The 288,358-nt window shown below is 35.4% G+C and overlaps 2 protein-coding genes across 3 annotated transcripts; one reads left to right on the top strand and one right to left on the bottom strand.

Annotated features, from left to right (window-relative positions):
* The first annotated feature begins 78,104 nt into the window (after positions 1-78,104).
* On the top strand, positions 78,105-208,755 carry TMPRSS15 (transmembrane serine protease 15). Of its 2 annotated transcripts, XM_070045390.1 has the most exons (26): positions 78,105-78,249; positions 81,148-81,278; positions 81,563-81,630; positions 87,458-87,609; positions 90,476-90,520; positions 92,274-92,307; positions 106,303-106,436; positions 112,381-112,489; positions 120,419-120,525; positions 127,416-127,556; positions 128,248-128,397; positions 135,360-135,465; positions 135,743-135,893; positions 138,432-138,567; positions 146,651-146,740; positions 149,269-149,394; positions 151,355-151,495; positions 169,873-169,983; positions 171,320-171,449; positions 182,130-182,225; positions 186,112-186,161; positions 186,886-187,060; positions 199,486-199,667; positions 200,933-201,028; positions 204,208-204,347; positions 208,600-208,755. In XM_070045390.1, exons 1-26 carry the CDS (start codon positions 78,105-78,107, stop codon positions 208,753-208,755), a joined length of 3,102 nt encoding a protein of 1,033 aa, XP_069901491.1. The 2 variants fall into 2 exon arrangements, with proteins under 2 accessions (XP_069901491.1, XP_030733653.1); XM_030877793.2 differs by lacking the exon at positions 90,476-90,520.
* A 3,672-nt stretch (positions 208,756-212,427) lies between these two features.
* Positions 212,428-231,450, bottom strand: CHODL (chondrolectin). Its single transcript, XM_030877744.3, has 6 exons — positions 231,372-231,450; positions 221,043-221,352; positions 220,746-220,903; positions 216,909-216,995; positions 214,930-215,032; positions 212,428-212,628 (listed from the first exon to the last, which is right to left on the bottom strand). Exons 1-6 carry the CDS (start codon positions 231,448-231,450, stop codon positions 212,544-212,546), a joined length of 822 nt encoding a protein of 273 aa, XP_030733604.1. The 3' UTR covers positions 212,428-212,543.
* Between the last annotated feature and the right edge of the window lie 56,908 nt (positions 231,451-288,358).

Genomic DNA, 288,358 nt, shown 5'->3' on the forward strand with positions numbered 1-288,358 from the left:
TCAGGTATTACTCTGTGCTTCTTCCCATTATATTTCTCTTGGGATTGACATGTACACACTGCTATAAAGATACATGCACCCCAATGTTCACTGCAGCACTATTTACAATAGGTAGGACATGGAAGCAACCTAAATGTCCATCAACAGAGGAATGGTTGAAGAATATGTGGTACATATACACAATGGAATATTACTCAGCCATAAAAAAGAATGAAATAATGCCATTTGCAGCAACATGAATGGTCCTAGAGATTGTCATACTGAGTGAAGTAAGTCAGACAGAGAAAGAGAAATGTATGATATTACTTATATGTGGAATCAAAAAAAGGCTACAAATGAACTTATTTACAAAACAGAAATAGAGTTACAGATGTTGAAAATAAACTTACAGTTACCAGGGTGTAAGAGTCGGGGAGAGGGACAAATTGGAAGATTGGGATTGACATATACACACTACTATATATAAAACAGATAACTAATAAGGACCTACTGCATAGCAAAGGGAACTCTACTCAATACTCTGTAATGGCATATATGGGAAAAAAATCTAAAAAAGAGTGGATATATGTATAACAGATTCACTTTGCTGTACACCTGAAACTAACACAACATTGTAAATCAACTATACTCCAATAAATTTTTTTAAAAAATAAAATAAAATAGCTAACGAACAAGGACCTACTGTATAGCACAGGAAGCTCTGCTCAATACTCTGTAATAACCTAAATGGGAAAAGAATTTGAAAAAGATTAAATACATGCATATGTATAACTAAATCATTCTGCTATACACCTGAAGCTAACACGACCTTGTTAATCAACTATGCTCCAATATAAAATAAAATATTTTTTCATTTTTGAATCCAAGACTATAATATTCAGACCTGATTAAATTCTGTTAATGGGACTACTGATGACTCATAATGTTAATTAGAATTAGTCATGTTTCATTTTATTCTTTCATTATGCTATCTTGTTGATAAGAGTCAGTCATTTTAGGAATAATGACTGGATAGGTAACCTCCACCAACCCTTAGTAATATAACAAGAGCACATGAAAATGAGGTAAGAGTTAATATTCTTTACCTTGTTCACTTGCTTTGTGTTTAGTGTTAATGAAGCAGAGTCATGAATTTAAATCCCATTTGAGTCACATAAATTTTCTAGACTTGATAGCTGTCTATTGCCCTCTCAGATCCAAGCTAGTCATTTTTTTTCTGAAAAATAAGTAAGGCTGGTCACAAGAGATGCAAGATAAGAGATTATAGATGAACCCTCATCATCACACTGGCCAAAGAACTAAAGTCCATCCATCGATGTCGTTCAGTCATTTTATCTTTACTTAAAAACTAAACTTGTAGGTCTTGGTAAAATTCAATTCTACTTTAAGAATATGTCATATATGCCTTCAAACTTTTGTATATGCATAGTTGACATGACATAACCTGGCCTGGTTAGACTGTAGAAAGCTTATTAAAATCTCCTGGAGAATCTATTGTAAAAAGCTGTTATCAACTTAAAACGTCACTCAAAAGAGAGTCAGAAAGACAAGTAAGCACCCAAGATGAACTGGACTGAGAAGTTTCTCAGGGTGTGAGAATCCCAGTGCTAAAAGCAGCATAGTCCAGCACTGACTGGGACGGCTGGCCACCATATTATTATGACGAGCAGTTGAAAGAATTGGAGAAATTTAATGTGAAATAATTCAGAGAAAACCGATGCTGGATTAGTTTCCTCTGGTTGCCATAAAAATTACCACAGACTGGGTGACCTAACAGAAATTTATTTTCTCACAGGTCTGGAGGCTAGAAGTCTGTGATCAAGGAGTTGGAAGGTTTGTTCCTCTCTGAGGTCTCTCTCCTTGGCTTGCAGATGGCTGACTTCTCCCTGTGTCTTCACATGGTCATTTCTTTGTGCATGGTTGTCTCCCTTGTGTTCAAATTTCCTCTTATAAGGACACCAGTCATATTGGATTAGGCCCAATGTAAAGGCCTCATTTTAACTTAATCATCTGTTTAAAAACCCTATCTTCAAGTACAGTCACATTCTGAAGTAATGAGGTTAAGGATTTCAATATATGAATTTGTGAGGAACACAAGTTAGCTCATAATAAAAACCTTCCAGTATTTGAAAGACTCTAATTTTAGATAGGTTTTTAAATGTTCTTTTAGGCCTCAAAAGTGAGAACTGACCATGAGAAAAAATTACCGTAAATGTATTTGTGACTCAAAACTATACAACTTAATATGCTTCCCTGTCAGGTAGTTAACAAATTTTAATCACCAGATACTTGGCAACCTGTCACAGAGCTGTCTTCTCTAAAAGGAAATTTTGACTTATTTACCAGTACTGTCATTTCCTAAGAGTTAGTGAATTCTGAATAGAACACATCTGACATTAAAAGTCAGGGTATACATGTTATGGGGTTTTTGTATAAATGTATGTATATGCATGTGTTCAATCATACAGAAACTTCAAATTTAAGGGCCATTGATATATGAAAGCATTATACAAAGAGAAATTATAGCTTAAGATTGAAGCTGATATATGTAAAGATAGAGATATAGAGATAGCCATACTTTCAGAGAAGGGAGTACTGAAAGGGAAAAATAGTAATTTTACAGTGAAGAAACCTGAAAAAATTACCTTAACCAAATGATGAAGGTTAACATCGCCAGTAATTTTATGACAAAATCCTGCATTCCCTGATATTACGTAATGAGATCACTTCGTATCTGTGTCATTCTTTCCAAAAACCCATAACCCCAAGTTAACCATGAGGAAAACATAAGAAAAAATCCAAATCTGGGGATATTCTATACCATCCCTGGCCAGTATTCCTCAAATCTGACAAGGAAATGAAGAAAGACTGAGAAATTCACACAGACCAGAGGATGTTGGAGATACATAACAGCTAGATGCCGTGCGGTATCCTGGAGTAGATTCTGAAACAGAAAGAAGACATTTGTGGGAAAAGTGGTGAAACTCAAGTAAAGCCTGGAGTTTAAATAAAGTCATGTACCAATGTTGATTTCTTATGTGGTAAAATGTACCGTGGCCAGGTAAGATGACACTGAAGGAAACTAGTTGAGGGGTACACCGTGACTCTCTGTATTACCTTAGTCATTTTTCTGTAAAGTTAAAATTATCCCAAAATAAAGAGCTATTTTTAAAAATCTGATAGCCTATAAAATAGATAATAGAAGGATTAAGCTTAATGAGGGGGAGGCAAAGCAAAACCCAGATGAGAGATCATGGAATTCGTTTGGGGCAGTGTGGAGGGAGGGATGAAAATAATTCATTTGAAAGTTAAATGTTACAAAGGACATAACTCAGTGACACTGTGGTTTTGCTGTTTTTTTTTTTTAATATTTTCAAAAGCCTCATTACTTTTTCTAGCTAATGTATCACACGGTTAATGTATATGGAATTTACTTTGGAAAAAATTCATTAGCCTTTCCACAATCATAAATCAGAAATTTCAACATCCTCTATAGCTACAGCTGCATTTATGAACTCAAGTATAGGATCAGATATTACCCTTATGAATTCAATTCCTCATGGATAACTTTACAGATTTGAATGGATATTACTTACTTTCATCACTCAAATCCATCCACTGTTGTCCTGGAAAGAGGACCTCTCCCAAATTATGAGTGGTAACCACATCTCCCCCATTCTTAAGCATGGAACTGGAGCATAAATCCAGTCTAAGAATGGGCATGTAATTTAGACCTGAGCCAAGCCATCTAAAACAATATCATGGTAAAGATGATTAACACAGAAAGGATAAGTGACCCACCTATGGCATACAATTTTAATCATACTCTTAGGAAAAGGAAAATAAACCTTGTATTTCCTCTAGACCTGCACTTTAGTAAATGAAGTCCTGGAGTTCATAGAAACAAAATGCCATGACTGAAGTCTGCATGGAAAAGAACAAGTCAAGAGAGACCATCTACAACTGTATCACTTAATGCTTCTCAAATCCTACAAGACCTGATTTATGTGATTCACTTTTCTTTCCCTTTTCTGCCCATACCAGTTCAATCTTCATGTTTGTTACTTGCGATCAAAAGCCCTAAAGGATAAATGATATCTATGATAATGAACTCTATCATTTTATGCACTTCGTATCTGTAGATTTGATGGCCTTTTATGACTCCTAATTCTTTATTTAGATCATGAAAAAATGTAGAAAAGCCCAGAGATCAGTGAGAATTCTGAGATGAATGATTAGAAACCTCACTCATTCATATCCAGCCTCCAAGAATGAATCATGACCGGTGTAAGTCAGTGATTTTCAGACATAATACATAAAACTACCTAAAGATCTTGGTTATCCTCTGCAGACTCCAATGCCGGAGTCTCTGGCAGAGAATTGGTTTGGGACATGAGAATTCCGATTTGTAACAAGTTCCTAGAGATGGCACTTTGAGAACCACTGGTATAGGCATATAATTTTTATGTTGGGACTTCATTACTCTCTGTAACTCAACTAGGGGCTTTCCAGGAACACTTTTCACTGATTTAAGAAAGACATAGGGTAACAGAGCCCTCATTTTCAAGTTGTTTTCTTCCAGTGTTGGACACTGTGATGAGAGATGTAGTGCTAGGAGTTGACACAGTCACATGGGAATCAAGAGACAAAGCCAAGGGAATTACATCTACGCAATGCCCTGACCAGCCCTGGGACTAACATCTTTCAGAGTTCTTGTTAGGACAAGCAAATCAATGTCATTATTATTATCTAACCATTAGTCAGGCACTCTGTTACTTTTAGCTGAATGTTCTGCTTGAGATGCTTATAATGGCCTATTTGTAGGGCAAGAATAGAGACATAGATGTAGAGAATGGACATGTGGACACAGGGGGCAAAGGGGATGAATTGGGAGATTAGGTTTGACATAAATACGCTACTATGTGTAAAATAGATAGCTAGTGGGAACCTGCTGTATAGCACAGGGAGTGCATCTCGGTGCCCTGTGATGACCTAGATGGGTGGGATGGGGAGTGGGAGGGAGATCCAAGAGGGAGGGGATATAGGTATACATATAGCTGATTCACTTCATTGTACAGCAGAAACTAACACACCATTGCAAAGCAATTTTACTCCAATAAAAAATTTTAAAAAACGAAAGAATTCTTATGGTTGTAAGTTATTTTAGTGCAGCAATGTTTTGCTTTAGATTCTATAAACCCACAACACACAGCACAATTTCTTTTTTTATTTTCATTTTTTTATTAAAGTAATGGATGTACATGGTTTGAAAAGCCAGTTAATATTGTAAGGCTTTAAGGAAACCCAGCAGGCCCTGCCTCTCTCCTCACTGCAGAGCACAATTTCTTGAACACAGTAGAAGCTCAATAAATATTTGCTAATTTAATGATAAATGACAGCAATTGTTTGGCTTCAGTCTAAAATAGTTTGCAGTTTTAAGCATGAAAATTTTTTATGTAATATTTTTTTCTATCCCTCCCATTAGTTACACAAAATTGTAAAAATCATTTATCTGTTTCTGATATTGTAGTTCATTCTCCCTTTTGAGAGTATTTCTCTCCCACAAAGATTTGAAACACATTTTCCTACCACATATCTAAAAATAATTTAATATGGGGAAGAATCTGGGGTTGCAGTTTGAAGTCATAAAATAATGCATGCTAAAAATGTGGAGTATATGTATCTTTTCTTATCATGGAATATTTATAAATGCCACCTACAAGGACATCATTTCTCAGGATGTTCTAAGGCCCTAAGTCAGCTATTTAATGGAGAAGAATACTAAGAAATATGAGTCAGATAAAATAGTTTTATGGTATATAATTCTTTTTTCATACATAATTTCTTAATATTGTGTGCATGTTCCTATAATTCAGACTTGCACATGTTACATCAAACACTTTTTTGGCTTCTTTGCAGCAGAGTAAGATACAATTTTCATTAATACTTAACTTACTATAATCTGCATCATCAAGCTTTTTGTAATTAATGTAGCATTTCTAGAATTCTGTCAATAAAATTAAATCTTATATTTAATAGATGTAGATAAGGATCATAATTTTATGTGAGCAAATAAAATCTGTACAAAGTCCAAAAGTGATCTTGTTTAAAAAAAAAGCCAGAAGTTCAAACTATTACAAGCTATAAGTCAAAGCAATTGCTCCCTTGTTTGTAGTACATGTGCTTTATCTTAAAAGTTATAGCACTTGCTGGTAGTGCCTGATAAAGTTAGCAGTTTTCAGCCTAATAGCACTGCTATCATTATTCAAAATAATTTATAATTTATTATCACTTATTCAAAATCAGAAGAAAAATCAGCATTTTTGAAATTAAACCTCTTCCCTTTTCCCTTCATTTTGAAGTGATTGGGAGGACAATTATATTTTAAGCATAAAAAAAATTGATACTAATTCACTGTTTTTACCTCTTTTTGTTTAATAATAGCAAACATTCTAAAGACAGACTTTTATTTTAGCTTCCCGTTTGGAATTTTTTTAACATTTATGTGAACAAAAATAATAATTTGGAATTGGCATTTATACATGGTTCAAATCAAATTAAAAAATGACTAATTTTTCTACTGGGCTATTATATGAGTCCATAATAATTTACAGCCTCTATTGGAAAATAAGGCAAAGCAATACACTTAGGTTTCAGCTCCCTTAGAAATAATGTTGCTATTATAAGGGTCATTATGAGTGGCATGCTCACATGGAGACACTACACCATTGTCTCACATCTTTCCAGTCCAGGTAACTGCATGGTCTCATCCTACTCACATGAAGCAGGTATCTCTGGGGAGGCTGCCGAATTCATCATGATTTCGATTCTGTGACAGGGCATACTTGGGCCTGTGTTTGAGCTCCATGACCTTTGCTCCTCTACCACGGAAGATGAAGGTACATTTGTGTCTTAGATTAGGCTAATCTGCTTCTCCCCACTCCATCCTATGAAATAGACAATTGGAATGGAGAATCATGAACCCAAATAGTGCTAAAACCTAATAACATCTTTTGTTGACACTATGAAGAGTCTGTGAAAAGTTGTTTTGGTACCTCCAGAACTTCCCTCATCCTTGACCTTTCTAACGCTTGGCTAATTAGCTCTTCCTAGTTTCTCTGCAAAATTCCTTTTTGTTGATCACAATAGCCAGTTCACATATCATACATCATATCCATAGCAAAAATGTATATCTTTCTTTATATTGTTGCCTACATACTTATCCATGTACCTCTGTTGATATATGGATAGATGACTAGATGATAGGTAGGTGATAGATTATAGGTGACATATGGATATCTTTATATCTCTGTATATATGATATATATTGATATATATGACATTTTATATATTTCATAATACACATAGGGTTACAGTGGACTTAAGAGCTGCCCCTTTAAAAGTAAAATGTCCCTGATCACATTGAATAACTTAATGGTCACTGGCTTATGACCTCTGTTTAATACCATCTATCTGTACCAAAAGACTCAATCACATGCCAATGAGGCTTTGACCAAGATAGCACAAATTCGTGAGAGCAACCTAGCTGGAATAGTCTAGAAAAAGTAGACAGTAAATTATATCAATAAAATCAACTTTCCTGTTCATTAATGAAAAAAGTACATTAACAAGAAGGTTGCCATTTACAAAAAATTGCCTTACTCAATAATTAATTATAATATGCAGTCAATAAGATGGAAGAGAGAAATTAGGAATGGATATTCTCAAGGTGTGAAATGCGTAGTATAATCAGTTGTATAACCAATTTTCTTTATTAGAAAGAGTACTTGTCTTGTCCAATTCCCTGCAGCTGCTATAAGAATATTTCCTAGATAAAGATTGATTTATTCAAAATATTTATGTGAAGAACAGATAACTAAAAAGGGATTAAAACACACAGACACACATATGCATTTACAACAGATATGAGGAAAGAAAAGATAGTGAAAACAATACAAGATTGTTGTAAAAAAAAAAAAAAGTCATAGCTGTGCCTGTATGGATACAGCCTGCAGACTTTATCAATTAACGCAAGGACAAATTTAAGGATCATAATCACAAAATGCACATTTTATAAAATAACATTCTGCTAACCAAGCTGACCTGAATTTTCAAATAAGCATAATATTCCTTCCGTGGTCAATGACCTCTCTTGTCTTTTACACAAAGTAACTACTCAAAGGCAGAGAGAAACGTGTGCTTTGATAAAACTGCTCATTCTTAAAGAGCTTCCGATTTTTATGCTGCACCAAAAACTCAGCTTTAGATAAGAGTGTTTTATTTCCATTTAACTTATTTATTACCTTTCTCCCTTGGGACTTGAAAAATTAGGCTAGAGCTACAACTTGGACAGATAGATTCCTTACCTAGCCCTTAACATGATTTCGATAGAATTTTATTTGGATACAAACAACATCCATCTCATAGTTCTCATTACTATAATCACATGCTTTATTAAAATAGTCTTACCAAACTTATATGTTACTGTGCCCTCTTATTGAACTGCCTCTAGAATTCACATTTTCAGTGAGGTCATTCATATTCTAAAGTACTTCTAGTGTAGTTTTTCTTATTGCCCCAACCTCACACATTCCCATTTATTGATCTAAACATTTATGCAATTTCTTTTTCTTTCCCCACGGAATTACTGTATGTAAAATTTTGTGTATTATTCCTATTGAATCTCTGGGCATATTTCCTCTTCCTAACTCCTACTTCTTGTCATGAGCTGCTCTATTATTGGTTTCATTTCTTGGTTGTTTTGTGTGTGTGTGTGTGTGCTTGTGCCATTCGTTTAAATTCATCTAATACTTTATTTTGGTGATTTGTGACATAATTTTGAGCTACTTTGCTATCATGAAGCTAATAGAAACCTAGCCAATTAGATGATTAGATATGTATCACTCATTTAGCTTTAAAATTTTCACATTACCCTGTTTTCTATGCTATGAGAAATGTCACACCAATAATTGACTGAGTTGAGTTCCACACATGAAAAGAAATAAGTTCACCTCTAGAACATGACCCATTTATTTATTTTCAGGCTAGTTTCTGTTAGAATATGATATATAAACTGTGAGACTTATTCATTATTTCTACCTCCAGATTTCTTTTCACTGAGAGAAAATGTTTGTTTAGTGATATGAAAATAAAATTGCAGGCAATCACACAAAGGGTAAGCATCACTCATTCAACAATTATTTCTTAATATTTAATCTAAATTTTCTATCCTTGATAGTTATTTCTCTATTGAGTGATACCCACTTCCAAAGCAACTTCTGACTGAAGCAACAATATCTTCAGAGAAAGATGAATTGTGCTGTCTCTCTCTAGGAGCTTTATTTTACTTCCCATTTTATCAGTTTGTTTCAGCCACGGTTACACAAAGGACAACTGCCCGTATTGCCTGCCCTTTGCTCTCACCCCAGCAGGCCGACCACAGTGATTGTGTTGTCTTGACCCCCATAATGTTACTGGATGTATTTAATTCTCCTGTCTGTCACGCTGATAAACTTCCTTGGCTTCTGCCTTGCAGAGCGAGACCTCAAAAATCTACCCTAGCTGAAAATAGCAGCATAGATACTACAGATAGAAAAAAGGTATAGTTAATTCATAGACATGAGATTCCAAAACCACAAATAGAATACTAAATTCTTTTTTTTTTATATATATATCAAAACAGCCTAACTTCTTTTAGGAGACAATGTGTAAACTTGATACAGTTCTATTGAACTTCAGACTACTGAAACCCAACATTTCTGCCCTTGACAGTAAGAAAAACTGAGTTCCATCTCTTCTAGTTCACTCTGTAGTGTGTTCCACTATAGACAATGGTGTCCGGGTACCTGCTTTTATATATCAATCATGCCTGGAAATAGAGATTTAAGAAGTCTTAAAAACAATGATGCTAACTTTTACAAACTTTGTGATTTCTCTACTTCCAGACTAATCTTTTTAAAGATACAAAGATTGGTTTCCCAGAAAAGCATTTTGTGGGTATTTAGCACTAAAATATCTATTAGTGGAAAAGCCTTATCTTATACCAGTACATTTCAAGTTTTTGAAATAGAGGAAATAAAGCCTCTCTGGCTTTGTTTTTTTACAATGTTAAATACTTGAGATAAGATTATTTACCCTTTGTTTCCCCCATTCTTTCATATTTCTTTTCCTCTCTTCCAAAAGCCTTCATATTAATACAATAAAGTTTATCACTATTGGTAACTGCTTCAAAAAAAAAAGAAAAAGAAAATAAAGAATCTGTGCAACTCAAGTGAGACATATGTGAAATCAATGAGTAGAACTTATTAATTTGCATTATAAATGAACTTTAAGACTTTAAGCTTTTCTTTTTCTGCTTGTTTTATACACGTTGATCACCTTCACAAAGAGATATAGGTCAGTGTAGTCTAGACCTAGAAGCACCACATGGTAATATTGAAATGTGTAATTCTTAGTCACTTTCTACAATATTCTTAAAATTTTACAAGAACAAGGAAGCCCTTAAAAAAGCATTCTCATTTTTGTTTTGTATATGGGAAGGGAATATATGAGACCAAGTATTGGGATCTGGAATTATATGTAAGAAAATCATAGCTAAGGATGACTTGGAGTCACAAAGAAAAGTTGGAGGGAAATGAAAGAAATGGAGAGTGAGTAATACAGGTGCTTTAGTGTCACTTTCTCTGGGAGAGGACAAAGGATATTCCCCAACTAATCCTTACTTGTTCCACAAAGTAGAACGATGACTCTAGTAGATTTGTTCACCTGAAAATTTACTAAAACACGCAGCTACTCTTTGTTTCAGACCCAAGTAAATAACAAAATAAAATATATTTAGGACAATTTACCAAATTTACTAAAAGCTAACAATGTTTCTAGTTCAATTTTAGTTTTCACGGTAATTGAAAATTCAGAATCATTTTATTTACTGTAACATGAAAAAAAACAAAGTTATCTTTAACTTTAATAAAGATACAGGACTATACTGCATTTGCAGAGATAGTATACAGTACTGAGTCTGAGTTAGTCCTGTGACTAAAAGAAATAAGACTGATTACTTAAAATTTTACGGCATACTTGTGTTGCCATTCCCACAGGATTACAGAACAGAGTTTATAGGAGACTCTCCAAATTAATTCTGCCTATTAATAACATTAAATTCTCACCAAAATCTGTTAAACTATGTGGCTCTTGCACTATATACTTCCTCCCTTCCTTATATAAAGATTTTAATTATTATAAAGAATATTATAATAATAATTTATGAGGAACAAAAAAGCAAAGACCCAGATGGAATTACATGGTGATTTACTACACAGGATCCAAGATTTTCACAAAATTTTTAAAATGCTATGTATAAAATTTATTTTTTGTATCTCCTGACAAATAACAAATATTAATAATTTATCCCAGTGATTCTTTTTTTATGGTAAAAATGCTTCAAGGCCCAGGAATGCAAACTGAATTCCAGAGAAATTCCAGAACTTAAGGTATCAAATTATGTAGTTAAATTGAGATAAGAAATTATAGGGGGACGAGGGGAAGATGGCGGAAGAGTAAGATGTGGAGATCACCTTCCTCCCCACAGATACCCCAGAAATACATCTACACGTGGAACAACTCCTACAGAACACCTGCTGAACGCTGGCAGAAGACCTCAGACTTCCCAAAAGGCAAGAAAGTCCCCACGTACCTGGATAGGGCAAAAGAAAAAAAGAATAAACAGAGACAAAAGGATAGGGACGGGACTTGCACCAGTGGGAGGGAGCTGTGAAGGAGGAAATGTTTCCACACACTAGGAAGCCCCTTCACGTGTGGAGACTGCGGGTGGCTGAGGGGGAAAGCTTCGGAGCTGAGGTGGAGAGCACAGCAACAGGAGTGTGGAGAGAAAAGTGGAGAGATTCCCGCACAGAGGATCAGTGCCGACCGGTACTCACCAGCCCAAGAGGCTTGTCTGCTCACCCGCCGGAGCGGGCAGGGCTGGGAGCTGAGGCTTGGGCATTGGTCAGAGCTCAGGGAGAGGACTGGGGTTGGCGGCGTGAGCACAGCCTGCAGGGGCTAGTGCGCCAGGGCTAGCCGGGAGGGAGTCCGGGGAAAAGTCTGGACCTGCCGAAGAGGCAAGAGACTTTGTCTTCCCTCTCTGTTTCCTGGTGCGCGAGGAGACGGGATTAAGAGTGCTGCTTAAAGGAGCTCCAGAGACTAAAAGCCTGGCTAAAAGCGAGGACCTCAGAGACGGGCATGAGATGCTAAGGCTGCTGCTGCCGCCACCAAGAAGCCTGTGTGCGAGCACAGGTCACTATCCACACCCCGCTTCCGGGGAGCCTGTGCAGCCCGCCACTGCCAGGGTCCCGTGATCCAAGTACAACTTCCCCGGGAGAACGCACAGTGCGCCTCGGGCTGGTGCAACGTCATGCCGGCCTCTGCCACCGCAGGCTTGCCCTGCACTCAGTACCCCTCCCTCCCCCTGGCCTGGGTGAGCCAGAGTCCCCGAAGCAGCTGCTCCTTTAACCCCGTCCTGTCTGAGCAAAGAACAGATGCCCTCCGGTGACCTACATGCAGAGGCGGGGCAAAATCCAAAGCTGAGCCCCTGGGAGCTGTGAGAAGAAGAGAAAGGGAAATCCCTCTCAGCAGCCTCAGAAGCAGCAGATTAAAGCTCCACAATCAACTTGATGTACCCTGCATCTGTGGAATACATGAATAGACAACGAATCATCCCAAACAGAGGAGGTGGACTTTGAGAGCAAGATTTATTTACTTTTTCCCTTTTCCTCTTTTTGTGAGTGTGTATGTGTATGCTTCTGTGGGAGATTTTGTCTGTATAGCTTTGCTTCCACAATTTGTCCTAGGGTTCTATCTGTCCTTTTTTCTTTTCTTCTTCTTTTTTTTTTAAAAAAAAAATCTTTTTTCTTAATATTTATTTTTTATTTTAATAAGTTTATTTTATTTTATCTTTATTTTACCTTTTCTTTCTTTCTTTCATTACTTCCCTCCTCCCTTCCTTCCTTCCTTCCTCCCTCCCTCCCTCCCTCCTTCTCTCTTCTTTCTTTCTTTCTTTCTTTCTTTCTTTCTTTCTTTCTTTCTTTCTTTCTTTCTTTCTTTCTTTCTTTCTTTCTTTCTTTCTTTCTTTCTTTCTTTCTTTCTTTCTTTCTTCTTTTTCTAAAAATCTCCCAGAGATCTCTATCTCAACACCAGCACTCAGCTTCACTCAACAACCAGCAGGCTACAGTGCTGGACACCCTATGCCAAACAACTAGCAAGACAGGAACACAACCCCACCCATTAGCAGAGAGGCTGCCTAAAATCATAATAAGTCCACAGACACCCCAAAACACACCACCAGATGTGGACCTGCCCACCAGAAAGACAAGATCCAGCCTCATCCAACAGAACACAGGCACTAGGCCCCTCCACCAGGAAGCCTACACAACCTAATGAACCAACTTTAGCCACTGGGGACAGACACCAAAAACAACAGGAACTACGAACCTGCAGCCTACAAAAAGGAGACCCCAAACACAGTAAGATAAGCAAAATGAGAAGACAGAAAAATACACAGCAGATGAAGGAGCAAGATAAAAACTCACCAGACCTAACAAATGAAGAGGAAATAGGCAGTCTACCTGAAAAAGAGTTCAGAATAATGATAGTACAGATGATCCAAAATCTTGGAAATACAATAGACAAAATGCAAGAAACATTTAACAAGGACCTAGAAGAACTAAAGATGAAACAAGCAATGATGAAAAACCAATAAATGAAATTAAAAATACTCTAGATGGGATCAATAGTAGAATAACTGAGGCAGAAGAACGGATAAGTGACCTGGAAGATAAAATAGTGGAAATAACTACTGCAGAGCAGAATAAAGAAAAAAGAATGAAAAGAACTGAAGACAGTCTCAGAGACTTCTGGGACAACATTAAACGCAACAACATTCGAATTATAGGGGTTCCAGAAGAAGAAGAGAAAAAGAAAGGGACTGAGAAAATACTTGAAGAGATTATAGTTGAAAACTTCCCTAATGTGGGAAAGGAAATAGTTAATCAAGTCCAGGAAGCACAGAGAGTCCCATACAGATAAATCCAAGGAGAAATACGTCAAGACACATATTAATCAAATGGTCAAAAATTAAATACAGAGAAAACATATTAAAAGCAGCAAGGGAAAAACAACAAATAACACACAAGGGAATCCCCATAAGGTTAACAGCTGATCTTTCAGCAGAAACTATGCAAGCCAGAAGGGACTGGCAGGACATATTTAAAGTGATGAAGGAGAAAATGCTATAACCAAGATTACTCTACCCAGCCAGGATCCCATTCAGATTTGATGGAGAAATTAAAACCTTTACAGACAAGCAAAAGCTAAGAGAGTTCAGCACCACAAAACCAGTTTTACAACAAATGCTAAAGGAACTTCTTGCAGCAAGAAACACAAGAGAAGGAAAGACCTACAATAACAAACCCAAAACAATTAAGAAAATGGGAATAGGAACATACATATAGATAATTACCTTACATGTAAATGGACTAAATGCTCCCACCAAAAGACACAGATTGGCTGAATGGATACAAAAACAAGACCCATATATATGCTGTCTACAAGAGACTCACTTCAGACCTAGAGACACATACAGTATGAAAGTAAGGGGATGGAAAAAGATATTCCATGCAAATGGAAACCAAAAGAAAGCTGGAGTAGCAATTCTCATATCAGAAAAAAATAGACTTTAAAATAAAGACTATTAGAAGAGACAAAGAAGGACACTACATAATGATCAAGGGATTGATCCAAGAAGAAGATATAACAATTGTAAATATTTATGCACCCAACATAGGAGCACCTCAATACATAAGGCAAATGCTAACAGCCATAAAAGGGGAAATCGACAGTAACTCATTCATAGTAGGGGACTTTAACACCCCACTTTCACCAATGAACAGATCATCCAAAATGAAAATAAATAAGGAAACACAAGCTTTAAATGATACATTAAATAAGATGGACTTAATTGTTATTTATAGGACATTCCATCCCAAAACAAAGGAATACCCATTCTTCTCAAGTGCTCTTGGAACATTCTCCAGTATAGATCATATCCTGGGTCACAAATCAAGCCTTGGTAAATTTAAGAAAATTGAAATTGTATCAAGTATCTTTTCTGACCACAACGCTATGAGACTAGATATTAATTATAGGAAAAGATCTGTAAAAAATACAAACACAGGGAGGCTAAACAATACAATACTTAATAATGAAATGAACACTGAAGAAAACAAAGAAGAAATCAAAAAATACCTAGAAACAGGGCTTCCCAGGTAGCGCAGTAGTTGGGAGTACACCTGCCGATGCAGGGGACACGGGTTCATGCCCCGGTCCTGGAGGATCCCACATGTCATGGAGTGGCTGGGCCGGTGAGCCATGGCTGCTGATCCTACGTGTCCGGAGCCTGTGCTCCACAACGGGAGAGGGCACAACAGTAAGAGGCCCGTGTACCACACACACACACAAAGAAAACCTAGAAACAAATGACAAGAGAGATACAACGACCCAAAACCTATGGGATGCAGCAAAAGCAGTTCTAAGAGGGAAGTTTATAGCAATACAATCCTACCTTAAGAAACAGGAAACATCTCGAATAAACAACCTAACCTTGCACCTAAAGCAATTAGAGAAAGGAGAACAAAAAAAAAAAAAAAAAAAACAACTTTAGCAGAAGGAAAGAAATCATAAAGATCAGATCAGAAAAAAATGAAAAAGAAATGAAGGAATCAATAGCAAAGATCAATAAAACTAAAAGGTGGTTCTTTGAGAAGATAAACAAAATTGATAAACCATTAACCAGACTCATCAAGAAAAAAGGGAGAAGACTCAAATCAATAGAATTAGAAATGAAAAAGGAGAAGTAACAACTGACACTGCAGAAATACAAAAGATCATGAGAGATTACTACAAGCAACTCTATGCCAATAAAATGGACAACCTGGAAGAAATGGACCAATTCTTAGAAATGCACAACCTGACATGACTGAATCAGGAAGAAATAGAAAATACGAACAGAACAATAACAAGTACTGAAGTTGAAACTGTGATTAAAATTCTTCCAACAAAAAAAGCCCAGGACCAGATGGCTTCACAGGTGAATTCTATCAAACATTTAGAGAAGAGCTAACACCTATCCTTCTCAAACTCTTCTAAAATATAGCAGAGGGAAGAACACTCCCAAACTCATTCTACAAGGCCACCATCACCCTGACAAAACCAGACAAGGACGTCAAAAGAAAGAAAACTAGAGGCCAATATCACTGATGAACATAGATACAAAAATCCTCAACAAAATACTAGCAAACAGAGTCCAACAGCACATTAAAAGGATCATACATCATGATCAAGTGGGGTTTATTCCAGGAATGCAAAATTCTTCAATACACACAAATCAATCAACGTGATACACCACATTAACAAATTGAAGGAGAAAAACCATATGAACATCTCAATAGATGCAGAGAAAGCTTTTGACAAAATTCAACACCCATTTAAGATAAAAACCCTGCAGAAAGTAGGCATAAAGGGAACTTTCCTCAACATAATAAAGGCCATATATGACAAACCACAGCCAACATCATCCTCAATGGTGAAAAACTGAAAGCATTTCCACTAAGATCAGGAACAAGACAAGGTTGCCCACTCTCACCACTCTTATTCAATAAAGTTTTGGAAGTTTTACCACAGCAATCAGAGAAGAAAAGGAAATAAAAGGAATCCAAATCAGAAAAGAAGAAGTAAAGCTGTCACTGTTTGCAGATGACATGATACTATACATAGAGAATCCTAAAGATGCTACCAGAAAACTACTAGAGCTAATCAATGAATTTGGTAAAGTAGCAGGATACAAAATGAATACACAGAAATCCCTGGCATTCCTATACACTAATGATGAAAATTCTGAAAGTGAAATCAAGAAAACACTCCCATTTACCATTGCAAAAAAAAAAAAAGAATAAAATATCTAGGAATAAACCTACCTAAGGAGACAAAAAGACCTGTATGCAGAAAATTATAAGACACTGATGAAAGAAATTAAAGATGATACAAATAGATGGAGAGATATACCATGTTGTTGGATTGGAAGAATCAACATTGTGAAAATGACTCTACTACCCAAAGCAATCTACAGTGTCAATGCAATCCCTATCAAACTACCACTGGCATTTTTCACAGAACTAGAACAAAAATTTTCACAATTTGTATGGAAACACAAAAGACCCCGAATAGCCAAAGCAATCTTGAGAACAAAAAACGGAGCTAGAGGAATCAGGCTCCCTGACTTCAGACTATACTACAAAGCTACAGTAATCAAGACAATATAGTACTGACACAAAAACAGAAAGATAGATCAATGGAACAGGATAGAAAGCCCAGAGATAAACCCATGCACATATGGTCACCTTATCTTTGATAAAGGGGGCAGGAATGTACAGTGGAGAAAGGACAGCCTCTTCAATAAGTGGTGCTGGGAAAGCTGGACAGGTACATGTAAAAGTACAAGATTAGATCACTCCCTAACACCATACAAGAAAGTAAGCTCAAAATGGATTAAAGACCTAAATGTAAGGCCAGAAACTATCAAACTCTTAGAGGAAAACATAGGCTGAACACTCTATGACATAAATCACAGCAACATCCTTTTTGACCCACCTCCTAGAGGAATGGAAATAAAAACAAAGATAAACAAATGGGACCAAATGAAACTTCAAATCTTTTTCACAGCAAAGGAAACCATAAACAAGACCAAAAGACAAACTTCAGAATGTGAGAAAATATTTGCAAATGAATCAATTGACAAAGGATTAATCTCCAAAATTTATAAACAGCTCATGCAGCTCAATAACAAAACAACAAAAAACCCAATCCAAAAATGGGCAGAAGACCTAAATAAACATTTCTCCAAAAAAGATATACAGACTGCCAACAAACACATGAAAGAATGCTCAACATCATTAATCATTAGAGATATGCAAATCAAAACTACAATGAGATATCATCTCCCACCAGTCAGAATGGCCATCATCGAAAAATCTAGAAAAAATAAATGCTGGAGAGGGTGTGGAGAAAAGGGAACACTGCTGGTGGGAATGTGAATTGGTACAGCCACTATGGAGAACAGTATGGAGGTTTCTTAAAAAACTACAAATAGAACTACCATTTGACCCAACAATCCCACTACTTGGTGTATACCCTGAGAAAACCATAATTCAAAAATAATCATGTACCAAAATGGTCATTGCAGCTCTATTTACAATAGCCCGGAGATGGAAACAACCTGTGTCTATCATTGGATGAATGGATAAAGAAGATGTGGCACATATATACAATGGAATATTACTCAGCCATAAAAAGAAATGAAATTGAGCTATTTGTAATGAGGTGGATGGACCTAGAGTCTGTCATACAGAGTTAAGTACGTCAGAAAGAGAAACACAAATACTGTATGCTAACACATATATATGGAATTAAAAAAAAATGTCATGAAGAACCTAAGGGTAAGACAGGAATAAAGACACAGACCTACTAGAGAATGGACTTGAGCATATGGGGAGGGGGAAGGGTAAGCTGTGACAAAGCGAGAGAGTGGCATGGACATATATACACTACCAAACATAAAATAGATAGCTAGTGGGAAGCAGCCGCATAGCACAGGGAGATCAGATCGGTGCTTTGTGACCACCTAGAGGGGTGGCATAGGGAGGGTGGGAGGGAGGGATACACAAGAGGGAAGAGATATGGGAACATATGTATATGTATAACTGACTCACTTTGTTATAAAGCAGAAACTAACACACCATTGTAAAGCAATTATACTCCAATAAAGATGTAAAAACAAGAACAAGAAATTATAAACAATAACCTCTCAATATATGAAGGGTATATTTAGGCATTCAAACACTTAAGAAGGAAGTGACCTATTTCTTTTATTACAAACATTTATTTACATCCAAAAGCATTCTGTAATCACCCATGTCCTACTCCTGCCTCCGAACTGTAGTCAACAAATAAAAGGAAACTGCTGGAAATGCAACTGTAGTGAAGCCTATGTTCATTAGTCAGGTGGACCCGAGAGCCAAGGCTTTCAGCAGCCAGCTGCAATTGCTTTTTCCTCTGACATTTATGTTAAAGCCTTTGATTTTCTACTTTATATACATGCAAATGTTATTAGCACCAGAATGACTTCCATTCAGAATAAGTCATAACTTAAGACATGCCTGAATACTCCGTATTTTGTTTTGCTTTTTCAAAATGAAAGTTATTACTAGAACACATTTACTGAACCTTACAGGGTGCAGCTTGCTCTGTGAAAGGTAGAATTACATATGGTACCACCTGGAGGTCTTGAGAGGGTAAATTAAAAGGCAGGGAAATAAGTATACATACAAAGCATATGAAATACAGTTACTCATTTATTGTAAATGAAATAAAATGAAACACTGTGGAAGGAAGCAATTATCCACTTATGAAGCAGGTCTTATATTTTTCAAGCTTTGCCTCATTTCTCAATGTGTAACTTAAATATGACTTATAAAAGTATATAATGAAAAAGTTCTTAGAAATAATTGATGAAGCAGATAAAAAGTATGCAAAACTCTCATTGATTACCTTTTTGATAGAAGGACTATATGTTTCCCTGGTTTGTTCTGTTCTATATGCACCAAAATTAAAGGTTCCAGAGAGCTTTGGAAAGGAAGCCAGTAAGAGACGTTGCAGCCAGTGAACAAGAGAAATATCTCCTTCATTAACCAGCAATTACATAGCAATTATATATCAATCTGAATTGGCTGGTGTATTCCCATAATGAAAATAAAGCAATTGTTTATTGTTTACAGCTTCATTGAGGTATGATTGGTAAATGAAAATCATATATATTTAGGCTGTATAACATGATGTTTTGGGTTTTTGTTAGTGTATAATGTGACTATTTCATATACCTTTCCATTCTGAAATGATTACCACAATCAAGTTAACACATCCATTAACTCACATAGTTAACTTATGTAGTGTATGTGTGTGTATGTGTGTGTGTGGTGAGAATAATTGAGATTTACTCTCCTAACAAATTTCAAGTATGCAATACAGTATGATTAACTATAATCACCACGTTGAACATTATATCCCTAGAACTTATTCATCTCATAACTGAAAATTTGTACGCTTTGACCAACATCTCCTAATCTCTCCCACCACCCAGCCCCTCACAACCATCATTCTCATCTCTGGTTCTGAGTTTCACTATTTTACCCTCTGTATGGAAATGACATATGAGAATATTTGTCTTTCTTTCTCTGGCTTGTTTCACTTAGCATCATGTCCTCCAGGTTCATCCATGTTGTTGCAAATGGCAGGATTTCCTTCTTTTTATGTTTGAATAATATTCAATTGTGTGTATATATACCACAAAATGGCCAATGGTACATGGTAACGTGTTCAACATCACTAATCATCAGGGAAATACAAATCAAAACTACAATGAGATATCACTTCACACCTGTAAAGATGCCTAGTGTCAGCAAGACAAGGGGTAACAAATGTTGGCAAGGGTGTGGAGAAGAGGGAATGTAAATTGGTATAGCTATTATGGAAAACAATATGGAGGTTCCTCAAGAAATTAAAAATATAAATACTATGTAATCCAGCAATCCCACTTCCAGGTGTATATCCAAAGAAAATGAAATCCATGTGGCAAAGAGTGATCTGCACTCCCACGTTCATTGCAGCATCATTCATAGTAGTCAAGATATGGAAACAACCAAGTATGGGTACATGGATGGATAAAGTAATTGTGTATTTTGCCAGTGAGTGTGATAGCCTGGAAAGAGCATAGAGGAAAAAAGCTATAGCACTAAGGCTAAATCACCCACTGAAAGGATTCTCTTTTTTCATTGTTTGTAAATGAATGGGTTCGAAAAGAGAAGGTCAATTATCCATATAAGCTTTCTAAATCTCTAAAGAGCTAAAAATGAAAACAAAATCTCAATTTTGTAACCACTGTGAAAATAGAAATCTGTAGAATTTGTTTGAATTACTCGTGTATATTCTATAATTTTGTTATTTTTATGTAAATATGTTCTCATTGTAATTCACACAATTGGCCTGAACTTTCCAGTGAAACTCTCAGTGTTCTTTTTCTCTTTTTCTCCTTAGCCATCATCTCTCTCTCTCTCTCTCTCTCTCTCCCGTCTCTTTCTCTTCTGTCTTAAGGAAACTAAAATTACAGAAACTCTGGATTCTGAAATATTTTCCTTTTGTTCTGGGATTATCCAAACATAATCTTCTTTTTCTGTTTACTCCCTTATCTTTTTAGCTTAATTTATTGGTAGCATCCACAGGGCAATATTATGAAATAATATCTTCATCATATTGTCTTCCTTGAAACATAAATCTTACATCATGGTCTTCTGGTCCTGATTGACCCCCATCCTCCTCTTCATACAGACACAGGACTTCTCCCTCATGATTAAACCTGTATTTCTCAGGTTCAAGAACTCTACTCTGTTCCTCCTCTTTTCAACTCTACTCTAAAACATTTTCCAAGAAAAAAAAAAAAGACTTTTTTCAAACCCTGGTACATTACTTATTTTGTATTAAATTAATTAAAGGTAAATTACTCTGTGTCATATTTGCATCTCAACATTGGATTCATCAAGGTTTATTACTCAACAGATTAATTGTTGTTCTCACATTTTAGCTCCATGATAGGAAAGTAAGAATTTGTTTTCCTTTAACCTGAGATTTTAAGCTGTGATATTTAGGCAAACATTTCTCTTTAACTGAAAGCTATTTCTACAATCAATTTTTTTTTCTTGCTGTCACCTCTCATTTTTATTTTCCTTAGACCAAGTTCAAGTTCTCAACATCTTAAAAGGTAAATTTTAAGTATATTCTACCTGTTTCAAAATTTTTATTTTATTTTAATAATGTGTGAGACAACAAGCAAAGACTATGGTGTTCTTTCTGTTCTTTCCTCATATGTGACCATTTACAAATACAATAGTTACTTGATTGTGTCTAACAGTGATTTTCCTCACAAAATGGATTTCCTTTCTAGGTATAACATACCCCCTCAGGTGAGAGACCTGTATTAGAGACGTCATGGATAAAACAGCAAGTCCAAGTAGAAATTGTGAGACTATATCACACTCTGATAGAGCAAAGGTTTATAGGAACAAACTATTAGAATTTATTGTAATTCACCACACTGTGTTTTATACTGCTATTGTACATAATCATGAATAATATTTTAATGCAACTTTTAATCTTTTAAGACTTCATTTCTCAAAAACCCAATTAACTGCAGCATTCTATGACCTTGAGTGCTAGCAATTTTGGCTCTTTTTAGGGTGGAAATGTATTTTCTTTGTGTTATCAACACTGTAACAACATTAGTTGTGACTCTTTCCCTATCACTTGAATGTGTACAATTGCATTAGGAAGAATAAATCCAAGTCATATCAGAATTATAAACAAAAACAGAACAAAATATAATGACTCTCACAAAAACTTAACTTTTAAAAACAATATATTTGACCAAGGCAATTTTGCATAGGAAGTTTATAAAATTTTGCAAATAATTTTAATAAACAAAGATATAGAAAGAAATTCCTCTTCCCAGAAAGGAAGTTTATGCCTATTTTAGAACACATGGAAGTAAATTCCAGACAACCCCAGTAGCCAAAGATAATTGATAACTTTAAAAGGGCACTGAAAATAATTCATTTTAAGTTATGACTAACATTCCATAGTAAATAGTTAAAAAGAGGGGAGGGATGTCTGAATGAAATATTATTGTAAAAGAAGAAACTAAAAATTATGAGACAAATTTTATTTCATAAGTTATTTCATAAAATTTTGCTTAAAACAGAAAATATGTATTATATCTGAGAGTGGAAACAGCATTAATGAAATGTTGATTTTTCCTTCCTATAAAAAGGGAAATGTTGGAGATTTTAGTTTTTCATGATGTCTAGCTATTATTAATGATACAATGTACATAAGGTATATTAATATTCTTTTTTCTTAATTGAGGTAACATTTATAACATTATATAAGTTTCATGTGTATACACTACAGCATGCCCACTACTGAAAGTTTAGTTTCCATCCAACACCATACAGTTGACCCTCCTTTACCTACTTCACCCTCCCCCCCACCCTCCTTCCCCCTGGTAACCACTACACTAGCTTGTTTTTTTTTTTTTTTTTTTTGGTTTGATTTGTTCATTTACCTTGGGTTTTATTTGTTTGTTTGCTTATATTTCACATATGAGTATAATAACACAGTATTTGCCTTTCTCCCTCTGACTCATTTCACTTAGGGTCATCCATGTTGCAAATGGCAAGATTTCATCTTTTAATGACTGAATAGTATTCCACTGTATATATATATATACCACATCCTCTTTATTGATTCATCTATTGATGAACACTTATGTTGCTTCCATATCTCGGCTAGTATAAATAATGCTGCAATGAACATATGGGTGCACATATCTTTTCGAATTAATGTTTCTGTATTCTCCAGATTAATGCTCAGAGTGGAATAAACACATCATATGGTAGTTCTATTCTTAATTTTTTGAGAAATCGTCATACTGTTTTCCATAGTGGTGCAGCTATTTTGAGTTGACTTTTGTGTATGGTGTGATATAGTGGTCTAGTTTCATTCTTCTGTATGTGGCTCTCCAGTTCTCCCAGCACCACTTACTGAAGAGACAGTTCTTTCTTCATTGTAGGTTCTTTGCTCCTTTGTCATAAAATAATTGTCCGTATACGAGTGGGTTTATTTCTGGGCTCTCAATTCTCTCCCATTAATCGATGTTTCTGTTTTTTTGCCAATACCATGATTACTATAGCTTTTTAATATAGTTTGAAATCAGGGTGTGTGATACCTCCTGCTTTGTTCTTTTTCTCTCAAGATTGCTTTGGGTATTCAGGTCTTTTGTGGCTCTATATAAATTTTAGGATTTTTTGTTCTATTCCTGTGAAAAATGTTATTGGGATTTTGACAGGGATTGTATTGAATCTTTACATTGCTTTAGGTAATATAGACATTTTAACAACGTTAATTCTTCCAATTCGTGAGCACAGAATAGCTTTCTATTTCTTTATGTCTTCTTCAATTTCTTTCAACAATGTCTTAGTGCTTTCAGTGTACAGATCTTTCACCTCCTTGGTTAAATTTGTTCCTAGGTATTTTATTATTTGTGTTGCTATTGTAAATGGAATTGTTTTCCTGATTTCTCTTTCTTCTAGTTCATTGTTAGTTTATAGAAATGCAACAGATTTTTGTATATTAATTTTTACCCTGCAACTTAACTGTACTCATTTATTACTTCCAAAAGTATTTTGGTGGAGTCTTTAGGATTTTCTATATATAAAATTATGTGATCAGCAAATAATGACAGTTTTACTCCTTCCTTTCCAATTTGAATGCCTTTTATTTCTTCTTCTTGCTTAATTGCTCTGGCTAAAACTTCCAATACAATTTTGAATAGGAGTGGCAAGAGTGGGCATCCTTGTCTTGCTGCTGATCTTAGAGGGACAGTTTTCAGTTTTTCACCATTGGATATGATGTTAGATGTGGGTTTGTCATATATGACCTTTATTATGCTGAGCTATGTTCATTCTATACATATTTTATTGAGAGTTTTTTTTTTTATAATAACTGGGTGTTGAATCTTGTCAAATGCTTTTTCTGCATCTATTGAGGTAATCATGTGATTTTTTTATCCTTCATTTTGTTAATGTGGTGTATCACATTAGTTGATTTGCAGATGTTGAACCATCCTGGTATCCCTGGAATACATCCTAATTTATCATGGCATATGATCTTTTTAGTGTATTGTTGTATTTGGTTTGTTAATATTTCATTGAGGATTTTTGTGTCTATGTTCATCAGAGATATTGGTCAGTAATATTCTTTTTTTGTGCTGTCCTTGTCTGGCTTTTGTATCAGGATAATGTTGGCTTTGTAAAATGACTTTGGAAGCATTCTCTCCTTTTCAATTTTTTGGAAGAGTTTGAGAAGGATAGTATTACTATTTTTTTTTTTTTTTTGAATGTTTGGTAGAACTTCACCTGTGAAGTCATCTGGTCCCGGACTTTTGTTTTGCGAGAGTTTTTAATTACTGTTTCAATATCCTTCCTAGTGACTAATCTATTCAAGTTTTCTATGATCCAGTCTTGGAAGTTTGTATGATCCTAAGCATTTGCCTGTTTCTTCTAGGTTGTCCAATTTGTTGGCATATGATTGTTCATAATATTATCTGATAATCCTTTGTATTTCCCGGTACTCCTTGTTATTTCTCCTCTTTCTTTCTGATTTTATTTATCAAAGCCTTCTCTCTTTATCTGTTAGTGAGTCTAGCTAAAGGCTTGCCAATTGTTTTTATCCTTTCAAAGAACTAGCTCTTGGTTTCATTGACCTTTTCTTTTGTCCTTTTAGTTTCCATTTATTTCCACTCTGCTCTTTACTATCTCTTTTCTTCTACTGATTTTGAGCTTCATTTGTACTTCTCTAGTTCCTTTAGGTGTAAGGTCAGATTGTTTATTTGAGATTTTTCTTGTATCTTGATATATACCTGTATTGCTATAAACTTTTCTCTTAGTACCACTTTTGAGACATCCCACAGAATTTGGAATGTGATATTTTCATTTTCATTTATCTTCAGGGAATTTTTGCTTTCTCTTTTGATTTCTTTGTTGACCCAATAATTGTTTAGTAGCATGTTGTTCATTCTCCACATATTTGTGATTTTTCCAGCTTTCTTCTTGTAGTTGAATTCTAGTCTCATATCATTGTGATCAGAAAAATGCTTGATATGATTTTAATCTTCTTAAATTTAATGAGACTTGTTTTGTGTCCCAACATATGGTCTGTCCTTGAGACTATTCCATGTACAGTTGAGAAGAATACGTATTTTGCTGCATTTGGATGGAATGGTCTAAGTAAATCTATCAAGTCCATCTGTCCTAATGTTTCATTTAAGGTTGCTGCTTCCTTGCTTACTTCCTGTCCAGATGATCTATTGATTGATGTAAGTGGGATATTAAAGCCCCCTACTATTATTGTGCTGCTGTCAGTTTCTCCTGTTTGATCTGTTAATAATTGCTTTATATATATTAGATCCCCAATGTTAGGTGCATATTTATTAATAACTGATGCTGTGAGTTCGTCATCAAATTGAAGACCTCTGTTAAGCAAGAAGGAATTCTGTAGTACATAGCCTTCAGACTTGAACTGCAACATAGACTCTCTTTTGAGTTTCCAACCTGGTATCTCACCTTGCAGGTTTGGGACTTGCTGGTCTCCATAATTATGTGAACATATTCCTTAAAATAAATCTCTCAATCTCTCTCTCTCTCATATATATGTATATATATATATATACACACACACACACACACACACACACACATTCTATTGGTTCCATTTTTATGGAGAAGATGATGAATACATAGTGTAAATAAATAGTTTAATAATTTAAGTAAAATGTTATAATGCTATTACAGAGGCTTATTCAAAGAACCATTGAATTCATCATCTAAATAGAATAAAAAACAAAAATCATACATTCCTGTCAATAGATAGAGGAAAAAATATGTAGCAAAATTCAACAATTTATTATAAAAAAATTTAGTGAATTTAATTTGATAAATGATATCTATGAGAAGCCTACTGTTATACCATATTTACTGGTGAAGTATTGAACTCATCCTTGTTATGACTGAGAACAAAACAAGGATATCTTTTCTTATAATATATTTTTCAACATTGTGTTGGTGATCCAATCCAATGCAATGAGGTAAGAAAAAGAAATATATAACATAAATATCAAAAAGTAGTAAAACTCCTTTTGTGTAGTGCATTCATAGCCATTCAGTTCTACAAGTGTTTTAATTTCTATTATGATTTTCTCTATGATCCATAGAGTTATTTAGGAGTACTTTTTTTTCTTTCCAAACATTTTATTCTTGAATTCTAATTTTTTTTATCCTGGGCAGAGAACATGTTTTATGCATTAGCTGTTCTTTGAAGTCGTTGAACTCTCTTTGTTGATGTAGTATGTAGTCATTAAAAAGAAAAAAAAATATGTGCACTTGAAAAAAAAAGTAGTAAAACTATCTCTGTCCCAGAATACATAATTAAAAAAAAAAAAAGAAATCTATCAGGAAACTACAGCAATTAATAAGTAAATTTTTAAGAGTCACATAAGAAAATGTCAAACTTTAAAAATCAATTATATTTCTTTATGCTATCAATAATGTATCTTTTTAAAATTCACATATAAATAGCATCAAACAAAATTCTTAGAAATCAATTTAACTTATTATGTGTAAGACCTCCAAACTAAAAATTACAAAATATCTCTGAGCTAATTTGTGACAAATTAAATAGATGGAGAGTTGCATCATATTTATAGATTAGAAAAATCAATATGTTTAGTTGTTAATTCTCCCCTGATTGATTTATATAGTCTCACCATAATTCCAGCAATTTTTAAATAGAAATAGGAAAGCTGATTGTAAAATTTACATAGAAATTAAAAAGACCAAAAATATTGAAAACAGAGCAATACAAGGTCAGGATTTACACTATTTGATAAATATTTACTTTAAAGCTATAGTAATCAAGAGATGAGATATTAGCTTAAGGATAGACATATAGATAACTAGAACAGATTGGAATGTCCAGAAATCGATGGATACTTATAAGATACAATTGGATACAATTTTTGATAATGTACCAAGTTCATCAGGAAAAATTGCATTTCAACAAATCATACTGAAAAATGTATATCCATGTAGAAAAAAGCAAACCTGACTTTATACACACTATGTACTTTACACCATACACACATTAAAAAAAAGACATATTATTGACATAAACATAAATGATAAACTATAAAGGTACTAGAAGAAAACAAAGGAGACCATCTTCACCATCTGAGTTAGACAAAGAAATAAGACAAAAATTCAACAACAAAAGAAAAAAATGATGAATTTGATTTTGTGAAATTTTAAATGGTACAATTTTCCATTATAAGATGTTTTCCACTACAGAAAGCTTACATGATCAATAGGAATACTGCTCATGGTATTTGTGGCACCTGTTTCAGTCTTCATATTTCTCAGTTAAGAATTTTATTTTGAGAAAAAAAGTCATGGTCTGGTAGGATTGAGTCTCTTTTATAGATATTACAGAGGTGACATTCATTGTGATCAGAAAAGAGATCACCCTTAATCCCTCCCTTGACTATGAAATGTATAGCTTTTGCAGTAGGATGTTAATTTTGAGGCTTCCTATTCTTAGAGACAGGTTCACTTCTCACCAGTTTATCTACTGCCACATGTCAGAAATTTCCTGAATGGAAATTTTGTCCAACCACTTTCTAAAAACAGTCCCAACTCTTCTGAGCACTACTCTGACATTTATTAAAAGATATCCAGCTACCATTATTCAACTTCATCTATTTAGTAAGTGCTTGAGATTTTTATTTTGAAATCTTAAAGTTCTAACAGCTCTGGCTCAGTGTGCATTCAACATTTCTGAGTCAAATGTCTAAAATTTCCCAACCTGAACATGGATGCCAAAAGTAGAATTTATCATGCCTTCCCCATGGTACCACTCTCAATTTTTGCTGGAGAATGCCCGAGCACTTCACTACCTCTAATTCTTTTTTTTTCCTCATGCAAAGATTCCATTAGCCATTTCCAAATAGTGTCTGAATTAGCTAAATGACAAAATAAGAGTGGGGGAATAGCTTAATCTCAATCCTCCTTATCCTGTCATTCTAATTGAACTGCTTTAATAATATAAGGCTATTAAAAATAGGTTTATTTGTTTCTGATTAGTGAACAAAGAAAGAGGTAGCTGCACCAGCTATACTTCCATTAAACTCCTGGCCTTAGTCTCAAAGCAGTATCCTCTCTCAGTCTGGATTAAATCATTTTTAACAAAGGATATTACTGACAATATAAGGACATAATAACAATGTAAGTGGTCACTTCTCTAGAATCAAACATTATAATTTCGGGGCTCCCAAACTAATTTGGTTGTCCAAAGTTTATCCAAGTGTTCAGGCTACAAAATGTTAAACAAAAAAATGGCTATATCAATTATGGCCCCATCCATTGATAAGGATTCTTAAAAGTTGTCACCTGCATCTTTAATATCTATCCTCACTAGAAATGGAAAGCATAAACTTGCTGCCTGCTTACTATCAAGTTCTTCACCTTAGAAGTGAAAGCCTACTTTTTAGCCCAAATGTTTTACCTTCTTTGCTGAAACTAAGTTTTGTACTTCAGGATTTTAAACTCTTGCATTATTAATGACTAGTATAAGATTTTTACTTTCAAAAATAAAACAATGCTAAGCACTGTTTTATACTCCTAAACCTCCAGGGCGAGTGGTTGTGAAGCAATCTCCTGTGCATAGGAGATACTATACCACCTAAGGTTCTTAATCAGCACCCATTCCAAATTAAGTGGAGGCATAAAAAGTTGCTTATGTGTGCATGCTCTGAGACAGAACTCTATTCCTCCCAAGGGAGTTAGGGTAAGAGAGAAACATATGTGTCTCCAATAGTGGCCTAGTTAAGGAGAAAACACTCAAATATTCTAAAGCTGACACTATCCACATGCTTACTTTCCTTCTTCATGTGTAATCCTGTACGAAAAATCATTGTGATAGTAGACCACACAGATTGAGGCATTTGGTATAAACACAGTGCTCAGCAAGTTACATGTAATTTTCCCAATGCTTTCAACAATCCTATGAAATAGTTACAATTACTCTACAATTCACAGTGAGGAAACTGAGGCTTAAATGAGTCAGGTGCCTTACTGAAAAGGTCACACAGTAAGGAACACAAAACAAATTCATGTGCAAATCTATCTGATTCCAGAGCTCACTTTCTTAATCACAACATGATATTTCCTAAAAGTGATGGGCTAAAATATAGAATATTTTATTGCCTAATTCAGGCTACTTAAACATTTTATTGTGAGGAGCAATATATCTTACACTAAACAATGTTACTTATCTTTTGTAATAACTGTTCACACCTTTTTTAAAGAGAAAAATACAAATCTCTGGGGAAATCTCTTTTAATTTTGAAGTATGTGTATCAAGGATAATATGTTTATTCCAAGTATAAACTTTGCTGACTCTTATAAGCAGCAGTAGCACTACTTATGTATTAAATTATTCATTTATGATTTAAATTCATGAACAATATCCAGCTCTAAATAACAATTCTAAACAGCTCTGCAGTAAGAATCTTGCTAAATATTTGTAGTTTCCCCATGCTATTTTAAACAAAGATTATCTTAATTTAGTGATTTGAGTATCATATTGGAATTTAGAAAACTATATAGTTCTCTTCAGCTTCATTACTAAATTTCTCCTAATATATGAAGTTGTTCAGTTTAAATGTCCTAAACACTGAGAGATGTAGCTGGCAGAATAAGTGGACTTTATGTGCTGTATATGTTTTATTAAACTGAATTCTAAATGACATAATTTTAATTGTTAACTTTTTAAACCCTATTTGACTAACAATTTCTAAGATAAAAATAAATTTGCCTAAAGAGTTGCTCAATGAAACTGAGTTTGCACAATCATTCCATTTTAAGATTTGGAAATAAATGCTGAAGTTCTAAGGAATCTCTTGTAATAGAGAGTTAATCCCTGAATGCCCTGTACATATTTTACTTAGTAAAATTTCCTTCTGTGGGCTCTTTAAAGTTATCTATTAAATAATTCTGTAGTATCTGTTCAAAAAGTAATTGCAGTAATTTTATTTCTTTGAAGAAAAATAATTATTTGACTTTTCTAATTAAAGGATTTATTTCCCATGTTAATTATATTCATTTGATTGTATTCAAGAAATTCATTTTACTTTAAATAATTTGCAAAAGGATTCGTTTATTCATTTTAGTGATCTACAAGTAGCCAGAACTTAATGCTTCTGAGGAAACCAAATCAAATTGTGTCTAGATTGTTATTCAAAACTATACAAGAGGAGACATTTTACTTTTACTCCCCTTTGGTCCTGATTTCATCCTCTCAATTGCTAAAATTAGTAACAATTATTTGTTATCTCTTGTCTCCTAAAGTATTTTATTGAGTTAAATGACTATACTTCTTTCCCCAAGACTCACTGATTTTCACTTTAATAACTGACATAAAGCAAGAGTCTCTTGCTGAGGAATTTAAGGAAGTCTTCTCTCCCTAAGCACAGGACTAAAGGATGAGCAGCCATTCCCTTGTAATGAGAAAATGTTCAAAAGTGAATTTTGATAAATGAATAATTTCAAGGTATGGGAAGTTTAATAGGGATTTAGAAACTGAAGTTCTGATATTTCTGGTAAGTAGAGGTCATGACTTCACCAGATCAATTATTTCCTAATAGCAGATATATTTTTTAACTAACTCACATTTTGATGAGGAAATATCTGGAGCATATCTAAATAGCTTTCCATGAAGGACTACAATTACACAATTCCATTGGCAATAATGAAGCCTTATCAAAACATTAAAATTAATCTCACATGCTCCTAAGAAGAGCCACGTATTTTTATATTAAAATGGCTTTGGGGGCAAAAGACAATATTCTACCCTAATTGAAGAATTTAATCACTTGTAATTCCAATTGAAGGAAAAAATCGCATCAGGATAAAATGGTATTACATCAACAAGGGGAAAAATATGATACATTCAACATCTAACCAGTTTTTCTAGAAAATGATTTTCAGAATGCCCAAATTTCTAATTAGAGTTTATTTCATAATTACGAGTATCCTCTTTGAAACTTTGCAAATTGAGTTCTTTACATGAAATTGTCTCCATTATAGAATAAAAGACTTCAGATATTCCAATATTAAATTTCCAATACTCACATTTCTACCTTTGATAACTAGGTCTCAAGAAACAAAGGATAAGTTTGAAAATGCTTTCTGCTGGCTTAGAGTATCAACTCTGTATTGAAATTTTATCAATTAGTTCACATTTATCTGTATTCCTATTCAATAATACAGCACTCAAAATATCCTACTGAATCATAATGTTGCATAATATGCACCTTCTGTGTGTGTGTGTGTGTGTGTGTGTGTGTGTTTGAGTTGTAAGCAGAGAATAACCTAAACAAGTTATTGCTACTCCTCATACCTATATGTGCTAATTTCAACAAACCATGCTTAGGAAATTGTAAATCCAAAACAAAGAATCCCAAAGTATGGGGAAAAGCTTAACTAAGTTGCTAACTCATTCAGTCCCTATGTATTTGGAGGTGCCATTACATTAATATTAGCTCATTTATTGCCAGCTGATCTCTCTCCAAGAGCCACAAAGTAGGAGATAGTTTTTCCATCCTGCACTGGTTTCCAGAAGTCCAGAGACAATTTGTCTCAAGTAAAAATCATAACAATTTTTTTTTAATTCAATTGCCTCAGTTGGAAGCAAAAATCACAATGAATGTATAAAATCACAACTAGGAGAGTAATTGCTTTGTGCATGCCATGTGTGTGAACCTTGACATTGGATTGACAGTAATGATTGCCTCTAAATTCACCTGAGCCAAAACTTATAGCCTGTTATTCTGTTTTCATCTTGAACTGCCATATGAAAAGTGAAACTTTTCCTTCAGGGGAGTATACAAAGCAGAGTGGAAACAAAAAACAAAAGTAAATTTAATAACAAGTAAAATATGTTAGTGTCTAGAAAAGCACAAGCTCTGCTGCAAAGATTTTTTTGTAATTGCAGAAAACTGTTGTAAGGAAGACAAACCAGAGCCTAGGTAAGTATATAGGACTCTGTTTGTTTAGGAGTTTTTTAAAATTTTTATTGGAGTATAGTTGATTTACAATGTTGTATTATTTTCTGCTGTACAACAAAGTTTATCAGTTATACATATACATATTCATTCTTTTTTTTAAGATTCTTTTCCCATATAGGCCATTACAGAGTACTGAGTAGAGTTCCCTGTGCTATACAGCAGGTTCTTATTAGTTACCTATTTTACATATAGCAGTGTTGTATATGTCAATCCCAATCTCCCAATTTATCCTTACCCCCACCTCTATCCCCTGGTAACAATAAGTTTGTTTTCTACATCTGTGACTCTACTTCTGTTTTGTTAATAAGTTCATTTTTCCCCTTTATTTTAGATTCCACATATAAGAGATATCATATATTTTTCTTTCTCTGTCTGACTTACTTCACTCAGTATGACAATCTCCAGGTCCATCCATGTTGCTGCAAATGGCATTCTTTTGTTCTTTTTATGGCTAAATAATATTCCATTGTATGTATGTACCATATCTTCTTTATCCAGTCCTCTGTTGATGGACATTTAGGTTCCTTCCATGTCCTAACTATTGCAAACAGTGCTGCAATGAACATTGGGATGCATGTATTTTTCGAATTATGGTTTTCTCCAGGTATATGCCCAGGAGTGGGATTGCTGGGTCATATGGTAGCTCCATTTTTACTTTTTTTAAGGAACCTCCATACTGTTCTCCATAGTGGCTGTATCAATTTACATTCTCACCAACAGTGTAAGAAGGTTTCTTTTTCTCTGCACCCTCTCCAGCATTTACTATTTGTAGATTTTTGGACTCTTCTACACTGGAGTCCCCAGTTAGCTTGAAGACCTCAGTGTGGCATATTGGGAAACCAAGATTTATCCATCTTAATTAGAATATTGGCTTTCATTTTGAGGAGTTTACATCTAAACAAGATTATACATTTGCAGTTTTGTACAATATCATGACTTAACATCTTATAAAAGAGTTGTGGCAGAGAAATCCATGATCAATCCACTAAGATTAAAAATGGACATTTAATTCAGTAGGTTTTTTGGTGAACTGCCTGCAGTTAAAATAACTTCATAACTATCGGTAACCTTATAGTAGTATTTGGCACATTATTTCATCTTACCTTTTTCGTTTTCATCATGGACCTTTCATTAAGAAATGTCCTTTTACATAGGTCCAAACTCCCAGGAAACTGAAGAACTGTATTATAATAAAATTCCTAACAAAATCACTGCATCAGAAATGAAAAAGAAGCATTCAGTGTTTTTTGAAAAGTAGGTCAATCATCTGCATAAATTTGATAGAACATTGCACTGTAATGTTGTGCCAGTGATTAATTGTGGATTATCTTGAAATGAGTAGAATAGAAATAATCAGCCAATTTGTAATGAATATCACACATAACTATAGAATTTATTTTACAGCTTCAAATATTAGAATGTCTCCCTGGCTTTGTTATTGTTTACCATGTATACATGGACTAAATATTTATAATCCAGGTCTGTATTAACTTCTATTTCACCTGACAGATGTAATAACTTCCAGTATTTTATTTGAAAAGGCCGGAATTTATATATACACATGACAATCGAACCCCTGAGGCTGATGCCAGAGGGTGCCAGGAGAATACTGACATTCAAGGCTGCGTGGATTTTTTTCCCAGCAGAAGGAGCATTTAAGTGGGTCATGGCCCAAAGGTATTGAACTTCTTCCCTGGCTGACAGCTATTTACCAGAGCACAGTAAAGTAAAGGAAGAGGATTAAAGAGCTCCAATTGATCAGAAAATAGCATTAAAAGTTGAAACCTGTCTCTACTCCCAGGACTCAGCTTTTGAAAATCTTTTAGTGAAACCATTGTCAAGGGATGGCATAATCACAGAATGAAGTAAGAAGATTTAAAATTCTTAAGCAGACAAAAATGCATTGAGAGTCTTAGTTTTAAGGGCCCGTAGGAAAATAGCCTTGTGAAACTGAATCACAGGAAATAACAGGGAATCATTGATCCTTTCAAACTATGACAAAAGATTTCAGGAGAAAATAGATCCTTCCATTCCACAGCCCCAGATGGAATAGAATGTTAGAGAAACATGTGAAATAATGGAATATGCATTTTATTTAATTTGAAATAATTCATACAAGCAATAAAAAAACATAAGGTTATTTTCATTAACTTGAAAATGAATATGCATTGTATATAAAAGAATGCAAAAAGTGTATATAATGAACTATTTTCTATGGCTGTATATTCCCATGGAGTTTCCATTCAACCAATTTCTGCCACAAGTTGAAAATGAAAGACTTAAATGAAATGTAAGTGATGGAAAGCTGAAAAGTACATGTTTTAAGAAAAAATTGGGTGGAATCATATAAATGATATATATCTTATTTTGTATTTTCTAAGGGTTATCATTCCAGTTTGCGTGGATTTGTCTTTGGGAAGAGAAGATTGGTGAGTTTCCTGGGTCACCTCAGAGTAAGATATTTCCCATTGAAGCCTATGTAAAAAAATCTGAGAGTCGTTCAAAGATTTCAGTGAAGGTCTGGACATTTCTCATTGCTAAAATACTCATAATTTTGAAAGTTTGGTTTAAAAAATGAAATGACAATAGTAAGTGGGAGGCATTGAGTGCTAGTCATGTGCCAGGGACTTTTCTAAACACTTTACATAAATTGACTCAATTACAGTCACAAAGACCTATGGAAGGAAGTTCAATGAGTAGCCCCATCTTATTCAGGAGGAAACTGAAGTACATAATAGTTCAATAATTTGACCAAAGTCACACAGTCAGTAAGTGGTAATATCAGGAATTGAACTCAAGAATGTTAATTCTTGTTTACACAAGGGAAAAGGATATTGACAGAACTTGTAGAGTGATCCTGAAGTAAGAAGACACACATGCATGTAGTACTTTGACAAGTCACCCCAACTCAGAGCTACTTTTCACCTGTGAGATTGCAACTAAGCAGGACCCTATGGGGCCTTCCCGAGACAGACCCCTCCCCCATATCTTCTGCTTTAGCTTCCCTCTGAAGTACCTAGATAACAGTATCTGAGGCACATTTCCTGAGCTGTTTTACAGATGCTAAAACCACCACCAAATGGAAGAAATTAACTACTTGATGACCAGGAGCACATAGAGCCCCCCCACCCCAGACCTACTGATGCCTAAGGATTGATAATGCTAACCCTTGTGACACCACCCTGGTACCTCACCATCAACAAATCAGAGAATTGTGCAGGAGCTGATCACACACCCTGGGACTCTCCTATCTCACCTTGCCTCTAAGAATGCTTTGCTGAAACCCATTCGGGAGTTCAAGTTTTTAGAGCATTAGCTGTCCTGCCCACACTCTTTGCTTGGTGCCTTACAATAAATGCACTTTCCTTCACAACAACCTAGTATCAGTAGATTGGTTTTACTGCACCGGGGTGAGAGGACCCGTTTTGGTTCATTAACAAAATGGATTAGCAGTCTCCATCTCACAGCATTACTACATGCATGAAATAGAACAAAATACATGAAAGGTTGTTTTTTGTGAACTGTTAAATTTTGTATAGAAATTCTATTTTTCGTATAAAATACATTTTCAAAAGCTCTTGGAATAAAGTCATAATTCATTTGATAAATATTAGCCTCTTCCCTTCCTTTTCCCAAATGAAGGTACGAAAAGAGCAGCAACTCACCTCAGTGTGACCTTTAGGTCAGAAAAGCAAATTATGTTTATATATTTTAATTACTCAAACATCTATTCTTCATTTACCAAATTGGCTCATATAACTCACCTATACAAACAGCATAATTATCAAATATATTTTGAGTCAGTTTTGTTTAAAAAAAAAGAATAAGACATGCTCCATATATTGTAAAATTATCAGGCAACTTTCAAATCATTGATAGAAATCTTTTATTTATGTTAATATGTAGTAGTTAAATTTTATCTAAACAATAGTTTTTGACATTTATAAATAAAAATTGTAAAACAAATGCAAATATAATGGATTCTGGGAATCTGAATATCATAATGGGACATTACAACATGATATTTAAAATTATATAAATATATCATGTTGTCATTATAAGGCATATACTAATAAATTTGTTTTATCATATTCTATACTTAGAATTTTTTCAAAAACCAACCAAGCAAAAAGAACCAAACTTTACTGATTCCTCAAAATGCATTCTTAGTGTGTTGCATCTATTGCCTTATTCAAACAGCAAATAGCCTTATTCAGAAGGTGCTATTATTACCTCCACGGTGAAGATGGTGGAAATGTGGCAGGAAATTTACCTAATCCCCCAAGTTCCCAAAGCTTGTGTCAAATAAACTGGGCTGTGCAATGAGGAAATCTGGCTCCAGACTCAGCATTCTTAGTGACCCTCCTGTAGTAAAGTGTATTAAGATCTAAGATCAGTTAGACACAATGTCATAATCCTTTTTGCTGATGCATAGACCAGTATTCTCAAAATATACTAAGAAAACCAAAAGACTGTGGACCATGTTGGGAGACTGTGTTATAAAGCATCTTCTTGGATCACCCAGGGCCAATGAAATCAGAATCCTTTGTGATGAGTCTAGATATATATTTTTTAACCTAACTTTAACGAAATCCCCAAATGATTCTCAAATCCATGAAACTTGAAGAAAACTGTGTGCTTTTTAAATAGGATACAGTCTGTGTTCTCAGCCCCTAAAACAGACACAGTATGCAAGCTCAATAAATATGTTAAATAAAATAAATTATAAAAGGATAAATGTGTATCAACAAATCCTTTTCTGCACAAATCAATAATAAATAAAAGCAGACATATTTGCCATAGGAGACACTCCATGCACATACGTTCAAACCAGCCTTCTTGGTTTCTTTCTTCTCTCATTTTGCTTCACCTGTTCCACCACTCTGACAATCACTCCTGCACACCATTCTAGGGTTGATGAAATATAAGTGTGAAAGACTTTGGAATTTTCTTAAATGTTGGTAACTGCTTTGAAAAACAAAAGAGAAGCTCCTGAGGAGCTTATATATGTCCAAAGCACCAAACTTAGTGTTTTTTTAGAATTAAACATAGAGAGGGAAAATATAAATATTCTCATTTTTAAAGATAAAAATACTATAATTTTCACTGTCAACTTTCTCAAGCAACTAACTGTGTTCCTCATTTTCTTTTCATTTCTCCAATAATTCCCAAAGTTGCATTTACATATACAACTAAGAATCCCAATACAAAAATGTCACATGACTCTAGGTGGTAGCTCTAGGCTTCTGTGATAAAAGAACTGTTCCCTTTCCCATTAGTTATTTATGTCTGTTTTATATGGATGTTTATTATGCTATATTGAAGGCCACATGTCTATGGTTATCTGTAGCTTTCCCTAAAAGTGATTGGGTTAATCATATGTTAGATGTTGTGTGAAGACAAGGAAATACAAATTTGAAATGCCAACCATGGAAAAACTGTTTCCCTAGATAATGGGTTTGAGTATCAAAGATGATTCTGCTTGTGCCCAGATGGTATTGATTAATGACAGCCTCTGGTTACCTGGCCATGTAGATTTTCCTTTCTTGAACTGTAAGTTTAAAATAGTTGCCTTAGACTGTTCAGGCTGCTACAAATAGTAAAAGACCATAGTCTGGGTGGGCTTATAAACAACAGAAATTTATTTCTCACATTCTGCAGGCTGGAAAGTTCAAGATCAAGACATGTGCAGATTGTGTCTGGTGAGACCCCCTTCCTGGTTCAGGGGTGGCTGTCTTCTCCCTGTGTCCTCACATGGCAGAAGGGATCAGGGAGCTCTCTGTGATCCCTTTTACAAGGGCATTCATCCTATTCATAAGGGCTCTACCCTTCTGACCTAATCACTTTCCAAAGTCCCCACCACCAAATACTATCATGTTAGGGAATAGGTCTCAACATACGAATTTTGCATGGACACAGCATTCAGTCTATAGCAGTAAGTTACTTAAACCAGATAATTCTCTTTGAGAAATTTTGTGTTAAGCTGCTGTTAGTGGCTATTAACTGTTATGTACAAGTTCTAGACTTAAGTTGTGAAATACAGTGTTAAAGAGCTGCTCCCCTTGAGGCCAGGTTTGATGGTAAGAGCAGCAATTAATATTCAGAGGAAATTAGCCAAGGGAGAAGGGGACTCATGGGACAAATTGAGAATCTTCCCGCATTTCCAATAGAAGCTTTGGAACTTTATTTTAGAAAGACAGCAGTCTTGTATGTTTTTTCCCCTCTAGCTTTAGTTCTTCCTTTTGTCTCTTCTCCTGTTCTGTTTCCTCATTTCTTATTTTTCTACACTTATTTAATTAGAGTTAGCTTGATGATTTATTCTTTTTTTTTTTTTTTTTTCTTTTTTGCGGTACACGGGCCTCTCACTGTTGTGGCCTCTCCTGTTGCAGAGCACAGGCTCTGGACACACAGGCTCAGCGGCCATGGCTCACAGGCCCAGCCACTCCGCGGCACGTGGGATCCTCCCGGACCAGGGCATGAACCCGTGTCCCCTGCATCGGCAGGCGGACTCCCAACCACTGCGCCACGAGGGAAGCCCCGATGATTTATTCTTAATTGTAAATATACACAAACAAAATGTTCATGGATAGTCTTGGGGTAAAGGTCAGGGATACACAAGGCCAACATATTTGAACTTAATTCTTACCAACATACAGAGTCACCTGTTTCTCCTAACCTGTTCAATAACTTCTTTCATAATATCTTGTGGTGACTAACTACACTTATCATCTCCAAAGTTGATTTTTTTTCAGCTAAATAGAATTTATAAATTAGAAACATAATAAAATATATTCTACTTTTGCACTTATTTTATTCATTCAGAACATTGTCTTTGTGGACCCCAGAATGAAATAGTCACAATAAACGTTTTGATAAACACTTTGATTTTAGCTTAGGAGGAATTACCATTGACTACCTGGATAGGAAAATAAACAGTAATATTTTGTATTCTTGCTCAGCTAGCTGAATAACTGGAGAGCCTCATAAGCTGTCCCAAACTCACTCTAATAAGAAATGCTATTTTCAGGGTTGTGGGGCTTTGGCCTTGTGTGATGGAGGTGAGTTTCCTCTCCCAACGATGCCTAGAGAAATTGTGTCATTAAAGAAAACCTAGTACTGATGAATTTGAATAATTTCTTTAAAATTTTTACTATTTTATAGCTTCATTTCCATTTGGAATAAAAGTTTGAAAGAGTGAATGAAAAATACATATGAGGAGAAAAAAGCACAGAAAACATTTGTTTGTTCACATAAACAGTCATGTGGTGCCAGAATGTTTTATTACTTATAACAGATAATCTGCTAGCAAACACATCAAGCGTGTCCATGCCAAGAGCTAATGATAGGAAAAGTAGGATAAATATAATTCTGGGAAAGATTTGTATTTGATGGAGATGAGGCAGGAGACAGATGGGCCCTCAGGGAAAACGGTTTAAGTTCGTTCCCTGTGGACCGAAACTCTGAGAGGAGAATAACAGGACAGTTGAGAGAGGAGGCTGAGCCCTGCCCAGATAGAAGATAAGTGACCACATATTCTCGAAGTCAGGAGACCTACCCAACTACACATGTGCAGAAAGACTCCTTGGAGGTCAAAAGGGGAGTGATGCCATCTGATGCTCTCTACTCATAGGCCTCTTCGGTAGAATCCATCTTGGCTAACAGTTGCATGCGCACACATGGGAAAATCCTGAGATACACCAAATATGGACTCTGAACCAGGCAAATCAAAATGATTGGTCAAAGGAAACACGGAAGAAATGCCCCTTAAAAGTGATTCAAACTGCCACGAGGGTGCGACTACTCTCTGAGCTCACCCATGTGTCTATCCACATGTACTGTACTTCTTTTTTCCTAATAAATACTTTACTTGTTTCACTACTTTCCGTCTTTGTGGGAATTCTTTTTCTGCAAAGCTGTAGGGCCAGGGCCTTGTCACTGACGACTGGTCTAGCGGCCAGGATTCAGTGCTCTCACCGCCTCGACCCAACCTCAGTCACTGGCCAGGAACTGAAACCCTGCTTGAAGGTGCTGCAGGCCGAGGCCACCCAAGAACAGAGAGAGCAGAGAAGATGTGGGAATAATTTTTTTAATGAAATTAATGAAAATAACGCTCAAAATAACTAAGAAAGAATGCTCATTGATATTAAAATTTAAGCTGTATCATTGGAGAGATAGGAATTTTAATAACAGAAAAGACAATTGTAGTGAAGTAAGAATACAGGAAGAGGAGGATAAAATGAATAGGAGATTGGGTTAAACTAAAGAAGAATTTGCTCACTGGAGGAGGGAATTTAGTAAAATCAAGGTATCTTAAAGCTGACAACTTTTATAATCTCACTTTTCTGCAAGAGTCTCCTGAATGTTCAATTGTTCAAATAGTTCATCTTAACTCTTGCTTTTGGGCAGTGCCTTGATCATTTTGCAACATAGAAATAGTTACCATTTAAGCAGAAAAAAAAACATATTATTATCAATCATTATAGTACACTGATTTCCTTTCTAATCAGGTCCTTAAAGTATGGCAGAAAAGATATTACAATGAACGCCTAGCTAACATTCATATGAATAGGTCATGACAAGAATTTAACAAAGCATTATTTGAAATTTTAAAATACACAATTATTCAAAATGCATGAATATTGGCTGCTTGTTTAAAAAACTGAAGTGTTTTTATTACTTAATTTCAAATTTAAACATTTTAGAATTTAAAAAACATACATCCAGGATTCTGATATACACCAGATCTGTGAGTTGGCAAGGAAATGCAGGTTCCAAGTGCTCATAATCTCAATTCTTTCTCCTATCAGGTTATACAAACTCTTTGTATTGACCCCCATAGAAAGATGTATCACCACAGTTTTGTCTAAGTAAATCCACATAGGTAAGATTTGTCTATAACTTTCCCTAAGCACTTTCCCTGGGAACCTAGCAACCCCATGCTCTTTAATTACAGGACTTCATGATAACTCCCTGCCCCCTTCACAGCTATCCTACATGAAAATATTCTGTGCCATTTAAGTCATTATCTCAGACCTCAACTCTCAGTTCTTAAGTGATTTCTGGCTTTGGATAAACATCTCTGAACTGGGTTGCACTGCTATCCACTCAGAATATTTTACACTCTAATAGGAGATTTAAAGATGATATCGTTTCTCCCCATGCTATAATTTTCTGCCTTTAAACCTAACTAATCTGTTCTTGTCCACCTATAAATCCTACTTAATATATACTTCTCCTTAACCTGCCTTACTGTTATTGATTGTTGCTCCTTTGATCATGATGCTTTTATAACTTACATCCTTTCAAAACCCTATTTCTCTAAGAAAATATGACGAATGTTATTTGAATTGGAAAAAATAATGCAGTAGGTGTGAAAATTCTCAGCTCTATATTTTATACTCTGATAACTCTAATACTTTAAAGTTTTTTATTAAAATAAAAACTGCATTCACTATTTTTGTCCAAAATTCTTTCAAAATTTTATTGAACATACTGAAAAGAATACTGCTTCAAAGAAAGAATGAAGACTTCTGAAAAATAAGTGTTCCTGCCTTGTTATCATCAACTAAATCATTCCGTTGCTATCTCTTGGTACATCTTTTAAACCCCCCGAACTACAGTTTCTCCATCAATAATATGATCACAGAAATCATTGCTTCCTTTTGGAGATATTAGCAGAATTACATTAATTTTTAAATGTAATGAACTATTTAAATGCAAAGCATTATAACGAAAAAGGCCATTTGCTGTGGGTAAATTTGTAAAAGCAAATTCAGAGATGAGTATGTGTAAACCTCAAATGGCCAGCAGTAATTCCTGAGAAGCATATGAGAAATTTTATCTGGAATTGGATATAAAGGGAGAATTGACTTTTTAGAGCAGATTGCTTTCAACATTAACCATAAGAAAAAAGATTTATGAGAAAGAATGCAGAACAGATTAATTAAAAGATTTCAGAGAAAACCATATGGATTTAAGGGCTTCGTGACTCTAAGAAAGAACAAATGAATGATCTACAACATTCTTCATTAAAGCATTCTTTCGTGATGATTTGAAGTTGTTAATTAAATCTAGTTCAGTGTTCTCCTAGTGAAATTTCAACTTCCTTTAAATGGTGGCTGCAAAAGGAAACATAAGTTGATGTGCATCCATGCCTGACACAGAGGTTTTCTGCTTTAGATTTATTTTCTTGGCCAATGCTCACAGTGTGTCAATTTTCAATACCACACTACCCAACCAAATTTCTACCAAAAAAAAAAATTGCATACATGTATGCACATGTATTTTGCATATAATTAGAGTGTGATTTGTTATTATTGCTGTTTCTGTTAAAATCCCTACTGTGACTCAGAACCATGTTTATAGTGTTGGCAGTAATTTTTAGTAATCACTGATATGAAGGTCCTTGAAAAAAATAGCATAAAGCACCATACAAATGTAAAGAAATGTTTATGGTTTTTGCTTAACCACTTTTGTATCCTACAGCTTACCATGTGCTGGTAAAAGGGATAATCTGAAGAGGAATTAGCAATTATGTTTACCTTTCCTTGAATAACTGTAATTTTTGGATTTTATTTGAGGAAAGTGGGATAAAATGATGGACAGATGTTTTCAAATGTTCAAAAGGAGAGAAAAGTTAATTACAAAATTTCTGCAAGACTCCAGAACAAATTGTTAAATCACAAGGTTTTATGAAAATGTGTAAAGTTAATGTCAGTGACAAGAAGGTACATCGGAATGTATTTGGCCCTTATCAAAATCAGAGGTAACTATCTTTTGGGGAAGATAGGCTAAATCTTTATTACTTTTAAGAGAAATGATGTGGCAGAAATTCCAGAACATTAATCAAAGAGTTTCTCCTGCTCCTTTATTTTCAACATGAGAGTGTGCAGCATGTGGATAGAATCAAACTAGTTTCATTCCACTGTTCCTGAAATCTCTTCTTGTTTTATCAGTTGGAGTGGATCAGACCACTCGTCCCCATGAGTTGGAGTATTGGACGGCTCTAAAATTAAAAGGACAGATATTCCTGGCAGTGGTAAGGTCAGACAATATCTCCATTGTCCCACTGAAGGCAGGTCTAGTGGGCAAGACACTCCTTATTATTTAATATTAACATTTTAAAGAGTAAATTTATATCTTTTATGATTGAGGTTTTCACCAGGTTGTTTTAAGTTTCACATCTTCAATTTCTTTCCAGATAAGAACTTTGTCTTCCTAAGAAAAGTACACAGAAATTTTTGTGTGACTTACTTGATAAAAATAAAGTCATAAATAATTACTCCCAACTTTTTTCTAAGAGAAAAAAAATTTGTGATAATTTATGGGTATAAAACAATAAAAGAATCTGACTATTTCCATAATACCTAAGATATCTAGATGTATCAGTTTCCTAGAGCTACCATAACAAAGTACCACAAAGTACGTGGCTAAAAAAACAGAAATTTATTCTCTTCTTCTGAAGGCTAGAAATCCAAAATCAAAGTGACAGCTAGGCTGTGCTCTCTCCAAAACCTCTGAGGGGAGGATCCCTCCTTGCTTTATCCAGCTTCTGATAGCCTCAGGCATTACTTGGCTTGTGGCAGCATAACTCCAATCTTTTTCTCTGTCTTCACATCACATCTTCCCTGTCTCAATGTCTTTGTATGTCCATCTTTCTTATAAAGACACCAGTCATATTGGATTAGGGGTCCACCCCCTCCAGCATGATCTCATCATAACTTTGCTATTTACATCTGCGATGACCTTATTTACAAATAAGGTCATACTCTGAGGTATTGAGGTTAAGATTTCACATCTTTTTAGAGGTGAGACAATTCAATCCAAAACATGACACAAAACTAAGCTTACATCCTTTTTAAAGGTTATTAAATATTGGATAATTAGATCAGAAGATTGATGAAGACATAGTGTCTCCAACTAATAAAAGAGTTCAGAGAATTCTTAGCAGAGGAGAAAATTATTGAAATATGTCTTAAAGAATACAAGGAGGGCTCTAGTAAGGAAAGAGTGTGTGTCATGGTCCAAACTCTGAAAAGAATTTCCAGACACAAGGTAGAATGTAAAGAGGATAGAATTTATTAGAGGGAGTGGTCACTGCCAGAACAGCAGGCTGACTTCCTAGTAGTCTGGGAGAGCCGACCCCGAACATATGCTATTAGTCAGTTTTTATAACCAGAGGAAAAAAAGGAATAGTCCGAGGTGAAAATTTCGTTTACTGATTGGTCGAGGCACATACACCTTCCTTCTATAGTCTGGGAGTGGGACAGAGCATATGCTTTTCCTTATTTGGGATGAGAGAGGAACAGGTCCTGTTGCCCAGGTGGGCTCAGGTATTTCGTATCCATTGTAACATGGTGGGGAGGGCGATGAGAGTCCGGTACGGTGTGTAACGCTGAAACTTTTTCAGGCAGGGTTGTCCTTTGTTCTTGAAGCACCATTGCCCTTGGAGTGCCACAGAGTGGAGAAGAGGATAGCTGTAGACTAAGAGAATACTTTATACTAAGGAGTGATGTCGTGAAAAAGCAAAATATGTTCATGAAACTACAAACTATTCAGAACTAAAATTTCAGATAAGTGGCAGGAGCTGAAGCTTAAGATAAACATAGGAACACTTATTAAAATTCTTTGCATCGGGGCTTCCCTGGTGGCGCTGTGGTTGAGAGTCCGCCTGCCGATGCAGGAGACGCGGGTTCGTGCCCCGGTCTGGGAGGATCCCACATGCCGTGGAGCGGCTGGGCCCGTGAGCCTTGGCCGCTGAGCCTGCACGTCCAGAGCCTGTGCTCCGCAGCGGGAGAGGCCACAACAGTGAGAGGCCCGCGTACTGAAAAAAAAAAAAAAAAAAAAAATTCTTTGCATCATATTCCAAATTTTTCAACTTATATTTCTAAAAGCAATGGAAATTCATTAACACTTCAAATAATGGAAATATAGGTTATCTTTGTGTTATAAAAATCCAATCTTGTAGAAGTGCCAAGGATTAACTGGAAAGCATGTTTATCAAATATTCAGAAAATATACTGTGGAAATATTGTAGACATCTAGTAGGTATTGCTAATTATGTAGATAAAGCCTATGCTTTCTAAAGAGGAAGAACTTATAAAATTATATGGAAATTGCAGTAAGTAATATTATATATATGAAACTTTTAAAAATAAATTATTCAAGTTATCCAACAATGGCTCAGGTTGCCTCATATGATGAACACTTAAATATATTTGGGAAAATTTTCTTATTAAAAAAAAGAAGGAAAGATGTACACAATAATTAAAAACAAAATTTTAATTGCTATTCAGGATGGTGGTTTGAATCGATCTGTTTACTCTCCTTGAATATTGTCTTTAAAAAGACAAAAAAATAAAGAAATGGGTGGAAAATTCTGAAACTTTTACTTGAAAAGGATGTAATCAAGGGAGAGAACCATAAAAATATTTTACATGGTATTGTCAATATAAGACTATATTGAGGAACATGTCAACCTACTGAAATTCAGCATGTGCAGGAAAATTCTGTCTGGGTTGGAAGGGCACAGGATCTTTAACATTATCTGAGTCAGGCCAGGATAAAGCAATAAGATTCTAGTCTAGGCCAGCTCTTGGGGCACTTGCAGCCCAGGTGGATCACATATTTCTATTCCATAATTTGATGCAGCAGGTATACAACCCTTTATCTCTCTTTACTGGTCATCTACTCAACAAAGAAAGGAAGCCACCTGGACAATTTTCTTCTAAACACATTAATAAAAAATCAAAGGATAGCCTTGCTACTGGAGAGTCCCATCCTATAGACTACTTTGAGATAGATTGATGTGTGGTAAGACTGTGTATGGTAAGCAAATCTGGTTTCTATGGATATATGGAGCATTGCTTGGAAAATGTCACATAAGTTATACAGCTTATGAGAATCAAATGGAGATGTTTCAAGATGAAAAGAACTCTCTTTTGTGTAAGTAATGTAACTGCATACATTATTAGAGATTTCATATACTAATGTGGATCAATTCTTCTGATGCAGCAAGAAAGCACTACAGGTGTTGCACTGGTGACCCAGGACCTCTCCCTGCTTTGCTTGTGCCTCATGATTACATGTATCCTTGAAATTATTAGGAAACCTTGAAAGTAGGTAAGATGCTAAATGTGTGTGAGGCTGATTTTGACAGTCCAATAAGGTGTTATCTCACCAGAATATAGAGCAGCAGATTTTGACAATCGTGATCATCTTTCATTTGAAATGTATGGTATAAGTGAAGTAAGAATACTGCCAGAGATTACACCTAATTAAGACACACCAGTTGGACAAGTGAAAAATGCTCAGATGTATTTGAAGTACTACAGCAGAGATGAAGAATGGACCAATCCACTTAGAAATGAGTCTTCCGTCTAGGTCATCACCAGTATATTTCCTCTCCCCAAATCATAACCAGACCCATAATCAAGTAACATAAAATTACCCAAAGGAAAAAATAATTTCCTTTTCTGTTTTAACTGGAACTAAATGTTTTGAACAGAGACTCATACGTCCTCTGAGAAAAACTATTTCAACTATCAATATCAGAATAATGTGGAACCTCATTTAAGGAAAAAAAATCACTTATTATGGCATACGATATTACTCATTAACATGGATACACATCTAATAAGGGGCTTAACACAGAATCCCAAATTTTATTGCCTCCTTTTTAAAAAATTTACTAAGAACAGAGGTTTTTATAACTACAGCTGTGTAAAGTTGATGGGAGCTAAGGCATATCAGTCAGTGACGATAAACATAACAGGATGATTCATGAGCTGAAAACACATACATGCACACATACATATTTTTAATTACTTGGCATCATCCTCTGGTGAGTTAAAACTATATCTAAATCAAGAAATGATTTCATAGAGAAGGAAGCTGAAAAGAGGGAACATGAAAAAGACAGGGTCTTGGTGCTCTGGCTGGGTGTCAGGCCTGTGCATCTGAGGTGGGAGAGCCGAATTCAGGGCATTGGTCCACCAGAGACCTCCCGGCTCCATGTAATATCAAAAGGTGAAAGCTCTCCCAGATATCTCCATCTCAATGCTAACACCCAGCCCCACTCAACGACCAGCAAGCTAAAGTGCTGGACACCCTATGCCAAACAACTAGCAAGACAGGAACACAACCCCACCCATCAGCAGAGAGGCTGCCTAAAATCATAATAAGGTCATAGGAACTCCAAAACACACCACCAGATGTGGTCCTGCCCACTAGAAAGACAAGATCCAGCCTCATCCACCAGAACACAGGCATTAACTAGTCCCCTCCATCAGGAAGCCTACACAACCCACTGAACCAACCTTAGTCACTGGGGGAAGACATCAAAAACAATGGGAACTACAAACTGATAGTCTGTGAAAAGGAGAACCCAAACACAGTAAGTTAAGCAAAATGATAAGACAGAAACACACAGCAGATGAAGTAACAAGGTAAAAACCCACCAGACAAAACAAATGAAGAGGAAATAGGCAGTCTACCTGAAAAAGAATTCAGAGTAATAATAGTAAAGATGATCCAAAATCTTGGAAATAGAATGGAGAAAACACAAGAAACATTTAACAAGGACCTAGAAGAACTAAAGAGCAAACAAACAATGATGAACAGCACAATAAATGAAATTTAAAATTCTCTAGAAGGAATCAATAGCAGAATAACTGAGGCACAAAAACGGATAAGTGATCTGGAAGATAAAAGACTGGAAATAACTACTGCAGAGAAGAATAAAGAAAAAAGAATGAAAATAATTGAGAACAGTCTTAGAGACCTCTGGGACAACATTAAATGCACCAACATTCAAATTATAGGGGTCCCAGAAGAATAGGATAAAAATAAAGGGACTAAGAAAATATTTGAAGTGAAAACTTCCCTAATATGGGAAAGGAAATAATCAAGTCCAGGAAGCACGGAGAGTCCCATACAAGATAAACCCAAGGAGAAATACACCAAGACACATATTAATCAAACTATCAAAAATTAAATACAAAGAAAAAATATTAAAAGCAGCAAGGGAAAAACAACAAATAACGTACAGGGGAATCCCCATAAGGTTAACAGCTGGTCTTTCAGCAGAAACTCTGCAAGGTAGAATAGAGTGGCAGGACATATTTAAAGTGATGAAAGGGAAAAACCTACAATGAAGATTACTGTACCCAGAAAAGATCTCATTCAGATTCGACAGAGAAATTAAAACCTTTACAAACAAGCAAAAGCTAAGAGAATTCAACACCACCAAACCAGCTTTACAACAAATGCTAAAGGAACTTCTCTAGGCAGGAAACACAAGAGAAGGAAAAGACCTACAATAACAAACCCCAAACAATTAAGGAAATGGTAATAGGAAAATACATATCAATAATTACCTTAAATGTAAATAGATTAAATGCTCCAACCAAAAGTCATAGACTGGATGAACGGATACAAAAACAAGACCCATATATATGTGGTCTACAAGAGACCCACTTCAGACCTAGGGACACATACAGACTGAAAGTGAGGGGATGGAAAAAAGATATTCCTTGCAAATGGAAATCAAAAGAAAGCTAGTGTAACAATTCTCATATCAGACAAAATGGACTTTAAAATAAAGACTATTACAAGAGACCAAGAAGGACACTACATAATGATCAAGGGATCAATCCAAGAAGAAGATATAACAATTGTAAATATTTATGCACCCAACATAGGGATACCTTAATGCATAAGGCAAATGCTAACAGTCATAAAAGGGGAAATCAACAGTAACACAATCATAGTAGGGTACTTTAACACCCCACTTTCACCAATGGACAGATCATCCATAATGAAATTAAATAAGGAAACACAAGCTGTAAATGATACATTACACAAGATGGATTTAATTGATATTTTGGGGACATTCCATCCAAAAACAACATTATACACTTTCTTCTCAAGTGCTCATGGAACATTCTCCAGGATAGATAATATCTTGGGTCACAAATCAAGCCTTGGTAAATTTAAGAAAATTGAAATTGCATCAAGTATCTTTTCCAACCACAACGCTATGAGACTGGATACCAATTACAGGGAAAAAAAAAACTGTAAAAAATATAAACACATGGAGGCAAAAATATACACTACTTAATAACAAAGAGATCACTGAAGAAATCAAAGAGGAAATCCAAAAATTCCTAGAAACAAGTGACAATGAAAACACGATGATCCAAAACCTATGGGATGCAGCAAAAGCAGTCCTAAGAGGGAAGTTTATAGCAATACAATCCTAACTCAAGAAACATCTTTTCTTTTTCTTTTTTTTAAACAACTTTATTGAGATATAATTTACTACCATAAAATTACCTGAAGAGTATAATTCAACACTTTCTGGTATTTACAGAGTTGTACAACCATTACCATAATCTAATTTTTGAACATTTTCACCACCCTTAGGTAATTCTTATACCCATTAGCAGTCACCCTCCATCTCACTCCCTAGCCCTTGGCAGCCAAAAATCTACTTTGTGTATGTATGGATTTGCCTATGGAATCCATATTTATAAATGCACTTCCAGGCAACTCCCATTGGATAGATCCATGGTCAGGCATTTGGGAGTCACTGGACCAGACTATTCCAAGATCATTCCCTAGTCTAAGCTTCCACAGCACAGGATGACAAGTGTTGACTACATCCAAGTAGCAAGCACTTTGCTCAGTGCTGGGGCTCCAAAAGAAATACAGTATAACCCTGCCCTTCAGAACCTACAGATGGTGGGAAAACCAGAATATACAAATAACTTTTCTTTGAGGTAAGGGGAACTATTCAAAACTATTATTGCAATGAGGGGAGGAAGACTACTACAAAAGGAGAGTGCTCTGTTAACAGGCTGTAAGATCTGCGAGTACCTCCTAAGCTGATAACCTTCATACAGTGTGAGAAGTACTGTAATAGCACATGCATAAGAAAGAGGCCTAAGACAGAGACGAGGGGGTGGTTAATTCTTCAGGTACAGAAAGGCATAGAGCAATGGGAACAAGTGAACTGGGTCTTGAGAAGTGAGAAGTCATCCTCAGAATTAACAGTGGCTTAGCATTTAATTTTTGAGGGCTTACCACACGCCTATTATGCTAATTGCTTTCCATGCATGATCTCAATTATTCCTCACCAAACTCTTGAGTCAGGTATCAATTTATTTCTGCTGAATTTTGATTAAAGGATCTTCCCAATAAAGCACAAAGACGCTGAGGCAGGAAGGTGGTAGCTTTGGGAACAGGCAGAAAAGCAGGGAGGGGGAAATGCTGAAGCTGCAGAGCAGAGGTTTCCTCATCAAGCTCTTCTTTAGCCAAGGCTTCCTGAGCTGTTGACTCCAAAGGAATAGGGGGCACGCTGTCCATTCATTCACGTATCTATTCAATCATCTTCTATGTGCCAGGCATTGAATTAGGTGCAGAGGCTACAACCGGTGGACAAGAGAACATGGTTCCTACCACTGTGGAGTTAACATTCTGGTAGGGGAGACACACAGGCCAATTCCATCCCAGTGTGATAAAGAGGAATGAGAGGGTGCTGAGAGCAACTCCTGTTCTTGTAGGATGAAGGGGGGCTTACTGGAGGACCTCGAGCTCAGGGTAGCTGAGCACCACCAGTGAGGCACAGGCACTGACACTATCTCCCTTCACAAAGGACACATCCACAACCCTGACCCTCTGCAGACCTGAAAAAGTAGGGTCCCGTTGCCACGCCTCCGTGTCCCAGTCCAAGACAAGTGTCTTCAACAGAGCTTGTTCCCTGAGGGAAGAAACAGGTCCAGTGGGCTGTCCAGCCCAGATCTCCCCACCCCACGGTCCGGCTGCGACCAGCCACACACGGAGCATCCAAGCCTGGGGGTCAGGGCTCTACCTGGGGACCCTCCTGGTCTCACACGCTCCCTTCCCTAGGACCCAGATGCATCACCAAGAAATATCTTAAATAAACAAACTAACCTTACACCTAAAGCAATTAGAGAAAGAAGAAAAGAAAAAAGAAAGAAACCCAAAGTTAGTAGAAGGAAAGAAATCATAAAGATCAGAGCAGAAATAAATGAAATAGAAACAAAGAAAACAATAGCAAAGATCAATAAAACTAAAAGTTGGTTTTTTGAGAAGATTAAAAAAATTGATAAACCATTAACCAGACTCATGAAGAAAAAAAAAGAAGACTCAAATCAATAGAATTAGAAATGAAAAAGAAGTAACAACTGACACTGCAGAAATACAAAGGATCATGAGAGATTACTACAAGAAACTCTATGCCAATAAAATGGACAACCTGGAAGAAATGGACAAATTCTTATAAAAGCACAACCTTCTGAGACTGAACCAGGAAGAAATAGAAAATATAAACAGACTAACCACAAGCACAGAAACTGAGACTGTGATTAAAAATCTTCCAACAAACAAAAGCCCAGGACCAGATGATTTCACAGGCGAATTCTATTAAGCATTTATAGAAGAGCTAACACCTATCCTTCTCAAACTCTTACAAAATATAGCAGAGGGAGGAACACTCCCAAACTCAATCTATGATGCCACCATCACCCTGATATCAAAACCAGAAAAAGATGTCAAAAAAAAGAAAACTACAGGCTAATATCACTGATGAACATAGATGAAAAAATCTTCAACAGATTACTAGCAAACAGAATCAAACAGCATATTAATAGGATATTGCACCATGATCAAGTGGGGTTTTTCCCAGGAATACAAGGATTCTTCAATATATGCAAATCAATCAATGTGATACACCATATTAAAAAATTGGAGAAGAACCATATGATCATCTCTACAGATGCAGAAAAATCTTTCGACAAAATTCAACACCCATTTATCATAAAAACCCTCCAGAAAACAGGCATAGAGGGAAATTACCTCAACATAAAAAAGGTCATATATGAAAACCCCACAGCCAACATCGTTTGAAATGGTGTAAAACTGAAACCATTTCCTCTAAGTTCAGGAACAAGACAAGGTTGTCCACTGTCACCATTATTATTCAGCATAGTTTTGGAAGTTTTAGCCACAGCAATCAGAGAAGAAAAAGAAATCCAAATCAGAAAAGAAGAAGTAAAGATTTCACTGTTCGCAGATGACATGATGCTATACATAGAGAATCCTAAAGATGCTACCAGAAAACTACTAGAGCTAATCAATGAATTTGGTAAAGTAGCAGGATACAAAATTAATGCACAGAAATTTCTTGCCCTCCTGTACACTAATGCTGAAAAATCTGAAAGAGAAATTAAGGAAACACTCCCATTTACCATTGCAACAAAATGATAAAATACCTAGGAATAAACCTACCTAAGGAGACAAAAGACCTGTATGCAAAAAACTATAAGATACTGAGGAAAGGTATCAAAGATGATACAAACAGATGGAGAAACATAACATGTTCTTGGATTGGAAGAATCAACATTATGAAAATGACTCTACTATCCAAAGCAATCTACAGATTCAATGCAATCCCTATCAAACTACCACTGGCATTTTTCACAGAACTAGAACAAAAAAATTCACAATTTGTATGGAAACACAAAAGACCCCAAAGAGCAAAAGCAATCTTGAGAAAGAAAAATGGAGCTGGAGAAATCAGGCTCCTGGACTTTGGACTATAATACAAAGCTATAGTAATCAAGACAGTATGGTACTGGCACTAAAACAGCAATATAGATCAATGGAACAGGATAGAAAGCCCAGAGATAAACCCATGCAAATATGGTCATCTTATTTTTGATAAATGAGGGAAGAATATTCAACAGAGAAAAGACAGCCTCTTCAGTAATTGGTGCTGGGAAAACTGGACAGGTAGATGTAAAAGAATGAAATTAGAACACTCCTTAACACCATACACAACAGTAAACTCAAAATGTATTAAAGACCTAAATGCAAGGCCAGACACTATAAAACTCTTAGAGGAAGTCGTAGGCAGAACACTCTATGACATAAATCACAGCAAGATCCTTTTTGACCCCCCTCCTAGAGAAATGGTAATAAAAACAAAAATAAACAAATTGGACCTAATGAAACTTCAAAGCTTTTGCACAGCTAAGGAAACCATAAACAAGACAAAAAGACAACCCTCAGAATGGGAAAATATATATGCAAATGAAGCAACTGACAAAGGATTAATCTCCAAAATATACAAGCAGATCATGATGCTCAATATCAGAAAAGAAACAACCCAATCTACAAATGGATGGAAGACTTAAATAGACATTTCTCCACAGAAGATATACAGATCGCCAACAAACACATGAAAGGATAGTCAACATCACTAATCATTAGAGAAATGCAAATCAAAACTACAATATAGTACCACCTCATACAGGTCAGAATGGCCATCATCAATAAATCTACAAACAATAAATGCTGGAGAGGGTGTGGAGAAAAGGGAACCCTCTTGCACTGTTGGTGGGAATGTAAATTGATACAGCCACTATGGAGAACAAGATGGAGGTTCCTTAAAAAACTAAAAATGGAACTACCATACGACCCAGCCATCCCGCTACTGGGCATATACCCTGAGAAAACCATAATCCAAAAAGAGTCGAGTACCGCAATGTTCATTGCAGCTCTATTTACAATAGGCAGGACATGGAAGCAACCTAAGTGCCCATCAACAGATGAATGGATAAAGAAGATGTGGCACATATATACAATGGAATATTACTCAGCCATAAAAAGAAATGAAATTGAGTTATTTGTAGTGAGGTGGATCGACCTAGAGTCTGTCATACAGAGTGAAGTAAGTCAGAAAGAGGAAAACAAATACCAAATGCTAACACATATATATGGAATCAAAAACAAATGGTCATGAAGAACCAAGGGGCAAGACAGGAATAAAGACACAGACCTACTAGAGAATGGACTTGAAGATATGGGGAGGGGGAAGGGTAAGCTGTGACAAAGTGAGAGAGTGGCATGGACATATATACACTACCAAACTTAAAATAGATAGCTAGTGGGAAGCAGCCACATAGCACAGGGAGATCAGCTCAGTGCTATGTGACCACCTAGAGGGGCGAGATAGGGAGGGTGGGAGAGAGGGAGATGCAATTGGGAGGAGATATGGGGATGTATGTATAGGTATATCTGATTCACTTTGTTATAAAGCAGAAACTAACACATCATTGTGAAGCAATTATACTCCAATAAAGATGTTAAAATATAAATAAATAAGAGAAATTAAAAAAAATTAAAGAAATGATTTGAGCAAAAAAAAATTCTGTCTTTAAAATTCTTAATGAATGTGAGAGATATCAAGAGGTTCAATGATAGTAAAGCACGTTGGATGATTTTAGGAACAAAACTGTGAAGCTGCTAGTACAGTGCAAGTGATCCCAACTCTCCAAAACTAGATTTGAAACTTGATTCATTTAAGTAGAACCTCAACAGGGGGCACACCAGTCATTTAAAAACAAGACAAAGAATTGTTACACCTGAAGAATCAATACAAATCTCCCACTACAAGATACAAGAGAAAATATTTTAAGTAGAAGATATGAATGAAATCCCCCCTCTCCTTGACCAGTAACAGTGGTCTTGAAAAGACTCGAGACACAGTAAATGTCACCCAGTATCAAGTTGACTTACCTTTAAGAAAGAATCCAGGACAGGTCACACAGCATGCAGTGTGGAAGTCATGTGACTCCCAGGCACAGGTTGCAACATTTCTAAATCACTCTGCATTTGGGACATGCATGTGCTAATAAGAGAAAAGGCTGACTGGGTACCACTTCAGCACAGGTAGGTTGTCAACTCTGGAATCCCTTCCATCTTTATACCTTCTTCAGCACATAACTTCCTTGGGCTGTCTAGTGCCATTCTCCAGTGTGGCTGCATCTCATCCATTACTAGTTACTCAGTGCTTACAGAGTTCTCAGTAAGAATTTTGGTGACACAAAACAGGTCCTGAATTGGCACAGATTATATTCTGCAATTTTTTCCACAGTTCATTTTGATCCTGTGAACGTTCCTTAAGTAAGTGTTGCAACAGGCATTTCACCAGAGGAAATGTCACAGACCAAAGAGTAATTCTTTCTTTCTGGAGAAATATTGCATCATGATTTTCAATTGGATTAAATGAAAGAAAATTTTGAGACAATGAAACACTGTTTTCAGCTGAGCAACATCAGTTCCAAATTGAAAAGTTCAAAGAAGTGTATTGAATACTGAAGTCATATAAATCAAGGACATAAAAGACCAACTGAAGAAATTGGGACATCAGAAGAAAAAGCCTGTGTGTGTGTTTACATATGAATATCTATTAAGTACTAAACATTATACATATGAAAATAATTTAAAATTTAAGAGGCATGGATACGAAAACCAGAAGTTTTCCTGTATGTGAACTGGGAATTCTAAAAAGAATTACATGGATGAAGAAAAGGGAATAATTAAATAAATAATAGACAAACAATTTCCTGATTTGAAGAACGATTTGAGCAAACACATTTATTAGGCCAGTTTCATGAAAAAATGTAAATCCCCAGGCACATTTTGGTGAAACATTTTGTATTTTAAAGATCTGGGAGGAGAGGACGTAACAGAGTAGCCATGGAAGAAGCACACGTGCAGGGAACAGTGCTTTGGTCTTGAATGTTGCCAAAATCTGTTCCTGGATAAGACAAAGGGGTTAAATCAAGAACAATTAGAACCTCGCATCTATGACATTTTCTTGAGGGAAAATAAGCTAGTGAATGGAAATGTGATGGGACAGCCTTTGGGGAAATAGAGCACCACTGAGTAGCTCTGCTTCTGGTAGTGAACTAGTAATAAATGACGTGACTGTAACTAAAGTCCTCTACCAGCTGTGACTAAAACAAATAGTTTTTATTCACATAGCACCATCCAAAAGGAGGGTCTGCCTGTATCAAAACACTGCTTAATGATATAAAAAGGTAAGAATTTTCTTTTGAATCTTTAACATATTGACTTTATTTTCTTAAATATAACAGCAAGTGAGTTGGGGAAATAGGTAGGTTGAAGGTTAGACTAATCGCGATGCTTTGTCGAGGGCTGCACACATTGACACCCTCATCAAAATTGGGGTTCCATTAGCAAAGAAGAAGGGAAGCAGAATTTTGGTTATGCAACTAACACTGTCTGCCACAGACACACGCAAATAAGCAAGTGGCAAGCGGGGAGCTGAATCCATTCTCAGAGGACTGCTGCTAGATATACCTTGCCTGCTAACTTGATGCTTAGAGCCACTCTCTGTAAGAACCAACTAACCAACCAGCAAAACTAAGTTACAATGAAAGCGGTTCCAGTGGCATCATATTTTATCAAAAACTCCAGATAGGATTAATTTACTCTAAACCAGGCATGGTGGAGGATGGGAATGTGGAGGGGAGACTTTTTAAAATTTTTTATTTCACAACCTTTAAGTAAACAGTTTTGTTGTTGTTCTTTTAATTCCTGTGGTAAAAAGAACTCATATTATGACAAGTGGGTAAGCTAGGAAAAACTGAAATATATTATCATTATACTATTAGTATAATTGGTAAACCATTTGGCAACACATTTTCCTGCCTCGTTATTTTTCAAAATTTTATTTTTTGACCGCGCCCTTAGTTCTCCCTCCAGGGATCGAACCTGGGCCTACGGCAGTGAAAGCACAGAGTCCTAACCACTGGACAGCCAGGGAATTCCCTATTTTTCAAATTTTATCAATGAAAATGTACAGTGTTATAATGATAGAAATCTTTGGAAAGAAGGAAATAATATAAGCTGAGTTCAACAGACCTTAATAATGGAACACATTTTATTGAGATGGCCAATTTATCAGAAAGGATGTTTTAATAAAACCAAGAAATAGAAAGTCTTCTAATCAGAGAGCAGAAGTCATTGAATTCAACTCCTCATGGAGCCTCTTGCTACACATCACAACACTGCACAGTCGAGCACCTCTCTGTGGCCAGATCATCTGAATTCTGAATCTACCACTTACTTGCTAAGCGACAGTGGAAGAGTGAATTAACTTCTCTATTCCTTGATATCTCCCACCGTATAAAGGGAATTATATTAATTCCTACCTTGTAGAATATATATGAAGATTAAATGAGGTTGTATCTGTGAAGTACAAGTACTTAGGTTATCTGTATACATAGTAGCTAAACAAGAGTTTGTAAAATAAAGCAATTGTGTGTCCTTGAAGCTAGAAAGGAAAACAAAGACCATTACAGAAAAAGGTATGCAGAGTTAAAAAAGTTTTCCTGAAAATATTTAGGGAGGGAATAAATATGTGATGAAAAGAGATATTTTGTTAACATTTGTCACATTCATAGCATCGAGTCTGGTGCAGAGCCAAAAATCAATGTTACTGTCTTTCTCTTTTCCCACCCAAAAATATTATGCTTCATTGTTATGTTTCATTCAGGTTATTAAAGGCTTTTAACACCAAGCCTGCTTGAAGATCAGAATACTGATGTATCTGAATCATCAAAACATGTAAGAAAATTGTGTACAAGTATATTTGGAAGATTTTTTAAAGCTTTTTTTCCCTGAATGTGGTATAAGGCAGAACAGTTTTCCAGTAAGATAATATTTTCAAAACATTTGAAACTTTGAGAAGTTTCTTCTCAAAGTTGGAGAAGTTCTTATCTGCATATATATTTAAATTTCTTAAATGATTTACCTATATAACTACATAAGTAGTTGCTAAAGATTAAGATGTATCTTATGATTCACATACCATGGAAGACAATGACAGAAACAGACACACCCCAGGAGAAACTGAAAAAACCATAGCTTCTCCAACAGCAGAGATGTTTTAGGTTACTGGTGGAAGCCTTTTGCTCAATAAAGATTTACATGATGGGACTTCCTTTCTTACTATCTCTTGAGTTTTAAATTATTTTTTTGAAGTGTAAGAAATATTACAATCTATGCAGATTTCCTTTAAGCTGCATTCAAAGGAAAGACAGCAGATAAGTTTTGAAAACCTACTAGCCATAATTTTAAATTCAGATTTGACTGTGGAGTCCTACCAGGCAGATTTGCTGATTACAACAAAACACAGTTGGCCAAATCAATATGAATGAAAATTTTAATAAGAATACTTTTCTGCTGGCATGCAGCTACTTTACTCGTTTTCTTGAAGAGATTTTAATGTCAACATTCCAAAGATGTCTTCCTCTATTTTGGCTTCTTTGTGAACAGATACTATTCTGCATTGTATTAGTCATGCATTGCTAGGGATTTCTTTGCCTTTAATATCTTTGGCATCTTACTTTTTTGACATTCTATTAAGGCTCATTGTTTAATTTTTTCATCCTTTCTAATGCTGTATTTACATCAAGAAAACATAAACAGCATGCAATTTAGTAAGTCACTCTTGCTTTTCTGTACATCTTTTATCTAGCTGTTGTATCCCCAGCCCTTTCCTACCGGGCTTGTAGCTTATGGGCTCAGAGCTCGTAACTTTTCACAAAGCATAATGCACTCATGTGCACAGTCCTTTGCATGAATCTGCAGAGTTGGCATTACTTAGGTCTGACTCTGAATTAAACCTATCAGGGACTTGCTTATTTTAAGCAAAACAGCACCATGAGTTTTATGAATCAAAGGACTAATGAGCCCATCTGTCATATTTTGCAAGAATGCCTCAGTGAAGCACTTTTCTGACTTTAACTGGCACTGGGAAATTACTACATGTAAATAGACTCACTGAGATGTCAAAACAGGAGTGTAGAGTAAAGGAATGGCTGTATAGTTTCTCCACAGTTTTGGTTGGGTTTAGAGCTTTGTTAGACAGTTTGGAGAAGTCTGGGCGCTAGAGGTTAAGTAAGATGTTCAGGATATGAAGGGGGTGAAAAGGAGTATGAAAGGGCTGGAAAATAGAATCTTCTCTCAAGTTAGCGGTTATGAGGTTTAGAGATTATTGCTGAGCTAAAAGGAAGCCTAAAGAGTAAACATGCCTCAGATAACACTATGAGTCTATTGGTGAAGAACATTTAAAATACTTGCTTTAGAGGTGGAAAACATAATGGCTTTCCATTTGAGAACTTGTGAAGGAACATGCTTTCCATTAAAATATTTAGGCATTTCTCCAAAGAAGATATACAGATTGCCAGCAAACATATGAAAGGATGCTCAACATCACCAATCATTAGAGAAATGCAAATCAAAACTACAATGAGGTATCACCTCACACCGGTCTAAATGGCCATCATCAAAAAATCTACAAACAATAAATGCTGGAGAGTGTGCGGAGAAAAGGGACCCTTCTTGCACTGTTGGTGGAAATGTAAATTGATATAGCCACTATGGAGAACAGTATGCAGGTTTCTTAAAAATCTAAAAATAGAACTACCATACGACCCAGGCATCCCGCTACTGGGCATATACCCTGAGAAAACTATAATTCAAAAAGAGTCATGTACCAAAATGTTCATTGCAGTTCTATTTACAATATGCAGGACATGGAAGCAACCTAAATGTCCATCAACAGATGAATGGATAAAGAAGATGTGGCACATATATACAACGGAATATTACTCAGCCATAAAAAGAAATGAAATTGAGTTATTTGTAGTGAGGTGGATCGACCTAGAGTCTGTCATACAGAATGAAGTAAGTCAGAAAGAGGAAAACAAATACCATATGCTAACACATATATATGAAATCTAAAAACAAAATAAAACAAAAAAAATGTCTGAAGAACCTAGGGGCAGGAGAGGAATAAAGACGCAGATGTAGAGAATGGACTTGAGGACACAGAGAGGGGGAGGGTAAGCTGAGATAAAGTGAGAGAGTGGCATGGACATATATACACCACCAGATGTAAAATAGATAGCTAGTGAGAAGCAGCTGCATAGCACAGGGAGATCAGCTCGGTGCTTTGTGACCACCTAGAGGGCTGGGATTTGGAGGGTGGGAGGGAGATGCAAGAGGGAAGAGATATGGGAACATATGTATATGTATAACTGATTCATTTTGTTATAAAGCAGAAACTAACACAGCATTGTAAAGCAATTATACTCCAATAAAGATGTGTAAAAAAATATTTAAGTAAACTCTTGATGCCTGGTTGAAACGATTTCTTCTTTAACTGAAGCACACTTGAATCTCCCCTTTTTGATTAGCTTTGTGATAATGCTTCCGTGAATTTTTAAAGAAGAAGAAGATGAAGATGAGGATGATATGGAACATCACTGAGTGACCATAATGTCTCTGGCATTACGCTAAACACATTGAGCCATAATCGGTTAACATCAGGAAGGCTTTCTTTTATAGATAATCAGTATTTTTGTTCTATAGAGATATGTACCAGTGATGGTTCTATTAGGGAAGGAGAAACTTTGAGACATATGGAGTAAGAAATTCATTTTGGAGATTAGATTCTCCACAATTATGAAAGAATGCACAAAAGGAAAGATTAGGAAAAGTATGGTTGGAGGATCAGAGAAAAGTCACTAACAAGGAATCACAGACCAGAGTTAGTGAAAGCTATAGAAGACTGTTTCCTCTGCATTCGGGATGGGACAGGCTATAGATCAGCAGGATAGGTAATTTTGAATAAAATCTGTATCTAAAATGAGAAAAATGAAAAGTAAGTAAGAAACCGTGAGGACAAACCGAAACCCACAAAGATAAACTAAAACCCATACCTGTCATTCATTGCTTTTCTTATTGTTTCTAATGCAACGTGTAGCCTTAAGTGACCTGCAGAAGAAGCAGGGACCCTTCACCTTGGCACTGCAAAGGAGCTTGACCCACAGCTTAAAGAACCAGAAGGAACTCTGTGCTGGCTGCAGCCCCATGCTGAGATGAGCTAGCCAATCAGCAACAATGTGAAATCCACAGTTATGCCTAGAGCCATGGCACCAGCCTCCTAGTTTACTAGCTACTGTTTCACGTCCACCTTCCAAATCTCACTCATTTCTTTTGGGGCCAGCCTGGCCTAGAACCCTACAGAGAAGGGCATTTGAAAAATCAAGTTAATTTACCTAAATTTACACATGTGAAACCACTGAGTTTACTGTTTAGACCTAGACTACTTGAATCTATTTCCTGAATCTGGTGTTTATTGGCTTTAATACCTTAGGCTAGTTACTCAAATGTTCTGTGCCTCAGTTTCCACACCTCTCAAGTGGGAATAATAGTAGCACCTAACCCACAGTGTTATTATAAGAATTAAATAAAATAAAATACACATGTAAAGTTCCTAGAATGACACATAGTGTAGTAAATGACCATTAAATGTAAGAAATTATCTTTGTGCTTTATCTCATTTTACTCTATTTAAAAAATAATCACATGAAATAAAGATCTGTTCCCAAATGACATGTTTCTTCTCTGAGTTAGACCATACTGTGATTTTTAAAAATCATAATACAACAAAATATCAAGACTCCAAGGGTTTCATCTTCCCTTTATTGTCTATTAAGGGTAGTACGTTGCTTTCAGCCCTCTGCCTGAAGGCAGAAACAACAATAGTGTGAGAAGTCTTTTGTTCAAAGCTGGCATTATAATTTTCAGTGGACATAACTGAAGAGATGTGTCAACAATAATTTTTCTTGGGGCAGTGAATGTTGAACTTAAAACATACGAAGAAATGTACTTACAGTCTCCATGAGACTTAATCCATTATCTTTCTGGGCAGAATTTGATATCAGAAAAATGTTATTCAGACCTTAAACAAAGGAGCAAACTATTCCATAAATAGATTAAGGAGAAATACATTCAATATAGTGAAAGCACAATCCCCAAACAAAGTATGGAAATTGCATATGTTATCTATTTTTCTTTAATGAAATTGTGTAGTTATCTAACAAGAGAGTGCTGACCTCTGGCATCCCTAAATTAAAACACTAGGTAGAATTTGAATAGAACCCTACAAAAGGGAAAATTGTTATCTGACCAGGCATAAGAATATATGGTCTCAAAGGAGAACTTTTTCTGAAGTTTTCTCTTAATAGTTAGACAATTATTATACCCATTATATTGATGAGGAAACTGACAGGGAAATTAAGTAAAAACTATCCACAGTTTTACAGTTAGTAACAAGAAGCCAAGATTTGAACTAAAGAAGGAGGACTCAAAGTCAATGTTTTTTACAAAGCAATGCCATCCCTTCACAATCAGGATGGAGCAATGAAAACTGTGACCAAGGTCTTGGAACATAAAATTCCAGATTCTTCTACGCAAAGACCAAAAGCCTATTTGAAACGTTTAATATACTGCACATTTTTATATCATTGCAGGTCACAGTAATCCTACATTAGTGCTGTTTCCCCAAATTGGTATTTGTTAGTATTAATATTCTCAATGTTCACAACTATTAGTACATAGCATTTCCCAATATTAGTGGTATGGTATTCAATGGTATAGTGGTCCCAAGTCAGATGTTTAAAATAACAGTTAAAAAGAGAATTTCTGAGTTTCTCATGCAGCTTATTCTTTGAAAAGTCTGTGCTTTTAGAACTTCAATATGCATATAAGTCACCTGGGCATCTTGTTAAAATAGAGATTCTTGGTAAATTATTCTGGTGAGATTTTGCATTTCTAACAAGCTTCCAGATATTTTTCAGAGACTAAATTTTGAATGGTAAAGATATAACCTCTTCACATCCTCTCTATATACCTCTCGGGGGAGAAAGAAAGCCCACACACCAGGAAACTCTTTGATTATATATTGCTGGGACTCACTGCAGTGATGTCTCTAATGTAACTAAGACCCAGAGTGACATCTACATGGTGCACCCCATTGGCAGTATATTCCTCAGTGCCCAGGCCTGGCCATGCTATTTGTACTTAACAGGAAATCAGAGATCAAAAGCTGGTTTCATACAACAGCAAGATCAAGTGTGCTTGTTATATATTACACAGTTTAATCCAGTATGGTGTCATAAAGGATAACAATATCACTAAATCAAATTACTAGTTGTTTTAGGTGATATATGAGTTTTAATATGTGCAAGCTACTGTTGGTGATTGAGTTAGTATTCTATGCAACCACAAAGTGCCTTCCAATTACCTAACAAAAAAATAAAGAAAGGAAAGAGATTACAGAAAAGCTAGATAATGGTGTTAAGGACTAAATGTTTGTGTTCCTCCAAAATTCATATATTGAAATCCTAGCTCCCAATGTGACATTATTAGGAGGTGGGGGGTCTTTGGGAGATGATTAGATCATGAGGTGAAGCTCTCATGAATGGGATTAGCGCACTTAAAAATGAGACCCCAGATTGCTCTCTTGCCTCTTCTGCCACATGAGGATACAATGAGAAAATGGCCATCTGCAACCAGAAGGGGGTCCTCACCATAACCTGATCATGCTGAGACCCTGAGCTCAGACTTCAGACTCCAGAATTGTCAGAAATAAATTTCTATTGTTTATAAGCCACCCAGTCTATGGTATTCTGTTGTAGCAGCCTGAAATAAGACAAATGGTGACTTTAGCAATGTTGTTTAAGGTTGCTCTTACCGTTGACTTCATGATGCTAAAGCTGGCTAACATTTCTCGTCTAAACCATTCATTGTATAAATGCAGAAACTAAAACTCAAACAACTTACTTAAGTTGTTTAAGATAATGTTATTAGCAAAATCAAGAAGGGAACTTTAGATTTTGACTTTTAGACTGGCGTTTAGGAAAGAAAAGCCTCCTATTTACATATACATACCTCCACTATTACTGTATCAGTCAGTATAGGCTAAGTTATGCAGCATTAGAAAATGACTCTCAAGTCTCAGTGACACACAACAAACATCCATTTCTTGCCCACGTTGCATGCCCAATTTTGGTCAGAGGTTGACAGAGCAGCCCTATCTGGGCAATTGCTTTTCTCATTGCACAGGGGAAAAATAATGACTTGTTTTTACTCATATTTCATTAGTCCAAAAAATCATAACATGACAGCATGTATTTTCTACTTGCAGGGAGGAACGCAGCAAAAGTCATGGTCAATCTTGATGTCAGTGGAGCAGAGAGGGATACTTTCCTACTAGGGTAGTATAAATAATATTTTTTAAATGATACAGTCCTCTACAATTACAAATGGTGCGAATTCTGTTGTTTTGGCATAGATCTAGTGTTTATAGTATACACTCAATAAACAGCCCATAGTCAGTCTATTTTCTTTCCCTGGTGGTTCCAATTTCAACAATGTTTTCTAGCAGAGATTGGTCAGGTTTATTTTGAAGTACTTAAATGAGAGTATTCTCTCCTGTGAACAAGAATACAGCTATATGTATTTTTTATAATTATTGAGAGGGTGCCATTTTCTTTGTATTAACAAGAGGTCACGCATATGGCAACCCCGAAGCACAGGAAGGTTGACTCAAGTTTAAAGTTATAGCCCAGCCAGCTGATGTATACAGGCAGATAATTCCACTCTCACAAACTTGTGACCACTGTCATTTCTACCTATGTGACTATAAAATCATTGAGTCTACTTCACTGGCTGCAAAATGACATCATTCCAGCTGGTCACAGCAGATAAAAATAAGAGATGCAGGAAAGAGCACAGGAGGACACTTTTCAGAATAACAGACTTAACTCCCTCATGCATAATTCACAGAAGCAGCGTATCCTTTAGACCCTCTCTTTTGGATATTGTCTGCCAGCTGGTACCAAATATTAAAGAAATTAATGGATGAAATGAAACCAGAGAGGATGGTGTGTTTAGGAGAGATGGAGAGAAGGTATGAATAACATGTGTAGTTACCTTTTAGCTAAAGAGAGAGACCAGGATGCAAAGTGACTGTTTTTCTTAAATTGCTAAGCAAGCTCAACTTCTCCCAACAACCCTGCTAGGGGAAGGTTGGCTTTTCAATTCTTTCTAACAGGTTCCTTTTGAAATGGATACAGCATTTTTGGCAATTATATTCCAATTATGTTTGTGTATGTGTGAATATACGTGTGCTTGTTATTGTGTGAATGTGTATGCGATTCTGAGTGTGTGTATGTATGTGTGTATGATTGTGTGCAGGTGCATGTGTATATGTGCTTATGTGTGTGTTGTCATGTGAGTCTGTGTGCATGTGTGTTTATATGTGTGTAGGCTGCAGTTCTGACTGATACATAAAGCTGTTTATGATGACAACATTCTCCTCATTCTTTTCTTTTTTTTTAAATTTTCATTGGAGTGTAGTTGATTTACAATATTGTGTTAGTTTCAGGTGTACAGCAAAGTGAATCATTTATACTTATACATACATTTACTCTTTTTTTTTTTTAGATTCTTTTCTCATATAAGCCATTACAGAGTATTGAGCAGAGTTCCCTGTGCTATACGGTAGGTTCTTATCAGTTATCTATTTTATATATAGTAGTGTGTATATGTCAATTCCAACCTCACAATTTATCCCTCCTCTCCCTTATCCCCTGGTAACCATAAGTTTGTTTTCTACATCTGTGACTCTATTTCTGTTTTGTAAATAGATTCATTTGTACCATTTTTTTAGATTCCACATATAAATGATATCATATGATAATTTGTCTTTCTGTGTCTGACTTACTTCACTCAGTATGGCAGTCTCTAGGTCCATCCATGTTGCTGTCATTATTTTCATAATATGGATCAATTCACATTGAGCAAGATTAGTTCCTGACAATCTATTTGGATCATTGCACTGAAGAGTTTATTTTCTAGATCAGAAACACCTAGAGGATACAGACATCTGAGAGAGTTGCCGTCTTTTTTTATCACAGGGTTATTGAGTTTGAATTTAATTGAAGTGTGAACATAACAAATCTTGTTCAATGTAGATACTAACTTAGTAGTAGGAATCTTAAAATGTTTCTAAAGTAGCGTACTTTTTAGTAGTCTTCTCTTGAAAAGAAATGCGGTAGCTATTTTAATTGCATTCCATGGTTTAATTGCACATTTTAACTACATAACTATGTTTGGGAATCTCTCTGTAACATCTCTGTTTATTCATTATCTTCAGAGACCTCCGTCAAGCTGTCATTGCACTTGCTTATTTGCTCTGGCAAAATTTTTGTATAAGGGAGATGACAGTAGGATTATGTAAGGTGTTGGAATGGTTTATTTTTCCCTTATCTTCACAAAGTGGAGACTTTTTGATTGAATCTTTAATATCGTATTTTTGGTGAAAAGAGGTAAAAAATTTTAAAGCAGAAGTGTCAAATAAATGGTGATTAGGTTTACATGTCCAAAATCTTGAAACTATTTTTCAAGGCATTTTATGTAAAATTTGTCTGAAATGTTACAATCAACACGATTTTTTGATTACAGTTTATTTTATATCCACTCACTTCAAACTGCTACCTCACACAAAAACATTAATCCTACAATTAATCAAAATGTAAATTGATATGATCATTTTACCATTATCTTCAAAGAGATAGAAAGTTGACTGGCATGGCTTATTTCAAATTAACCTGGTATGAGCAGGCTTTGTCTTCAGAACTAATGTCTTAAAACCTCATTAAAGCAAAATGAAGATCACAGAAAATGTGTCCACAGTAGATAAGTACATTCAAGGTATCAGCAGGATATAAATGTGTATATTCTTGAATGAATGAGCTTATCATGTCCAATAGCAAGAGATAAAGTCAAAAGCTCTGGATATTTTAAAGTCAAAACCAACAAGAAGACATTTTTAAAATGCTTTAGAATATGCTGCAAATAGTTTGTGACTTTATCAAAGGATTTCACATTTTGGCTAAATATTAGAACTTCACAAACTAAAGAATACCATCTCCACTTTGTTAATGGTATAGATAAATCATAGGGATCGAATGTCCTTTAGACACCATTGCAGACCAGGGAGATAGCAAACTGAGCTCTCAAAACAAATGCCTTATGTTAACAGTACATCCACACATGTCCACTGTCCAAAAGATGTTTAGGATGATCTGAATTTTAATCTAGGATATCCTGGAAAATTGAAGGTTACAATGGAGTATAAATACTGTAAAATCATAAGAATTAGAAAAAATTTTTAAAGAAACTAAGAAAAAATAGACATGATATCATAATTAATATTCTAACGGCAGTCTATTAAGTTCAGAACTAATACATTCCTACACTGGAACACTCACTCATTGAAAAGAAAAATGTTATTAAAATATAGCAATTAAAGAATTTCTACTTTCAAATAAACAAGTGAGCACTTTCTAAAGATATTTTTTTAATCTTTTAAAAGTGCATCATGAATTATATTTAAATTCCTCATCAAAACCCATAGTTAAAGTTTATTATAAAAGTGAAGTAAAGAAGTAATAGGTTGATTAAATAACACAGATGTTTGTTTTCCTCTCACATATTAGCACAGATATAAAGGGCCAGGGCATGTGTCTGGCTCTGCCATTCACAAGTAGCTTCCAAGACCACTACTTTTCCCCATTTTATAGGCTTCAGGAAGAAAGAAAAAAAAATATAGCAAAGCTCCTTAAAGAGATGATCCAGAAGTTGCACATATAACTTTCTCTCATACCCCACTCTCCTGAAATTAATCACAAGGCCACATCTAAACTGAAAGAAAGCTGTTGTTCATGGCTCACAGGTAAAACTCAGGGAGTTCCATCTCTAAAAGGATGAGGGAGAATGAAAAGAGGGAAAGAGTGATCTCCACCACAGTTATGTTTATATAAATTTTTTCTTAGTTTTATGTAATCTCTCCAATGACCTAGTGTAAGAAATCTCAATTAACATATATGTACCCTACTTAATTCCTTATGTCTAACCAACTTCACCAAACTCATGCCTCTGTCATTGACTTTGCCACCCTAAAATAATGACTTAACAGCAACTTGCAGTAGCAAGTTATTTTATTTTATTTTTAATGTCAGTAGTCCCAACTCAGCAGTAGCAGCAAGAAACATTCATTAAACACATAATTCTGAATACATTACATTATTTAAGCAAAAGCTCACTACATATCTGGCCACTTCCATCTAGGAACTGACACTCAATAATAAAGGAGAAGTAAACAAAATTCATGTAAAGAAACTATGCATTTACCTAGTAAACAATATTACCAAAAGGGTTTATTTGGGTGATATCTAAAAAGACATAGTCATAAAGTGAAGTGCAAAATTTTATGTGGGAATTTTGACGTCTGGATCAAAGCTGAAAACTTTAGTTTCCTTAACTAGATGGTCTCTTAATTTGATCTTATCTTTATTCTTTCAGTTAGAAAAGAAAAGACGATGAGCTTTCTGAAACTGTTTTAATGACATGACAGTGAAAACTGCTTTAGCAAGTTAATGTGGAAAATTTGTTCTGTGGAAAAAGTATAGCTTGACCAAAGACTTTGGTGATGATAACAGGGCAATTAGATAAAAAGCACTGAGAAAATTTGACAAGTAGGCAGACTCCCTTTCAATATCAAAAAATCTTTTGACCTCCAGGCACTAAGATGATTAAAGTTCAAAAGTAGCATGGTGAGATGATAAATCCAGCCTGAGCTACAGATGTGGCCACCACAATAATATAAAATCATGGGGGTGTGAATTGGTTAGGATTCTGGATACATAGGGCGTTTCTTTGAAAATGACCTAAACTAGCAGGTGACAGGGAAGAACATACTGATATTTTTTCAAAGCTCCCTACTAACCAACTAAGATGCTATAAAAAGTGTGGTAACCCCTACAAGAAAAAAAACAATCCCTCCCAGCCTAGCTCATTTTTCTTTCCTGAAGTACAGGTCTATTTTTGAATACTGCCATGAATAGAGTTCTCTTTGGGAACAGTTAAGTGCTATGCAGTTCAGCATGTCCAGGTATAATACCTTTGATTCAAAAGTTTCATAATCAAATAGATTGGAGAGATATGCTTGGTGAGAGTGACTTTCATATGGCAAGGTAAGAAGCCACGTGTAGAGCAGGAACAAAGGATGAAGAAAGGGGAAGCATAATTTGCATCAGCAAAGGGAAAGTAAATATGATTTCACTGTAGTCAGACAAGAGAAGGATAAAAAAAAGCTGCACTGAGACTGAAAGGTCAGTGGGAGAGATGAAGGAAAAGATCTTAAGAAAATGTTTGAAAAGACCTTGTCTCACACAGGTGATTTTTAGGTGATTCTCTGAAAGAAATCTGGGAAACAAAGACTTTTTAATGTGAAGAGACATAAATTATATACTTTCCTTTGGAAGGGACCATAAAAATCATAAACTCAGGAAATTTTAGAAATGAAAGTGATTTTAAGATCAATAACTTTGTCCTCCAGATGAGAAAACTGCAGCTCAATAAGAGGTTTAGTGAAATGCCCCAGGTTGCATAGGCAAGGTCCATGTCTATATGTAAAGGTGGGTGTACTGTCTATAGGACTAGTGCATTTTTCACGTCACACCACCTTCTTTGAATGGCAAATACATTTTTTACTAATTCAAGAGATGCAGTTTTGCAATTTAAACAGAATATTTCAATGTGTAACAACTTTAAAGGATTTCTTTTTATCGTCAACCTAAAAGTAGTACAGGAATCCAACTCCTGTTTGATCGGACTGTTAAACGATGCAAGAGATTACTATAAATTGAAAGGATTTTTATTCTCTTCATTTTCAGTTTTCATGTATGTATCCGTTAGTAAACTAGTATTCACCTGAAAACATTATCCCTAAATGAACTAAGTAATATTGTGTACTCAAATTTTTTCAGAGCCAGGAAGCTTTGGTATGACATCTAAACTAATTTTTAGGTATAGTTTAGTTGAATAAACTTGAAATAGTCTTTAGGTCAGAAATTACATTGGATGGACTTTTGTGTAAAGTCTGAATTGAAGCTGAAGATTAAAGCATCCTTCTCAAGAACCTAATTGAATGACTTATAAACCAGTTATAAGCTAGCCAAAATTCACCAGCAGGGGCAAAAAAAAAAAAAAAAAAAAAAAAAAAAAAACAGAAACAAAACAAAGAAAAAACAACAAAGTTCATGGTAAAAACTATATCCAATACAAGAATATTATGAAACTCAACATGGCTCTTTTATCTATCAGTCATCTATAAACCCTATCCTCTCCACCAGTATTGCTGAAAAGAACTCCAGAAAAGTTCTAATTTTCATCAATATCCTGCAATTTGTAGAAAAGCAGGTCAAATTGGTGAGTCAGCGCCTGAGAAAAGAGAAAATATCTCAAGACTAGCAACCCCTAGTAGCTAATGATGCTAGGGTATCTAAGTGGAGACAGGCAGAAAACCACAGGGCCTTGTGATCTCTCAGTGCTATTCATCAATTTGTAAGAAAGAGTATGCAGCACAGTTGTACCTCACACACATTCACAAACAAAAAAAAAAAACCCACATTAGTACAAAGGAACCTTTTGACAGGGTGTTCAGTAAAATTGTAGAAGAGAGAAAGGAATATGAGCCATCATACAAAGGGGGTATATAACCTCCTATGGGTTACTTCTCCTCTCTCAACACCTTTCCCCAAACCCTCAGTTTACAAAAAGTAAAAAAGCAGATCATATGCATTCCTCAAACTGTTGTTCATACAAAAGCACGGAGAATTCACCCACTCTATGGGAAAGCCATGGGAAAGAGCCTAAGAGAACTAAATAAAGCATGAACCAAACAAAAAGTAATAGCAAGGCAGCCATGCAAATATACCTCAGAAGGAAAGAAGGAAGGAGGGAAGGGAGAGGGGAAGAGACTAGTTTATAAAATGTTGCCCAAAACTTTGATTCTAGAAGCAAATTCAACAAAAGGAAAGTTTTCTACAGTACTATTTATTATAAAATAAGTTAATAAGAAAATAAGTTCAAGACAATAATAAAATAATAAAACACAAAAGTAGTTAAAAGAGAAAGATTATGATTTAAAAAACCAATTGCAATCTGAATCAGCAGCATGATACAAACTAACAATAAATTACAAACAACAGAAAACAAAAAACCCAGAGTTGAATATCGTATATAATTAAAATGTATAAGGGAGTTACAGATATGGTAACAATTGGAGAAATGTATAAATAATATAAAGAAATAACTAAGAGAATCCAACCTAAAAAAAATTGGACTCCAACCCCCAGTAAGACATCTAGTAGATTGAACAACAAACAATTTCAAAACTTTAATAAAGGAAGGCTAATTTTTAAATAAAGTGGAAACTGAGAAAGGTACACAACATTCCAAGAAAACTCAATTCAGAATTATCAATGCCAAATTATTTACTATTGAACCTCATGTATGAAACAAGAATTCTCTAGGCAATCAAGCAGATATAAAACATGTCACATAGAGAAGTAAGATATGGAGTTTGCTTTAGACATTTTCCCAATTATGTTCTGTGTCAGAAAGACAATATTAGAAAAATATCTTCAGAATTCCAAGGAAAAAAAATAAACATAATGCATATAATCCCCAGAAAAGTATCATTCAAGTATAAAAGAAAGAGGAAGGTTTCTCACGTATGAATAAACTCAAGGAATATATAGAATCCATCAGCCCTAAAAATAGCACACACAGAAAAACTGGCCGACAATGATGATGCACATGCAATCAGAAGATGAAAGAAAGTCATAAAAGAAGGCTAGTTCAATACTTGGCGTCAGAGAATAGCAGAGGAATACCTACAAGCTTCTGAGGGAAAGATGATATGGCACCACAATTTTACATCCCATCAAATTTTTCTTCAAGTGTCAAAACTATAAAAAATAATACCTAGTGATCTAGAATTACAGTATCTAAGGATCCTCATTGACAAAGATGTCTAACAATATTTAAAGACCTACTCTTTTTTTCACCCCATAAGATGTTTATCAAAGTCCTCAGATATTTCACAAAGAAAGATTACTGTCCCTTGTAACACCTAAATATAAAAAGACTTATCAATTAGGTTTTAGAATACTGTGTCGAAATTATATGAAAAGTCAAAGAAAAACATACCAGCCTTGGAGTCAAGCAGATGTGTATTTCATACAGCTCTGTCATCCTTGAACCAGGAATCATAGGAGTCACCTAAGTGTTAATTGACTGACTACACTGGAGTATTTGGACACATTTCCAGAGAAAAATATCATCTGTAGAATATCCAAAAGTATTATTGATGAGTAATATTGATTTTCTTGTTTTTTTTTTAATTTAGTTTTTATTCAAGAAATGTGTCCAATAACAACCCAGTCACAGGAATTTATTAAAAGATGAAAGCTATTGGGAGTTTCTCACATTATGCTGAATAGTGGAAGAAATGTTTTATAAATGCTCAGGGCCTTAATCTTTAGAGATTGTTTGCAGTTACTACAGCTACATAGGGCAGTCAGAGTATAAAATCATGCTGAGCAAATGAATGGACTATGTTATGCACCATGATTCTTAACTCTCTGGTCCTTATGCTTCACTAATATTAACAAGAGCTTATACACTCTTAATTTTCTTAGTTTCCAATTCTTATCCTTTCATTCATTATAGGCTAAAATACATATAATCTCCCCTAGGAGTCTCCAAAAGTTCAATATTGGCTCTACCTACTCCATTTTTCACTATCTTCAAGTATCTTCCTACTTCATTATTCACTTAACTGGAATGTGTCATTCCCATCACTGAACTTGTCACGATTTTGATTTCCTCACTGAAAGCTTCATTATGAGTATTAATGATGCTGACCTATCCAGAGCTACATATTCTCTTCATTGACCATACCAGATATTTGTTCTTACTTATTTGTTTCTACTTCATCTAGATCATTTTAACTTATATGGTTGTTTTTAAATATATGTTTAAAATAAGTATTTTACTCTCCTATAAATATTCAATGACTGACTTAAGGGGGCTGGTTCTGTGACTTCCACGTTTCTCAAAGTAGAAAGTTCTATGCATAAAGTTTTTTCAAATTTACTTGTTATTTAATAAAGATGAAACTAATACACAGAGACATCAATCATATGCTTTCCCTTTCCCTTTATATATATATAAAGTGAAGAATATATATATATAATAGAAGAATGCAGAAAACTATTAACTCATATGTCTTAATCATCTAACTCTGTCAAGTTAATATGGTTCACTAATTTATTTCAAAAATTTTAAGAGAGCTGACACAATTCAAATACAGTTGAAGTCCCCTTGGTTGGTATTCCATTCCCATACTATCCAATCCCATCCCTACCTAGAAGTAATCATGATACTGAAGTTTTTATTTACCATTCCCATGTAAACTTTTATTACATATAACTGCATTACTAAACAAATTATTTTCTATTTTGACTTTAAATAGTGTAACACTGAATATATTCTTCTGCAGCTTGTTTCTTATTTTTTATTGAAATATAATTGACTTACAATATTATGTTAGCTTCAGGTGTACAACATAGTAGTTGATTTCCAGTCTCATAGTACTGTGGTCAGAAAAGATGCTTGATATGATTTCAATCTTCCTAAATTTAATGAGACTTGTTTTGTGGCCTAGCATGTGATCTATCCTGGGGAATGTTCCATGTCACTTGAAAAGAATGTGTATTCTGCTGCTTTTGGACAGAATGCTCTATCTATCTATCATCTATCTATCTATCTATCATTTATATATCTATCTATCTATCAACTATCTGATGATGGACAGGGCCAGATCCTGGGGTATAGCTTGTTTCTTTGTGTAAAAGTTTGTTTATTATTTCCAAGCTGGTACATAGAGCTCCAGTTTGTACACTTTTAACTTGTGTATAATACTTTATTATTTAAAAAGTACAAATCATTTTCCTATTGATGGACACAAGTTTTCTCTCTATTTTGTGGGGCTTAAAATAGTGTTGTAACGAATATCATCTCATAGCCTGCAACTGTTAGAGTTTCTCTAGGATGTATAGTTAGTAGACTAATTCAGGGGTCAAATTATATATGCATATTTAGTTTTGATAGATATTAGCAAATTGCTCTTCTATACGATTATTTGAATTTTCTTTCTCACAAGCGATGAATGCCACTGCTTAGTAATGCTAAGGATGTTAATTGTTGCTAGTATATTTGAGGTCAGTAATATTTCATTTTTTATTTTAATTGGAATTCCATAATTACTACTGAAGTTGACCATCTACTAAAAGTGAGAACCTATAGACACTTGTGTGATCATGTTTTATTTCCGTATTGTTTGTTTGGGTTTGTGTTTTTGTTAATTGCCTGCTGTTTGTCTTTTATGTATTAATTAGTAGAAATTCTCCATGAATTATGGAAAATATTTTTCAGTTGTAAACTATAAGGGTACTTATCACATAGGCTCTCTTCATCTCTGCAAGCTGAGGGCAGAGTTTCATGAATGTTGTACGCACACACAGGGTAAGCTGAAAGTAGGAGAGTTAAAGCCCCATAAGCTACTCTGTACCAGTGAGCAAGGCTATTTGATTAATAAACATCCCTGCTTCCTTGCCCATTAATTGTGGTAATCCTGAGGACTTTTCTCTCTGTCTCATGCAGCAGTCCCCAGCAGGATTATGTTCCTGAGACTATGGTAGTTTCTGGCTTGATTACATACTTTTATTGGCTTTATTTTCCCCACTTTTCACTTTCCAACTCATTTCATGGACTTTCCATGGATTACCTTACAAATAAATTTTAGAAACTCATACAAAAATCTTTGCTGCACTTCTGTTCTGTTGTAGCCAAACAAAATCATACACAGTAAAAAAAGAAAAGAAAAAAAAAAGGAAACAGTCCGTTTTGTGTCTTGTTTTTACTTTCTTTTTATATCTTTTGTTTAAAAATCACTCAGTGTTATTATTGGCTAAATTTATCAATATTCTTCTACCTAGTTCATCCTTTTATTTTTTAATAAAATTAAAAATGTTTATTCTTTTTTAAAAACTCCTTTAGTATCCCACATCAGGAGGACATATTCCTACATTTTCTTCAAACTTTTTTTTGCAGTTTTTCTGTATATTTAACCCACCTGGAATTTATTTTTCTTCATGATGTGAGATAAGGATCTAATTTTATTTATCCTGAGATGACTAACCTGCTGACCCAGCATCATTTCTTGAATAGCCATCCTTGTCTGACGTATTGGTAAGACTATCTTTTTGACATGTGAAGTTTCCACATATGAATCAGGATGTTTGTGGGATCTTTATTCTACTGAGATATTTTTCTACCCCTGGACCAATACCACGCACTCTTTATTATTATAACTGCTTAATGAGTTTTGTTATATGATATGCCAAGTTCCATTTTATTTTAGTAAATTTTTCAATTTCAGGACATATGATTTGTCCGTTTTTCACATTAACCTGTTTGTTTTATTTCATTCTGTCCTTTATAAATTAATGCCTTTTTAAAGGAAAGCTATTATTCCACTCATTTATTTGAACATATTAAGTATAATCACTTAAAACATATAATTTAAGGAAAATTTATAATATGAATGCTGATTTCATTTCTGAACATAAGTATATATATTTTTTATTTTCAATCTTATGTTTAATATATTATTGTCCTGTGCTTGGAACATAGTATGTGAACTCATTTTGTTATATTCTCCTTCCCTTATATAAAGTCAAAATAAAACAAAGTTCTACTCGATTTCCTGAAAGCAAATATGCTGCACCTGCATCAGCTATAATGAAGAAAACAGTCATTGTACTTCCATATTCTTGGCTCCCCAAATTCAAGTGTCATTCTCCAGGCTCCTATTGTATGGGAGGGTCTCACCTATTACTAGGATATAAATAAGATAAAGCTCTCCCAACTCCACCAGTGATGTCTCTCATTTCATGTGTATTTTAAAGGGATTAAGAATACAGTTAGTAGTAATTCAGTTAAATAAAAAATATAAATACATTCCATGACATACCTTTATTTATTTATATTTCACTTTTTACCAGCAAGGCTTTCAGAGAGCAACATGTGGTTCTTTTCCTTCAAGAGTGAAGAAAAAACAAACATGGCTCTTGCTTATTTTAGCCAATTATAAAATGCCACAATTTCAGCACATTAACCTCTGACCTAGTACTTCCTTATCTCTGGCCAGTTTTACTTGCCAAAACAAGAGGTAAATTGGTTTACTTCAGAACAGGTTTGGTTTTATTTATTAATTTTTAATTCTAAACTCATTGTTATTCAAAGTGTGGAAGTTCCCATGATAAACTGTACTTTAATTATCAGAGAACAGTCCTGGTTTTCCCATAACCACAGTTATGAGTGTGGAATTTTCAACATGTCCTCTTGTTTTTATTGGCTTTTTTTTTTTTTTTTTTTCGGTATGCGGGCCTCTCACTATTATGGCCTCTCTCGTTGCGGAGCACAGGCTCCGGACGCGCAGGCTCAGCGGCCATGGCTCACGGGCCCAGCCGCTCTGCGGCATGTGGGATCTTCCCAGACCGGGGCACGAACCCGTGTCCCCTGCATCGGCAGGCGGACTCTCAACCACTGCACCACCAGGGAAGCCCTATTGGCATTTTTAAAAAGATAAAGTCCTGGACAAGTGAGTAATGTCTTCCCCACCCAGAATACTTTCTTAAAATAGAAAAAAAAATGCTTAATTCCTCTCACAGCTGCTACTCCTGTTCATTGATAACTACATGAGGCCATAAAAAGTGGGCATATGAAGCCTTGTTTCAGTGGACTTTCCTTTAGGTTAGATCAATACTCCCTTACACTGCATAACTTCACATGGGTGACGTAATGAAGATTACAAAATTTGTGATTGTTTCAATAAGAAAAAAAATATATATATATATATGTATACAGAGATACAGAAAAAGAGAGAGAAAGTGGGATATAGGGAGGGTGGGAAGAGAGATTAAGTATTAATATATATATTAGCTTTATATATATATATATACACATACACACACATGTGCTTAAAATTTATCTTTAGAATGTCTACACCTACATAAAACAGGAAAAAATGCCTTAATAATGACTTGAGTCAGAGGGTGGAAGGTTGATCTGTTAGGGACTCTTTACAAATATCATGTGCATGTGCCCAATGATTAATTTGACTACCATGAATTTCATATTTCTTCTACCAGTTCTCAAAATGATAAAGTATCATTTTTGTTTACAACATGCAGTTAACATCATTCACACTGACAACTGGCCTGTTCAGGTGATTAACATTTACAACTCTAAGCTTCTCTGTACTCACTAATATCTTTTTAAACATTAACTGCACTTTTAAAGCTACTTAATGTATAGAGACATAATGTTGCCAAAGGGACATACACAACTCATTTACACTAACTAGTAAGACTAGTGTAGATTTGTTAGACAAGTCTTCTTGGAAAACTGGAGAGCTTGTGCTCTTCAGCTGGTGAAGCTTCTATGCTCTCTCAGAGCCCTTAGAGTAGCAAACCTTCAAAAACCAAAGATGGGCTCAAAGCGAAGTGTACCCTCAAGGCGCCATTCTCTCAGCACCTATGAAGTCATGTTTGCAGCTCTCTTTGCCATATTGGTGGTGCTCTGTGTTGGGTTAATTGCAGTGGCCTGGCTGTCAATCAGGGGATCAGAAAGAGGTAAGTCATATAGACCTGGCTACAGAAAAGTGCTCTCAGATGAATGTATACACTTTAATCTCCAGAATCCTGCCAGCATATTGTATGCATTGCTGTGCTTTCATGGCAAGGTGTTTATATTGCATCCAGATGCTTCACCGTAGTTTACTTCATAGAATTTTTTTAACATGATATATAATTCGGATTTTAATTCAGGATTCAAACATGAGACTAAGTTTTTAAAACAGAAAATGATAATGTTCTCAGTTCCAACATATAATAAAGTAGGTTCATAGCCTGTGGGTCTGTTCTGATAGAATTTAAGTCATAAACCTATTCAAACATTGTTGACCATAGAAGAAGATAAGTAGGCCAAGTTAAAGAAAAAATATTGTTTATTTCTAGAGAATTATATGTTTATTCTCTTATTAGTACAACAATTTGAATTGCAACAGTATAAGGCAACTTGAATGTAATTGTGGATTTATAAAGATCTCAAGTTGCCTGAGTAGCAATTTGTGATTGACAGAAAGAAAAAAGAAAAGGTAATTCTTATTTAGAGCTAAATTACCTGTACCAACTGCTTTTAAAAGATCTCCAATTGTATTATCTTGTTACAACAAACCTATGAGTTAGTTTTTATTATTACCCTCCTTTTATAGGTGAAAAATCAGAGACAGAGAATTTAGGTAACTTGCTTAAATTTGCAACATTGCCAGGTGGTGCAAACTAGACAGTCCAACTTTAGAACTTGTGCTCTTCTTTACCATTTATTCATTTCTAAGATAATTTTTTAAAAATGGCAGCATAGCAGAAACTTGGGTATTAGATTTATTTTTTCTGAGAACATTTTCACATTTTTTAAAAAAATGATGAATTATATATAGGCATATTAATTCCTTCTGAAAACTCTCAGGGCAAAACCTTTTATATGTGAGTGATTTGGGTTTTACCAAGAAAACAAAATGCTCAGCCTTTGAGTTAGTTATTTTCCCTTAGTAAATAAGTAAATTAGAATGTAATAAATATGATTTATAGTTTTATAAAATAAGTCCCATATAATTTCTGGTTTATTTAACTACTATAGCTACATACAGGAATATATTTTAAAGAGAAAGAAAGCTTGTGATATTTTATATAATTAAAAGAACAATTTAATAAATTATAGAAATTCACTGAGACTTTTAGAAAAGAGGCTGCTTTGGTCTTACTTAAATACTGTGAATAACTTCAAGGATATGTAATTATTTGGAAGTCTATTGGAAGCCTTGATGCTCAATAAAAATACAAAAGTTAGTTATTTTACCAGAAAAATAAAAAAATAAATATTTATAAATAAATATGATTTAATTGTGAACAACTGAATATAAGAAGGGATTTGAGATAGGCAATAATAGAACACTAGAGGATATAAGACATTCTACTTTCAGTACATACTTTTACTTTTATATACTCTTAACACTTTTTATTGGAAACCATTGTAGACTTTTAAAAAGTTGCAAAAATTGTAGACATTCATCCAGCTTCCCCTAATGTCAATATCTAGTACACACATAGTATAATTGTCACAACCAAGAAATTAACATTGTTACAATGTTATTAACTGAACCAAACACTTTATTCAACTTTCACCAGTTTTACCACTAAGGTCTTTACCTGTTCAGGATCCAGTGCAGATTCCAACACTGGGTTTAGTTATCATGTTTCCTTAGTCTCCTCTAATCCATGACAGTTCCTCAGTCTTTCTTTGCCTTTCACTTTTAAATATGCAAGTCTAAATGTTATTTTGAATATTTAAAAAACAAATGAAATAGTACTAATAATGTTACATCAATTATGCAATGGTAACTGTATAGACGAAGTGCAAGTTTATTGTTTAAAGTAATAATTCTACAGTTCCTTCTGGACTAGGAGATTTGTGTCAATATATGACAGATCTTGGGTTCTGAAGTCAGTCAATCCTTTTTCTAAATTCCAGATCTGTCACTTTTATCACATTGGGAAATTTTCTTAGTGAATCTAAGCCCAAATTTCCCCATCTGGGAAAAGAAGAAATAACATCTTCTCATACCAGGTCAATGCATCATTATTATTACATTTACTAATGATTTCATCATTGTGTGAGTTTCACCTGAAGCAATTCATTTTAAATATAAATATATATGCAAAGAAAATAATCTCATAATGGGATTGTACTGGCCTTAGTGGCACATTTTATTTCCCATGTTTGTATTCAGTTTGTTAGCTTTTTTCTTATATTGTTTCATATTGAGATAATAAATTTTCTGCAGCATTCTCAATAACTTCTCCAGTAATGACAGTCTCCATCTAATGGCAAAAGGTCATACATGCCAATTTTATAATTATTAGAATGAGAGAAATAGTTTCAAAACTATGCTCCAAAGTAATACACACACTGAAATCTTCACAGCAATCCACATGTAGAAAATGAACAGTGTCCCTTGATGCCAGGTGTTCAAGAAGTATCTGAAAGTAACTACAAAACTTTTAATGGTCCACTTCTCATATGTTTCCCTGAATCAGTTCCCATGATTGGTGGAAGTTGATCATCCCTGTATCTTCTAACAGAAATCTCAATGACAAAGAAACAAAAACCAAACAAAACTTGGAAGCTTGGAGAGTTGGTTAGACTTCAAAGAAAAGAAAAAAAAAATAATGGGATAGAGAAGAAGAAGTTTAATATTCAATCTTTTAAAACAACTAGATAGCTAAAAATATAAGTTAAAAAATAAAAAACAGCTGGTGATGAAACGCGAAGACTGCAAAGAAAAAAATCAAGAACTCCAGGGCCAGCACATTAAGCAAGAACTTTACTTCTATGTCTTAACCGGAATGTGCATATTTTCTCTTATTCATTATTCACATTTTCAGTGTTTTGTTTCTTATTAATTCATCTAGATGCAGCATTTGGAAAAAGTCATGAAGCCAGAGGGACATTGACAATAACATCCGGAGTTACATATAATCCTAATTTGCAAGACAAACTCTCAGTGGATTTCAAAGTTCTTGCTTTTGACATTCAGCAAATGGTAAGAGACCTTCTTTCCTCAACTAGTTTAAAATTTCATAACATAGTTTCGCTAACCACTTGCCAAAAGATACATAGATCTTGTTCTCTTTGAAAAAAATTAGTCAATAAATGTAAAGGTACTTACATTTACATTTACTCATACTTAAATGTATGAGACCCATCATCACAGAGAAGGAAATCACTCCAATACAGTTCTAAGTAGAATATAAAGATTACTTTGTTTAAAATTTTAAACAAAATCTTAAATTTAATATGCCTTTTCTTAACCTTTTCTTTTTTTAGATAGATGATATCTTTCAATCAAGTAATCTGAAAAATGAATATAAAAACTCAAGAGTTTTACAATTTGAGTAAGTATAGTTCAAAATTTTTCTATAGATAGAAAGCACAGGATCACAAAATAGTGATCTTTTTGTTAATATTTGTAAAAGAGTGTCACTATTTTTAGGAGAAAATGGAACATTTTGAATTTTCAACATTTTCCAGGAGGATTGAGAAAAGTGGCATAGTATAAACTTTTATATTTGTAACAAATAATAATAATAATGCTAGATAATTTATCTCATATTAACATGATTCTCTCTCCTAAGTGCAAAATCTTTCAGAGACACATGGAGAAGGCTGAGGTTGACTGCATACAGATGCCTAGGAGTCTTGACATTTAACCTATATCAAATAGAAGCCATAGGGTACTCCAGGTCATTGGAGAATGCAGTGAGCCTCACTTTATAGAAAGACTAATCTCACTTTATAGAAAGACTAATTGAACCTGAAAGCCTGGCACCAAAGATACTTGGTACATGGTCTTCACAAAAGTCCTGACATTAGTAAAAGGGTCCTTAGTTCTCAATGACCAAATAGAGGTAGGGACGTCAAGTCAAAGGAAAAGAGATTATGTTTAGAAAAAGAAAAACAATGACAGAATTAGTTAATGGGCAGAAGGAAACTTTGGGCCTTGCCATTTCTTGTTGGAACAAAATGTATCCACTTAGTGGAAGCCACCATGAAAAAAAGCACAAAGATTCATTTTATACCAAAAAAAAAAAAATTAGAACTCTGTTTCCTTCTTTCTCACCTACTTATCTATCTATATTTATCATTCTTTATCCCACTGCATATTCATGAGATCATAGTCTCAGTAGCCAGTCCACCCTCCCTCCATCTACTGGCTTCATTCTTATCCACAACACAGAGGCTTTGACTCCTGTTTTCCAGGACTTATGATCTCTGATAGCCTCTTTCATGGCCTAATTTTAGGGCTATAATGACACAGGTGAACTCTCAGGAAAGGTTTTTATTATTTTCTTTTGTTTGTGTGTTTTCCTCAAAGCACTGTTTTAAAATATTTATTCAGTATTTATTCTGTGAACGTAAAACCATGCATGAAAGATTTTATTTCACTTTATTTCTCTGCTTTGGAATGAGTGGAACCAATTTCTCTTTTGCAGTTTTGGAGAGGATTGACCGTGGAGATCTGCATTAAATCTTCAATTCAAATTTAGTTCTTAAAGGTTTTAGAACTAAAACCTTGCTTAAGGAGAGGTAACCCTGGTCCTTCCTCGCCTTCCTCAGGCTCTAACCAGTGAAACCCATGCAAAGCACAGTATCTAGTTCAGAGTTTATTAGGATAGTTTTGCTAATGGAACTCTTTGTCTTCTCTTGTTTACAACATGCTGGATAACTTTGTTTTTACTAGATTGGGAAAATTTGCTGAATATAGACTTTTATATAAGGTCTGGTGATTTATCAAAACCCGAGAATTTTCTTTGATATTTATTAAGTAAACTTATGTTTCTCTAGATAGTAAAATCACTATATGTGAAACTGTAAATTATTTGAGCTAAGGAATTATTTCTTTCCCTTCCTTTAAACTACCTAGGAGACTAATATAGTTCCTAAGCCTTGATACATATTTTATAACAATTCTCAAATAATATACTTCATCAGTGTAGAGAGACTTTCACCTCATTGTAGCTGAACTACTTTTAAATCAGAAGTGAGTTTTTAAAAGATGCAATGCAAAGGAATTTCATGAAAATGTCTGTAATATAAATTACAGGTAGGTACTTTGGGAGACAGAGAAGAAAAGGATGAGAAAAATTCAGAAGCAGGAAAGAAAGTAACAAGCAAACGTTTAGGTTTACTTTAAATAATCATATTTAAAATGACATATTCCACTTATAGAAAAAATTGACAGACTCCTAATTCCTTTTGTAAATTATTTTCACCTTAAACTCCAATTGATAAAATCAAGACACAGAAATAACTGACTTCTCAACTAACTAACAATAGCCACACCAACTGTGAAAAATACATCTAAAGATCCTTTAAAATGCCTATTTCCTTTTTTGTTACTGATTTTACTGAAATACACATCCCATTCTTGTGTACATGGTCAAGTTATAGCACTCAGAATACTAAACTTAGTCATTAATCTATCACTTCTTCCTTTTAAAAATATTATTTAATGTCAGATCTTGCTCCCCCTGCTAAGTTGTGTGTGTGTGTGTGTGTGTGTGTGTGTGTGTAGAGCCACTCTACAGGACAAGCAAATGGTTTACACTCATCTGGGAACACTTTCTATTATTCTGCTTTGTGGAAAGCACTTTGACTCAAAGAGCATTTAGGAGTTGATTCTTCTAATAAAGTGCTGTTTACACTTTATGGCAATATGAAGCTTATTTTGCCCTTTGAGCACAGATAAGTCGTCAAGTTAGGAAAGGAAAGACTTTTGTTTACTCAGCAACCCTAGAGGTTATCAGTATCATTAAGGAAAATAAGAGATAAGAAACATTTGATTTATTGCACACAGGCTCTCTGTATAATGATAGGATTTATCTGTTAAAAACAAAAAAAAAACAGACTCAGATATTCCACTGGAACAGTACTTTGAAATGAAAATGGCCATTGTTTTTTTTTTTTTTCCCTAAAGGAAGAATTCACATTACCTTAATAAATAAATTCAATTTCACAGCAGTGATAGAGATCATTATTAAACTACTAACATAATATAGCTTCCTTATTACATGAAACACAAAAGTTTATTATGGGTTTCCTGATTTTTACTGTATATCTCTCTTATCTCAACATTTACTCTGAGTAAGAAACAAATTTTAAAGAATACAACTGTATGTGGATATAGGATCTGTCACTCCTGTCCTTGCAAAGTATAAATTATTAAATTCAATGTATAATTCACAAGTAAGAAAACACATCTTTCATACAAAGATGTTTTATGCCTGAGGATGAACTTATCCAGTTACTTTCAACTCAGTGAAAGAAAATTCCAGATTTGTATGCTCTCTACAAAAATTACCTTACCTCTTTTACTCCCTAACTCAAATAAAATAAAAGCAAGTGGTCAGTCAAACTTAATATGTGAAAGTTACACAAAGAGAAAAATCCGATTTCATCAGAATTAAAGCTATCTGCTGTGCAACCAAGGAGGTAAAGATTAGAAATTGAAGACAGAGAAACTAATGGACTTTGCTCACTCTCACTTTATCTTTACCATATTGAACCCTGTCCATTTAAGAATTTTGGGGGGTGACGTTTGTTAAGGAGACAATGAAAAGGAGGAAGCAGAGGAGGAGGAAGAGATGGAGGATGAGGGAAAATGGGAAGAAAAAGAACAGGTGGCGGGGAGGAGGAGGGAGAAAGGGAAAGGGACAGGAAGAGGGAAACTTCTATCTCTCAAAGTGTGGCGGCAATAAAATATCCATCCTCCCCCCCCCCCCCAATTCCAACTAGCTATTTTCTGCATCTTTTTAGATATAAAGTTCTGGTAACAATGTAAGATGATAAAAACCTGGATCTGCATCTAGGCAAATGTGTTGTATTGTCTTTCCTATTGACAAATAGTTCATAATGGTGTTGATAGCAGTGGTATGTGGGGTGGGGATGGGAACTATAGCAAAACACATCAGGGAAACAGAGGTTCTGGGTTTTATTCCTTTCTCTCTCTCTGATATTAATAAGCTGTATAACTCTAGGCAAGGTTACCTATATTACTCTGAGTCTCATTCTCCCTATTTATAAAATTGCAATGTTGGCCAACATCAGATGCAAAAATAGAGTCATCTCCCTTTTCTTGAGCATCTGTTTAAATAAATATGGATGAGGCCTGAGAGTTGTATGCCAGTTAAGATTTTTTTAATTGCAATTAACAGAACATGTGACTAAAAGTGCCTTAAACAACAAGAATTTACCATCTGACATCACAAGAAATCTGGAGGTTTCAGCAGAGGTTAATTCAGTGGAACAATGACAGAGATATAATCAAGAATTTAGGTGGTTTCATTGTTTTATTGTACTATCTTTAGCTTGTCAATCATAGCTTGCCTCATGGTCCCAACATAGATGTGACAGTTCCAGCAATCACATGTATACATAATAACATTCAACAAAGAAGAGTAGTAGTCCACTATGAACCTTTATTTGATTAAATATAGAGAAGTTTTCAAGAAGTTTCCGATCAGCATCCCCTCATGTTCCATTGACCAGGGCCTCATCATATGCCCATGAATAAAACTATCATTGACATGAGAAATGGTTGGAGAAGCCATGAGAAAATGGAGAGTTATTCTCAAACAAAATTAGAGACCAGCCAGCATGGAAAAATTAACAAGTGTGGAAGAATAGATAAAAACAGTGTCTGTGATGAAATCTATTTTTATCAAGGACAGCAGTGATTCCATGTGCGGGTAAATTTGGGAACCCGGACCTAAATAGTTACTAAGGAGCCTTGCCATTTACAAGATTTGGATACTCTGATTTAATCAGATGATTGGAAAGTTAAACATTCTAACATTTTAAAATAATATATCTAATAGAGGTGAAATGTGCAATTATTGATCAGAGAATCCTGTTCACATCAATCATGAAAAGCTAGCTACATAAAAAGGAATCACTTCTGTTAAACGATGAACCTGAATAGTAGCACAGAAACCAAAAAGGAATATCCTACCGAGAGGAAATGCTGATCTGCTGTGATCTTTCAGGAACATTTTTATCCTGTATATAGTCTTGGAGGAAAAAAAAAAAAACATTTATTATAGGTTTTTATCAAGACATATATACATACAGATACATAAAGAACTCTTCAGGAGTTGATGAAACCCTTCAAGAAACTCATTAACTTAAAGATATCACAAGGATATCAATGTGAATGTGTAAATTTCAGAACCAGCAAACATGCCATGCAAAATCTGGTTCTCCTTGGTCTGCCTCTTAAGGGTCCAAGTAAACCCTGAGTACCCCCAGCTTACTGAAGGATACAGAATGAAGACCAGAGCTAGAGTTTGTTTCCCAAGCAGTTGTATCCTAAAAGCACAGTAGCAAAGTAGAAATGTAGACAGAAGAGCAAAAATCTCTCCAGTATTTCTAGTGGGCCCAAACTTTATTCATTTTTATGATTCTTTAAACTGTAAACAAATCACCAGTGAAGAAAACTTTGAAAATGCATATTTCAGAGAAGGCGATGAAGTAAAAGAGAAGATGACTTGGGTCATGTACTTGAACTCTAATGTTACGGTCGGAGACGAGTAGGCAAGATAATCCCAACACTTGACCATGAGACAGAATATCCCACAAATTCCCAATAATCCACTTATGCTTGTCTTCTTTCTACCCTTCTAAATCAGGGCATATTTTATTTATTTTATATTAAGAATATAGAAGAAAAAGTAGATATAAATTAGTTGCTATAAGCTTGCTATCAAGCATTCGTAAACTATATAGAAAATTTTTCTCTGAAATCAGTGAAACTACTTTAGACCTATTCCTACTTAGAAGTCATCTATGAAAAATTACAAATTCACATTCTTCATTATTTCAAACAGTAAAATAAGAATAAATGTCATGATACCATGTGATTTGGTTTAATTTGACACAAGTATCTGTGGTCTAGCCTAGGGATTAGCATGCTAATGTGGAACTCAGAAAAATCAGGTTCTAATCTGGATATATCTTGTGTTCTTGGAGAAACATTGTCTTTAAATTTCTTTCTTCCACCTGTGAAATAAAGATAATATTTGATATGACCTACCTTGTATAGGTGTAATAAGGATTAACAAGGGGATAACCGTGGAGAATTTCAAAGACACCTTACATAAATTGAACACAAATCATTTGAAGAAGGCTAACTTTTTTCTCTTATGTCATTTTTTTGCTTTGCAGAAATGGCAGCATTATAGTCATATTTGACCTTCTCTTTGCCCAGTGGGTGTCAGATGAAAATGTAAAAGAAGAAATGATTCAAGGCATTGAAGCAAAGAAATCCAGCCAACTGGCCATTTTCCATATTGATGTGAACAGCATTGATATTACAGGTACCTGTGAACATTATTTGATTTCTTTGAATTGTTAAGCTATGAAATTAAAATTCTAGCTATGTATCAGGGGAGCAGTGGGATCACCCTGGACTTTAGAAACCTGTCTTATTGACTGAGGTAACACATTTACATAGTAAAAATAAAATATGGAGAAACTGTTTTGGAGAAAAATGTCAGTGAGAAAATGTTTGTAAAACATCAAACATCAAAAAGGTTCTGAAAATACTGGCATGCATAAATGTTTGTGGGTCTGATCACACTTTTGCCATTGGCCAAGCACACCCTGACTTTCCAGGAACCCTGCATTGGAAAGTGACACATTACTTTGTGATAGTCATATAGATATTATTAGATTACATAGTCAAGTGGCAAATCCAGTCTCTGACTGAGGACTTAAAAGAAGGGCTTCCCTGGTGGCTCAGTGGTTGAGAGTCCGCCTGCCAATGCAAGGGACACGGGTTCGTGCCCCGGTCCGGGAAGATCCCACATGCCACAGAGCAGCTAGGCCCATGAGCCATGGCCACTGAGCCTGCGCATCCAGAAAACCTGTGCTCCGCAACAGGAAAGACCACAAGAGTGAGAGGCCTGCATAACGCAAAAAAAAAAAAAAAAAGGAAGGAAAGGAAGTAAAAAGAGGGGATTATGAGTTTGATTCATCCCAGTTACTTATAAAAAATAAAACTTTATTTTAAAATGATAAATAATTTTAAGATAAAAATAATCAAAGGGGAAGAGATATAGGGCATCAAATATAATAGCAAGACAATAATGCCTATCAATGTTAGGTTATTCTAAATTTTCCATTTTGGTTATTTCCCATTCAATTTAATTCAACAAACATGTATACATGTATACTGAGTCCTATTTTGGTTGAAAACAATAGTAAGTTGCCAGGCCCATCCAGATCCACAATCTCTTATCTGTAAACCTTCAGGCTAAATATGTTTTAGAATTCAGAAATTTTTAGATGTTAGAAAGCTCATCAATATATAAATATCCACATCAAGTGGAATAAAGGCAAACAGCTTATTGCCAGTTCAAATAGTTTTGCTTCAGAATGAGGTGTCAGTATAGATTTGCCCTTAAAGGAAACATAAAAAAACATGCATTTTTAAAATTTTGTTATAGTGGATACAAAATTGCAGACCTCGAGTTGCTTTCCTTTACAACATGGGTTCATAAAGCACAGTACTCCTTCACTAAGCCCCCTACTATATCCTGCTGTGCCTGTTCAGTGAGAAGACAGCTCAGGCTCTTAAGTGCTTCTTCAACTGATGGTTTGGTCCCCTCTGGCATAGCTGCTGGAGCAGAGACTGTTTTGGATTTTTGTCTGATTCAAATGAGCTGAAAACTACTACTAACTATTATTAGCTACAACAGGTGGTTTTTCTATCAACACATTTACTCCTCATACCAATCTTATTACACAGTATCTTTACTACCCCCATTTTACAGATGAGACAACTAACATACAGAAAATTTAGCTATTTCGAGGTGGATTGAGGATTCTGACCCACGCGGTCTTAGCCTAATATCTGCGCTCTTAGCACTTATATTAGAGTTTCTTTGTAATAGTTTTGTCTTTAAACAATGTTGATTATTTTTCAATAGTCAATTTTCTTCTAGAAAGGTGGTATCTTGCTATCTTTATTTGAATAGGCATCAGTTTCTGGAGGTCTGCTGAGGCAAATGAATTGACAGGTGTGCTGAAACTTATTTTCATGACTCTATGGTGGGACTATTTGGGAGAGGGGAGTTTGTGGTTTTAAAACCTTTATTTATTCAATAAAACTATATCCTTTGAATTAACTTAGAATAAGGATCATAAATGCAATAAACTATATCACAACATCAACTCAAGAATATGATCCAGAAGTTGAAGTTACATTTAACTTGTTGAACTACATTAAAACACATTTATAAACATAATTAATATAATTAACATAATCAACATAATTAATTTTAGGTATTTAAGTTTAATATTCACTTGCATCATGTGAATTTTCAAATTTATTACATTTTTAAATTGGTTAATAATTTCACAGATACCTTTGATTTTTATATAGTATACTGTCAAACCAAACATAGTGAAAATTAAAATATTATCTTCTTTATGAAAATATCTTATAAAACTTATTTTATCTTCTTCATCAATAATCTACCATATAACATTTATGAAACTGCTATAGATCTTTTAGAAAGAAGACAGTGCAGTAATGAAGAAATAACGTAATAAACAATCTAGTTAGTAGAAGAGGACATACCTCTTAACCCACTTACCATAAATATTGTTTTGAATGAAAACAAATTCATTAGATCATAAGATATGATTTTCTTTATTTTTAATATAGTCATCATTATATCTTTAAAAATATTAAACATGTTAATGGGTGAAGAAAATAGCTAGTTTTTATCTTTTATGTGAAAAGCACTTTATACTTAAACAGTACTTAGTTCCCTGTAGATATTATCATGTGTAAGATTATTTTGGCATCCATTTGTTTCAGTGCAAAACAATTGATTCTATGTCTGACAAGATATGGTGTGTTATATTGTCTCTCTTAAATATAAATTATTCTATATAATTATGATGAATAAATAGATATCTTTCTTAAATGGGTAAAATAAAGCAAATATTTTGCATAGGTAAATTTATAGAGAATACATAGAGATTCTGGAAATTCATCAAATGTATCACAATCAAATTATAATTAAATAAATAAATAGGAACATTCAGGATGAGAAAGGATGAAACGGAAACTCTGGTAGATCAGATGCCCTTTGAATGAATATTCAAACTGCACTCGATGTTTTGTAATATATTTCTACTCTAAACCCTAACGTCAAACCAACTTTATTCCAGCGTCTTTGGAGAATTTCTCTACGATGAGTCCTGCAACAACTTCAGGTCAGTACTTATGGCATTTCAAAATGTATAATTTGGTGATCATAAAACTTTATGACATTAGTCAAGGATTCAATATTTTTCTGGCAGCTCTTTCTAAATTAGATATTTAGTCTTCATATCAAAATGTATAAAGCATACATTTGGTTAGGAATAACATAGTTAATAATATTGCAAAGTTCATAGTGCCTAGTTATATATATAAGGATATGCATTTCCAATTCCAATGCTCCTTTCATATTTTAAATTCTATATATGTATGTATGCATATATGATGTGTGAGAGTGTGTTTGTGTGTGCGCATGTGTGTGATCTCAAAATATGGCTCTGATAATGCAGCCTTGGAAATGAAACCCTGACATTTGTAAGGTCATTATAAATGAGGGAAAGGAATTTAAAATATAATGAAATGATAACTTTCAAAATGTATCATACTCTTTGGAAAGGACAATCTAAAATTTAATGTTAAATTTGCTCTATTCCAGCATTTTCTCCACCCTATGTTTCTAACTACAATTGGTCACTACCTCTTCACTTTGTCTTATCAAGATCATACTGACTATCAAAAGAGTGCTTTGAGAAATTATCAATCATTTAAAAACTAACCTGAGTTATGTTAAAATGGAAAATCATTCTGTTGTAGAAAAATTGAAGTCAAAAGATTTGAACACTAATCCTGTCTGTCAACTACCAGAATCACTGGGCATTTCACCTTCTGAAAATCTGCTTCCCATAAATTGTAAATAATAAAATTTTCTAAATATTTTAGAAGTCATCACAAGTATTGAATTCATATAAAAATGATTTTAAAGTGTAAATTGTTATAAAACTATAACCACATTACTTTTAGTGTTATCCATAATCATGACCATTTTTATAATATTTGAAAAATCTATTTGTTTGAAGTATCTACTTGGACCAGGTACCATATATATATATATATATATATATATATATATATATATATATATATATATATATATATTACATCTTTATCGGTGTATAATTGCTTTTAAATGGTGTGTTAGTTTCTGCTTTATAACAAAGTGAATCAGTTATACATGTACATATATCCCCATATCTCTTCCCTCTTGCGTCTCCCTCCCTCCCACCCTCCCTATCCCACCCCTCTAGGTGGTCACAAAGCACCCAGCTGATCTCCCTGTGCTATGTGGCTGCTTCCCACTAGCTATCTATTTTACGTTTGGTAGTGTATATATGTACATGCCACTCTCTTGCAAACATTATCTCATTTAGTTCTCAGAATGATTCTGTAGAGACTAATATTTTTTCCACTTAAAAATACATAAGGAATAAAGAATGTGCCCAGAGCCACACAGCTATTAATTATCAAAGTCAGGAATTAAAAAGAATTCCTCTGGACTCCAAAGCCCATGGTCTAAGCATAACTCAAGCTCCTATTTCAAACAATAGCAGATTAATCTAGAACATTTTAGTCTACAGCCATTATGAAATTAATGAATTCTTATGTTTAGTTATTGATAATTGACAAACATCATCTTCATTATTTAAAAAGTAAGCACATCTAAAAACCTCTGCTGTACAGCTCTAAAAATCAATAAAAACATAATAGATTTATTTTCAGCTACAGATACAAATGATGTATTCTTAAGTTAATAAATATTAATAATTCATAGTAATTTTTAAAACTCTCAAGTAAAATATTAAACAGAAGGAATTCCTAATAATCAGTTTTTAAATGTAATTGATATTTTTATGTCATTTATTTTTACAGACAAGCTAACTACCAGCAGTCCTCTGGCAACTCCAGATCAGTTTTAATATTATTTCTCTTATTTTAAAACAACTTTTTGCTAATATTTCATTTTGACTCCTGAGAATTCTCTGATAACACAGCAGTTAACAGTACCCTTATTTAATAGATAAGAAAACTAGAGCATCAAAGTTTATACTTTTAGCCTAATATTTTACCAAAAATTAACAATATATTTGAGGCAATCAAGGCCTGGATTATCTGATCTCACTTCAGTCCTTCATTTATTAGAGCCATGGTTATTACCTTTTGCTAAGAACACCACCAATAGGATCAAAATGTCTGCCAGAAAGGATGTAAGTTTCATAGGATGTGAGGGAATTTTTTCTCTAATTATTCTCTCTGCATGCAAGGGAGACATGCTTGCTCTTTCTCTTAACACGGTATGGTTGCCAAACCAGTACCAAAGTTGCCTTGGATTCATTCATTCAGCAATTTTTCATTAAATGCCTACCTTGTGCCAACTCCTGATATGTAACTGTAATGTGAAAATTTTTCTGGATTCCTAGTAATTGTCTACTGTACCTTTGTCTATGTGCTGGTTAACCAAAATGTCTTCTCTGGTCCTAACTTAATCTTCATGTTAAGTGGTCTGGATGTGAACCTAATCTCTTTAGGTAAACTCCATAAAGGCAATAGTGTGTGGATCGTCAGCTCCAAAAATAATACTGCCATTTTTATGTTATTAGAATTTATATCAAATGTTATATACATACAAGGAGAGAACATTTGTGAAATTATAAATGATCTCTGAGTAACACAATAATTCTTGGATAAAATGGTTGGTGTGATGTTTGAAAAGCAGAATGATATACGAATCATTAATCAAAATGCTTTATGAAACAAGTTATCCCACCTCTAAACCTATAGAGGTCTTTTATGGTAGGATAAGCCTGCCTGGGGTTGTATGTAGGTGTTAACCATATAGTAGCACAACATATTGAAAAATAAACTGCTCTTCAGCCCATAGTCCCTTATCCAATGTAGAAAACTATTTATAGCCTCTAAAATCACCTTTCAACACACTTTCAAAAACTGATTTTAGGATCTATAGTGACTAATTCCTTTAATCTAAAATAAACTGAAAAAATAATTCTAATATATTTTGAGAAATTTATTTCTAAAACTTTAAAAGTCAGCAACAAATAGCTAAATTAGTGCTCTGTTTTCCATTTATCTGTCTGTTTACTGATTCACTGAGTGATTCAAATAACCCACAGTTATTGAGGACCTCTTAGGTATATAAAATGCTGTAAGAGAAATATGTGGAATGACTTAGTGGGGTAAAAAAATGTGTTAAAGCAAGAAATCCTTGGACTTAAGTTTTCCCCCTTACTCTCCTAAAGACAAACCCACCAAAATTATAAAAAGTGGCTGAACCATATGACCAATTCCTTGCAGGACTATGTCTTGTCCAAAACGTCCATAAGAAATTTGTTCACACCAAAAAGGTCCTTGATAATTTGGTCCTGTCCAAAATCATTTGGCATGGACCAAATATGCTCATGGACATTTTATATAGGACCAAATTTTAAGGACCTTTTGGAATGAACCAAATGTCTTATGGACCAAAATATCTCACAGGCCAAAGGTCTTGTGACATATTGGCCAGTATCAAAAGTTGGCTAACAGCCCAGTTTCTTCTGGTCAAAGGAGATGGAGAATGGGGAACAGAGAGCATGAGGGTAATACTCAACCCTTACTTTTCTCTCCTAGGGAGTGGAATAGAAATCTCCTTTCCTACATATAAACTATAAGAATGGGATCAGTACGTATTTAGTCCTATCTTTCACTCTTTATGTAAGCATTTGATAATCAAAATGAAGACCAAAAAGTAACATACAATTTTCAAACATTGAAAGTGTGTGGGTGAATCCACCATAACCATTTCCACCAATTACTGTACACATCACTTTTGATAAGCTACCTAGTCTTCTTGAACTTTGTATTTATTATCTGAAAGACAAAGATTTAAATATATATCTTAGAGTGGTCGTGAAGAAGAGAAATAATACAAATACAAATTAATGACTGGCATAAAGAGGGACACATGTTAGATCCTTTCTCCTTTCCCCCTTCAGACTTAGATCAAAAAAAAAAAGCAGCTGGATACTTTTTTAAAAACATTTTTCAAAAACTAAACTAAGGTTAAGACAAGATTACTGTATTCAGTAATGCTCATTTTAATCTGATCATTTATTTGACCAAAGAAACTCCATATCCAAAGCTTTCCTGTTATTAGAGACTGTACTAAATTACTTTACTCAATCCTCACAAAATTATAATAAGGTGAGCAGGTGGCAAAATATCACATTCCCTCTTTTACTGGATCCATGAGTCCCCAGTCATCCTTCCCATTTATTCCTCTCATATGTCAAGATACTATAAATCTATAGAAGGGAAAGAGACAATTAAACTTGAAAACCGCAGTTTCCAAGCAATAATTTATTATGAATATGCCTTTCAGGGATGTTAACTTTATTCTCATTTTTTATATGCCTGGAAGACAGAGTGTGAGAAAAATCAGCAAATGCATGCATCATATACCTGAGCGTTAGTAATATTATAAATTATGCCGCAGAGAATTTTTATATGATAGTTGGTACAAAGTCCATGAAGATTATGTTCTATTGCTCAACTGTCTTTGTTGCCAATTACTGTAAAGTTTTACTAACCCATTTGGAAGAGTAAAGGGAGAGATGGGAACTAAGGTTGAATTATACCGATTGATTTCTGGCTGCTACAGTGTGCCTGAGAGGGGCTCTTTTGGGCAATTGTTCATATGCTTGAAGGGTTTCTAGAATACAGCTTGTTCTAGTCTTTTGTTGCTTACTGTGTAGGCAATGATTGAGAAAAAAACAAAAGTTTCATTACCATGGGCTTTCTCAATCTCCAACAACATGCAATTTGCCACAATTCCATTATGTGGAGGGGTTTGGGGACTGAAGAAAAGGAACTGGCTGATTTGGTGAAGAACATAAAGTTGGGTCAAGAGAAGTTAAGGCAGAATTATACTCCTCAAATGAATTAATTACCCCAGGACAAAGACACAGGCACTGTAACCAACACCAAATGTATTTTGACTTTAAGTATTTTTTTCTCTGCATTTGAGAAAAAAGTATACATATATTGCTAAGCACTGTCCTCTAACTTAAGACATTCCTATGTACGTGATAACAGAATTAAAGTATCTTTCCACTATAATTTCATTTGAATTGACCAGTCATAGTCTTACTAAATAGATTAAATTTGTTCTTTTAAAGTAGATGAGAATTTCTGTAAGGTGATATCTCTTTTTCTAATACAGTACAATGAAATGAACTTGGTCCCACAATGCTCAGCACAGAGTCTGCACAAAGTAAGCACAAGAGATTCCTCACCCCAAATCACTGGACATTGATATGACTGTGAATCACTCTGAAGTAATCACATTTCAGTGTGTACTGACTCCTTCATAATACAAATATAAACAGTTACTTAAAACCTTCCATTTGCAGAATTCCAAATAATACTAATTTACTGGTGGGTTTTCATAATTTGCCAAAAAATTAATATCCAGAAGATAAAATACCATATAGATATAAAAATATGCCAATTTTTTCCCACTCAAGAAAACAGCAACTAATATTCAGACAATTTGAACAGCTTTTAATAAACAGAACCAATTATTATTCTCTTTGTGCACATTTCCTTAAATAGAATTTCTTAACTCCTTTGCTAAAAATTCCCTCTTGAGAAGTACTGTACAGATTTCCTAGAAAAGAAGAAATACTAGAGCAAAAATTAAGGAATGAAATGGTAAACTAAGTAGTACACAAATCAAAGGACTCTAGTTTTAAGAATGGAAGGTCATTTAAAAAAACTGGCATCTGGATAATTTCTGTAATAGTTAATGTGTTAACCAATGGTTTTGTGGGGAATTGAAATCATATATGTGTACAAAAGGAGATGAGACAGAGACAGCAGACTAGGTAAAAATAAAATCTGATAAAATCCCAAAACACACTTCCTTTATATAGCAAAACAATATTCATATTTTCCATATTGGTATTTATTTTTTAACATTTTTATTGGAGCATAATTGCCTTACAATGTTGTGTTAGTTTCTGCTGTATAACAAAGTGAATCAGATATATGTATACATATATACCCATATCTCCTCCCTCTTGTGTCTCCCTCCCACCCTCCCTATCCCACGCCCCTAGGTAGTCACAAAGCACCGAGCTGATCTCCCAGTGCTATGCGGCTGATTCCCACTAGCTATCTATTTTATGTTTGGTAGTGTATATATGTTCATGCTACTCTCTTACTTTGTCCCAGCTTACCCTTTCCCCTTCCCAGTATCTTCAAGTCCATTCTCTACGTCTGCGTCTTTATTCCTGTCCTGCCCCTATGTTCTTCAGTACCATTATTATTATTATTATTTAGATTGCATATACATGCATTAGCATACAGTATTTGTTTTTCTCTTTTTGACTTTCTTCACTCTGTATGACAGATTCTTAGTCCATCGACCTCACTACAAAGAACTCAATTTCATTTCCTTTTATGGCTGAGTAATATTCCATTATATATATGTGCCACATCTTCTTTATCCTTTCACCTGTCGATGGACATTCAGGTTGCTTCCATGTCCTGGCTATTGTGAATAGAGCTGCAATGAACACTGTGGTACTTGACTATTTTTGAACTATGGCTTTCTCAGGGTATATGCCCAAGAGTGAGATTGCTGGGTCGTATGACAGTTCTATTTTTAGTTTTTAAAGTGATGAAAGAGAAAAATCTGTTCTCCACAGTGGCTGTAACAATTTACACTCCCACCAACAGTGCAAGAGGGTCCCCATCTCATCACACCCTCTCCAGCATTTATTGTTTGTAGATTTTTTGATTATAGCCATTCTGACTGCTGTGAGGTGATACCTCATTGTAGTTTTGATTTGTATTTCTCTAATGATTAGTGATGTTGAGCATCCTTTCATGTGTTTGCTGGCAAACTATATATCTTCTTCGGAGAAATGTTTATTTAGGTTTTCTGCCCATTTTTGGACGGGGTTGTTTGTTTTTTGGATATTGAGTTGCATGAGCTGCTTGTAAATTTTGGAGATTAATCCTCTGTCAGTTGCTTCAATTGCAAATATTTTCTCCCATTCTGAGGGTTGTCTTTTCAGCTTGTTTATGGTTTCCTTTGCTCTGCAAAAGCTTTTAAGTTTCATTAGGTCCCATTTGTTTATTTTTGTTTTTATTTCCATTTCTCTAGGAGGAGGGTCAAAAAGGTTCTTGCTGTGATTTATATCATAGAATGTTCTGCCTATGATTTCCTCTAAGAGTTTGATAGTGTCTGGCCTTACATTTAGGTCTTTAATCCATTTTGAGTTTATTTTTGTGTACGGTGTTAGGGAGTGTTCTAATTTCATTCTTTTATGTGTACCTGTCCAGTTTTCCCAGCATCACTTATTGAAGAGGCTGTCTTTTCTCCATTGTATATTCTTGCCTCCTTTATCAAAGATAAGGTGACCATATGTGCGTGGGTTTATCTCTGGGCTTTCTATCCTGTTCCATTGATCTATATTTCTGTTTTCTTGCCAGTACCATATTGTCTTGATTACTGTAGCTTTGTAGTATAGTCTGAAGTCCAGGAGCCTGATTCTTCCAGCTTGGGTTTCCTTTCTCAAGATTGCTTTGGCTATTCATGGTCTTTTGTGTTTCCATATAAATTGTGAATTTTTTTTTGTTCTAGTTCTGTGGAAAATGGCATTGGTAGTTTGATAGTGATTGCATTGAATCTGTAGATTGCTTTGGGTAGTAGAGTCATTTTCACAAAGTTCATTCTTCCAACCCAAGAACATGGTATATCTCTCCATCTGTTTGTGTCATCTTTAATTTCTTTCATCAGTGTCTTGTATTTTTCTGCACACAGGTCTTTTGTCTCTTTAGGTAGGTTTATTTCTAGGTATTTTATTCTTTTTGTTGCAATGGTAAATGGGAGTGCTTCCTTAATTTCTCTTTCAGATTTTTCATCATTAGTGTATAGGAATGCAAGAGATTTCTGTGCATTCATCTTGTATCCTGCGACTTTACCAAATTCATTGATTAGCTCTCGTAGTTTTCTGGTAGCATCTTTAGGATTCTCTATGTATAGCATCATGTCATCTGCAAGCAGTGACAGTTTTACTTCTTTTCTGATTTGGATTCCTTTTATTTCTTTTTCTTCTCTGATTTCCGTGGCTAAAACCTCCAAAACTATAATAATATTGGTGAGAGTGGCAACCTTGTCTTGTTCCTGATCTTAGTGGAAATGCTTTCAGTTTTTCACCATTGAAAACAATGTTGGCTGTGGGTTTGTTATATATGGCCTTTATTATGTTGAGGTAAGTTCCCTTCATGCCTACTTTCTGGAGAGTTTTTATCATAAATGGGTGTTGAATTTTGTTGAAAGCGTTTTCTACATCTGTAGAGATGATCATATGGTTTTTCTCCTTCAGTTTATTAATCTGGTTTATCACATTGATTGATTTGTGTATAATGAAGAATCCTTGCATTCCTGGGATAAACCCAACCTGATCATGGTGTATGATCCTTTTAATATGCTGTTGGATTCTGTTTGCTAGTATTTTGTTGAGAATTTTTGCATCTATGTTCATCAGTGATATTGGCCTGTAGTTTTCTTTCTTTGTGACATCTTTATCTAGTTTTGATATCAGGTTGATGGTGGCCTTGTAGAATGAGTTTGGGAGTGTTCCTCCCTCTGCTATATTTTGGAAGAGTTCGAGAAGGATAGGTGTTAGCTCTTCTCTAAATATTTGATAGAATTCACCTGTGAAGCCATCTGGTCCTGGGCTTTTGTTTATTAGAAAATTTTTAATCACAGTCTCAATTTCAGTGCTTGTGATTGGTCTGTTTATATATTCTATTTCTTCTTGATTCAGTCTCAGGAGGTTGTGCTTTTCTAAGAATTTGTCCATTTCTTCCAGGTTGTCCATTTTATTGGCATATACTTCCTTGTAGTAATCTTTCGTGATCCTTTGTATTTTTGCAGTGTCAGTTGTTACTTCTCCTTTTCATTCTTAATTCTATTGATTTGAGTCTTCTCCCTTTCTTTCTTGATGAGTCTGGCTAATGGTTTATCAATTTTGTTTATCTTCTCAAAGATCCAGCTTTCAGTTTTATTGATCTTTGCTACTGTTTCCTTCATTTCTTTTTCATTTATTTCTGATCTGATCTTTATGGTTTCTTTCCTTCTGATAACTTTGGGGTTTTTTTTTTTTGTTCTTTCTCTAATTGCTTTAGGTGTAAGGTTAGGTTGTTTCTTTGAGATATTTCTTGTTTCTTGAGGTAGGATTGTATTGCTATAAACTTCCCTCTTAGAACTATTTTGCTGCATTCCATAGGTTTTGGGTCATCATGTTTTCATTGTCATTTGTTTCTAGGTATTCTTTGATTTCCTCTTTGACTTCTTCAGTGATCTCTTGTTTATTTAGTAGTGTATTGTTTAGTCTCCATGTGTTAGCATTTTTTGCAGATGTTTTCCTGTAATTGATATCTTGTCTGATAGTGTTGTGGTTGGAAAAGATACTTGATACAATTTCAATTTCCTTAAATCTATCAAAGCTTGATTTGTGACCCAAGATATGATCTATCCTGGAGAATGTTCCATGAGCACTTGAGAAGAAATTGTATAATGTTATTTTTGGATGGAATATCCTATAAATATCATTTAAGTCCATCTTGTTTAATTTATCATCTAAAGCTTGTGTTTCCTTATTTATTTTCATTTTGGATGATCTATTTGTGAAAGTGGAGTATTAATGTCCCCTATGATTATTGTATTACTGTTGATTTCCCCTTTCATGGTTGTTAGCATTTCCTGTATGTATTGAGGTGCTCCTATGTTGAGTGCATAAATATTTATAATTGTTATATCTTCTTCTCAGATTGATCCCTTGATCATTATGTAGTTTCCTTCTTGGTCTCTTGTAATAGTCTTTATTTTAAAGCCTATTTTGTCTGATATGAGAATGGTTACACCAGCTTTTTTTGATTTCCATTTGCATGGAATATCTTTTTCCACTCGCTCACTTTCAGTCTGTATGCGTCCCTAGGTCTGAAGTGGGTGTCTTGTAGACAGCATATATACAGGTCATGTTTTTGTATCCATTCAGCCAGTCTACGTCTTTTGATTGGAGCATTTAATCCATTTACATGTAAGGTAGTTATCGATATGTATGTTCCTGTTACTATTTTCTTAATTGTTTTGGGTTTGTTATTGTAGGTCTTTTCCTTCTTTTGTGTTTCCTGCCTAGAGAAGTTCCTTTAGCATTTGTTGTAAAGCTGGTTTGGTGGTGCTGAATTCTCTTAGCTTTTGCTTGTCTGTAAAGGTTTTAATTTTTCCATCAAATCTGAATGAGATCCTTGCTGGGTAGAGTAATCTTGGTTGTAGATTTTTCTCTTTCATCACTTTAAATATGTCCTGCCACTCCCTTCTGGCTTGCAGAGTTTCTCCTGAAAGTTCAGCTGTAACCTTATGGGGATTCCCTTATATGTTATTTCTTGTCTTTCACTTGCTGCTTTTAATATTTTTTCTTTGTATTTACTTTCTGATAGTTTGATTAATATGTGTCTTGGCATGTTTCCCCCTGGATTTATCCTGTAAAGGACTCTCTGCACTTCCTGGACTTGATTGACTATATCCTTTCCCAAACTAGGGAAGTTTTCAACTATAATCTCTTCAAATATTTTCTCAGTCCCTTTCTTTTTTCTTCCTCTTCTGAGACCCCTATGATTTGAATGTTGGTGCATTTAATATTGTCCCAGAGGTCTCTAAGACTGTCCTCAATTATTTTCATTCTTTTTTCTTTATTCTGTTCTGCTGTAGTTATTTCCACGATTTTATCTTTCAGGTCATTTATCGGTTCTTCTGCCTCAGTTATTCTGCTATTGATTCCTTTTGGAGAATTTTAATTTTCATTTATTGTGTTTTTCATCACTGTTTGTTTGCTCTTTAATTCTTCTAGGTCTTTATTAAACATTTCTTGTATTTTCTCTATTCTATTTCCACGATTTTGGATCACCTTTACTATCATTACTCTGAGTTGTTTTTCAGGTAGACTGCCTATTTCCTCTTCATTTGTTTGGTCTGGTGGGTTTTTACCTTGCCCCTTCATTTGCTGTGTGTTTTTCTGTCTTCTCATTTTGCTTAACTTACTGTGCTTGCGGTCTCCTTTTAGTAGCCTGCAGGTTCATAGTTCCTGTTGTTTTTGGTGTCTGCCCCAGTGGCTAAGGTTGATTCAATGGGTTGGGTAGGTTTCCTGGTGGAGGGGACTGGCACCTGTGTTCTGGTGGATGAGGCTGGATCTTGTCCTTCTGGTGGGCAGGACCATGTCTGGTGATGTGTTTTGTGGTGTCTGTGACCTTATTATGATTTTAGGCAGCCTCTCTGCTAATGCGTGTGATTGTGTTCCTGTATTGCTAGTTGTTTGGCATAGGGTGTCCAGCACTGTAGCTTGCTGGTCGTTGAGTGGAGCTGGGTCTTAGCATTGAGCAGGAGATCTCTGGGAGAGCTTTCACCATTTTATATTATGTGGAACCAGGAGGCCTCTGATGGACCAATGTCCTGAACTTGGCTCTCCCACCTCAGAGGCACTGGCCCGACACACGGCCAGAGCACCAAGACCCTGTCAGCCACACGGCTCAGAAGAAAAGGGAGAAAAAAAGAAAAAATAAAATAAAATAAAGTTATTAAAATAAAAAAAGTTGTTAAAATAAAAAAAATTAAAAGTAATAAAAATAAAGGAAAGAAAGAAAGAAGAGAGCAATCAAACCAAAAAACAAATCCACTAATGATAACAAGCATTAAAGATTATACTAAAAACACAACAATATATGGACAGACAGAACCCTAGGATAAATGGTACAAGCAAAGCTACACAGACAAAATCACCCAAAGAAGCATACACATACACACTCACAAAATGAGAAAAAAGAAATATATATATATATATGTAGAGAGCTACCAAATCAATAAACAAATCTACCAATGATAATAAACTCTAAATACTAACCTAAGATAAACATAAAACCAGAAATCAATTAAATGCAGAAAGCAAACCCTAAGTCTACAGTTGCTCCCAAAGTCCACTGCCTCAATTTTGGGATGATTCGTTGTCTATTTAGGTATTCCACAGATGCAGGGTACCTCACGTTGATTGTGGAGGTTTAATCCGCTGCTCCTGAGGCTGCTGGGAGAGATTTCCCTTTCTCTTCTTTGTTCACACAACTCCCGGGGTTCAGCTTTGGATCTGGAACCCCTCTGCGTGTAGGTCGCCTGAGGGCGTCTGTTCTTCCCTTAGACTGGACGGGGTTAAAGGAGCAGCTGATTCGGGGGCTCTGGCTCACTCAGGCCGGGGGGAGGGAGGGGCACGGAGTGCAGGTCGAGCCTGCGGAGGCAGAGGCCGGTGTGACGTTGCACCCGCCTGAGGCGCGCCATGTGTTCTCCTGGGCAAGTTGTCCCTGGATCACGGGACACTGGCAGTGGCGGGCGGCAGAGGCTCCCGGGAGGGGAGGTGGGGATAGTGACCTGTGCTCGCACACAGGTTTCTTGGTAGCGGCAGCAGCAGCCTTAGCGTCTCCTGCCCGTCTCTGGGGTCTGCTCTGATAGCCGCAGCTCGTGCCCGTCTCTGGAGCTCCTTTAAGCGGCGCTCTCAATCCCCTCTCCTCGCGCACCAGGAAACAAAGAGGCAAGAAAAAGTCTCTTGCCTCTTCGGCAGGTCCAGACTTTTCCCGGACTCCCTCCCGGCTAGCTGTGGCGCACTAACCCCTTTTGGCTGTGTTCACGCAGCCAATCCCAGTCCTCTCTCTGAGGTCTGACCTCCGAAGCCTGAGCCTCAGTTCCCAGCCCCACCCGCCCCGGCGGGTGAGCAGACAAGCCTCTCGGGCTGGTGAGTGCCGGTCGGCACTGATCCTCTGTGCGGGAATCTCTCTGCTTTGCCGTCTGCACCCCTATTGCTGTGCTCTCCTCGGTGTCTCTGATGCTTCCACCCTGCCCACCCATCATCTCCGCCTGCAAAGGGGCTTCCTAGTGTGTGGAAACCTTTCCTCCTTCACAGCTCCCTCCCACTGGTGCAGGTCCTGTCCCGATCCTTTTGTCTCTGTTTTTTTCTTTTTTCTTTTGCCCTACCCAAGTACGTGGGGAGTTTCCTGCCTTTTGGGAGGTCTGAGGTCTTCTGCCAGCGTTCAGTAGGTGTTCTGAAGGAGCTGTTCCACTTGTAGATGTATTTCTGATGTGTTTGTGGGGAGGAAGGTGATCTCCATATCCTACTCCTCCGCCATCTTGAAGGTCTCCCCCCCATGTTGGTTTTGATATGAGGAACTTCTCTTTATTCATGGACCAAGACAGCTGAAGTGTGTTTATATACCAGAATGTGAAGATAGAGTACAATCTTGACATAATATAATATTTCCACCTTCAAATCAAAATATTTCAAACTAGAGTTATTTTCTAATCCCACCAGCTGTTTTTCTTATAATCACTAACATGACTAATGACCGTTGGTAATTCAACTGGCCACTCCAAAAGTGGACTTACCATCCTTAGCATCCCCTTAGCCACCGCTCTCTGATCAGGGGCACATCTGGTCACTAAAGCTCATCAATTCTACTTATAAAATAGCGGTTGGAATATGCCCTATCTCTTGTGCAAGTGCAAGAGTTGAGTTCCAACCCTCATCAACTTTCACCTTGACCATTGAAACAGTTTCTCAATTGGTCTGCTCTGAAGAGATTCTCCACTTGGTCCTGGAATTGTCTTTATGGAACATGGACTGGTCATATCACATATATATGTAAACACTTTCAATGCCATTGCTTATAGAAAAATACTTTAATATGTTAAAAGATTTTTAAAAAGTCCCCCAGAATTTGGCACTAAACTCCCTTCCTGCCATAGCTTCAATTAACATCCCAACATCTAGATAGAGTCCTCTGTTCTGCATATATTAATATGCTCTTGTCATATCACTATGTATACATTTCACATACCTCTCTTCCTTGTGTATTTCTAAGCATCCTTCAAAATTTAGTTTATGTGAAGATGCTTTCAATCCCTGCCTCAGAAGGAAAATAATCCATTGTGTAGCCCAGTCTTTGATGTCCTCATATCACTTTTTTCTACATCATTTAAAAAATTTATTAGTTAATGAACCAGTCTCCAACTAAACTCCAAGCTCCATGAGAATAGCCTCTGCCTTACTCATCCTTTTATCTCTATCCCTTAAAAATCCATGACACAAAGTAGAAATAAATACTTGTAGAGTGAATGAATGATCATTAATGAAATCAAAAGATCCCAAGGGGTGTCACTTGCCAGTGTGGTTTTGAAATTCACTCTATAAAGTTCAATAAGCAACAGACAAAATATGAAACATCAGGAAGTGAAGTTCCCATGAGAAGCATTAGATTAGACAAAATTATAATTTTCCTAGTTATATCCCCAAATCTATTCTTATAGATGCTGAACACTTAGAATTCTATTAACAACTGTTAAAATGAGACTTAGAATTTCTAGAATAATGCCCTTTTTTCTCATTTATTTATTTATCAAGCATTTATGGAATACTATCAACACTATACCTTTCATGGATTAGGGACTCAACAATTAAGGACTCTCTTGATGAGTATCTCATATATATCTCATAATATGCATATGTGTTTATTCAATACAATTTTTATCAATTATTATTCTCTTAAGTGGGAGTATTTTGTCATTTGGGAATGGCTCTGGTTTTTATCCTTTCCTATTTTAGATGTTAGGTGATCCTTGAATTTCCCAATGGTTTATATCCACATTAATTACAGACAATTACAAAAGTCCAATTTAGTTGTATATATACTCAGCAACCCTGTCCATAATGTTCCTAATTAAGTATTACCTTAGCAGATTTATTGACAGAAGCACTTTTCTTTCTCCAATTAATTTCTTGGAGTATAAGGAGAAATTTCAGAATCAAATATATGTTTAAAACCCAGCAGATGGCAGTGTAATGCTGGTTTTAAGATTAAGAACAATAACAAAAAATGTTATTGAGCTTAAAGATTTTCCAAAAACTTTAAACTGTCATTGTTATTCTAATCATAGACAAAAAATATTCAAATTCTCACATTGCTTAGAAAATAAAAACATATGTGTTTATCTAGTGGGCATACAAATATATTTTTAGAATTGCACCTAAAATTTCCAAGTCAATTTCTAGAAGTAAAATGTGTTTCTCAGTCCATCTCTATATCTAGAAATGTGGAAGAGGAGAAGGGGAAGGACAGGACAGGCTGAGAGGTACAAATTGATCAGATCATGGCCAGAGTATGGCATGGAGTCCTTCAGGGCCATGTTTGCACCTTTCCCCCTAAGAACCTCTGATTCAAGAAGTGAGGAGATATTGAACAGAAATAACCTTTGGGTTCCTCATGCTCAATGCGCTGGGAATTTTAAGTGTTTTATTTTACTATAAAATAGCTTTCTTTGACAAATTTTACTCTGCAGGATACAAACCTTGACTTCAGCCACTATATTTTCAAATGATAAGTTTATAAGTAAATGAAGTGGCTACTAGATACTGCAGATGATGTGATACATATTCCAATAAATTGTCCCACATTACACATTACAATCCTAGGAGGTGTAAATATTGGTGACTAAATGTCCAAACTGTAGTACTGATTTGTGGAGGTTAAAAATCAACAAAATAAACATCATATTTGACATCTATGAAGAAATATGTATCATTTCTTCAAAATTTAAAACTCTAAGATTTTACAAATGATCAATTAATTAAATGAAATAAATATTTCTTTTGGAAATTGAAATACATGCTTATAAGTAAGCACATACTTACCTAAATGACAAAAAATACATGATAACTATCCAGATATTGTACATATCTCATTAGTTGGAAATTAAATCTACTATGTGGGAAACTTATAAATCCAATCTTTTTTTAAAAGGACATGTCTCAGTAGAGTGCCCACCTGATTCAAGGCTGTGTGCTGATGCTCTAAATTGTATAGCAATTGATTTATTTTGTGATGGAGAATTGAACTGTCCAGATGGCTCTGATGAAGACAATAAAATTTGTGGTAAGTGATGACCTTCCCTCCCTCTTCCCCCTTCTTTTCCATCCTCCCTCACTATGTACTCACACACATACACACACACCCCTCAAGTACCAAAAACTACTGGAGAATGATATATCCCAATAGCCATGTTTATAATTTAATACAAAACTCCAGAAAATAATTATATTAATATTTCCTAAACTTTATCACATGACATTAAGCATATTAATTAAACAGAATTCCATTCGACAAGTGTAGAAAGAATGCTGTAGTTAATGTCTGGGGGAGGAGATTGGCATTATTTTTCATCCCATATTAAGCTACTACAAACTATTATGAATTTGAACACTTTTTCACCGTCTTATCATAATATTGGTCATTTTATTTTTGCTATTTTAACAGTTTCTAACTCAGTAATCACCATCCCTTAATTTTTATTGTTGCCTTTATTCACCTTTTGGCAAAGAAACAAAAGATATCTTAAAAACTGTACTGAGTTGTAGTTCTGTGAACAAGGGAAATCAGCTACAAATAAGATCTTCATGTTTGATCAATAAAATATCTGTGTTTTTTTTGGAAATTTTGGCATTTGTTTTGAGTGCTAATAATTTTTAAAATCACTATTATTATTATTATTTAACACTTAAGTAGTACTTACTAAATGCCAAACATGGCTCTAAGTGATATAAACATATTTCTTCTTTGGCTTATTTCTTCATTTTATCACTGGGTAATATACACATGAAAGATTAACACATAAATGTACATACAGATTGGTAAGGAATGTGAGGAACTATCTGAACAATTCTAATCTATAATTTGTTCTTGAAAAATTAAACAGCAGGAATTGAACAAATTTTTGGTGTGGTTTACAATCAGTTTAAAAATTGACCATGAGTACCATTAGTTCCTGAAATGTGAAAAGGCTTTAATTACAATTTGCTACAATTTGTTCTTCTATTATTTGTTACACTTTGCTCTTCTTGCTTGATTTTAATTGAAGATGAATGCTCCATTACCAACCGAAGTTTAAAAAATTACCTATACCCTCAGTATATACTTGAAAAGACAGGCAGTTGTTCTGTTTCCCAGAACCAACTCAAAAACTGGCAACTTGACTGAAGAGTCTTCTACTAAGCAATCCTAATTCAAATGTTCTTGGATAAAATTCAAACTTCAGAGTTTAACTACATACTTTGAAGTGCACTCAGAGCATATTGGAAGAAAGTGTAGGCTACAGAATATTTTTTAATCTATTTTATATAACTAAGTTACTCGAAAAAGAAAACAACATCCTATTTTGCTATGGTTTTCAGGCAGTTTTCAAAACCTTTTCACAGAGAATGTGATGCAAGTGTGCCATCATGAGGTAATAAAGGTGATGCTGATTTATATTTCAAAAATAATGTGTATCAAAGTGAGACACATACCTTTAAGCCTGTATAATGATGATCGATAACTTTAAATGGGAAAAATATATAAGATGAATAATCAGAAAATGAACCACACCTATTATGTGCTCTTTACTGTCATGGAGTTTATAATTTTCATAAAAAAATAGTATCCATGCATATCAAAAAATAACCATAGAAATATCCTATATGTGGCAACTTGTCCTAAAACAAGTTATAAGGCCATGAATTATTTTTCTTAGTCATTCTAAACTCATGACGTGAACCTCACTATTAGAACTGAATTCTCTAAATTTGCCTGAAAAACATAATCAAACTGCATTATTATTTTTCAATATCATGGAGGTTTTATGTTAATTTAAACAGTATCAATTCACCATCCATGTCACTAACTTTCTTAAGCCTCTGAATCCTCGTTTGCCACTTTTACTTGATTCTCGTCTTTATTTGTGTTTTAAAGTTAGCATTATATCTATTTTTGAAAAACAATTTAAAGTTGTTGTGGGAAAAGTGGACAAATCAATTACTCTATCCATCTAGGATTTTTCAAGCATATATAAGTTGTTTTATTTATTATTTAATCATGAATGATTGTGAGTTCTTCACCTCAGCACCACCTCAAACTTCTATAGCATAATTTCTACATGAAAGCCCTGTCCATCAATCTATGTTCACTGAAAGATTATTTTAAGAGAATTCTCTATGTGAAACTGACCTTTGCTCTCTTTTTTCTCCTCCAGCTGTGAGCTCTAATTCTAGTTTGTGTTATTAATAGAGTCATAATAATGTTAACTTGCTAAACAGCTTCTTTTACAGTCTTTAGTTATTTAGGTTTTCACAACTTATAGCTGACTATAGCAGAACCAAGATTTCTTTAAATTGTTTTTTTCTTCTGATGAAAATTGCATCAGCAGGAAAGTTCACTTTTTAGCTGACCTATGAGAAGAAGAGATGCTGACTCAAACAGCCTTTAGGACAATGTTCAGGCCTGTTTGGAAGTTGGCAAGTGTCTCCATAGATTGTTTGCATGCACAATGTATGTGCATGCCTTATACGTATGTGCACAATAGATGGGCAGAGATCATGTTTGATTTATGTTCCTAGAGAATTCAAAACCCTGAGAAAACACACAACTAATAAACATTGAGCCAGCAGAAGGAGCTGGGTCCTAAGAACACACCTATATGAATTCCATTCCATTACAGGAAATTTCAGATAGTGCAATAGAATGGCTGATATTATTTGGCAGGCTCATTGATCTCTCACTGAGAATTTTTTTTTGATGCTACACTTAAAAGAACTTCGTAGTCAAAAATTATAATCCTGAATACCCAGTAATCCTACTCAGCCATGGCTGGGTTATATCTGTTTTGCCAAAAGTCTGTCCTGCTTCATGACATGTAACATTAGGTTCTCCAGAAATATCCTGAAATTAAATGAAAGAATGTACGAGAAAGTCCCTAGCACAAGCCTATATCTTGAAATGATAATATTTTGGCATTCTGAATTTTGCTATTATAAGTAGTTCAATATTATTGTAATTTTATTTTAAATGTGTTCAGGAATATTCTTCTTAATCTTTACTTAAGTGCAGGAATTCCCAGAGGCCCTTTAGAGCAGAACTAGACCTGTAGATTATCCATTTCCACTAAAACTCAGCAACTTCATAGAAAACTGAACAGGCAAACTGATCATATTCTTAAGGGCAAGCTAAATATTATGATAAACAATCTTAGCAATGTAAGACAATTATAGTTTATTTATCACTTACGTTATAGTCCAAGAAAGATGGCAAGAGGCTGTGTTCTGCAGACACTTAGCATGCCGGTTCCTCCACCATCCCTTCTGTGCCAAGTTCTCCCCTGGATCCTTTGCAACCTGCTGAGAGACAATGGAAAAATGTTATAGAAGATCTTTTTAGAAATCATATCTGGAGATAAACACAATCACTTTCACTATAGTTTATTAACCAGACTCTGTCACGTGACCCATTTTAGGATATGCAGTCTAGTCATGTACCTAGAAAGGGACTGAATAAGGGTATGGCAAACATACAACAATCTCTGCCACCAGGGTCATCACTCAGCTTTTTGGAAATTTATGAACCCCATTGTACAGCCCAAAGCTATTGATATCTTCCCCCCAAATATGTAGTGAGTGGACATGAAGAATTACTAAAGTGTCACCAGCTTTGCAAATAGGTTTTACAAATTCTAAAACCAGTCTTGTTTTTTTCCTTTTTTCACTCTATCTTTTTTTGCTCCCTCCTGTTTGTTGTGAAGTGCTGTTGCAAACGTGATCTATATTCTAATTTTAAAAACACTGGACATGATGAAATTCCTTTAATTTTCTGTTTCTTCTTTCATTTAAAATCTCTCTCTCTCTCTCTCTCTCTCTCTCTCTCTCTCACACACACACACACACACACACACACACACACACATCCTGCTTTTCAACGACTGAGTGATGTCACCCTGATAGCTCTATATATTGCTGTATTAGGCTAATATGAGGTATTGCCTGGCTTTGAATCAACCTTTGTAAGCTGGAAGAACTTATGTTAGTTAACTTACCCGTTCTGTACCTCAGCTTCCCCACCTAAAACTTCATAAATTTGTGGTGAAGGGGACATTAACACTTATATAATGACCTTAGAGCAATGCTGGCACATAATAAACATTCCACCAATGCTAACAGTTGTATTTTAGGGCTGGTAGGATTGATTGTTCTTTCTTACTGTGTTCCTAAGTGTCATAGTTTAAATATAAACTACTTATAATAGTGGTGGATTTTCTTGCACTGCCTGTACTCTTGGAGCCCACATGTTTCTTGACAAACTGTGACTAAAAAGCTCCATATATCACTTAAAATACAAGCAGACACTATTCTTACTTTTATGGTCATTGAAGCTAAGTGATTTTCTCATTTATTCGGCGTGGTTTGTGATGCACAGAGAGTTAAGAGTGAAAAAGGAGATTTTTTTTTTTTACAACTAGAAAATTATTTCGCTCTGCATTAAACAGACATATATTTTACTGTTTATCTTCAAATCATACAAATTAGCCTTAATTGTCTTTTCTGCTCCAGCAAGTATTACACGTAAGGTGATTCAGTTCTCTCAACAAGTCACAATTTTTTCTCTTTAATTTCCTGAAGTCTATGATATTGGGTTATTATCTTTTCTGTTCTTAATTTTTTTTCCCTTGGGAATTGGGCTATAATAATCCAATGCATAATCCAATGCAATTAATTCCTAGGACATTATTCTTAAATGGACTTTGTCTTAAAATTTATTTACCTTTCTTTATGCCTCTACCTTATATGCCTTTTAAAAATGTACACCAAAAGTAGCAAAAAGCCAACCAAAATGTGGTATTTTTATCAAGATTTCTATGTGCTTTTCAATTTCTTTCTTCTGTTCATATAAAATGTTTGATGTCATATAATAGCTTGTGTTTTATAACTTGGCAGAATTACTGTGTAATGTTACAGTGGGTTTTTCCATTTATCAATTTAGGATTAGCTTATTCTGCACTCAGATTCCAAGGGCAGCAATTTAATTTTGATAAATTTCCTTGATTTCCCTGCCCTCTATCAACACTTCCAACATACGAGGAATAAACAAAATACCAAAAGAAAAAGGACATATTCCAGGAGTCATTATTTTAGAATTTTGGTGTCAACAGTAGCAAGAATATAGAAAATAACCTAAGAAAAGCTAAAGATTGTGAAAATCAAATCAGTTTTATTTTTAATGCATACTATACATAGCAAGTATAAAATAAAAAGCTACAAATTATGACTCCTCTTTCATGCTTTCAAGATTTTAATCTAGTAGGAAATGACTCAGATATAAATTAAGACAACTAGTAATTCATGACATTAAGGAGATGTAAGAGAAGTACATGAAATAAATGTGCAACAAGAATTAAAAGAGGAAAATGAGTTGTCATGGGAGAGAAAAACACACTCAGAAATATTGAATGAAAATATTGAGCTAGATTGTGAGTCCATACAAAAGGAGCAAAAGTGATGAAGGTTAAAAGTTGTGTGCAGTAGATTGAATGGAAGGATCTCTTCAGGCCCCTTTCACCATATGTATCATTTTCCTGGCCATTTTCTGATCATTTTCAGGAAAACGTATCACTAGTGTGCATAGAGGAAGTTCACCCTAGCTCCAATTTAATGGGGAAAATAAAGCAAAAAATAGTAGTTGCTTCTTTAAATTGGAAGTTTACAATTAAGGTGTATTTGTTTTCTTACAAATATAAAAGAATATACTAAAAATGCAACTTAACTATGGGTATTTAGAAATAGAATGATATTCTAAAGGATCTAGAATGGGTTGTGTAAGAGTATTTGAAAATAGCTAATAGATTTAAAACACAAAATCTGATCTATTTCCATTCGATCATTTTAGTTTTGTGAAATGGCCTCGTAGAGATTTAATCATGAGTAGTCTATGAAGGTTCGTTAGGCAATTTGAATCCCATTTCATTTGAGAAACCCTTCCAAGATTGTTTTGTCTAATATTAATTGCCATTTTTTCATAGCCACAGCTTGTGATGGAAGATTTTTGTTGACTGGATCTTCTGGGTCCTTCGAAGCTGCCCATTATCCAAAGTCTTCTAATCCAAGTGTTGTTTGTCGGTGGATTATACGGTAATATACCATCTTCTATTCCATGTTCTTAAGTCATAAAGTCTTTCTCTGATGCAGTTAGTCTTATCATATTTAGTAATGTATTTATGTTTTGGACAATTTTTTTCATTAACTACGAAGCAAAGCCTTCCCAACTGATATCCTGTCCAAGAAATTTCTCTCTCATTCTTAACCTTTTAAAAAGGAATTTTGCCCTATGAACAATAAATGGGGCCATCTCATTGGGCTTTGTAGAAAGTTTTTTTTTTCCATATAGTTGGCACAAATCAAATGCTGCCAAAATTAACAACATGCCTGTATGTCTGTGTATTGCAAGAAACTGTATTTCACTTAGCTGCATCTTAGCTACAGAGTAGTTCCTTTCTCATTATGCTTGCATCCATGTGAAATCTCCGACGGTGTGATTTGGTCATGGCAGATCAAGAGCTGGGAAACCCATTATACTCATACTTTGTGTTGTATCTTGAATAACACTTAGTTCACTTACTATATATTTGACCTCCAAGTCTTAATTCAATTGACGAATCCAATCATTATGATGATCAAAATAATCAAACTGCTGATAGCTTGTCTACTTTAATATTTGCCTAAACGTTTTTCACAGAGGAGTAGTACCTAATGTTTCTCTCAGATATTTCAAGGTAAAGATCATTTGTACTAGAATAAATATAAGGAGCTCTGAAATAAACTCATTACAATTGTTTTAAAAGTACAAGATTTCTCACAGCCTTAAATAAGTTAAGATGCAAGTAAATTTCCCCCAAAATATACAGTTGACCCTTGACAACAGAAGGCTTAGGGGTGCCAATAGCCCATGCAGTCAAAATCCCCATATAACATTACAGTTGGCCCTCTGTTCTATGGTTCCCCAGGGTTTGTGTAGTATACATTTATTGAAAAAATCCACATATGAGTGGATCCACATACTTCAAGCCAGTATTGTTCAAGAGTCAACTGTATATATATATTTTCTATTAAGCCACTGAACATTTTTCCCCACAGAGCATTCAGCATAAGTGCTCTGTGGAATTCATTTTGAGAAATGCATTCTAGTTCGTTCATTTTTCTTTACAACTGGATGAGATTATGGTTTCCCAATCTGACCTACTATATATTTATTTTAATCATTGTGATAACTCACTAGAAAATGGGGAATCAATATAACAGCTGGTTAGAGAAGGCTAAAAGACAGAGCTTTGGGTTCTTGCCAAACAAATGATAAGAAATGGCCCCATAAAGACTCACAAGAGTTGTTTTCCTGAGTAGACATATTCCAGAGATGAGATGAGGTATGAAGGGAAGATTGTTCTAAGCACATTTACTTGGCATTATTCAGGAAACCAAGAACATCTTGTTCTGCTTAAATAATTTCTATTTTGGAGCTCAGCCTCATGTAAGTCATGTGATATAACTAAGAGCACTATTTCCTTTCTTTCATGCTCTAAAGAACATGTTACTTGTGTTCCAAAGATAAGATTTTGTATTTAAAATGGCAGTTCTAGGTAATTCTTGTCAAGTGAAAACTTAAAAATTTAGAGGACATCATTTCTAATATAATCACATCATATTTAAAGAGAAGCATTTATAAATGGCTATTAGCATTGTTCATAAAAAAAATGAAAAATATTCAATTCTTTACCTAAAATGCCAGCAGAAAAGCTTAGAAAAATCTTAAATTACTTCCTTTGAAAATTGAAAGAAAATGAATTCTAACTGATCTACATTCCTAACTACACAGTGATTTCTTCATGTGATCTTTGAAATTTTATTAATACTAAATAATGATAATTTAATTGTTCAATCCACTTCTTAGGAGAGCTAGGTCAAAACTACAGGGAGGTCTTATAAGCAGATCACAATAAACTTTTTATATAATAGTACATAATATCATTTATGTAATAATCACACTATGTTAATTAAAGATTTGTATGGTTCTATTCTTTTTACTTCTTTTTCCATCACTTAATTTTTAAAACTATTTTAAGAAATCCACCATTAATCTAGGGATGATTTTTAAAACCTATAGAATCTAAAATAAATAAATACAGTACTTCATGATAAAATTATGATTTAAAATTATATAAATAATCTAAGTGTATTTTCTTCTCAAAACTGATTACTACATTAGAGATGTATTAGACCTGATGGTTTGTTTTTCCTAATGGTGATCAAAATGGGGTTAAGACAATAATGTTTCTTACAAGCTTGGAAGACCAAATAACTAGTGGAGAAATGGTTAAGATGCAATTAAGCTATATTTTGGGATTATATTAAGACCACATGTAGCAGAGTGTCAGTGATGGAGAATGTGAGCACTGGAGACTGTCGGCATGGGTTTCAAATCTGGCTTCTTCAGATTCAAGATATGTGATCTCAGAAAAATAACTAAATCTCTTAGACAAAATTTCTACATCTATAGAGTTCAATATCTCTAACTACAGGGGTCAAAGTCATTATGAAAAGTAATATTGAATGTAAAACACTTAGCACTCTATTATATGCTCAGTAAAAATGGGCTCTAAAAAGAGTAGCTATTGATACAAAAATGTAAAATATAAAAATTACATTTAGGAAATTATCCTTTCCTTCAAAAATTCAGAAGGTAACTGTGGTTAATATTATAAAAACATCAGATATGATATTCTACAATTAATCTCACCTTTATAAATGACTTTGTTTTATTGCAAATAAGTTGGCTTTTCTGAAACAGAAGAAAGTAGAAAACAGTATGCACTCATTTCTCTCCTCTACCTATCTACTTTGAAAAAGTAAACAGCTTCTGAACACAAAGTTTCCTAGGAAGCTCCTCTTGCATCCTTTAGTTTCTTGAAAACAACATCACTTGTTAAAAAAACAAACAACACAAACAAGCAAACAACAACCAAAAAAAACCTCACTGTTTTCTTGCCTGGAGACACCAAAACTTTCATTAAAATAAGAGAAACCATCCCTGAAGGCAGCTTATTTCTTCTTCCTCTGTCTTCTTCAGTTTTGATGCTGGATTTCCTAAAGTTCGCACTAGCAGGCTCACTTTCCACATGGCTGAAGAGACCTAACAGAGGTAGAATTTTTTTAAACAGCTGCCATCATCTGCTTCTCTCTCCTTCTCTCAGTCTGCTCTGGGAGTATCTCCTGCTCCCTCATGTTGATCTCCTTCCACCCCTGTCAACCTCCTGTGGTTACTAAATACATCTGAGGGTAGCCCATGAGCATGGCATCTTCTGCATCTGCCTATCTTCCTCCAGTGGCCCTCAAACCTGAGAGCACATCACAGTCGCTCCTGGAGTATTTAAAAATGTACATCCCCAAACCCATTCCAGAACCATGGAATCTGAAATCCAGGGTTGAGGTCCCTGTGTCAATATTTTTTAAAACCAACCCACCATTGTTCTAACATCACCTTCCTGACAGCAAACACTGGTCATATCCAAAAACCTGGGTTACTGCTTACATGTCTTTTAATCCTCTCCTGCTAGTCGCTGCCATTGCAATGTTGTCAACCACACTCCTTGAAGACTAAACCTTAGCCCTACCTCCAGCCCCTCATCAGGGATCTAATATGTTTGCCAAACCTCAGGTCTTGCCCCAAATGGACCTTCCCCAACCATGAAACTTAGAGTTTCAAAATTAACTACATTTGTGATGAATGTCCCCAGTTTACCAACTGATCAAGGTACTACTGATAACTTACCGAAAATCCAAACTTGCCATGCCCCTGGGCAGGAGCCATGATTCAATCAGCAGCCTCCACAGCCAGCCTCTGAAGCCAAGTATCTTCTCAGTCTTCTTCTTGGCTTCGGAGACTAGATCTCTCCCTATTATCCACCCTTTCAATATTCAACCAGCTTCAACATTATCTATGCTCTGCTTTAATTGTTTGGCCTTCCTCCTTTTTGCAGAGTTCAGGGGAACCTTGTACCTCCAAACACTAAAGAATTACTCACATTTCTGATCCTACACTTCAGTGAGACAGTAGAGTTATAAATAGGCATTGCCCTGGACACCTTTTCCCCAAACTGAAAATTAAAATTTGAACATTTTTCCCCACAGAGCATTCAGCATAAGGTAGATAAGCCATTGGCAACTTGATTATTTTGATCATCATAATGATTGGATTGGTCAACCAAATTGAGAGCTTGGAGGTCAAATATATAGCAACTGATCCAAATTTTATTCAAGATTTAGCACAAATGGTATATATACAGGGTGTTCTCAGCTTTTAATCTGCCATGACTAAATCACACCATAGGAGATTTTCATACAGATGTTGACATAATGAGATAGGAATTATTCTGTAGCCAAGAAGCCTCAGCATTTGTTCCCCCACAGATATGTTGATTTAACAGTGAAATGTGAACCAAAAGTCATTTATGGGAATTCCAGAATTCAGTTAAGAAGTTGAATACCCCAGGTGAACACAAAGCCAAGGACAGCTGCACTGAAATGGACAAGAAGATCAAGTTTATTTTACCCTCCATCAACTCCTTCCCCAACACAGCACAGCTCAGCACAAGTCTTGACTCACTACTTCTTCCTTGGAAGGAAAAAGAAGGATGAAACATGCATCCAGTGTCCCAGCTTTTCCAAGAGCTGCCTAAGAGACTAGTTTCTGTCTCACCTCATATGGATAAGTGATGGAACTGGTATTGTTTGGATGCCTGAGAGATACTGAGAACAAAGAGAAGTGGATACAGCTTGCTATGGCCAGCAAGGCTTGATACAATTGGGAGAAAGTGTGCAATTCAAGGCTTCTCCCTAAGGATGGAAAGAAAGAAGTGCAGCATGCTTCCAACATTCTGTTTCAAGAGCTTCCCCAGCAACGGGTATATGTCTTGCATGAATGAGGAGCTGATGAGCCAGCACAATTTGCATGGACTGTGGCTGCAGAGAACAAGGTATAGTTGGGTGACATGCTGTGGTAGGACCAGAGAATATGCAGCACCACATACAGACACCAGACAGAGCAAAAAATTAGACACCACTCAAAAAGAAACTTGCAAGGTTCTAATTGCTCTTGAAGAGTCAATGGATCTCATACTAAATCAAAAAGGAAATTAGAAAATGTCTTGAAGCAAATGAAAAACAACAACAACAACAACGTACTAAATCTTATGGGATAGAGAAAAAGAAGTGCTAAGTGGAATAACCTAGAAGAAAAGGATAAATCCCTAGAAACTTACAATCTACTAACACTGAATCATAAAGAAATACAAAATCTGAACAGACCATTTCCTAGTAAGAAGATTGAATCAGTAACCAAAGACCTCCCAACAAAAAAACCATGACCCACTGGTTTTACTGGTGAATTCTACCAAATATTTAAAGATGAGTTAATACTAATCTTTTTCAGACTCTTCCAAAAATTGGAAAAGAAGGAACACTCACTTTGATACCAAAGCCAGACAAAGTCACCACAAGAAAAGAAAACTACAGTCCTGATAATATACCTCTGATAATATAAATGTACAAATCCTTAAGCAAAATACTAGCAAACCAAATTCGATGGAAAATTAAAAGGATTATACACCATCACCAAGTGAGATTCATCTCTGGGATGCAAGGATGTTTCAATATATAAAAATCAATCAACTTGATACACCACATTAACGGAATGAAGGCTAAAAATCACAGGATCTTCTCAACAGATTCAGAAAAAGCTTTTGACAAAATTCAACACCCTTTCATGATAAAAAACACTAAGCAAAATAAGGATAGAAGGAAATTACCTAAATCTAATAAAGGTCATACAAGAAAAGTTCAGAGTAAATATCATACTCAATGATGAAAACATAAAGGCTTTTCCTCTAAGATCAGGAAAAAAACAAGGATGCCCCCTCTCACCACTCTTATTCAACTTAATACTGGAAGTCCTAGCCAGAGCAATTAAGCAAGAAAAAAAAATACAATATATCCAAACAAGAAAGGAAGAAGGAAAATTATCTGTTCACAGGTGGCAAGATCTTATATATAGAAAACCATAAATTCCACAAAAAAAACCTGTTGGAAATAATAAAATAATTCAACAAAGTTACAGGATACAAAATCCACATAGAAAGATCACTTGTGTTTCTATACACTAATCATCCAGAAAGGAAATTAAGAAAACAGTCCCATTTACAATAGCAGTAAAAAGAATAAAGTACTTAGGAATAAACTTAATCAAGGAGGTAAAAGACACAGTGAAAATAATAAAACATTACTGACTGAATTTAAAGACAAATAAATGGAAAGACATCTCATGTTCATGGATTTGAAGACTTAATATTGTTAAAATATAATAATGTAATATAATAATGTCCATACTACTGAGCATGATCTATAGATTCATCACAATCTCTATCAAAATCCCAATGATATTAAAAGAAAAAAAGAATCCTAAAATTCATATGGAACCACAAAGAACCCCAAATAGCCAAAACAATCTTGAGAAAGAGAACAAAGCCTCATACTTCCTGATTTCAAAATATATTACAAAGCTACAGTAATCAGTACCAGTATAGTACCAGCATGAAAATAGACATACAGACCAATGAAACAGAATAGAGAGGTCACAAATAAGCCCACACATATATGGTCAAATTATCTTTGACAAGGATGTCAAAACTACACAACAGGGAAACAATATAGTCTCTTCAACAAAGGGTGTTGGTAAAACTAGATATTCAGATGCAGAACAAAATTGGACCTTTACCTTACACCATACACAAGAAATAAACTCAAAATGAATTAAAGGCTTAAACATAAGACCTGAAATCATAAAACTCCTAGAAGAAAACATAAAAGGAAAGCTTCATAACATTGGTCTTCACAATGATTTCCTGGATTTGAAAACAAAAGCGCAGGCAGCAAAAGCAAAAATCAACAAGTGACAATATATCTCATTAAAAACCTTCTATACAGCAAAGGAAACAACAGAAAACAACAGAATGAAAAGGCAACCTAAGGAATGGAAGCAAATATTTGCAAACCATATATCTAATTAGGGTTAATATCCAAAATATATAAGGAGCTCCTACAAAACTCAATAGCAAAATAAACCAAATAAAAAGTGGGCAAAAGACTCAAATAGATATTGCTCAAAAAAAAAGGCATACAAATGGCTAAAGTGCATCGCTCAACATAGTAATCATCAGGGAAATGCAAATCAAAATCATAATGGCCATTACCAAAAAAACAGAACATTATAAATGTTGGTGAGAATGTGGGGAAATTGGATCCCTTGTGTGCTGTTGGATGGAATGCAAAATGGTGTAGATAGTATGGAAAACAGTATGAAGCCTCCCTAAAGGCATAAGAAATAGAACCACCATATGATCTAGCAATCCAATTTCTTGGTATTTTTCCCAAAGAATTGAAGTCAAGATCTCTAAAAGATACACACTCCTATGTTCATTGCAGCATTATTCACAATAGCTAAGAGGTGGAAACAAACTAAATGTTCATTGACAGATGAATAGATAAAGAAAATGTGGTGTATACATACAGTGGAATATTATTCTGTCATTAAAAGAAGGGAATCCTATCATAGGCAACAACGTGGTTGCACCTTGAGAACATTATGCTAAATGAAATAAGCCAGTCATAGGAGGACAAATCCTGCATGATTTCACTTATATGAAACATCTAAAGTATTCAAACTCAGAGAGTCAAAAAGTATAATGGTTGTCATAGGCTGGGAGAGAAAAAATGGGGAGTTACTGTTCAGTGGGTATAGTTTCAGTCATGCAAGTTGAAAGAGTTCAAGAGAGCTGCAGTATAATATTGTGCTTATAGTTAAAAATACTGTTCCATACATTTAAAAATTGTTAAGAGAGTCTATCATGTTACATATTCTTTATCACAATTAGAAAAATACATTCAAATTCTAGAATACATTGAGTTGTGCCAACTGTTAAGAGTGTAATAGTCTATTTTTTGCTTTTAATTTAGTGTAAACCAAGGACTTTCCATTCAACTGAACGTTGATTATTTTAATACATATTATACAGATGTATTAAATATTTATGAAGGTGTGGGTTCAAGCAAGATTTTAAGAGGTAAGTTAAAACAAATATACAGTCCATTATCAAAATGAAAATATGTGGAAAACTTTTTGGAGTGATGTGCTTTCCCTTTGATTTTTTTTTTTTGAGGTTGTATGTCTGGTTTTATTTTCTTCCAGATATGTAGCAATATGATTTGTGAAATAACCCATTCTCTTATTGATGCGAGTTGTTTGTTTGTTTGTTTATTGGAGTATAATTGCTTTACAATGCTGTGTTAGTTTCTGCTGTACAACGAAGTGAATCAGCTATATGTATGCATATATCCCCTCCTTCTTGGACCTCCCTCCCATCCACCACCATCCCACCCATCTAGGTGATCACAGAGCACTGAGCTGAGCTCCCTGTGCTATACTGATGGTTCCCATTAGCTATCTATTTTACACATGGTAGTGTATTTATGTCAAACCTAATCTCCCAATTCATCCTGCCCTCTCCTTCCCCCACCCCCCATGTCCACACATCTGTTCTCTACATCTGTGTCTCTATTCCTCTCCTGGAAATAAGTTCATCTATACTATTTTTTTAGATTCCACATATATGCATTAATATATGATATTTATTTTTCTCTTTCTGACTTACTTCACTCTGTATGACAGACTGTGAGTCCATCCACATCTCTGCAAATGACCTAATTTTGTTCCTTTATATGGCTGAGTAATATTCCACTGTATATATGTACCACATCTTCTTTATCCATTCATCTGCTGATGGGCACATTTAGGTTGTTTCCATGACCTGGCTATTGCAAATAGTGCTACAATGAACACTGGGGCCCATGTGTCTTTTCGAATTATGGTTTTCTCCAGGTATATGGCCAGTAGTGGGATTGCTGGGTCATATGGTAGCTCTATTTTTAGTTTTTTAAGGAACGTCCATATTATTCTCCACAGTGGCTGTATCAATTTACATTCCCACAAACAGTGTAAGAGGGCTCCCTTTTCTCCACACCCTCTACAGCATTTATTGTTTGTAGACTTTTTGATGATGGCCATTCTGACCACTGGGAGTTGATACTTCATTGTAGTTTTGATTTGCATTTCTCTAATATTTAGTGATGTTGAGCATCTTTTCATGTGCCTCTTGACAATCTGTATGTCTTCTTTGGAGAAATGTCTATTTAGGTCTTACACCCATTTTTTGATTTTGAACTGAATATGAGCTTGTACTTTAAGTTACTGAAAGGAAAAAGAAAAACTGGTCCTGATTATAAAAATTAATAATTTAGTGCTCTGTGTAATCAAACTTCTTAGTAATAAATGATGTACTGTTTCACATGATTCTCTTCTAATTGATGTTTTAAAAATCATGTGGAATTCTACTATACTGTAAGTGTTGCTCCCCATTCAGCAAAATTCAAACAAACCCTAAAAACAGCTATTTTGCTTCAACAATGAATCTCTTCTTTTTCTATTTTTATTATGCACTCTGCTTCTCAGTCTCTTGAAGGACTATTACTAATAAAGTTGGTAAAACAATGAGTAGATCAGGATGTAGTCTCACTAAATGGAAGGTGTGGATGGTATTGTTATTATGTAGCCATTTGTCATTATGGACATAGACACCAATGGGAACTGAGAAAGGGTAGGGAACGCTCTAATAATACATGTGTGACTACCCCACTTTATTCCATCTGGTCCCCAAATGAATAGACCTATTCATGGTATCCAACAAAAGTAGGAGTGAAATTCCAGGAGGAAATAAAATAAGGATGAAGAAAAGAATGTGGCAGTGGAGTCCAGGGAATAACTAGTTTTCCTCACACATTTGAGGAATAGTCAATAGTCATCTTAGCAGAGCTAAGGTTACAAGTGACATCTCTTATTAACATGTATATAAAGCTGTATTTATTTTAATAATTTTGGATTTTAAATTGCACTTGTGAATAATGAAAATTAGATCCTATCGAATAAATGTTTTGATTGACTTATTGATTTGAGAAATATTTAAGCATATGATAATAATAAGTACTTTTTATTGGGCGCTTTTAATATGACACACATCATACTGAGTACTCTTTGTGGCTATCCTTATTTAATATTTTCAATAAAACTACAAAGTATGCATTACAGGAGAAGAAAATGAGATCTAAGAAGTTAAATGACCACAAGTCCACAAAACTAGTTAGTGTTGGAGATAGAAATCAGACCCAGACCCTCCGACTTCAAACACAATGCATTTATTCATTGTGTTTTAAAAGCCCCAAGTACAAGTATAATCATGAGTATACATAAAACAGATGAACTCATGGTAAATCACATTTGGCTTAAATAAATGGACCAGCCATTTCATAATCTACTTATTTCTGTAGTTGATAAATCTAGCTCCTTAAAATTATGTCAACATAAATATTTACATAGGTGGACAAATAAGCCAGTTCATGTAAATTTCTCCAAGGGCTAATGTGATATTAATAATAAATTTTAGCATACTTTGATCACTTGCAATATGCAAAGTAGTGTTCTCAGCACTTTAACTCAAAGAAAAAAAATTCTCCCCTGAACCATATTACACAGGTGCTATTAGAATCTTTATTTTACAGATAAAAACTAAATTCATAGAGGTTAACTTCCCAAAAATGATAGGTGTATATTACCCTCATGTTCCCTTCTCTTCAGATACCATTTGCCTGAACGCTATTTTTACTTATTTTCACATGCTTAGAGCATCAGAAATACATAACTAAATCTTAGAATCATTATATATAGTGATGTCAATAATGCACAAATAATTATCATAAAAATGCAATAAACTAAATAGAAAATAGAAAAAATCTAAGAAAATGAATTTAAATTATAACAAATAGGTAGTTGTTTAATTTTTAAGGTCTTTTTGAAATATAAATGTATTTCAAAGTTTTTTAAATTAAATATTTTAATTTAAATTGAAAAAATATGAGAAATGGCATTAGCTGTTAAAATTGCTTTTAAAGTTTAAAATAATACCTTTTTTAAAGATATGTAAAAATGTCTTACCTCCAGCATCTAGCCCATGCCTGATATATTGTAAAAATTTAGTATTTGTTGATTTAAATTTAAACCAGCAGGTTTATATATCATGGTATTATAGTAGTTAATTAATGGAGATCAGTAGCACTTCTTATAACTCTACAGTTATTTTGTTTTGTAACAATGCTGATACTTCCACTCTTGATTCAAAATCCCATCTTTTTTTCTAAATATTTTAGCAAGTTTCTTATTGTGAGAGATGTGTACACAATTACTTTTATTAAATTACAATTCAGAATAAAGATAATTATCTTTATCACGTGGAAAATATATAGATATTTTAATTAAATCAAGGAAAATAAGATTATGTAAAGGAATTATAAGAAAATAAAAGTATCGGTACCATAAAATAGTTCTTATATACTTGATTAGGGGTAAGTTAGTATGAACAAATTTTAAAGGCATTTTTCAGTCATTTTTATATATAGTCATGATGTAAAAGTTCTCTGAATAGATTAACAGGATAGTAGTCAAAAATGTTTTCTTTAAACTGTAGTGATGAAGGTAAAATATTCAATTCATTGGTGGTAATAATTAACAGTACTGGGTATGGAAGTGGTAGAAGATGATAAATATGCTCCATTAATGCTTTATTCAAAAAATACATAGATATATTTATGTATCCTCAAAGAAAGACAACAGAAACAGCCTGTATGAGCACGCTGAAACCAATTTCAAGTTGACAAGCCAGGAAAATGCATTTCTGTGTGTGTAGTTGTTACACCATTCTTTATATCCGAAGTGCTTAGCTCTTCTTCTGTTCCCAAAGGACTATTAATAGCATACCCCCAGTACTGGAGCTTAGCAGTTTAAGGACATGTTTTTAAAACTGAATCACACAAAAGTGGGCATAGATATAGACGAAGTTATATAATAAACATAGTGGATCTTCCTGAATTGTCAACTTATCCTACAACAAAAATAATCGTATTGTGGACACGGAATTAAATAATATATACAAACATTTTTCACAGTAAAACATTTTTATTAAAATTTGTGCTTTTATTAGAACACTTTCATGTAGTGTTAGAAGTACCCATTCATTCACTTCTGTTGATAGGGGTATGTTATATGGAAAAGTTTAACAAGCACTGGCTTAAGGTGTTGGACTTCCCAGAGGCTCTTGAAGATTCCTCAGTGATAGTCCCTGGAAAAATTAAGAACTACTTCCTCAGTACTCCTATGGCATTTCTCTCATATCTATCAATTCCAAAGTAATTTTTTTATAATTCATTAACCTGAACTTTTCTAATAGGCTAAGAGGGGAACTTGGTTATTTCTTCTCCAGCATTTAGCACCATACCAAATTTATAGTGAGCACTCAATAAAATGTGTTGTCTATATTAGAAATCCTTTATAACACACAAAGAAGCTAATCTAACTGCAGAATTTCTTCTCTTATGAATAGGATAAAATAAATAGTTTTGAGCTAGATCTGTTGAATTATACTCTATGGAAAGTCTGTTATCCTTGCCCATTGCCCTCATCTCAAATTTCCCTGAATTTTAATTATGCTTCCCAGCTTTCCTCTTTTGCAAAACTTATTCACCAGAGCCTTTATTGTTAGAAGACAAATGAGTTAATTCACACAAGTGTGGCTGCTTGGCAACTTTAATATCCATAGCAATATTGTTTTTTAGTAAAAGGCACTGGATTTTCTTAAGGAATTATTGCTTAAAAGTTTCTTGTGTCAGGTAGAGAAAAATCCAGGCTTTAGAAATTATTAGGAAATTATTTTTTTCTTTCAACTCCTGCCCTGACTCTTTTGTGACTCTTTTATGTAGGCAAACTCTATTGCTATATTTACTCACATCTTAGTTCATGCATCCAAAAATTGATTAAAAGTTTCCCATGTCTGACACAATGGCAGAGACTCAGAAAGCGTTAAGTGTAGTCTCTGCGTTTTCAGGGCTTACAATCCAGTTGAGCAGATCAAGGAATAATAGCTAGCATTCACTGAGCACTTACTATATACCAGTCACTCTATCATGTGGAAATTACTTATTTACTCCTTATCACAAATGTTTATGGAAGGTGTTATACCACAACAGAGGAAACTGAAGCACTGAGAAGTCTCATAAGACGTGGAGCCAGAAATGAATCTCATGCTGACTCTGGAGCCTCTGTTTTTAATCAGTGTCTTCTACTACCTTTGTGGATGCATAAGATAATATTCTCTCCACTGCATCTGTGGCTCTGGGACTCTTTCTAGTCACAACTTTAAGAATGTGATAAAAGATTTACAAAGCCTCAATAGATGCAAATGTTCTACACCATTTCTAGAAATTTATGTGTAACTCTGAAGCGTATTAATGAATCTCAGGACATAAACCCCAGACTGACTAGACTAGTACAATAACATTAGACAACATGGGAATCCAACACATCACAACCATGAAGGGTGCCATTGAACCAGTAGCCACATTCAGATCCTACCAGAAGCCATGGCCCCCCGCCCAAACTCCATTGCTATAGAAAATAAAGAAAGAAAGAGAGGCAGATAGGTTTGAAGCAAAGTTTCTAGAATATTCACATGCTTTAAGCAACTAGACATTTATGGACTACAAAGATTTTAAATATGACAACCATTTGGGTTACACAGTTACATATGTTTGTAGAAGGAATCTAAATAACCAATGTAGTCCTTCATGAGAAAATACTGAAAGAATGAAATACAACTTTATTGCAGAAAAGAGTAAGATATAAATCAATGCTTATTCATGGCTTTCTTTCCATTAGATTTTCCTGAAATTATCATGCATGTAATCACATTTTTTCACTAATTTCTACATGATAAGCACAGAATTTTTCAGTAGTTTATGAAAGCATCTTTCTTCAGAACTCAATAATTAACAGTGGTGCTTTGTCTTCAATCTGCAAGTGAGATACCTTTCATAAACTTGAATCTGATACCCAGTTCAAACTGTCGAACTAAAATGTGAAGCCATTGATTCCTATCCTTTTTTTTTCATTATCACTCCCACTAAGAAACTTTTAGACCTTTTTCTCCCCTAATTGCTCCCCATGAAATTTTAATATTTCAGATATTCTCTATACCTGTTTATGTACTGTACGGCTATCTTGGGCTTTATAAATTTAAAAACTAAGAATTTTTCTGTCCCTGAATACAAATTTTTACCACGTAGGTGGCAATATCACCCCCTTTGAGAATGTATGTGGTAAATAATAAATTTCTATAAAAGCAAATTTTATCTAACAATACTTTTTTTGGTAAATCACCATGTGAGTACTTCTTATTTCTCAAACACTATATTAACCCTTGAAAATAAAAAGGCTAGAAAGTTAATATCTTTTGTAGCTAGAATTAAAATGGAAAAGAGATAAGATCAATATCTGTAGAAACAATCCTTAAATTGTCTAGGATTATTTTGAGGTCCTACAGCTATATGGGTAGAAAGCTAAAGAAATACCCTTATTTCTACTATTGTGATTGAGTTTAGCCTCTGTTAGTGTGGCATGGGAAAAATGTGATAGAATCAAACTCATGTTTTGTTTTATAACTGTTTAACTTGTATGTTTCTTAGATTAATTTTTTCTGTAAAAGAATGGATCTTTTTTTATATGTGTTTACAGTGTATATAACTAACAATTAAAAATGAAAATATAGTTTATCAAACCACAAATATATGTAATAATTTGAAACATTATTATTATAGTACAAGAGATATTTATTTTAAATAAATTAATTATAGGACTAATGCTTTTAGTTAAGAGTAGGATCAGATAAAAAATTGATAGATCAATTGATAGATCAATAGATTGATTGATGAATGGATAGATGGATGGATGGACAGATCAATAGATAAGTGAATAGATATATATGTACATATAACAGTCATTCATTTTCTTTTGTAGCTTCTCTCTGGTCAAATAATCCTGGCACAATTAGGATTTTTTCCAATCAAGTTACTGCCACTTTTCTTATACAATCTGTTGAAAATGATTATATTGGCTTTAATGCAACATACACTGCATTTAACAGCAAAGTGCTTAATAGTAAGTATTGTTTATTCCTTAGCCTTTGAATCTTCAGGTGCTTTAATACTGTAATGGAATTTTAAAAGTAGCAGGACCTAATATTTTAGAACAGGGTCACTATCTGTTTCATTATGCAGGTTCTTTAATGAGTATCTCTTATGTATACCTTTCTCCAGTTGATACTTGCAAAGAAATGAGAAATTAGAAAACAGCTCACATTCTTCAAAACAATCAAATAACCAATTTGAGAAAAATTATAAATCAATAGGAAAATTAAACTTTTATATACTGCAAGTATTCAAAGCTTAAGAAATTAGCATAAAACTAATTCTGAGAATGTTCCACATCAACCTAATTTTGACCAGAGTATTAAATTTAGTAAATAAATAGGGGGAGAAAAAAATTTGGGACAAAGTTTATGTGGGTAAGCCAACAGAGGTAAGATATAAAAATTAAAGAACAAGATGCTTGTCTTTGCTGAAGCCCTAAAGGGGTACAGGAAACATAAGAACACAGTTGGCAACAAAATGATGTGGGTTTTTTTTTTAACTAAATGGAATTAAACAATTAAAATGAATTTAAAAAATGATTTTGTGCATGCCACTTAATTATAAACTGTGTGAATTTACGTTATTTTCAATTCAATCTATTATAATTAGTCATATTGTTGACTACATTTGAAATATTTTATTATTTTTTTAATTTACAGATTATGAGAAAATCAACTGTAATTTTGAAGATGGCTTTTGTTTCTGGATCCAGGATCTAAATGATGACAATGAGTGGGAAAGGATTCAGGGAAACACCTTTCCTCCCTCTACTGGTCCAAATTTTGATCACACTTTTGGCAATGATTCAGGTATAATTCATATTTAATTCATAAACTAAAAGAAAAGTGTCATGCGCTGTTCTATAGTTCCAGACATGCAGGCCCAGCGGCCACGGCCCACAGGGCCAGCTGCTCCACAACATGTGGGATCTTCCCGGACCGGGGCACGAACCCGCGTCCCCTGCATCGGCAGGCGGACTCTCAACCACTGCACCACCAGGGAAGCCCCAGATTTTCTTTTTTTTTGATCATGGACTAATAAATGAATTTAAATGAAAACGGTAATCAAGTAGGCAAGTAAGAGTATTTCAAGAAATATATTTTTTACCCTATATATTCATGAAATGTTGAAAAGTACACAGAGGCCGTTAGAGACAAAGAGACTTGGGTTGTCACCCTAGATTTGCCACTTATTATTAACTAAGGGGACTTGTGGGAGGTAAATAACTGTTCTGAACTTTGGTCTACTCTGCCTTAATTTCCATTTTCTGATTGTTCATTACTAGTGTATAGAAATGCAACTGATTTTATATGTTGATCTTGTACCCTGCAGCCTTGCTGAAACTGTTTATTAACTCTATTAGTTTTTTAAGAATTCTTTAGAATTTTCAATAGATCAAGATCATACCATTTTGAAATACAGATAAAAAGGCAGGTTTACTTCTTCTGATAAGCTTTCTTAGTCCGTCAGGGCTTCCATAACTAAATACCACAGACTGGTTATCCTAAACAATCAATATTTATTTTTCAAAGTTCTGGAGACTGGAAGTCTGAGGTCAGGATGCAAGCATGGTATGGTTCCGATGAGAGCCCTCCTTTGGTTCATGGACACCAGCCTCCTTACTGTAATCTCACATAACAGAGAGAGAGAACATAAGAGAGAGCTCTCTCCTGTCTCTTCTTATAAGATCACTTATATTGACACCATCATGGGGCCTCCACATTCATGACCTAATTATATCCCAAAGGACCTATCTCCAATATCATCACATTGGGGTTTAGGATTTCAACGTATGGGGTGGGGGGGGACAACCATTCAGTCCATAGCAGAAAAACTATGGAAGAGCTGATTCTAAAGCATGGTCCCAAGGGAAAAGTGGTGTTTTTGTAGGTATATTTTTCACATGAGTGGGATATTAGAAATGGATTTCAGGTGGAGACATTAACATTGAGACAATAAAATTTGAGAAGACCAGAACTTATTGGGAATTATCAGGAGATAAGGAACTCATAGTGAGAAGACCAACCACGTAAACCTTGGAAGCATGTATTCATAATACTAAATACAATCTAATTACAAATCTAGAAGTAATATGGATCTTACAAAGTAAGGAAAAGGACAGAATAGAAATTCATACATTTAGATAATTTTCTTAGACAAAATCTATCCTATAGTATCTCTTTTTACCAATGAGAATTCAATTCAATTCAAAGAACACATATTAAAACCTCTCTCTAACCAGGTATGGTTCTAGGCATTGAGGACACAGATCACACATCACCATTTCTACAAAGTCTTTCTGGAGCCTCCAAGTTAAAATCTTCCTTTCTGTTAAACATCAAAGCACCTCTTTTGTTTTTCCTATCACATGGCCTTATATCTGCTTACTTATTTGTTTCTTTCCAACACAGTATTCTCTTCAGGAACAAGAACATTGTCTTTTTCATCTTTGAATTGCTAGTGTATTCTCAGTGCCTGAATCTAACATGTAAAATTATTTTTAAATATATGGATGAATGTCTATAACTTTTATTCAGTAAGTCATTTCTAAATAAGTGATTGACTACATGAAATTGCTTATAACATAATAATAGCTTGAGCACATATGCATTGTAATTTATTATTAATAGCCCCTTATATTACAAAGATCAATATCCTTGTTTTTATAACCTGAAAAGTAAATGGCTTGAGTTAATGTCAATTGTGAATGACATCTAGTAAGGGTACATTAAAAAGTTATTTTTTTCATGGTAGAAATGTATCTGAGTAATCCTGATTCCTTAGAAAATACATCCTCAGAATAATAAAATACAGTTCATCATACTACTTCAAATTGAAAGTATTTCTTAACAAAATGTGCCTAATTTTAATCTATTTCCCTACGAAATCATTGAAAGTTCCTCTCAGTGTGTTTATTCATTCCTTTATTTAAGAATTATTTTTTGAAGCCAGGCCTTATTCAAGGCCTCAGAATGTATCTGTGAATATAAAAAAAGATTTTCTGCTCTCGTGGAACACATATTTTAGCAAAGAAAAACAGAAAATAAGCAATATGCATAACAAGTCATTACATTTTGGGGGTCTGTTTAATGTGAATGAGTACTCTGGGAAAATACAGAGCTTAGTAAGGTCAGTGAGGAGGGCAGGTGTTAAGGTGCTTTTGCAAATTAAAATAGAGTCATCACTTCGGGTCTCATTGAAATAGTAAGTGACATTTGAATCAAAACTTCCAAGGAATGGAAGGAATTAGCCATATAGATTATTCCAGACAGAGGAAACAAGCAGAGTAAAGCTTCTAAAGGGAGTGTGCCTGACGTGCTTGAAGAAAGGCCAGGAAACCAGCATGGCTGAAATGGAATCAATAGGGACAGTAGGGCCTAGATAATAACAGGTCTTCCATGGTTTTGGCTTTTTCCCCAGTGAAATTAGGAACTATTGAAGTTTAAGTGTAGGAATGAGAGAATTCACACTGGCTGGTAGAATATTTTATGGCAGGGCAAGGTGTTGTCAGAGAGACCAGTGAAAGGCTATCACCTAATCCAGAAAAGAGGCCATGGGACTCTCAGATATGGTGAGAAGAGGTCAGATTCTGGATATAATCTGAAAGTAAAGTTAACAGGATCCTGCTAAACTCGTTACTAGTGTGGACCTATAGACAAAAAATGTGCACTGCATAGATGGCCAATCTCATTAGACCTACATGTTTAATACTGAAAATTATGACATGTATCATCTCATACATAATTTTTCTCTTTTGAATAAGTGATTTCCAGAACCTGATCCTCTATGGATAAATTAGTAATCTCCACAGCTGAAGACTAACCCCAAGTGATAATCACCCAACCCTCTAAAGAATCCTGACCTAAAACAGTCAAATAATTTGACCAATTTTTTTCCTTAACTTTAATAAAAAAAAAAATGTCTCTACCACACTTGGACAAGGGTAGTTAGAGGAAAGTGCAGAAAGCATTTATATCTACTGACTATGGCAGATAGCTTTTACGTAGCTGAAATCTTTGACGTTCAAATTATCATTTTCTCCTTTTATGTCATCATAATAAGAGATAAAAATAATTCCACTGATATTTGAACACTATAAGTACGTTACAGGAGAAAAATGGTTTCAGCTTGCCAACAGATTAAATAACGAAAGAAATAAAATGAAACTGACCAAAGTGAAAGAGGTTGAATGTCAGGTAGAGGTTTTAAATAGTTGGGTTGGAAATGGAGTCTCAGGAGAAAGTCGTGTAGCAGGAGTTATTTAAAATGAGATGAGTTAGAGCAGTTCAGAGCCCACCAGAGGCAGCACTGTAATGAGAATGGATGAGAGGCCTTAATAGGTCCTTTCCACCTCTCATACCAGTGATTTCATAACCTACCAGTCATTCCCCCACAAGGGGCATTTTTCTTCCAGCCTGCTTTTTTATGTGTCAGAACATTCTGCCTCTGAGATGGAAGGGAATTAAATCTCTCCCGCTGTTCCTCTTACCCATGAAGGTTTTTTTAGTTTTTTACCTTCACTTTAAATCACAGGAAAGTCTCTATGAAACAGATAAACTTTGAATTAACATTGCTTTAGGGAAGAACATCCAAGTCCCTTAACTTTCTGAGTCCTTCTGAAGAAGTTTCTCCTAGTGGAGCACCGACTCCTGAATCTCTGTTTTTTCAATGCTCAGTTTCTCTGTACTTCTCAGAAACAAAGGGAATTGGCGGAGACGGTGGCCCTGATACAGGGCAGCATCTTGGGATGCTCAGCAGTGGCCTGTTTTTTCAGAACGTTCAGGGAAAATGAGGTTAGTAACATGTGAAAACTTAAGAAATGGAAGAGTCACAAAAGAGCTAGTGGAGCCAAAGAAAACATTTTTTATTGGCCTTTCTTGGTGAAATCATAATTTTTCTAACACCTGGGGGCTAGCATAGCGTAGTAGTAAAGATCATTAAAATAGAGACCCTGATATCATAGCTAGGTTTAAATTTGAGCTCTGCCATTTAGACAAGTTATCTATCTACTATCTCAGTTCCTTCATCTGGAAAGTGGGTCAATGATAATAGAACCTGACTTTGGAGGCATGTTATGAACATTAAATTAGTATGTTGGAAAAAAAACTTAGGAAAATACCTGGCATATGAAAAATGCTTTATAAATGTTAGGTATTATAACTATTTTCTTTTCATGCCGCAGATTTTTTATCTGAACCATGATACAAAGCTCATAACATCACGATACCTTAATTGGACAGAAAACCCCAAGTTTATTACTGTTTAATGGGTAAACAGTAAATTCAAAATATTTCTAATTATAACTAATTGATTGTGAACATGGCCAAACATAAATAGGAGCATGATGTGTGTTTAAGTTATATAATTGCTGCTAACTAGAAATATTTCTGAATAGCGTAGCCATTTCAGTACTTATTCATGGCATTCAGTGGCATTTTAATTATTTCCTCTAGAACTATACTCTAAGCAACTCAAAAGGGACTTGGAGTTGGACATTTAGAGAGTCGATTCTGGAATATGTCTTCTGTATCTATACTACTTTTTATTGGGTTGAATAATTGAACACTAACTACATGGCTAAAATAAGTACTCATGAAATATCACAACAATATACAAAGTGTGAGTAGTATGTTAATACTATAAAATATTAAATACACATTCATTTCTATTTTACCTTTTGTAATCTAAATCCAATGATGTGCATATATTACATTTAGTAAGATATTTGATGATGATTTCACCTTGATAAAATACTCATTCTGAATAATTTTTGCCTCATTGATCTAAATATGCATTGATATATCTATTGGCAGTTCTATTAGCATTTTTCTTTGTGTCTTGTCCTTACTCCACATGCTATAAATAAACGGGTCTGAATTTTATACATAGCATTGACTATAAAAATTTCTATATAAAACGTTTGTGGTTCAAAGGATACCATCAGAAAATTTTTAAAATAACCCACAGAATGGGATAAACTATTAGAAAGTTTTATGTTTTGATCAAATATTTGAAAATCATATTCCCTGGTGAGGGAATTTTATCCAGAATATAGAAAGAACTCTCAAAACTCAATAATAGAGACAAATAATGGCCAAAGGATTTGAACACTTCTCCAAAGAAGATATATGAATGGCCAATGACATAAAAGGATTCTGAACATCATTAAATTAAACATCATTAAATTAGTCATTAGGTACATACAAATCAAAACTACAATTTGTTACTTTTCACATCTACTAAGACGGCTATAATCAAAAAAACAGACAATAACAAGGGTTACCTCATATTCATATACTACTGGTGGGAATGTAAAATGGTGTGGTCACTCTGGAAAACAGTCTTGTAGTTCCTTGAAAGGTTAAACATAGAGTTTAACATTATTAATACAGTTAAATACATGACCCTGCAATTCTACTCCCCAGTACATACTCAAGAGAAATGAAAATGAGCATCTTCATAAAAACAAGTTGATAGCAGCATTACTCAAAATATCCAGAAAAGCAGAAACAACTTAAATGTCCTCTACCTGGTGAATGGATAAATTTTACAATGTGATATATGCCTACAATGGAATATTATCCTGCCATAAAAGGTAATGAAGCACTAGTACATTAGAACCTGGAGGAACCTTGAAAACACTAACTAAATAAAAGAAGTCATTCACAAAAGACCATATGTTGCATGGTTTCATTTACACGAACTCTTCAGAATAGGCAAGTCTACAGGTTTAGATTAGTAGATTAGTGGCTGCAAGAGGCTGGAAGAAGGGTGACAGGAATGGGGAGTGCCTGCAATTGGGCATGGGTTTCTTTTTGGAATTATGAAAATGTCCTAAAAAAACCACTTCTGTTTGAAATCACAAGAGAGAAGATGATTGCTTTCAAATAATCACTAAATTTCAGCATTTCATAAAAAATTACATTCCAATAAAATTAAATTTATACAATATTTCATTTGCTTTACATCATATTCGGTTTCATGATTCCTGCTTTCTGTCATAATACATGAGCTGCAGACTAAAAATAAAAAAATTAAATCTGTCTAAGGAAACGTTCAAGAGATCTCATCCCAACAACTCTTCCCACACTTCAGATGACTCAAATCATTGGATGCAAGAATGAATTCCAGACCAGAAAGCACTTTATGCAGTGGCTTGAGCTACTTAGAAAGCTCTTATGTGGATTAGCATGTTTCCTGCTCCTCTGTGATCTAACTAGTTATCATTCAAAGGAATATGGAAGATAAGACCGTTGTAAAATCAGGTCACTTCTTATTTAGAGAAACACAGTATAGGCGATGGAATAAAAAACTGACCTTCTTTGAAACACTTAACTTTGCCTTCGAATTTGTACTTAACTAGTTGCCTATATCATGCGTTAGTCCACTAGCATAACTTAATATCTTAATGGACTGATTGTTTCTAAAGGAGTGAATTAATCAAAACATCTAATAAATTGGAATTAAAGTGGTATTTGGACATAATAATATGATGAAACAGTCACGTGGACTCATAGTAACTCAGACTTTGATATATCCTTCCAATTCAAGGCTATTGGGAAGTCCAGAGTTGAGAAGTGATTTTCTTAAATAACAATTGGTTATGGAAGCTGTCTTCTGGCTTCCAGTCCATTGTCCTTTCCACTGTACCTAAATACATTTCCTTATATTTTCATCTTAAAGTTGTGCTTTCCTGCTTATGAATGATATAGCTCACACAACAAATATGCTAATAGTTAAGTGAAGTAAACAATTTTTGTTGTTTTTACAGGATTTTACATTTCCACCCCAACTGGACCAGGAGGGAGACGAGAAAGAGTAGGACTTTTAAGTCTCCTTTTAGACCCCACTTTGGAACCAGTCTGCCTTAGTTTCTGGTATGTTATAAACACATATTAAGTAACATCTTATTTAATGAGTAACGTTGCCAGGCTCAAATTTTACTAAGGTGTTGTCCCAAGTTTTAATGTATTAGTCATTACTTTTCCAGCTGATAAAGTAGCAAAATACTGGGAAACTCCCTCCTTTTCTCTAGCAACTCCCTCATCCAAGATAAAAGGGGGTATTTGAGTTTAGAAGGGTTTAGAAGAACCCTAAAATATATATATTCTAATGTTGTAGGAATCCATTCATTTTTGCTTGCTTCCAAACTAGGTATTATATGTATGGTGAAAATGTCTATAAACTAAGCATTAATATCAGCAGTGACCAAAACATGGAGAAGACAATTTTCCAAAAGGAAGGAAATTATGGAGAAAATTGGAACTATGGACAAGTAACATTAAATGAGACAGTGGAATTTAAGGTTGGCAAAACGCTTTATAATCATGTATTTGTATTATAAAAATGGTGGTACAATTACAGTTTATGGTGATATGGTGAAAAAATTAATTTACTTTCTGGGTATAGCCAAGTCACCCTACTTTCCTAATCTTCCTCCTTTATTATCTTTGAGTGCCTCTATTTTCAATTATTCATTGACTTATTAAAAACCATTTACTGAGGAACGATTTACTACATGAAAGTACTACTTATAATGAGCCATAAAAGTCATAGAAACTTTGAAGGATATTTCAGCTTTCTTCAGCAACTTTCTAGCACAAGCCAACCGTGTTTTCCTATGTCCCCTGCCTAACTAGGTCTTGCAACTTTTCACATACACCACCTAGATTAGCCCTGCACTTTTCTAGGGAATCATCTTTTCCTGTTAGAACATCCATCCCACCAGAATCCATCCACCCTGCCCCACTTAATCGCATATCTTTCCTTTAGAAACAAATTCTATGAGCCGTCTCATTGGGAAGTCTCTGATCATTTATTTTACGTTAGGGTGAATTAATTTTTCATGTAACAGCTTCTCGTGTTTTTTCCTAAGGGTGTTTGCAAGTAAAATGTAGGATAGGGGCTTCCATGGTGGCGCAGTGGTTCAGAATCTGCCTGCCAATGCAGGGGACACGGGTTCAAGCCTTATCTGGGAAGATCCCACATGCCCAGGAGCAATTAAGCCCATGCACTACAACTATGGAGCCTGCACTCTAGAGCCTGCAAGCCACAACTATTGAAGCCCACACACCTAGACCCTGTGCTCCACAACAAGAGAAGCCACCCAATGAGAAGCCCACGCATCACAAGGAAGAGTAGCCCCCGCTCGCCACAACTAGAGAAAGCCTGTGTGCAGGAATGAAGACCCAATGTAGCCAAAAATTAATAAATTAATTTAAAAAAATAAAATGTAGGCTAATACAGGCTAATCGTTTGACCAAATTAACAATGTTTTAGTTGGGTAATTTCAGACAAGAGAATATAACTTTCAGAAGATATATATTTGGACAGACACCATCATCAGTGAAGTTTCAGTGCTTTCCTGTGACTTGAAAAAAGGCAGGAGATAATCAATGACCCTCATCTGTATTCCTCCCATCTTTCTTTTTTTCTTCCTTTCCTTTTTCCTTATCCTCTTTCTTCTGATTCTATACTTCTGTGACGTTTTCTTCTCCACCTTTGTTTTCTGATAATTCAAGGAAGGGTTAAGGAAAATGGAACATGAAGGAACAAAGAGATGGCAGAATCAGGGAGCTAAGTATTTTAGTGACCAAATCTGGCTCAACTCACCAAGCGTTTCTTAAAAGTAATTAAAAGGGGGCTTCCCTGGTGGCGCAGTTGTTGAGAGTCCGCCTGTCAATGCAGGGGACATGGGTTCGTGCCCCGATCCGCGAAGATCCCACATACTACGGAGCGGCTGGGCCCGTGAGCCATGGCCGCTGAGCCTGCGCGTCCGGAGCCTGTGCTCCGCAACGGGAAAGGCCACAACAGTGAGAGGCCCGCATACCGCAAAAAAAAAAAAAAGTAATAAAACTGCATCCACTTTTTCAAAGTTAGTTCATCAGGCAGTGTGAGAGCACCAAGTTCTACAGATATTTGCACGTTGGCTTTGCCACTTTGTTGTGAAATCTTGAACAAGTTACTTTAGTATCTTTGACATTCTGCTTGTGCATACATAAAAGGGAGAGGACAATTATTTGGAACAGTGTCTATCATGAAGTAGGTGGAATGAATGAACAAATGAGTGAATGGATGACTGTACATTAGTGTTGGGAAAAGTAAAAGAGATAATGTATACAATGTGCCTTGCACAGTAATTAGCATATCAGGTATTCAGTTTATGTCTTTCCTTTCCCAGACAGGAGAGGATTCAGGAAAGTCCAGTTAAAAATACCCACTGTTCTTAAGAACCTAATATGTTTCATCTGACCACTGGACATTTCTCCCAAGTCTGAGTTGGTGTCCTCTGAGCATCACCCTCACAATATATCCCACACCAGCTTCCTGGGTAAAAACTATGACCAGTACCAGCTGTCCCTGAACAACTATATCATACTCATATTTTCTCTTGTTTCCTTCTTCTCTCATTTAAATTATCTAATCAGTGTGTCTTCTCTTCAAGATTGTATGCTCTAAGAAGGCAGACAGCTACTCGGATTTTTAATATTGTTAGGGAACGAACCTAGAATAAGATTGATCTCCCCTGCCAGATGATGTGTATATGTGACGGAGTGGAATGGAGTATGACAATATCACGAAAGAAAGAGCTAGAGACAGAAACTGTGACAATGTTGCCTAACAAAGAAAGAAGACACTAGTGAAAATTTAGACTAGTATGAGCACATAATAGGAAGCTGGGCTCAGCTGAAGGACACTGAAAAGCAATATTTCACTTTGCGATAACTTGTCCACATTTACTTGGGCATGGCAGTATTGATTCTCCAGAGAATACTGGGCCACAAGAAGAATCAATGAGAAAAGATTAAAGCAGAATTGTTTTATGTGCCTCTATGAATTATAGGTTGCTTTTAATGCATTTAAAAACCAGTTCCTGAGTGATATAGCATTGGATGACATTAGCCTAACACATGGGATTTGCAATGTGAGTCTTTATCCAGAACCAACTTTGGTCCCAACTCCTCTGCCAGCACTTCCTAGTAAGTAACCTTAACATGTATTTTTCCTAATTATGTTATTACTATTTTCAGGTAGATCTCTCTCTGACTTACATTTTTATTATCTTTCCCTAGTATTATTATTTTCACTGAAAATCAAAACCTTTAAAATATAAGTAAAATGGATACTAGTAAAATATTACATATTATATAAAAATTCACAATGAAATTACTTTGTTATGCATCATGTTTATGATAATTTTACTAAATTTTCATTTTTGATAATAATCAAAGTGCTTATTTCTATTTTGTTTTCAACTTAATACAAACTAATGCTGTATTAGCCATGTAGCATGGCCTATAGTCTTTTGGGAAGAAGTCTTAAGATTCTCATAGCCTTCTTATGAGAGTGACATTAAAATCTCAAGAGGAGTTTACTTAAGGCTGAAACTCACCAAGCCTATTTTCAGAATAATTTAACAATAATGATTCGGTCTGGACTTTGAATATACCTAGATCACACAAAAGATTTTTGTCCTGTCATGGTGCCTTTTTGTAAGGCCTTGCAAGAGCAATGCCCAGGATTTCCAATGTGCTATGGAATCTTTTATCTCAAAGGAACAAAACGGAGCCTGTATCTACCTGTGCTCTTAAATTTGAAACATGACATTTCAGAAGCAAAAGGTACATTATCAACCATCTTATTAGGCCAAAGGAGACAATAACTTCATACCACTTTCAGACTATGGGATCTGACCAAAATAAACAAACAAATGAAATGTGTGTGTGTGTGTGTGTAGTGATAAATGATATGAAACAATCATTACCTATTGTCCCTCTATTGGGATGTTTTCACTACATTGTAGTTTTGATGCAAAAACATCCCTTTTGTTTTTGGATTATGGTGGTAGGAAGCTCATCTAGCTGTACAGCTTTGCTTGTGTTGAACCTCATAGATGTTTTTGTTTTATCATAAAACACAACACTTTTTCCATTTCCCCTTTTGTGCCAAGCACACTTGAAATTCTAACCATATTCACATCAGCAAATCAGGCGGCAACCTATCCAAATTTGATTTTACTTCAAAAATTATATATTTTTATGCTTCTAATTTTGTTGTTGTTTGTTTGTTTGTTTGGCGGTACGCGGGCCTCACTGTTGTGGCCTCTCCCGTTGCGGAGCACAGGTTCCGGACGCGCAGGCTCAGTGGCCATGGCTCACGGGCCAAGCCGCTCCGCGGCATGTGGGATCTTCCTGGACGGGGGCACGAACCCGTGTCACCTGCGTCGGCAGGCGGACTCTCAACCACTGCGCCACCTATGCTTCTAATCTTTAAGTTAAACAAAAACTGACTTTTCAGATGAGTGTGTTTAACAACTCAAAAGCTTTAAAGACAAATGACTGGCATTTGAGAATGTATGACAAATGAGGAGGAGAGTAATCACATTGTCATACTTGTCCCATGCCACCATATTGAATGTGCACTTACATCCCACCAAAAGGCTAATTTATACTTACCATCATGTGTATTAACATGTTTAGATGCATGTATGAGTTATACATATATTCCTCAATATTTCAAGCATTCATTCGAATTTTATAAATATCTGCTACATACAAAGCACTGCACAAGAAATGTAAGATGTAGCAATAACCATTGATACATGAAATAATATATAATATTAATGAATTAACAAACTAATAAATATTAAAAGCAATATATAACTATGTGCCCCTAAAAGTAGTAAATGAGAGGATTAAGTGATAGAAGACTTTGGAGAAGAGAGTGTGAGCTGGAAAAACCTTCAAGGAAGCATTCAGTTTAAGAGAGAATGACACTCAAAATTGAAACAAAAACAGGAAATTACCATGCATTCCCACAGAATTGTGACAAGAAGTTTTCTTGACACCAAATTCTGGATCTAATTCACCTTTGCTTCACTGGTGTCTGACTGATTCTTAACATTGCATAAATAGATCATCAACAAATACTATTAGGTATAAACTTATCCTCTCTCATTGTCTTTCCCTCTCTATTTTGGCTGTATGTTCTAAACATTTTTGCCAAACAAAATTCTGATACCAGAACTAAAGCTTGGAAATAATGGTGGGGCTAGGGATGGATAAAATACCACATGAACACAATAATTTGGGCTTCACAGTGTTGTTTAAAAATAATTGTCTCGGCCTTCCCTGGTGGCGCAGTGGTTGGGAGGTCGCCTGTTGATGCAGGGGACGTGGGTTCGTGCCCCGGTCCGGGAGGATCCCACATGCCGCAGAGTGGCTGGGCCCATGAGCCATGGCCGCTGGACCTGCGCGTCCGGAGCCTGTGCTCCGCGGTGGGAGAGGCCACAGAAGTGAGAGGCCCGCGTACCGCCAAAAAAAGAATAATAATAATTGTCTCACTTCATTTTGTATGTGTCCCACTCCCTTCCTGTCTGTTATATGAAACATTTTCATGCAAAATATTATAATCATTAAAATCACTGCTGGTTTGATAAATAATTGCTATAGATACCAAATATTAGCAACATCTTGCTATTTTGATATTGCAATCATTTAATAAAACAGATTGTCTTGGGCTTCCCTGGTGGTGCAGTGGTTGGGGGTCCACCTGCCGATGCAGGAGACACGGGTTCGTGCCCCGGTCCGGGGGGATCCCACATGCCGCGGAGCGGCTGGGCCCTTGGGCCATGGCCGCTGAGCCTGCGCGTCCGGAGCCTGTGCTCCGCGACGGGAGAGGCCACAACAGTGAGAGGCCCGCATACCAAAATAAAAAAATAAAGTTAAAAAAAAAGAAAAACAAAAAACAGATTGTCTTCATAATCCTTTCTGCCAGCATGTTCTACTCATCAATAAGTGGTCAAGAAGAAAAAATTTTACAGGTGAAAGTAACATAGTTTCATAGGCTCAATATCTTAAAAGTAGCAAAATCTCATCACTGTATAAAATAGAAAATTTGAGATAACTTTCATATGTAAAGTCATACATATATAAAGAAAACTTTAAATATGATTTTTCATATTAGAAATGTATCTGTCTAACCCACACAGTCCTCCTATCTCTTCCAATCAGAAAGAGAAAAATATAATACCTCAATGTCAAGGAAGCATGATATGCCTGCATATTTTTACAATAGGGAAATTATAACGGTAGAATAACCCATCTGATTTTAAAATATAAACTTTAGAATTTTCCCAGAGTGTATTTGTTCCAGGTTCCAAATGGTTCACTTCAGGGCAATATTTAGCACAGCAGAAAATGCTAATTACCATCAAATGCATTCTGAACAATTTCATTCTAATGCCCTTTGCAATTGGTTCAGCGAAACTCTTACCTGAGCAAAACTTTTCTGGTTCCAGATCACTGATTTGTTTAAGCAGAAACAAAGGGAAACCATGGTTGACTGGCTAATAGTCTTTTCTTTGGTTCTTATAGAGCATTTAAATAAGAAAATAATCAAGTAACTGACGAGCTAAGGCCATTTTTCTCTGTTGTTCCTAGGGATCCAGGTTGTGTTTTGTTTGGGGAAATGTAAGTTCAGTTTTCATAACTGCAGGGCTTTTTCCATCATGTGATTTTAATCACTTGCTGCTGCATCAGCTCTATGATTTTTGCCCTGTGACATTGGCACAAATAATTTAAATGTGGGGATTGTATTGAGAACATTTTTAAAAAGTAAACATTCCATTACACAAATATAATGCCAATTTGCAACACAATTGGAATGCTTCATGACAAGCACCTACTAAATAGAATAGGTATATACAAAAAGAAATCAACCTTTCAGCACCTGGCTTATTTCTGGGCTGTTAAAACTAGTTACGGAAAAAAAATAAAAGGATAAGCTAGTTTTAACTATTGTAATAGTCACTCTATTTCTATAGTTTCACTCTATTTGGCCATTATTAGGCCACTTTCCATTTCCAAAAGCAAAATAAAAGTTAATTTGGAAAGTTTATAGGCTTGATATTATACTTAGAGCTAAATGATCTTTAACTTTAGTTATTCATGTAAAAATGAATCAGTACCAATTTAACGCTCATGTAATTGATGGTCATGTAGAGCTGCTTGCCTTTTATATCATTAGTATGATTTGATACCCTTAGCAAATTCCAAATTAACTGCCCTCATATGCTCCTACATCAGTATGTTTTTGGCTACTCTTGTTTTCATCTTTCTACCTTCAAAACAGCTTATTTATTAGATCTATTATTGGCTAGATGGCTAGTGATTATAAATAAAATGTAAACCACAGGGAATATAAATTTGAACTTTATTGCCACAAATTTAATAAAAACATTTGTATCGTAGCTGGTCACTATAACCTGTTAATGGAAATATAAATTTTGACAAACTGAACCCCAAAATTTCTTTTTATATTACCACTTAAACTTTTAAAATTGTTGTGTCTGTAATACTTTAGGACTTGTTATCTATTACTATGATTATTTTTAAAAAACTGCTGATTTTGAAAATTAGCCACTTTTAACATATTCAAACATCAATGTGCGGTAGTATTTCTTAAACTGCACCTATTATTTCCCTCACATAAGCGTAGCAATCAGGCACTTCCCTGGCGGTCCAGTGGTTGAGACTTCGCCTTCCAATGCAGGGGAGTGTGGAAGACTCAACAAAGACTTTAAATTTGGTCCACATTAAAAAAAAACCTTAAAAAAAAAAGTAGCAATCAGAAACCTACTTTTATCATCCTTATTTCTTGCTTTAAATATCTTGTCATAAATAACTTTAATTTGAACCCTTTTACTGTAAGTGAAAGCTGGACTCTCCTTTTTTTCACCCTTCAGTAAATGCCTCCACATTGACACATATATCATTTATGTCAGAGGTTTAAGCATGGATTAAAAATGACATGCCTCGAGGAAAATATCTATTCCTGACAGCCATTTTGCAAAATACTGCATATTATTTACATATTGCATGTCATGAAGATTCCTACTGGCATAGTAAGAAATTAATCAAAATACAAATCTTTGAGAGAACAGCTCTAAGAAAAAGAACAATGGTAGAATTTAACAACTGTAATTGAAGAGTTCCCTGTATCAGGCAAACTATTTAACTCTCATTCTGTGGGTGGAGATGGTTTATTAAATGACACAGCAGGACTGTGCTCTCCAGAATCACATTTCATGAGTCTTTGGCTCCTCTAAGAAGTACATGCTACATCTCCGCTATAGCAACACCACCGTTAAAATAAATTGTGTCATCATATTTAGAATGGCTGAAAGTGTTTTTGCCAATTCCTTACAGTCGTTTATATACAGAGAGTAACTTATCAATCTTATAAGACCAAGTGTCAGAGATACTTACTGATCATTTATTTGACATAAAATTATATTTGAAATGTATTTCAAAAATACTTCTTAAATATTTTATTATTTTTTAAAGTATTTTTGGTTGGATTTCCAAGAATTCTATTCAGAGGAGAAATGCTAAGTCAACTGCCTGCCTTGACAGACTTAACAATCACACTTGACAATATTTTAGTTCTGGTTGTGTGTTTATTTAAGTCCTACCTACTCATCTGCATATAATATAATGTACCATCAAGTGTTCAGAGAAGTGAACACTCAATACATTCTCCAAATTGTTGGTTATTTCCTATATGAGGAGTATACGATTTAGAATTTTTTTTCCTTGAAGAGAAATGAGAATGATGCTTAAACAACAACACTCCCACTGGCCACACTGGCCATGGCTAAATTTAAGAAGAGCTGGCTTTCCCCCTCACCAATCAGCAGTGTTATTTTTGTCCCTGCAGTTACACTCTCCCCTCATCATTAGTTTTCTTGAAGATTGAAGAAAGCATTTCACGGCACTTTAGACTTACTAAAGTTAGGTGAGTTGTGTGTATGTGGGAGTTGAGGGGTTGTAGTGGATGCTTCTTCAGAAATCTTGTCAAGACAATAAGTTGCACAATCGAGGAGAGGATTTGCCTTGGAGGAACTGCTGCTGTAGGAGTACACAGTTCCCTCAGCCTTTCCCAGTGGAGAACCTGCCCTTGTTCCGAATTATCACTCTTTCTTTGGTTCCAATGTCTTCTTCAGCACCCTGTGTACACTGCTTTCTTCCTTCTAGGTCTGTCCATCATTGACCTTACTTGTTAGTGCTCTCATCCACGTTCCCTTCTGTCCTCCTTCTCCTTGTCACATACCCACCAAGTGCCACTTACTGAGACTCAGCCTAAACCCTGCCTATAGCTCAGACCAGATGGTTGAAATGATTCTGTTTAATCAGCCCAATAACAGACAGTAACATACTGTGAGATGAGTTTGAGGTTAACTGAGTTGAAGCCTTGACTTTGACACTAAGTGGTTATGCTTGGCATTAGCAAATAACAGAACACCTCCGATGCCCGAATTTTCCGTTAGCAGGTGCAAAGCAGGTGCTTTGTGACCACCTAAAGGGGTGGGATAGGGAGGGTGGGAGGGAGGGAGACTCAAGAGGGAAGAGATATGGGGATATATGTATATGTACAGCTAATTCACTTTGTTATAAAGCAGAAACTAACACACCATTGTAAAGCAATTGTACTCCAATAAAGATGTTAAAAAAGAAAATTGAAATAGTCATAGTAATTACCTAATTCACAAGAATGCACTGACAACCAGGACTGAGCACGCCAGGTAATGTGTAGGCACTTTTCATAAATTATGTCTGATTTTTACAACAACCTTGAAAATCTCTAATATATATCTAATTTATATATGAGAAGACCCAGTCTCAAAAAGAAAAGTAACTAACTCAGAACGATAGTTTTAATCCACCAACTCCAACACATCTTTCCTTTATACACCACCTTCTCTCTCCAGATAAGACAATGTGCATGGAAACTTTGCAAACAGTAAGGTTTTTTAAAAAGATTTTATTATTCTTGCTAAGTTCAGCTGGTTCTGGACAAGCCAGTTGCAGGAGGGCATATAAGGTAGACCAAGCCCTTACAGAACCAAACCTTATAGAACAGGATATGTTGGCAATGATACTAGTTTGAGCCACAGCAACTGCCTCTCTCTGTCCCGTTGTACATATCATAAAACCCAAATCTAAGAAGATTATTACATACAAACTTGAAAGGTGCGCATGAATTGAAAGGATCTATATAAATGAGGCAGATGACATGTAAAAGAGGGATCAAACAAGAGGATCTGATGGAAATCACTGCTGTAGATGTAGAGACATTTAATTTTTCCCTCCTCTAATCTGATTTCTGTGTTATTGGGAGGAAGTAATACCATTATCGTCTACCTTTAATAATAGAAAAATTATCTACTTATCTCAGTTTTATATATTCTTCTAATTAGATTATTTTTATTCTTTTGATCTTAAGTATAACATGGTAATAAAAAATAAGATAGAACTGGGATACTCAAAGTGGTTGATGAAGTTTTACATTCGTTTAGAATGTCTTTCTAATAAGCAAGATAAATAAAGTAGATTAATAATTTCATAAAGTTAGTTAACCCACTTGAAGCATCATACTCTTAACTGGAAGATCTGTGCTTTATTTTTTTCTAATAAATTTGCATTAAGTTCAGTTCCAAATTGACTCCTGAACAGTCTAGGCCAATTATCTAGAAGGTAGAGATTTTATCCCCCTTTCCTGACAGTCAAATGCCTCAATACAATATTCAGGATGGTGAAGCTTCTTCTCTACTGAAAAAAAAGTAGGAAAAAAGAAGAAATAACAAGAAATGGCAGGATTAGTAATTTACTAGCCCTTCTCATAAGAGAGTGACAGATGTAAGATTTGTTCTATTATGAAGATTCATCTTTTTTTCTACAGTAGAGCATTGATACCTTATTTCATGAAGCCTATTTATAAAAGATGCTTTCAAAATTGTTTTCTTGCCTAAATAATTTTGGGAAATGCTGAATACTATTATGCCTTCTTGGAGAATCACAAAGAACATAAGAATATTTAAGGTTTTGAGAAATTCTTCAGTAAAGAGACCTGTTAACCTATATTTTTCCCTTACACAAACTCTAAAATGTATCTGTCAAAACCAGTATTCCAAGAAATATAATTGGAAATTTATGGGCATATAGTATTATGTCTGAAATAAACAATATGTTACTAATGATTTTTCAATGCTTTCCTTTTCAGCGGACTGTGGAGGACCTTTTGAACTGTGGGAGCCAAATACAACATTCATGTCTATGAACTTTCCAAACAACTACCCTAATCAGGCTTTCTGTAAGTCATTTCTTTTCCAGCCATGAGAAACAAATGTATATATCAAAGTTACATTCTCCCCTTGACACAGCAAAGTAATTATAAATTTGCTGTATCTGAATACAACTACCACATCTGTGAGATTGTTTAATAGAATGATAACAAGAATAACAATAATTAATTACTAACTTTTTAGCATTTATTTTATGCCAGTCACTGCACTAATGCTTTATATACCTTATTTTAGACAGTTCTCACAATAATTCTTTAAAACAGATGATATTATTATATTTCTCAAATTTAAAAGTTGAATAAAACCAGTAAGTGAAAGAGGCAGCCTTACCCCAGACACCACTCCCCTTGATTATGCATATAATGTTTATGGTGTGTATAACAAAGTTGCAATTCCATAGAATAAGGTCAGTGGAAAGTATAAAAAGCAAAGAGCCAGTTGTGACATACACACCCTTTATAAATATAGACTAAGGTCAATAAAGCAGGCAGTTATAGTAATGTGATTAGATTCCCGATATAAAAGATGAACTAATAAAGAGGATCACTAAAATATTCTAAGTCTAGAGAGAATAGACTAGTATGCTAAAACCATAAAAAGCTTGTCTCTAGGTCATTAGTCCTAAATAGAGAAGCTCATAAGGCTGCTTAGAGATTGTCTGTGTTAAAGATGCAGATTCCCAGGCCCATCCTACAAAGATTCCACTCCAGTAGTTCTGAGAAACAGACATGTTCTTCCCCTGCCTTTCACAGCCATCCATAACACCACCAACCTAAATGGAAAATTCTACCAGTGAAAAAAATGCCCCAATGATAGTGAAAAATGTGTCATTAGAAAATGTCATTTCTTCCTTCAAATGATCCAGAGATAAGTATTATTTTGATAGGATAATAGAGTCACTATTATAGGGAGATATCTGATTCCAAAAAAATAAACAGCCATTAATCTAATTTGACTTGTATGGGGAACCAGAGATGATCATCTCTTCTTCTCATTGGAAATATCTTTTAAACGTGTCGTTTGTACAAAGTAATGATTTAAAAATATCTGAAAAAAAGCAGAACATTGAAAGAACAATTTGGAGAAATTTATTAAATTTATTGATTTATTCAACAAATATTTATTGAATGCTTCATCTGTTAGGAACTGAAGTAAGTAAAGAAGAAACAAACATAATTCAGTCTACATAAGGATTCAGATAAATTGTCAGGCATCACAAAATGTCTAAGGTACTGTTTGTAATAAGTGCAAAGGCAGGAGACTGTGGAGGGACATGAGAGGTACCTAACATACAAAAAGTTCAGAGGTAGAAGACCTTGATTTTTTTTTCTTGAATTTTCAAGCAAAGTTAAGTAATAATAACAAATGAAGTGTGAAGGTATTTCACACCACATTAAGCAGTTTGGATTTTATTCTGAGAGCACTAAGGAAACTTTAAATGGTTTAGAGGAAAATAGTGATGAAATCATGTTTGCATCTTCGATGGATCCATCTGGCTGTAGAATCAGAGACAGGTGGTAAGGGAGCCATCAGCATCAACAATTAGGAGATGAAAAATAAAGGTGACTTGAACTCAGATAGTGGCAGTGGAGACTGAGAAGGAAATAGGATTCCAGGGATATAGGAGGTAGTATTGGCAGCCTTGGTGATTGATTGGATGCAGTAGGAGAGAGAACATCAAGGGAGATGCAGAGGTTTCTGGTATAGAAACTATGAGTAGATGATTAGTGGTGCTATTCACCAAGATAGGAAGAATGAAAAAATGAATGAGTTGGGGAAAGAGATAATTGAGTGTTCCCTGTATTACACGTTGAATTTGAGATACGTACATCTGTACACAGTAAATAATTGAATAAATGGATCTGCTTCTCAAAAAAAAGTGTAGAAAATAAAGACTTAGATGTCATTACTATGTTGATGAAATGATTTCCTTAAGAGTGAATGAGAACACTCAAGCAGAATGAGGAAAGAACCTAGAACAAAATGTAAAGACTAAATCTTTTAAGGAATCAATAAAGAACAAGGAGTGTTTGTTGTTACTAAAGCTAGTAATTTTGTTTTGTTTTGTTCCAAAAGGAACTACCATCATATGACACATATAAATAATGGCAACAATTGCTTAAAGAAATACTAAAGTTTAGTTGCCCTACAAATTGCATTTTAATCACTTCGTTTTCCTCTGCATTTAGTCATGGAAATAAAATAAATGCAAATAGAATATTCACATCTTTGACATTCATAAATTTTAGATTGTAGGAGTAAAAGCCTATTGGCAAGCTTTGATTAAAGTATTCCATTTTATATGAAATAAAGCAAATTCAATTACAGTAAATTATTTCGTATTTAGTTGAAATTTTACTACAAATATTCTGGAGTAGACAAAATGTTTCTTCACACACACAAACAGCTTGTAATATTGGTTTATATAAAATGAAATAAATCTTTGAAAGTAATTTGAAATTCTCAAGAGATTGAAGTTTTGAAGAGAAATCAAAAGAACTATGTTTAAACTATGTTGTTATTTATTACTTTTAAGGTGTTTGGAATTTAAATGCACAAAAGGGAAAAAATATTCAACTTCACTTTCAAGCATTTGACTTAGAAAATATTGCAGATATTGTTGAAATCAGAGATGGTGAAGGAGATGATTCCTTGCTCTTAGGTAAGTCTCCAGTTTAAATATTGTGAAGGTTGTATGGCTCAAGACACTGGACTGATGGAGAGAGCATTTCTCAATAAATGTAGTCACTCTTTTACAACTAGCAAAGTGAAATTACAGCAGTAGAGTAACATGTCAAACTGTATGTCACACTTCCAATATGGGGAGTGTTTACAATGATGACAGAATGGTATTTTTCTGAAGCATTCTTGGCAAACGAGGATTCGTAGTTTTGATTCGGCAGTTCCTACCAGCTGATATTAATTTACTACAATAAGCATTACACTTTAGAGACTAAAAGCTAAGAACATCCATTATGCAGTTTTCTATGCATTATGTGTACATCGTATTTCCAAAGATAGCTATTATATTATGTTTTATTTCACTTCAAACTAGAGGAACAATTGTGTTTGTTGTGCAAAATTTTTAAATGCTTTTTACTTTAAGTTTCACTATTACTTTGATTGTCTGTGTCTCTAGTACTAGCTGCTTCTATATAAGTATCTGAGAATGAGTCAAAAGTTGAGCAAGTTGATTTTTCCCTAACATCTGTTGATCATTATTTTTTTTAAATAGACATAGGGGGAAAGTGTTCTATTCTACAGGAAATTATTATACCTAGATCATAAAATACATGTTAATATAATAAAAATCTATCAAGTATAATGGCTAATATCTTGCTCAATTACTACCAATTTTTAAGAAAGAAGTGTCTCTTGATAAGTCACGCACTGAACTATGAAAATACATGAAATGTCAACTGGAATGCAGAAACAGCACACTTTACAAGTAAAAGTATTTTATCTAACTGTACTTTAGACCTGTATTAATTATTTCCTATAAAATCCAGTCAGATAGCTATACAATCACATGAACACTGCAGCCAGTGGATGAAGACTCCAGAGGGCATGCTCTATAGCAATGAAGGAGCAGAGTGGTGGAGAGGGTTCCCCAGCCATACTAATCAGTCACCATTATGTAGGCTCTTCAGAAAAATCCCACAAAGTTCTAAAGTACAAGTTTCCTGGGAGAGGATTTTGAGAGTCACACACAGAACAAATAACAATGAAAGTCTCGGTGAGGTGAGGAGCCTTGTGCTAGCAAGAACTGAGGAACTTCAAATTTGATTTTCAATACAGTTATAAACACATTTTGAGTAGTTTTTCCATTTTCAGTTTACTCTGTCTTTCTAATAAAAACTTCAGTGTTCTCATGATCTAAGAAAAATCAATTTTTATCATTTCACCTCTTAGTATTTCCATCAATCACGGAAAAGTAAATACGAATTCCAAAAGGATCTCAGAATCATCCTTTTCAAATATGTAGGTGAGAAGTTCTTTTGATACAGAATCACTTTCAAGTATTCCAATATATAAAATATTTAATAAGATGAATGTATTTTTAAACTAACTGAAGCCTTTAGTTTTTAATAAAGAATATTTTATTGTTTATGAAACCCTCAAAGCCCAGGGATTAGAGGGAAAAAATTGAAAACCATCATTTAGGTTTATATTATCAGTCTCTAATTAATTCATCTTTCAGATTAGGTTAGTGATTCAATTTATAAAAAATATAAAATAAATTTAGACAAAAAATTATTAAGGGAGACTATAAGCTCTGTTATTTTATAAGGGTCTTTAAAAACAGGCAAACAATTATTTTTCTGTGATAACATGAGCTTTAAATAGTAGTGATGCAAAGCCAGACAATATTATGAGTAATTCATCATTAAATTATAGAGCTGCAGAAACCTTAAGTAATACTGGAAAAGATCAGTAGAGAAGTTGGCTTTCCTAGAAGCAGTGCCTAAAATGTAAGAGAATGTATGCATTTACTTACATGTGGTGCTTCCTGAGCAAGCCAGGCTGCATGTTTCATACCTCTGGGAGACAGAACTGAGAAAAAGGGTATATTCCTTCTAGAGTCAAAGGATCATCTCACTAATTTTTTTTTTTTTGAGCAGCTGTGTACACAGGGCCTGGTCCAGTAAAGGATGTGTTCTCAACCACCAACAGAATGACTGTGCTTTTTATCACTGATGATGTGATGGCAAAAGGGGGATTTAAAGCAAATTTCACTACTGGCTATCACTTGGGGATTCCAGGTAAGTGCACTCGGGATTACATGCTGCCTTGTAACTTTTGGAGCAAAACAGTAGAAACATACAAGAGGGAAGATTTGTTCAAGATGGCGGAGTAGAAGGACGTGCGCTCACTCCCTCTTGCAAGAGCACCTTCACAGCTAACTGCTGAACAGTCACTAACAGGAAGACACTGGAACTCACTAAAAAAGATACCCCACATCTAAAGACAAAGGAGAAGCCTCAATGAGACAGTAGGAGGGGTGCAATCACAAAATCAAATCCCATAACTGCTGGGTGGGTGACTCACAAACTGGAGAACAATTATACCACAGGAGTCCACCCACTGGAATGATGGCTCTGAGCCTTTGTCAGGCTTCCCAATCTGGGGGTCTGGCAATGGGAGGAGGAAATCCCAGAGAATCAGACTTGAAGCCTAGCAGAATTTGATTGCAGGACTTCAACAGGACTGAGGTAAACAGAGACTCCACTCTTGGAGGACACACACAAAGTAGTGTATGCATCAGGACCCAAGGGGAAGGAGAAATGACCCCATAAGAGAATGAACCAGACCTACCTACTAGTGTTGGAGGGTCTCCTGAAGAGATAGCGGGTGGCTGTGGCTCACCATGGGGACAAGGACCCTGGCAGCAGTAGTTCTGGGAAGTACTCCTTGGCATGAGCCCTCCTGGAGTCAACCATTAGCCCCACTAAAGGGCCTGTAGCCTCCAGTGCTGGGTCACCTCAGGCCAAACAACCAACAGGGAGGAAACTCAGACCCACCCATCAAAAGACAAGGAGATTAAAGTTTTACTGAGCTCTGCTCACCAGAGCAACAGCCAGCTCTACACACCACCAGTCCTTCCCATTAGGAAGACTGAACAAGCCCCTTAGATAGCATCATCCACCAGCGGGCAGACAAGAGAAGCAAGAAGAACTATAATCCTGCAGCCTGTGGAACAAAAACCACATTCACAGAAAGATAGACAAAAGTAAAAGACACAGGACTATTTACCAGAAGAAGGAACAAGATAAAACAGAGAAAAACAAGTAAATGAAGTGGAGATAGGCAACCTTCCAGAAAAAGAATTCAGAATAATGATAGTAAAGATGATCCAGGACCTCGGAAAAAGAATGGAGGCAAAAATCAAGAAGATGAAAGAAATGTTTAATAAAGACATAGATGAATTAAAGAATAAACAAACAGAGATGAGCAATACAATAGCTGAAATGAAAAATACACAAGAAGGAATCAATAGCAGAATAACTGAGTCAGAAGAACAGATAAGTGACCTGGAAGACAGAATGGTGGAATTCACTGCCGTGAAACAAAATAAAGAAAAAAGAATGAAAAGAAATGAAGACAGCCTTAAAGACCTCTGGGACAAAATAAAACGCAACAACATTCACATTACAGGGGTTCCAGAAGGAGAAGAGACAGAGAAAGGACCTGAGAAAATATTTGAAGAGATTATAGTTGAAAACATTCCTAACATGCAAAAGGAAATAGCCACCCAAGTCCAGGAAGCACAGAGAGTCCCAGGCAGGATAAACTCAAGGAGAAACACACCGAGACACATAGTAATTGAATTGGCATTTTTTTTTTTTTACATCTTTATTGGAGTATAATTGCTTTACAATGGTGTGTTAGTTTCTGCTTTATAACAAAGTGAATCAGTTATACATATACATATGTTCCCATATCTCTTCCCTCTTGCGTCTCCCGCCCTCCCACGCTCCCTATCCCACCCCTCTAGGTGGTCACAAAGCACAGAGCTGATCTCCCTGTGCTATGTAGTTGCTTCCCACTAGCTATCTATTTTACGTTTGGTAGTGTATGCCACTCTCTCGCTTTGTCACAGCTTACCCTTCCCCCTCCCCATATCCTCAAGTCCATTCTCTAGTAGGTCTGTGTCTTTATTCCTGTCTTACTCCTACGTTCTTCATGATATTTTTTTTTCTTAAATTCCATATATATGTGTTAGCATACGGTATTTGTCTTTCTCTTTCTGACTTACTTAACTCTGTATGACAGACTCTAGGTCCATCCACCTTACTACAAATAGCTCAGTTTCATTTCTTTCTATGGCTGAGTAGTATTCCATTGTATATATGTGTTACATCTTCTTTATCCATTCATCTGATGATAGACACTTAGGTTTTTTCCATCTCCTGGCTATTGTAAATAGAGCTGCAATGAACATTTTGGTACATGACTCTTTTTGAATTATGGTTTTCTCAGGGTATATGCCCAGTAGTGGGATTGCTGGGTCATATGGTAGTTCTATTTGTAGTTTTTTAAGCAACCTCCATACTGTCCTCCATAGTGGCTGTATCAATTCAGGGCAAATATTAAAGACAAAGAAAAATTATTAAAAACAACAAGGGAAAAATGACCAATAACATACAAGGAAACTCCCATAAGGTTAACAGCTGATTTCTCAGCAGAAAAACTACAAGTGGCACTATATATTTAAAGTGATGAAAGGGAAGAACCTATAACCAAGATTACTCTACCCAGCAAGGATCTCATTCAGATTCGATGGAGATTTCAAAAGCTTTACAGACAAGCAAAAGCTAAGAGAATTCAGCAGCACCAAACCAGCTCTACAACAAATGCTAAAGGAACTTCTCTAAGTGGGAAACACAAGAGAACAAAAGGACCTAGAAAAACAAACCCAAAACGATTAAGAAAATGGTAATAGGAACATACATATCGATAATTACCTTAAATGTGAATGGATTAAATGCTCCAACCAAAAGACACAGGCTCACTGAATGGATACAAAAACAAGACTGTATATATGCTGTCTACAAGAGACCCACTTCAGACCTAGGGACACATACAGACTGAAAGTGGGGGGATGGAAAATGATATTCCATGCAAATGGAAATCAAAAGAAAGCTGGAGTAGCAATATTCATATCAGATAAAATAGACTTTAAAATAAAGAATGTTACAAGAGACAAGGAAAGACACTACATAATGAACAAGGGATCAATCCAAGAAGAAGACATAACATTATAAATATTTATGCACTTAACATAGGAGCACCTCAATACATAAGGTAAATGTTAACAGCTATAAAAGAGGAAATCAACAGTAACACAATAATAGTGGGGGATTTTAACACCTCACTTACACCAATGGACAGATCATCCAGACAGAAAATTAATAAGAAAACACAAGCTTTAAATGATACAACAGACCAGATAGATTTAACTGATATTTATAGGACATTACCTCCAAAAACAACAGAATAAACTTTCTTCTCAAGTGCACATAGAACATTGTACAGGGTAGATCACATCTTGGGTCACATCAAGCCTTAGTAAATTTAAGAAAATTGAAATCATATCAAGCATCTTTTTGGACCCCAATGTTATGAAATTATAAATCAGTTACAGGGAGAAAAACATAAAAAACACAAACACATGGAGGCTAAACAATACGTTACTAAATAACCAAGAGATCACTGAAGAAATCAAAGAGGAAATAAAAAAATACCTCGAGACAAATGACAAGGAAAATATGGCGATCCAAAACCTATGGGATGCAGCAAAAGCAGTTTTAAGAGGGATGTTTACAGCAATACAATCTTACCTCAAAAGACAAAAAAAAAAAAAAATCACAAATAAACAATCTAACCTTACACCTAAAGGAACTAGAGAAAGAAGAACAAACAAAACCCAAAGTTAGTAGAAGGAAAGAAATTATAAAGATAAGAGCAGAAATAAATGAAAGAGAAACATAGAAAACAATAGCAAAGATCAATAAAGCTAAAAGCAGGTTCTTTGAGAAGATAAACAAAATGGATAAACCTTTAGCCAGACTCATCAAGAAAAAGATGGAGATGACTCAAATCAATAAAATTAGAAATGAAAAAGGAGAAGTTAAAATGGATACCACAGAAATAAAAAGAATCATAAGAGACGACTACAAGCAACTCTATCCCAATAAAATGGACAACCTGGAAGAAATGGACAAATTCTTATAAAGGTATAACCTTCCAAGACTGAACCAAGACAAAATAGAATTTCTGAACAGACCAATAAGGAGTAATGAAATTGACACTGTAATTAAAAGTCTTCCAACAAACAAAAGTACAGGACCAAATGGCTTCACAGGTGAATTCTATCAAACATTTAGAGAAGAGCTAACATGCATCCTTCTCAAACTCTCCCAAAAAATTGCAGAAGAAGGAACACTCCCAAACTCATTCTACGAGGCCACCATCACCCTGATACCAAAAACAAAGATACTACAAAAAGAAAAGTACAGACCAATATCACTGATGAATATAGATGCAAAAATCCTCAACAAAATGTTAGCAAACAGAATCCAACAACACATTAAAAGGATCATACACCATGATCAAGTGGGATTTATCCCAGAGATGCAAGGATTCTTCAATATATGCAAATCACTCAATGTGGTACACCATATTAACAAACTGAAGGATAAAAACCACATGATCATATCAATAGAGGCAGAAAAAGCTTTTGACAAAATTCAACACCATTTATGATTAAAAACTCTTCAGAAAGTGGGCATAGAGGAAACCTACCTCAACATAATAAAGGCCAAATACAACAAACCCACAGCAAACATCATTCTCAATGGTGAAAAACTGAAAGCATTTCCTCTAAGATCAGGGACATGACAACAATGCCCACTCTTGCCACTGTTATTCAACATAGTTTTGGAAGTCCTGGCCATGGCAACCAGAAAAGAAAAAGAAATTAAAAGAATACAAATTGGAAAAGAAGAAGTAAAGCTGTCACTGTTTGCAGATGACATGATACTATACAGAAAAAATCCTAATGATGCCACCAGAAAACTACTAGAGCTAATCAATGAATTTGGTAAAGTTGCAGGATACAAAATTAATGCACAGAAATCTCTTGCATTCCTGTACACTAACAATGAAATATCCGAGAGAGAAATTAAGGAAACAATCCCATTCACCATTGCAAGAAAAAGAATAAAATACTTAAGAATAAACCTACCTAAAGAGGTAAAAGGCCTGTACTCAGAAAACTATAAGACACTGATAAAAGAAATCAAAGATGATACAAACAGGGGCTTCCCTGGTGGCACAGTGGTTGAGAGTCCGCCTGCCGATGCAGAGGACATGGGTTCGTGCCCCGGTCCGGGAGGATCCCACATGCCGCGGAGCGGCTGGGCCCGTGAGCCATGGCTGCTGAGCCTGCGCGTCCGGAGCCTGTGTTCCGCAACGGGAGAGGCCACAACAGTGAGACACCCACGTACCGCAAAAAAAAAAAAAAAAAAAAAAAACCCAACAACAACAAAGATGATACAAACAGATGTAGAGATATATCATGTTCTTGGATTGGAAGAATAAATATTGTGAAAATGACTATACTAACCAAAGTGATCTACAGGTTCAACACAATCCCTACAAAATTACCAATGGCATTTTTCACCCAACTAGAACAAAATATCTTAAAATCTGTGTGGAGACACAAAAGACCCCAAATAACAAAAGCAATCTTGAGGGAAAAAAATAGAGCTGGAGGAATCAGACTTCCTGACTTCAGACTATCTGCAAAGCTACAGTAATCAAGACAATATGGTACTGGCACAAAAACAGAAATATAGATCAATGGAACAGGATAGAAAGCCCAGAGATAAATCCACACACCTATGGTTAACTAATCTATGATAAAGGAGGCAAGGATATACAATGAAGAAAAGACAGTCTCTTCAATAAATGGTGCTGGACTACCAAATGTAAAACTGATAGCTAGTGGGAAGCAGCTGCATAGCACACGGAGATCAGCTCAGTGTTTGTGACCACCTAGAGGGGTGGGATAGGGAGGGTGGGAGGGAGGGAAATGCAAGAGGGAAGAGATATGAGGATATATCTATATGTATAGCTGATTTACTTTGTTATAAAGCAGAAACCAACCACCATTGTAAAGCAATTATACTCCAATAAAGATGTTAAAAAAGTATAAAATAAAAATTAAAAAATAAGTGGTGCGGGGAAAACTGGACAGCTACATGTAAAAGAATGAAATTACAACACTCCCTAACACCATACACAAAAATAAACTCAAAATGGATTAAAGACCTAAATGTAATGCCATAAACTATAAAGCTCTTAGAGGAAAACATAGGAAGAACACTCTATGACATAAATCACAGCAAGATCCTTTTTGATCCACCTCCTAGAGTAAGGGAAATAAAAACAAAAATAAACAAATGGACCTAATGAAACGTCAAAGCTTTTGCACAGCAAAGGAAACCATAAACAAGACAAAAAGACAACACTCAGAATGGAAGAAAATACTTGCAAACAAATCAATAGACAAAGGACTAATCTCCAAAATATCTAAACAGCTCATGCAGCTCAATATTAAAAAAACAAGCAACCCAATTAGAAAATGGGCAGAAGACCTAAATAGACATTTCTCCAAAGAAGACATACAGATGGCCAAGGGTCACATGAAAAGCTGCTCAACATCACTAATTATTAGAGAAATGCAAATCAAAACTACAATGAGGTATTACCTCACACCAGTTAGAATGGGCATCATCAGGAAATCTACAAACAGCAAATGCTGGAGAGGGTGTGGAGAAAAGGGAACCCTCTTGCACTGTTGGTGGGAATGTAAGTTGATTCAGTCACTATTGAGAACAATATGGAGGTTCCTTAAAAAACTAAAAATAGAATTACCATATGACCCTGCAATCCCACTACTGGGCATATACCCAGAGAAAATCATAATTCAGCACACACACGTACCACAATATTCATTACAGCACGATTTACAATAGCCAGGACATGGAAGCAACCTGAGTGTCCATGGACAGATGAATGGTTAAAGAAGCTGTGGTACATATACACAATGGAATATTAGTCAGCCATAAAAAGGAACAAAATTGGGTCTTTTGTGGAGATGTGGATGGACCTAGAGACTGTCATACAGAGTGAGGTAAGTCAGAAAGAGAAAAACAAATATCATATGCTAACACATATGTGTGGAATCCAGAATAATTGTACTGATGACTAGTTTGCAAGGCAGAAAGAGAGACACAGATGTAGAGAACTAACGTATGGACACCAAGGCGGGAAAACAGGGGTGGTGGTAGGGGTGGATGAATTGGGAGATTGGGATTGAAATATATACAATAATATGTATAAAATTGATAACTAATAAGAACCTTCTGTATCATGGAGATATATAGATATATATGTAGATGTAGATATAGATATCAATATTTTCATTCATATATGTAAAATATAACTCTGCATTCAACAGTCTATAGAGAATTTTTATAGCTTGCTTCTCCCCTTGTACTATGATTTTTTTAAATACTTCTGTCCCACAACTTAGTAGTTCTCTCTAGATGCAAATATGTCAGAAAAACAGAATACACATTCCTTCCTACCTCTATCCTTCCCTTCCATAAGAGATTGTGGTCAGTTTGTCTTTAATTAAAATGTCTAGAAAAGAGGTAGTGTTGGAGCATTGTTCATCATCTGGCCTATTATCTGATCCTAGAATCATCTGTACAAATCTCTGCTCCTCTACTTACAACTGGCCTAAAACTTAGACTCCATGCCAGAAAGTTGTATGCTTTCAGCATTACTACAAATATGAAAATTGACCTGTAGCTTATATACCCTCTGGCCCTGAAAATAAGTCATAACAATTGTTACTACCCAAGCTACTTAGGTGAGAGTAAGTTGTAGCCCAGCCAACTATCCTGTTCCTCAGAAGAATTTTGTGATGTTTTAGAAGCAGCTACTTATGATTTATAAGCAATGTTGACATGAATCAATCAAAAAATCCATTAGTGAAGTAAACAAAAAAATCAATTAATGAAGTATATAAACAAAAGTTCAACTAAGGAAGTAAACAAACAAAAATATTAAGGACTATGAAAGAACATACAACATCAAAGGAAAGCAATAAAGACTTTTAGATCAACAGAAAATTGGAATTTATCTTAAAATAGAGTATATGAAAAATGAGAAAAATATAGAAAGTGATATGATTTATAATTATTTTAATTTATAAATGGTATTATTTATTTTTAAATTATACTTAAAATTATTTTTCAAAATATCAAAAAAGAAAATATATTGACATGAAAATATAGTTATGTGTATAAATATATAATGTATAAATTATATATTATACATTATGTATAAATATAATGTATAAGATATATAGACATAGAGAGAGATATAATGTATAAAAATCAGAAATTAACTTAGAGGAGAAGTAAATCACTGCCTTGGAAAATATTAATCAAGACAATTTTCAGACTACCGTTATGAATTGTCACTATTCTATCCCTATGGCCACCTTTGGGCAGAGGAATTTCTCATTGAAACTCTACCACAACCAGATTATTATTTCTGACTTGATCAGAAGTTTTTGTTAATGGTGTGAACTGCACAGTTTATTTTGCACACCTATTCAAAAACCCTGGCACCAAAATACCACATTGTCACAAAAGTGCAGCACAAAAGCATGATCAAGTAAGCAAAAACAATAGGTAAAGAGATGGAAAAATGTGGGAGTCTGTGATGGGCAAACAGGAAAAAGACCAACCCACAAGTTGAAAATAATAGAACCAGTTAAAACTAACACTGAAAGGTGTAATGGGAAAAAACGATATACTTTCTAGATCTGATTAAAGTGACTGAAAAATCATGAAGTCTTATTGCTTACTGTAAAAAATTTATAAGCAGAAATCTGTGTTGTAACATTTCCTGTTTAAAATTTTTAATTTCAAGAGGAAAATTTTTCAGCAAATTTTTTTTCACATCTTTATTAGAGTATAATTGCTTTACAATGGTGTGTTAGTTTCTGCTTTATAACAAAGTGAATCCGTTATACATATACATATGTTCCCATATCTCTTCCATCTTGCATCTCCCTCCCTCTCACCCTCCCTATCCCACCCCTCCAGGCGGTCACAAAGCACCGAGCTGATCTCCCTGTGCTATGTGGCTGCTTCCCATCAGAGTCAGCAAATTTTTTAAGGAGAATAAACAGAATCATTTTTCAAAGATGTCAAAAATCAGTTCAGCTTTATATTTTAGTCATTTTATGGTGAATATTTTAAAACAACAGAGTGACATTTCTAAATTTTTGAGGAGAAACCTCTGCAATAAAAAATGTATAGACATCAATATCACTTGTATTTGAATGCTATAGAATTAAGTGCTCAGTTCTATAAAGTATTTTAAAATAGAGCAAGAAAATACGTAATAGTTATTCTCTTGGAGGGGTGAGCCTCCAAACTTTTTTCCAAGGATGTCATGAAAGGAACTTTTGAGAAATACTATATATTTTTTTAATTTATTATATTTATTTATTTGTTATTACAATAAAATTTATTTTTCAACATTTATTTCTAGTAAGTATAAAAACACAGAATAAACTAAGAACTTGTAGCACATTATATTAACTGCAACTCTAATTAATTATTAGCTGTTTAATATTGTCCCATATCTATTCACCAAATTAACATGAACTGCAAACATAAACTTTTTTTTTCACTTTCTTCTTTTTATTGAAGTATAGTTGATTTATTATACTGTGTTAGCTTCAGGTGTACAGCACAACGATTCAGTTATATATACTATATACATATATATATATATATATTTCTTTTCAGATTATTTTTCCTTATAGGTTATTACAAAATATTGAGTATAGTTCCCTGTGCTATACAGTAGGTCCTTGTTTGTTATCTATATATTTTACATATAGTAGTGTGTATATGTTAATCCCAACCTCCTAATTTATCCCTCCCCCCAACCCCCTTCCCCCTTTGGTAAACATAAGTTTGTTTTCTATGTCTGTGAGTCTCTTTCTGTTTTGTAAATAATTTCATTTGTATCATTTTTTAATTTTTTTAAAATTTTTATTGAAGTAAGGATGATTTACAATGTTCTGTTAGTTACATAGAAAATTCTAAAGTTGCCATCAGAAAACTACTGGAGCTCATGGATGAATTTGGTAAAGTTGCAGGATACAAAATTAACACACAGAAATCCTTTGCATTCCTATACATTAACACCAAAAGATCAGAAAGAGAAGTTAAGAAAACAATCCCATTCACCATCGCACCAAAAAGAATAAACTTATGTATCATGTTTTTAGATTCCACATATAAGCAATATCATATGATATTGGTTTTTGGCTGAGAAGTACTATATTTTTAAAGAAATGAAGATGAATAGTAAAACCAACTGAACTAATGAGATAAGAAAACTAATAGCTCTAACCAATAAGGGAGTGAATTTATTTACAAATCCAAACAACTGAAATAATTATTGAGCATTCCACCATCTGCAAAAGTGAAAGCATCTTGAAATTTTAGAGAAATAGTAGGTCTTTAAAGCCATATTTTAAATTGTAAGGGAAAAGGGAGGAAAGAAGTGGAAAGAGAATAGGTTGGGAAAAGGAAGGCAGCAACATCTCTTCTATTAAAAATATTACAGTTACTAGCTTTTATTAGAGTCTTATAATAAGATAAATACATTAGGATTTTGAAAAATAGTACAATAAATTTCCCTTCAAGATAAAAGCCAAAAGAACGTAATCTATGGCTTCCAACAAAAAATAGATTGGAGATTTATGGCATAGGTGTTGCTTATATTTGTTTACCCTTTCACTAGATTTCAGTTACTATGATTACGTTATTTAGGTAATAAATCATTTAGAGAAATTGAAGCTAAAATGGAGTCTTCCATGACCATCACTGTGTGCTTAATATGCTGGGAATGTGGTTTCATATCCCTCTTGGCCACAGGACAGATGCTGCTGGAGAGTAGAAAATGGAGGGATTGAGTCATCATCAGCATAATCTTCTCCCAGAGAGATTTTTACACCAAAAGGCTGAAAAGCAATTATAGAAACAGGGAATTGGCAGTGGCAGATAATCACACTGGTAGTGGAAAGAGACATTAGGCACACATATCTGTTTATATTGGTGCTCTGCTTTGCTGGTCATTTTAGGAAAAAGGGATCAAAGGAATATCATAAATTTGTAGCATGTATGTGCTTCATTTATCTTCTGAGATATTTTAGGGACACCTTCCAAAGCATTCAGTTGATGAATAAAACAATTATATAACATATTTTTGTATCTCCTTTCTTTATCTTAGTTTTCACATTTTATTTACATTAAACTAGAGTATATGAAATATAGATTTATTAAGATCACTCTCCTCTGAAGTTCCCTTCATTGCTCTTTTCTGAATATCAGAATCTTAATTTGGAATTCAATAGTGCTTATCTGGCAACTGTGGAAGTGGCAGCTGATTACATTTAGGGGTTTAGAGCCCTCCCCAGATTGTGTGGCATGTGCCTTAGAGATCAATTCAGTTCCATTAAAACCAAGCATATGTTGACTAAATGAGGCAGGGCTACTGGAGACTTCATAAAAAGGAGATGGGAAAATTCAGTTCTTAGTAATATTTTTTTTTTCTCTCTCTCTCACTATGGGTATAAAATTATCAGAAATAAGATATAAGAGGCCACAGAGAGTTAAACTTTTGGATTAAAGACTTCTTAATGAAGCCGAGCTGTTATATGTTACAAAGAATCAGAATTCAGTTCATGCATGTAAAGGGAAATTTTGAAAGAGTTTATTCACACTTCTCCTCAGAATTTGTCATTCTTTTCAGTTCAGCAGCAATAGATTGTTTTGCTCCATACAGCATTTTTTCATCCAATATATTCATCTTTTAGAAATAGGTTAATATTTCTATGTTCATACGGTATAACCTTAACAGCTTTGGCTAGAGCACAAAAATAAATTACAATTTTCAGATATTTATACATGTTTTCATTCATATTTTTATTCAGATATGCAGATATTTAAATTTTCATTCAATGGATATGTGTTCTCCAATTAAATATAGCCTGGCTATACTAGTAAAAGAGTAAAATTATTAATAAATTATCTATTATTAAATTATTGATATTGAAAACTCATTTTTACATAATGATTTTAACAAACTATGAAAACAAAGAAATGGGGTAATATAAAAATAACTAGCTGTGACTAACATTCTATAAGTATATTATGATATTTGATTTTGGGTACATAATTAGGCCATCAGGTTTTTAAATAAATATAATGCTTATTAAGTATAGATTTAAAATAGAATATATAAATTCAAAAACATATGTACCTAGCTTTAAGTATTCCTGTTTGCTAACTGAAAATTAACACTAGAAAGATTAAAATGTAAATTCAGTTAGAACATTAATACTTGCCTGTAGAGTAAGTAGCTGTCTTTGCCCATTTATCATCTCACTAACCTGGTTTAAAAATGTGTGTTTGTGGGGCTTCCCTGGTGGCGCAGTGGTTGAGAGTTCACCTGCCGATGCAGGGGACACGCGTTTGTGCCCTGGTGCGAGAAGATCCCACATGCTGTGGAGCAGCTAGGCCCGTGAGCCACGGCTGCTGAGCCTGCGCGTCCAGAGCCTGTGCTCCGCAACGGGAGAGGCCACAAGAGTGAGAGGCCCGCGTACCGCAAAAAAAAAAAAAAAAAAAAAATGTGTTTGTGAAATAAATTGATAATTAAATTTACAAAAACCTCCCTAATAGTATTATACTTGATATATGTAACTTATTCTCATTGGATAAAGATTTGTAAAAACAACCAGCCCAGTCATGCTTTCCTTAAAGTATTTTTTATTAAAGTAACTTAAATTTGGAATGAAAAAATATAGACTTCATCAAAGTTTAAAATAACCTATACCAATAGCTCCAATTATTGTTGTGAGATACCCAGAGGAAAGGATTATGTGTGATTTCTTGCATTACCTGGAGGGGAAAGTCGCACAACCAGAACATAGAAGTAAGAATAGTAACTTAAAAATATCAATGAAAAGGATGATTTCTAAATGTTACTATCAATACTTTGCTGTTAAGGATAAAATTTATTCTGCATTCAATGTATTCATATGGGTATACTAAATGCATTTAACTTTATAAAAATTTACTCTCATGATATACCTAAGACATAAGTAGTATTTATCCTATTTGACAGTGAAGGAAACTGAGTTTCTGAAAGACTAATTTATTTGCCCAGGGTCAAAAATAAATAAAAAGGAGGTGGCTAGTATGGTATTGGCACAAAAACAGAAATATAGATCAATGGAACAGGATAGAAAGCCCAGAGATAAATCCACACACATATGGTCACCTTATTTTTGATAAAGGAGGCAAGAATATACAATGGAGAAAAGACAGCCTCTTCAATAAGTGGTGCTGGAAAAACTGGACAGCTACATGTAAAAGAATGAAATTAGAACACCATACACAAAAATAAACTCAAAATGGATTAAAGACCTAAATATAAGGCCAGACACTATAAAACTCTTAGAGGAAAACATAGGCAGAACACTCTATGACATAAATCACAGCAAGATCCTTTTTGACCCACCTCCTAGAGAAATGGAAATAAAACCAAAAATAAACAAATGGGACCTAATGAAACTCAAAAGCTTTTACACAGCAAAGGAAACCATAAACAAGATGAAAAGACAACCCTCAAAATGGGAGAAGATATTTGCAAATGAAGCAACTGACAAAGGATTAATCTCCAAAATATACAAGCATCTCATGCAGCTCAATATCAAAAAAAGAAACAACCCAATCCAAAAATGGGCAAAAGACCTGAACAGACGTTTCTCCAAAGAAGATATACAGATTGCCAACAAACACATGAAAGAATGCTCAACATCATTAATCATTAGAGAAATGCAAATCAAAACTACAATGAGCTATCACCTCACACCAGTCAGAATGGCCATCATCAAAAAATCTATAAACAATAACTGCTGGAGAGGGTGTGGAGAATAGGGAACCCTCTTGCACTGTTGGTGGCAATGTAAATTGATACAGCCAGTATGGAGAACAGTATGGAGGTTCCTTAAAAAACTAAAAATAGAACTACCATACGACCCAGCAATTCTACTACTGGGCATATACCCTGAGAAAACCATAATTCAAAAAGAGTCATGTACCATAATGTTCATTGCAATTCTATTTACAATAGCCAGGACATGGAAGCAACCTAAGTGTCCATCGACAGATGAATGGATGAAAAAGATGTGGCACGTATATACAATGGAATATTACTCAGCCATAAAAAGAAATGAAATTGAATTATTTGTAGTGAGATGGATGGACCTAGAGTCTGTCATACATAGTGAAATAAGTCAAAAAGAGAAAAACAAATACCGTATGCTAACACATATATATGGAATCTAAAAAAAAAAAAAAAAAGGTCATGAAGAACCTAGGGGCAGGATGGGAATAAAGATGGAGACCTACTAGAGAATGGACTTGAGGACACAGGGAAGGGGAAGGGTAAACTAGGACAAAGTAAGAGAGTGGCATGGACATATATACACTACCAAATGTAAAACCAATAGCTAGTGGGAAGCAGCCGCATAGCACAGGGAGATCAGCTCGGTGCTTTGTGACCACCTAGAGGGGAGGGATAGAGAGGGTGGAAGGGAGGGAGATGCAAGAGGGAAGAGATATGGGAATATATATGTATAGCTGATTCACTTTGTTATAAAGCAGAAACTAACAACAGCATTGTAAAGCAATTATACTCCAATAAAGATGTTAAAAAAAAATAGGAAATGGCTAAGCTGCAGATCAAACCAGTCATATGATTCCAGAGCTTATGTTTTGACCACCACTCAAATCAGTAAATTTTATCTACATAATTCATAGAATCAATTTTTACTTTTCAAATCAATAGAGTTACCATCAGCCAATCAACTGCCTAATTTTTAAATGTTTTTTTGAAATCATACTTTTAAAGATTTCTTTGTATTGTGTCAACTCTATTACTAAGGTTCATACTGATTTTTGAGGCATGTCACTCATTTAACATAAATTAATTCACTTAACACTTAACAAATATCTACTGATTTCCTACTCTGTTCCAGTCATTTTGTCAAGTCCTAAGCATATAAAATGAAGAAACAAGGCATAAGGGTATTACAGATAGTACATTGTACATTCAATTTAAAGAATGGACCTGATGAGAATATAAACAGATAAAACTTTATTTTTCTCTACTTACTTTATTTCAAATCTCTCTCTTTTTTTTTTTTTTTTTTTTTTTGCGGTATGCGGGCCTCTCACTGTTGTGGCCTCTCCGGTTGTAGAGCACAGGCTCCGGACGCGCAGGCTCAGCGGCCATGGCTCATGGGCCCAGCCGCTCCGCGGCATGTGGGATCTTCCCAGACCGGGAAACGAAGCCGTGTCTCCTGCATCAGCAGGCGGACTCTCAACCACTCTGCCACCAGGGAAGCCCCAAATCTCTCTTTTTATTCTGGGATATTTCAGGCAGATCTCTTCATTTTTCCAGTTATTTTAGGTATGCAATTTTCTTAACTGGGTAATTAAACCTCACTTTTAGGTATTAAAACGTACAGTCAAATACAACATTAAAACCTTAATATCATCTAAGTCACAGCTCTTTTTTATTTAATCTCCCAACTCAGGCACAAATCTTGGCCCGATATCTTAAAGTAGAAGAAGGTGGAAATATTGTCTTTAACTTATTTCCCACTTTCTTTCCCTTCCATCTTCCCATAGCTCCAGTGTTGGAAGAGAGGCAGAAAAGGATAATCTTCCACCACTGTAGTTTTCTTTCAGCTAACAGTAGCTCCTGGACAAATGCTAACTCTTTTGTAGAACAGAGTTGTGGGTTCTTTGGTGTGTTCCTCTCCCCCCTCCCCAGGACCACTGCACAGTAGGCATGGGTAGTACACTACTTACCCTGTGATCTCTTATAACCCTGCTTTGCTCATAATCCCCACCAGCCAGGCTTCATTCCCGCACGTATTTGTGCTGGAGCCAGCTTGTCCTGACAGGCGGCTGTCACTCAGTTATCTTTCCCAGTGTCCATGTGGCCAAAACAAAACTCATGCACTGCCCTGCACATGGAGAAAATGCAGCTTTTTTCTACTGCCACCCTCTCTCTTATACCTAACTATCATCAAGGAAAGTTCCAGCCAAATGTCTGGCTTCTAAATTCATTACACAGGAAGTGAATACTGATCTTTATTTACATAGCTATCTACCCACAAAATTTAGGACACTAAAGTTACCATCTCCCATGAAATTTTTCACTATACTTCAGTTTAGTCTGGTATTTTTCAAAAAGTTTATCATGAGGGCTTCCCTGGTGGCGCAGTGGTTGAGAGTCCGCCTGCCGATGCAGGGGACACGGGTTCGTGCCCCGGTCCACGAAGATCCCACATGCCACAGAGCGGCTGTGCCCGTGAGCCGTGGCTGCTGAGCCTGCGCGTTCGGAGCCTGTGCTCCGCAACGGGAGAGGCCACAGCAGTAAGAGACCCGCGTACCGCAGGAAACAACAAAAAAAAAGTGTATCATGAAATCAATTTATTGAGTTTTGGCCACCATTCTTTGCTATGGAGCAAAATGGATGGAATGGGATGGAATAGAATAGAATAGAATAGAATGGGATGGGATGGGATGGGATGGGATGGGATGGAATGGAATGGAATAGAATAGAAATAACAGAACAAAGTAAATTTTAATTTAGTTACATGCACACACACTCACACACACACACATATACACATTGGGGTATGCCCTAGAGTACAATTTAAAATATGTATTTTTACTGTGGTCCCAGCTGAAAAAAGTACCTGAAAGTCCCTGCACTAGTCCCGTGTAAGCACTAGCCCTTATGACTCTGCAGTGTAACAAACTTTCAGCTGGGGAGTGAGATGACCTCTCTTCTTTAAGGCAACCCAGTATGAGTTGGTTCTCTCGGGGCATCCTTCACTTGGTTTGCTGGATGGCAACTTCCTCCCATATTGCACATGATAACACTATTCCTTAAGACCCTTATTTAGTCTGTTTCTAGAAAAAAACTCGAATCCTCTTTTTCATAGCTGGAAATAGGTGCTAGCTAGAAATTTATAGTCACCAGACTAGTTTCGGTAATTTTTAAAGTATTAGTATGGCTACATTTAGTACCTCTCTTTAGAACATTACAGTATTTGTCAATGCTCACAGATTTGGGGCTACAACCTAGATTCTAAAGCAACAGAAATTATTCCTTTCAGGTGTCATTACATTTGGCCATCATAAATTCAGAAAGTCTCTGTGGAGACCAGTACCATTTGTTTTTGAAACCATTTTAACATGAATTGTGTATCTATGAAAACAGTACAGTATAGTAGTCAATGATTAATATTCATTAATAGCTTTTAAAATACAGGTTTCCCTGTTCCTTTTTTTTTTTTTCAAGTGCTTTTTCTTCCCCATTATTGTTGTGCATGCACCACTAGGGGAAGAAACTTCAAGCTTCTCCATACCCAACTAATATTTCCTTTCTCAGAGGGTCCAAATCCCGTGTGGCCCCAACAGAGATCCTAATATCAGGATGTAGCTACCCCTCCCAAGTCAATCAGAAAACAACTCGAGGAAAGCAAACCCCTCTTTCCAGTGAGATGAAGACTCTCCCAGGGCAAAAGTCCTTAAGATTTAAACAAACATTTACAGGAAACATAGTTCTCACTCCTTTTACACAATGAGTATTTCAAGTAGACATCTTTCTGCACAACTCAAATTCTGGAAAAAACTACCGGATCTACTCAGTTCCTTCCTTGTCCAGCCTCTTCATTTTCCTTCTGTTTCTTAATGTCCAAGCACATTCCCATGACTCCAACCCTGCTTTTCTTGTTTGGCTCTCCATTCCTACCTCCCTTCAAATTACCACTATTGCAGGTTCCATTTCTTTAGATGACTTTTTCCCATCTCATCACATTTTAATCAAGCTCACTGCTTCCAGCCTGGTCCAACTTTGATCCCACCAAAAGGCCCCTTCCACATTTCTATATAATAAAGTTTTGGAGGTATCATTTGGATGGTAAAACCAAGAGATCTCTTTATGCTTGTGTAACATGCCAGTGGTTGTTACTTGTACTGGGTTGGCCAAAAAGTTTGTTCTGGTTTTCCCATAACATCTTATGAACGAACTTTTTGGCCAGCCCAATATGTTCATTTGGGTTGGAAGAATTTGAGACTCACAGAGATGGTGCGGGAGAGGTATGTCCAAAACCTCTCAGCCATCTCTTGCAACTGCCCTGCCCTCTGCTGCAAAGGAGATGCTTAAGGTTTTATACATGCTCTTCTTAAGCCATGCCTCTGGCTTTGACAGAACTATTGCAGAAACATTCTGAGCAGTAAGTGTGTAGTCATAGTCAATATCGAAGCCAGCTTTAACTATGCACTGTGGCAAATAACAGGATGTTTAAAGGGGCAGAAATGGGATGGGTACTCTAGAACCGTCTGTCATTTCTTTATCCTATACAGTACATATTTTTCCCCCACAGAGCCCTGCAAGGAAGACAATTTTCAGTGTAAAAATGGAGAGTGTGTCCCACTGGTGAATCTCTGTGACAGTTTTCCACACTGTAAAGATGGCTCAGATGAAGCACATTGTGGTACGTTTTATTTTTAGGAAAATACTTTTTATCAGCTTAACCTCTACATTTGGATTCTACAGATGTGAAAGGAAGATTATGACTATATTTATTAGGATATATTTTGGTACTCTGAAGTTATGATCTCCCGGTGATTTCAGCACCGCTGTCACCATTCTGGTTAGAATAAAAGCTAACATGCAAACTCTTGTTTCTGTTTGTTTGTTTAAACTTGACTACATTTAATAACTTTAAGTCTAGGACAACCCATCTTCAGGTAAAAAGCATAAAATACCACAGAGAGACAACAGCCCACACCAGGCACACTAGCATCACTCTTATTAACTATTATACTCTGTAAATTGCCTACACACAGAGGCACCCTCATGCTCACTTATAACTGTCTTTCTTAGACTTGTTCCTTCACATGCTTGATTCTTCAGTATCTACTACTCCTTCTGCCTGCGACTCCTGTCCAGCCCCACTCCAGATCTCTATCACATTAGGAGTAATGGCTACTTTTACTCTGTCTTACTTTTATTTCAGAGCACATACTTAATGCTATTTATGATGTGCCATGCACTGTAACTAAGTGCTGTAAAACAAACTTAACATAATTAGAATGAACTCTATTTCAGTCATGAGAAAGCTGAGGCTTGGAGGAGTTAAGGGGCTGCCAAAGATCACAAACCTAACAAGGGCTAGAGCTGTGTTTCCAGCCTAAGTCTGTCTAATTCTAAAGTGCATGCTGTTATTCTTTTTATAATAGGGAAAAAATGTAAACATAACATTCACTTACAGAATTACAATGTGGCGTCTGTGGGTAAAACTATGATGGGTGATATTTTACCTGTTTGATAAACTAGCTTAGCTTAACCCAATCCCCACTTAGCCACTAATGGCCTTAACACTCTATCCAAAATGGTTGTAAGACAGAGGGGAAGATGACGGAAACCAAACAGCAAAAGAATAAGGGCAAAGAAAATAGCTTCTGGAGAAAGAAGTAGGAAAAAAAAAATGCTTACAGTTATTCCTGAACTTGAGTTTTCCTTCTTTTAGAGAACACATTTGTAAGATATTCTCTTCAAAAAGCTTTATTTTCTGTTTATTTGCTGTATTGGTATGCAGTGAACTCGCATATCTCTGCCCTTTCCCTTTTTATAGTCATATGAAAGAGCAAAATTAAGTCTACCGAATTTATCTTTTTCAACTTAAGACTTCCAGCATACTGTTACGAAAAATTACATACTATCAATCTCTAAATTCTCAATGTTAAGAACATTGCATGTTTAGAGTCCATCATTTCCTTTTATCAACTTAGGTCACAATGACCCTATGTATGATCTAATCTCTTTAGTGCGTCTCTTCAATGGCACGACAAACCGTGGTTTGGTGCAGTTCAGAATACAGAGCATATGGCATGTAGCTTGTGCTGAGAACTGGACGACCCAGATTTCAAATGATGTTTGTCAGCTGCTGGGACTAGGGTAAGTAATTCTACCCAGCTCTCTCTTAAATTATTCTCAAGCATTTTTATGGGTTTCAAATTGGGTTTATTAAGAAATTTAAAATTTATGGAAGTTATGGATTTAGAAAATATACATGATCAAAAGGAAAAAAATAAAAATCTTGCCTAACCCCATTCTCAAACAACCACAGTTAATAACCTTTTTATAAATATTACATAAATATAAGTATATAGAAATAGTATATTAAAAAATCATACAAAATACCATATTATGCTCTGTCTTGTAGGCTACTTACACATGAACATTTCTCATGTCATTAAATATTTTCTGTAGATTTTTAAGAAAAGGAAATATTCCATTTTATGCTATATTATAATGTATATAACTAATCACAAGGGTAACGCAGAGCACACGCTTTTGCTGTATCTTTGTGACATGTTCATAATAGTTCTTTCAGAAGATCTGTATCAGTATAATTATTGTGATAAAGAATATGCAAAATTACAAGACTTAATTCAAGTGACAAATCCGTATTAATGATTCACCAAAAATTTACTTTACATCCCAGTTTAATATCATAATATATTACCTCAAATATATAAGTTCACTATATTCGTTTTTTACCTTCTCATCAGTCTCAAAAGTGATGAGGTGAAAAATGGTGGGTGAGAAGTAGTAATAATTTACTTCATTTAAGCTGTATAATCTGTCAACTCTAATTCACCATTCTGATCCTTTGGTATTCATGATTTGAGAGACTTAACCATATTGGGTCACATATGGTTATTTATCACTCATAGCGCTATATTATTTACCAGGTTGGCCTGTAAACTAAGAGTCTATAAATGTAAGACCCATGTCTATTTTATCCATTATTGCATTGTTAATATCTAGACTTATATTTGTTTCAAAATACAGGTGCTAAAAAATATTTGTTGAAGCAATAAATTATTCTTTATGTATAAGTATATATGTAAATATAAATATTTCTAGCTAAATAAATGTATGCCAGAAGTATACATTTGCCAGTTATAAATCATTATAATTTCCTTTCCACCTTGAACTGGAGAATTGTTTTCTAATTTATTTTAGAAGATTACACAAAGTTACAAAGGAAAATAATTTAAGTCCACATCCACCTATACTCCCAGCATTTCCAAGTTATCTCAGCTATTTCTAGTTCATCAAAATCAAAGGTAATTGATTGCTTTCCTCTTAAGGGGCCCTTCTTGCTGATTAATAATTCATAGAGTCATCATTCTATACACAGATTTTTGAAATTTATTTCAAAATGTTTATTTCTTAACCCAAAACATATTTTCCACTAGAAATAATGTTAGTGCAGTGTTTAATTTCTAGTAAACTTGGAGAGTTATATTGATTACCAGTGCCAAAAATAGCACCTAACCACCACATAGAGATATTTTACAATAGGAAAATGTGTTGAGGCCCCAGTCAGAGTGTCAGAAATGCTCTATAACTTCTTGGATACTAGAAGTTGGATAACTACTAGTTGGATTGAGAGCTTTCAGCTCCCTTTACCTCCCAAAATGCTGTTCCTTCAGAATGGGAACTCGCCAGCTCCAAGTCTCATGCAAGTGATGTCATCCTCGTCAGGAAGGCAGTTCTTGTCAAATTCAAATGGAGGAAGTGAGTTTTACCATCCATCATGTAAATAATCATCAATTTGGTCTATGTATATTATTTGGAAACCTTGCAATTTATATATATATATCCCTTTTATTATACATTATAGTTTGTGTTCTAACAAAAACCCTTTTAACCTGGGGAGTTTTGAGACATAAAGAGTCTTGGAGGAGGTTAGGTTAGGGGAAATAAAGTTTTTTGATGAAGAATCAACAAAACACTGAAACAGACAATTGTTTAACCCCACTTCAAGTAAAGCACTGCATAAGTGGCGCTGACTCCAGGTTCCTACTTTAATGTTGATTTTAGTTCAATAGCAAGTTCATGCAGGTGAGGCCCTAGGAAGTCCTTTGCTTCCACTACTAAACTTGCCAGTAATGCTGAGGAACTATTTTATAGACTCAGAAACTTAGTAAAATTTAGGCTGAGGAGATGGGTTACTTGACCTTGTGTCCACAATGGATGAATCTAAATGCCCTGGATGATTGGGCTTTTATTACACAGGAGCTTGAGTCCCAATTCGTCACCTAAGCATCACTATATGCTTATAAACACAGGTGTTCTTTCCACTGTGGTTTGTGAATCTTAACTGAATTGTTTCCTTGAGGATAGATCAGGGTTAAGATGAATCATTTACAAAGATCAAAGTGATTGATATCTTCTTTGGCAGAAATATTTTGAATGCGTTTGAATAAAATTCGTTGGGTGATTACATAGTGCTGATTCCTTCATTTGCATGAGAGAACATATTGGAAAGGAAACATTTATCTTTATTATTTTTTAATAGTTGCTAATATAAATATATTATTTTATTTACTCCCAGATCGGAAATCTAAGCATTGGTAATGATATTGTGCCTGGTCTTCAGATGAATGGGACATTGTTTTTGCTTTAAATGCTTATGTGGTGGTGATAGACACGTAAATAAGCTGACTCACTTTGTTATAAAACAGAAACTAACACACCATTGTAAAGCAATTATACTCCAATAAAGATGTTAAAAAAAAAGAATTACAACATAATGTGATAAATACAATGTGCTATAGGAGAACCTATACTCAATTTGGGCATGTCAAGAAAGGCTTTCTAGAAAATGGCCTGAGCTGTGTGGATGACAGCCAATTCCACACAGCTATCTATTTACATGTTTTTCCCCCCCAACCATATTTTACTCTCTAGTTCACTGACCTCATTTCTAATGACTCACAGTCCTTCCAGATGGAGACAGGGACAGAAAACTAGATTTTTTTAGTGTGTGAAAAGCGAGTAGTACATCCCACTCTTGGATACAATATTTTTCGTGAAGGTCAGACGCTTGTTTTCTTCAGAAATGAGTCAGGTAATCTCTGCAAAGACTTTAATCTTTGGACCTGCACTTATTAAGTAGTCTCCATAGTGCTCTAGTAATTGAAAGAAAGTTAGAGCCTTAATGAGAATTTGTCTAGAGTGGTGCATGGTAATGAAAGAAAACTTGGCGAGTTTAAAATGATGTGTTTGGTACAGTGAGAAGTAATTTAGGAGTCAATTTATTAAAAAGGCACTGTAGTCTCTCAAGATTATTTATTCAGATAGGATACAAAATGCAATTCCCCACAGATTCTAGTAAATCATATGAGGCAGATTTCATCAGCCTTTCCTCTTCTAAATGAAACATTTTCATTCCCTGCCATTGATAGCTGCATAAGTAAAAAGTACTTTGAATAACATTTTCATGTCTCTGATCAAAGTATGAAAGAAAACATTTTATACTGATGCAAGAATAAATGTTAAGGAAACTTAGAGTAGTGATTTTTAAAATGGTATTTCCTAGGAAAGCACACTGCCCTGTTGCTAACCCAGTAAATGAACTATGCAGTTGTTTTGCCCTGCTAAGCGATTAAAAACGAGAAGTCATCAGGTCTGTACAGCTCTACAAAATTCAGGAAATACTAATGTTTTAAAAATAGAGTTAGTTATATGTATCCCCATGAGGCAGCCCTATGAGGAGCTGGTGTTAATTTTTAAATCGCATAATAGTCCTGGCTAGATACCTTCAGTTCAAATATCAAAAACATCAAGTTGAGCCTCTCATTCTGAAACCCCAAATAAGAAACGGAATTACTTCAATGTTCTTCCATTTTAGAGGTGTTTCAAAAATTGGCGGGGGGGGGTGGTGAGGGGTAAAATTTTTTTAAGTTAACCTGCCAAATAAATAGAGCATGATAATTTAATTTCCTGTGTAAGCACTACAGCAAATTTGTATGCACAATTTAGCACTAAAAATAGGTTCCTGGAAAACTGAAAATAGAACCTGTGTTTCCTATTAGTTTAAGAAATTGGTAGAAAAATAATGTTCCTCTTCTTGACTATATTTTCTGTCAGTGTCCCCAAATTTTCAACTATGTGGGAAAAAGCCTTAACATAAAACAACAAAGATTAGATATAGGAATTAATAGAAAATATATAACTGCTACATTCAACTTTAAATGATTTCTTTTTATTTGCTAACTTGACACAAAAATAATTAAATAATGTTTTCTGTTATTTTTAAATTTTAATTTACAAGTCCAACACCAAAGGAAATTTTAATTTTAGTCTTAGCTATGTCCCTAGGGTGGGATGAGTGAGGCAGTGAGCTGGTCAGGTAGGGGCGCTAGGGGGAGGGGGTGAAAAGAAATTTTATTTTACTTGGTTTAACTGACCTAGCTAAAAAGCTCATCATTTGCCAGAATTGCAATTTATAACTCTGATGGGTTTTTTTTCCTGTTTTAGAATTAGAAATGCATTAATTAAAAATAAGTAAAGAGAAAATAATAGCAAACTACTGTAACTGTGTAACTTCCTAAGATTCATCTTAGGCTTATTATCTAACAGGGTTGGGGAAAACACAGTGGCTAGGTAATTACATGTGCTATGGGCAAGGGCATGAAAGCAAGCATACCACCCTACCACTGATTTGTAATCCAGAAGCTAGATCAGCAGCTCCCAGACCTGGTGATGCATTACAGTCACCTGGTCATGGTCCCAGACATTCAGATTCAGGATGGTCTAGGTCAGTGGTTTTCAGTGTGTGATTTTAGAAGCACGTTAATAACTGAATCACTTTGCTATACAGCAGAAATTAACACAACTTTGTAAATCAACTATACTTCAATAAAATGAATTTAAAAAAAAAAGCAAATTAGCAGCACCTGCAACACCTGGGATGCATGTATACAGACGCATATTCTGGAACCGCCACCTCAGACCCACTCATCCGAAAGTCTAGAGCTGGGCAGAGCAATCTGTGTTTGAATAGCTCTTGGTGAGTCTGCTGTTCACTGAAGTTTGAGAACCACTATCTAGGGTAGATATCCTTAACCTTCTTTTGCGTGTGTCATGGGCATTTTTGGCAGTCTGGTGAAACTTGCCAACCTCTTCTTAAGTTCATATTTTTGCATAAAGTAAAATACACATAACTACAAAGGAAATTCATTACATTGAAAAAAATTATCAAAGTATTCAAAATACAGGGTGGTATTATATATTTCTTTATTAACATAGTAAATAAGATATACTGGCGATTCCAATGATTATTGTACTATCAGAAATGAACATAAATGATATTTTTACAGTTATACAGTAACTGCAGTGTGATCTGAAGATATCTGCAATTTGTTTTAGTGGCAAAAGTATAGGTATTTCTAATAATATTGTGGTTAGTCACCTGAATTTGTATCAGAAGAAAAGGCTATATTTCAATTAGTTAGTAAAAATAAAGATGTCATTATTTCTCCTCCAAATATAAGCCCCCTACAGGTTACCATGAACTACTAGGGCCTCCATAGAACCCAGGCTGGAATTTTGGCTAGAATGAGGCCCAGAGGTCTTGGTTCTTTAAAGAAGCCCCCGTGATTCTGATAAGTAGTCCTCTCATTTCAAAGGAACCCATGGAACTTTGTGTACTTGTTTCAGTAAAAAACATAGAAATTGTACAAAACATCTCCAAAGTTTGGCAGTTTGATTTCATCTGATGTTAAAAACAAAGTAAGAACAAACAAACAAACATTTGTTTCCTACTGCAACCAGGTTTAAATACCCTATGTGAGGGTCATCTCTGACTTAATCCAGGGGATTCCTCAGCTTGTCATTCCAACACTAGCCTATTTTAACTTCTCTGGAAAACTTTTTCCCCCAGCAGATCAAAACAAAATTAGAGAGTTTAAAAAGACCACTATAAGTAGGACATAATTAAAAGGGAAAAAAAAAAAATCATGGCTAAGTTTTCAACAAACACAGGTTGGTATTATTGCTTGCTTGGAAAAAAATCATTCCTGATTTATCCCACTAAGTATTTGAAAACATATTATTGGGAATTAAGGTACTCTTTTATGTGAAATGTCACTTATTTTTATTAATACAATTTAAGGAGAAATCTCTTTGTCTTTAACTTTTATTTTGACTTACACTCAAACGGGTATTTTGTAACCCAGAGAGATTTATGTGGCAAGGAATTTACTGAGAATATAATTATACACATAAAGGTTAAGAAAATCTCTTTTGGTCAGTTGTGAATCATCTACTGATAAATTTTCTGCAACATAGTTGTTTAGTCTATAAAAGTCTGTTAACAGAGTTAGGGATTTTATTTGTTTGTTTTTGTTTTTTACTCAAAGACTTTTTTCCACGTAAAGTTTGTTACATAAAAACAGCAAGATATTATGGTTTTCCCCAAACCAAAATATCTTCACCATTCCCTTAAATCCTGTTGTTTGGGGAGGGGGAGGGAGGCTTCTATATTCTAAAATAGAAACAGATAAGGACAGGAGAAAACTATCATCCCTTGAATATATTCTCAACAGTTCAATTTTTCAGTTCTGAGATTTTGTTTCTAAATAATAAATGGTGACTTAATATATTGTTGCTAACCTTTTATTTTGCCAAGAATATTTTAAATATTGAATATATCTTTATCATCTCCACCATTTCTTAAAATAAGAAATAGTTTGTCATAAACTTCTGCTGCTTATATTCTGCTTACTATGAATACAAACTGGAATAAATTGTGTTCAGTCTGAAAAAGGTGAGCTTGATTTGGAAGGATTTGAAATGCAGTTACTCTGTCTCTAATTAAATTCCAACTTTTAACATCCAGCACTGACACCTGGAAATATTTGTATGAACTGATGGCCTCTATACACCACTCTTAGGTTGCTGATACCAATATTTACAACAAAAAATTTAATTATGGGAGTACTTCAGAAGTTTTTTCCAAAAGAATGTTTTTTCCAGTTGTTCTGAATAACCCCAAACAATATATCTACACCATTAACTGCAGTCTTTTCTCATATAAAGTTTGAGGCTGCATATATAGAACACGCTCTTAGAATACAAGCTTTATGTGTGTCATTTTTTCCACGTGTATACATAATCTCTATTTTTCTCCACCAGATCGTGAAAACATCACTATGGAACAGCACTTCAGAATCCCAGGGTAGCACATTTAGTGTTTACTAAATAGTCTATTCTTAAAGATTTGCCTCTAGTCTTTCTTCTAGAATAGGCATGTGTTAAAAATTTAACTGCCAATCCTATCAGTGCAATGCCAGTGGTAGGTGTGTAATAAAGAGATACTAGATTAAAAACTGATTTATAAATAATTTTTCAATATTTTTTCAATTTAATTTTGTTTTGAGTTTCCAGAGAAATTAATGCATCCCCTCAGGATCTGTCTTTAAAAAGACAGCTAAGCAATAGACTAAAAACAGCTAGAGATAATAGAAGGCTTAAATCCACAACTCTGATGTATATTTTTAATGAATTACTCTTCTAGATGTCCCCCCACGTAGTCATGAGTGCTGTCAAATGACAAAACTAAAACAATTTAACAACGAATTTGACGTCCTTTATTCAAGAGTAAACAGCCCATAGATTGGGGGTACAGTGCCTCACAAGCAGTGGAGCACTATTCCTGAGGGATTTGGGGCAACAGTGAGTTTTATGGAACATTAGAAGAGGCAATGAAGGTCAGGGATTTCCTTATAGGCATATAGGCTACCAGGTCCCATTTTCTAGGGTAAGGTGAGCTAGCTAAACCTGAGTTGGAAGATTGTGACTGGTGTTACATTTTCTTTCTATATTTCAGGAAGTGAAACACTTCCTGTAAGTGTAGGCTGACTTAGGTTTAGATTTGTGATGTGGGCCAGGCCCCTGGGTGACCACCATTTTGTGGGTCCTGATATATGAATTAACTTTATCAGTGGCTTAAACAGATTGCTTATAATAAGATTACTATAGGTAACTAGAAGTCACTTTGGAAATCAACGAGCAGCCTCCTGAACAAGTAAAGAATTAGATATTTCATTTGACTATGGTTTGCGACTAGGAAGCATCAGAATCACCTGGAAGGTTTGTTAAAAGACTCATCACTGGATCTCACCCCCAGAGTTTCAAAATTGTGGGTGGATCTGGGATAGAGCTGGACGATTTGTAACTAGCCCCTGGTGAGGCTAATGTTGCTTATCTGGATTACACACCTGGAAAATCTTTCATCATGGAGAGTCGGGAACATAGAAAACTACCTAGAAGAATATACAACACACATAGGCATTCAGCAGAATAAGGATACTGAGAACATGAACCAAAAGTGGTAAAAGAAGACAGACATCTAAAAGGGAGATTGGAGAGTAACTAGGATCCACCAACTTGTCCCTCCCAGTGAAGAGGTACACTAATCAACCAATTCCAATGATGTTTCTGGAGCCTTCATGTAAAGTCAACACAACTAGAGCCTCTTCAAATTGGATAGACATTCCCTGATATTCTTAAAAGTCAAGATTAGTGTTGATGAATTGTACCAGAAGCTGTACCGACGGTAAAATTCAGTCATCTAAAATCTCTTTTGATCCACATCCTGTCTTCCCTAAATGTGTGAGTCCTTAACTAAAAGATTCCTGCAGTGGTAAAGTCCTTCCTGATCTAGAGCATTCCTGATCTTCTATACCCTCTGCTGCCATTTGAGATCTTTTTTTTTTAAACTGAAGTATAGTTAACTTACAATATTATATTAATTTCAGGTGTACAACATATTGGATATTTTTATAGATTACACACTGTCAGGGAGGAAGAAATTTTCCTCTACCCTTCTATAGCTTCTTCTGGCTGGTCTAAATTAAATTGATATGAGACAGATTAATAGGAAGTTTCTACCTCTTAATCTACCTCTTTGTCCCTCCTTCCACCCATTTCCCCTCTGGCAACCCCTGTTTGTTCTTTGTATCTGTGAACAAACCCCTGTTTGTTCTTTGTATCTGTGAGTCTGTTTCTACTTTGTTACATTTGTTCACTTGTTTTGTTTTTTAGAAAACATCCAGTATTTGTCTTTCTCTGTCTGACTTATTTTGCTTAGCATAATACCCTCCAGGTCCATCCATTTTGTCATAAATGACAAGATTCCATTCTTTTTATGGCTGAATAATATTCCTGTGTGTGTGTGTGTGTGTGTGTGTGTGTGTGTGTGTGTGTACCACATCTTATTTATCCATTCATCTGTCGATGGGCACATAGGTTGCTTCCATATCTTGGCTATTGTAAATAATGCTGCTATGAACTTTGGGGTGCATGTATCTTTTCAGATTAGTGTTTTCCTTTTTTTTTTTTGCATGTCTTTATGCCTGTTTTGTTTTCTGACCTATAAAAAAATATATTTTATATAAGTCCTTAAATAAGATGATTCTTCTTCCCACATGGAAGGAATATCTTAATCTTTAGCAATAATAGTAGCAACACTCATTTTCCCTTGGTAAATCCATTTCAGGTTTTATTAAAGGAATGGTGATTGATTTGTGTGCTTGAGTTAACATTTATCTGTTTATAAAATGAAAGTGCAAGATGATAAATTCTGGGACATTAAATACAAGCTCCATTGTTCCAGTTCTCTGTTCAGTGAATGAAAGGTATCAGACACTTTCAGTTTCTCTAAGGTGTTGTCTTACCGGAAAGAGAAAGGAAACACCCTCTACTTCATTCTTTTCCTCTTACTGATCATAACAGCCATGAGTGTTCCTTGGAAACTTCCTCTATGCACACAGACAGAAAAGGGTCAGCGTTGACTATAGCCTGGAAAAAACACTGGACCTTCTTTTGAAGAGGGAGTGGATGGGTCCTTCAAGATACTTTAAAAGATAGGAACCACATCATCTCCCTGCCAGCCCAGAGAAGATAGCAGGAATCAGGATGTTTCCAGCCTAAAGGCATATTTTTATATGAAGATTAAAATCTGGAATAAATAAAAGGCAAGAAAAAGATTAGAAAGTGAGAAGCTAAAAGTTTCCAGCTAAGCCTAGGGAAGAGTGGATAATTAAAAGAAATCTTCAGTGAAGGTTCACAGTTGAGAACTGTAACAGGTTTTCAGGGATAAGAAAGACCAGTAACTTAATGTCTTTTGTCACATGGAGGTGTCTTTTTATCCCATTCTGGTTCACCATTTGACACTTGGAGGTACAGGCTGCATACTCCCTCTTTTAGAGCAAAAACATAGCTTCCGATTTTAAATTAGGGCTGTTAGGCTTTGAATTGAATGAAATATCAAGAACAAAGCAACAAAAGTAAACACTGAGGATCTCCTTTTTCTATGTTGTTCTCAGGCAACGTGCATTTTTTTAAAAGATGAATTACACTTAACAGGAAAAAAAAGATTAATAAATTATGTTGCGGCAACTTTTTGAAGTTGTCATTATAATTGACCATTATAGAAATTGTTGGACAACATAGAAAAGTCAAATGAAACAAATCAGACACTCAAATGACATATGCACTGATTTTAACTCTGTTAAATAACATATATGAGCAGGCAAACAAGAACAAGAGGTATTATGCAAAAATTAAAATTACATTTCATGTCATTATGAGTAATTCTTCTACTGAGTTGTACCATCTTTTAGACATCAAAACATTTGAAGCTTAATATTAAAATGTTAATCTCTTTGCCTGGGATTTCATAATTTATTTCAATGTCCACAGCATTAAATAACTAGAAGTTTCGTTTATGACTTTTTGTTTGTGTTTTTGTTTTGTCTGCGTGCTTTTCCCTAGGAGTGGAAACTCATCCATGCCAATCTTTTCTACTGGACATGGACCGTTTGTACAACTAAACACAACACCTAATGGCAGCTTAATACTAACACCAAGGTGGGTCTCAAAATGTGTTCTTTGACTAGTTGTACATGGACAGGAAAGAAGGTGGATTTTGAAGTCAGTCAGATTTTAATACCACCATATATGCCACATAATCTTGAAAGTTATTTAATTTTTTTGTTATTCAGGTAATCTCAAACAATATCTAATCGATCCTATCTGATAACATTGCCTAATCCTCATATACATATGGTAACAGGGTCAAATGAAGTATTACAGTGTAATTAGAGAGCACACTGATAGAGGTTCAATAAGTTTTACTTCCACGTTCTTTTTATCCATACTCTTGGATTTATAAACAAGTAAACCCCATACAAAGAAATTGTGAGAGTTGGAATAAATAGATCCAATGTTGATCAGACTAAAAAGAGTGACACAATTAGTTATCATCAAAAGAGAAGAAAGGGATAAAAAAAGTCATGGTATTCTTTTCTCTAGCAAATAGAACATGGTTATTAAGTGAAAGAGTACAGACTTTAAGTTGTGTCTGCATTTTCTCCTTTGCTATTTACAATCAGGTTCACTTTTACAGCTTTTACTCATGTTTTAAAAAGCAGCATCCTTCCTGTATTCAAAGATCTGTTTTAGCTTAGATTATGTCATTTCTGCTGTTTGGGAATTAATGATAACTTCGGTTGGAATTGGCTTCTGAATTTTACAGTTCCATTAAAGGCCAGCTTGGATGGGAAGATAGTAACTTCAAGAAGAAGCTGTAACAACAGACAAGGATTTAAGATATCATTGCTGGTGCATTAGCTTGAAGTTCTTTGTTTAATACACTTAATGGTGAAAAGTGAAATTATATAATTACTCAGCTCTTCATGAAAAGTTGCCATGTCTGTGAGCTCAACCAGTAAAGCAGATTGTTAAAGGAGTAGTTTTAGTACCAAAGTACTTTGCAGTTGAATATTTTGTATGAATATTTGCAGGGCCTTGACTGATTTTATTAGTCTCATCAAGGGTGAAACAAACCATCTGCAAGTGAGAAAGTGGCCTACTAGATTTCCTTTCTATAAAGCATGTCTAAATTTGCATTATCATTATAGATCTTGAACAGTGTGTATGCTGAGAATGTCTCTTATTTATATTTCATAGACATTTAAGAATCAGTTAGAAAAAAAGGAAAAAGTACAGAATATTTTATATTAATTATATGCATATTTAAAATAAGAACTAGTTTATTCCATGCTTATCAACAAAATGCCAGTATCATTATACATTGATGTCTTTATTGTATGTATGTTCATGTTATTTGAAAGAGACACCATTTACACACAAAGATACTTGAAACTTTCATCACATCAATAATCCAGAACGTTCTTAATCTCTTCCTTAATTAGCCACCTTATACTGGGTTGACAGGAAATCAAACATATATGCACTTAGTTAGTATCTATGTATGTATGTATGTATGTATTTATTTATTGCAGAAATACATTTATTGCCCCATGAAATCTGGTGTTTTTGAAAACACCCTTTCACTAGTGGTCATAATAAAAAAATTAGGAAAGGAAGAGGATATCAAAGAAGATGATTCTTCCAACTATGAAGATCGACTTAGATCCCCATTTTTTTCTCCTATTATGAGGCATATGCATGACTAGACTACTATTTTCCCACCACTGAGAGAAGGCCATTCAACATGGTACCAGCAATCTGACCTGATATAACTGGAGATGTACAATTCATGCTGCTGCCAGTATTGGGTTTCCCTTTCCTCCAATTTTTTGTCTAGTAGTCCTAGATAACAACAACAAAAAAAATTTGACTTAATATATATTGATTGACAATGTGTTCTAAGCATGGTGCTAGGTACAGGATATAGAGTGCTTATCAACAGTTTATTGAATGCCTGTCCTGTGACAGATGCTGTGGCAGAAACTTTGCAATGTTACAAAGGTTATTTCTAGTCTCTTTGACTTAAGTAGCATGGCTCCACTGTAAGGATGAGGGGAAAAGCCTGGTGTTGATAAGTGACTTGGACTCGTTCACAAAGCTGGAGGCAACATGAGATTCTAACCCAGGTTTATCTGGCTTCAAAGCCCTCCACTTGCCATTCTACTGTGCTACCTCTGAACTCTCCAAGGCAGCATATCACTTTAAATAACAGTTCTGGAAAGGAAAAAGAAAGAAAAAAGGCCACTTGTTGGGCATATATAGGGAGAGAAATCAGTTCATTTTGTCAACACAGTAGATACAAACCCATCCATTTGTATCCCGATATTGTCCCTCTGGGCTGAAAGCAAGACACAGGATCATGGCATTTACTTTTTTCCCATACAGAGGGCTGACCTAATTCTGACTCCAGGACTGAAGGCCAGGAAAGTTATTCTATTTTCCTCTAATCTCTATAACGTACCTGGACAAATGTACTCACTGCTCACTCTGACCATAAGTGAAGCAACTTACTGCTGTATACTGAGACCCTACGTGTGTGTTTGTGTATGAAAATTTTGATTAACCAAAACACTTGAAGAATGAGGTGTTAAGCTCAGTTTAATTCTCTGGTAACCATTTAGTTAACCAAAAACTTTTCTGTGCTTGCTGAAAAGAAATTCATCCATTTTTCACAGACCACAGAGTCTTAAATATTGTTTAACACCTAAAAATGATGAACCATTTTGAATATGAGTTTTCATTGATGGATATTGTAGATGTAGAAAGTTTGAATGAAACTTGACAGTATGCTGGGATGCATCCTAAAAACGACTTCTCTCCTAACCATAGGTGGATAACAGAAGAAGCATTAACTGAGACTTCTTCTTTGGGGAATTATGAATGCATATTGATTTATCTATATCTAGATAGATATACCTACATGCACATTGCTTATTAATAAAATGTATATTTACTTATATTTCAATTGGCTATGTCTGCTCTCGGGGATTTTTCAGACAACATGAATGCATGTAATTTCAAGTAATCCTTATCATGTATGTTCCAGACACACTGAATTGTTTTGTTGTACTTAATGATCTCATATGCATCTTGGGCCATGTTTTATGTTTTTTGACTTGTTCTTCCCTAAAATTTCAAGCACCTAAAAAACATGCACAGTAGGTGTTGTTAAATATGTAAATAGAAACCATTAAAATTATATGTGTGTACTTGTGTGTTTTAAGGCAAACGATAGCTACAGTAGCTGCCATCAGGGAAAGGTGTGGGCAAGTACTTTAATTCCTTGTGTTATACTGACCTCTAGTGGTTAGTAAGTATAACACATTTAAAATTTTTTCTTTGTTTTAATTTTTCTTTAGAATTCTTGGCTTTGAAAAAAGTTGGTCTCCAAATATTTAAATGGGTAGTGAGTTTTTAATTATTTATGCCTGCACTTTATTTTATATTTACATGTCTGCCTCCCTTGAAAGCAGGACTCATGATTCATTCATCATTGAATTCCCTGAATAAAGTACACAGCCTCACACACAGTTTGGGGCCCTGAATAGGCCCTCGTTAGCAATAGTGAAGCATATTCTGTATTATAGAACGGTGAAATCCAAGGTTGGTTCACAGAAACTAACAGAAGCTACCGTTCATCAGGTATTCATTGTGTATAACACACAATAATAATTCCATTGCAAATATTTATTTACATCTCACAAAACTCCAATAAAGTACTATTGCCCCTGTTTTATGGATGTTAAAACTGAGTCTTGGGGATATTGAGCAACTTATCCAAAATCACATGAAGAGTAAGCAGTAGAGTTAAAGATACGAACTCAGCTTTATTTGACTTTGAGGATTTTCTGCTATGCATTTTATGTATGACACATTTAAAGGTCCATTTTACTAAAGAGAAAAAATAGGACAACTTACACTATGTTTTGCTTTAAAATGTTGTGTGCACCATTTTTGAAATACAGTTGTTCTTCTATTACAGTAAACAGTGCTTAGAGGATTCACTGATTCTGTTACAATGTAACCATAAATGTAAGTAAATATTTCCTCCTGTTCTCCTTCAAGTCTTCAGTTTAAAATTCTGTTTATTTCTTTTTTAAATGTATCCATACACCCAAAAGGATGTGCACAAAATTTCATTAATAGTAGATAACACAGACAGAGGCGGCAGAATTTTAAAAAGGCATTTAGGAAGATATTATACTTCACGAATTTCCATGTCCTTTGAAATCTTGAAAAAGATGATTTTTTTATGAGTCAATTTTAAATTTCCTTGTGATATGTGAAAATTTTAAAAATGTGCACTTAATACTTATGGGAGTACTGTAATGAAGCCTTGAAATTACACCATCCTGAGCTTCTCTGTGTAATAACACCTCCATCATTCAAGCTCCTGAAATTTACTCCAATGGCAACAATGAAAACAGTCAACATGCCTGGATACAGTTCTCTCCAATATCACCCTGTAAGTCACTTTGAAACTTGAGTCTTCTCATCCTGTTGTTGTGATCTACAGGGAGTGTCCATTGCAACACGTCAGTGAGAAATCTCCATACATTATGAAGACCGTCTTTAGGCTTTACTGAAGATGGTGGCAGTAGCAATGGCATCAGTTTTTCCTATTCAGTCATCACAATCATTCTGTTTAGAGTCACTATGTCACCTAAAGTTATTTTGCAGTGATCCACTCAATTTTCATGACCAGAGGAAATCCACCAAAATTAACTACAAGTTCTTTCTTCAATGATCTTAACAGCGTGTGGAAAAAAACTGGTGGCTCAAGAAGTTAGCCCGAAGATCGTTGGAGGAAAAAATTCCCGAGAAGGAGCCTGGCCTTGGATCGTTGCTGTGTATTATAACGACCGGCTGCTCTGTGGGGCTTCTCTGGTCAGCAGGGACTGGCTGGTGTCGGCCGCCCACTGCGTGTATGGGTGAGTGTGATATCACAGCTGGCCCTTCCCCAACGAGGTGACCCCAGCAGACACTAGGCATCCCATTTCAGGCAGCCTCTCCAAACCCTCCCAGCAGGAAAATGTTCCTGCTGTTTATAACATTATAAACTTTCCAATCATTTTCCCATTAAAATCATGTATAAAAATAGAGAAAGTATAATTAAAATTTATTCTTCATTAGACCCTTGGATCAAGTATTATGGTTCATACGTTCATAAAAATTGAAATTTCCACCTATTTACAAGGTAAGCATTTTTTAAGGTATAAAATTAGTTTTCACTATGTAAATTTTGCTGGTTATCAGCCAATTAGGACAATATTTATTGTCAGCAAAGTGTCAATGTCAAAAAAAGCATGTATAGATAGCCTTCAAGTTACAAATTAAAAAGTGTGCCCTTTGAAATTCACGTGTAAGCGCTTTGCTCTGAATTAGCATAAAAATGTTTCCTTAGTTCTCAAGTCAGATCTGTTTTGATGCTAACTGTAACTAAAACTTAGAACTAATATCAACCATGTCGAATTCTTTTTTTGATATGACAAAATACATGCTGAATTTTAGAATTTATCTTCTCCCTCTAGAGCAGCCATTCTTAAAGCAGTGTCACAGGAGAAAAGAGAGTGGGTGGAAGGGCCTGGAAATAAACATCAATATTCCTGGGCCCAAGAACATGTTAATTTCTTCTTCTGCCTGAAAGAGGGCACCTCTTTAGGTAATTGTACTCCAACCCTTCTGAATTAAGTTAGAAAAAAACGTAACTTCCTCCTAAAGATTCATAAGCCCTGACAAGGGTGATTTCCTGCCCCAAGAGACTTCCAGGGAATGACCTTACCTGTGAGGATTAGAATGAGCCTCTAGAGTTCAGAATCTCTGAGAGAAGTGTGTGTGCTCAGAATGGAGGATGCAGCCTTAGTTAATCAGGATGAAAGACTAACTCCGTACAAACACAGGCATTGAAAGGTCTTGGATGGATGGAGACAAATTATCAGCTACAGGAGGCTGTCAAAATTATTTGGGAGATAGGGAGAGCCAGGGAGAAGGAGTATTAAAGGATTGAGCCTACGCAGAAATACCCATCATACAAGAGTGAGAGTAAACTCAAACTCGTAAGGCTGGGAACCTGGAAATGAGGACCCTCAGCTACATCCCAGCTTGGCCAATTACCTGCGCTCCAGAAGGACTGTCCAAGGCACTGCCCATCTACATCTAAAGCTGTCTGAGTCTGTGCATTACACCCCGTATTTGGGTGACTAAACTATAGCCTCTTGCATATCTAAACTACACCTTCTTAACTTTGCTGCCTCTTGATAATTATATTTTAATCTGTTTTCAGCCATATCATAACAAATGTCTACAGCAGCCAACTTTCCCACCCCCTGCTAAACAAGACTTCAACCTTTACCTATACATACTCTATGCCTTAGGTGTGCCACAGGTGGGTAACGTATATCCTAACTGTGTTACAAGTAAAAGGTATCTTTAGCTAGAAATTCAGTGTTTCCTGCTGCATCATAGGTAGGTCTTAGTAAGACAGCCACCTCCTGTATTAACCTCAGATTTTGTAAATTCGTCCATTTGACGTTCTTGCAGAACATACGCTTTCTAAAAGTCAACCAGGCTTGCAGTGATATTAGTGACTTCTTTCAATTAGCTACCTTACAGATGTACTTACTATAGGTCAATTATACCAATAACATCTTTTCAAACCGTAAATATATGAGGGAAATAGAAAAGCAGTTTCGTCTAATATAAACACATGTTCAGTCATATAGGACATAAAATGTCTTTTCACACAGTTTCAGTTTGAACAAAAGCAAACAAACATAAGCTGTAACAGAATCGTGATGAAAAACATTTGCTCACCAACCTTGCATTTTACTCTCCTTAGCCACTCAGTGGTATTAGTTCTTATTTTTCCGGTTACCAGGAGTTTTCTTACTTTTTTCTTTATGTCTCTAACCAAGAAAGTTTCTGATATTATTTCAAATAGTTTTATCCAAAAAATATTCTTACCAGTATGCTAATACTGAGTCTTATTTGTCTTTTAAAACTTTACTTATACAGTAAAAAGCTTAATTTCCTAATAAAAAGAAGAACCCAGATCAAGAAACTTATTGAAACCATACTACACAAATGACCTGACCCCAAAGTAAATCTGCTCCAGGAGTTTTCACCTGTGGGTAGTTAAATGGTCTAATCGGACAGTTCGCTGTTTGCATTCAGATTGTCCACACTCTCTTTCCCACCCCTCAGCCTCAGTATTCCTGGATGTCACTAAACTTCCCTGTGCCTGTTCTGTTTCTCTACTACTGACTTGTCTTCTTTTCCAACCTTAAAAGAGATATTTGTGAAGTTTTAAGAAATATTTGCTGTGATTTAAAGACAAGGTTGACTTCAAACCAGAGAATATTTTGATCCAACTTATGCTACTGACTTTGTGTGACTTAGTATCTGTGGGTTTCAGGATCCTCATCTGTAGGGTGTCCACAGGATATCTACCTCCTAGGGTGATTGTCAGGACAAAATTAAGATGCTGCAATGCTTTTGTGTACTGTGAATTATAGAAATGTGCAATAAAATTTTTATTGTTTCCTGATCAGGAAAGGTCTGTGAAAGAAGACTCTAAGTCTTACCCAGGAGACATTCAGCACATTTATTTTCTAAACTTTTTATATTGATATAATTTCAAACATGCACAGAAAGTGCAAATAACAGTACAGAGAATTCCTGTGTACCTTCACCGAGATTCACCAGTTGTTTACATTTTATGCTATGAAAACTTTCTTATCATTCTTTAATTCCCTCCAATTTGGAGAAATATTTATTTTCTGAATCATTTGATAGTAGGTTAGACATTGTGCCTCTTTACCCTGTTTTTTATTTTTACTAAGAACAAGGATATTTTCCTACATAAATCACAGAAAATCATGGAAATTTAACATTAAGTCAATACAATTATCTAATCTAATTATCTAATACAGTATGTATTCACTTTTGTCAATTGTCCCAAATATGCCCTTTATAACATTTGTAGTTTGTTTTTATGTTTTCCACCCGAGAACCAATTTAGGATAACGCACTGCATTTATTTGCTATGCCTCTTTCATCTTTAATCTAGAATAGCCTTTCCATCAGCCTTACTGTCTTTGTCTTTCTCAGGCTTTCTTTCTTGTCTTTGTTATTTTTCTTAATACAAGCAAGTTATTTTATAGACAGTCCTTATATTTGGGGAAACCCTTCAAGCTTTCTCCCTTGTTGGTCTTGATATATTCCCATTCTTTGAGAACATTTTTACTTTCTGGCAAAATAAGATGTTCCAGGTTCATCTTGTGCTTTCCCTGCCTTTGCCCTGAAATCAAGCTTTCTATAAGAAACCCCAAGTCCATTTAGCTATTTTAGTTCCTTTTACATTTTAAAAAACAAGATCTTCCATGCCCCTTGCAGCTGCTTGTGTGTCCTGCTTCTAGACCCTCTCAATGGACATAGCTCTGTACATACAAATATGAACTCATAAGGATAGCTCTAATTCATATAATATACCATAGGGTACATCCTAGTCTTTTTTCCTTCCATATTTGTAGCTCTTATCTTATTTGTGCTGTCCACAAAATATCTATGGATTTGCTCACACTTAGAATGGAAAAGTAGTTTGAAAATTGTGAACCCATACCACTGTGTAAAGCAAACTTACCAACTGGAGTTTAATATTTGTTTTCATTTTTTTCCCACTGATATATAGCAAAATGCATAATCTTAAGTATCTAATTTGATGAGTTTTGAAAATGCATCAGCCTGTATAACCAACACTCCTATCAAGACATAAAACATTTCTATCACTTAGAAATTCCTCTCATACCCCTTCCCAGTCATCACCATCCCTGAAGTGGACCCCAGAAGGGACCACTATTCAGTCTCCATGGGGGGTGGGCTGGTCATTTATAGATTTACAGTCTGGATCACATCTATTGAATAGACATATATCAATGATGAAATTACCCATAGAGAAGCTTCTTGCCAACCTTCCATTCCTTAACTTGCTCTTCAGAGAAGACCAAATGCACCATATGGATTACCTCATTTCTTGTTAAAATGATTTCTTGAAATAGGTGTTAATATTTCTGAAGTAGATGATTTCATAATGAGGTGTCTTGGTGTATGGCAAGAAATACAGACTACTATTTATACTTTATTTAGTGCTAAATTAATTTAACTGCACTAATAAAACTTTGAAAACCAACTTTTTAAACAGTATTGACTATAAAATAACATTGCTTAATTAATTGATAGTGCAATTACAATTTAAAATTTGGATTCTTTTGAATGCCTCAAACATACTAAATAGGTCTAGGATACAGAATCTACTCAAATATAATATTTTAAAAATTATTTCATTTCTACTTAAACCTACTCTAAAAAATAAACATCATGGGTTTAGTTAATTTCTCTATTTATCTACCTATTTTTACGGCTTTAGGAGATCAGCTAATAATAAATTATCTTCTTCAGGTTGCAGAAATACTATAATACTTTTTCAAGATTATAGTAATTTTTACAGATCAAAAAAGGAAGAATATTTTTCTAGGTGAGTAGAGATTTCAAGATTAGATTAGTGACTTACTGGTTTTGGGTTATGGCATAGATCTTGACTCCAACGGATTTCAAGCTTGAGTTGCTATTCATATTTTTGATAGGTAAAAAATTTCTTACTGCTTCACTAGAATCTTTTAGATTTTTGCCTTTCTCATAGGTTTTACCAATTTCCAACCTGACATCATCTCCTTAAAATTATGCATTCTTCAAGTCACCCACGGCCCATATTATATAACCCATTTCCTTGACATTATTCTGTTAACACTATTTTTAATAACACACTTCTTATTAGCAGGTATCTTATTATAGTTATTAGTCTACCCAGAAGTTTTATTTCCTAGAAGTTCCAGCATCACATCTCTGAAGCTAGTTCTAGTTTGAGAGCTAATTCATCATCTTGGATCACATTACTGTGCCCTCTTTTTCCTTATGTATTTTGTGTAACCACTTGTCCTGATATGGCTTTATTTACAGCTCCCCTCTCTTTACCTGGCTGTTATGTGTGACCACTGGTTGTGCTCAATCTTTCTGGCTCCTGGGTTGCTTCTTGTTTTTCATATATCTATTCAGTCACTGAGCACTTATCTTGTGCCAAGCATTGTTCTAAGTTTTGGGGATAATAGTGCTCTACGGACGAACAAAGTCTTTGCCCTAATAATGCTTATATTAGAGGATAGGGCAGGAAAACAGAAACCTTGAGAAGCCCAGCTACCACAGTTGATCAGGAAGTGACTGGCAGTGGGGTAGGAACAAGATTGGAGATGCAGGCAAGACCAGATCCTAAGCTCTGGTGAGGACTCAGTTGCCCATGGTAAATGGGAAGTGAGACAATTTAGAAGGCAGAAGAGTGACATTATCTAATTAGGCATCTGTGTGGTGATTAGACTGCTGAGAGGAGCAAGGATAAAATTGGGGGGACCAGTCAGAAAGAAACAATGGTGGCCCTAAGATTATGGCTGAGGAAGCTGGACAAATGTCTGGATCTCATTAGTAAGTTCAGATGCTTAGAGCTACCTAAACTCAGTAGTGATCACAGATAGATGAGGAGAAGAACCAAGGATTTGGGTTTGAGCAATAGGATGAGTGTTGATATCATTTACTGAGATGAGGAAAATGGGAAGAAACAGGACTGGAAGGGGAATAAAAGTTCTGATTTCTATATACTAAACTTGAGACTTCCTACCAGAGTTGAAGTGGTATTTACTGGCCAATTGGCACATAGGTACGTGAATCTAAAGTTCAGAGGAGAAGTCAAGAATTAAAACACAAATTTGGAAGTTTTCAGCATATTTCTGGTATTTAAAGTCATGGCATTGGATGAGATCATCTATGGAATTACTGTTAATGAAGAAGAGAAGAAAGCGGAAGGCAGAATTCTAGAGTATTCTAAATATTTAGATTTTTGAGAAGAAAAGAGCTGGGAAAGAAAAACTGAGGAAAATCAAAGAGTGAAATGAAAGGACAATCACAAGTGTGTGGATAGTCCTGGCTGGGAGTCAAGTGAAGAAAGGAGCTCAAAGGTGATTCCTTAAATTTCTAGAAATAATCCACCAGGTCAAATAATGCTGAGGATTATTTGGCTTACTCCTGTTTCCCTGTTCTTACTTCTCTTTTTTTACACTTAAACAAATAAATGCATACCTTTATTTTAAAAACATGCTTCTACTTAATGAAATAGAAATACTCACATGTATGACAATCTTGTCCCTACTCAAAATAAAGACTAATAATTGAACACATCCTCCCTGTCTATCCTTCTTTCACAATACAACTGCCTTTTACACACTTTGTTTTTTTGCTTTTGAGTTTCTTTATCGACTCATGGGCCTTCATTAACAGTGTATTTTATTAACTAGGATAATTATTATGATTACTATATGATGCCCAAATTATTAAAGCTAGCTAGTGTTATCCCATTTAATGTGGCTCCTTTATCCTTTAAAAATTACCTCTGATATTCTTGAAAATTTTCTTGCTCTCTGACAATACCACCACATTTCAAGGGCATTCTAATTTTTACTTGCCTTTAAAAAAAGGAGTTGGCTATTCTCTCAGGAATCCTTTCCCATTCATTGGAGAATGATTAATAGAGACCAAAAGCTCTGTGCTGTGGGTAAACATTGGGACTGGTGGTAAGCAAACTTGCTGAGGTTGCTTTATGCCACCATTAGTAATGATAGAACATAAAAAAAATTCAATTTATAATATCGGATCCCATTGATCTTTTTTTTTCCTTTCAGCATATTATGTTGCTCTATCATAATTATCTTACCACATTTACTTCCCACCACAATGAAAATTCCATGTACAAATGGACAGTCTTATGCTCAGAGTAGTGAAGTTATTTACAACCCAACACAGAGCAACATAGAACGGGGCAACGCTAGTTCATCCCATCCAGTGCAACATCTGTGGAGCATCTACTGTGTGCCAAGGAGTATGCTAGGCTTTGAGGTTACAGAAGTCAGGATCATGTCTTCCTGTTTCCTATCAAACTGTACCTTTCTTTCCCTTGCTACTGAGAAAAACACTCTGGCCAGAGCAGGCAAAGGTGAAATGTAGCAAACATTCAGCCAATTTTCTCTACCTAAAGGTAAGCTATTTCTGCCATCATTAGCCTCAGCTGAATTGGGGTCTTCCTATCCCATGGGATTATGTCCTGCTCCTATCCCCACCTGTCTTCTGTCTTATAGCTTTTCCTTGCTTTTTTGGAATGTAGATGCTTTGAAACAAGAATATTTTGAAATATAATTAAGTCCCTTTTCTTCATCTGCAATGATTTCTCGGAAGGCTTTCTTCCCCCATTTCTTGGCTTTGGGTGAATGGAAAAGCTAGAAGGATTTTATATTGCTCAGTATCCCAACAGTGATTACAAAGTATGAATTCTTGGGTACCATGCCAACCTTCCAAATTAGAATCTCCAGAACTAGAAACTAGGAATCTGAATTTTTAGAAAATTTCTCAGTTGCTTCATAAAATTTAAGTACCATTGGTTATGACTTCTGTATTCTCAAGTCTTTGTCCTCAGAGAAAGAAGCTCAGAGACAGGACACCAGGGAGGAGATTTCACCCTACCCCTTCTCCCTGGACAGGTCAAAGTGGGCAGGGGAGTCCCAAGGGACAGTGGAAGTGGGTGCTGTCAGAACATCTGAAATTATCATTATGTCCAACTTGGCCAAAGTACTGATTCCTCTGACCTGGAAAAGGGAAAGTGAGAAGGCCTTTGATAATCAAACAGGGCCTCTGCAGCACATAATGCCCTCTTGGCCCAGCACCTGGAGAGTTAAGGAGCTGCCACCAATCAGCAGGAGCAGAGACATCCTCCCCTACCTGAGCCCAGGTAACCAACAGCAGCGGGAATGTCTCCCTCTCCTGCCTCCCAGCCTCCCCTCATGTTCTCAGTCCCTCCCACAGAACCTGCCCATAGGCTTCCCAGTATCCTGGTGCAAGGGAAGCCTCTAAAATCAGACCGTCCCACATAAAGTCTCTGCCCTACCATTTTATTTTATTTATTTATTTATTTATTTATTTATTTATTTATTTATTTATTTATTTATTTATTTATTTATTTTGGAATCATGACTTTATTTTATTTTGAATGTGTATTTCGTACCAGTATAGACTATAAAGCTTACATACAAAGACATCCCAGGAACAGTGAGCACCCCAGTGCCAGATTTCCATCTCCAATTCCCCATTCAAAGGCCCAGCTGGAAGGGAGGAAGCTTTCCCAGACTGGTGGAGTATGGCAGAAGCCCCCAGACCTAGGCCGAAGAGAGCCTACAGGCCCCAAACACCACTCAGAGCATTTAAAGAAAATGTCTGCAATTGATGGAATAACCTTAACCAAATATCAGTCGTGCTCAAACACAGAGAGGCTTTCTCTGTCCCTCCGTAAAATACACACAACTCATTTGTCACCACTGGGAGTACTGGTGCTCCAATTTTCTACTTTGAAAGATGGAAATTAAGGGAGAGAATTAAGTTTATTCTCACTTTCCTAAACAAACATATTTTAGGAAACATTATAAATATAATTGATGGGGAAAAGCTTTTATATAGTGTTTTCATTTCTTTCTATTTTTTTTAAACATCTTTATTGGAGTATGATTGCTTTACAATGTTGTGTTAGTTTCTGCTTTATAACAAAGTGAATCAGTTATACATATACATATATCCCCATATCGCCTCCTCTTGCGCCTCCCTCCCACCCTCTCTATCCCACACCTCTAGGCGGTCAAAAAGCACCGAGCTGACCTCCCTGTGCTATGTGGCTACTTCCCACTAGCTATCTATTTTACATTTGGTAGTGTATATATGTCAATGCCACTCTCTCACTTCATCCCAGCTTACTTTCCCCCTCCCCGTTTCCTCAAGTCCATTCTCTACGTCTGTGTCTTTATTTCCATCCTGCCTCTAGGTTCTTCAGAAGTTTTTTTTTTTTTTTTAGATTCCATATATATGTGTTAGCATACGGTATTTGTTTTTCTCTTTCTCACTTACTTCACTCTGTATGACAGAATCTAGGTCGATCCACCTCACTACAAATAACTCAATTTTGTTTCTTTTTATGGCTGAGTAATATTCCATTGTATATATGTGCCACATCTTTATCCATTCATCTGTCAATAGACATTTAGGTTGCTTCTATGTCCTGGCTATCGTAAATAGTGCTGCAGTGAACACTGTGGTACATGTCTCTTTTTGAATTATGGTTTTCTCAGGGTATATGCCCGGTAGTGGGATTGCTGGGTCATATGGTAGGTTGATTTTTAGTTTTTTAAGGAAACTCCATACTTTTCACAGGCTGCAGGTTTGTAGTTCCTGTTATTTTTGGTGTCTGCCCCCATGGATAATGTTGGTTCAATGTCTTGTGTAGGCTTCCTGGTAGGGAGAGACTCATGCCTGTGTTCTGGGGGTTGGGGCTGGATTTTGTCCTTCTGGTGGGCAGGGCCATGTCCGGTGGTGTGTTTTTGGTGGACTTAATATGACTTTAGGCAGCTTCTCTGCTAATGGGTGGGGTTGTGTTCCTCTCTTATTAGTTGTTTGGCATAGGGCGTCCAGCACTGGAGCTTGCTGGCCGTTGCGTGGAGCTGGGTCTTAGTGCTGAGATGGAGATCTCTGGGAGAGCTCTCACTGATTAATATTAAGTGGGGCTGGAAGGTCTCTTGTGGTCCAATATCCTGGCCTCAGTTCTCCCACCTCAGAGGCTCAGGCCTGACAGTAGGCTGGAGCACCAAGACCCTTCCAGCTACATGGCTCGCAAGGAAAAGAAGAACAAAACAAACAAACAGATAGAACCTCAAAACAAATGGTAAAAGCAAAAGTAAACAGATGAAGTCACACAAAGAAACATGCACACACACAGTCATAAAAAGAAAGAAACAAACAAAACACAACAACAACCAAGAAAACAGACAGAACCCTAGGACAAATGGTAAAGCAAACCTAAATAGACAGAATCACACAAAGAAACACAAACACTCACAAAAAGAAAAAAAAAAGGAAGAGAGCAACCAAACCAATAAACAAATCCACCAATGACAACAAGCACTAAAAACTAAACTAAGATAAATATAAGACCAAAAACAAATCAGACGCAGAAAGCAAACCCCAAGTCTGCAGTTGTTCCCAAAGTCCACCACCTCAATTTTGGGAACATTTGTTGTCTATTCAGGTATTCCTCAGATACAGAGTTTATCAAGTTGATTGCAGGGATTTAATCTGCTGCTCCTGAGGCTGCACAGAGAGATTTCCCTTTCTCTTCTTTGTTTGTACAGCTCCTGGGGTTCAGCTTTGGTTTTGACCCCAACTCTGCATGTAGGCCACCCTCAGGCCTATGTTCCCTGCCCAGACAGGAGGGGGTTAAAGCAGCAGCCGAATAGGTGGTCTTGCTCATTCAGGTCGGGGAGAGGGAGGGGTAAAGTAGTCATAATTGGAATGCAGGGTGAGCCTGAGTTGGCAGAGGCTGGCCTGACGTTGCACCAGCTTGAGGCGTGCCATGTGTTCCCCCGGGAAAGTTGCCCCTGGATCACGGGACGCTGGGAGTGGTGGGCTGCACAGGCTCCCAGGGTGGTGTGTGTAGTGACCTGTGCTTGCACACAGGATTCTTAGTGGCAGCGGTGGCAGCGTTAGTGGTCTGTGCCCATCTGTGGGGTCCAAGATGATAGCCGCAGCTCACACCCATCTCTGGAGCTCACTTAGGTGGTGCTCTGCCTTCTGTGAGCGCACAGAACAGAAATTCCCTCTCCTTGTGCATCCTGAAACAACCGTCTCTTGCCTCTCCAGCAGGTCCAGACTTTTTCCTAGGCTCCCTCCCGGCTAGCTGTGGCGCACTATCCCCCTTTAGGCTGTCTTCACGCAGCCAACCCTAGTCCTCTCCCTGGGGTCTGACCTCCAAAGCCCGAGCCTCAGCTCCTAGCCCCTACCCGCGCCAGCGGGTGAGCAGACAAGCGTCTCAGGCTGGTGAGTGCTGGTCGGCACCAATCCTCTCTACCCTACAATTTTAAACTGTTAGCACCCAGTTTGTTCTAATAGTAAAATCCATAGAACTGTGTTAAAGGCGAAATGAGATGATGCAAAGTGTTTGGCACTACACTTGGCACAAAATAGCTTCTCCATAAATGGGAGTTTTTTACTGCTATAAAACACTTAGTAAGTTTCCTCAGATTTTAAGGCAGTGCGGTTATCAGAGGGTGTTTTCTGGATGCTTGGGCATTCATCGGCTTTACTGAAGACTGCTACTTGATCAAACATAATCCTTTAGGAAATATAACAATGTAATGAATAGATAGATAAAAAGATAAACAGATGGACTTGAAATAACTTCATGCTCTTTATATATTTATATATTTGTAGGTGACTTGTATTTTAACATTTGAAATACCATGTTAAACTAGGCATTTGCAACTACTGAGAATCAAATCACTAGCTCTGCTCTAATTGCAGTTATTGAATTTTGACTTCATTGTGAATATGGCTCAGTTGGCTTAATTCCAGCTGTTCACTGGTAATTTCTTGGCATGAAGATGTTGCAGGCCAGTAGCACATTTAGGAGTCCCTGTACACTTTCAGATTCTAATATACTCTCCAATTTAATCTGCCTATAACACAAATGTTATCTTTTACCAGTACACTATCAGTGGTCAACACTGTGTATGAAAAATTATTCGAGTTCATTATGTGTGGAAATTACTCAAGCTCATGTATTAGCTTATAAACATCATAATAGGTTTTACTGCTTATGTGAACTCTGTGTGAATTCAGTGACCTCCTAAACAGGAGATGCTGCTGAACCTCCTTCCATTGTTACCATAGCTACTGTGATTGCTGAGGGAAACCCTGCACAAAGATGCAGTCTCCACACTCAAATATGATCTAAAGCAGCGTTTCTCAAACCTGGCTATGCATTACCATCAACATGGAGATTTAACTGAAAAATGAATTTTTAAAATGCCCCTCTCCATCCCAGACTCATTAAACCAGAGATGGAGAAGGGGGAGCAGGTAACAGCATTATTTAAAAGCATTCCAAGTGATTCTAATGGGAAATGGAAGTTGAGAACCACAATCTAGAACCAGAGATTAAGAGATGATTTAAGAGAAGTTATAGAGATTAGCACAAATTAAGGCTTCCTCTATGATCTGATCATAAAAAATTGAAATTAAGGAAATATTTTTAAAGAAGAATTCTTCAAAGAAATTCAAGAATATTTGAGGATGGGAACACATCATTCTGAAATACCTACTGTGAAGATCTCCAGAAACTAACTGTGGTGGATGGAGTGTTTCTTATTCTTCTTTTCCTTAAACTTAAGGAGAAATTTAGAGCCATCTAAGTGGAAAGCAGTTCTAGGCCTGCATATGACATCGAATCTGACTTCTCCTCAAATAGAAACTCGGTTGATAGACCAAATTGTCATAAATCCACACTACAATAAACGGAGAAAGGACAGTGACATTGCCATGATGCATCTTGAATCGAAAGTGAATTACACAGGTAAGAGAAATCAGTTTTAGTCATCCTATCTGCCCAAATTAATTCAAAATTAGATTTGAAATATCAGTACCAGTGCATTAATAGTCCATAAAAGTTGGATAATTTGTTATAGAAATCGCTATAATTTAAATGGAATTGGGGAATATAGAGAAACACATTAAATTACCTTCATCACAGTGCTTAAATCCAACTTTCTAGAAAATTGAACAGTAAAATACAACTCTAAGAGCCCTCTATATCAGTAAACTCCAAGGAGCAGCCCAGAGATAATAGGTCATGCTCTATTGTGTGCCGTCTTTGTTTCTCATGGGAAAGAAAGATAGGTCCATCTGCCACAAAGGCCAGAGTAGGACAAAGTGAGAGACAAGCATATGTTCAAAGAGCAAAGTGAGTAAGAATGGTGATTCATAAAGGAGATTCAATAATATTAATAAAATGGCAGATGGAGGACTTCCTCCAAATACCTAGATAAGGTGCAAGAAATCACCTGAGGGAGTGAACTTCATCCTGAAGGGCTCTGCTCAACTCCAACCTTTATACTGAAGACTTTCCCAGTGTCCAGTCAGGAGAGAGTGCGTCCCTGTGCTTCTCTGGAATTCTGTCTCCGCATGCATGAGAGCACTTAACAAAGGCAGATGATTGCTGCAGTTCATTGTGTTAGCCCTATCCTTTTATTCACTTTTGTGTCTGCCTTGGGTTTTACATGTCATGGATGTTGAATGAATGTTAGGAGGCTTGCAAACTGTTGGAGAAAGGCTGAAAAAGTCAGCCACCAATGCTAATGCCTCCGTAAGTACCCTATAAAACAATCGCCTAAAAGCTTTTTGAATGTGTAGGTAATTGGGGAAAATAACAAAAAAAAACCTCAGAACATTTGCCCAAGTTTCTCTTAACTGACCCTGAAAAAAACAGTCTTACCAAGATTTTCATAGAACTGGAACCACATTCTATTAAGTACTGTGATTATTTAAAAATCAAATGTAAATGACTAATTCCAGAACTAGGATGTTGTGTACATAATAACAGAGTCATAGAGACAATGGAGAAAATCCTAAAAGGCCATCAGTGGTACCTAATCCACTGTCAAAGAAGTGCTTCTCTGAAATGCTTCTATCCCCTAAGATTGATGTCTGAAAAATGTCCAGGCAGGATAAAATGAAAATACAAGGCTTTTTTTAGATGAAATGTTGAAAATGATTGATTTTTAAAACTTTTGGAAATGAATGTGTGTCTGTTCTTGTTTTTGTTTTCTTTCATGTTTACAGATTATATACAACCTATTTGTTTACCCGAAGAAAATCAAGTTTTTCCTCCTGGAAGAATTTGTTCTATTGCTGGCTGGGGAACACTTGTATATCAAGGTAAATTATCAGACTCAATAGAAAACGCCTATTAGTAAAAAGCATGCTATTGCTCTATCCTGTGAATATTTTCAACATTTTAAAAAACTCTTATACTATAACAATTGTCTGCAATATCTCTTAAAAGCACTGTCTGGCTTATATTCATATGTTGCATATTTGTAGAGTTAATTTTTTTTCCAAATTGCATGGAGCATATTATAAAACTATAATTCTTATTAGAGGGAAATTCAAGCATTCCCTAAACTCAATATCTAATTTTAGTATTATAAACTCTCTGATGAAAATATATACCTATTGAAATAAATATAACCAAAGGCTACAAAAATGTATTTTTATAAAGCATATGGATAAAGTCTCATCAAAAGCCAAGTTATTAACTGTCACATTTTCCAAATCAATAAAACTATTTGTATTTATGATATAAATGTTTCACACTCACATTCCCTAAGATGAGAAGGGAGTCAGTTTCAACATGCTCATTCTGCCTACTGACAAGAAGACTCAGATATGGCATGAATCTTACATTGAAGACTATAAATTAATAAACCAATGACTCACCAGCATTATTTAATAGCATGTTTTCCAAACAAAGAGTATCGAATTATGTTGTACACCTGAAAATAATATAATGTTGTATGCCAACGATACCTCGATAAAATTTATTCCAATGTCCTTGCAATATTTCATCAACTCTAAGATGTACATTTTTTTCACATTAAACTATGTAAAATAAAAAAAATGCCACAGTTAAATTGGAAAATTTATTTTCTTTCTTCATGGCAAATAAAGCATGTCTTACAATGGAAAAAAATAACCACACTTTTTTTTTTTTTTTAAAAAAGCATTCTAGTACTTCAAACCCTCTAAACGTAACTGCAAGTTTCACTGGTTTCAAAATTCCTAATAGGAGTTACTCCATCTAGGCTAGAGTTTGACCACTCACTAATAGTTAAGCAAAAGGGAACAGCAGTATTGTTGGGTGGAAAAACCTGGTCTCTAGAGTTACAACAGGTCATATCCATGATATTTAAAAATCCTAATTGCATTTAAGATGAAAAGGCACAAAATCTTGTGGAGAGGTGCATGTCCCAGAAGCAAAGGATTCACAGCTAAAATACTTCTTGTAAAAGAGAGCATAAAATCTAAGTCAAACCCTTGCCTGACGATTCTGACAAAGGTTCTCCACTGCAATTACGTTATGTTGTTGAAATGCTTCATTTCCGCTGCCCATAAAGTATGTTGAAGTCAAAGTCTGTATATTATTGTATTTCCTCCACTTGAAAAATGTCATGACTTATTAAATTTGAAATCTAAAGAGTAAAAATGATTCTTAGATATTTTCTCTATCAGACTTCAAGCTAAAAGACATTTATGACCACAATGTACTCTTCAAAGCAAATTATCTACTAACAAAATTTAAGACTCTTTATTCCATAGGAAATTATTATTGTTTTAAGAGTTGAGTAAACTTGCTCACATTTGTTTATTGTCACTAAAGATATGCATTTAATTGACTTAGGAAAAGTCTCTAGGAGTGGTATGGAGACAAGAAAAAAATCTGCATCTGAGATCAATTTCATTTAGGAATAAACAGATTACTTTTAAATACTTCTTGGGTGTGGCAATTTTAACAAATGTTATGAACTTTTTCCTAGGGTTTCCAACTATTTCTAAAACCCCAGTTTTTCCCCTTTGAGTATATTACACTAGTTAATTTTTTAAGATCATGAACATGTTGCTTACTAAGAGAGAAAGGAGTATTATTTGATTAAATTAAGGCAACTAGTAAACTTAAATAACTTTACTGACATTTTTATGTGGGTTTTTTGGTATGAATATGTATATTTTCAATTATCCTCATGGTAACTCATGTTGACAAATATCAAAAGTAAGAACACTGCTCAAATTTCTTTCTACCAAAAAGTTTTATCATATATCCAAACAATTTTTTCTTCCTTGACAAGCAGCAAAATTTTCTTTTATTTTTAATTCTAAAACTAATTCTATCAGCCCATCCTCAATCTTCATAGAACAAATGACAGTGAGATGCTGAAAGTTCTCCCCCATCTTAACCTCTCTAAATCACTTTTTAAAATTCAAGTTCATTGTCAAACTTGAAAAGTCATCCAGCCTCTGAAGTCACTGGCACCAGCTGGTAATCGCCTCCCAACTTCACACTGTCATACTTTGAAATTGACCATGTTTGCAGTGTTTACAACAGACAAATTGGCAGACAATACACAGTGGGGCTTTGCTTTTATTTCTTGAAAAATCGGTTATTAAACATTTACCAACACACCACTGATTACATATACATTGCTTTACACCTATGTGCGCGTGCGCGTTTGTTTCTTGTCTTTTTAGTGTGGTGATGAAACTTAGCTAGAAATGAGGGCACATACATTTTTGCAACAACATTGGCTGTCAAATGTACTAGCTTATTTTCAACTTTCTGCCTTTCCTGAGAAAGCAAATAGAATTGCTAATTATTAGAAAGTGCTTATCATGTACCTTTTCTGGGTGCACTAGACACCTGTTTTTTTCACATCCCTCTTGGGATTAGTATTTCGGTAAACAGAGATTCATGCTTCCAGTAGATGAGTCATTTTGTGAAAAGCATGGAAGTATACTCTGCTACTAAATGTCTCCTTTCTCTTCCCCTGCACGTGGATGACAAGCTGATTGCCCTGAGACCAGGGCACAGTTCCTCTGAGCTTCGTCTCCTCTTCAGTGCGCACCTGTTTGCTCATACAGCCCCACGAAGGAGCTGAATGCCATTATAAGGGAGCACCTCTTCAGGTGCCAAATGAAAAGCACTGCTGGATTTCTGAGACTTTGCTGATTTCCATGAATGAAACTTTTTGTGTTGGCGGGCTTTTTTCCCCCATAAGCAATGCTGTAACCATTTGAAATTACTGAAAATACCTAAAGACCGTCTAGTCCAACCCACCATCCCTGCTAGCCCTTGGGAACTAAAGAAGTGTTTTACTGTTACCCACTTGGCAAAATCTGCAGATGGGCTTTATTATGTGCTTTTAGCATTTAGTTCCATTATGTATACACACAGTACTCAGTAATGAGAGTGAACTATTGAAATAAAAAGACTGATGGTGGCTCCTTCAATGATGATCACTTCTGACTTCTGACTGGCTGGCTGCATTATCCATTTTGAACAGGTCCTCCTGCAGACATACTGCAAGAAGCTGATGTTCCCCTTCTATCAAATGAGAAATGCCAACAAGAGATGCCAGAGTATAACATTACAGAAAATATGGTGTGTGCAGGCTACGAAGAAGGAGGTGTAGATTCTTGTCAGGTAAATATGTAAAACTGCTCACTCAATATTTCCAGAAAGCATTGCTACATGATGAGTTCATCACTCAACAATGATTAGGGAGTGCAGAAATCATCAGGGTCTTAATTTCATTTCCTCATTTACAAAACTGTGACTTTTCACTTTTATTTGTGGCTTATTTGCATAGTACTCCTGGGTGGACCTGAGCATTAGAAACAGAACTAATTTTTATCAACAAAGGTTACAAATCAGATGCCTTTAGAGACTAGGCATAACATGTGGATGTGTCTGACTGCCAGGAAAAGTATGCAGTATTGGGCCTGGGGGTGAACTGAAGAGTATGTACCTTAGCTAGAATCATTTATTTTCAATTTCAAATTCTTTAAAACCCTATTCAAACAAATCAAAGAAAAACAGGTCTGTGGGCCAAATTGGCCTGTACTCCTCTAATTCTCAACCCTGATTTAGAGTCTAGTCCAGGCATCCAGTGACCCAGAATAATTTCTGCATGAAAACCAACCTAGAGAGCCTGCAATATGTTTGAAGTATCACTAGCTTTTTTTTTTTACAGAATAAAAATTGATTTATTTAAAAAACAAATACTTTGAGAATAACATTAAAATAAGTAAATAGAAGCACTAATAAGTTGGCATCCAGTGTCCTAATGAGGTTTTCAATTGGAACTTTTTAGAGAGGTGTGATTTTTTGCTCATTCTTTTGACTTGTGTGACTTTCAAAGAAAACTCTTACCCACAAACTAACCCTCATGGAAGATAAAAACATGTTTTTATTTTTTTTGAATTTTTGAATTTTATTAATTTTTTTATACAGCTGGTTCTTATTAGTTATCTATTTTATACATATTAGTGTGTATATGTCAATCCCAATCTCCCAATTCATCACACCACCACCACCCCTGCCACTTTCCCCCCTTGGTGTCCATACGTTTGTTCTCTACATCTGTGTCTCTATTTCCACCTAGAAATAATGTAGCCATCTATCAGCTCCATGAAATCTATATACATTCAACAAATAAAAAGTAAATTCTGCTAGATTTTAGATTTATAATTAAATTTTAGGTGCCGTATGGACTAGCCATGAAAGCATGGATTCTGTGCTCAAACTACTTTTTTGACCCTTGCTTTAACGCTTACCAGTGAGTCTGGGCAAGTCACTTAGGTATTATTGAGAGGTTTAAAAGAGATAACACATGTAAGGCATTAAGTACGGGCACAAAAATATTAACAATTTTTATTACGAGATTTTTAAAATTTATTTTGGAGCATATTTTCTATATTTGAAAATTAATAAAATATTAATGCACTAACATCTACTGGATTAGATTAAACCTGATAGCAGTACTGAGCAAATTACTAATCTACAAATGCAAATGTAGCGATCTATACTGTGAGGAAAGGGCTTCACTTTGTTAAAGTGTAAACAACTTGTTATCTATATGGACACATACTAATACATATGTCATAATAATTGGACTGAATACAAGACTTTCTTAACAGACAGTTAAACAGGTGGATCCGAATATGTGTTCTCTAGTGAAGCCAATGTCTCATGTCATCTTAAATGTTCAGCTTAGTTTTATATTTATTCTGCTTTGATGACACTTGCATATTCAAGACGAATAGGATAGCATTCTTGTTTACAATTTTTCTCTTATACTTTCCTTTTAAAATGAAGAGTGTGCTAAAGGTAAGATATATTGCCACTTAGAGGGAGATTTATAGAATTATTGCTCAGAAGGGAAATCAGCTGTACAACTTCAATTAGAGTTAATGGGGGTTGTGTGGCAGGCACCTCATGCACTAGGTAGAAAATATGACTGCTGATGTTATCGATGCTTGGGTTACATTAAGCCAGCAACTCATGCCAGATCTCTGAAATCTCATATTTGGTTCCAATTTCTAGAGAGTCTAAGTATGTTATTCATTAGCAAGTAAGAAAGCTCCCACACAAGGCAATACCTTGTATAATATAATGTTATCATGATTGAGTAATCGATCGTCTAGAGAGTTACATGATTTTCTTTGTTCATCTTTAATATTGTGTTAAAAAGGAGGACTGATTACAAAAGGATACATTATTTTAAATTATGCATATGTTACTATTGATATATCACTTGAATAAGTTCTTCGAAGCATTATTTTTTCCCTATAGTGGTGAAGAATTTGCCTTATTAGTCATTCACATGTTCTTGAATATCTTCTGGCTTCCCAAAGGCTTGTGCTTGCTAGGCAGCTGTTTGGATTTTAAGGCACCATGAGTGGCTGTCAAAAGTCCTCTCTCTATAAAACTAAGTAAATGACACAAAGAGAAAACCCATTCTGCTGACTATTCTGAGACTTGTTCTATACACTACTGGTTTTTGAAATGTGGCCTCCAATCCAGGAGATCAGCATCACCTGAAATACTGTTATAGGTGCAAATTCTTGGCCTTGCCAGAGAGTCACTGAATCAGAAACTCTAGAGGTGGAGGCCCAGCAATGTCTGTGTGAGCAAGCCCTCAGGTGATTCTGATGCAACCCAAGGTTTAAGAACCACTACCCTAAATAAAAATGGTCTTCAACCCTTATACTCAGATGTTCAGTCAAAGAAGTTAATGATTTTTGTTTTCCTTTATAAATATAGCATCTCTGTAGAAACATAAATTTTAGGTTAATACTTTATGTTCTGGACATTCACTCATATTTTTGAAGTACTTACACATCTCTGAGATAATGGAAGGAAATAACTTCATTGAACAAATCAGAAAATGAAGGCGAAGAGAAGTAACACAGTAGAACTGAAATGGTGTATGTAGTTAGATGATGGGAAGTGATAGACACAGACAGAACACTCAGCTGTTTGGCCTCAGGCCTGCTGGTGGATTCTTTGAATAACAGCCACTGAGCCAGTACGTGCTGGGTAATTTAAAATCCTTGTTCAAGTAATCAACGTCTGGATTCTACTGTCTTTTAAAAAATATGAAATTATTTTTGAAGATATGAAGCAAACCAAATGACTCCTTTTTAAAATACCCAAACATTTGAGGTTTATTTTTTACTAACTTCTAAGTCACGTATCACTTTGAGTCAGTATTTATTCTTACCTTGAATTGACATTGTTCCGTAAATATTTCTGAACCATATTATGAACTAAGGGCTTAGGATGCAGAAGTACAATCACAACCCCCGCCTTCAAACAGCTTGAACGCATTTGTTACATCTAGAAAAGGAGTAACCCATGGTTGCCAATGAGATTTATACTCCTCTCCCTCAGGAGAGAATGGGTGATTTTCTAGACCACAATTTTTTCCCTTAAATATAAGTCCCAAAGGTGATAAAGAATCAGGCAAAATGTCTCTCAGGATACTTTTTAACATAAGCTTAGCTGAAATATTCTATTGTACCAGTGATTTACCAAAGTACACAAGGCTTTAAGTTCCTTCATAAATATAAAAGAGATTAATTTAAAATGCTGTCACAATTAATATGGGAGACAATATTTGTCAATTCTCTGTCATTAAATAATGGTACTATACATTTGCATTATATTCATTTGCATTACACGGGAATAATCCTGTGGAAATAAAATCTATGTAATTAACTCAACTAGGCATTGCTATAATTAACATTTATGAAAATTAAAAGCATTTCATCAATTAAGATAGATGAAAATGTGTGCCTCTCACTAGAAATTATATCACAAATGTGCCTATTTCAGCTGAAATATTGTTTTTTTTCAAATCTGACTGTGCTTGTCTAATGCTAAAAAGTTAATGCTGCCCAAGAGAACTAAAATCAACTTTATGTGTGAGTTATTAGTTATCCTAAAGCACATAATGTGGAATATTGTCTTACCACAAAGCCCTTCATAATACTTAGGACATATCTCCTTTAATAAAAGGATTAGCTTTTAACATATATTTTGGTTGGGATGCTCTCAGAGTTGTGCCTTAGAAAATTTCTTGGTACCCATTAAAATGCCATACTTAAAGCAAGGAAATGCTTGCTATAAGAGTAAATCATAAAAAATTACATATAAATTTTGTTTTAGTTGCTATAGTTTCTCTGTGTACTTACTGAGCAGTGAAAATTTCTAATTCTTGACCTAGAGTGATGGTGAGAATATTTACAGATGACTTGCAATGGCAATTAAACCATATTTTTGATCTTCAGTTTTGAACTTATTTGCTTAAAATATATATATATATATATATATATATATTTATATCAATTGATCACACATCTACAATTTTCTTTTGCAATTTACTCTTTAGGGGGATTCAGGAGGACCACTCACGTGCCAAGAAAACAACAGATGGTTCCTGGTTGGTGTGACCTCATTTGGATACCAGTGTGCACTGCCTAATCGCCCAGGGGTGTGCTCCCGGGTCCCGAGGTTCACAGAATGGATACAAAGTTTTCTACATTAGAGTGTTTCCTGAAGCAAAGATGAAAATCAGGCAGTTTTCCCATTCCACTTTAAGAAGCATGGAAATTGAGAGTTTTGAAAAAATCATTTCTAAAAGCCTTGATTCTTTACCTAAGCCACTGAAATGCTGGGGGAGAAAACAAAAACTAATCTTTACAATAAAAAGTAACTTTAAAATAATAAAGTTTTATTTTATTGTGAACAGTTATTCTTTCACAGATATTTCCTTTGTTCTTAATCATTATTTTTATCATATTCTCTTATTTAAAGGAATGTTATTTTAAAGCATATACTATTACACTTAAAGTTTAAGCAAAATTAGGAGAAGCAAAATAAACTATTTGCACAAAGTATGTTATTGTTTAAAATAGACTGCTGTAAATTATCTAATTCCAGCTTAGATCACTATTATAAGAATCTCAGTCATTCTCCTGCTTTTCTATCCAAATGCATTTCCAATCCAACTTGAGCACATCCTTAATATTTTTCCCACTTATCAAAAATATTTATTGTAAGCTCATGTCACAGACCTGAACTAAATCGATTGCACAATTCTCTCAAATAAGCTAATTAAACAGCAAAATAGCACAAGTCCATATATCGCCCTTGTACCAAAATTAAAGCTAAATTAACTAATATTGTCATACTTTCATTGGATCATTTTTTACCTGGATTATTCATACGGTCCGTTTATTTCAAGCTAGTGTTTTTTAGGTTTCCAAAAATTATCAGACATATCAAAGAAATACAACTATTACAAATGTGGTTTTTCTCTGATAGATGAGTTACAGTGGATATTTCTAACATGTGCAAAACTTATTTAGACACAGCTGAATTGCCCACTGGAAGGCCAAAAATGTGGAATAAATGAATTTGCTCCACTGCTTTAAACTCTTGGATCATTTCCAGAGTAAGTGTAAACTTCAATTTAGCTTACCACACAAAATCTACTGATTTATTCAGGAAGACAAAATTCATACAAATTAATACAAATGTACACACACACACACACATTCTTGCATGGGTCTATATGGTCCAAAGTAATAGAAGAGAGAGTAAGGTTTCAAGCGGTTGAAAGAAGGGGTCAATCAGTTTATATTGGCCTTATGGAAGAAAGGAGACTTGGGCTACACCTGAGAGGAATAGTTGTTACTGACGTACTGAAGAGGCAGTGGGGACCACCGTGTAAGTGGGAGAGATCCTGAAATTTCAGGGAGAAGGGACAGTAGATAATCATGAGTTGTCCTAGCAAAAGACTCTCTCTCTGGGCAGTGGTCAGAGAAAGGGAAAACAATACCATATAAAGAAGGTGACATGTATACACTGCTATATATAAAACAGATAACCAACAAGGACCTACTGTATAGCACAGGGAACTCTACTCAATACTCTGTAATGATCTATATGGGAAAAGACTCTAAAAGAGTGGATATATGTATAACTGATTGACTTTGTTGTACACCTGAAATTAATGCAACATTGTACATCAACTATACTGCAGTAAAAATTAAAAAAAGAAAAGGTGTATCCAGATGATTGAGGATTACAAATTCTTGGTAAACAATCACGGGATTTATTCTTAGGACAAAATTTGGGAGTCCCTGAACACACTACTCTTTTTTAAAACCTTTCCAATGACCTGTTCCTAATAGGAAGGATGGAGTGGTTAGGAAGGATGGAACAGCAAGGGTAGGGTCTGCTGTTTGATTTTATTTCCTGAATATTTCTCTGCATTTCACAACATTTATTAGAAGTATGCTCTGAAAATACAAATACAACATCTATTCCTTTTTATTTTTCAAAGGTCAGCTTAAGGAACCCTTAGGACAGTCTCTCTACCATCTTCCAATAAGACAGAAGTTCATTATCCCAACTCTAGGAACTTATGCGTTTAGTAATTGACACCGGAAGAGTAATCCAGCTCTGGATCAAGATAAAAGGCAAAACCAAGTCCCTTCCCCATTGCTTTGCCTCTCCTTCCCTGCAGCTGTTGCAGTTGTGGGTGGCACAGACGATGGGGAAAGCCTAGTCTCCCTCCATCAAGTCCTGACTAAAGGAAGAAATGCATGGTGGGAGCTTGGAGCGAAGAGGTAGATCCCAGCAGCTGGTCTCCTATTCTGCCCAGAAAGATGGGTCGCCAAGAAAAGAAAAAGAAGTGCTAAATGTGGGCAGATCTAAGCTTAGAATGCAGCTGCCTATTTCCTCAGTCTCTGAGCAGCTGAAAAAGGACCAATGCCCACTAATTTCTATTTTGCCTCTTAATTTTGCCAACCAACTGGAGTTGTGAATTGCCTTAGTGAAAGCTCTTCATTATCTAACTGAAAAGATGAGGTTTAAAACAGTGTACAACCATAACTTCCATTCTTACCACACGTAAACAGTCATTTGTTCCCCTAGTTTATTGCAAACATATCTGTACTTTGTTCACTTAAGATATTGAGACAACACCAATGATCGTTCTTCAGAAACAAGAACTTTTTATTTGGTTAAAAGGAGCACAGAGACATTTGAAGACCAGATAGTTACAACTCTCTCTTGAGAAGAAGGAGCCACAAGCATTGAAGAAACTAGAAGGTAGGACGGAGGCACCCCAGTTTACTCTCTCAGCCAAACGTGAACAGCGAACACGTGATCATTGATGCCCTCCAACCCATTTTTATACTAATTCAGTTTCTTTCCTTGCGGAAATGTCAGTGTGCTGTGCTTAACTGCACACTAGTGGTGACCACTCAACTAGTCCCAACTGTAAAACCGCCTTATATGCTGACAGAGGCTAAACGGAGCTAGGAAAAACCTTAGACAAACTCTGTAGGTATCGGCCTCCAGGGTCAGTCCCAGACCCCACACAACCATCTTTGTGTTGTTGGCAAGGTAGGGGCCAAATCGATTCCAGAACCCTCAGAGAGCTATTTGTGGTTACATAGGCAATACGTGAAGACATATGATTTATATCATGTATGCCACTTTTGTTGCTCTAGATTGAGTATATTATTGTTTATACAGCTATTAACAAAGTTATTACAAAATCTGTTGAATTTTAAATGCAAAATAATTGTAAGGCACATGTCTTGCACAACTGAAATTAGACAATTCTTGCCTCCAAGTAAAATATTTGACTAGATTTATACCACGGTTAATGAAATAACTTCTTATTTCTGAAGAGATTTCCTAAACCTACTCTGACCCAAAGCAGAGAAACTAAAAGAAGATGAGCCATTTCTAGAAAAGAAACTTTTTCTATGGTAATATATTTATGTGTGTGTGAATTCAGTTGACAACAGTGATACATTTCTTTAATCAAAACAGCATGTATTTAAAAATGAAACACTGTAAAAATAAATACAAGAACAGTCCATTTTTATCTAACACTTATGTAAAGGAAAAATATTTTGCACACTGTAAACTTCAATGCAATTTACCTTACATTAACTAGATTACAACTTATGAAAGGTGAAAGAAACAAAAATAACTGCTTCCAATGCACATACTTCTCTGATGTGTTCATAGCAATTTAATCTGCATGGTCCATCCTATTTACTTGAAGTTTTGGTGCATCCTTTAGCAAAATAAGCATGTCTCACTCCATTATCAGCACAGCGTTATTTTATAAATGAAATGATAAACATATAAAAATTATTTTAATATTTGCCTCAAGGGGGAGCTTACAGTTCATCTTGTACATCGTTTGAGATTTCAAGCCATTCCAAGCTAATGTTCTGATGCCATTCCTTATACAGATCCAGAATTACAAAACTCTATTTTCTTTTCTGGAGCCAAGTCAATGAATTATTATACTTCCATGCCACTTTCTTTCCTGGTGCTTTTTGAAATCCACAGTGTGGACTGGTGTGGGCTAGTTTTTGTTCTTCCTTTACTGAAAAACAGAAGAAGTAATAAGTTCAATGTCTGAGACTTCTTATCAAACTAGGCATGTCTTGGTCCAACTGGAGACATGTCAGACCCTTATTATGAAAGCGTCTTTCTTCTCTCACCAGCATACTTTTTCATTCCTACAAAAAATTCTAGATTATTCCAGTATGTGAAGATGGTAATCAGTCTGTCTATCAGACATTGCAGAATTCCTTCAAAGAAAGAAATGAAGTCTTCCTAAACAAGCCTGAGTCATACAATTTTATAATATTACTTAACTGACTTCAATTTAACTGTGAATTTGTTACTAATAAATTACCATATCTAAATGATATGTTTTAGAGATTTGCACCCAATTAAGATCAGTACATCTCTATCTATGAAGTCATCTAACATGAATGGAAAATAAGCCAAGCAAAGGCTATGAAAAACATGAAAGCTTCCTAAATGGTTAAAACAAAAGGGTGGTTAAGTTATTAATGTGGCTTTAGTGTAGCATTAGTATTTATTTAATTTAGGAGTTATTATGAGTTAAGGAAACAAGACTTCTTATTTTGAACATGACATGGAATGACAGAAGCCATCATGTGTACCAGATTGGAATTTAAACTTTCTGCAAGGCATTCAGATGACAATGGAGTTGAGTCTTTGATGAAGTTTCTCCTTGCTTTCCTGGAAGAAAGGAAAAAGGGGAGGATCTAAGAGAGAATGAATTAAGTGCTAACAGCTTAATTTCAGAGGTAGTCTATGTTGATTTATTTTCTCACTCTGAGAATTTCAAACAAGTGAAAACTCCACGGGTCTTCAAAGTATAAAAACCTGGAAGACTTGAGAATGAGCGAAATCTCCACAACAACACACTATTTGGAAGAAGGAAAACGAACTTCAGAGAAAACTCCAAAAACAGGCACTTTACTAATGTTAATTTTAGAAATGAGAAGGTCTACATAATTTTTTTCAAATCCTTTTTTTTTTCAAATTGATTTGTTATTTACAGCTCTTCTGTAACAGTTTGGCTGGGTTATGGGGGGATTTCTATCAAATCCTCGCTCTACTTCATTGTTTGTCGTAATCATAAATTTTCTTTCCATCTATAGCCTTAGGAATTAAGGGTAAAAATTAGATATTTACTATTGTCTTTATTCTGCATAAAATATTGAAAAATAATTTTAAGTGTGTTGTGTGTATATATATATATATATATATATGAAAGTCAAGAGGACAAAATATGTCACAATAGGTAGTAGTAATTTGCCAGGCTTTATTTATCATTATTCAAAATGTCTTCTTTAAACAGCCAGTAAATCACAGGTTGGATTCTTTAAAAAATTTATGTGAACCATTTAGAGTTTACATCTATTTAATTTTTTTTCTGGGGCATTTTTACTTAGCAATTCTTTAGGGTTCATTTCAGGAAAAGAAGAAGATGAAGTAAAGTCAAAAGAGAAAAATGACTTATTTGCAGGTCCTTCCCTGAAGGAAGCATTCTCTTAATCAGTTGTTATTTAAAACACTTTGACAAAGATGTCTAATTTATTCTAGCAAGCACGCACTAATTAAAATCCACATCTTTTCCTTTTTCCTTTGATACATATTTATATTTCATACATTAATGTTTTAGTTTAATTGCCAAACTGACACATATGAAAAAATTTCACCTGTAACTCAGGGTATGCGTAAACAGATATAAAAGAATACTCTCAAGAATCTTGCTGTTAAGACATATCACTTTATTTCAAGATGCCTACTAAAAAGTAACCCATTTTTACCATTATACTATAGTTCCTATACTTAAAAGATCCTTTGGAAATAAAACAGAAGCTATGAATTGAAATTTTGAAAAGGTACTACAAAGTTCACTTACAAAACTCAAGTCTGTCATACAACTTGAGGTCAGAATTGAAAGGTTTAGCATTAATGCTTATATTTAATAAAAAGAGACAGTGTAACATAGTTGCATATGTTGTGAGCTTATAAGCATTCACATTTCAGGTCCATCACACACATTAGCTATGAGACCCAAGGCAAACTGTGTGACTCATCTAAGCCACCATCTTCTCAACTGAAAAATGGAAACAGAAGGATACCTACTTCATATGGCTTGTGAGGATTAAACGAGATAATTCATAATCCTATAATCAAGGTATATTTTATTAGATTATGTATACGGGTATGTACTGACAGACATGAAAATCAAAACTTTCTTAAGACAACTTAAAAATATAATTTTATGCTAAATTTTTAAAGAGTCCTGAAAACCTATTTAAAACTTTTCAAGTTGTCTCTGCATATATGAGTTATTTACCTTTTATGCAGCATCTGGAAACAGCAGGTTCCGAAAGCAACCAGTATCAGTAAGAGCAATGGGATCGTTGGTATAACAACATAGATTAGATTGGGAATTATTCCTACAAAAGTAAAACAGTCTTAACGTAAAGAGATAGTTGAGGCAGGATTCTGACATGAAAGTTGTATAAAATCTTTCCAAAAAGTTAAGGCAAAGTATAATTATTATCAATAAGATTCCAAGTAAAGTTCTTCCCAGAATACTGAATAATCTAATGAAATAATATATTCATGTTTCATTAGAAATTAAAAACAAAATATACTGCATGGTTGCCATGCTCCACTTAAATGTCCATATTTCCAAAACTATTATTAAATCTTCAGTTAAGATAGGGACTGGTTTTTACAACATATTAATAATCTCAGTTATCTCGCTTCATTCATCCTTCTCAGTTATTACTTTGAGAAACAAGTACTGATTATTAAAGAATAATCATGATTAAAATAATTGCTGATTTATTGGATATGTAATTATCCTAACTAATAAGCCCAGTACCATGATGATACGCGTGACTCTCTGAGATTAAACCAAAATACGTAAATATTAAATGATGATAGAGTCATAACCTAGAGACATAAGACTACAGAGGCATAAACACTTGATCTTCATTAAATTCTAAAATGGATCATCTTTTAATCCTGTTCTATCACATTTGATAACGTTAGGTATTCTTGGTAAAATAAAAAAGTGCCACACTGATGTCCCATACAGCTTAAAATGACTTTATCAAAAATTTTTTCAATGTCATAGGAGGGTAAATATTCCTAATGTAATTATTTACTGATCTATTTAATTAGATTTACATGTTCTGAATGGTTTTAAAATCAGACACCTGAAAGTGAAAAGCGCTAAAGTTTAATATCATGTCCATACAAGAAAAGCAAATTGGAAAACTATGCATTGAGCTAGCAAATTGAAAGCCATCATCATAATTAATCTAAATAATTCTGGTCAAAGTGGACAGGACTTAGATCAAACTCTCCATTTAACTGCACATCATTTCCTTTGTTAAGAGAAGAAAAATTAACTGAGGTCAAGTGATGGGGTATTTTGGGGATAATCTGCTATGTTTTCATCCACTCTTGAGCCTGTTAAAGTGACCGCAAGCATTTTAAGGATTCAAGACACATTTCCTTTCCTTTTCAAAAGACCATCATGATCCTTTACATATAAGAGTAAAGAAAAAAGAAAGTATTTCATACTCTTTCATGGATTTTGCATCACCTGTGGAAAGACTTTGAGACTTTGGGTCTTTGGCTCAATCTTTACGAAGTAACTAGTATAAATTAATATTCCTGTCCAATTGGCATGGGGCCATGCTAAAACAAGCCCCTAAAGGATCCTAAGAGCAGTTTTTGACTAACATGAGATTTGCACTGGGATTGCATTTTGTGTCTTTTGTAGACAGTGGCGTGCTGGAGACACAGAGTTGAAAGCTCATTGGATGCCTACTACCCAACCTGCTGTTCAGTGATGTCACTTGGTAGCTTGAAACTGACCAGGGTGGGAGTATCCACACCACAGAAAACTCAAAGTCTACAAATAAGGCTTTTTTAAGCCCAGCCCACCCCAGCCAATCCCTAAACATGTAACAGTACCCAACTGTTTATAGGCCACTGAATGCACCCATTTACATCATAACACCTACATACTGGGGAAGATCCTTGTGGATCCACGTTTTGGTGTAGGATATACTTAGTTTAGTACTAGATACATCCACTTAAGTGAAAATAGAAAGAAAACAAAATAGGTTTTTCTATTCAAAAACTAGCTTAGCATCATTTGTTCTAACCTAGTCCTAAAGTAAATTTCCATAGGCCTATATTTAGTGCACTATTTCACCAAGCAACAAGAAAAGTTGGGGCCAACGTGAAGCAAAGTGTAAAAGTACATTTTCTTCTCTTGATAGGTGAGTTAGAGACATGTGAACTAATTACCTGCCTCAGTAACAACCACGTTTTGATGAGTGTCTCCAGGTTGATTTGTAAAATAAGTCTTTTCTATCGGAGCTGTTGGATTAATCTCTGTAAATAATAAGTGCAGTTGTCATACATAATGATAAATAAGACAAATACAAATGCAGATGAAAATAAAAGTTTATTATAAAACAAAATAAACATTGATTTCTAAAAAACATTCCAGCTAATTGTATTTTGAATTTAAATTTATATGAAATGTTCTAACTATAAAGTCAACATTTAATTACCTCTGAATAAAGATCTCTTTGCAACTTGGATCCACTGGGTGAACCCCTGTAACCCCAAACTGCATTTAGCAATCCAGAGCATCTATGATGATGATAACCGACTACAGGTAATAATGACAAAGGAGGTACAAAAGTAGGAAAAGATAGGCAAGAATTGGTGAGCATAACATGAGACACTAACTGCGATTCAAAGACCAGCAGGATTATTTCTGTACTATTATTGGTGTATAATTTAGATTTCTCATCACAACAATAAGCAGCAGATAACTGCATATGGACTGCACCTGGAATTGATGATTCAAGTAAAAATGTTCTGAAGCACATTTCTGTCCCCTACAAACAATGTCATCTTAGATTTGCTTTCCAATAGTGTCTACTTCTTTAAAAAATAATCATAAATTAAGGCTTGCAAGTTGTTTCTTTCCCTGGTTTTATGAGGCAAGATTTCTTCAATTGTCACACACTTGAAAACTGTTGAAATTTCTTACAATGATCTGGTACTGCTCTCTTGCCTAATTATTTTTTTCCCTAGGGCACTATTAATTAAATTAATAGTTCAGAGAAAATAAATTGAATTACTAAGAAAATAACCTGTAAATTTGTTTTCATTTGTTCCAAAAATATAATTCTGTTTACTTTTGTCAATCATTGGAAAAGAAAAAAACACATGCAGCATCTTACATTAGTTTTAGAATATTAAATCATTTTAATGTCATGTTTACTCTAATTTGGTCACATAGTCTCTATTCATTAGAAGCTTAATCATACACCATCCTATAATAATATTTATTATTCTGATACACGTATATTACCCTGATACTTTGCCCGACACAGTCCTATCCTACACAGAATTTAGGCACTCTATGCCCCTAGGTGCTCAACTGGTATTTGCTGAACAAATAATACAGATATTATGCAATTTATCAACATAGAACTGGTTATCTTTAAAATATTTTAACAAACTTTACTGCAACTGCCGATTAAGTAACAAAATTTTAGAAACATAATCTCCTACATACTATTTTTAATGTCTAAGAGCAAGAGTACTTAATGTAGGGCTTCCCTGGTGGCGCAGTGGTTGAGAGTCCGCCTGCCGATGCAGGTTCGTGCCCTGGTCAGGGAAGATCCCGCATGCCGCAGAGCGGCTGGGCCCTCTGTGAGCCATGGCCGCTGAGCCTGCACGTCTGGAGCCTGTGCTCCGCAACGGGAGAGGCCACAACAGTGAGAGGCCCGCGTGCCACCAAAAAAAAAAAAAAAAAAAGAGTACTTAATGTAATTTTAATAAATATAAAAATCAGATTCAGAAGTATCCCCTTAAAATGTCTTTGGATAACACTGATAGACCCAAAGAATAGATAGTCAATGCACAGAACAGTGACAACAGCAACAACAAAAAAGGTGGAGAAGAGAGTGAGAAAACTCAGCCGTGAATTATTCAGTTTCTGTAGAGCTAGGTTAATTTTTTACCACTTTGGATATCAGTAGCCATGCTATTAGACAGTACGCAGGAACAGAAGCAGGAGACTAAGTTCACGTGGTACTTTTGGTATAGTTGGAGAAAAAAGTTCAAAATAATCTGTAAATTGTAATTAGTCTCACTACTTGATCCTCCAATCCCCTCACCACTAAGAAGTTAACTACTGGGCTTCCCTGGTGGCGCAGTGGTTGAGAGTCCGCCTGCCGATGCAGAGGACGAGGGTTCGTGCCCCGGTCAGGGAAGATCCCGCATGCCGCGGAGCGGCTGGGCCCGTGAGCCATGGCCGCTGAGCCTGCGCATCCGGAGCCAAAGAAGTTAACTACTTACCATCAGAAAAGCACTGACTATACAAGCAAGGAATTTAATCAAACCAACATCCTTCATAAATAAGACACTAAGCTCAAGGAAAGAAGGTTAACTACATACAAAATATATAAAAATGAAAATATTTAAAGTAAAACAAAGTAGAAAAATTCCATACATTAATAATTCTAGGAACTTTTACACTGTAGAAGTGTACACGTGCTTCAAAAACAAAAAATACGTGAAAGAATCTTGTTAAAAAACTATAGGTATTTGAAGATTTAGGTAGAATATAGAAGATAAATGAAAAACTAATTTTATGTCTAAAATGCTCTTCCATGAGTAACATAAACCTAGACTACCTAATACAAAACAAGAGGATTCTGGGGAATAGTGACCTGAATAATGTGGTAAATATAATATAAAATAAAATAAAATACAAAGGGTCACCTAAAAGCTCAAAGAATGAAGATAATATTGTATTAAGAATATGCTGTAATATACTTTGTTTCATTTAATAGTTTCAAGCACACAGTGTCACAAATTTAAAATATCAAAGAATTTCAACTTCATATTTTTCTAGGAAAAAAATTAAGACAAAGAACCTAAGTGTGTAACAGATATAGCTTTGCAAAGGCTTCTAGGAGGGTAATGATGCATTTAGCAACCAAGAGGTTTAAAGACTAAACTCACCAGGGATAAAGAAAGTAGGCTAACATACTCAAGAACAGGATAAACATAAGAGAAGGGTAAATCTAATCCAAATAATCCCTTGTGCTTTACAGTCTTATGAGAAGAAGAAGACTCATGTAATTTCAACAGAATAATGGAAATAGCAGTACTTGATTGTAATTGCCTTCCACGAACACATGTTATGAGGTCAAGCAGACAGCCCTTGGAAGAGTTCAAATGAAACTTCCAAACACTGAAAAGAGGAAAACAGCAAAAAAAAAAAAAAAAGAAAGAAAAAAAAAATCCTCATAGCCTAAATATCTAATTTGACTTTCTTTGATGATTAAAACGATGAGTTTACATCGTTCTGATTAGTCTCTCTTTTGGTCAGATATCAATTCAGTTGAGCTGTTCTAGTCAAAGGAACTCAAATTTACTATTTCAGCAGGAAACCACACTAGCGTAGCTCAGGTCAGTGCGATCTTCCCACGTGCTACATACGGCAATAAGTTGGAGAGTTCAAACAAAAGCAAACTGCCTGCCGAGGCATATTCCAAAGAATGAGGATCACGCGGAGAACGAGGCACACGCCCCTACTTTTCTGCACCATGGTTCTCTGACTTTCACTGAGGAGCACAAACCAAGTATCACGTCATGAAATGATAAGCTAATGTCCCAGGAGAATGTTGATTGCTTCCCTTAAATTCACCAGAAAATCTAAAGAACTACGGATCAGATGTGTAAACCTACAGGTGCTTTGGTGTCTTACACCTACTTCACACACACTATACTAAATTTTGAAATATTTTTAAATAGATATTTATTCTTCATAAAATCTGTTTACAAAAACACAGTTTGGCCTTAATATTAGAAATAATTATTTTCTCTTAAAAAAACCCCTCTGGATGTTTTCTAGTTGCTCCCTTCTATTTAACTCATAGGGCAGTTTGCTTTATAGCCTAGTGTGCTTCAATACTTTGTCATCAAACTGCAAAGTAATTCCATGTTTCACAGCAGAAAAACAAAACAAGCCAAAGGTAGTGAAGGTTAAAGATAAAACTTAATATAAGCAAATATGCACAAAATCTGCTCCTACGGAATTACAATGCTTCCTACCTGGTTCATACTTGCAGATGTAATTGTGCTTCATGTTGCACCTGTCGTCATTCCACTGGTAAAGGTAGGGACCCCCGAGGCCAGGATTGGCTGTTGGCTGATGATACATCACAACACACTTTTCACTTCCACAGGAAGGTTCATCAGTATACCAGTTTCTGCCAAGTACAGAGCAGCAGGAACACTTCTCAGTGACTTCGCCTGTTCTATTCTGACATCCTCTACAGATAACAGAAATCTCCCTTTGTCCTCTGCCCTCTGAGTAGCCCCCTTTGCGTCCTCAGGATCCCTACTCACCGGTACTGGGAACTACTTCCATCGGACCACTGGTAGAGATCTGGGCAGGCACCAGATGTTTGCCCCTCTCCATTTCTCCAAAGCCCTATCCAGAAATCACCATCAGAAATTCCGGTTCCAGGCTTTGTCAGGTTTTGCAACATGCTTTCTATTAACTTCTGTTCTGCTTCATTCTCAAGGCTGAGAAGGACTCCCCCTTCGCTCTCACAAGCCAGGCGTGCCTCCTGAAAGCTCACTCGGCTGGATAGCTCATGGAAGTAGGCCATCTTGTAGCAGGGATGTTTGAAATCAGCAAAACATACCTTTTGGCCTGAAGAAAAAAGATGCCCATGTACTGATTATCTGAACCATATTCATAATGCTACTTACTACAAATTAAAATGAAAGAACCAATCAAAACAGAAACAATCTGCCAAGAATGCTTCTCCCATTGAACCACTGCATAAAGTTTATTTTCTAGATTCTTATTTCAATTTACAAAAGCAAATTGATTCCCTAATAAACTTGTAACATAAACTTTTAAAGGAAATTTTTGTAAAGGGAAGTCATAATTCTCCTGGCTTAGATTTTGTAAACTGACACCATAGTGAGTGAAAGTAGCTTAAAAAAATGTCAGGTATTCACAGTAAAGGAAGCTAAAAGGTCAAAATTATGAAATAAGAATCATAATTCATAAAGGAATTATTAAAAACAAGTAAAAAAAGCAAATTTACATAAGGTATCATGAAGTGAATACATTTAAATAATTGAAATTTAAATAAAGTGGCAAATTTAAGGTGTAAATATTTGTTTTTATTGTATATATCTGAGAGCAAATACATTAAAATTGAAAGTTAACAGAAGTCAGAATGAAGGTAACACTAATAATAAACAATTTATTGGGGACTTCCCTGGTGGCACAGTGGTTAAGAATCTGCCTGCCAATGCTGGGGACACGGGTTTGAGCCCTGATCCAGGAAGATCCCACGTGCTGTGGAGCAACTAAACTCGTGTGCCACAACTACTGAGGCCACGTGCCACAACTACTGAAGCCCACACGCCTAAAGCCCGTGCTCCACAACAAGAGAAGCCACCGCAGTGAGAAGCCCGTGCACTGCAACGAAAAGTAGCCCCCGCTCGCAGCAACTAGAGAAAGCCCACGCACAGCAATGAAGACCCAACACAGCCAAAAATAAATAAATTTTTAAAAACCAATTTATTAATATAATATTGTATTAGAAGTGACAGGTTAACTTGCTAGAGTACTTATAGAATACTCAGAATTTGGAGGTGAAATTGAAAATGTAATTTTTATTTTCACTGGTATTTTAAAGGTTTTTATAAATTACAGCACTCAGTTTAACCATCTATCCTGATATCTATTAATGATTTTAGAAGTCACTATATAGAGAATATAAATTTGTGTCAAGATATTAAATGAAACCACAAGTTAAGCTTAAAATAATTCTTGAGATCTCTTAATGAAATATCACCTTTTATTATCAAGCTTCATTGCTGTGACATCACTATACTGCTCAGACTACATCAGTGAAGACTTAAATACATAGGCAATGAAAGTTTGACTTAAAAGCCCTCTTAAAATTGAATTTCACATACCTCTAGGAATTGAGCACAATGAATATTCCTAATTACTTAGTGACATAACTACAAATATGAATGATCATATTGGGTCATAATACAGCCATATATGTAACAGGGATATTACAGTGTACAGGATTTAGCAGTGGAATTCCTATTGTTGTACTGTTTACACCTGCCTCTTTCTTTTTTTTTTTTTTGCGGTACACGGGCCTCTCACTGCTGTGGTCTCTCCCGTTGCGGGGCACAGTCTCCGGACACGCAGGCTCAGCGGCCATGGCTCACGGGCACAGCCACTCCGCGGTATGTAGGATCTTCCCAGACCGGGACACGAACCCGTGTCCCCTGCATCGGCAGGCGGACTCTCAACCAGTGCGCCACCAGGGAAGCCCTACACCTACCTCTTTTTACCACCAAATATGTATGCCAAGATTATAGACGCAATCTCCAGAACAGTCATGCTGTTTTGTTTTGTTTTTCATTAGCTTCCTTGGTTCACCTCTGATCTCTGCTGTCAACTTTAAAAACTGCCTTGGATCCCTCTCTGTCACTGTTCCTTAACCACAGCCTGCTGTCCACAGCTTCCACTACCCTTTTAGTCCCTCTGATTTCAGCTTGAGGTTTGACCTTGGAAAATAGACTATCTAGTATTTTATGTAAAATTAAGGCAAATTACTTCATGCTAAGAAATCAAGGCATAGTTTCACTGCTTACAATTCTTGTTGGGATTGAAGGCTTTTTCATTATGCATTTAATTCTGTAGCCAATCAAGAAAATTTGACAGTAGTGAAGGGCTGGGGGGGGGGGTGTATTATATTTAAACATTGGCAAAAAAAGTAAAGCATTCAAGCTTTGTATTCTTAATTACAGTATATCACACTGAGCCAGCGTCGGTATCACATCCATTCTCCCCCAGAATCAGCAATTAATGACTGGTGATGACACTTAGAGGCAGGAGGGAGCAGAAATCAGTGGAAGGCCATTAACCTCACAACAGTGTCTGAGTAATAGGCATTCAATAAGTTGACACTGCTGAGAACAGCCAACTAATAACAGAGCAGTTCCAGCAATGCAAGCAAGACAGCCAGTTGTCCTCTTTGTCTCATTAACTGTGATCTGGACCCAGGAGCAACACACTGAATAATAAGAACAAATTAGGAGACTGCCCCAACTAATTGTTAATGAAAAATAACAGGCTCCTATGAGTGACCACGGGGAAACTGGAATTAAAGAGACGTCAAGAGGACAAACCAGTCTGAAACAAATAATCCTGGAGAGATGACCACGGAAGTCCCAATGGTTGATCCTAATAAAATTATTATTTTTTAAAAACTTCTCCTAATTTATTATTAGGGTTTGTGATGTCTTCATTGTTTAAAATGGTTGTTCCTGGAAATACTCTAGCAATGCCATTAAGCCTAGTGATTTTTATGCCTGTATTTTTAAAGCAAGCTCTGTTTCCATTTTTATCTTCTACATCTTTTTCATATTTCTAAGTCTCAAAATATATCTGGACTACATTCCCTTGAGTTTTCAGTTTGTTCAGTTTTTTACTCCAAGAACTCTCAGACTTCAATTTGATTCCAGCACTTGTGAAATATTAAGTTGACCAATGAGATTGTTTTGCAAGATAATAGAAAGAAGCCAAATTAAAAAAAAAAAAAAAAAAGATTAGCCAGAAGTTTTAATGAGTAAAAATTATTTATGTAACAAAGCCAGCACAAGTTCGGAAAATGCCTAGGTATGACATATATGCTAAAAGTCTCTTCTCATTATCTTTGATGTACTAAAAATAAATGCAGCAGAGATTTATTACTTATGGTGAGAATACAAGAATGATGATGAAAATTACCTTATTTATAAAATTAAAATAGCACTTCTAATTAAATACATAAGAGAGCTTTAAGTGTCTTGTAGAAATTCCTAATATCACTATTAGGTACTAGGAATGTCAATCTGTAGATAAATGTTAGTCTGTAGAGAAATAATAACAATAATAATTAAAGAAAAATCCATAGACAGGGATTATATTTAAAATAATTAAGAACTAATACTGCACAAGCCCTGGATCACAGCCAGCCTTGGCACTCTCTATGCCGGGCATCCTCGCTTTGGCTGTGGATGATGGAGTGGTCCAAGGGTCTTAGATGAGGGGATGCAGACTGTAGTGGCTGCATAGCAGGGGGAATCTCAGAGGATCAGGACAGTGGCCAATTACCAACTACAGACAGATATTAACTCCAAAGTGCATTAATTGAATATCAGCTGTGTCCACAAATTTTAAACTGAAAAGTCACTAGCAGTTCAGATCTAGCAAAGCAGTTTTAAGGAAATTATAGATACATTGTAGTTTTTATGGTATCTCTATATAAAATCAGTTAAAGCTGACACTGGGAATTTCTTCATATCCAATTCTCTTTTACTACTGATTTCCACCTTATGGTGCAACTTTGGTCCAAGTTGCAGCAAAATCAGCAGAAACAGCAGCTACTGAACTGCTCACCACGATTTCAGCTGATCACACTTGGCTGTAATAGCAGTGGAACTCCCAACAGCTGGGAAACAAATGTTGCCCTAATTCCCAGAAAAGTCCCATTAATACGGATCTTCTCGAAGCAACTTTCCCACTTCGGTAAAGGCTAATCTTCTTAGGGAACACTTATAATTAGCTCCTTTCTCATTCTGTGAGATCACATAGAGAATTTCCTTTTCTCTTACTTTTAAATATTATATTCAGATAAAATCCTCCATCGACTATTTTGACCAGCAGAAAGCTAGTCTTCCATCTACTACATCTAATCTTCCATCTACTATCCTACCCCCCATAAAATATTCAGATAACCATAGAGTAGTTTTTATCACATTAAGGCTACCTTGATACTGTCTAACAATAATTTACTAAATGTTACCTAACACCTGTAGTGGGAAACCTCCCTTGATTGTTGGCTTATGTGCAAGAAAGACCTTTCACCCAGGATTCTACACCTCCTGGTTTCATACATACACACACACGTGCACACACGCACACTCACACACAACTACATACATACACATGCACTTTAATTTAGAGATAATTTTCAGTATTGCCTACTAAAATAAACATTCCTATCATTATCACAGCTAAGATTCTGCTACTATTTCCATGCATAGATAATTCTGTCCTTTTTCTCAGTCATGAAAATTCCTTTAGCGCTAAATATTGGCAGAGTTTTCGATGCTTTTAGCAACAATGTAAAAGCAGGGCAAAACTCATAAAGTCATGGCAGTTTACTTTTTTCTTCCTGAATAGAAAGGATCTATGACTTGGCTTTGATTTGCTTATATTTATCAATTTTCTGGAAGTTAAGTCTTCATTTAGTTATGAAAGTAAGAACATTTTTCTTATACCTCACACTATAATCATATATTGTCAAATTAAATAAGCATTGAATTTATATCATATTTTTCAGTGAAAACATGGAAGATTATGAATTTCTGTTGTTCAGTTATGATCTACCTTTAGTTGCAAAGAAAAAAACCAAGTTGTACAAAAGAGGACCTACATGATAAATCTTCCCCAAAGCAGACTGACCAGACTTTGGACATTTTACTAAAATCCCACAGAATAATTTGTTTTTCATAATTCTTTCTTACTCTACTCAAAATCAAAGGAATAAATATGCTGCAACTACAACATACAATGTGACATGACCTCCAATAGTAAAACTTTCAAACTAAAAAAGGGAATGTTCTCAACCATAAGTATTCTGCTTTCAGTGTTCAATATTACACCTACTTTTTAAGACATTTCATTATAAAAATGTTTTGTTATAATAAATTTTATTTTTTCAGGAAATTTTATAATGCAATTAATTGCATAGTGCACTATTAAGATTGTGCTTGAATCCGTTTTCCTATATTGATAAACAACCAAAACTGTAGTCTTGGTCATTGTTTGCATGATGGTGGCATCTGCAAGCCCTACATCTCCACCTGGGAAGTATCACAAACTTTCTGAGAAGGGTATGAAATTTATTTTTTTAATCCAGTATTTGAAATCAAAATCTAGATAATAAATTGTAAACCAAGTAGATAAATTGTAAACTGCGTGAGTGAAGAATTCAAGCATTCAATCACTAAGAGCTGGCTTGGAATCCCAGAACTGTACTGGAACTGTGGGGACGTTGGGGACATTATTTAAACTTTCCTGACCTCAGTTTTCTCACCTAAAAAGTGAGAGTGGTTAGGAGTTTTAAAGAAATAATGACAATAATAATAGCCTGACAGGGGACTTCCCTGGTTGTCCAGTGGTTAAGACTCTGCGCTTCCACTGCAGGGGGCACGGGTTCAATCCCTTGTCAGGGAACTAAGTCCCACATGCCATGTGGCATGGCCAAAAAAAAAAAAAAAAAAAGCCTGACATTTATCAATAGTTTAGTGTGCAGGGCCTCACTGCTAGCACAATCCACACCTTTGGGTAAATTAGGAAAGATGATCTCTCCTGGTGATACAGGCTGCTCAGCTTGAAAAAGTTATGCTCTCCTCCAGGTTGCCTCAGCTGCAAGCACAGGGACTGCCACGTTGAGCGCCCCCTCACAGCTTCCTGGCCGGCAGCTGTGTCCATGAAACAACCTGCACTACTGTGTTTGAACCCCTTTAACCCTGCAACAACTCTGTGATGAAGGTGCTTTCATCCCATTTTAAAAATGAGGCAAGGGAGGCATAGAAAAGTTAAATAATTTGCCAAACTCACATGGCTCATAAATGGTAAAGTGTTTAGAACCAAGCAGACTGGCTCCACAGTTCATACATGTCCCCAGATTTCTATGCTGCCTCCATGGAGGTCTCAGATATATTTTTCTAAGGTGAAGAATTTCATGAATAAAGGGATTGATTAATATGTACATTATTACTATGACCTATGTTACCACGTTCAGCATTGGTCTGTTATTGATACCAGATGGCTAACATATACTAGGGGTTGTACATTGAGGGTTTGTTTCTAAGCAGAATGTAGATTTTCTTTTACTGAACATTTAGACACAGGATCCATATTGGAACATCTATCTCAGATTTTCAGACCCTTTATGTCCTTAATGATTTTTTTATCTAGCCCTTCTATTTTCCAAGTAAAACAAACAAGGTCCCAACTGAACTTTTTCCCAATTACAAGGAGTCAAATTGTCAGGCTGTGTTACATTATCAGTAATATGTTAAAACAGTGAAAGAAACAATCTTGTGTCCATCCGTCCACCTGAGTGCAAAGTACCTAACAGAAGAGAGAGGGTTGGAGAAAGTAAAATTGCTAGTGAGACCATCAGCTGAATTTCCACTTTGGACACCTTTATACAACACTGTCCACTTTCTAATGTTAATGTAACAGATATTGCCATCTTCCAGAAAAAGAATTACAAAAACAAAACCATAAAATGATGAAAAACAGCCGTTAAGGATTAATGGCTATGGTGAATGTGTAGTTTATTACATGACTGGTAATAAGATTAATTTGTTCCTTTCTTGCCCAAGAGATACTTAAAGTAATTGCATCTCTGAAAACTGCACTGTCATCACTTTATGCTTTTGATGATGTCATGGAAAATAGTACCATAGGCTGGAATACGCTCAGCAGTTTTTTCTTTTTAATTTTAAAAAGTTTTTGTATCTCCCTTGATCTAGGTTACTGGTCACCACCCATGATTTTGCAATATTCTGTGGCATTCGCATGATCAAAACGGAAGTGTCTAAATCGTCCAGTCTTCTAAATAAAATGTTTGCCAATTTAAATAAGTTCAAATTAATACATATTAAAGTGTTCTGCAGAAATATGGAGGTACCATGAAATACACTTAATGCTTTCTGCAGCATAAACAGGTTGATGGATCACTGCTGTGTGCACTAAAAAGAGAAAGTAAAAACAGACACACACATTACTTCAAAACACTTCAAATGCTTAAGAATATGCATGTGCTCTTCAAACATATCCTCCCATCTCAGAGACCTGAATTTTGAACTCTTCTTTTTCATATGTATCCTTATACCCAAAAGTAAAATCCTCTTACTTTTGTTCTAGAGGTGTCATTACCCACCAGTCACTTCACAGATTTAAATGATGGCAGACCCCAGAGATATCCTCTACACATCTGTGTGTACAACAAATCAGTACAGGTCCAAGATCTTAAAAGTAGTTCCCAAGTTAGAATCACAAATTCACTAAAAAAAATATTTGATCATTATCCTTATAGTTTATATTTTTATTGCCTATCCATGAATCAAAATAAGCATAGCCAGTAATCTACACAAATACTTTTCTATTACTGCTAGCTGCTATTAAATCTTATGGGGCAGATTATGATGATGTTTGAAATGTTATTTCTCATTTAAATATTTTCACTTCATTTATAAATAATGCTCTCAACTTTAAAAATGGTGGTGTAGCTAAAAGTATCAGAAAGTATCTTATTGAATAAAGTACTAAAATGAGAATTGCTGTAAAGCATTATTTTGAGAGTTCCTGTCTTTTTTTCTGCAGTAATTATTTTGGTACACTGAATAGAATTATAAATGGTTGTGCTGATATTCAATAATTAGAAAATCTATTCCATATATTGTAAGTATGCTCCTAATAATGGCTCCAAAGAGTTTGTTTCACTTGACAGACAGCTGAGTAGAATTTTGGTAAATGGTCCCTAACGGCATGAAAAAGTTTATGTACTTCTCAAAGCTTAACATCAACCAGGGAGACATTAGACCTACTTCTTCCAAAATGTCAGGCTTTAAACTCCTCTGTACTCATGCCATTATGGCTGAAATACATATTATAAAAAATTAGTCTTCAAAGGATAAAATCACAAATCAATTTCTAATGGTTAGACTTCAATGTGAGTTTGTAAGGCCAAAGACAATTAAATTATTCATAAGAAAAAACATAACTGTTTTAATATCAAGTAAACATCATCATTTATGTTAAATCAAATAGATCATGTTCAGTTAATTAGAAATTTTCCAGATGGCACCTACAAGATGCCTATAAATACTTAATAGGAAAACAGAGCAAAAGGTTTGCAGCAATTTATGCAATAATAGAACACAAAATAAACTTTTCATCAACAATTTTTTCAAGTTTTTTTTTTTAACTTTATGTATTCTTTTTCTCCCTTTGCAAAGTTTAAGGCATACAATAAGAATATACCTAGTGGATATTATTTAAGTCAATGAAGTGTTTCTATGTGTTTAAGAAACACCTTATGCTCAAAGCCTGATCTCTGCTGTTAATTCATTTGCAAGAATAAATCTGACAGAGACAAGGGCAGTCAGATAAGTAATTTACACATTCAGATGAGTTTTATGGTGAACTTATTTTTAAGCTAAAATAGGGGGAATGGGATCTAATGCTATGGCTTTTGTAACCTCCTTGTTTGATACTGTAAAGTTTTCATTTTATAAATGAATAATAATAACAGCCTGAAAAAAATGTAAGCAACACGCACTTCCAAGTGACATTTCACAATGTATTTAATTCCAGTGTCTCCTGAGGGCCAAAAAGTTAGTGGAGAGTGATTGATAACCAGACATTGAAGGATTATATTCAGAAGATGTAGAACATCACATTGCTGAGGGAAGATCAGTAACGATTAAGCTTAATATGCCAGTTTCTAAAGGTCTAGTTTCACTACTGATTAAGTTGCTGTTAGCTGTCATCTACCTCTACCTCTAGTGACACCTGTTACACAGATGCACAGAACGTGAAAAGGAACTTGTGCTTTTTACATTAAAAAACTTCCCACACTTAAAACACATGCCCACATACATTCAACAAATATTTATTGCAACACTTTAATTAGCATCACAAAAGATTTCAATAAGGATAGCCATGCTCAATTTTCCTGTAAGGTCCTGTTCATTCATCCTAGGCTTTTGAGAATCTTTATGTTTTTTAAGAGACCTTCCCCAAAAGTAAGGGAGAATGAATGCAACACGAGTTGCTCAACAATAGGACAATGAAAGTGGAAGGAAAAGAAAAATCAAAGCCAGCTCCGGGAAGCTTGCCAATTCCGATCCATTTCCCTTGCACTGACTCGACCGACCTAATTGGGCACCCACTGTGTGCACAAACCTGCATCGATGACCATGTACACCTCAACCCAACTCGAGCAGACTTCATGTTCTGAGAAGTCCCCAACTTGGAATGAGGTATGTAAGGGCGTCCTCACACAACGACCAGTCCCCTGGTCTTTGTCAGCCCTCCTGAGAACAAAGGCTGCATGCCCCTGGGTCTGTGAGCCCCACACGGCGAACAGGTCTGGTCTCGGAAATCATCTGAGTGAACCCTGTGCGGGCGAGGACTGAAGTCGAGCCAGGACGACATGGGGTGGCATTTCTGCAGCGGTTCCTCTGTCTCTGGGCTCCCTCTGCCTACGCCGTACCCCACCCCTTCTACAGGTACCAGCCCTACCCTGCGGCCAACTCTCTTACAAAGAAAGTCGACATTAGTCCTAGACAACGCTGTACTGCTCAGGATGAAGCGGGGCTCGCTTCTCAGCTACTGAACCTGGCGCTTCCAAAACAGTTAAACTTTTCTGTGTGTTTAGTGGGGCTGGGGAGAAAGCAGAATACAATCAATTCCTCCCTGCCTCCTCCGGCCCCCTACCTACCCCGCACGGGTTTCCAACCCCTCGGAGAGCCTCCACCCCAGGACAGGCCGGTCCGCACCGCCCTCGCGCCCCGCCGCCCTCTCTCCCGGCTCGTGCGCTCGGCGGATGGCCCCGGACTCACCGCTGACCACCCGGCGGCAGAAGGCCCCGTGGCCGCAGAGCAGTGCGGCACCCAGCAACAGCGAGACCACGCGGCTCATCGCGGCGCGGCGGCGGCGGCTGCGGCGGCAGCAGGTGTGGCGTGGAGCGAAGGGGCCTCTGCCCGCCGCGCAGCCGGGGCTCTAACCCCGCTGTCTCCCTGCCTCCCCGCGGGGCCCTACTCCGGCCGCCCGAACCCGACTGCCCGGCCCCCTGCACGCATCGCCTCTGGCCAGACCTGGCGCCGGGCGCGCTGGTGCCGCGCGCGAGTGTGCCGGGCTAGAGCGCACGACCCTGAGGGTGCGCGTCTCGGGAGAGGCAACAGAAGTTAGGGGGTCCCGTGTCTATCCCAGAGGTGAGGCAGGAGCCTCGATTTGGATCCCACCGCGCCCTTGGCGCCTCTCCTCGGCCTCTGGCAAGTGAGGGGCTGGGCCCATGCGACCTCCTGGTCGCGGCTCCCGCAACAGCAAAGCAGCAGCTCTGCGCTGGAGGCGCCGTCTTATATACCCACATGCCGAGGTTCCAGCCCCTCGCGAGTAATAATTTTTAACTACTTCGTCTCTCCTGTCATGCGGAGCATCCCGGCCCCTCCCCTAAAAACAGGAGCCACTTTGCAAACAGTCCAGTCAGCGGCCCCACCTCCTCTCCGCTCCTCCCGGTTTCCTGTTTCCATTCGCTAGACGACTGGATACTCATTTGTGTAAAATGTGACAGCTTTGCTATTAAACTCTGGCGAAAGTTGGATCCATTTGATCTTCTCAAAGATTAATGTCCACGGGGATGCCAAGTTGTGGGGCCTTTTTTTTTTTTTTTTTTCTGTGCTCAATTGTTTGCTCATATGTATTGCTAGATGCAGGGCACTAGCCACTATTTAAAATGGATTGGCGGAGTGGGAGCCAAAACATGCTCCGTGAATTATACAGTGTGGCAGGTTTTTCTCCACCTAGGTTCTGCAAGTAGATTAACTTCCAAGCAGGCTGTTTGACTAAGTTGCCAAGGAGTAAATTAAAGAGAATATTTGAAACAGTTTTCCCAAATGATTTCAATCTCAGTCTTTGTAGCTCTAGGGAAAACCATCAACATAAAATAAATTTTCTGAATACTTGGGAATTTCCTGGACATAAAGGTATGTATTTCTTTGTAATCATCTATCAGTGACCTGGGATTTACATCAGAAGCAAACCATTCTAAAACCTACAAAGGCACTTTTCCATAACATGACTTGGTCTTTATTGTAATAACAGTCCACCCAAGGATGCTGCATTTTCCTGGAGTATTGAAAAACAGTCCATGAGAGTTTTATCTATATCTAGTCCATGATAGGAACCCTGAGGAGGCTCTCATAATGGGCTTCAGTAGAACTGGTATTTTGCCATTATGTTGCTTTAAATGCACCAGGATTTGTTAAACGAAATCCTTTGGTTTTAATGATTTTGAAATCCTTTGGTTTTTACAGCACCTCCCTGTCTTTTGTTTTCGTAAGCCACGAGTACACTCAACACTTGTTGGACTGTTTTCTTAGGGAAAAAAAAGTCAATCTTTCTATAGTAAAGACAAGTCATATAGAATAAGAAATTCTAACACTTGGAAAGATCTTAAGGATTATTAAATCCACCCTACTCAAGAAAGCAGAATTCCAAAATAATTATAATATTGTCTATTACTTTATTTTCCTTATACAAATATTAAAGATAATTTATTCCAGGACCATGGGCAATTGGTAAATCATGTAAAGGATATGGATCTTGTGAGTTTCTCCACCAGCTAAAGGTCCAAAAGAAACAGGTATTGCTGGGATCTTGAATGGAAAATTAAAAACATTAAGTCCTCAAAGCAATTGGAGGTATATGTAAGCTCAGCCCTGTAAATCATGTCATAGAGTGTCACTGGGTATGACTGTAGTCAGAAATTTGTTCCAGGTGCCTTCAGAGTCCAGTGTGGAGGAAGAAATGTAATGATGACTGTGTGTATAAAGGCTATAGTGGAAGAAAGTGTGAATGAGTATCGTGGTTAGCCTGGAGGAATGAGGAATTAGGGATTTTTGCAGGAATTCTCTAGCCACCTTCAGGTTCAGTGTGATGATCCTCATTGGCTGATCACCTGGATGACTGCTCCAGGTGCCTGAAGAACTAGGTAGGGTTCTGAATGGGAGCTCCTTTCATGCCATCCTACTCCCAGATAATCATGTGGCTCAGAGCTATCATGGAAAGGTCCCTGTTTGGGAAGGAATGCCAGTGGATTACAATAGAAGCACTGGGTGTAATTTTCCACATATGGATAACCCCCCAAATGTCCCTAATGCCTAAAAAGCCGTCAAGTCCTTGAAGCCATTATTGGCAAGGGGGAGCCCCATGGTTTTCGTACTTCAGAAAATCCAAATTATATTAATAACTATATCCTCAATATGGTGGCACAGGCTTCCTAGTATAGTTTCTTATCTTTAGGCTATGATCATATCAGTTCAGGGTGGCCACGCCCATTAATTAGGGCTACTTAGCAGTTATTCTGGTAGCTGTTTGACTTCTCAGAACAAATCATTAAAGGCTCTTTTCAGATATGATGTTTTTGAGGAGACCAGCTGACAAGACAGGTTCTTTATTTGTTTCTCCATCACAGAAAACATCTGGATGGATCATCATTAAATTCATAGAGCACATTTTGGGTAGTCATAAGTATAGAATATTAGTGGTACTTGATATTCTCTTTGAAGAGCATGGGGCAGAGAGTGTCTGTCTTAATTTTTTTTAATATAGCATATAGTAGGAGACAAACTTAAATATCAGCAAAATTCCTTTTCAAAAATACAAAGTTATGGAAAGTTAGGGGAAAGCAACAAATGTTAATTTTTTAAACAAATGACTTTCATTGTTTTTTCCTGTGAATACGCACAAGGCATCACAGGAGACAAATTACTTTCTCATAGCAAACATATTTTAGTCCCAGAAATTTAACTGCTTTTGGATCAATCAGGAGATGAGGGCTCCCACAAGAGTAACCAAGAGAACCTGAAGTTATGTGAAGAATGTTTGTGCATGTGTAGAGCTGGGCTTTCACATTCCCTGAAACCAAGGTGTGACAAGACCATGTGACTGGTGACTGGCAAATCAGGAGAGAGGTCTGTTGCAAGTCAAGATTCTTTGCCCAGTTTTTAAAAAAAAAAAGCAACTCAAATGAGAACTTCAAACTGATTAGGCTAAGGAGTTCAACATTGATTCAACAACCTAAAACATTACTCTTCAAGGCCCAGAATAGAAAGGTGATCTCAACAAGAGTGATCCCAAAGAAATCTCAGGCAGAGTCAACCAATGCATCTCCAGAAGCTCTGAAACATCAATTGAGCAAAAATATCTGGAATCCAAAGTCTTGGAAAGTGACATCAGGGCCCTTAATAAAACACTATGGAATCTGTATGCCCCAAATATACAACCTCCTCCTTCATTCTCCCTATTCCTTTTCAAACGTCTGCAATTCTCAGCAAGCATCTGTTTTGTGTGCCCATTAATAAGCCTCAGGAACAGACAGTCTGAATTACAGGTACTGATTTGCACTCAGTGGCTTCTCACTTGGGCAACTCTGTACAGTGGCTTCAGCCTCAGCTGGGTTCACTCATATGTGTTCCAGAGCAAAAAGTGACAAAGGTGGTTGTCTTACTCAGTTTGGGCTGCTGTAACAAAGTACCATAGACAGGTAGCTTACAAACAACAGAAATTTGTTTCTCACAGTTCTTGAGGCTGGAAATTGGAGACCATGGTACTGGCATGGTTGGGTTCTAAAGATGACACTCTTCTGGGTTTCAGACTGCCAACTTCTGGTTAGGTCTTCACATGCAGGAAAGACAGCTAAAGAGCTCTCTGGGGTCTCTTTTATAAGGGCACTAGTCACATTTATGAGAGCTCCACTCTCATGACCTAATTACTGCCCAAAGGCCCCACCTCCTAATGCTATCTCATTGGGCAGTAGGATTTCGACATGAGAATACGGAGGGGGATACAAACATTCAGTCCATTGCAATGGGCTACAAAGGGGATTTGTTATATTTAAAATTATTACAACTTTATATTAATATATTTGAAATGTTATTGGAATCCAATAGTAACTAGTTTATTCATTCTATTACACTTTAAAGATGGTAAATGATTCTCCTGAGCATTATCAATAACACTGCCAAGACATAATAAATATTTGAAAGTGAAAAATAAACCTATTACAATATAACCACTTCAGCAGTAGGCGAAAACTGTTTCTTTTTTTCTACATAATGGTTAGCTGTCACTTCCAGGAAGAGACCATTGAATCCAAGGTTTCTCCTCCCAATTCTTCAGAGGTGACACCTTGGCATTTGTGCAGTCCTGTGACTGCCTTGAATGCAAGGATGAGCAGCTGGTCAAATTCCCCAGATTTACTTGTTCTTTTCAAACCATGTCTGTGCTATGGAATACATGACCTGCCTCATTCAAGAGCCAGTTCTACTCTTCCTCATAATCCCAGGAGAAGCCTTAGTCTTTATAGGGCTATCTTAGGGAGCTTCACTGTTCATAATGCTGTTTGAAATTTAATGAAGAATTATATACACTATAAAAAACTACCTTCCTATCACTTAAAAGTTTAAATTTAGGAACTATTGAGTCTGTTACATGTTTTGACCATTCAGGTGATGGGTTAAAAATATTTACGGAACTCAATTACTAGAAGTATATGTTATCAGATCTGAAGAATCATATAAATTTATGTGAATGTGTAATTAAATATCAAATCAGTAAATTAAAATTTCCTTTTAGTGCTTCTTTATTAACTGAAAGCAATGCAATCAGTACCACTGTTATCAATTTACCATGGGCCAATACTTTTTATTCTAATCTTGGCTGAAATACTAAAACTGGTCTTAACATACATTAATACAAACAAGCAAAATTGAGGTAATTAAACCAAAAAAAACTATAAGCTAAAGTCATCCCTACTTCAAGTATCCGGCTTGAATTACCTAGGTATGTAATTGACAAATTCCTTATTGAGTACTGTAATATGGAAAAATTATTTGGCTAGCAGAATCATTAATGCAAGGTTTTAGTTAATATGATCTTGGGCAAGTTTCTTCATTTCTTTTGGTTTTCACTTTTAAAATATAAAAAAAGAATGAGTTGAAGAAGTTCTGTGCCTCCTGACTGAATGGCATTTGGCCCCAGAAATATTTCACACATTTTTCAAATTTTAATCTTTATGTGTACTAAGAATCATCCCCAGCCAGGATGTCAGTAATATATATAATATAAATACATACACACTAATTTTCCAGATATATACAGATGCAAGTTTAATTTTTAAATGTCAATAAATTCATAAAAAAATTTTCCACGTTTTTTATCAATATTTACTGAAAGAACAGTTGTTATTATGTGGGGTCATGGAAAAATATGTTTGTTAAAAATAGAGCATAATAGTCAAAGAGGTAGGGAATCACTGAAGTAGATTATTTCTAAAGTCCTTTTCAGCTTTATAATTCTCTCACTCTAAAGTTAGGAAAATCTAACACTTCTTTTCCTTCCTTCGTTTTTTTCTTTTCTTTCTCCTTCCCTCCCTCCTTCTCTCTCTTTCTTCCCTTGAAAACAGACAGTGTCAATTTATAACTAATGGGTCCACTCTCTTATTTGATTTCCAAGTTAATCAGAAAATAGGCGTCCTGGAAAATTTTCCTATGATCCTGTGAGTAACAGATCGATATACCGCAGATGCCACATAAATGTTAAATCCAAACAAAGCAAAATAAAACTGAGTACCAGGTTGAGTGAAAGAAAATACAACTAAGAGACCATAAACCTATAAATAAATATTTGATGAACCCATATTTCCTCCTATAAAAGTTCTCCATTTTATTCAGAAGGAACTTGTATAGGAAGAGGAATATCTAAAGACCTAGAAAACATAAAATATGCCTTTGTTGTGTGCACAAATATTCAGTGTTTCTCCAAATATATCAAGTGACTAGAAAACAATGGTGTCAGAGCAGCCATAATAGCAATAAAATGGGTTATGTGGAATGACATATAAAGTTAGAGAATTTGGGGGAAAAAACAAAGGTTTTAGGACAAAAAAATCAATTTATATATCCTTCTGGAGGTACATCTGTCACTTCAGTATTTGTTCATACACTGTTTCTCAGGATAAAGGCTTATGTGCCAAATTCATGTGTACACTGCAGCACAGCAAAATGGAAACTTTAGAAAAAGCAAGGAACACAACTGTCAGGTAACTGGTAGCTACTGGCATCCATAAAAGTCTCTATCCTCTAGACTACGCTTTTTAAAAATATATATACAAGTTATCATTTATGTGTAATAAAGTCTAAATATTCTGCATTGTAAAGAAGCCCTTTTAAAATAAACCTGAACACAAAGGGGAAAAAAACAGCAAAAGTTAGTACATTTCTATTGTCAAATCTCTTATGTCAGAAAAAAATAAACTGACAATATTACATAAGGAGTTGACGCTATAATATTTCTCTCCAAAGAGTGGACACATAAGATTCATAAGACAGCCTTAATTTTCAAGAGCTTTCAAGAACAGAGAGGCAAGAAATCATCATGAATCTATTAGCTAAACACCTCCTATCTTTTCTAACAGGTAGGAGTCATTTACTCTGATACTAAACAAAAAGAATGGTTTAGATTTTTAAATATTTGTGAAGTCGAATAATACAACAGTTGCAAAAAGATATAAAGTTCTTAATACAAAACTGGGATGATCATTGTGGATTCAGGTTCATTTCCACTGGGGCTCATTAGCATGTAACCTAATGATTTTTGAAAAAAAAATAATACATATTGGGAACAAAATGGGGGACAGACGTAGGCCTGGATATCTTCATCCCCAACTCATTCCCCGACCCATCTACATCAACCCCTCCTAAACAGATTACTTCACCTGGCTTACTCTCACACGTTGAGGGTCACTAGAAGGCTGGGATCTTCTCCCAGACTATACATTGATTTCTCTAACCCAACTTCAGAGTTCCGGGTGCTAAGAAGCTCTTTACGATTGCTCATAAAATGAAGACACCGTCCTTTTCTTTCTGCCTAGATCTGCAGAAAGACCTTTCCTCCCGGACCACATAATCCAAGTCCACCCCTGCTTATCTCTCTCCCAGTTTATTTCTATGACTGCATCTGTGACTCATTCAACAAACGTTGAAGGAGCACATATTGTACTTTTTTTTCTGTTAAAATTGAGGGTATACTTGTTTGGTTGTTTAACGTTTGTCTGTCCTCCCTAGATTATAAATTCTGAGCTGGTTTTATTTTCCACCAGTAGGTGCCTGATAAATATTTATCAAGTAAATAAGTGTAAGAATGAACGAGTCTCTGAATTAAGTTTTTCACCTTCACCTGAAGCCAGATTTTGGCACTTCTCCCTTTTCATTTTCTGCTTACAGGAATGAGGGTGGGGGTGGGGGGGGTGGGAGGGACCTTGGATACGGCATCCAGCACAGGAAGGACAGTCTCCTCTCCTCCATATTTCCTCCATCCCCTGGCAGGGATGAAAGGAGGCTTCCACAAGTCTGAAGAACCCTCTAAACCTTACTTTTCTTTACTGATAACTGACAGATGTTAAGCTTGCAAAGGGACAGGTTTTCAAGAATAATTCACATCACTTGCATTCAAGAATCTTAGTTTAAACCTTTCCTTCCTATTCTGCAGAAATTGCAGAGTCACCCACATTTTAGCCGAAGATATTTTTTCTAAGAGAATGAACATGAATCCAAGATTCAAATGTACATTTCTTGATGAGAATGTTAGAGACTCTAAATCTTGTTTTTCTGTCTCCACAAAGCTACGTACTTGCATCAGTAATGTCTTCCATGAATATGGTGACCATACATCCTGATTTGCCTGGCAAAGTTCTACTTTGCGCAGAACAATGCCTGTCCACAACTTTTTGATTGACTGTTACCTCCTATATGAAGCTTATTTTTTAATTTCCAGAAAAAAATTATGTTCCTGCTCTGATTTTTTAAAATGGTATACTATATTTCTTCTCCAATAGTTAGTTAGGTATATTATGTCTCTTTATGTAAATACATCAATTTCCTTTAGGGCAGATTAAATAATATCATGTCATAAATATCCTGTATCCCAGTGCCTAGGAATTCATAAATGTTGACTTCAATTAAGTGTTTTCAAAATCCTACAAATAGAAATTACACAATAAAGTTTTACCTATCTGAATGTTAATATAAAATTTCACTACCTGTATGTATTCTTATATAATGTTTGCTACCTGAATGTAAGATACTGAGGATATCTTATAACTATAAATAGAAAATGTGCATTTATTGTTCAAATGGTTATCTGAAATTCATGCCAAAATTATTAGGATGCAAAATATTGTATTTTTATCAAATTGCTGCAAACATTTTGAATTATGAAACTACCTACTCCTTTGCTGAGCCCCACAACTGCAATTCCTAGCATGGCATTGAGGTAAAATCTAAAAGAAATAGAAAGCACCTAAACCAAGTGGCCATAATGACCATGCTTTCTTCCAAAGAAACCTTAGATATATTTTGTGGAACACTTAGGATTCATAAAACACATTTTGAAAACCAGAGTTTCAATCAATAAATAGCTATCATATCCTGAGCTAAGGATCATAATGTTCAGAATCTACCAAAAGCAATCAAAGCTCAAATAGATGAAAAAAGTTTTTAAGGTTCAGAAAAAAATAAAGGATAGTTGAGTCATTTAATAACCAGGAGATGATACAAATATAACTGGACATTCTAAATCTATACACTTTTAAGAGGGGAAACTATTCATTTTTGAACACTTGAGAATTTCAAATTTCTCCCTGGATTTATAAAAATCAAAAAGGAATACCAGGGGCTTCCCTGGTGGCGCAGTGGTTGAGAGGCTGCCTGCTGATGCAGGGGACACGGGTTCGTGCCTCGGTCCGGGAAGATCCCACATGCCGCGGAGCAGCTGGGCCCGTGAGCCATGGCCGCTGAGCCTGCGCATCCGGAGCCTGTGCTCCGCAATGGAAGAGGCCACAACAGTGAGAGGCCCGCGTACCGCAAAAAAGAAAAAAAAAAAAATTTAGCTAAATATGAACTATTTGTCTGTCTTTTCTGTCTCACCTTTAATGTTCTAGTTTCCAATTGCTGTTCTAGGTTGTCAGAGCAACAAAATGCTATTTTCAACAAGTTTTGGTGGAAAACCTGTGTAGAACACCTAATTTAGCGTAAGTGAAATATATTTAGCTGGTTGCATGTATGACAGATTTTTAAATTTTTTTAAAGAATTATTTGATTGTATTATTCCTGATAACTACTGCTTCTTAAACCTTTTATGACATAAAATAACTCTTACAGTTCATAGACAATAACAGGAATAACTTCAGTGCATACATACCTGTAGTCACTCCAAAGAGTTGACTGGGATTTAGGTTTTAGCTTCCCCCAGCCCCAGTACATCCAATTATCCTACACACCATCAACACGTAGTTTGTCTGAAATACAGATTTCTCATATATTCATTATTTTAATTTCTTAATTTGCTCCTGCTGTCAACATAAATATACTTGTAGAAAACATAAGACAAATATTTTAGAAGGAAAATGTATGCATAATGCCACCACCAAAAGCTCCTATTAAAACACACACACAAAGGTTTTCACGTATTTTATTGCTCAAAAGCTTTCAATTACATTCTGGCTGATAGACTAAAATTTGAATTCCTTCGTCCTGCATCCAAAGCCCTCCAAAATTTGACCCTCTTTACCTTTCTAGATTTATTTCCATTTCCTGCTTTCATAAATCAGCCAGCACCCCCAACCAGATGACTGACAGTCTTTGTTTTCTCACCACGATGCATACTGCTACAATTTTCCCCACCTTTCCATGCCTGTCTCTTTCACTATGCCTATCATAAACATTGGCTCCACTTTTCTCAAAAAAAAGTCATCTCAGATCACTCTCTCACTTTTCCCAAATGCATAAAACACTTATTTTGTCCTTGAATAAAATCTACCTTGTAGAATGTTTTGGACTATCAATTTTCACAAGTTACTTAGCTGCTTACATGCATGTATTTTACCTTCTCAAATGGAAGGTAAGTTAGTTCAGAAACAGAACCATGTTTGGTGTGTATTTTTTCCAACCCAGCAACAGTGTTGTCTATTTCATTTAATAGAAGAGCCTTCGGAGTAGAAGTGGTGTTCCAGATCCTTCCTGCTTTCCAGTGATGAACTTTGATAACTCACTTTGCACCCATACATTATCAGACATATGGGAACAGTGCTGGGGATTAAAGGCGGAGGGATGTATTGTTCCCTCTCTCTTCTTTTAATTGCATTATCTTCTTTTATCCCAGATATTGCATGACTGTTACAAAGAACCACTTACTTCATGAGTTACCTATCAAAGGGGACCTTAGCATACACTCAAAATGTATCGATACATAAGGAAAGCTGTAAAAACAGGTTAAGAGCTAGGACACAACATCAGAAAGAGTGGTGTTTCTTTTCTGCTTAACTACAAGCCAGGTAGTTAAGCCAGGTTTCATGACAAGACAGGAAAAATAAAATATTCTGTACTCTTCTTTCCTTTTCCTACACACATAAGGAAGTCACCTGATATCCTTTCAGAAACATGATCATCTAAGCAACTATCCCCCGCAGAGAATAGTCTACAGTCATCTGGCTAACACCCACTTTCCACTCACCTGGCAACTTTGACAACAATCAGAGAGTAAAAGTAGAGCATTTGAATGAGGATATATTAGTTTTCACATGAAGTAGCTTATTTATTGTCATCAAAGTGAAAAATAATAAAATGTGATTTGCTTTCTTGCACTTATGTTAATGTGCACAGTTAACCATGAGCCTTGGGCATGGAAAATTTCTTTATCTTAGCATTTTTAAAAGTTAAGCTTTATTGATTCACTGTATGAATAATACAATTTGGAATATCATTCCTCGATATATCACTAAAGAATTAAAATATCATGCATTCTGTATTATGTGTCTTTTGAAAGTTGTGGTCAGACTACAGACAGTATTTTATGGACTTAAACTTTTAAACCTTGATAGATTATTTTAAGTCACAGTGTAAATTAGTAAATAATACAATTTTGAATATGAAATCTTTTCATTGGCACTTTAGAAGAGCAGAAAAGGGAATGCATAAAGTCTTACCAGAAGTAGCCTAACAATTATGAACCAAGGCCAAATTATCTTATTAAAAATATATGTATATGTATATTCCAAAATATTTGGTTTGGTGTTTTATAGTAAAATATTAGCTGGGCTGTTAAAGCTAAACTCAGGTCTTCATAACATATCATGTTATTGGAGACTATGAGTCTTTCTTTCTTAGGAGAAGAATAGCAATAATAATATAAGTTTATAATTACATTCAGAACAGGCACTATTCTGAAAGGTTTACATATGTTAACCCACTGCATCCTCACAAAATTCTTATGACACTCCTGTTACCCCCATTTCTAAAGATAAACTGAAGCACGAGGATGCTAAGTAACTTGCCCAAGGCTACACATGGCTAAAAGACGATAGCTGGGATTTGAACCCAGGCAGTCAGGCTCTAAAATCTGTGCTCTTAACACAATATCAAACCACCTCTCAAGAGGAAGCCCTCCTGAGCAATAGACATGGAAAGACTGGAGCCTCCACTAGCCACTGTTCCCCAGGACAGACTTTTTCCCATTCCACATACCTAATCCTCCATCCATCACACAGCCATTTGCCAATTCTAATCAAAAGTAAGTCAGTGTTTCCCAGAGATGATCTAGAGGGTTTTAGGTGAAATATTTTTTAAATGTTAATAGTTATATATTTACTCTTATGTGTATTAAGAAGTCAACATAATTAGCACATCAAAAACATGATCTTACAGATAGTACTGCTTGAACTAGACTGAGTGACTAATTTGGATCATTTTCAAGAAAAAATATTAAACAAATAATAGGACAAATGGGGCAGAAATATTGAAGATGGCATGTGACCAATGGAAATTTGCTGAACATTAACCTCAGCAGTGCTTTTTTCTGAGAGCTCGATTTCCAGATAAACCAGTCCTGGAGTATCTCAGTTAAACTCAGGCAGGATTATTGTAGCTGTGTCTCCTTTGCCACCCTTTTCTTATATAAAACTAGAAGCTTTCTCCTGTCACAAACACCCAGGGCCACTAAGGCAGTCATACCCATTATCCAGTTCTGGTCTTTCCAAAGAGAAGCCTATTTAGGATCCAGCAAGGCTCATGTCTCTTTTGTTCTCAGAACACCTAGCCAGGCCCTTTTGTAGAGGCCCAAGCAGCAAACAAGGGTAAACATGAAAAGAGATGGAAAGGAAAAGGGAATTGTGTGACACTTGGGAGACCAAAAAGGGAAAGCCCCTGCTCTGTGCTGAGTGGTGTCTTAAGCACTGTACTGACTAGCTAGTTTACTCTTCCAAATAACTGAACTGAAGACATCGTTGTCCCACTTTTATAGATAAGGACATCAAAACCCACAAAGCAAGCAGAGTGTACACCAGGCTCTTTGATTCTGAAGCTGGAGGACTTCTACTGTACTGAGCAGTAGAGACTGAAGAAGGGAAGCAATACATAGAGGATGAAATGAAGTTGAAAGAGACCTTGAAAAGATATATTTCAAATCCTCTTTTTTTAATAAGTTAAAAATTAAAGTAAGGTAGAGCCAAATGGTCATGCACGCAGACCTACAACATGGATATTCAAATAGCCAGTTCAGTGCTCTTTCTAGCACCCTTTTTGGAAAGGCTCGGGTACTGGCTGGAAGGTAGAGCTGAAGAAGATGCTTAAATTAAGTCAGATGGAAGGAAGCACTTCTATGCCAAGTCACAGAGCTAGGATACGCCTAATGGCCGGAAGCCATGGAAACAATTTCTGCTAAACAGGTTATAAAATAAATAGGCAACTGCGTGGAACTTTTCAAGCAGTGTCATTTCATGATATTGGAACAAAAAGTACTGAGCACTTCAGTGGACTGGCAGGGAGAGGAGCTGACAGTTCATCACAATCTTTATTAGAAGTCCTGCTTCTTTATTGTAACATTGATTATTACTTTTTTTAAAATTTTAAAAGCTGAGCAAATTTGTTTCTGCAAAGACAAACTACGACAGACATTCTCCCCAGTGAACTATAATATCACCAACTAAAGGGCCATTTTTGTCTTTATATCCCCAGAGCATCTTGCCCATGGCTGGGGACATAAGGTTTGTTGAATTGAATCCAACACATTATAAAAGTTGAAACACCTGTGCAGGAATAAATGAAGCTCCTCTAAGTGTAAGTGAAAGAAAAATCATAAAATAAAAAAGCATTTGTACTTCTAGCAGTTTGTATTTATCTTGTTTTAAAGCTATCTTTTGAGTAAGTCATTATCATAAATTATGCTAAAATTATAACTTTGCTACTCAATGATTCAGTCATATTTTACCTTTTTCATTGGTATTTTAATGCATAATGCTGCTATTAAGAGGCATATTAACGCACCTTGTAACTCCAGACAATCCTCTTTAACTAAACTTTTTGTTTATAAAGTGATACTAGATACTAGATATAAACTTTCTATTACGTTAATTACTTTGCATTTGTATTTACCCCACTTTGTCTGTCTTTTAATATTTTATAATAACTGATAAAGCCATATTATATGGAGTCAATGAGCATTAGAGATAATGAAATTCAAGTAATTTCAAGCCTAAATACTTGAAATTCTATTTAGTTTTTATTTCCCTTTTCCTTTTCTAGCCATGACAGCAATATAAAGCTATTTCATTTAAAAGGTCACATTTCACAAGAAACTAATAGTGCCAATTTTGTAACCCTGAAATGCATGATTCCCTCATTGAAAACAGTCTTTTCAAGGTAAAAAAAAAATCTGTGGCCTACAATTTGAGTGACTTTTGTTTTGCTGTTTTAGTATGGTTCTACTTCTTCCCAGCTCTTTTCTCTACAAGGAATGTTCTAGGAAAGCGAGTTCTGTGTGGAACTAGAACGGTGAAGACTCTGAATGGCATTGAGAAAATTGCCCAAGGAAACAAAGGAGGATACTGTAAAGGTAATAGCTTCCTCTCAGGGTAAGTTTAGAAACTTTTTCCCCCTAAAGTCCAAAATTATATTTTATTTGGCTACTACCCACTTAATCATTTGAGATAGGTTGTACTACTTTCACAAATATTTACTCCCCACTCACACCTTTTACGGGAGGAGTAAAATTCCTATTCAGTTGGTTGATGTTGGCCACATGACTGACTGGCCAACAGAACGTAAGGATGTGACATAAGCCATATCCAAGCAAACACTTAAAATGTGCGTGGGTGATTTCTCTTGTTCTTTTGCATTTTAGATCTTTCCACAAGGAAAGAGCTCTCCCAGGTGGCAACTGCTCCTTCAGCCTGTAGGATGACGGGCTGCAGGATGACGGACATGTGACAGCAAGCCGATCCTCAGTGACAGCTTAGAGCGTAGCCTCCGCAGCCAACCCACAGGACCATTTTTGGAAATTAACTGTATGTTGCTGTAAGTTACTGGCATGCTTCAATCCATTGTTATGTACCATTAGTACAACAAAAACAAACTAATACAGAAATTGATACCAGAAGCGGGATGCCTGAAGGAAAACGTAAAATTAATGACATTGGCTTTGGGGCCAGATGTGGGTGGCAGGAAACTACATATTTTTAGAGATTATCCTGTCCTGTTCCACCACTGAATGTTGGGTGGGGGGTCGGGGGAGGGGCAGCTGTGTTGTAGAGATTATCACAAGATTTTGAACTTCAAGTCTGATGTCATAAGAGCATAAAACTTTGAGGGGAGAAAGGGGTCTTTACTGGCATAGGGGTGAATATTTTTTGTGGCTGGAAGAAAGGAAAGTTATTATTTGTCATCCAAAGAACAAATTATGGGTAGATTGAATAATTATACCACAAATATTTGTCCTCCCTACCCCATCGCTGAAGAAGTATGTGTTTCCACACTATTGATGTTTGCCTTGACTATGTAATTTGCCTTGACCAAAGGACTATGAGAGGATATGACATACAACCTACTCAGTCAGAGACTTTAAAGGTGCTTATGTGTTTTGGTTTGGCCTCTTATCTCTTCCTTTCTGCCATCAGAAGAATATGCCCTAGTTAGCTAATGTTTATTCAACCTGCATCTCAGAATGACAGATATATTGAACACACCTAAATGTGCCTGGAGCCTAGAGAAGAGATGCCTCAGCCATCTAGCAGACCTGAATAAGGAATAAATGTTTTTTGATACAATCCATGGAAGTATTGGTGTTATGTGACATTATCACAGAAAATCTGACTAATATACAATTTCACAATAATGGGTCAGTAATCTATACACATGAGAAAACAAAAGTGATATTTCACCTGATCTTGCCTTCTCCCATTTTCATATATTTTATATGTGTAATTTTTACAGTTTTATTTGTAGTTCTGCTTCATCGTCATACAAAAGCACACTTTTGTAGGTGTTTGTTGTTTTAACCCATACTTCCCTAGAACATCCAAGGGACTTCAGGATATTCACAAATTGTTGAGCTCATGAGGTCAACCTTGCTATTCCTCCAAATAAACTTTAGAGACCCTTAATCTGAGAGGATTTGTCTTTTTATGATAAATTAGGAAAGTGTTGCATTAGACACTACTTTCATTTGGTGGGCTAAAACACAACAACAAAACCTTTGTGACGCATCTAATGGTAACCTCATTAATTACTACCCTAGATATGTTTTATCTCATTATATCAATGTTTTTAGTTGAAATGAAGCATCTTCTGTTTTATAATAACCCTAAATCTCACTGATCAAAACTAAAGAGAAAAAAATCTTTGACAAACCAGCCAATTTAAACGAAAGAAGTATACCAGGGTAGATATTAGGGTTTTAGGATTTGAGTCCTCTTCTAGCTGCCCGCAGAATTAACAAGAGGATTAGGTTGGCTCATGAGCACCTTCTCATGCCAAAGTAGACACCAGGGAACTGAAAACACAGCTGGGACACTTAGATTATGCATGTGACAAACCCTCGAGGAACTGCCAGCCAGATGCCCACAGAAAAGCCAGCATTCCTTGTGCAGCACAGATATGAAACTAATGATGCATTCCATGATTCAGCCATTGAGATAAAACCATCTGTTGGTTTATTCACCCACCATTTTGTCACTACAGATGAGCATTAAGAAAAAAACATGGCACGAAAAGCAATTTACATGGGGAGGTTTCTGGTGTGTAGATACGCCCTAACGACTACACACATCCCTAAATTTGAAACTGTCTATTACAGCACTATCTTATGTTGCACCATCCACACAGTATGTATGTGACCACAGCAGGTTGAAAAATTAAACTACTGGCTGCAGTAAACTTTCAGATTAATTAATTTATGAGGATAACATGTAAGATGTAAAAAGACTTGAGAAAAGTCAATCAGGTTAATATTACTAGTTTTTAAAAATTGTGAACAAATGGCATTGTCATACAAAATGGTTAAGTTTGTTCCTATCAAATGAAAAGATGCAAAACTGAAAAATTAGTAGTCCAACCATAGCCAACTTATTATTCTGAGTGCTTATATAGTAGTAATACTCATAATAGTGACATCAACATGAAAGTCTTGGTTTTTTAGAAAGCTAGAACTTTTTATTGGAAAGCAATATTTTAATTCAGATGTTATCACTCACTGTCTTTTGTTTTGCAAATGTATCTACCCAAAAAAAGCATTGCGGAGACTTGTAAATTTTCCAGTTAATCTATGCTATAAGCAAGTGAATAATAACATTTTATGGATCATTAAGATTTAGAAAATGTTTTTATACAATTTTACCAGCATACCTCAGAGATATTGCAGGTTTGTTTCCAGACCACCACAATAAAGCAAATTTCACAATAAAGCAAGTCACATTCATCTTTTGGTTTCCCTGTGCATATAAAAATTATATTTATACTACACTGTAGTCTATTAAGTGTGCAACAGTATTATGTCTCCAAAACCAATGTACATACCCTAATTTGAAAATACTTTGTTGCTAAAATTAAAAAATGCTAACCACCATCTGAGCTTTCATCAAGTCATAGTATTAACAAAGGTCACTGACAACATATCACCATAACAAACACAATAATGAAAAAGTTTGAAATATTGTGAGAACTACCAAAATGTGACACAGAGACATGAAGTGATCAAATGCTGTTGGAAAAAATGGTGCTGATAGACTTGCTCAACAGTGTTACCACGAGCCCTCAATTTGTAAAAAACACAGTATCTGTGAAGCACAATAAAGCAAGGTATGCCTGTTTGTTGATTCCATTAACCACCCAGTATGTTAGTTACTATCATCTGCATTTAACCATGAGACTCATGAGTATAGGAGAGAGACATGGCCCTGTCCTCTTGCCCCATCACAGAACGGGTACTCAGAAGAGTTTAGACTTGAACCTAGATTTTCTAAATCCAAATCAAGTTGAATTTCCAATAAGTGAACAGATTTTTCTATTTACTAGTTAAATTAACATGTTTTCCCTCTTCATATGAGTATTGCATTGACAAAAGTTAAATACCCACTATATACCTACAAGTATGCTGTAAAATTTTTTAAAATATTTTTAAATGTAAATAAACACAGGAAATCTTGACAATTTTCATGTTAAGAACCTTAATTTCATAGCAAAATTATTTGGCACTTACCACCATTAGAAATTTATATATTATTTAAGACAATTATTTTCCTTACAATCTGTTTGGCTAGAAGATGAAGAAAACTAAAATTGGCTAACCTAAGATTTTAGAAGCTTTAAGTATACAAGGGCTGAACCTTTTCTCTGGGATGTAACTATTATTTGTTTTTCTCTCTCTCTTTCTGTCCCCAGAAACAAAATTAAAAACAACTTTTACTGCTTTAAAATAGACTTTGAACAACTACTTTAAATATATGAATCCATATATTTATTTTATTATAAATGACGGGAGACATGAAAAGTTCCAGAGGACTATAATAAAAAATCAATTTATATAAAAAACAAGATATTATAGCAGCACTTCAATGAGTATTGCTAAGAGACAGGAAGAGTATCTTCTATCTAGGACAGAAAATGCAAAGCATTTTCTTTCGATCACAGCTCATTTTATCTATAACTTAAAATAATGAACCTATCCCTTGGAACTCTGGGAGAAATAAGCAATTCATTTCCCAAGCGTGAAGGGGAAGAATCCTTGTGAAAATGATGTACCTCAGTTTTTCCCCAAAGTTGGCAGCCCTCACAGTCATTAAAAGACATACAAGGCAGCAGCGTTTACCTTTGGCTCCTGTCCCACATCTCTTTTAGATCCCTCCTCCCTCCCCTCTTCCTGCCTTTTCTTCCGATGTGCTAGAGCTGCTTGCTAACAGGATCATCCCTCCAGATGGAGTGTATTGTCTGCGTGTGTCCATTTATTTTATATGGGTCTTGAGGATAAGTACCCCTAAAATCTAAAGAATTACTATCTTAAGACAGTTATTGTGTGCTTATAGGTTATTTAATTTTGAGTAGGCAATCTATACTTTTTCATTAACTTGAAATCAAAGATATTTACTGTAAAGTATCATCTTGTTTCAATTGTTTTCCTAATTTTCCTGGTTTCCATTCATTCCACCAAAAAGTAACTTATATTAGTCTCAAGTGTTCTTTCACCTATATTTTAAGCATATATGAGAAAAATATATAGTCTGCCTTCCTTCCCACTAGAATTTTATTTTTTATTTTATTATTATTACTTTTTTTTTTTTTTTTTTGGCGGTACGCGGGCCTCTCACTGTTGTGGCCTCTCCCGTTGCGGAGCACAGGCTCCGGACACGCAGGCTCAGTAGCCATGGCTCACGGGCCCAGCCACTCCCCGGCATGTGGGATCCTCCCGGACCGGGGCACGAACCCGCGCCCCCCCGCACCGGCAGGCGGACTCTCAACCACTGCGCCACCAGGGAAGCCCCCTCCCACTAGAATTTTTTACTCAGATAATTGAATAACATACAAATGTTTATGCTGCCTTTTTAAAAAAATCACAATATATTCTGAAGATTTTGCATTCAACTACATAAGAGATTCTTCTTTTAAATTGTTAAAATATGCTTCATTTATATTAACACTATAAGAAGGCCTGTATGTCTCTAAAAAACAGTTTAAATGTTACACAGAATAATACCTAATCAGAGAAACGCAACTCAAAACTACAATGAGGTATCACTGCACACCAGTCAAAATGGCCATCATCAAAAAGTCTACAAGTAATAAATGCTGGAGAGGGGTGTGGAGAAAAGGGAGCCTTCCTACAATGTTGGTGGAAGTGTAAATTAATGCAGCCACTCTGGGAAACAGTATGGAGGTTTCTTAAGAAACTGAAAATGGAGTTACCACATGATCCAGCAATCCTGCTCCTAGGCATATATCTGGAAGACTAAAGCTCATTTGAAAAGATGCATACACCCAATGTTCATAGTGGCAGTATTTATAATAAGCAAAACATAGAATCAACCTAAGTGTCCATCAGCAGAAGAATGGATAAAGAAGATGTGGTGTGTATACATATAAATATATATATATGTGTGTGTGTGTGTGTGTGTATATATATATATACACACACACACACATACATACGTAATATACATACACACAATAGAACATTAGCCATAAGAAAGAATGAAATAATGCCATTTATAGCAACATGGATGGACCTACAGATTATCATACTAAGTGAAGTAAGTCAAAGACAAATATATCACTTATATGTGGAATCTAGAAAAATGATACAAATGAACTTATCTACAACACAGATATAGACTCACAGACACAGGAAACTAACTTGTGGTTACCAAAGGGGAAGGGGGGAAGGGATAAATTGGGGATTAACAGATGCATACTACCATATATAAAATAAACAGCAAGGGAACTGTATAGCACAGGGAACTGTATCTTGTAATAAACTATAATGGAATAAAATCAAATAAAGAATATAGATATATACATATATGTATAACTGAATCACTTGGCTGTATACCTGAAACTAACACAATATTGTAAATCAACTACACTTCAATTTTAAAAAAGAATAATACCTAATCAAGTTGTATAATTCGTTTAACAGAATTTTTTCCTCCTGTGGGCAAATTGAGTCTATAAGGTGACATCTACAGGTAATAAGCAATTGCCCTTCAATACAAGACCAAACACAGTAGATACACACTCAGGAGTAAACAAAAGAGCTAGTTACCTTTTTAAGAATGACAATATTTTAAGTGAACATATGTGTGTTTAACTCAAATGAAATACATCACCTCTTAATAATTGCATACTTAGGATTATTACCTAAGTAACAACTATTTTATGTAATACCACAAATCATGAAATTAACATGTGTGTGGGTGTATAAAACTTTTCCAGTTCAGCAGAAAAATCAACCCTGTAATGTAAAGAACACTGAACTGCACTTCCATTCAAGCCTTTTTAAATGTAAAATTCACGAAGTATAACATGCGTTCAAAAAATTACACAAATCATAAATGTCCAGTCTACAAATTTTCACAAAGTGAACACACCTGTATAACAAGCATCCTAATAAAGAAATGGAATATTTACCAGCACCCTGAAGATGCTCACATGAAAAGAACAGCCAGAGGTACTATCTTGACTGAAGAAAGAAAAAGTATCTTTTATGAGAAGTTGAAGAAAAATTATTAAAATTCTGAAACTATTAACTCGAATACTTCACTCCCTCTCCATATAGGAAGTCTATAACCTCCTACCCTCTCAGCTTTTCTACAAAATGCTATAAATATAGTTCATGCTTGAAATCACAGGAATGTGAAGGTTTGAAGAATGGGGCATATTCAAGAAGGGCACAAAAGTCCAAGTTCTCAATCCCAAGGGAATATAACAAATTCCGTACTAATTTGTGTCTGGAATTTAAATCTCAGAGATTAGATCTAAATCTCCAAGATGGAGAACCAGAAAGTGTCAGGGCTTCTAGTGAGTACAAGCTCTCAGCATCTTTTGAACATCGGGCAATTACAACTAATTAACTGTTAATTACAACAATTGACAATAAGGAGGGCTAACCATGACTGAGTGTTTTGCCATGACATAAGCTCTTCTAGACACTTTATAGGATTATCTCATTTAATTTTCATATCAACTTTATAAGGTAAGTACAAGTATTATCCCTGTTTTAAAGATGAGCTAAGTAAGGTAGAGAAGGACTCAAGTGATAAAAAAAACTATTTGGAATGGGTCATCCAGCTTAGAAGTGGTGGAGGCAGTATTTTAAAGCCAGGCAGTCTGATTTCCACTACAGGAGGGGCTCACAACAAGTCTCTGACAGAAGTCAGAGGGTTCTAAGAGTCAGCTTGGCAAGAAGTCATGGAGCATATGAGGGACCTCAGTTGATCAGGCAGCAGATTACAATAGGGCTCCAGGCACAGGAACTCAGGAAACTGGAGTCCAACTCAGTATTCAGAGTCCCAAGGGGATTTAGCATGGTCAGTGTTAGGGTTCTCATCACCCATTCCACTGGGACTCCCTGGTGATAGTTTAGAGGGTCTCCAAAATTGAGGCGATTTTCCTCCAGCAGATGGTATTCTCTCAGTCAGCCTTTAACACTGGCCTCTGGGTAATGATAGGCTTCTTTTAGTTTAATGATCCTTTCCATGGAGGTATCACAAGGCTCACAGATATATTCTTGAGAAGAGAATTCCCTGACTTCTTGTGTTAAAAATATACATATATGTTGATATGTATATTTCAATGGCTTTAGACAACAAAAGTTTATTTTGTGATTATGGAATCCCATGTGGGTAGATTTTATTTTTTAGTTATGCCATCTAGCACTGGTGATTGTGACGGAAAACTGATAGAAAAATGGCAGAAGCACACCTACTGAGAACTGCCTCAGCCTGTAAGTCCTAACTGCAGAGGAATCTGAGTAACAGAGCAGTACACGTGGTATCTGGTGAGCTCTATGTGCCCACCACACACAGCTTACTCTTTCAGAAGTTGGAGACATTCCTGTTGCCTTTCCTTGTTCTGGATTATTGATCCTGGCATTCTGTTTGGTCAATTGTGAGTCTCAAATTTCATTGGCCGTTTCTCCAGGGAGGCCTCCAAGACCCTTATACAAATTGTATTTCTTGTAGGGAATGCTGTAATATCCAAGTGTGGATATGGACCTCTTTAAAAAAAAAGTATTAATGTAATTTGAATTAATTTTGTAACTCAAGGAAATAATTCCTATGGTTTTCTCTTGGTGTCAGTGACAGCACTTTATAGATATTGGAGATGAAACATTCTAGAAAATATACTGATTGAGCTCTTTGGACCAATATCTTTGGTTCTCAATTTCCATGACTCTTACTGATTATCACTCTTCAATTTCTGATCATTTCTCCCACTTATGTGATTAAAAACCTTCTAGTCGTTGGCTCTTTTAACTTTTTAATATTTTTTTCTATTCAATTCCTCTTCACATGAAATATTATAATAGTTTCATATCAATAATATAGAACTTTACTGGCAATGAGGCTCTTTGCATCCCTGTATTTATGGTGCTCTTAGAAGTTTTATCTTGCCTGGTTGTACTCAAAATTCATTGTTTGACTCCATTTCCAAAGCTGAATAATAATAATATCTCTTTGTTAATTATTTAAATCAAGGTTAACAATTGCACACAGAAGAAAATACTACTCCATCCTCCCCATGCAGAAACCAATCTAACTGAGACTTGAAAAGATGCTTTCAGATATAGAAGCATATAGGAATAGTGAGTTTTTCAGATGTATGCTAGCAATAGTGCATTTTTCTAGACTAGAAATAGTGAGTTTTTCAGATGTATGCTTCTGCAGGATTTTTCTAGACTAGAAATAGTGAGCTTTTCAGATGTATGCTAGCAATAGTCTGTTTTTCTAGACTAGAAATAGTGAGTTTTTCAGATGTACGCTTCTGCAGCATTTTTCTAGACTAGAAATAGTGAGTTTTTCAGATGTATGCTTCTGCAGGATTTTTCTTTTCCAGATAGTCCCCAGAGTGCTTTATTGAGGTCCATGTAGTCTTGATCCAGAGAATTCCTGATAAACAAATGTTTGATAATTGTAAGGGCTCCAAGATTCCAGGACCAATCAAATTCTTGGGTATAACCTTTAAAGGGAAACCTAAACCAGATGGTAAATTCAAGAATTAAATTGGCCTCTGAATCACAGATGGCTTGAAACCAAACAAACTAAATATGCTAATATTAGACTAATAAGAACATGGATTCTTTCAGATGTAAGTGAAATATACATATACATTTATATACTACATATACATACACACATCCACACACAAAGGTACATATATAAAACCAAATCAAACTAGCTAAAGCAAATAGGAAGTCAAGAACTTGAAATTTGAGCATGACTGGATGAAGGGACCCAAAGGATATCAAGACCTTGCCACTCTATATTGCTCTGCTCTGCTTGGCCTCATTCTTAAGACATTTCCCTCCACATGCAGCTGATGCTTGCAATCCTGATTGTTCCTGCAATCATGGTTGTGAAGATCAATTGCCCAATCTCCCAAGGTGGGGTTGGTGGATAGGAGGGTTAGTCCCACCCCAGCTGAACAAGTTTATTTTGGAGTGATAGGAGTTTCCCATCGGAGGTGATTCAGAGAACAATATTTTTCCTAACAGTGGAAATTAAAGGATATAAGCCTGAGCTCTCTCTCCCATTAGTGAATTACCTAGCACAAGCCTAAGCCTCGAGAGAATGAGGCAAGCTGCCTCCAGATCATGGACAGCAACCTCAAACCATAGCACCTTCTTTACCAAAATTATGTTTAATGTTTTAGGATGATCGTGGTTGTTTTATCATGACTATCTTTGCTTATATTTTCCTGTGTAGTATTTTAATTTACCACCTTTACCCTTTTGGACTCTACTTTTTACCTCTTATTGTTCATATGTTGCTAATTTTACATTCTTGTTATTTCCATACTCTTTTTTAAAAGTATCAGCCAAACATCATAGCAGGGGCAGATGTGAGGTTGATCTATGCTGTAAATCAGGGATATTAGGTAGCTGTCTCCTGTATGATACTGGCCAAAGTTCAAATACTGTCTGCACTGAGCTGGCCCAAGAGAGATTCCTCTAGCAACTAATGATGCTCAAAAGAATGCCTGGCAAATTTTAGATGTTCAATAAATATGTACTGAGTCAATGACTATCTTCCCCATTTCATCCTTATTTGGATTCCTTAACTATAAAATTAATCTACAGTGAGAATAAATTACCCCCCTTTAATTTACAAGTGAAGAACGGAGGGCAAGATAGGCTAAGTAACCTGAGAACAATAAGTGATTCATTGAGTCAGGCTTAGAATTTGTGTAAATATCATGTAACTTGATTGAATAGATGTTAATTAATGATTGCTATATGCAAACCACTTTGCTAGGTGATGGTGAGATAGATAATTAAGATGTTATTCCTATCCATCCTAAGCATACAATCTAATTAGAAAAATATAGAATCTAAACCATAGCATGAAATACGTACTACTTAGATTTAAAGAAGCAGGAAGTCCAGAGGACGGTGAGATTCATTATGATGAATAGACCTAGTAAAGATTTAAAAATGAGGTGACTTAATTTTCCCTTACTGGATAAGACTTTAAACGGTAAAGAATGGAGAAGGCTGGGCTAATGTAATAATACAAGTCATAATTTAAACCAGTGAAAGTTGAAGGAACTTGGATATCCGAAGTGATAAAGTATAGGTAGTGATAAATTTAGCATTACAAATTTATTAGAGTCCATGGATAGGAAAAAAATAATTTCAGAGACCGTAGCCTCATTGAAATTTTTGAGGAGAAACTTGTCATCGTTCCCCATTTATCTTAGAATTTGTAGCTTGAACCCTTCCAGTAGAGCAAGAATAAACTACCTAATTCAGTAACCAAGGATCTCTCCACTCAGCTTTCTCAATCTAGTTCACTGTTTACAGTGGTGAGAATACTGCCCTGCCTAAACCCTGACAACTGTTGAATAAACTCATTTTGACCGAACCCATTGGCTGGGCTCAGTCCTTGTTCCAGTGCCTCAGTTTTACAGATAAAAATCCTCATAGCGGCATAGTTAATTGAAATCTGCATTGGCCTATGCTAAGTGGCTTTTAAGATGCACACCCAGAATTAGATCAGATGCCCCCAGCTTCTTAGCCTCTAGTCTTGTTTACCTTACCCTTGTTCAAACTTATACTTAGTCTCAGCTGGGCTCCCTTCACACCCAAGGTCTACCTCCAGCATTTCCATTTCTTCTATATTCCTACTAGTTTCTTCTACCTCTAGGTTCAGCCCACCAAATGACTGGTACCACACTAAGATATCTAAACCCTGTTGGTTGGAATAACAGAGAAACGCTCTCTGTGTCCCAACACAGGCAAAAATGAGAATTGGACAATAATAGCATTTGTTGTTTGACTGGTGTATACTAAATAAGACAAAATGATCAGTCACTGTGGACATTTTGTTTGAATCCTAGATAAGAAAAGATTGCTTTCTGCCTCCTTAGAAGTTACAGGCATTTTGGTCATGCTAATAATCATTTCATAAACAATAAGTAGTCTGTACTGTTACAAGTCCTACAGATATTAAAGGCTGAAAATGTACAAATAGCAATCTAAAGCTGGCTATTTGTAGCTAAATTATAAGAGAGTCTCAAAAGATGTACCTTCGATTAGAACATTACTCACAATTGCAGTAACACATGCCGAAAGAAAAATTTTTCATGTATCAGAAATTGGACCCAGGTAATTTGCTTGACATCACCTAACAACTTAGAAAACAAACAAATCATTGCATCTCTGCTAGTGTTTCCTGAATGATGAATGCAATCAATATAAGTGATGGCTCTTTAAACGAGAGCCCCATCTCTTCTTCCAAATAATGTGATGGTCTTAGGCCTTTTGCTTCCATCTTAGTTTGCATGTCTAGCTAAGATGAACATGGTATTTACACATCTCACTGCAGGATCATTAGCAATTTCCCTTTGGAGATAAATATTTTAAAATGCCATACTGTCATAAGTGAATCTCAACATATAATTTATGTATAAATAAAGAATAAAAGAATGAATGAAAACTATTCTCATTTTAATACAGAAATCTTTCTATAAATTTGTTTCTTGATCAAGTTTTTTATTAAAGTCCAAAATATTTATCTCAGTATATTTTGATAATTTACTATTTTAACTATAGTTTATGTAAGTTTTAAATTTATTTATAACATGATTATTTAGCTCTGGCTTTATGAATTCTTTTAGTTTAATACTTATTTCCAATAAAAACATGCAAAGACTCATAATAATAAATAATAAAACTGTAAATGCCTGTTTGCACTGCTTTAAGTCTAAATTTACAGATCTTAAAAAAAAAATTCTCTCGTTTCTATCTAGGTTTCAAACTAATTTTTTTAGACATCTTTATTGGAGTATAATTGCTTTACAATGTTGTGTTAGTTTCTGCTGTATAACAAAGTGAATCAGCTATATGTATACATATAGCCCCATATCCCCTCCTCAAACTAATTTTAAATGTGTCTAGAGTGTCATGATCAAAAGCAACCTTTTCAAAATGTGATGTATAGCTCAACACTCATATCTAAAACCAGAAAGAGTCTCTTATTGATCTATTGACTTCTGAGGGCAATTATGGTGGTTTCAGACATTAAAATTGCTATTAACTACGATATTGTTTGGGCAGTGGCAAAGCCATGCTATTAGTTAACGTTCAAACTGATATTGATTGGCTTTTTTCGACAATAAATATAAACTTGCTAGACACCATTGTTCAACTATTTCTTTTCTGACAGTTATGGAACTAGTAAAAAGAGATTCAAAATGGAAGAGATTCAAAATGGTGTTGCATGACCATTCCCATACCTGAGACAAAATTACTGCTTTATTTATGTCCATATAGCACTCTGTATGTGCCTCTAGTGGAACATTTACTGCATAGTATTTACTTTTGTACATGAATTCTAAGTTCTTTAAATTCCAGTGGCCTACTTAATTGGAAGGCTCTCAGATATTCATCATTGAATAAATATTTTCAAATGAATGAACTTACGATAGATAAATTTCAATCAGCAGCAATAAGTCTAGAGAGGCGTGACCAATAAGGTGTTGGGTGACGATTGAAATGTTCTAGGTGAATGCTATTCAATACAGGAACCACTAACCACATGTGACCATCACACACTTGATATGTGGCTGATATCACTGAATTTTAAATTTTATTTTTCTTTAAAGTTAAATTAAAATATAAAGAGATATACAGTGAGCAGTTATTGTGCTGGACAGCACATTTCTAGATGTTCTTTAAGGAATAAACTTCGGCAATCTTCCAAAAGTATAGATAATTTTCTTCTATAACTGTCAGGAAATCCAAAAGCTGAAATGGGAATTCAACTATAGATTTCTCTATAGCTATGAGACAGATGTCATAGTCAAGTTTTCATTGATAATGACCAAAAACCACTGAATAGCTAAATAAAAAGTGAGAAGATATTCCACAACCAGACCTAAAGACTCCAAAATTCTTGCCTTTTGCTGTCATGATTATTTACTGAGCCCCAGAGCCAAAATCAACTGAAGCAGATGAAAAGAAATTAAATGCAAAAGAGGGTGGCCAACTCTATTGGCCAATAGGGTTGGCTACTAAAAAAAGCAGTGAATATTATCAGTGTTCATTCATCTTGAAACATACAGGTCTCAGACATGAATTTCCAGAATGTAACAGGCAAACTCACAATGCACCAAGACTGTGTGCCATGCCACCAAAATTTCCCCAGACTTGTTTAGACTGATGATAACCTTCCCTTTGGACTCATTGTTTGGCCACTGATTGCTTTTAATTTGACTTACTCTCCTCTAACTTAAGTAATTCATTCATTCAATAGTTATTGGGTATCACCCTACATGCTGTTTAGTGTCCCAGGCACTGGGGTACAGATCTGAACAAAGCTGAGCAAAATCCTTGCTTCCTAGAGCTTAGAGTAGGGCAATACAGGACATAAACAAACTACACAATTAAAAGACAGCATGTGCTAGTAGATGACAAGTGCTATGGAACAAAATCAAGCAAGAATAGGGAGTGTGTGTGAGAGAGAGAGAGAGAGAGAGAGAGAGAGAGTGTGTGTGTGTGTGTGTGTGTGTGTGTGTGTGTGTGTGTGTGTTTAGGATGCAAGGCAGCAAGCCATGTGATTATTTAAAGAAAGAGTATTTCAGTCAAGGGGTAAGAACAGGGGTGGGGGATGGGAATCTTTGAGATAGAGCAAGAGAACTGTGTAGCTGGAACAGAATGCAATTAGAAGAGCAGAAGGAGGCAGATCAGAGAGGTAATAAGGGCTAAAGAGTATAGACTTTGAAGACTATTTTAAGGACTTTAACTTTTATTCTGAATGATATGGAAAAATTTTGGAGAAGTAACATTAACCTTTGATAGGGTTAGTATGCCACTCTGACTACTGTGTTAAGACTGCAAGGGGTCAAGAGAAAAAACAAAGAAATCAGGTTCAGGAGCTCAGGATTAAGAGACTTTGCAGTTGCTCAGGTAAGAAATGAGGGTAGCTTGGACCAGGTGATAGCTACTGAGGCGGTGAGAAGTGATCAATTTCTAGATACGGTTTTAAGGTACATCTAAGGCTGTACCACTGGATGGACTGGATGGATCTACTGTAGATGTGAGAAAGAGGAGTCAAGATGCTTAACCTGAATAACTGAATGACTGGAGTGGTACTTACTGAAATGAAGGCAACTGGAAAGTTGGGATTTGGAAAGAGAAAATCGGGAGCTAAATTTTGAATTTGGTTGATTTGAGATGTTTCTTAGACATCTGTGTTTAGTCACAGATTTTAAAAATTGTAGAGTCTGAAGAAAAGTGTGGAACTATAGATATAAATTTGGGACTTATCAACATCTAAACTGTGTGAAACCCAGAGACATCATGGAAGACTGCCAAGAGCAGAGAGGGATACAAATGTTTGCAGCAAATGCAGAGCTGTCCATGATGAAGGTGAGGTGAAAGGCACCTCCTAGGAAAGCCATGAATCCTAAGGGCAAGCAAAAGAGAAACTGATGCTGCTTATTGACACCTGGGAGTGTCAGAGTACAATAGGTAAAGATCATAAGGATGACCCTGAATTCCTCAGAGAGGAAAAACATTGCCTAATGTTTAAAGTATATGTTCATTTAAAGGAAAAATCTGAATTACATTTTTAAAAGGTCTACTTTTAAATTTACATTTTAAAAGGTTCTACTATAAAGGTTTGCATATAAACATTAGTAAAATTTTTTAACTTTCAGTAATTTGGAAAATCTATTCTGGGACATGTACCCTTACCATTCCAAAAACTGAAGTGTTACTACTATCTCCACCTGTGATACGTGGGACAATTAAGAAACTTTCAGACTATAGTTAACAATACTGTATTATATGTTTGAAAGTTGCCAAGACAGTAGATCTTAGAAGTTCTCACCACAAGAAGACAGTTTGTAACTACATGAGGTGATGTATGTTAATTTATTGTGATAATCATTTTGCTCCACATCCATAAATCATTATGTTATATAATAAGTAACACAATATTATATGTCAATTATATCACAATAAAACTGGGGGAGGGTACTCAGAGAAGAGAGCAAACTTGTTTCTTGTTCTTTATTTTATTCTTCTCCCCCATATGCTTATTGAGCTTCTAGAAAGTTCAGCATTATACATTACTAATGGACTCTACTCTTTGGACCTATCATCTGTAGCCTGAAGAAATTATTCTTTTGGAAGTGTATTAAAAAAAAAAAAGTGACACCTATTAAGTAAACTAGACCCTTGCTAGAAAATTTAAGTTTCACTGGAATTAAGCAATTTGCTATTCTCAATGGAGATCTTAACTCAGGGGTGTTTTGTGAAGGTATAAATAGGGGTGAGCAGATTGTTCTCTTTCTAGAGGTTATAGTCTCATTGTGACCACAGAAAAATCGTTTCCAAGAGTTGCTTTGTTTGTATCCATCAGGAAAGGGAGGAAGGAAGATATTTCAATAGTCCTATATACTTTGTTAAAAGGAAAGGCTATCACTGTTATTATATAAATCAGTCTAAACTCTAGTGTTTCATGTTTTGAAATTTACTCAGGGATGCTTAGTGTTTTTTCAGGTACTGTGTCTCAGAAATAATAAACTGCAATGGGAAAAAATACCCTATGTTTTATGTTAAAAAATAAACTAAATGTCATGGAATGGCAGAATCTGAACTTTAATATAGTTGCAATATGTCTGGAAGTATGAGTATTATTACCATAATTTATTTACTTATTCCCCAGATAACCACAGTACTCATTTTAAAACAATCTTATAGGACCATGGTATGATTTAGAATCAAGAATCCATATGATGTCTTAATAGTTTCTGGTAAGATTCCAGTTTCTATGAGTTTCTCTTCCATTTCAATAGCTACAACATTTTTTTAAAGTACACAGAATCTTAATTGGTAAACTGCAGAGATGCCTTGAGATTTTTATCCTAAGGTTTTAAAAATTTCTAAACAGAGCACAAAAAAGAGGCAAAGTTTAATTTTTTTCAATGAGCTGATACTTTTTTTTTTTTTTTTTGCAGTACGCGGGCCTCTCACTGTTGTGGCCTCTCCCATTGCAGAGCACAGGCTCCGGACCCGCAGGCTCAGCAGCCATGGCTCACGGGCCCAGCCGCTCCGCGGCATCTGGGATCTTCCCAAACCGGGTGACGAACCCGTGTCCCCAGCATCGGCAGGTGGACTCCCAACCACTGCGCCACCAGGGAAGCCCGAGCTGATACTTTTCAGGATTATTTTTTCAGTCACTGACTTCTCCCAGTTAACACTCTAAAGAGTATTAAAAATGCATAATAATTTCATTCTTTTACATGTAACTGTCCAGTTTTCTCAGAACCACTTATTGAAGAGGCTGTCTTTTCTCCATTGTATATTCTTCCCTCCTTTATCAAAGATAAGTTGACTATATGTGCGTGGGTTTATCTATGGGCTTTCTATCCTGTTCCATTGATCTATATTTCTGTTTTTGTGCCAGTACCATACTGTCTTGATTACTGTAGCTTTGTAGTATAGTATGAAGCCAGGAAGCCTGACTCCTCCAGCTGTTTTTTTTTTTTTTTTTTTTCCTCAAGATTGCTTTGGCTATTCAGGGTCTTTTGTGTTTCCGTATAAATTGTGAAATTTTTTTTTCTAGCTCTGTGAAAAATGCCATTGGTAGTTTGACAGGGATTGAATTGAATCTGTAGATTGCTTTGGGTAGCATAGTCATTTTCACAATGTTGATTCTTCCAATTCAAGAACATGGTATATCTCTCCATCTGTTTGTATTGTCTTTAATTTATTTCATCAGTGTCTTACAGTTTTCTACATACAGGTCATCTGTCTCCTTAGGTAGGTTTATTCCTAGGTATTTTATTCTTTTTGTTGCAGTGGTATATGGGAGTGAATCTGTAGATTGCTTTGGGCAGTTAGAACACTTCCTACCACCATACACAAAAATAAACTCAAAATGGATTAAAGACCTAAATGTAAGGCCAGACACTATAAAACTCTTAGAGGAAAACATAGGCAGAACACTCTATGACATAAATCACAGCAAGATCCTTTTTGACCCACTTCCTAGAGAAGTGAAAATAAAAACAAAAATAAACAAATGGGACCTAATGAAACTTAAAAGCTTTTGCACAGCAAAGGAAACCATAAACAAGTTGAAAAGACAACCCTCAGAATGGGAGAAAATATTTGCAAACAAAGCAACTGACAAAGGATTAATCTCAAAAATATACAAGCAGCTCATGCTGCTCAGTATCAAAAAAACAAACAACCCAATCCAAAAGTGGTCAGAAGATCTAAATAGACATTTCTCCAAAGAAGATATACAGATTGCCAACAAAGACATGAAAGGATGCTCAACATCACTAATCATTAGAGAAATGCAAATCAAAACCACAATGAGGTATCACCTCACACCAGTCAGAATGGCCATCATCAAAAAATCTACAAACAGTAAATGCTGGAGAGGGTGTGGAGAAAAGGGAACCCTCTTGTACTGTTGGTGGGAATGTAAACTGATACAGCCACTATGGAGAACAGCATGGAGGTTCCTTAAAAAACTAAAAATAGAACTACCATACAACCCAGCAATTCCACTACTGGGCATATACCCTGAGAAAACCATAATTCAAAAAGAGTCATGCACCACGATGTTCATTGCAGCACTGTTTACAATAGCCAGGACATGGAAGCAACCTAAGTGTCCATCAACAGATGAATGGATAAAGAAGATGTGGCCCATATATACAATGGAATGTTACTCAGCCATAAAAAGAAACAAAATTGAGTTATTTGTAGTGAGGTGGATGGACCTAGAGTCTGTCATACAGAGTGAAGTAAGTCAGAAAGAAAAAAACAAATACCGTACGCTAACACATATATGGAATGTAAAAAAAAAAGAAAAAAAAAGAAAAAAATGGTTCTGATGAACCTAGAGGCAGGACAGGAATAAAGATGCAGATGTAGAGTGGACTTGAGGACACGGGGAGGGGGAAGGGTAAGCTGGTATGAAGTGAGAGAGTAGCATTGACATATATACACTACTAAATGTAAAATAGCTAGCTAGTAGGAAGCAGCTGCATCGCACCAGGAGATCAGCTCAGTGTTTTGTGAACACCTAGAGGGGTGGGATAGGGAGTGTGCGAGGGAGATGCAAGAGGGAGGGGATATGAGGATATATGTATACATATAGCTGATTCACTTTGTTATACAGCAGAAACTAACACAACATTGTGAATCAACTATACCTCAATAAAAAATGTGTAAGAGTAGACTTTGATTAATTTGTTACTTTTAATTGAAACATTTCTATTGAGTCCATTTCTCAAATCATATAATGGCTTTTGAGGGAAAATAGGATATTAAATAACACCATTCAATTTTGGAATACATTGCATGCAAATAGAACTCTAAGATTTATATCAGTTGTCTTCAAGATGGTATTTTTCCATGAGGGAATCTATGAAGATAAGAATGGTGGCCACAAATTAATATTTCATAAGTATCAATCACAGTCATACCTTTGCTGTGGATCAAACTACCCAGGTTGCCTAAAATACTAGACTGTCTTTAACTGAAATTACATCAATTTACTGGCTAAACTGAATATCTCATGCTGAGCAGAGCATAGTAATACATGCCTTTCATTAATATAAAATTAGTTATGTATTATTTTCTAAATACTATTTGGTGATCAAAACCTTCCAAATATGTGATAGATGAGAGAAAGTAATTTTTAAAATTTTTATTGGAGTATAGTTGATTTACAATGTTGTGTTAGTTTCTGCTATACAACAAAGTGAATCAGTTATACATATACATACACTTTTTTTTTAGAATCTTTTCCCATATAGGTCATTACAGAGTATTGAGAAGAATTCCCTGTGCTATACAGTAAGTCCTTATTAGTTATCTATTTTATATATAGTAATATGTATATATTAATCCCAATCTCCCAATTTACCCCTACTCCCCGACCCCTCTCCCCCCTGCTTCCCCGTGGTAACCATGTTTGTTTTCTACATCTGTGACTCTATTTCTGTTTTGTAAATAAGTTCATTTGTACCATATTTTTTAGATTCCACATATAAGTGATATCATATGATATTTGTCTTAGAGAAAGTAATTTAAAAAGACCCTTAAATGAAAAACTTGGGAATGGTAGAGTTTTAAGAAGTCATGATTAAAGACTGCAAATTAATATAATTGAAAATTTCACTTATAACAAGAAGTACAATGTCATCTAGAAATGAAACTTGAAATTATAAATCCATAATGATCTGCCAATTTAAATGCAACTTAGAAGGAAGAGTATTTGAAATTTTAAAGCAAACTGTATGCTTGCTCTTATGTATGTGTACATTTTTACTTATAAATTGTTAGGCGGTCACTTGAGAATATTGCAGCACTTCATTCAAAATTTGAAAAGAAAGATATATCAGCTGTCTCAGTTGACATTTCCCTCGTATGTCAAAAGCTAATGTATACTCAGATGGCTCTTAAACTTTGCTTCTATCTCCACTCTTTCCCTCATGATCACAAAAATAACTCAGTGAAGATCCTCTCAGATTTAAGCAAAACAAAATTCTTGTGATCCCAAAGATCACCAAATAATATAACTGAATAATTTTGATAGTTTTAAAACTGATTTGATCTGCACATCCAAAACCCACTGAATTTAAAACTCAGAGTTTAATGATTGGATTAATCTTTACCATCTAAAGTGTTTGATTTATACTGGCTGACATTCTCTAACAATGATTTTTCAAGATGAAGTTTCCTTTTAAATTATTCAAGTTAATCACTGACATTGAATGATAAGCTAGCATTAGCAGATGTAGATACATGCAGAGTACTTACTGCCTATGTTAAATTCTGCAGGATATTATACTTTTAAGGACCAGGATGGACAAAGATGAAAATCTGGTCTCATTCTGTTGAAAACCTAGTGACTTTTCTATTAGCAACAGTCCACTTTGTCAAAAGTGAGAAGATTTACATAAAATTACTAAGAAACATGGAACATTAAATTAAGGACTAATTCTGTGGTTGTATGCTTTCCATTTATCATCTACATTATCAGTGAATCATTTTAATTTAAAATGTATTAAATAAAACTATTTTATAATCTAACCTTCTACTTTCTCAGAAATTATTAGAATAAAAAGTAACTTTTTAACAATTAAAAAGTTTTACAAACTTTAATAAAAATTGTTTATAAAAATTGCATCAAAATGTGCTTTTGCCTCTCTCTCATATATGTGAAATGAGGTGGGAGAAAATATTTGGATGCAATGTGACTGACAAGGGATTGATTAATTCACAAAATATACAAACAGCTCATATAGCTCAATATCAAAAAACAACCCAATCAAAAAATTGGCAGAAGACCTGAATAGGCATTTCTCCAAAGAAGACATACAGATGGCCAAAAGGTATATGAAAAGATGCTCAGCATTGCTAATTATTAGAGAAATACAAACCAAAACTACAATGAGATATCACTTCACACCAGTCAGAATGGACATCATCAAAAAGTCTACAAATAATAAATGCTGGAGAGGGTGTAGAGAAAAGAGAACCCTCCTACACTGTTGGTGGAACGTAAATTGGTGCAGCCACTATGTAGAACAGTATGGAGGTTCCTTAAAAAACTAAAAATAGAGCTACCACATGATCCTACAATCCCACTCCTGGGCATATATCCAGAGAAAACCATAATTCGTAAAGATACATGCACCCTAATGTTCATTGCAGCACTATTTACAATGGCCAGGACGTAGAAGCAACCTAAATGTCCATCGACAGATGAATGGATAAAGATGTGGTGCACATACACGATGGAATATTACTCAGCCATAAAAAAGAATGAAATAATGCCATTTGAAGCAACATAGATGGACCTAGAGATTATCATACTAAGTAAGCCAGAGAAAGACAAATATCATATGATATCACTTATATGCGGAATCTAAAAGAAAAAAAGAAAAGACAAATGAAGTTATTTCCAAAAACAGAAAGAGACTCACAGACATAGAAAACAAACGTATGGTTAACAAAGGGGAAAGGGGGGTGGGGGGAGGGATAAATTAAGAGGCTGGGATTAACTTATACATACTACTATGTATAAAATAGATAACCAACAAGGACCTATTTTATAGCACAGGGAACTATACTCAATATTATTTTATAACCTATAAGGGAAAGAATATGTACATATATATACACACGTATATATAAAATATATACATACCTATATGTATATATGTATAACAGAAGTGCTGTGCTATACACCTGATACTTACATGATACTGTAAATCAACTATACTTCAAAAAAATTTTTTTTAAAGAAAGAAGCAACAGATAATTTAAGAAAGTGGTTATAAAAAGATCCTTAAATGAAAAACTTGGGAATGGACACAATCTCTAAATTCCAAATGATTTTCTGCATTTAAAGGATGGAGCTTTTAGGAAATGGATTAAGTCAAATAATTTATTATATTAGTTGTTCACTGGTGAATTAGAAATGGCTCTTGTCCTAGTTTAATATGTCAAGGAAAGAAAACACTTTTCAAAATAAGTGTCTATGAAATGCTTGATTGTTCATATCCTTAGCCAAGGAAGTTCACTAAGTCAGCATATCTTCTGGCCTTCAAATTAGAAGACTTCTCTGTTATTAAATTAGCAACAAATTAATAAGCAAATTACCCTTTGGCAACTGGGTTCAAATACAATAAGGCTAAATTTTGATTACCTTTCCCAAATCAAGTAACTGATTTTGTACCATAAGAATTTATTGACATAAAAATGTCTGTGAACATTTTAGCAATTCCCTATTTATTAAATCCAAACATTGCAAATACAATCATATTTACAGATAATAGGAGTTAGAATTTGAAAGGTGTCTTTGTAGATTTAATCAAAGACACCTTTCAAATACAATCATATTTACAGATAATAGGAGTTAGAATTTGAAAGGTGTCTTTGTAGATTTATTTAAGGACCTTGAGGTGGGCCCTAAATCCAATGACTAGTGTTCTTATAAGAATAGGAGAGGACACATGCACACACACAGACGGGGAGAAGGCCATGCAAAGACAGAGGCAATGCTTGGAGTAATGCAGCTACAAGTCAAAGAATGCCAGGGGTGGCTGGGAGCCATCAGAATTTGAACATATCTTTTTAGGTTACAATTCAATGGACTGCAGCCTCTAAGTGGTTAGACTAAAAATATTGATTTGATTCAATCCCTTTTCTATTCTAAGAAATGTTAAGATTTTGCTAAATACATCAAATGCCTAAGGTATGTGAGAAATGAGATGGGGGATATAAAGAGGAAAACTAGTTAACTTATGATCATCTTACAACTAATTTCAGAGAGTATTTCTAATAGGATAAAAAGAAAAAGTGTCTGACCCCCACTGAAAAAAGTACATTCCTCATGAAAGAAACAAGAAGAGCAGGTAGAAATATTCTGTGGTAAGGGTATTACCTTAAGATAAACAGCTTACTTGGAAGTTCAATTTAATAGTCTATTGAAATAATTTATATCCTAATTTTATACATTTTCTCAGTGTAATTCTTTAGATACAATTATATCTACCATTTTTTGTTATATGAATTTTATTCTCTTAATGGTATTATGACTATGAATATTGAAAAGATTTTTTTCAGATGTCCTCGATCAATACTAAGCCAAAATCTCTAATGGCTAAAATCCCAAAAGCTGGCAGTACCAAATGCTAGCAAGAATGCAGAGCAAGAGGAAATGTCGCTCATTGCTGGTGGGAATGCAAAATTGTACAGCCACTTTGCAAGACAGTTCGGCAGTTTCTTACAAGAATTCTGTCATAAGATCCAGCAATCTAGCTCCTACATACTTACCCAAACAAGCTAAAGACTTACATCCACACAAAAATCTGAGTATGAGTTATAGAAGCTTTGCTCATAATTGCCCAAAACTGGAAGCAACCAAGATATCCTTTAAAAGTGAATGGGTAAAAAAAAAAAAAGTGAATGGGTAAACTGTGGTACATCCATACAATGGTATATTATTCCACAATAAAAAGATATGAGCTATCAAGTCATGAAAAGACATGGAGGAAAAAAAGATACTGCTAAGAAAAAAACCTGAAAGGGCTACATACTATGATTCCAAATATATGACATTGCAGAAAAGGCAAAACTATGTTGACAGTATAAAAAAAAAAAAAATCAGTGATTACCAGAGGTTCAGGGAAGGAGAATGAATAGGTAGAGCACAGAGGATTTAAGTCAATGAAACTACACTGTATAACACCGTAATGGTGAGTACACATTATACATTTGTCGAAAACCATAGAACTACAAATACAGAGTGAACCCTAATGTAAGAAATATAATTTAGTTAATAATGTATCAATATTAGTTTATTAATTGTAAGAAATGTACCACACTCATCAAGATGTTAATATGAGAAACTGTGGGGAGAGGGAGTATATGGGAAAGAAATTCTCTGTAGTGTATTTTCTGAAAATCTATAACTGTTTTAAAAATTAAAGTTTATTAATAAAAAGTTATGTTTCTTCTTATCCTAAATCAAGTTTGATTGAACCAATGCAGCCCTTGAGAGTTATGTAGGATTACCCTCCTGACCCATGATGCCTGGTTTATGAGCAATCATTCTATTTTCCTCTTCTGTATATTTTCTGGAGCTCTGTTACAATAATGTTTAAAAGCCAAGAAATAAACCTGTATTTGAGAACTAAATCTCTAAATGTAAACTTATTAGCATTTTAGATTCTCTATCCAGCAGGAAATTACTTAATCAATTTATTTTAATTTTTTGGCCTGTACGATCTCTCTCAAAATCTTTAAAATGGTATTAGACAGGGGCTGAAATTTTCATTTTTTTAAAAAAATGCCATTTCCTATAAATTTTGTAATATTTTATATTCCAAGAACAATTGTATGTGTTAAATGACAGCACCAATATTCTAATATGTGCTTAATTTTTTCATTTCCTCTGTCTCTTTGGGCATTGGGGCAGAGCTATCCAATGCCACAGAATGTACTTTTTCCCTTTTGGTGCTATTATTACTGCCCTTATTTGAAGTTTTCCATACTTTTGTAATAATACAAGACATTAATCTAAGGAGCACATCTTGGAGTCACACATAAAAATAAAGATTTCTCTCTTCAAAAGTATGTTGTTTATCCATCTATAATACTACCACAAACACCAAAATTTTTAAAGTGTAAAACATGGAGAAAATCTGCTCTTTGGAGTTTGGAGATTTTGTTTTCTTTTGTATGGGGACAAATTATGCCAAACAACAATGTCAAATCATATTGACTAAACTTATTATGGTTTCTATGAAGTTATATTATTTTAAATAACTATAATACTGCCTTCTGCTTTTAGTTTAAACATTTTATAATAAAACTTTATAAAGTATATGGTAGAATTTGAGTTATAAAGGAGGAAATAGTACAAATAGTTCATTGAAATAGTCTGTTTTAACCTTGTTCGAACACTTATGTTATCTTCTGTAGAATGAAGCATATAATTTGCTTTTGATTTCCCATTTCCCCAAGATTATTTGAATGTACAGCCTCCATAAACTATTATATCTACCTAGGGAATATGGGAGTTCTTTGTATAATGTACTACATAGCACTGAACTGAAAAATCTAATTAATGTACATGGTAGAGGAATCTACGTGCGTTCAATTGTCTGTGTTATTTGCTGACCTGTAGATAACTTTCAGCTTACTATTTTCAAATAAATAATAAAGTCCACTAATAACAATGGCTTTTCATTAATTTATCGCCCTGTGATTGTCAACTCAACTGTGTGCCTCTCTCCTTAATGGGGATCCAAAATGCTTAGGTAAGTTTAAACTATCATGAAATATTTACTTGGTTGCATTTGCAAATTATACAGTACTCATGTGAATAATTGTGAAGTAGACAAAGCTTCTATGTTTGCTTTTCCTTCGTCCCATTTGATGGTCCTTTGCCCAAGTGCCTTTTGCCTCCATCACCATTTTCTTGGCTTCCTCAGGACTCGTATTATGGCAATTCTATATGGCATCCAGTGTGTTACAACGTTGGATATTTTCCCAAGACTCTTTGGCAAGGGCATGAACTGTCAGCAAGCACCAGTGGCCCCCGATGTGTAGGCTGCTGCAGCCTTAAACAATATAGACCTAGTTGTGCTAAGCAGGCATGGCTGAAGCAAAGATTATAAAGAAAAAAAAATAGGTTACAGGAAATTATTAGTGTTATGGTTAGATAGGAAACATAAATACACTTTTTCAACTAAGCTACTTCTTATGTTTTCTTGATCTATGTGACTTTGAGGTCAAGGAATGAACTTTGGAGGAGCTAAATTTGGATTCCTATTGTTTGTCCATAAGCTCATAGATCACTACACCACATGGTCTCACTTTGTCTCTAAATAGTCTTAGTATATATGAGAAAGTAGACTTCCCATGGATGCAGCCTTATCAGACTTAAGTGATTCCTTGGAAAGAGGTAGTAGAAACAGCCAGTGTACACAGGACTAAAAATGTCTGCTTGTAAAAGGTGGCCAAAGCTTTAGTCTTAGATATAACCCACACTCAGTTCAGTACTGGGGTGCCAGAAACAAAGTTTTTAAGCAATAACTTAAATTAGGAGGGTTTTTTTTAACACACTGTGAAACAAAGGAACCTCAAATAAGACCTGTTTTGGGGGTTTCCAGTACTGTACATTTGAAATTTTGCAAGACCACATTTTTTCCAAACATCCTTCTCTCAGAGAGAAGGTAATATTCACAGGTGGGCAGTGGCCATAATCCAAATATGGTAGATCCACAGTGCCAAAATTAACTTGACCCAGTAGGGTTCCAGTTCATTTTCAATGTTCAGGTAAGGACAATTGGCAGCAATTGCTATCCTGGCGAAAACAACACTGAGATGATATCCTCAGTACTACCGAGTCCCTGCTACGCTCCTTGGCAAAAGATACTGGGTTCTGGAAGCATAAATTGGCCTGAGGTAACTGCTCAGGAAGATGGAAATTTGCTTGTTGTTTTTAACTTAGTGTGACTGAGGCAAGTGCTGTGATAATCTACGTCTTATTAAGTCTTTGGTCTCCTTAAAAAGTCAAGCATGTCATAAATCATACCAATGTTTTCTTAGGTTCCTCTCCCAAGGTAATAGAAATAAAAACAAAAATAAACAGATGGGAGCTAATCAAACCTTCAAGCTTCTGCACAGCAAAGGAAACCATAAATAAAATGAAAAGATGACCTACAGAATGGGAGGAAACATTTGCAAACAATGAGACCAACAAGGGATTAATCTCCAAAATATACAAACAGCTCACACAACTCAACAAAAAACAAACCAAAAAAAAAAAAATGGGCAGAAGATCTAAATAGACATTTCTCCAAAGAAGACATACAGATGGCCAACAAGCACATGAAAGGATGCTCAACATCACTAATTATTAGAGAAATGCAAATCAAAACTACAATGAGGTATCACCTCACACTGGACAGAATGGCCATCATTTAAGTCTACAAATAACAAATGCTGGAGAGGATGTGGAGAAAAGGGAATCCTCCTACACCATTGGTGGAAACGTGAGTTGGTGCAGCCACTATGGAAAACAGTACTAAGGTCCCTCAAAAACCTAAAAATAGAGTTTCCATATGATCCTGCAATCCCACTCCTGGGCATTTATCCAGACAAAACTATAATTCAAAACGATACATGCACCCCTATGTACATAGCAGCACTATTCACAACAGCTAAGACATGGAAACAACCTAAATGTCCATCGACAGATGAATGGATAAAGAAGCTGTGGTACATACCCACAATAGAATACTATTCAGCCATAAAAAAAAATGAAATAATGCCATTTGCAGCAACATGGATGGACCTAGAGATTATCATACTAAGTATCAATAAGTCAGAAAGAGAAAGACAAACACCACATGATATCGCTTATATGTGGAATCTAAAATCTGACACAAATGAACTTATCTACAAAACAGAAACAGACTCAAAGACATAGAGAACAGACCTGTGGTTGCCAAGGGAGAGGGGTTGGGGGAGGGATGGAGTAGGTGTTTGGGGTTAGCAGATGTAAACTAGTGTATACAGAACGTATAAATGTATATATATGAATCACTTTGCTGTATGGAAGAAATTAACACAACATTGTAAGTCAACTATACTTCAATTAAAAAAAGGTCAAGCATGTCAAAGTTGGTTTTGAGAATATGGAAGCTACTGGGTAGATGAACCTACTCCAGACAGACACAGATCTCACTGAGGCGGTTGATGCAGCCCAGCTCTCTATGCATTGAAAACATCTCTAATTGAGACTTGGAGAAAGACAGGAGAGAAGCCTTTGGACTTTTCACTCACAAAGGAGGGAAGAATTTTGGATTTCAATCATTTGTCCACTGTACTTTAACTTGCAAAGGGAATATTTGAATATTAATTTTCCCATAAAATTCATGAGGTAGCCATATTCAAATTTATATTCCTATGTTGCTAACATTTTGTTACTGAACTATGAACATTTTTCTTGTAACATCTTTATGCTATATTTATTGAAGTATAAAGAACTTCTGATGCAACTGGATAAAGTTTTAGGTAAATAAAAGAATGAATTTTCAGAGTTAGTTGCATAGCAATCATGAATTCAGTATCATTATTGTCCCGTTCTGACCATTTTAAGAGTCTTTTGTTCCCAGAAAGATACTCAGATGCAGCGGCTAGGATCAGGGGAGTGACCACATGAAGGTGACAGCTGGAGACTCAGATTTGGCTTATCTCTCTGAGGGCTATCTCCACACATGACAGACAAGATAATTTTGGCACTGTGGACCTACAATCTCTGGATAGTATGTATAGGTGGGGTATTAGCTCCTCTCCAAGAGGAGGGTGCTGGAAGAAAAAATGCTGTCTTCTTTCAAAGTTTAACAGAGAATAAGGTTTTGGAAAATTTTAAGAGAAAATGTCTGTTTCCTTCCACGTGGAAATTGATAAGAAAGTGTAATATTCCCAACCTCTCTCCACGCCCTTTACTCACTCTGCCCAAAGGGAGATGCAGTGACTTTTCTAATTGTAAATGTGATAAGGATATAATGGGCTTGCTGAGCTCTTGTTTTCTCTCAGGAGCTGCTTTTTGCCTGTAGGATGGAGACCTTCTCTGTTTCTACAGCAAGATTTTGACTTAACAGTAAGAGCCTTCTTCTGGTCCTGTTTTGCCATAATTGAATAGGTACATCTGTCTAATTCTAGGTTTCATTTCCCAGGCCCACTTGGTGGTTACATTAAGCTACATACTCCAACTTATAGTAGCAATAAAGATGATGTTTCTGCTTTACATTTTCCTTACTCTTTTTTTTTTTTTTTTTGGATTTATCATTTTTTTAGATGCCACTGAGGAAAAAACACAGTGTTTCATAACCTCAAAGATCCTAACACCTGTGCTCAGTCTAGTATCTGGAAACACATCTCTGAACAGTTGTATTTTAATTGGAGTAGTTATGAATTTATTCCCCCAAAACGTATGACTATTGCTAACCAACACTACCATAAATTAGCATAGGAATCATACCTCACATATCATCATCTCTCTGGGCAATGTTTCCCTGATGAATGTCTATTTTAACATCCAAATTTCATAGAATGTACATTTTTCTCAATACAATGTTGACTAGCTGATGTTTACACAAGAGTAATTTATAACTCTGTCTCCAAAACTCAAACAAGATGATATGCAGGGAAAGTCTTGGATTACAACCCAGACGCAATTAAGAGGACATCATCAGAATTATGTATAGACATTTTAAGGATACCAAATGTTAATATTGGGCAGGTATGTATGTCTGAGATATCACTAGAGCTGAAGGAGGCATCAATGCCTAAGAGGTCACAAAGATGCTAGAACAGACATCCTTGAAAGAGACAGTGATATGAAGAGCTACTCTTTTTGAAAGTTTCTTGTTTCTTTATGAAACATAATCACAGAAAAAGGGAAAGTCCATTTTGCAGTTTTTTCATTCTTATTCATTGACCACCTCCACTGAAAGTATGAAAAAGCCGTCAAGGGCAGGGGAATCTATAGCATCACCTCCAAAAGTGTTTTAAAAAACTGTTTCCTGCTTTGGTATTTGTTTGATGTTGTTGCTTTTCAACCCAGCCCAACCATATCATCACTTTTTTTTGTTGTTTTTTCTTTTACAGCAATGGGCAGCCACATAACCTAGACCTGGCCAATGAAATGTAAATGGAAGTCTGTGTGGCACTGTTTGTGAGAAATCTTTTATTATTATTATATAAGTTTCAGGTATATAGAATTATGGCTCAATATCTGTAAACACTACAGAGTGACTGACCACCATCATAAGTCTAGTTACCATCCATCACCATACAGTTGACCCTCTTCACCCATACTGTCCGTATTCACAGCCTTCTGTCACAAAAAATGACATTTTCAACGATCCAACTTATTTCTTAATTTTGTTCAAGCTTCAATTTTCAACTTTACTTCGTTGAAAACATTCATTATGTGACATTTTCCAGTTGTTTTATTGTATACGTTTGTCTGCTTTTAAAGATAAATTTATTTAATGTCAGGCATTACTTACCATGTTGTAGATACAGTATTTGTGACTCTATTAACTTTACATGTTAATGTACAGAAAGCAACTTTTAAATTATCTAATGAGCATAAAATGATGCTCTAAGCATTTCACACCTGTACATATATATGCATGTGTTACACATATATACATATATGGTTTTCCCAATTAAAAAAAATATGGAACCAGGAATAAGCTCTTATTTAGCACTGTCACCCCAAACATCCGATGTTCAGAAATAGATTGGTGTTAAAATGCTTTACCTTCTAGAAAGCACTTCTCAAATGATACAATGTTAGCACACACATGCACGCCCACAAACACACAGTACTAATTCAAAATAAACTTGCTAGTTGGAGCTGCATGCATAAGTTCTCAATTGCTTTCAGTTCCCAGTATGACTCCTTTAGAATTACAGAATTTAGACAGAAATAATCACTTTTATGACTATTGGTAAAAATGAATTATTGGTATATGATGCAAGCAAACTACAGACTTTAACAATGGTACATTCAGGGAACTATATTCAAGATCCTGTGATAAACCATAATGTTAAACAATATGAAAAATAATGTAAATATATATGTATAACTGAATCACTTTGCTGTAGAGCAGAAATTAACACTGTAAATCAGCTATACTTCAATAGTTTCTTTTTAAAAAACACCTAAAATAAAATAAAAAAAGAGATAAATGATAAACAATGGTTCATTTTTCATTTAGGGATTCAGATATCAGAACCTTTTTTTTTTTTAATAGATCTTTCCTGGAGTATAATTGCTTCACAATACTGTGTTAGTTTCTATGGTACAACAAAGTGAATCAACCATATGCATACATATGTCCCCAAATCCCCTCCGTCCCATCCTCCCCATCCCACCCCTCTAGGTGGTCACAAAGCACCAAGCTGATCTCCCTGTGCTATGCTGCTGCTTCCCACTAGCTATTTTACATTAGGGAGTATATATATGTCGATGCTACTCTCACTTCGCCCAGCTTCCCTCTTCCACCCTGTGTCCTCAATTCCATTCTCTATGTCTACATCTTTATTCCTGCCCAGCAACTAGGTTCATCAGTACCTTTTTTTTTTTTTTTTTTAGATTCCACCTATATGTGTTAGAATACTGTATTTTTCTTTTTCTGACTTACTTCACTCTGTATGACAGACTCTAGGTCCATCCACCTGACAACAAGTAACTCAATTTCGTTTCTTTTTATGACTGGATAATATTCCATTGTATATATGTGCCACAACTTCTCTATCCATTCATCTGTCAATGGACATTCAGGTTGCTTTCATGTCCTGGCTACTGTAAATAGTGCTGCAATGAACATTGTGGTACACGTCTCTTTTTGAATTATGGTTTTATCGGGGTATATGCCCAATAGTGGGATTGCTAGGTCATATGGTAGTTCTATTTTTAGTTTTGTAAGGAATCTCCATACTGTTTTCCATAGTGGTTGTATCAATTTACATTCCCACCAACAGTGCAAGAGGGTTCCCTTTTCACCACACCCTTTCCAGCATTTATTGTTTCTAGATTTTTTGACAATGGCCATTCTGACCAGCATGAGGTGATACCTGAATTGTAGTTTTGATTGGCATTTCTTTAATAATTAGTGATGTTGAGCTCTTTTCACGTGACTCTTGGCCATCTGTACATCTTCCTTGGAGAAATGTCTATTTAGGTCTTCCACCCAGTTTTTAATTGGATTGTATATTTGATATTGAGCTCCATGAGCTGTTTGTATATTTGGAGATTGATCCTTTGTCTGTCGTTTCATTTGCAAATATTCTGTCCCATTCTGAGGGTTGTCTTTTTGTCTTGTTTATGGTTTCCCTTGCTGTGCAAAAGCTTTGAAATTTCATTAGGTCCCATTTGTTTGTTTTTGTTTTTATTTCCATTACTCTAGGAGGTGAGTCAAAGAAGATCTTGCTGTGGTTTATGTTAAAGAGTGTTTTTCCTATGTTTTCCTCTATGAGTTTTATAGTGTTTGGTCTTACATTTAGGTCTTTAACCCATTTGGAGTTTATTTTTGTGTATGGTGTTATGGAGTGTTCTAATTTCATTCTTTTACATGTAGTTGTCCAGTTTTCCCAGCACCACTTACTAAAAAGGCTGTCCTTTCTCCACTGTATGGTCTTGCCTCCCTTGTCGTAAATTAGGTGACCATATGTGCATGGGTTTACCTCTGAGCGTTCTATCCTGTACCATTGATCAATATTTCTGTCTTTGTGCCAGTACCATACTGTCTTGATTACTGTAGCTTTGTAGTATAGTTTGAAGTCGGGGAGCCTGATTCCTCTAGCTCCGTTTTTCTTTCTCAAGATTGCTTTGGCTATTCGGGGTCTTTTGTGTTTCCATACAAATTGTGAAATTTTTTGTTCTAGTTCTGTGAAAAATGCCAGTGGTAGTTTGATACGGATTGCATTGAATCTGTAGATTGCTTTGGGTAGTATAGTCATTTTCACAATGTTGATTCTTCCAATCCAAGAACATGGTATATCTCTCCATCTGTTTGTATCATCTTTAATTTCTTTCATCAGTGTCTTATAGTTTTCTACATACAGGTCTTTTGTCTCCTTAGGTAGGTTTATTCCTAGGTATTTAATCATTTTTGTTGCAGTGGTGAATGGGAGTGTTTCCTTAAATTCTCTTTCTGATTTTTCATTGTTGTTGTATAGGAATGCCAGAGATTTCTGTGCATTAATTTTGTATCCTGCAACGTTACCAAGTTCATTGATTAGTTCTAGTAGTTTTATGGTGGCATCTTTAGGATTTTCTATGTATAGTATCATGCCATCTGCAAACAGTGACAGTTTTACTTTTTTTTCCAATTTGTACTCCTTTTATTTCATTTTCTTCTCTGATGGCCATGGCTAGGACTTCCAAAGCTATGTTGAATAAGAGTGGCGAGGGTGGACATCCTTGTCTTGTTTCTGAACTTGGTGGAAATGCTTTCAGTTTTTCACCATTGAGTATGATGTTTGCTGTTGGTTTGTCGTATATGGCCCTTTATTGTGTTGATGTAGGTTGCCTCTATGTCCATTTTCTGTAGAGTTTTTATCATAAATCGGTGTTGAATTTTGTCAAAAGCTTTTTCTGCATCTATTGAGATGATCATATGCTTTTTATTCCTTAATTTGTCAATGTGGTGTATCCCATTGATTGATTTGCATATACAGAAGAATCCTTGCATCCCTGGTGTAAATCCCACTTGATAATGGTGCATGATCCTTTTAGTGTGTTGTTGGATTGTTTGCTTGTATTTTTTCAGGATTTTTGCATCTATGTTCATCAATGATATTGGTCTATAATTTTTATTTTTGTGATATCTTTCTCTGGTTTTGGTATCAGGATAACAGTGGTTTCATAGAATGAATTTGGGTGTGTTTCTCCCTCTGCAAGTGTTTGGAAGAGTTTGAGAAGGATCCATGTTAGCTCTTCTCTAAATGTTTGGTAGAATTTGCCTGTGAAGCATTCTGGTCCTGGACTTTTGTTTCTTGGAAAATTTTTAATTATGGTTTTAATTTCATTACTTGTGATAAGTGTGTTTATATTTTCTAATTCTTCCCAGTTCAGTCTTGGAAAACTGTACCTTTCCAAGAATTTTTCCATTTCTTCATGGCTGTCCATTTTATTGGATATAGTTTTTTGTAGTAGTCTCTTACAATCCTTTGTATTTCTGTGGTGTCAGTTGTGATTTCTCCTTTTTCATTTCTAATTTTATTGATTTGCATCCTCTCCCTTTTTTCTTGATGAGTCTGGCTAAGCGTTTATCAATTTTGTTTATCTTCTCAAAGAACCAGCTTTTAGTTTTATTGATCTTTGCTATTGTTTTCATCATTTCTATTTCATTTATTTCTGCTCTGATTTTACGATATCTTTCCTTCTACTGACTTTGGGTTTTCTTTGTTTTCTCTCTCTAGTTGTTTTAAGTATAGAGTTAGACTGTTTGAGATTGTTTTGTTTCCTGAGGTGAGACTGAATTGTTATAAACTTGCCTCTTAGAACTGCTTTTGCTGTGTCCCATAGGTTTTGGGTCTTCACGTTTTCATTGTTATTTGTTTCTATGTATTTTTTTTCTTCTTCGTTTTCTTCAGAGATCTCTTGGTTATTTAGTAGGTCACTGTTTAGCCTCCATGTATTTGTGTTTTTTACAGTTTTTTTTTCCTCTAACTTATTTCCAATCTCATAGCATTGTGGTCACAAAAGATGCTTCATACGATTTCAATTTTCTTAAATTTTCTGAGGCTTGATTTGTGACCCAAGTAGTGATCTATACTGGAGAATGTTCCATGTACACTTGAGAAGAAAGCGTATTCTGCCACTTTTGAGTGGAATGTTCTATAAATATTAAATCTATCTTGTCTATTGTATCATTTAAAGCTTGTGTTTCCTTATTTATTTTCTGTTTGGATGATCTGTTCATTGGTATAAGTGGTGTGTTAAAGTCCCCTACTATGATTGTGTTACTGTCAATTTCTCCTTTCATGGTTGTTAGCATTTGCCTTATGTATTAAGATGCTCCTATGTTGGGTGCATAAACATTTATAATTGTTATATCTTCTTCTTGGATTGATCCTTTGACCATTATGTAGTGACTTCCTTTGTCTCTTGTCATAGTCTTTATTGTAAAGTGTATTTTAACAGATATGAGTATTGTTACTGTAGATTTTTGATTTCTATTTGCATGGAATATCTTTTTCTATCCCTTCACTTTCAGTCTGTATGTGTCCTTAGGTCTGAATTGGGTCTCTTGTAGACAGCATATATATGGGTGTTGTTTTTGTATCCATTCAGCCAGTCTGTGTCTTTTGGTTGGGGCATTGAATCCATTTACATTCAAGGTTATTATTGATATGTATGTTCCTATTACCATTTTCTTAATTGTTTTGGGTTTGTTTTTGTGGGTCTTTTTCTTCTCTTGTGTTTCCCGCCTAGGAAGTTCCTTTAGCATTTGTCATAAGCTGGTTTGGTGGTGCTGAATATTCTTATCTTTTGCTTGTCTGAAAAGCTTTTGATTTCTCTGTCGAATCTGAATGAGATCCTTGCTGAGTAGAGTAATCTTGGTTGTAGGTTTTTCTCTTTCATCATTTTAAGTATATTCTGCCACTCCCTTCAGGCCCACAGTTTCTGCTGTAAAATCCCCTGATAACCTTATGGGGATTCCTTTATATGTTATTTTTTGTTTTTCCCTTGCTTTTAATATTTCTTCTCAGATTCCTATTAAAAAATTAGTTATTACTTCCATCTGATCATTACAAATATGAGACCTCCTAAAATATACTAAAGATAATTACCTATAAAATTCAGAAATGGAACATAAACAAGTTTATAAAATTAAATATTCAAAATACAGAGAAATATGTATGCTAAACTGTTAAAAATTAGAAATATTGGAAAAAGTGGGCTATATGATATACTATACACAAAAAAATTTTTAATGAGGAAAAATGAACTACCTCCAAAATTTTTGAAGTACCCCTTTTTCCCTGTCTCCATGATGCTACTACACCTTGTGGTTTTCCTCCTACCTTCCTGGATACATTTAATAAATCTCCCTTATGGAATGAGCAGAAAGAGCCTTAAACTCAATGTATTCATTAGGCTACTTTTCTTCTTACTTTATTCATATTTCCTGGTTACTTCCTCCACTGGGAGGTCTCTCAATTACCTCTATATTCTGATAACTACAAATCTGTAATCTCTAGCTGTTACCACTTTTGAATATCACTCCACATATCCAGCTTCTGATGAACATCTCCATTAAATGCTCAATATGTCCAACAATTCAATGTTTTCTCAGAAAGTCCTCCTGTATTCTCTAGCTCAGTAAATGTTCCACCATCCACCATCATATCCAAACAAGAGTGAATTTTACTCAAGTCTCACTGAAACTCACATGTAATCATCAAATGTCATTGACAGCATTTCCATAATACCAGTTAAATCCATCCAATTCTCTCCTCCCTGTTCGTAACCTTGCTGAGGTTGTCATGATCTTCTAGACCATCATCATCCATTGGACTAATTGCCTCATTTTTTGACAATCTTAAATAGGCTATTCACACTGCGTTGTGGACACTTTAAAATATAACCATGCCAGTCCTCTGCTCAAAATCAGTCAATAAGTAAAACCTCAGTTCCTTATAAACCTTTTCAGACACACCTTCTATCGCATGCCCTTTCATATTCAGTTCAACCATACTGAATGTTTCCTACACATGAAGTGCTTTTTCTGCATCTAAACCTTTGAACAATATTATACAAGCTGAAATACTGCTCCAACACCTCTACTTCTTTCTTTACCTAATTACTTGTATGAATATTCTATAGTTCTAATTAGATAGGCTTTCATCAGGAAGTTTTCTCTGACATGCCAACACCAGGCTAGGTGTCCTTTTTATGTGTTCTACAATATCTGGCACTTAGCCCTCTTTGTCTTTTACTACTTTGAACTGTAATGGATTAATGCATTTAACAGTGAGGGTGTGAACTTTTCACTAGTTACAAACATCATTTCAGGACCTTATCCTTGTTATATTCCCAGTGTTTGGTGCAGGTCTTTATAGTGAGTGCTCAACCTCTATTTCCTAAAAATATTGAAGACTAAGAGGAAAGCAATATCACTGCCAGGAACAGGGACATTGACAATGGAAGCTGATTTGGGAAATGAAAGTTATTTCAGTTATATATTGAGATTAAAGCAGTACTGGAATTCCCAAAGGAAAGTTTTGGTAGAGATTTGGCAATATAGAATTGAGCTTTTGATTCCAGGCATAGGTTTTAGCCACACGAATGCTGGTGGTAACTGAAGTGGTAAAAGCAAACTAGGTTCTGAACATAAAGGAAAAACAAATCTTCAGAAGAAATTATGAAAGTGCTAAAATGATTAGTTTTATTGTGTAGAAATCAATATTTGGCTTTCTGTTAATATGGTGGACATTACTGGGAGATTGTTTGCTTTGCTGACTAGCTTCATAAATCAGCTGATATAAAGTATCATTGTTTAATATCAGCCTTTACTTTTCCTCAGAATAATAAAGTACAAAAACTCTAGATACTTTAATTAAAATTTAATATCTATTTTGGTATTAAGAAATAGTTAATAGTATATATTTGACGCATTAAAAGAATATCTTTAAGATAATAGGGAATTTTATGAATTTCCTTTAAGGGATCCTTGCATAGGAAGAAAGTATTTGTGATAACAGCCATAAAACCATGTTTTTGTATGACACAACATCTAATGGACAGATGTTTAGAAGAACACTGATTTTTCAATGTTAGTTTCACAGTTTTCGGTAAATGGGCAAAAACTGAGTGAAGTTATTTATACTTCTCTAAATAATTCCACTTTCCCAAATGGATTCATAATGATTTTATGAAAGCTTCTCCCCTCCTTCAAAATAACGTTTCTCAGTTACACATTCCAGTCACCACTTACAGTTAACACAGCAATACTGTAGGAAATGGAAATAAACATTTTCAGTTGAAACCATAATATATGAAAATCTCCAACATCAATAAAGGAGGAAATTTTCCTGAGTATTTAGAAATGTTATCTTTTTCAGGGCTTCCCTGGTGGTGCAGTGGTTAAGAATCTGCCTGCCAATGCAGGAAACATGGGTTCGAGTCCTGGTCTCAGAAGATCCCACATGCCGCACAGCAACTAAGCCTGTGTGCCACAACTACTGAACCTGCACTCTAGAGCCGGCAAGCCACAACTACTGAAGCCCGCATGCCTAGAGCCCATATTCCACAACAAGAGAAGCCACTGCAATGAGAAGCCCATGCACCACAATGAAGGGTAGCCCATGCTCGCTGCAACTACAGAAAGCCTGCACACAGCAATGAAGACCCAACGCAGCCAAAAATAAATAAATAATTTTTAAAAAATATAAACCTATTGAGTTGATAAAATATCAGAAGTTCTAAAATAATTTTAAAAAAGAAATGTTATCTTTTTCATTTTAATAAAAGTTTCATGTTGAAAATTTTAGTATTCTAACAAAAAATTCGTAATAGCACGAGTTGTTTGAGATATAGTTTGTAAAAAACCTAATAAGGGAATATAATTTGAGCTGATTAGAAAATCTCAGGGAGGGCAGATAGCAGAAGCAAGAAGAACTACAATCCTGCAGCCTGTGGAACAAAAATCACATTCACAGAGAGAAAGACAAGATGAAAAGGCAGAGGGTTAAAACCCAAAACAATTAAGAAAATGGTCATAGGAACATACATATCAATAATTACCTTAAATGTGAATGGATTAAATGCTCCAACCAAAAGACACAGAGTTGCTGAATGGATACAAAAATAAGACCCATATATATGCTGCCTACAAGAGACCCACTTCAGACCTAGGGACACATACAGACTGAAAGTGAGGGGATGGAAAAAGATATTCCATGCAAATGGAAATCAAAAGAAAGCTGGAGTAGCTATACTCATATCAGATAAAATAGACTTTAAAATAAAGAATGTTACAAGAGACAAGGAATGACACTACATAATGACCAAGGGATCAATCCAAGAAGAAGATATAACAATTATAAATATATATGCACCCAACATAGGAGCACCTCAATACATAAGGCCAATGCTAACAGCTATAAAAGAGGAAACCAACAGTAACACAGTAATAGTGGGGGACTTTAACACCTCACTTACACCAATGGACAGATAATCCAAAATGAAAATAAATAAGGAAACACAAGCTTTAAATGACACAATAGACCAGCTCGATTTAATTGATATTTATAGGACATTCCATCCAAAAACAGCAGATTACACTTTCTTCTCAAGTGCGCACAAAACATTCTCCAGGATAGATCACATCTTGGGTCACAAATCAAGCCTCGGTAAATTTATGAAAATTGAAATCATATCAATCATCTTTTCTGACCAAAAAGCTATGAGATTTGAAATGAATTACAGGGAAATAAACGTAAAAAACACAAGCACATGGAAGCTAGACAATACGTTACTAAATAACCAAGAGCTCACTGAAGAAACCAAAGAGGTAATCACAAAATACGTAGAGACAAATGACAATGAAAACACGATGATCCAAAACATATGGGATGCAGCAAAAGCAGTTCTAAGAGGGAAGTTTATAGCTATACAAGTCTATCTCAAGAAACAAGAAAAATCTCAAATAAACAATCTAACCTTACACCTAAAGGAACTAGAGAAAGAAGAACAAGCAAAACCCAAAGTTAGCAGAAGAAATCAAAGTTAGCAGAGCAGAAATAAATGAATTAGAAACAAAGAAAACAAGGTCAATAAAACTAAAAGTTGGTTCTTTGAGAAGATAAACAGAATTGATAAACCATTATCCAGACTCATCAAGAAAAAGAGGACTCAAATCAATAAAATTAGAAATGAAAAAGGAGAAGTCACAACAGACACTGCAGAAATACAATGCATCCTAAGAAACTACTACAAGCAACTCTACGCCAATAAAATGGACAACCTGGAAGAAATGGACAAATTCTCAGAAAACTATAACCTTCCAAGACTGAACCAGGAAGAAACAGAAAATATGAACAGACCAATCATAAGTACTGAAATTGAAACTGTGATTAAAAATCTTCAAAGAAACAAAAATCCAGGACCAGATGGCTTCACAGGTGAATTCTATCAAACATTTAGAGAAGAGCTAACACCCATCCTTCTCAAACTCTTCCAAAAAACTGAAGAGGAAGGATCACTCCCAAACTCATTCTATGAGGCCACCATCACCCTGATACCAAAACCAGACAAAGATACTACAAAAAAAGAAAATTACAGACCAATATCACTGATGAATATAGATGCAAAAACCCTCAATACTAGCAAACAGAATCCAACAGCACATTAAAAGGATCCTACATCACGATCAAGTGGGATTTATCCCAGGGATGCAAGGATTCTTCGATATACACAAATCAATCAACGTGATACACCATATTAACAAATTGAAGGATAAAAACCATATGACCATCTCAATAGATGCAGAAAAAGCTTTTGAAAAAATTCGACAATGATTTATGATAAAAACTCTCCAGAAAGTGGGCATAGAGGGAACCTACCTCAAAACCATAAAGGCCATATATGACAAACCCACAGCAAACATCATTCTCAATGGTGAAAAACTGAAAGCATTTCCTCTAAGATCAGGAACAAGACAAGGATGTCCACTCTCACCACTATTATTCAACATAGTTTTGCAAGTCCTAGCCATGGCAAGCAGGGAAGAAAAAGAAATAAAAGGAAAATAAATTAGAAAAAAAGAAGTAAAACTGTCACTGCTTGCAGATGACATGATACTATACGTAGAGAATCCTAAAAATGCCACCAGAAAACTAGTAGAGCTAATGAATGAATGTGGTAAAGTTGCAGGATACAAAATTAATGCACAGAAATCTCTTGCATTCCTATATCCTAATGATGAAAAATCTGAAAGAGAAATTATGGAAACACTCCCATTTACCATAGCAACAAAAGAATAAAATACCTAGGAATAAACCTACCTAGGGAGACAAAAGACCTATTTGCAGAAAACTATAACACACTGATGAAAGAAATTAAAGATGATACCAACAGATGGAGAAATATACCATGTTCTTGGAATGGAAGAATCAACATTGTGAAAATGACTATACTACCCAAAGCAATATACAGATTCAATGCAATCCCTATCAAATTACCAATGGCATTTTTTACAGAACTAGAACAAATCATCTTAAAATTTGTATGGAAACATTAAAGACCCCGAATAGCCAAAGCAGTCAGGAGGGGAAAAAACGGAGCTGGAGGCATCAGACTCCCTGACTTCAGACTATATTACAAAGCTACAGTAACCAAGACAATATGGTACCAGTACAAAAACAGAAACATAGATCAATGGAACAAGATAGAAAGCCCAGAGATAAACTCACACACCTATGGTCAACTAATCTATGACAAAGGAGACAAAGATATACAATGGAGAAAAGACAGTCTCTTCAATATGTGGTGCTGGGAAAACTGGACAGCTACATGTAAAAGAATGAAATTAGAACACTCCCTAGGGCTTCCCTGGTGGCGCAGTGGTTGAGAGTCCACCTGACGATGCAGGGGACACGGGTTCATGCCCCGGTCCGGGAGGATCCCACATGCTGCGGAGCGGCTGGGCCCGTGAACCATGGTTGCTGAGCATGCGTGTCCGGAGCCTGTGCTCCACAACAGGAGAGGCCACAACAGTGAGAGGCCCGCATACCGCAAAAAAAAAAAAAAAAAAAAAAAAAAAAGAACACTCCCTAACACCATACACAAAAATAAACTCAAAATGGATTTGAGACTTAAATATAAGAGTGGACACTATAAAACTCTTAGAGGAAAACATAGGCAGAACACTCTTTGACATAAATCACAGCAAGATCTTTTTTGATCCACCTCCTAGAGTAATGAAAATTAAAAAAATAAACAAATGGGACCTAATGAAACTTCAAAGCTTTTGCACAGCAAAGGAAACCATAAACAAGATGAAAAGACAACACTCAGAATGGGAGAAAATATTTGCAAATGAATCAACGGACAAAGGATTAATCTCTAAAATATATAAACAGTGCATGCAGCTCAATAGTAAAGAAACAAACAACCCAATCCAAAAATGGGCAGAAGACCTAAAGAGACATTTCTCCAAAGAAGACATACAGATGGCCAAGAGGCACATGAAAAGCTGCTCAACATCACTAATTATTAGAGAAATGCAAATCAAAACTACAATGAGGCATCACCCCACCCCAGTTAGAATTGGCATCATCAGAAAATCTACAAACAACAAATGCTGGAGAGGGTGTGGAGAATAGGGAACACTCTTGCACTGTTGGTGGGAATGTAAATTGATACAGCCACTGTGGAGAACAGCATGGAGGTTCCTTAAAAAACTAAAATAGAATTACCATATGATCCAGCAATCTCACTACTGAGCATATACCCAGAGAAAACCATAATTCAAAAAGACACATGCACCCAATGTTCATTGCAGCACTATTTACAATAGTCAGGTCATGGAAGCAACCTAAATGCCCATCGACAGATGAATGCATAAAGAAGATGTGGCACATACATACAATGGAATGTTACTCAGCCATAAAAAGGAACAAAATTGAGTCATTTGTTGAGACGTCGATGGATCTAGAGACTGTCATACAGAGTGAAGTCAGAAAAACAAATATCGTATATTAATGCATGTATGTGGAACCTAGAAAAATGGTACAGGTGAACCAGTTTGCAGGGCAGAATTTGAGACACAGATGTAGAGAACAAACGTATGGACACCAAGGGAGGAAAACCATGGTGGGGTGGGGATGGTGGTGTGCTGAATTGGGCAATTGGGATTGACATGTATACACTGATGTGTATAAAATTGATGACTAATAAGAACCTGCAGTATATAAAAAAAAAAAAACAACTAATACTAAACTTTCTTTGGGTTATTTGTATGGAAATATGTTAACATAAATGTTTCAGACATTATATGAAATTTCTAAAAATCTTATATGTTCTGGTATAATGTTATGTCATAATTTTAGTTATTACTTTAAAATATATATCTCAGAAATAACAAAAAAAAGAAAATCTCAGACATGTCAATGATTACTATTAATAACAGGCATGATATTTTTGCTGTTA

Source organism: Globicephala melas, chromosome 4 (assembly GCF_963455315.2).
Source record: "Globicephala melas chromosome 4, mGloMel1.2, whole genome shotgun sequence".
Classification (NCBI taxonomy): domain Eukaryota; kingdom Metazoa; phylum Chordata; class Mammalia; order Artiodactyla; family Delphinidae; genus Globicephala; species Globicephala melas.

What these genes read in the sequence shown, in the direction of transcription:
- CHODL (XM_030877744.3), bottom strand. Translation starts at nt 231,450, where the DNA reads ATGAGCCGCGTGGTCTCGCTGTTGCTGGGTGCCGCACTGCTCTGCGGC. An exon ending in GGAAGTAGTTCCCAGTACCG is followed by an intron (nt 220,904 to 221,042) that starts GTGAGTAGGGAT and finishes TGTACTTGGCAG; the next exon opens with AAACTGGTATACTGATGAAC. An exon ending in TTCCAGATGCTGCATAAAAG is followed by an intron (nt 212,629 to 214,929) that starts GTAAATAACTCA and finishes TCTGTTTTTCAG; the next exon opens with TAAAGGAAGAACAAAAACTA.
- TMPRSS15 (XM_070045390.1), top strand. Translation starts at nt 78,105, where the DNA reads ATGGGCTCAAAGCGAAGTGTACCCTCAAGGCGCCATTCTCTCAGCACC. An exon ending in CTCAGATGAAGCACATTGTG is followed by an intron (nt 169,984 to 171,319) that starts GTACGTTTTATT and finishes TAATCTCTTTAG; the next exon opens with TGCGTCTCTTCAATGGCACG. An exon ending in GCCGCCCACTGCGTGTATGG is followed by an intron (nt 187,061 to 199,485) that starts GTGAGTGTGATA and finishes CTTAAACTTAAG; the next exon opens with GAGAAATTTAGAGCCATCTA.